Source organism: Haliotis rufescens, unplaced genomic scaffold (assembly GCF_023055435.1).
Source record: "Haliotis rufescens isolate VD_foot unplaced genomic scaffold, xgHalRufe1.0.p SCAF_4, whole genome shotgun sequence".
NCBI lineage: Eukaryota > Metazoa > Mollusca > Gastropoda > Lepetellida > Haliotidae > Haliotis > Haliotis rufescens.
This window is the reverse complement of record NW_025964112.1, coordinates 5,556,883-5,807,716: the sequence shown is the minus strand read 5'-3', so window position 1 is coordinate 5,807,716 and position 250,834 is coordinate 5,556,883. Positions and strand designations below refer to the sequence as shown.

The 250,834-nt window shown below is 39.3% G+C and overlaps 11 protein-coding genes across 14 annotated transcripts; 4 read left to right on the top strand and 7 right to left on the bottom strand.

The window, feature by feature from the left end:
• Positions 1-22,091: 22,091 nt before the first annotated feature.
• On the bottom strand, positions 22,092-29,706 carry LOC124143056 (N-lysine methyltransferase KMT5A-like). The gene is made up of 5 exons (XM_046511852.2): positions 29,588-29,706; positions 28,230-28,326; positions 27,277-27,409; positions 26,716-26,908; positions 22,092-22,190 (listed from the first exon to the last, which is right to left on the bottom strand). Exons 1-5 carry the CDS (start codon positions 29,666-29,668, stop codon positions 22,092-22,094), a joined length of 603 nt encoding a protein of 200 aa, XP_046367808.2. The 5' UTR covers positions 29,669-29,706.
• Positions 29,707-35,500: 5,794 nt separating this feature from the next.
• On the top strand, positions 35,501-38,890 carry LOC124143071. The gene is made up of 2 exons (XM_046511864.2): positions 35,501-35,780; positions 38,456-38,890. The coding sequence occupies exons 1-2, from the start codon at positions 35,501-35,503 to the stop codon at positions 38,842-38,844; spliced, it is 669 nt and encodes a 222-aa protein (XP_046367820.2). The 3' UTR covers positions 38,845-38,890.
• A 13,084-nt stretch (positions 38,891-51,974) lies between these two features.
• Positions 51,975-71,543, bottom strand: LOC124143015 (N-lysine methyltransferase KMT5A-like). The gene is made up of 5 exons (XM_046511796.2): positions 71,272-71,543; positions 69,794-69,890; positions 56,611-56,743; positions 56,050-56,242; positions 51,975-52,125 (listed from the first exon to the last, which is right to left on the bottom strand). Exons 1-5 carry the CDS (start codon positions 71,350-71,352, stop codon positions 52,027-52,029), a joined length of 603 nt encoding a protein of 200 aa, XP_046367752.2. The 5' UTR covers positions 71,353-71,543; the 3' UTR covers positions 51,975-52,026.
• Positions 71,544-76,103: 4,560 nt separating this feature from the next.
• On the top strand, positions 76,104-79,202 carry LOC124143055. Its single transcript, XM_046511851.2, has 2 exons — positions 76,104-76,410; positions 78,765-79,202. The coding sequence occupies exons 1-2, from the start codon at positions 76,158-76,160 to the stop codon at positions 79,151-79,153; spliced, it is 642 nt and encodes a 213-aa protein (XP_046367807.2). The 5' UTR covers positions 76,104-76,157; the 3' UTR covers positions 79,154-79,202.
• Positions 79,203-81,011: 1,809 nt separating this feature from the next.
• On the top strand, positions 81,012-84,412 carry LOC124143054 (purpurin-like). Of its 2 annotated transcripts, none has more exons than XM_046511850.2 (3): positions 81,012-81,128; positions 82,717-83,022; positions 84,047-84,412. In XM_046511850.2, the coding sequence occupies exons 2-3, from the start codon at positions 82,719-82,721 to the stop codon at positions 84,400-84,402; spliced, it is 660 nt and encodes a 219-aa protein (XP_046367806.2). In that variant the 5' UTR covers positions 81,012-81,128; positions 82,717-82,718; the 3' UTR covers positions 84,403-84,412. The 2 variants fall into 2 exon arrangements, with proteins under 2 accessions (XP_046367806.2, XP_048237613.1); XM_048381656.1 differs by lacking the exon at positions 81,012-81,128 and adding an exon at positions 82,483-82,564.
• A 3,506-nt stretch (positions 84,413-87,918) lies between these two features.
• On the bottom strand, positions 87,919-105,598 carry LOC124143014 (tubulin polyglutamylase complex subunit 1-like). 2 transcript variants are annotated; one of them, XM_046511794.2, is made up of 9 exons: positions 105,517-105,598; positions 103,889-103,979; positions 101,820-101,956; positions 99,859-99,928; positions 98,102-98,217; positions 96,841-96,976; positions 95,810-95,867; positions 92,834-92,914; positions 87,919-91,097 (listed from the first exon to the last, which is right to left on the bottom strand). In XM_046511794.2, exons 1-9 carry the CDS (start codon positions 105,581-105,583, stop codon positions 91,080-91,082), a joined length of 774 nt encoding a protein of 257 aa, XP_046367750.2. In that variant the 5' UTR covers positions 105,584-105,598; the 3' UTR covers positions 87,919-91,079. The 2 variants fall into 2 exon arrangements, with proteins under 2 accessions (XP_046367750.2, XP_046367751.2); XM_046511795.2 differs by having other exon boundaries at positions 87,919-88,124.
• Positions 105,599-108,857: 3,259 nt separating this feature from the next.
• LOC124143013 (cytochrome P450 3A29-like) lies at positions 108,858-130,297 on the bottom strand. The gene is made up of 14 exons (XM_046511793.2): positions 130,105-130,297; positions 127,191-127,278; positions 124,942-124,994; positions 124,365-124,461; positions 124,041-124,157; positions 120,700-120,788; positions 119,141-119,292; positions 118,141-118,277; positions 117,270-117,378; positions 116,670-116,827; positions 115,280-115,368; positions 114,497-114,634; positions 114,216-114,366; positions 108,858-111,169 (listed from the first exon to the last, which is right to left on the bottom strand). The coding sequence occupies exons 1-14, from the start codon at positions 130,176-130,178 to the stop codon at positions 111,092-111,094; spliced, it is 1,530 nt and encodes a 509-aa protein (XP_046367749.2). The 5' UTR covers positions 130,179-130,297; the 3' UTR covers positions 108,858-111,091.
• A 13,277-nt stretch (positions 130,298-143,574) lies between these two features.
• Positions 143,575-162,861, top strand: LOC124143053 (fibrinogen-like protein 1). Its single transcript, XM_046511849.1, has 3 exons — positions 143,575-143,881; positions 160,898-161,000; positions 161,360-162,861. The coding sequence occupies exons 1-3, from the start codon at positions 143,585-143,587 to the stop codon at positions 162,016-162,018; spliced, it is 1,059 nt and encodes a 352-aa protein (XP_046367805.1). The 5' UTR covers positions 143,575-143,584; the 3' UTR covers positions 162,019-162,861.
• Positions 162,862-173,929: 11,068 nt separating this feature from the next.
• On the bottom strand, positions 173,930-174,554 carry LOC125372426 (fibrinogen-like protein 1). Its single transcript, XM_048382442.1, has one exon. The coding sequence runs from the start codon at positions 174,552-174,554 to the stop codon at positions 173,967-173,969; it is 588 nt and encodes a 195-aa protein (XP_048238399.1). The 3' UTR covers positions 173,930-173,966.
• Positions 174,555-207,323: 32,769 nt separating this feature from the next.
• On the bottom strand, positions 207,324-209,896 carry LOC124143052 (techylectin-5B-like). Its single transcript, XM_046511847.2, has 3 exons — positions 209,572-209,896; positions 208,472-208,574; positions 207,324-208,205 (listed from the first exon to the last, which is right to left on the bottom strand). The coding sequence occupies exons 1-3, from the start codon at positions 209,863-209,865 to the stop codon at positions 207,550-207,552; spliced, it is 1,053 nt and encodes a 350-aa protein (XP_046367803.2). The 5' UTR covers positions 209,866-209,896; the 3' UTR covers positions 207,324-207,549.
• A 7,560-nt stretch (positions 209,897-217,456) lies between these two features.
• On the bottom strand, positions 217,457-234,887 carry LOC125372464 (fibroleukin-like). Of its 2 annotated transcripts, XM_048382544.1 has the most exons (3): positions 234,608-234,887; positions 219,595-219,697; positions 217,457-219,281 (listed from the first exon to the last, which is right to left on the bottom strand). In XM_048382544.1, the coding sequence occupies exons 1-3, from the start codon at positions 234,674-234,676 to the stop codon at positions 218,632-218,634; spliced, it is 822 nt and encodes a 273-aa protein (XP_048238501.1). In that variant the 5' UTR covers positions 234,677-234,887; the 3' UTR covers positions 217,457-218,631. The 2 variants fall into 2 exon arrangements, with proteins under 2 accessions (XP_048238501.1, XP_048238500.1); XM_048382543.1 differs by lacking the exon at positions 234,608-234,887 and having other exon boundaries at positions 219,595-219,885.
• Between the last annotated feature and the right edge of the window lie 15,947 nt (positions 234,888-250,834).

Genomic DNA, 250,834 nt, shown 5'->3' with positions numbered 1-250,834 from the left:
GATCACGTGTTCCCGGTATTTTTTATCGACTATGCTGTGTTTGGGATGTGCAATACGAATTGGCATGTTTTCATAGTTGACAATTCACTTAGTAAAAAACAATTTTGAAAATAAGTTGGTATCGTTTCTTTTGGACACTAGTTTACATGCACCACTACGGAATGTCGGAGAATCCCATTTACAGTCGAGGGAATGAATACCTTGTTTCTGCTCACCTGCACTATCATGCACAGGACGTTTTTGCGAAATGCATGAATATTCATCATGCAAACCGCCCTTTGAGGCCCTCGCTCGCCTGGGCTCCACAAATTTCATGACTTCGATTTCATTTCTTACTCGAATGTTTCCAAACTGTGTCTTCTCTTTGCCAAGGAACTGATGTTTTAATAAATTAAATGTATGTTTTCAAACGCCGGGAATGTTTATCAATCTCATTCATTTTTATCTGCTTTGATTTGTATATTTGTTTTTGATTATCTATTATTATAATAATAATAATAATGATAATAATAATAATAATAATAATAATTATAATTATAATTATAATTATAATAATAATAATAATTATAATAATAAATGTTTTCGTTGTAAAAATTAATTATAATGACATACTGTGTAATTTTGTCGGTATCAATCGAAAAACCTGTGTTCAAACAATACATGGCCAATCCTAAGCGATTACAGTTATAACATCCTTTTATTATGACGTCACAATGCAGCTGTACACAAATACTGTGACATCACGATGATTGGCAGCTTTACAACATTAATCTACTTTTGAAGCATAGTACGTTTATTTCCATTCTAACATGACCGATCTAAAAATTGAAAGCCTTCGTTTCACGGAAGACAGTGTGTAATCTGGCATGGTACGAGAGGCAAATTGAGCTCGTTTGTGAAAGGGGTACTCGTAGTTGTAGGATGTTATGACATAGGGTAATATTGCAACTAGTTCTAATAACAATCAGAAGATTCTGCAATGTTCCCCTTGAAGGATGCTCATGGTCTGTGGTATGGATTTATGGACAGAAAGACATCATAATGTTTATATTACTGGTCCCAGGGTGCGCTATGCGAAGGAAAAAGGTGACATGTCTGATCGTCGGATAGCCGCCCTTGCTTCCTTAATGTGCTGTCTGGTATGTCATGAGAAGAAAAAGATGAAGATAATATTGGTATTACTTCAGTTCAGATTCAAGTAATCAGTTTCGAAATGGATATAGTTTTACATAAAGAAATATCTGTACAGAACTCGGTAGTTATAGGATGTTTGAAATGAAATAAGGTAATGTTGAATCTGAAATATAAGAAAGCTAGGTGAAAAATCACACTCACATCCTTGAAAAGACTTACAACATGTTGATATCTCAAAGATTCAGTGGACACAGTGTTTTACTGTACGATTAACAACTCCCACTCTTCGTTTGTTTCTTAATATTAAAATGACACTCGGCAGATTCTACCATGTTCCCCTTTGAATATGCTCATTGTCTCTCGTATTAATATTTATGATGAGAACGATTTGTACATCTATATATAAGTTGTCCATCGGGTGTGACAGGGATACAGACTAAAACCTAAATTAAATCCGAAAACTCTCTCAACAAGGTACTTCGTCTTTAAACAAAGTGAACACACTTTACTGTGTTTCACTCATCCACATCTCATGCTTACATCAATGAAGTCAATGTAAACGTTAAAAAAAGGAAACAAACATACCTCAGCCACCGTCAGTGCCATACATTCATCCTTATTCCAAATTGTGAAAGAAGCCGTCACCAAAATACACAGCCTATACATTTCCAGATGTGAACTCAAAGGTGCTGCAAGCTCAATAGCCAAATACTCGTAGAGAAGGTAAAATGCTGCATTGTGTATCTAAGATATTGATGAACAATAGCATAGTATTCGCCTTTGTTAAATTCTTGCACACAGCCGGTAGTTAATCAAGAAAAGTACAAAGTCATTGTGGCAACAGCTTAGTAAACGCACGCACTAATGACACGACATAAATTGTTCTCCTACATGTTTACGTTCATCAGGTAGAAATAATTAAATTTACGTTGTGTTCATTGTACTATATTCTGACAAGCTAAATTTGGTCACGTTGGTTGTTACTGCACTTATTCCCAATAAATGTAAAAAGAATAAGCCTTCTACATTCACCACTACGGAATGTCGGAGAATTCAAATTACAGTCGGGGGAATTCCATGTTTCTGGTCACCTGTACCATCATGCATAGAAAGTTTTATCGAAATGCATTTATTTTCATTGCACAAACCACCCTTCAAGGCCGAAGGCCGAGAAGGAATGAAACAGCAAACGTACAGGCTCGCTCGCCTGGGTTCCACAAATTTCATGACTTCGCGTTCATTTCTAACATGATTGTTTCCATACTGTGTCTTCCCGTTGCCAAAGAACTAATGTTTGAACAGCCGCCTTCTCCCTGACATATTGTTCCAGTTCTTCTCATCTATTGCCTTGATTGACAGGTCCTATGAACTTTGTTTGATGCTACGCTCAGTCGATTGGCTACTGACTTTGTGTCAAGTTGTGTTCAAGAAAAGCATCACCTGATTCATGTCACGACACAGCACGTATTCAAACGCCGGGAATGTTTATCAATCTCTTCATTTCTATCTGCTTTGATTTATGTTATTGTTGTGGATTAATCTTTAATAATAATAATAATGCATGTTTTCGTTACAATTACCGACTGTGTATAATTCTGTCGGTTCATTGAGGTATGAATCGAAAAACCTGTGTTCAAACAATACACGGCCAATCCTAAGTGATTAATCATAATCATAATTTGAAACACAGTATGTTTATTTCCAGTTTTCCATGACTGATTTAAAACTCCTTCTCTCTGCGTAATCCGGTGTCACGAAATATATTCGCCCCCAGAATAAAACCTCCCCCCGGCGAATTTATACCGGTACAGTTCTCGCCCCCCCCCCCCCCCCCCCCCCCCCCCAAACCACCACACACACACACCTACGAAATAAAATATCCCCCCAGAATAACCCCCACCCCCGGTCGTTTTATAAATACTTGCCATGCAGTTCAATAGTTGAGGGCATTGCCTAAAAGTCGGGCCAAGACGGGCCAAAGTGTTATTGGCTAATTACTTCATTATCGGCGATCATACCTACATATTATTAATGCAACATACACACATGACATTAATGAACAATCACCAACCAAAAACGTGCACCATAATTAAGTTATTCGGAGTAAATCACTTGAAAACCAGAAAGTGGAGCTGTGTGTAAGCGTCGCTGATCTGGTAACATGTAAAAGATCAATCGCTAAACGAAATAAGATTTGAAACGTATCAAATACTTCAAGCTATCGTGATACAAATTTCCATCAGTCGGCGTAGCGTTTATATTTATAGGAACGTACTCACAGATGTAACATGAAATGGATTCACACCTATAGATTAGTATTTTATCTACTTATATACCACTTTATAATGTCTCAGATCGCGGATTTAAAGAAAACAAGGTGCTCAAAGTGAAGCCCTTTTCCCCTTTACATTCTCAACATAGTCTCTTATCAGAAGTGTTTGGCTTGTGTTGGGTCCGACTTGGCCCAGGCTGTCAAAATCAACTTAAACATCACAGATGTAACATCAAATGTGTTTACATCTATAGACAAGTATTATGTCTACCTAAATACCACTTTATAGTGTCTAAGATCGCGGTATTAAAAGGAAACAAGGAGCTCAAAGTGAAGCTCCTGTGTGCAATCGGTTTAATTGTACGGTATACATTGTAGACAGACAGACAATAATTTATTAATGTCTCACTTCTGTACATACATAAAACAGCTTTGTTCAAATATACATTGATAGAATGTACAGAACCATTCAATAGAATTATTAGAGATTATTAACAGAATATCCCACTGCTAAGTATATGATAAATTGTTGAATTAACATTAGATAAGGTTGAGAATTACGTGGTTTTTTTCAATACATCTTAGACTGGTGAGTCGTCTGCTCGATGATAACCAGCCTACTTATATTTTTATCCTTTTCCCCATTGTTGGAAAGTGTGTCGTCCGCTACCCAGGCTGGAGCCATCTGGTAACAATTAATCACAAGCTGTCAATATACAATACATTATAATACATCAAGATGGCAGTTTCCATGTAAAGATTAAGTATTTCTAAGCAACTTAAAGATATGCACAATATCTAGATATATGTATCTTCAATTTGCTTAGAAATGCTTAATCTTAACATGAAAACTGTCATCTTGATGTATTATTCTGTTTTGTATATTGACAGCTGGCGACTGAGTATGAGGTTATACTGTATCATTTTTACTGTTTTGATATTTTGCAATATGTTGTGGTCATCAGTTATGCAAATCAGTTTCGGTGTGTCTTTCTAACAAGGTGTTTTTCATTCAGATTCACCGCCAGCCCGATTGTAACAATCACATGTACATGCCGGTTGATGTTGGTGGGTGTTTTTGAATCTATTCTAAATGCTAATCATTTCGGGAAGATGATACACATTTCTCTATATTTTTGGTTACTTTGCTTATATAATTTCCGATAATCATTCTTAGTTTTACTTTTTCTCTTCTGCTGCGGTGATATCATCCGAATCCAGGACCTTTGCATAGTCCAGATTTAAAGATTATACATCTAAACGTACGCAGTTTTAAAGACAAAGTAGATTTAATCAGTGCTGAATTAGATAGTATGATGTTGTATGTTTAAAGCAAGGACTCGTCGGCTCGGAGTCAGTATACTGTGTCTGAGTGGGGTATTCATGTTAAACTGCGGCATGGTTTCTCAGTGAGCTAGCACTATAAATCGGTATCAGTCCGGACTAGTACAAGCAGCCACGCACACGCACACGCACACGCACACGCACACGCACACGCACACGCGTGCATGCACGTCGCTATATATGTGCAATAATCTTGGACGCGAAGTTAAACCCAATTTCATCTCACCTCACCTCACCTCACCTACACTGATACCATTTTCAAATCGTATTTTAGATCTTAAATCAGAGTATAACGGACAGCCTGAGCTGGAGACGCGTGGATATGTTGACAGTTTTGACGTAGTTAGTGTTAAAACCGAATGTTTGCGAGGATTAATAAGATTTCTGAATTTCAGTTACGACAGTAAGCGTACATTTATTTGTAACATTAAGTCATTTCATTCAAATTTGTTTGGTATGATTATGTCTTATAATTATTTTAGGATGGAAGGTACAGTTACCAAATAAAATATGATGAAATATCAATTCATTATGACCATATTTCATAATCTTTTTTTTAAAGTAACCCTCCTTACATTAAAGATAACTATTTAAAGAATATAGTACTTAAAGACATTGCAACAAACCGCATAATCAGAGGGGAGACTTTATACTGAAGGGGGCGCGAAATATATCCGCCCGGGGGAGATTTTATTTCAGAACCGATTCTCCGGGGGAGAATCTGTACCGGTATAAAATTTCCGGGGGGAGAATTTGTACGGGGGAGAGTTTATACCGGGACACCGGCATGGCACGAAGAGCAATTTGAGCTCGTCTGTGAAAGGGGCGGTAGGTTCCTTGGTAGGTGGTTGTGTATTTTCTAAACATGTAATGTAAACAATATTTTTTTTATATTTCACGTGCCTCTATCCCGGCATGCGAAAACGAGTGACAGTGATGGCCCTAACGCAATTATTTCTGTAAATGTTTTCATCACTTGGGACAGATGATTTTGCCAAAGCGGTTTTAAAGTGTACTAACATGGATCGACAGGAGTTTTGGTTTTGCAGGAAAGCTGGTAGAAAGCAGGATTCTGCTGGTACAGTACTGACATATATGATTTTTCACGATGCAATGGGGCACGAGGGGGTATGAGTTACATTTGATTCGGAGTCTTTGCCTGACTCTTATCATGCAAGCACCATGCGACCAAGGTCAAAGTTAAATCAAACCAGACTTTTCTTTGCAAATTTACTGGTGATGATTTCTAATTTTAGAAAGATCATCTTGAGAAATTATTATATACCTAGAGAAATTGAGGTTTCGACAAGTGAGATAGTGGCCATCGGCACTTATATTCAGAAACTTCTTGACCAAGAGGAAACAATGGAGGCTATTTCGCATTTTTTTGTTCCTGAGTAAAGCCACCGTGAAGGTAAGAATCATCCAGGTAGGGAACCACTGTGCAGCCTCTGTCTCAGAGATGCATGCGCTGGCTTCCACAACTTAGTGATGCTAAGTCATTTGGCAGGCAAGTGTATTCGTATAATTTACCTGTCGAAATAAATATCATGTATTTTCGGTGCTTTTTTACCAATGGTACAGAGTAGTAACTAAGCATCGTTCAAGTCAAAGGACATAAAACAATCTGCTCCTACTGGATGTTTTTGTTGAACATATTTAAAATATGCCTATAAGAATTATCCATCTATATTTACCTACTCATATGGAGGATATACCTTCTCCATCACGCGAAATAGCCTCCATTGTTTCCTCTTGGTCAAGAAGTTTCTGAATTTCAGTGCCTATAGCCACTTCCTCACTCGCAGAAACCTAAATTTATCTAGGTACATAATAATCATACAGTTTGGCCCTCACTCTATGAAGATTCATACTCAAATGAACTCACACAAAGTGAAAGTCAATTCTTAAATATAGTAACATCACTATCTTCAAACGTACAGGACAATTTGTCAGAAATGAAAGCAAATGTCATCGGAGTTTACTGATAAAACGATGTGTGGTATGCTGGACATATATACGAAATTGGGCAAGAAATAGACATTCTTATGGGCACCAGATGTGCTCCCTTCCTTGTTGATCTGTTTCCTCATTCCTGTATATAGCAATCCCAGCACATTTAAACCAATTGAATTTGTCCAAGAAGATGGACATATTTGTTGGGGATCTGATATTTTCAATAATGGTCACATAGCCAATTCCGTTCCACAGAATTACCCACATGAACAAGAAATAAATGAAGATGACGAAGCTATTTCGAAATTAGATCTATTTATAAAGATTCAGAGTGACAATAAAGCACCAAAAAGACAATAAAGCACAAACGTTTGTATTGTTCAGAGTTACAGCAAGACTTTAGATGAGACTTTCAATGTTTCTGTTTTACAGATGTGGTGTCCGATCGCAATTCCCTTTTCCGACTTGTACCACATGTTTCCGTGTTCGTGCAGGTGAACATTTTGCCTCGTATTTGCATGTGTTGAGTGCGCCTTTTCGCGAACATCTGGTAAAATCATACACTGAAAGCGATTCATAAACACATGCTTGTGATAGCAGATATCTGTTATGAGTTTGTGACGGTACTACCAGTAGGGCATGATACGTTCACCTTTTTGCGAACACCTGGTATCATCACAAATACAAAGGGCTACAGATCGCCAGCAATTAAAGGTATACATAGATCACCATACTAGGGACTAAAGGTACTTTTGCTTCCTGTATGGACCCCAGCAGGATCATTTCTGGAGTTGGCGATTAGTGATAAATTTCGCCGAATTTAAAGAACACATATTCTGCGATTAAAACCGTGGTAGTAATATACTTTGATGGACGTGGTCTTATGTACCTTCACCGGGCGACAATCCTTTTATGCTACTTCAACCCAATTCAAGGTAAAGCCATAAACAATCTTAGTTATTACATTTATTCTACCAATATTAAAAAGTCATTCATTTTATACAGGTCGAAGTAATCAAAAGTTATGACAGAATTCTATTTCGATAAAACAAACATGTTATGAAATCAATGCTTATATTTGTAAAAAGATCCTTCAGAGATAATGATTTGAAATGTTTACCCCATGTAATGGCATTTTACAGCAAATCATGTTCTGCTTGACTGTGATTCTCTCATCACAATGGAAACAAATAAATCATTTCAATAGGCATGTGTACATATGCTGTGGTCAATACGACATCATCGTATGATGACCTCTTCCAATCTGGAGATACAACCAAAGTAGGTGTAACCGATATTTGGTTTTATGTCATGTAGTTTGTTTATACATACTTGCGTGTCCCACTTCTTTTGCATACGATCTCTGATGTTAAATCCAATGACAGGTTTGTAATCATTGTAAGGAATCAGTGGTTGTGTCACAGATTTGTTGTGTTCTACTTAGCAGCAGCAGCCATTGTGTTACCAATGATTCCAACATGGCTGGGTCACTAACAGAAAACGATTGACCAGTAGAAAGTTCATTATATAATTCAATAATTTCGATTAAAAGTGGATGCTTACATGATATATATTTAATAGCCTGAAGACACGAGAGAGTCCGAAAATAATATGAGTTATGTTTATATTGTTTATATTTCAGAGCTGTAAATATTTAACGTCACATCGGCAGTATCTCAGCCATATCGTGACGAGAAGTTATACATTAATAACATATATTTAGACTAAATAAAAAACTGTCAACAATGGACAGGACAATAACTAGAATATTACAGATTCGATTTAAAACTAGTGAGAATATTTAAAAGCAGAGAGTTAACAACACAATATAAAAATGAACTAGAGATCATCAGTCACTGAAGGGTGATCACAATACAAGGGATCATGGGGACGTACAGTACCTTTGCTTCCCACATATACCCCAGCAGGATTCTATCACCCTACAGTCACTGGCAACAGTGTAACAGTTAAGCCTAAGATGGAAATGACGAAAATACTACGTTTAAAAGTCTGGCGTGCACAAAAGTACTGCGAATGATGCCGAACTTCCATACCCTCTTAGGGGGACAATAATGTTACGCTACTTCAACCCCCCTCGAGGGTACAGCCACTAATAATATGTTACAAATTAGCACTACAAGTATATAAAATAACACATTATGTACATCAACATTTATTAATTGATTCTATTTTGTATAAAAAGCACAATATTAAATGACAATTTACCTGACTAAAAGGTCCTTGACTGTTTTTACACTGAAATATTTATCCCTGGTGATTGAAAAATCAACATAGTCGTAAGGAATCAGTGGTGGTGTCACAGATTTGTTGTGTGCTGCTTAACAGGTCTGTAATCACTGTAAGGAATTGGAAGTGGTGTCACAGATTTGTTGTGTGTTGGTTAGCAGCAGTATCAGCCATTGTGTTACCAATGATTCCAACATAGCTGGGTAACCAACAGATTAGATTGTTTATATTTCAGAGCTGTTAAAATAGCATTGGATTCGGCTCTACAAATAGACCTATTATCTGGTAATCAAGACGGTGGTGCTGGCAACCACGTCACCATCCATGGATCCATCTGTAAATATAGATTCATAAGTGTTTATGTGTTCCGCTACTGATTATATTCTTGTTGGTAGAGTAGTTGTATGTTTCTGATTTCTTAAGTTTAGTTAATGACAGGTCAACCTGTCAGACATTCAGACATTTTTTTGTGTGTTGTAAAAAGGTTAAATGGTGATCAGTGATATCACCCAAGAAGTTGGCCTCTTTTACAACTTTTATCGGAGTGCTATCTAAAACTAAATAAGGGTCTTTATGAGGTTTGTATTTCCCATAAACGTGTGTGCAATTTGTTTTGGATTTTGAAAATTTAAAACCATTTTCTAACGACCATTTATTATCATATTTTGACACTGTTGTAAGTGTCTTATTTAAACATAATTGAAGTTGCCTTTCAATAGTATGCATGTTTTTACCACTACATGATATGTTAAAATCATCCACAAAAAGTGATCCATCAAGTGAATCGTTTAAGACTTTTGGGAAAGTCTATTTATTTTTATGCTGAACAATGTAACAAATAAGATACTGCCCTGTGGGACATCTTGATTATACTGATCACACATGGTTGAATCCTCAAGAACTTGAAATTGTTTGTCTGTTAAAGAATGGATATAAATTGATACAAAAGGCCTCGCAACCCAAAGTCATTTAAGTCTTATAAAATACCATGCTTCCATGTACTGTCATATGCTGTTTCTAAATCAAAAACGATAGACACCGCACGCTGTTTGTTGATAATGGTTTTCCTATCAAATGGCACCAAGTGAACTAAATGGTCAATGGTAATGCGAGTAGGTCAGGGAAGAGGTGGTAGTGGTTGATTCACCTTTAAACAGATTTTAAGCTTCTGAGAATGAGATATCTTCAGTATATTTAATTTCAGGATTTTAGTCTGTGTCACAAAAGAGGGGTATGATTTCGAAGAGGACATGTGGTCACCACTGCAATTTGCACATTTGATGTTATCTGTGCAACCAGTGTCATCATGCTGCTTACTGCAGTGGGAGCAAATTGCCCATGTCCAAACTGCTGAAATTTAAACAACAGAGTTCATTTGGTATGTACACATCCAATCCGATGTTGAAATATCCAGCTTTGATTGATGAAGGTCTTTGTTTAAAAAAGGTACGTTTGGGTACGTTTGGGTTTTAATAAGATTGTCGCCATCTTTTTGTATGAACCGATTTACAGATATTACACCTTCAGGTTTCAGCTCTACTGCAATTTCCTCTTCTGACATGTTTGAAAGGCACTTGGCACGGTCGCGTACAATGCCTCGACATTAATTGAGAGTTTTGTGCACTGAGACAACAATCCCAGTATTTGCGAAATGATGTGCTTGGAGACGGTTTAGAGATTGTTGTCTCTGTGCAAACTCCACAAGCCGTGAACCAGACTGGGGACGAGTAGCATTTTGACAGTACCACATATTCCTTGAAAAGATTTGAAAACTACGAAGGGGTTGATTTTAAGGGGTTCAACAACCAGAAATCGTGACCAAGAGTCAACACTGAATATAGATTCCTCATCAGAAGACACATCAGTGTCTGTATCAATATGCCTTCTTCAGTCACCAGAAGACAAATAGCTCCCAGAGGTCAATAATGCCAGATTGATCCATGAGCCAAAATGATTTAGATAACATGATACTTAAGATCGCAATATGTCATGTTCATGTTTGAAATTCACGTTGTCCCTGCACAGGGCATGGCGTGAACAGCCGATTGATGGACACGTGACCAAGATGGCGGCAGCAGGTCGATTTTCAAACCCACTGAAAAATATTCTTTCATCAAACGCACTTTAAATCGATAATCGGTCCCCTAAATCTCTACCAACCTCCCTGGTATGCCAGCAGTTGAATTCGGAACCAGTGCCTCTGAAAAAGAAATCACAGCATAAGAATAAATCCTCAACAGACTCTGACGCGGCGATAGACGACACCCCACTTCCACAACCACGTACAATGAATTCAGACGAACTGGTAATTAAGAAGTGAGGTGAGGTGAACGTCGCGTCCAAGATTACTGCATTTATAAAGCGACGTGCATGCACGTGTGTGTGTGTGTGGCTGCTTGTACTAGTCCGGACTGATGCCGATTTATAGTGCTAGCTCACTGAGATACCATGCCGCAGTTTAACATGAATACCCCACTCAGACACAGTATACTGACTCCGAGCCGACGAGTCCTTGTTTTTATCCCCTTAACGCCGAGTGCCAGGCAGGGTAACAACAAGTACCATCTTTTAACGTCTTTTGGTATGACGCGGCCGGGATCGAACACTGGACCTTCCGCTCTCTGGGCGGACGCTCTACCACTAGACCACGGAGGCGGTCACGAACTGGTAAGACAGTCGCTAGACATAGTGTAGACCCCTCAAGCTTACCCACCTTTACACCCGATGAATGTTTCATGTCAGCCCCCAAACCCGCCGGCCCTTATGCTATACCCACCACAACATGCACCCCTGCAGTCTACCCCTTCCATTGAGATGGCGGCCATCATGGCTAAACTGGATAAACTTGACATGAAACTTTCTAAGCTGGATGTGATTGAAAAGGATGTGTCAGATATCAAATGCAACATGGCTAGACTTGAAATTAAAGTTCAAGACCTTGACTTCTTAAGATCACGGGTTGATGAAATTGACAAATGCACTACATTTCTTTTGATGAATTCAGAAGTGAGAAAATAAAGATGCAAAGTGACATAAAACCACTGCAGAATCAGATGTCCAAATATGTCCCTGTTCTACACGACATAGAACAAGAAAACATTAAGCTGAAATAAACTGTGATTGATTTGAAATGTCGCACCATGAGGGATAACCTCATTTTATCAAATATTCCTGAAACCGAGGACCCGGGAAGATTCCGGGGTGGAATAGGTCTTCAGCAACCCATGCTTGCCGTAAAAGGTGACTATGCTTGTCGTCAAAGGCGACTAACGGGATCGGGTGGTCAGGCTCGCTGACTTGGTTGATGCATGTCATCGATCCCAATTGCGAGGATCGATGCTCATGATTTATTCACTGGATTGTCTGGTCCAGACTCGATTATTTACAGACCGCCGTCATATAGCTGCAATATTGCTCAGTGCGGCGTTAAACAACAAACCAACCAACCAACCTGAAACCGAGGCGTCCCCTTCACTTGAAAACGGCCCAAAGCTGCTGAAGGACTTCATAAAAACAGAATTAAATATCAATTGTGATAGGTACACTTCAAACGAGTGCATAGGATCGGCCGACCCAATCGTCGCACAGAACAACACAACAGACCTCGCCCACTTATAGCAAAATTCATCTACACCCAACAGCGGGATATCTTTAAGTCAGCTGGTAAGCGCCTTAAGGATAAACCCTTATCTATATATGTACGAACAGTTCGCTGATGAGGTAAACCAGTACAGGCGTGATGTATTGGTCCCGGCACTAAAAGATGCTTAGAAACAAAACAAGATGGCGTTCAGTGTTGACAAATTGTACGTCAACAAAGTTCTCCAAACATTGGTAGCCCCAACCCCAAATCGCCCCACACAGGGTAAAACAGGACCCCCCTGAGGACAGACGGACAGACAGACAGACAGACAATAGTTTAAATTCGTCTCACTCGTGTACAAACATTTAAAAGTCATGATTTTTACAAACAATATTTGTAAAATTATGTACAGAACCATTCATGAAGAAGCATGATAAACGGTGATATAACTGATAAATAAACAGTAAATATTAAAACAGTATAAAACATTAGCCATATAATACATTTTTACGCCGATTAAGAATTAATAAGCAGATTTTAGCAGTTAAGAAACAGACATCATTATTACCCATTATAAAACAAAGCTTATCAACATCTGACATATCTAAAAACTATCACATTTAATGACACATTCATTAGAAAGCATATCTCTAAAATCATCATATAATTGGCAGTGAAACAAAACGTGACATTCATCTTCAACACATTTTTTGCAATGGAAGCATGTTCTTTCATTGATTGGTACATTAGTGTATCTACCAGTTTCTATTTTTAAAGGGTCAATACCACATCTGAATATCGCTAAGGCGGATCTAAAATATCTTGCAATATTAGATTAAACATAATTTTCTGTACAATACAATTGTTTAAAGCAGGCATATGTTCTTAACTTATTAAAACCACTATTTCCATTTTCCAGTAAAAGCATATCATTCCACTTTCTCAAATAATCATTCATACACACATCTTCTACAAATGACATAAAAAACGACTTGTTAACAATTGCTATGTAAAACCTGACATAAACCAAATTCACAAAATTTCTTTTGTATTCTAAAATTCCAATTTCTGCAATTATTTGCAGCACAATCATCAGCCCAAACAAATACATACCTATTAAGTCTAGGAGGCATATTTTTTAAACGACACCAATGTCTAGCAATACAAATCGACTGTATAACAATAGGTGGTGGCCAGCCTACATCACCATTAACGGCTACATTTGCATCATATACTGAAAAGCATTGAAAACGCACCAGCATGAAAATGGATGTATTTTTATCCGGGCTTAAGTCATGTGAAAATATATAAGTGAATGAGTAATATACGACGTTCTCGACGAAGCATGAAGAAGAACAGCTCGTCAAAACACATTCCTAATTTTCTTGTGAGCGAAATCGCCAAAACGCAACAAATTGCGTGCACATCATGGAAAACGTGTTTTGTTTCACGGGAAGCATGCAGAATAGGGCTATAAAAGACAGACTTTTAAAAGCCACATCACTTGTTGCTGCAGACGTAAAGGGTACTGACACAAGAAATGCCAAGATTAACAGCAGAGGAACTTGAACGTGCCTTGGGCATGCTTCAAGTTGGTACGTGAAGTAGAGTCGTTGCACAACGGTTTCAATGCCACCATTCAACAGTCCTCAGCAGATACCAGCAGACAAAAACTACCAGAGATCGACCACGTCCGGGTCAACGTCGTGTAACTACACCACGTCAGGATCGCCATATTGTTCGTCGGCATATTCGTGATCGTACACTTCCGGCTACCAGTTCTGCAGCAACTGTACAAGGCCGACGGAATTGATCAGTGCTGACACCGTACGTCGACGTCTCCGCTCAGCAGGGCTACGTGCTCGACGTCCATATGTTGGACCCATACTCACTGATCGACATCGAAATGAACGTCTCCGTTGGGCCAAAAGGCATCGTCATTGGAGATTGCGGCAGTGGCATGGTGTGCTGTTCTCTGATGAGTCCCGTTTCCGTTTACGGAATGCTGACGGTCGACTGCGAGTATGGCGTCGAAGTGGTGAACGTTACCACAATGACTGCGTTGTACAGACAGATCGATGGAGGGGGGGGGGGGGGGGGGGGGGGAGTGTCATGGTGTGGGGCGGCATCAGTCATAACCATCGAACAGAGCTCCATGTTTGTCGTGGAAGAGTTAATGCCCTTTACTACAGGAATAACATATTGGCAAATCACTTAATCCCATTCTTTCATCAGCACCAGGATATGCACACCTTCCAGCAAGATAATGCAAGAGCGCACACAGCACGTGTTTCAACACAGTACCTAGCGAACAATAATGTGCCTCTGCTTCCATGGCCAGCCCTGTCACCCGATCTATCGCCAATTGAACATCTATGGGATTACCTGGGTCAACGCCTCTCACGTCGTCCGCAAGTACAGAACTTGAGAGAGACTATTCGCAGACTTATTCGATCAAGGTTGTAATGGCCTGTGTTGCTGCCAATGGCGGACATACCAGATATTGACTTTTCATTTTAACCCTATGTGTCTTCCTTACACTGATGACGTAATTGTAATTGCTGTGTGGTATTCCTGTTTCCTTTGTCGTCTTTTCTAATAATCCGTCTTTGTCTGTTCTAATCAAAATCGGTCATTGCTCAAGTTGTTTTTGTAATATTTCAAGATTTATTGCTGGTGCGTTTTCACTGCTGTTCAGTATATTTACCAATACTAAGAAAAAATCTAATGACCCTATGATGTACAGCGTTCACCGCAGACACCTCGTTATTTCCCCATATACAAGCACCATAGTTCAATACAGGCCATACCATAGTATCATACAACTTGGTATATGTATTGAAATGCATACCACCAATACCTTTAAATTTAGATATAAGCAAGCCCAACGCCCTACTTGCTGACTCAGCTGCTGTACGTGCCATGGGGGTATAATCTAGATGCGCTGTTAGCAGTAAACCTAGATAATCTTAACAACTCACAACTTCTAAACAATTGTTGCCAACATTAAAAACAGACTGCGTTTATCAGGCGTATTTCTAAAATGTACAACTTTAGACTTTTCAGGATTTATTTCAAGCTTTTTTTCACAGCACCAATTGTGAAGTTCATCTAAAAGTAGATTAAGATTATCTTCTTTTTCAGCCAGTATTGCAATGTCGTCCACATATCCCAAAGCTGCAATATTCATATCACCAACGTTTACACCAAGATTCAAATTGTTCAGTGTAGATAACAAATCATTAAAAAAGATATTAAGCAAAACTGGGGATAATAAACAACCTTGTTTCAATCCTCTATTGACATTAAACTACGATGTTAAGAAACCATTCACTCTGACACAACACTTCACATCTTTATACAAAGATTGTAGAGATTCAAACATTTTACCACCGATACCACACTCTGAGATTCTATTCCATAGGATATTACGATTTATGCAGCCATATGTTTTCTTGAAGTCTATGAAGGCAACATAAGAGGACAACGTTTGGGATTTTCTAGTTTCTATAATTGATGTAAGGGGCGATACATGGTCTACGGTTGATCTATTCCCCCTGAAACCATTTTGGGCGTCGTTGAGAATATTGTTAGATTCTGTCCAAACTTGTAGCCTCCGATTAATAACACTGGAGTACAGTTTGTATATTGCAGTTGCCAAGGTGAGTGATTCCTCTATAAGCCAAAGGATTTGTCGGGTCCAATGATGAGCATTTTGGTATTGGATTAATGAAACCACGTGACCATAATTTTTGGAATTTTTCCGGTATTAAAACACAAGTTAAAAACATGATGTAGTACTTTGATTAGTCTCTGATTTAAGAACTACTACTGGAATTTGGATCCACACCCACAGCTTTACCTGTATTTGTTGAAACAATGGCAGTCCGCACTTCAAACAGGATAATACCGTCGCTGAATAAGACATGATTATTATTGTTAAGTATATTCGTACTGATGGGTTCATTTTCACACTTACCATTTTAAAGTATACTAAAGTCGGATTTCCATCTTTCCAAAACAGCATTTCTATCTTTGATGACATGTCCATCGACAACTTCCATTGGAATCTGTTTACGTCTATCAGCACCGACGCCGACACGCCCTACCTGCCGCCAGAACTCTCTGTAGTGGGCTGTACACATCTCATCTAGACTGCTTACAGTTCTCTTAACATGGCCTCTCTTGGCTTGTTGTGCACACTTGTAAAACGTGTAACGCTTAGTGACATGTATGTGTTTAAAATGAGGTTTTTGACATATGTTTTTACATTTACACCATTTCTTCTCAGCTTCACACGTATGTGTCCACAGCTCGGACAATCTGTCCGTTCACCATGGCTTACGAGTTCTGCGACGCTTATTTGATTTCCCATTTAAGAGAATTATTTTATAGTTCACCTTACTCTGCATTTCTTCTTTAACAATGTCGATCATCTAGGTTGATGCTGCGTCCAAGTCCCTCCGTGCATGACTTGAGTTTTCCAGCTTGGTTATGACGTAGGTTAGTGCTTGGGAACTGATCTGGTAACGCAAAACGTCACGTCGTATATCAGACGTTTCAAACTTCACATGGCGAATCGGTTTCCCGAACGGCACTGTCTGTTGTTCAATCATATATCATTTGAGATTTCGACGAAACATATCCATTACAATAAGGAATTATCTAGTTTTGTAATTAGATGACCGTCGACTCTTCCAATAATACCCGCTTCATTAGCTAGTACATTCGCCCGCATTACTTTGAAGTCTTGAAATAGTCCAATATTTTCATAAGGCACAATACAGTAGTCCACGACTGATTGTCCGCGTGACGAAATATGTGTTGTCATTGTTGATATTGTTCCGGCCATTCAAGGATGCAATAGTCAATGAGAAAGTATATCAAGCGACGTCCATGCCCAGTCACTAAGAAATCTTTAACGTCTCTTCCTTGTAAATTATCTATTCCTTCAATATAATCCGTGAGATCCCCACAGATATAAAGCAATTTACTTATTGCTTGAAATTCTAAAATTTGTGATAATAGAACACATTTCTTGAATAATGCTCACTTTTTTCAGTCTGTGAGAGAGCGATTCAAAAACACCTCAGTTCAGTTTCACGCATGTGCACCACGATGGTAAAAAGGCTAATCTTAGATGGATCTGATCAGGATGTTAATTCTGATAGCCCTGTTCCTGGTCACCAGACAGTTAATGATGTTGCTGTCACTCCCTCCTGAGCACTTTATGCTACTAGGAGCGATACCTTTTCCGATGACAAATATCTGTCTGAATGTATTACTTTAAATAACATTACTGAACTTATTGCTGTTTCAGCCTGTGAAAACAACAACAATCTGAACGTTTTCAACACAAAGAACAATTGGTCTTATTGTTATACTTATGATAATGTCCCATTCGATAATGTTGAACACATAATAGATAATGATTGCAACAGTAGTGTTTTTAGAAAAATTGTCGATGCGGATGAACCATCCAGTCAAGAAACCACAGGTAATAATTTTGTTGTTGACAGTAAGGCAACCACAATGTTGATAACACTAGTATTGAAACTGATGTTAACTCTGTCACTAATACGACAATGAAGATGTTTCTCAATTGGGTGATGATAATGAGGCATCTGTCAATTTTGAGAATGTTCTGGATGAAAGACATTGAGGTGGAAGTCCTGACAGTTCAGCTGTCAATAGTTCCACCGAATATTGTCAGCATTATGATGTTGATAGTAATACGGTTGTAACAAATGACAACATGGAAAATCATGGTAATTTAGTTAACAATAATGTCATCGAATATTGTCAGCATTATTATGTTGATAGAAATACGATTGTTGCACATGAAAGCATTGAAAGGCATTGTAAGTTAGTTGACAATATTGCCACCTAATATTGTCGTCACTATTATGTTGATAGTAATACGGTTGCTACAAATGACAACGGTGAAAGTCATGGTAACTAAGATGACAATAATGTCAACGAACATTGTCAACATCATGATGTTGATAGTAAAAGAATCGTTAACAACAATGTTGATGCTTATGACGGGGTATGCTTATGCTTATTGGTATTATGAGTAGGGGTATTATGAGTGAACTGACGGAGCGAGCACCATCTTCCCGAGGCGAGAGAGTTAACTGACTTTAATAGTCCAGTTTCCACCCTTGCCGAACTAGGCTGGAATTCTTGGGCTCGATCGTAGCGCCACCAGTGGCTATTACGAGTTATGTCCTTTCTATGCCTCTCCTATTGACCAATCAGATTCAACCTCTCGTATCACTTGCATTTGCTTCAAACAAAACGGTGGCGCCCAGTCAAGACGATCTGATTAATAATCAAGATCTATATTGAGATAAAACGAGTCTTACATCGCGAAGTGCATCAAAGCACCTTGATTAAATGCATGAAAAGATTTAGAAAATATCTGTTGACAACGAGTTATCGGTGCACATGTTTTGCAAATCCTGCAGTCGACCGAAATCTGCATGACACTTTACGAACCGGATTTCGATTTCAGTGCGCGATTTTGATTGGACTATGCATAGACTTGTTAGTCCAGCCAAAATGTAACTCCATAATACCAGCCTAGTTCGGCAAGGGTGGAAACTGGACTTTTATAGTCAGTTAACTCACTTGCCTCGGGAAGATGAGAGAACACGTGCAACACGTGAAACTCAGATTGATGCGTGTGTGATCAACGGCATGGCCCGTTATCGTGGACACGCACTTGTTGATGCTGAATGCTCTACATTTGGTGTTCGGAAGAATGTTAAAAATTATACTGACCATAAAAAGAAACGGAACAAGCCTTGGTTTGACAAAGCCTGTAGAAACCAGCGTAAAAAGTTTTAAAAGGCCAAAAATTAAATTAGAAAATGGAATTCACCTTTAAATAGAGCTCATTACCGCCAAATGTCTAAGATTTATAAAAGGTTAATTGATAAACGGATTAAACGTTACAATACATATCGCCTTCCGGGAAAACAATAAACGTTCACCGAGAGAATTTTGGAAAATGTTAAATAGAAATGATAGTAATAAAACAGAAATTGCACCAGATATAGATAGTTTTTAAGCATACTTCACTGAAATTATTGAACGTTCTACATATAATGCAACCATCGATGAGAACTCGCTAGGCAACCTTACATTAGATACCACAGTTCTTAGCACTGAGATTTCAGCCGAAAAAATTACATTTGCAATTAACGGTCTGAAGAGGAATAAAGCTACAGGACAGGATTTTATAAAGAATGATTATTTTATTGACACCCTTGTCCCATTTCTTACAAATTTCTTTAATGTTATATTATCATCTGGACTGTTGCCAGATACATTGCTTACGGGGATTGTGAACCCAATCTTTAAAGGGAAGGGCAATCGCCTAGACCCTAATTCATACAGACCTATAACTATATTGAGTTGCTTCCGTATCGGCAAACTCTCCACCCAAATATTAAATAACAGATTAACTAAATTTGTTGATGATAATAACATGTTAAATCCTGCGCAAGCAAGTTTTAGAAAAGGGTTTTCTACTTTTAATAACACCATTGCAATGCAAATGTTGATGCAAATAATGAAAAGAAAAAAGAAAAGAAATTACATTCGGTTTTTATAGATTTCACTAAAGCATTCGATAAAGTATGGAGAGTTGGTCTGTAGCATAAACTTCAAAAACTTGGAATAGAAGGAAGGTTTTAAACCCTGGTCAAGAACATGTACCACAACATCAAATCTACAATTAGCATTAATAACCAGTTCTCTGGCAATTTCATTTGTCATGATGGTATACGACTGGGTGAAAACCTTACCCCTCTCCTATTTTCATTATTACTAAACAACTTGAATAATATCTGCTGAACAATGAATGTAAAAGTGTTGACCTTGGAAATCTGATCGATACTAACCTTACTGTATTTTTCCAGCTCCTAATACTGCTCTAGGCTGATGACACAGTTATAATAAGTGATAACCCTAAAGACCTACAAAAATCGTTAAATCAATTATCCGACTACTGTGCTCTATGAAAGTTAAATGATAATCTAACAAAAACATAAGTTGTGATCTTTGGTGCCGGACCTGCAAACAAATCGAAATTATGTTTCACTATTGGCCCCGACCCTATCGAAACTGTAATTTCATATAACTAACTACCTTGGCCTAAAACTACACAGGAATAGACGATGTATACAAGCAGTCAAATCTCGGGCTGAAAACGCAACTAAAGCCATGTTCAGCCTACTCATGAAGCCCCGAAATGTTACTTTGCCATTAGATTGCCTCTTATCTGCATTTGATGCAATCGTCGTCCCTATACTATTATATGGTGTCGAGATCTGGGGATACGAGAATCTTACTATTATAGAAAGGGTTCATCTAAAACCTTATGTTCCTTGCTCCAGTGCCCTCAACCACCAGTTTACTTTCTTTCACCGACATGACCGCCCCCGTGGTCTAGTGGTAGAGCGTCCGCCCGTTCAAACCCCGGCCGCGTCATACCAAAAGACGTTAAAAGATGGTACTTGTTGTCATCCTGTCTGGCGCTAAAACCCCATTTCACCTCACCTTCCACCGACATAGGGGCGCAACCCACGACAAACGCTTTACCCCATTATGTCGCCTCTTACGACAAGCCATGGGGTGCCGCGGACACATTCTACCCCGGGCCCCCAGGAAGTCCAGGAGCTCATAACATATATACGAGTCTATGCATAGTCCAATCAAAATCGCGCAATGAAATTTGAAATCCGGTTCGTAAACTGAAATGGAGATTTCGATCGATTGCAGGGTTTGCAAAGCATGTGCAACAGATATTTTCCAAATCTTTTCATGTTTTTAGTCAAGGTGCTCAAGTGATTTGATGAACTTCGCGATGTAAGACCCGTTTTATCACAATATAGATCTTGATTTTTGATCAGATCGTCTTGACTGTAAGCCGCCATTTTGTTTGAAGCAAAAGCAAGTGATACGACAGGTGGAATCTGATTGGTCCATAGCAGAGGCATGAAGGGACATAACTCGTAATAGTCACTGGTGGCGCTACGATCGAGCCCAGGAATTCCAGCCTAATTCGGCAAGGATGGAAACAGGACCTTTAAAGTCAGTTAACTCACTTGCCTCGGGAAGATGGTAAAAGCTTAAGGCGACTATGCTTGTCGTAAGAGGCAAATAACTGCATCGGGTGGTCAGGCTTGCTGACTTGGTTGAAGCACGACATCGACCCCAATTGGGTGGATCGATGCTCATGATATCAATCACTGGATTGTCTGGTCCAGACTCGATTATTTACAGACCGCCGTCATATAGCTGTAATATTGCTGAGTGCGGCGTAAAACAACCATCCAACCAACCAATGTAGCGATGTCTCCGAGTGAATAAGATCAAGCGTTATCTCGTGTACAAGTTGTAGGTCGTATTTATAGGTATTGCAGTCGGTGCTGAAAGAAGTACACCGACACTGGACATTCATACACTGAAGCAGAACAACGACACTAAGAACGAAATATTTCAGTATTGAGCTGATTTAATAATACAGTAAACAAATATGGAAAATTACAATATTTTGTCCATTTTGCAAACCGGCAAAAAGGTCGTCTTGAGGAAGTCCAACCACGTCCTTTGAATACAAACATTGGTTTGCACTTTCGATGGCTGAAATATTAATATATTAATTATAAAATATCAACAGATGATATTATGTAAAACAAATACAAATGTACGAAAGTACATGTGAAAGTTAAACGCAAAACGCAACGCGATATTAATCCATTGTTATACTATATTTATCATCCAAAACTGGCTCCCGGAGGAGATATCGCTTGGATAAGATCAAGCGATATTTAAACTGTAGATATCGCTGCAATGAAATTACATTCCAATGCTTTGCAGACGATTGTGACGTCAACGGTTACCATGACGTCACCTTCAAATGACATCACTAATGACTCTGCTACTGAAGCTGTTAGCAGTACTTTTTACACTGAAGACACTGCAAATTACTGTCTACAAATTGAAAAAGTTGGAATAATGATGTTGGATGATCAACTCGTTGATAAAAGTGGAAAAAATCCTCGGCAAGCCTCGGAATTTTTCCACTTTTATCAACTTGTGTTGATATATTTGATATCAAAAGACACTCGGGTGAGATTCTCTCTATATTGAGACTTTCACCCTTTGAGTTGTGTCTCCTGTGGAATCGCCAGAACCCTATAATCGTTGGTTCGAATCCTGGTTTGCCCCGACTATGTTTCCAGGTTTGTCAGCACCATACCCGTATCCGCGGGTTTTACCGAAGTTGTATACGTTTAAGGTCTTCATTACTTTGGGCCTTCCTCAAAAATTGAGCTGACACGTCCTGACTAAACTGGAATACTGCTTAAAGTGTTAAATCAAACTCACTGATTCTTATCGTTGCCAAGCATATTCTACATGCATGAGCTTGCTTTAGTTCAGATAAGACACTCCTTCGACGAACATCCAATAGTTATCTTGGCGAGCATTGGGAGGAAAAGGTGACAGTCGTGACCCTTACTACAATATTGGTCGATATCAAAAGTTTAACCTCATTTACACTCTTCAAAAAAAGAAACGCACAGGTAGTATGTATTTCATTGAACCTGACTACACAAAAAATCCGGTATAAAAATTGGATGTATGTTATTTGAAAATGTTGTTGGCCTGATATTCTACAAACGGTCCTTTTATACGCAGCCATTGTCAATGTCTTAAACGGCACTGTTATCACACTGTCATGGAGGAAAAAATAAGCAAAATACACGTGCAACTAATGGCATTCGTAACTCTTGGTAGTGGCTATAAAAAGGCAAGCATAAGCCAATAATTTGTCATTCGAACATCGCCGCAGGACGTATCCAAAGAGGGGAATCGCAGTCTTCTGGTGCACGCCACTTCAACGTCCCCCACAGCACAATTTGCCGCCTTTGGGGCCGATACACACAGTTCAATTCCACTGCAGACCGTCCGAGAACCGGCCGAGCAAAAGTTACTACCCTGCACAGGATCGCAACATTCGACTGTTCCACCTACGTCATCGCAATGCCATAGCTACGGAGACTGCAGGACGCATCCCTGGTTTGAGAAGGATGTCGGACCAGACTGTCAGGAACCATCTTCGCGCGGCTGGAATCCATCCCAGAAGACCATTTATCGTCCCTGTTTTGCAACAGATCCATCGACAGCGACGCATGCGTTGGTGCCACCTTACAGCCTTGGAATATGAGAAACTGGAGATGAGTGTGGTTTAGCGATGAATCACGACTTCCTCTTCACCGGCGAGATGGAAGACAACGTGTTGATCGTCGTCGAAATGATCGTTTTGGCCAAAATTATGTACGTGAATTCGACAATTTCGGTGACGGTAGTGTCATATCCTACACCACGAGATCTGACTTGGTTGTGGTTCAGGGACATTTGACAACAAATCGCTACATGAATAAAATTCTTCAACCTCACCTTACCAATCATTGAAGCCAGAGGGAGCTGTTTCAACAGGACAACGCTCCAACGAACACAGCTAGTGTCACGGTTGACTACCTTCATAATGCCAAAATCAACGACTTGCCCTGCCTGTCGAGATCTTAAGACCCAATCGAACACCTCTGGGATGAACTCGATCGACATGTACGTCAACGTCAGAACACGCTGCAGACACTCCAAAAACTGGCCAACGCATTACAAGTAGAATGGCGCAGAATTCCGCAGGACAGAATTCGTACACTTATCCAGTCAGTGCCGAGGAGATGCCGTGATTGCTGCCCGGGGCGGTCACACGAGATACTGAGTTCAGCGCAACCTTTTGTGACATGACAATGAACAGTTTTCAATGCCTGTGTCCAACGACAACATGTGACTATCGAGCTCCAAAATTTCATTTTTTTTTCTATGATATCAAATTACATATATTGACTTTATTAGGTACAATAATTTTATTAACAATCTTCCTCTACCTGCGCGTTTCTTTTTTTTAAGGGGGTATGTTAATTATCAAAAAACTTTGTCCTTGACGGTCATGATGTTCACACTACAGGCGGAGGAATAAGTTGGTATGCAGTCTACGGTGAATCCTATAGTAACACTATTTAATTGCTACTTCATTTTGTGACGATAACCAAATAAGCCACAAGTCCAATGCTTCCTTTGTAGCCTTTGTTACGAGCTGATGATGACTGAACCTCACACATCAAACTACACAATGGTATTAAGAGGGTTGCTGATATGTTATTACAATTTATGTGTAACTCGGGCCATCGTGGGTTTTTAAGGATATAATCCATCTGACGCTAGTATGAAGTAACTGTTATTACAGACTAACATCTTAATAAAAAGTGTTCTAAATCAAACAACATTTCAAGCAATTCCATTTTTACGGTAATCCACCAATTGCTTACGTACGGAAACGAAAGGGAGTGGCCACTGATGTCACTGTATAAACATACATAAACTGGCCTTCCTTAGGGATTCCGTACATATGTATGTGTTTCTCGTCGCCAAGGGTTGCCGGGGAGGGGGATGAGTGGCGGATGGGCAAAAATTAAAAAAACAAGTAAAATAGGAGGTTCCCTATGGCCGAAGGTGGTCAAAGCTAACAATGTGAAACCAAAGGGTTTGACGATGTGTGCCAAATATTAAATTAAACATATGTCTGGTCTACTATTGAGCGCAAGTTGAAACCGAATAAACTCAACGTACAAATATTTCGGAAAAGGATCTAAGAGAAAAGCACATGCAGATATAACACAACCGTCATATTGTTATTGAAAACATTCTTTCCTTTGACTTATTTCAAGTCATAAAAACTGCAAAAAAACAAGTTCGAATCAGTTCAGAAGTCATCCTAATTTTAAAACAAATATGTATCGTCTGACATGAAGTCTCGGGCGAACTGAAACCGGATACTTTTGTCTTGAAAATCTTTTTACACGGGTTTATATCTTGATAGATCATTAAATATGTTTATATTTATTAAATTAGAATGGCAGATGAGCACGATCTCCCCAATTCAATAAAGTTTAAATTTTATAACAAAGAAATGCAAAATATCCCTTCCAAAGGGGAGCCGATTTCATATTTGAAAAGCATTCATACAATAAATTCCTACCATATTTTCATGGAAATTTATATCAATCGTTTCCCCGAATTTCACAGATGAACGAAAATAGGACAACGACGGTCAACTTAGTGAAAAAAAACTATTTATTAAAACAAGTCACTGATTCAACTTAGGTTTCTGCAAAGAAATATTTAAATCAGAATGTCTAGTATCTTCTTGTAATGAGACAGTAGATCAAAGTACGCACTTGTCTATAGTTTAACAGTGAGAAAGTTTTGACTACCCTGACGGTTTCGATTATATATATTTGTATGAAGTACGGAATAACAAAATATACGTACAAATAGACGAAATAATAGTAAATGTTATCAAATGTTAGGCGTACAGGATGATGAAGGGTAACTTGGACAGGATGTGATGGTTCAGAGTCAAGCTGTTTGAGGTACAAAGTCACTTTAACTCTCTTATCGCTCAGTGAATCACCACAGGTAGTAGGCCGGAGGTTTCAAAATTGGTAGCAAGTTATGTCTACTTTAACAGACAAGGTAGCACCACCCTCGAACTTCACAAAATATGACAGAGGCCCGCCTGTGTGATTGCCAGACCCAGTCGCAGGTGCTTTCTCAAACATCAACACCACTCCCTGCCTTATATGTGAACTAGTGTGGAAGCGAATTCCATTTGACAAAACACAGAAAAAAATGTAGCAAAGAGTTGCTTCCATTTCAAGTTTCAACTGTTCAGTTTAAGAACGCATACTGCCCTTCATATATACGACGGTGGGTTTCAAAACACACTTTAATTATAAACTTTGATGCTGATGGACGGCGAGAAATTTAGGAATATACAATATTTGTATTCTTTCGGCGGGAGGGAATTTTGCATGCGGCGGGAGATGAGAAACACGACAATGAGGTCGCCTTTAAAGAAATAGCACATTTGTAATTATTAGACATTAGGTTTTTTTTTAATTTAAGTTTAATCCACACGCGGTAATGTATTTTTAAACGTCAAATGCTATTAATGATTGTTTTCTTTCCAAAATAATTTTTCCTTACACCTCAACAGTGAAAGTATTAATTTGAACACAAAAAAGCCACAAATTACCTGTCGCCATGGAAAATCACTACCCTTATTATAGTTAAAACGAATTTCTTGACCAGTTTTGATGAATCTGTGAGCGAAGAAGGCAATGTGAGGTCGCCCGTCCGCAAAAAGTAATCTTGCCATCGCATTTGGGTAACGCCACTCATCATTCATGAGACGACCATAGGATCCATCTTCTTGGGAAGCATCGATCCTTTAAATATGAAAATACATAAAATATTACAGCTTGAAAAATGATACTAGGAAGCATTGATCCGTCCAATAAGAAAACACGCAAACAGTAATAGCGTGTTAAATGAATTGTGGCAGCATCAATTTGAATATGAAAATACACAAAATATCTTCAGCCGGACAATACATTTATACACTTTTGCATCGGATATTTAGATAACAAATCGAAATTCATGATCTGAGACGCTCTAGGATTAGGCCTACTTTTCATTATATAATGTAGAGCTGGTGCATTATACTGCCTTGCTTTGATACAATCCATCTAGGGGCATTTTAAACTGAGATTTGTATTACTAGTTTTCAGAGGGGAAAGACAACTCCGATGCTTACCAAAAGGTGCGACCGTCGCAAGGCAGTTCAAAGGTGTACTCGTCTATTATTGGCTCCTTTACACAATATTTACCATGGTAGTAGGTAATGAAATCGCCTCGGGCGAAACCCTTGCCAGCAACTATCCCCCTTCCTGAGAACAAACAATCAACTGTGTAGTGTAACATTAAACGTTACCTCATCAATTGATAGGGGGCACGGGTGGCCCAGTCGTCTAAGGCGCCGCGATTCGCTGTGCAGAGTTGCGTCCCTTGGAGGCTTGTTTATCATGCTAATGACCGAACATAATTATCTTCGCGTGCCTTGTGTCATTACGTTTTCAAATCCGTGGACACAGGACTAAGTCTTTTAAAGTCATGATGGCAAAGAGTTGAAAATAGTACCTGAATAAAATTAACAAAGTAAATAGTCCTTTAAGATACACAACGCTACAAGTTCAGTGGGGCAAAATCGTATTCGTCTCCAAAAAACACTCAATGCAAAGTCTCGTGTCTGTCTTTTGGAAGACAGTAGGAAGATGCATGTTTTGATATACTGATATATGTTCAACAATAGTACAAGTACCCCAATAAATAAGATTTCTAGCAAAACTTATACCATAATGTTACTGGAAAATACGTGGTAGCATTTTGGAACAAGCATAAATACAATTATGGTGGCATATCTATAATTACAGTAGTTACGACACAGGTACAGGCTAAACATAGCTTATCACTTCATTGCTTGGTGAATTAAACATTCCCCTAAAGTTGTAACGCTACCTCTTATGCTGTTATGTAATACTGTAGTTGTAAACTGGTGAACCCTTTACCGAATAAAGTATTCATTTATTCAGTAGGCACAACATAGGTATGGTTTCAGTTGTCACAGATAAAGACATAGTGACAGTTTTTTACGACAAACGCTGGGAAGCGTACACCACAAAACCAAGTTACTGCAATGAAATACACTACCAATCGGATGTCCAAGGTGAGTTATACGAAGGTATGAAGGCGACATGTCGGATCGTCGGATAGCTGCCCTTGCTTCCTTGATCTGCTGTCTTGAATGCTGGGAGGAAGAAAGACAAGGATAATACTTGTAATACTTCAGGTCAAGCTAAATTCAGATTCAAGTAATCAGTTTTATAGGACGAAACATAAGCACAAAACACAGTAGTTGTAGGACGATATGAAATAGGGTAATATTGCAACTAGTTATAATGACAATCAGAAGATTCTGCAATGTACTTCTTGAGGGATGCTCATGGGCTCTGGTTGGGATATTTATGAACGGAACGATTTTTAGCATCTTTATATCATCCAAAGGCGAGCTATGCGAAGGTATAAAGGCGACATGTCTGATCGTCAGATAGCTGCCCTTGCTTCCTTAATCTGCTGTCTGGTATGCTGGGAGGAGAAACAGATAACGATAAAATGTGTATTACTTCAGTTCCGATTCAAGTTATCAGTTTCGATGTGGATATAGTTTTACAGAAAGAAATATCTTTACATATCACGGTAGTTGTAGGATCTTTGCAATGAAATACGGTGATATTGAATATGAAATATAAGATACTTAGGCGATAAATCACACACAAAAACAACGAAAAATGAAGCGAGGTTTATTTCACGATAAAATATTGTTCTATCATGACGTCATTTCTGGTGATTCGAACACGCTCGCAACTTGATGACGTCTAAATTGGATGACGTTATAGCTTTAGAGGGAAGTGCCTAGTGAGTTGTTCCCCATAGATGTAGCTGTGCTAAGCAGATATATGCTATGGTCGAAACGATCGCATCCAAAAGTGAGCGAGATACGACAATCGCTATTCGGAGAAAAGGTGCAGATAATGACGTGAAAATTGTGAGAGTACAAAAAACCCTGTACATAAAATGGACACGTCCGATATTGCCGAGGTCGGATTGTAATCAGAGAGTCATGAAAGAAAAAAACGACTCGTGGACATTGTTCATCGGACACCAAAACACAGTGTTCTACTGTACGATAAACAACTCCCACTCGTTGTTTATTCTGTAATTAAAATGACACTCGGCAGATTCTGCCATGTTCCCCTTGGAATACGCTCATTGTCTCTCATATTAATATCATTGATCAGTATGGTTTCAACCGCTATATATAAGTAGTCCCTCGGATGTGATAGGAATATAGAATTAACCCTCAATTAATTCCGAAAATTCTCTCAACAAGGTACTTCTTCTTTAAACAAAGTAAACACTGTTTACTGTGCAGGGGAATTTCACTCATCCACATCTCATGCTCACATCAATGAAGTCAATGCAAACAAAAATACAGATAACAAACATACCTCAGCCACCGTCAGTGCCACACATTCATCCTTATTCCAAATTGTGAAGATAACCGTCACCAAAATATACAGCCTATACATTTCCAATCGTGACCTCAAAGATGCTGCAAGCTCAGTAGCGAAATACTAGTAGAATAGAATTTTGACGCATTGCACATGCATTAAATATTCGCCTTTGTTATATTCTTGCGCACAGCCGGTAGTTAAAAGATAAAAGTCATTGTAAAAGTCAGTTGCGAAATACTAGTAGAGTAGGATAAATATTGATGCAATGCATATCTAACATATTGACCAAACAATGTCATAGTATTCGCCCTTGTTATATTCTTGCGCACAGCCTGTAGCTAATAAAGAAACGAACCAAGTCACTGTGGCCCTTTTGCAACAGCTCAGTGAAGGGATATAACGAAACTCACGCTATAATGATATCACACGAATGGTTCTCCTGTAAGTTGAAGTTTGTTTGGGATTCTGCTGCGTCACAGGAATGCTGAATGTTTGCGTGAGATTGTGCACTGCTATCTTCCGTCAGTCTTTAACACAAGATTGTCATCAATTTGAAAAAAAGAAAACCATAAATAGGTGGGAAGAGTAGGGCATTATAACTAAGACCATCATTATACAGTACTTGAACAAAGCACAGAACATTGTTTACATTGGCTTGAAGGGGATTTGTGTCTCTTTGGCCACAGAAAAGCATCCGCTTGTTGAGATTGCTTGTGTAATGAGCATGTGTGGCCTCCCAAGACTGTATGATGATTTCTTGAGTTTTGTCAGAATGTTTCGCAGTGTGAGGGCTTCCTGTATAAAGGACATGCCATGGGGCAAATCCTTCTCCTCAAGGGATGCAGATCGCCGTTTTGAGGTAGAATCAGAATATCCATTGTCCGTGGCAGAATCCTCGGGCAGTCCATCACCATAGTCACATGTAGCGTATACCAGGGCTAAGTGGGCCAGTTGGGTGCAATCAGGACCGCTTCTCATCTTTGCTCATGCACAACAGTAACTGTTTGTCGAGCCCTGGCCTTATTTTGTATCCACCACACAAGATCATTCCTCATTACAGAGGTGACACACATTTTGGCTCATAAGTTGCCTTTTGCTAATTTCAAGGCCGAGATTTAAGCATTTATAAATTTCTGTAGTATAATGGTCCAAATGTCTGAAGCTCTGAGCAGGCATTGTGAAGTGATAATGCCTTCCTCTCTCAGTACGTCCAACTGTCATGTCAGTGAATTCAGACTCAATCCCAGAAATTCAATATCTTGAGATGGAATACATTTGACTATCCGAGTGGATAATGAACCCCAGCTCTTGCAACTGTGAAGTTGTCACAGACACATTGTCAGAGCATTCCTCAGTAAAGCAGTAGGGAACTAGTGTGCAGTCTCTGTTGTACTGCTGAAGCTTGTAAATCCATACTGTGCCCAGAATGGATGTTTTTGTTAAACTCATAAATATTTAGAATGAGCCTGAAAGAGTTATTCCTCTATGTCCTTACAAATGTGGAGGATACACATTCTCCCTCACACGGAACAGCCTCGACTGTTTCCTCTTTGTCAAGATGTGTCAGTGTCTATGGCCAATCCCTGACTTGCAAGGGTGCGGTGGGGTAGCCTTGTGGTTAAAGTGTTCGCTCGTCATGCCAAAGACCCTGGTCCGATTCCCATGGGTACAATGTGCGAAGCCCATTTCTGGTGTCCCCTCGCCGTGATATTGCTGGAATATTGCTGAAAACCATACTCACTCACTCACTCACTCCTCGCCCGATGAAACATTAATGTCTCTAGGTACAGATCAAACCAAATCAGACTCTTCCCCTAAGCTTATATGACAACCTGATACTGTATCTAATACTGTGGCAATCCGATGTGATAGCCTGCCAGCTATAAGTGGCATCTCTAGTTCTGCCTGCATATAAATCCGAATGAGGGAGAATGGTAAGTGCCATTTTACCCTGTCCACTGACCCTGTCTCTGTTGCTGCTGTCTCTACTGCTGGGGTCTGTGAGCCCGTCAGGAGGTCGGCCTTATCCCATACAGAAAACTACTCTCTAAGGAATCACCAAAATTCTCATGGAAAGATCGTTTGAAACCCTAAAACCCACAAATAATAGAAAACTAAGTCTGTCAACGAATTCGCGAAAAAGCTTTCCAAGCTTTCCTAGCCGTGTTGCTCGAAGTCGTAGCTTTCCCTGATTCCGCCATATTTGAATTGCGTGGACCATGTCCACTTAGTCCTAGAATCGCGTGCGGAACCTCTTTGTTTCTCATTCCTGCCATCCTTACGGCTGTCACCGGCCGACGTGTCCCTAATGTTATAAGCATGCAGTAAGTGATCACAACAATCCGTAGGAAAACAAAGATAACGGCTATCAATATCCTGCATTAAGCCAGTGTCTACATCACTGTGAATAAAGCCAGTGCTCACCCCCTTGTGCTCTAATAAAGTTAACTTCCGTCAGTGTGGAAGTTCAACTGACTGACCATTGCGCACTGACGGAAGATAGCACTTCGCAAAAAAAACCAGAAGCATTGTGACGTAGCAGAGTTGGCGAAGTTCCACACAAAAGTGTCGAAGGTGTGACGCCAAATTCTTCTTTAAGAAGTGTTTCAAATTTATTGGATATCTCAAGTTGTGTCACCCATTCTAAACGGTAACAAAGATATCGTTTAACGTATAGGCAAATATTAGTTTTAAATCTGGCTGTCAATTAGGTATTAATAGGGATGTATTTTACAAGGCTATCATATCTGATCTCAAAAGTTAGGTATTGTCTATGGTTATACATTGTAATTATGTTTCAGTATTCTAAAAACAGAAGCTTATATGATGGGGTGATTTTCGGATGAAAAATAATATAATTGTATTTCCGAGACAAAAGTTTGATTAGATGTTATATTTGTAATAATTCCCTTATGTTGAAATATTCTGAATCTCTGGTGTGTAGGGTTGATTTGGGTCGGCCATCCAGGAACATAGAGTTGAGGCCTGCCTCGCCTATTGTTTCGAAACGGCCCAGGCTTCCTCCAGATGTAGTTTGTTTTGCAAAGTCTTGTGTCTGAGGGGGAGGACTCATATATTTTGGAGAAGATTATTGATTCGCGAGATAATACAATAAAATTTAAACGTAGATCTACGTTGTAGGCTATTTGATCAGCTGGTTAAAGACAGGCCTCAATATGAAATTTTTAACAAAACTCGGGTTCATGGTAATCAGAGGTTTTCGTTTTGTCCAACCTGCAAGGTGTTTATATTTTAATTTGCTGTAGTCGCCCTATCCAAGTTTAATTTCTCAACATCAATTATTGTTGTTTCTTCCTTTATCGGCATTGTTGGTGCAGATGTGTAGATTGTTCATGCTCTGCGATAGAATTTTTCAGTGATTTCTGATGATAAATGAGGCGAAACCATATGATGTACTTTTGTTTCCTTGCAATGAAATATCTACACAAGTAGTTATAGCCCGTACCCTGGTATCCAAGCCAGCAGGAGTTATCTCCCTTACCGGAGGTACCGCCATATTGGATTGGCAAAGAGGGGCATGCTGGGTGGAGGGAGGGGGAAGGAGGAGGGTTTTTGTTGTTGTGGTAGGCAAAGTAATGATTAAAGCGTTCTTTGGGGGGGGGGGGGGGGGGGGGTGGCCCCGAAACAAACTGGACAAGGTTTGTCTCTGTTTTACATTACTTTCCTTGATCTCGAGACTAGGTAATAATACGGTCCACTCCAACAGTCGGGTACGTCAATTCCGCGTTGTATAGGTCGTTGTAATGCAGCAATAGCCTGAGACTTGTTCTTTAACCAGTGCGGCCTCTGCGATAAAATCGTCTCCGATTCATCAGGTTTGTAGGCCACTTCTTTCCACGAATAGACTTTACTCATCCGAGGACATTGTTGACTGTTGCTCTGGCACTTCATACAGGTGTATCGAGACGACAGTCTTAATGGTGTACAGTCAGTCTTAAGAGGTGTACAGTCAGTCATATGGGTATACAGTCAGCCTTACATGGGTGTACAGTCAGCCTTACATGGATGTACAGTCAGTCTTATATGGGTGTACAGTCAGCCTCATAGATGTGTACTGTCAGTCTTAAGGGGTGTACGGTCAGTCTTAATTGGTGTACAGTCAGTCTTATAGGGTGTACAGTCAGCCTTACATGGGTGTACAGTCAGCCTTACATGGATGTACAGTCAGTCTTATATGGGTGTACAGTCAGCCTCACAGATGTGTACTGTCAGTCTTAAGGGGTGTACGGTCAGTCTTAATTGGTGTACAGTCAGTCTTATAGGGGTGTACAGTCACTCTAAAGGGGTGTACAGTCTTATAGGGGTATTCAGGAATCCATCACGTCAGCCATGTTGGTGGTCAAACCGCGTCTTTCTGTCTGTGGCCGTTGCCTTGTTCATTCCCTCTTCCACAAGTTCAATCGGGTATCCACGGGATTGTAGATATGATTTTAGTTCTGCAAGTCGTATGTTCCTTTTAGACATATTTAAAACAATCATGCAGATGGAGTGCTTCTTTTTGTATGAATCGGGTGACAAGATGAAAGATGTAGATACTGTTTAGTATATGTAGGCTAAAAAGTATAGATCTGTCTCTAGATCACTTTCACATAGTTTAATATGTTAGCAAGCTTGCATCTGGTTCCTGTGGCTATACTTGTGTGGGGCTTGCTTGGGAAAAGGTGATGTTGTCGGATAGGTGGTGTTTGTCGAAGGATGTTGGTCAAGAGTTGGCAGCTAATTTTGTTGGAAGATTTCAAGCAGTTTGTGCGTTCTGAGATTAAGACTTATTTGGATAAACAGAAGGTGGATCAGTTACAAATATCTGCAACCTTGACAGATAATTCCTCGGTTACTCACAAAAATAACTTTAGGAATGGTCAGGGTACTTCCAGGTCAGGTCAGTCGGGTAATTCAGGTCAGAATTGGTCAGCTACTTCTGTTCAGACGGGTTCGATTACTATCAATTCAGGTAGTTCGTTCCCTAGGAAGTCAGATACCTTAGTTGGTTTGAAACAGGATCCAGGTTTGTCGTCAGGTGTTGTATGTAAATATTGACACACGGCAGATCATCTGATTTCAACGTGTCGTATACTCAAAGCCAAATGATGATCACAAACCACTCCCCATGCTTTTGTCCCAGTGTAATCTTATGTCATCAACACTGAGGATGAGTATGCGAGTGTCTCCTGCTGTTAGGGAGGAGTAATTAACCTTAATTTTCAAAAGGTCTGGCATTACTTCAACTGGATAAATCAACATTATGGCCAATTACTTTTCTGAGGGACACGGGGACACTCAATTCGTTACTTTGGATGGCGTCCTCTAGTTTGGGTAGTGGTTTCAATAGAGGGTATTGGAGGAGTTACTGGTGTGTTAGATGTTTGTGTCAATTACTACTTACGGGATTAAATAAAAGCTTAGAAGCAAGGTTTTACCACCGTAGTTTATCAGTACTAAGAATAAGTTTTCCATTCAGAAAACAACGCGATCTTAGCGCTAAGATGATCGTAACTCCCATACCTTAACATAGACTTACCACAGTCGTAGCGCTAAGGTTGTTTTGAACAACGGCACCTAGGTCTCTTATTACCGCTGGGCCTCATGTTCTGTTGGAAGCTTGTTCAAAGGATAAGGGTCATTGCGCTTCTTATAGGGAATACGTTACTTTAGTCAACATTATTAAGACCCGAGACTATCCTCCTTCAGTTTTGTCCTCTATAGCATGTGACATTTACCTCACAGTTGACGAGAAACGTTTCCTAAAAACATGAAACGCGGTGTGATTCACAGAATGCAATTACCTTCAGCTTGAAATGTTTGGAAATGCGAACACCGCCGCCAACGCTCCATAGTTCTTTTTCGTCTGCGTTTTCCTAAGTGTCGTCTGCTTCATTTGAGAAGAAGATGCGGAGGGTAGCGGATGATGCGATCATGTCTCAGACTGTGATAGCTACAATTTTACTATTAACCTGTTTTGGCGTTGTCTTGCAAGCACAAGCAGTGGACAGTGACAAATGTGTGCAAAGCTTTCTCAACGACGCCGGCGACCTTAACCCTGAGCGTTTCCAAGGTTACTGGTACGCCAGGTACTCTTACCTCCCGTACCGTCCAGGGTTCCGAGCCATGGATACTCAGTCCATCTATGTGTACATGCCAGGATCCAGGCGGTGGAACATAGCAGCGGGTGAGTAGGCTTGACGCAGTAGTATTCAAAACTTGATACTTACGCTGACAGATCCATCACACGACATCTGTGGAGGTGACACAGTTTTCCTGAGAAGTGGCATGGGGTTTAATGTTCAAATCCAACAAAGAAGTTTCTGTTTTAAACTTATTTCTCTTATAAAACATTTTCATTAGTTTTCAGTTTAAGCATTTTGTTATTTTCTCACGAGTTGATTTCAAGATGGTCATCAAGGTAATCATCTAAATTGATAAATAGTAGTTGTTAATAATTATGAAGAATAATCTGGCATAACAAATACATTCTCATTCTCATGTCTTGATGATATATCAAATATCAAAAGACACGTGTGGGATCGACTGTATACCAACTCTCTGGGCAACACGTGTTGCAGATAATCAATAAGGATTTGGGTTAAATGACTCTTTCGACAGTATTTCAGTCATATGAAGGAATGCACGCTTATTGTTTGGGGAAAAAACCAAAGTGGCGCAGATGGCGAACGTCGACCGCTTTGCTTAACTCAAAGAACACGAGTGTTGTATGCTGACGTGTATGCAGCAATGGATATATACACTTGAGTTTTAAATGAGCTTGGATGTTATCAAATAAGAAAAGTATATTCTTTTACAAATATTGCTTTTGTACAAGATCAAAACATGATGCATGATCCCTGTTCTATTCTGTATATACATACTAAAGATGAAAGGTAAATAACAAAGCTAAATAAGACCATTTCCATTGGTACACGTCGTCGTTTGAACCTTATGGTGGTGATCACAATACCAACTGCACCTTGGCTCCATTGAACGGTGACGTGCGATGAAGTGAAGTGGGGCTTAACGTCGCACTCATATCGAGACGAGGGTACACGTGTGTGTTGCTGCTTGTAGTAGTGCTGTTTCTGTAGTGTTAACCCACCATGCCCAGCTTAACATTAATACCCAACCCAGACACATTATACTGACTCCGAGCCGACCACTCCTTTCTATCCCTTTAATATCAAGTACCTTCTGTTAATGTCGTTTGGTATCTGGCGGCCAGGGGGTCGACCCACCGATCTTCCGGGCTTTTTACGATTTGTGTTTGTTTGTTTGTTGTTTAACACCACACTCTATATGACAACGGTCTAAAATAATCGAGTCTAAACCAGAAAATCCAGTGATTGACCTCGATTCACGCAATTGGGATACGACGACATGCATCAACCAAGTCAGCGAGCCTGACCACCCGATCCCGTTAGTCGCCTCTCACGACAAGCATGTTCGCCTTTTACGTATAGAAACAAATACGATTTGTAACTGGTAGGATTAGGAAAATGTTCACCTTTGAAAAAATGGATCATTTAGAGACGATAGTGTAACATGTACCGTTCCGGATCGGGTGGTCGGGCTTGGTTGATGCATGTCATCTTAACCTTATTGCGTAAATCATTACTCAGGATGTCAATAACTGGATTGCCTGGTCCAACGTCGAATATTTACAGACCGTGATATAGCTGGGATATGGCTCTGTGCAGAGTCAAACATCAATCAATCAATGAGTATGCCTTTAAGAGTTAATACTCAACAAGGAAAACATTATTATATTTATTCATCATGGACATATGGGATATCGTATACTTTAATATAGCAATACATTCATCATGGAAATATGGGATATCATATGCTTTAAAATAGCAATACATTCATATGGGATATCGTATGCTTTGAAACAGCAATACATTCATCATGGACATATGGGATATCGTATACTTTAAATTAGCAATACATTCATCATGGATATATTGGATATTGTATGCTTTAAAATAGCAATACATTCATCGTGGACATATGGGATATCATATACTTTAATATAGCAATACATTCATCATGGAAATATGGGATATCGTATGCTTTCAAATAGCAATACCTTCATCATAGACATATGGGATATCGTATGCTTTAAAACAGCAATACATTCATCATGGACATATTGGATATCGTATGCTTTAAAATAGCAATATATCATCGTGGACATATGGGATATCGTATACTTAAATATAGCAATACATTCATCATGGAAATATGGGATATCGTATGCTTTAAAATAGCAATACATTCATCATGGACAAATGGGATATCGTATGCTTTAAAATAGCAATACATTCATCATGGACATATGGGATATCGTATACTTTAAAATAGCAATACATTCATCGTGGACATATGGGATATCGTATACTTTAATATAGCAATACTGCATCATGGAAATATGGGATATCGTATGCTTTAGAATAGCAATACATTCATCATGGACATATCGGATATCGTATACTATAAAACAGCAATACATAGCATTCAATTTTGCACAATGCATGTCAGGTCGATGTTCTGATCAACATACTGACTTTCCTGAGGAGAACACACTGAACGACTGCGTTACCTGTGGAGCCGCCTTGTGGTTGAAGCGTTCGCTCGTCACGCCTAAGACCCGTGTTCGATTACCCACATTGGATACAATGTGTGAAGCTCATTTCTGGTGTCCCCGCCGAGATATTGCTGGAATATTGCTAAAAGCGGCGTAAACCTCACTCATCATCACTGTGTCGAAAACATCGGATATGGAAACTAAAATATAAATTGTGAAAGAACTTCACATTTACTGAATGTCAGTATTTGATTTCCGTTTCCCAGGTGTGAGTATCATTCATAGACTGTGTTACCGACGCGTTGTCAACGTCACTGTCGACAGCCCAGGCACCCGGCTGTTCAAGGAGTTTACCTATTTCCACCACGTCGTTGCCACAGACTACGAAAATTACGCTGTGGTCCTCTTCTGCTCGGGGGTCAACCTCGCCGGCAAATGTGAGTACGGAGACATTCAAACCATCGTCCTCACCCGTTCCCCTCAAGACCTTAGGAAGACTAACGTCTGGGGGAAGGTCACCGCCGACGTCAAAGACTGTGCAGACCCATCACAGTTAACAGATGTTCTCCAAGAACACATCTGCGCATGTCGGGATCCCGATGATTTCACTCTGGGGGTGGGCAGCACGTGCCCTGACAGAGTGCCTAATGTTTAAAACATATCCCTGTCTTTGCATGAATTTGTATCATCATAAATAAAGTTTTTCCTCCTTGATTGATCCTGATCAAATACGTGTTTGAACGTCAAATGGTTGGTTGGTTGGTTGGTTGGTTGTTTAACGCCGCACTCAGCAATATTCCAGCTATATGACGGTGGTCCGTAAATAATCGAGTCTGGACCAGACAATACAGTGATTAATATCATAAGCATCATCCAAGTCAGCGAGCCTGACCACCCGATCCCGTTAGTCGCCTTTTACGACAAGCATGAATTGCTGAAGACATATTCTACCCCGGAATCTTCACGAGTTCAGTGAGTGAGTGAGTGGAGGATTAACGCAATTTCAAAAATCGATGCAGGTGTTCACCGGATAGATGTTTGTTTGTTGTTTAACGTCACACTCAGCAATATTCAAGCTTTAAGACGGCGGTCTGTAAATAGTTGAGTCTTGACCAGACAATCCAGTGATGGAAATCATGAGCATCGATTCACGCAATTGGGATCAATGACAAGCATCAACCAAGTCAGCGAGCCTGACCACCCGATCCCGTTAGTCGCCTCTTCCGGCAAGCATGGTTTGCTGAAGACCTATTCTATCCCGAATCTTCACGGGTCTCCACCTTGATGAAACATACAAGAAATGGGTGAGTGATCTAATGGAGATGAACCTCCGAGGCAGACACAAGTCTGCCAAAACTAGAGGTCAATAGTGTGAGCATCGATCCACGCCGTCGTCGTACACAACCCGAAGGTCGATGATGAGGCATGTTCAGTCGTTTCACCCATGATAAATACCACAACCAAATGAATCCGATCTTACCTTTATTTTGGACCTGCAACAAACGCAAAGCGGCGATTCTACTCCGTTGTGCTTATATCCTCATGGAGGATTCCGGGGCAAAGTGGGTCCCTCGCATCTCGCAAGATGCGGCTAAAGAGGATAGGGTGGTCAGAATCGGTGACCTGCTGATAGCACGTCATTTTGTCCCGCGGGTTGTTGTTCATGTTTTTAGTCACTGGTTTTCCTGGTCCAAACTCGATCATACCACACAGGCCGATCCGACTATACTGGAATATTGTTATAACCATCCAATCATTAGTAGACAAACTCCTTCGCAGTGCCACCAGGTGGCGCTCGTGTCTCGCTCCCTTTACGTGCTAGCAAGAGAGGTACGAGTCTTTGTTTGTTGTTTAACGCAGTACCTAACAGTATTATGACGGCGGTCTGTAAATAATCGAGTCTGGACCAGACAATCCATCCACTGACATCATAAGCATCGACCTACGTAACTGGCATACAAGTCATGCACCAACAAAGTTGGTTAATGGTCAACATGGGTTAGTGGCGAACATGGGTTGGTCACCTGGATCTTCACGAGGCAGGTACGAGCGACAATGGCACCGCTGTGTATGTGCTGCTGCGATGTGGGACTAAGGCCTGATCTGGCCAGGAAATATTGAAGTTCACAGACTAACATGTTGTTTATTTCGTCAGAATGTAGGCCATCGGTCAAATACACAACATGCAATTGTGAAGAGAATATATGGATGTCAACTTCGTTATAATGAGGAACACAACGTTTCGGAGTATATGCTTACTCCTTCATCAGGTCCAACATGGGATTGCCTTAAAGGTAGGGCCAAGAAAAATGGGGCCGGGCCGGGCCCGCGGGTAATACTAAAAATGGATTGCAGAATAATAAAACGAATCATGCATATCTAGGCAGATCTCAAATGTCCACTAACGTATAGTTTGGCTCATTGAGTTTGAATCAAAATGCATCTTCGACAATGTAATAAACTGATAATTATGACTATATACCGTGAGTCATCGTAGAAAAGTCATTGTCCTGACTGTGTGTTTTCTTTGATGAGAAAGTTTCTCACCGACCTTAGCGTGGAGGGGTGTGATGTCCTGGGCAGGAAATCAAAGTGTTTTGACTGTTCTTCTTTCATTAATTAACGTGTTTGGCATACCTAATTAACCTTTTCTAATTCATGTTAAACCAACACAGGATGTTTTCTGGAAGTTGATATTCGCTAATGTCATAGGGCTGACACGTCACGTGTTAGTAACTGTACTAGCACTTCTAAAGTTACTAAACATTCTTTACACTTAAAGATTAGTATTATATCTACCTATATGCTACTTTAGTGTCTCATATTGCGGTAGTTAAACAAAACACGGTGCTCAAAGTGAAGCCCTTTTCCCTCTACATTCTCAATGTGCTTTATTAGAAGTGATAGGTCTGTGCTCGGTCAGACTTGGCCCGGGTTGTCAAAATCAACACGCAGTTGTATCATCAAATGTGTTTGCATCAAAAGACTAGAATTATATCTACCTACATATCACTTTATAATGTCACAGTACACCGCATTAAAAGGAAACTGGTCCGTTTACGTACTTTTACTGTAAAAATCTTTTACTCAAGAAAATCTGTCACATGTGTTTGCCCCGACTCGACCCGGGCTGTCAAAATCAACTTAAGCCTCATATATTTATCTTGACTTGAATTAAAATCTATAGATTTGTATTATATCTATCTATATACCACTTTATAATGTCTCAGATCGCGGTATTTAAAGAAAACAAGGTGCTCAAAGTGAAGCCTCTTTCACTCCACGTTCTCAACATCCTCAACATAGTCTCAAGTGTTTTGTCTGTGTTGGGTCCGACTTGGCCCGGGCTGTCAAAATCAGCTTTAAACACACAAATGTATCATCAAATGTATTTACATCCATAGATTAGTATTATATCTATATGTATACCACTTTATGATGTCACAGTATATCGAATTTAATGAAAACCGGTCCGTTTAAAGGCAAGCACTTTTACTGTACTTTCTCAACAATATCTTTATCAGAAGTGTTCCGTCCGACTTGGGCCGGGCTGTCACAATCAACTTAAACCTCACAGATGTAACATTAAATGGATTCACATCTATAAACTAGTATAATATCTACCTATATACCACTTTATAATGTCACAGTCCTTCGTATTTAAAGAAAACTAGGTGCTCAAAGTGAAGCCATTTTCCCTCTACATTCTCAGCATTGTCTCTATTAAAAGAGTTTGGCTTGTTTGATTAGGTGAGACACTTTGGAATTCAGGATAAGCTTCTCCCTCAGCCCTGCTTAATGTTTCTATTATATATGTGTGTGTTTAGGAAAACAGGATTATCTGAGACAGTTGTAATCTGCCATACCGCTAGAATACGTGCTGCATTTCCGAGCAGCCACTTCCGACAAAGCTCGTACTGTGAAAACACACTTCTTTTGAACCTGACTTGGACCACTATTGTCGTGATGGTCAAAAGACGCCGTCAATTAAAGTGTTTAACCACCCAGGCCAAATTGGCAAAAATAACTCAAGAACAATTTGGAACAAACTTAAATCACTTAAAGGGACCTTTCGAAAATCAGCCCAACCCAACTTCAAAAACTGCCAATAAAGATAAAGCCAATCTTATAGCAGCCCACTTTGCCAAGGCCAGCAGCTCCGCCAACTAACTAACCCCCCCCCCCCCCCCCCCCCCATTCCAAGACACAATAAAAAAGCACACACACCCCCTCCCCTTACGAAAAACGCCCCTGGAAACACGCAAAAGTCATACCAGTCCTGAAGCCGGGCAAACCCCCAAACGACCCCGACTCCTTCCGCCCCATATCTCTAACCTCCCATACATGCAAAATCCTTGAATCAATTATCAATAATAGACTCAAGCATCACATCTCCATAAACAGACTAATAAGCCTGGACCAGAGCGGCTTCACAAATAACAGACAAACATTAGACCCCATTATACACCTAGAACAAGACATTAGGACAGCGCAATCAATGAAACAATACACCCTGGCCATCTTTATAGATTTCAGCAAAGCTTTCGACATGGTTTGGCATAACGGCCTTATAAAAAAACTTGAAAACAATCACATCAATGGGAGAATACTAAACTTCATTCACTCTTTCCTAACCGACAGACACATTACTGTTAAATCACATCAAACCCTATCCGACACCCACCCCATTGAAAACGGCACACCACAAGGAAGCCTCTTATCGCCAACTCTATTCAATTTTATGATAAATGACATCTTCTCAAATTCCAATAATAAAGAAAAAATCACCACAGCAAAATTTGCAGATGACGTTTCCCTTTGGACTTCTTCGTCATCCATTAATTTAATAAAAACTAGAATGCAATCTGCTCTAAACAATATCCAAAAATGGGCTTCCAGCTGGGGATTCCAAATCAACACCAAAAAGACATTTGGCATGCTCTTCAAAAAACAATATATGCTAAATTATACACCCAAACTTCACCTTAACGATAAAGAAATTACATACCAAAAAGAAGCTAAATTCCTAGGGGTTACATTCGACCAACATCTTACATGGGGCCCCCATATAACAAAATTGGTCAACTCTTGCGAAAAAGATTTAAACTTAATGAGAGCTATTAAAGGGAACGACTGGGGGTCCGACAAACAAACCCTCCTCAACATCTACAAAACACTCATACAATCCAAAATCGACTACGCCGCTCCGGTCCTTAGCGGCATTTCAACTACCAATTATAACAAACTAAAATCAATCCAATATAAGGCCCTTAAAATAGCCACCGGCACCAGGACTGGTACCTCACACCACGCTTTACTACTCATGACCAACACTCAAATTACAACAATATAATCCAAAACACAAACTCGCCATGGCTCAAAACACTTTTTACGCAACACAATTATAAATGTCGCAACTATAACAGCTCTAACCATTTGGACCATATTATATCAAGAATCATCTGCGTACATACCAACCTCAACTACAATCTACACAAACAAGGCAGACACCCGGACGGGAAATGTACATATTGTAATCAACCAGAAGACTTGTATCATATTTGTAACAGCTGACCTTTCTATAGCACCCTTCACTCTGAACTTTATCACGCTATCCCTCCTAACTATCAACAAAACCTCACCCTACTTTTCAACCCTTCCAACCCTATCTACATTCTCAACGCAATAACGCAATTCAGCATCAAAGCCGACCTTATAGACCGAATTTAGAACTTCCCAAACAAATCCAGACAACATAATCATGTTTTAGTAAACAAACACCCAAACTTTCGGATCGGGCTCGAAATATTCAACACGAGTCGCCCTCTCCGACGTCCGTGCCTATAACCCCAGTTAACCATACACTAACTCAATACAGTCGTTAAGCCAGCCGGCGCAAATAACAAGACAACACCGCTCGCCACCAAACCACGTCACATCACCCCCACCACCACCCGGGACAACCGGCTTAAACAGTTCTAACATTTAACTCTTTTTTCTTTATTTATCTATTAGCCATATTTAAATAGTGTAGCCTAACTGCATATCTTCAATAACCCAATATGCTATACCCATACCTCATTGTCCCCCTGTAGAATAGAATAATGGCCCTTAACTCCCCCTCCTATGAACAACACCCACAATAATACTCTCGAAGTACCATCATTAGGATAATTTAGGTTACCCCCCGGCTAGTTACAGTTTCTTGGGTATGGTGATTTTTATATTTAACTTATCCATCCTTACTTCCCCACCTACCCCGTCCGCGAAATGCAATAAATGCGAAGCGGACGTAAAATCTCCAAATCAGTCAGTCGATCCGACAGGTAGAATGATACGCAGGATGCAAAAGAAGGTACTGCTCGTAAAAACAAAAAACAAGTACAGTACAGAAACTGAAGTAATTTGTGAAGGTTTACCTATCTAGGTTTTTCTGTATGCTTACACATCATCACGTCATACTGTGTTGAATTATTTCTTCTTATTCTAATATTGCTAATGGTTGTCAGTGGCCAGTGATGGTATGTTTTTTATGGAATAGCAAAGGCAGCAATCAACAAATCTGTGGCACCACTCCTTCTACCATACAGTGACTATAAACCTGTAATTAGATGTTATATCAAAAACCTAATGCAGAAGAAGTGGGACACTCAAGTGGGTATAAATAAATTACATGCAATAAAAGCAAATATCGGTTACACCTAATTAGGCTGTCAGTCCAGATTTGAAGAGGTCATTATGCGACGAAGTCGTATTGGCCATTCACGTTATACACATGAGTATTTATTGAAAGATGAAGATCCTCCATTCTGTGTCCCTTGTGATGAAAGAATCACAGTCAAGCATGTCCTGCTTGACTGTATCGATTTTTACATCACAAGGGATAATTATTTCCAGGTTTCATCCATACAGGATCTTTTTAATGTAAGTTCTCGTTTAATTCAAGGATTTTTAAAAGATATAGACTTGATTGATAAATTTTGATATGTATTGTTGTAAAAAGTTGTTGTTTTTAATTTGGAAGAATGAATTAATAACTGTGATTGTTAATGGCTGTACCTTCAAAGGGGTTGAAGTAACGTAAAATAATTGTCCCCCTGAGAGGGTACATAAGTCCTATTTCATTCAAAGTATTTTTCATTTTCCCAGGTTTTAATCGCAGAATACTTGTTTGTTTTTAAATGCTTTGGCTTAAACTTTCTGACAATCACCAGTGGCCAGAGGGATGGCGTAAATCCTGCTTGGGTACCACGCAGGATGCAGATGTACCGTAAGTCCCCGTGGTCCCTTGTATGGTGACTTAATTTTGGTTGCTGGTGATCTCTAGCCAACTTTTATAAGGTATTGTACTGAATAGTCAAAATTTGATAGTTACTTACTAGTTTTATATTTATAGCTGTGCTACTCTAGTTCTTTTACTGTCCATTGACGACAGATTTTATATATTTATGTTTATATTTATGTATTATTACTGTACAACTTGATTTAGTCACGATATGCTGAAATATTGCCGATGTGACTATAAATGTTAACTCACTGACTCACTAAATGTTGATCTAACAAAAACAAAGTTGTGATCTGACATGGTCCCAGCTGGCAAACAAGACTTCTAAGAGCTTACTGTTTCGGCATAACTTCATCTATTCATCGGAGGCAACAGATTTTTGCAAACAATTGCAAACACTGATTTTCAGTGATCCATTAATATATTTTTACCGCTATTGTCAACGTTTACGCCAAAAGGAATTTTTTCGTTGGAAAATCGAACTTGGTTATTCTCTAGCATTGATGTTTCACATTTCTATGGTTGTTTACGACATGAGTATTGGTTGATAACAACATCTGGTGCCACATGACACAAAACAATATGTGTATGCCTGAAGTAGATAATATCTTATTCAGGAAATAATAGCTAGAATTGGTTACCCGAACAGACTAAATGGTTATATTTCCCTTTAATATAACAGTGTTTCAACACACAAAAATGTTAAACAAACACACATTTGTGTTTACCGTTATACTTGCCCATGTAGCCGTCGTATACATGTAAATATATAAATGTTGTGTACAGTCATGGGTGGAATTGAATACAATATTGAAATAAGGAACGTGTTCATGAGGCGAGACATTTCAAAACAATATACAATCTGAAGTGTTGATTATCTTCTTTGGTTGACTACAAACTACAGTTTTTACACGTGCACATACCTTAGCTACATCATAAATAATATATATTTCATATTGTTTTGTTATCTATAAATACCCACATCTAAAATCAACCAACATGCCAGAAATACAATTTCACGTAGTTAAAATTATAAATCTACTCAATAGAATACAAATGGATCCCAGAACGATGCTTGATTTCAGGACCAGAACTTAGGCAATCTAGACTTGTCAAATCATTCTTTACTTGGAGTCCGTTTCAAATATATTCTCTAGGATCTGGGGACAGATAGAGTAACACATAGTCAATGAAAACATTTCTTTAAAATATATTTTTTTTATTCGGAAGAACCTTTCTCCTTCTGCTGTTATGGAATCAACTAAACTAGACTTGGTTAGTATGATCTAGACTTGCCTAGGAATTTAGTAAAACAGAATACCTAAAAAATATAAATTCCACAGTCATGGCGCAGGACCAGGCCTAGGAGACAGACTACCGCGTGAGTATTGCATTGAGAACTGACGGAATCCCGCTAGGGTCAGTCTGGGCCAAGTGTAATCGGATATGTTGCTAGGTCTCGAGTTTGAACTGTTGGCATAATAGAACAAGCTTGGGCACAGTGGTGCAATAAAGGGGTTAGTTTTCTTCCAGGATTGTTAATGTAGAGATTAAAGCATTATCAACGCACAATTTGTCTGTTTTAAAAAGAAAATGTGCTATTGTGATTTCATATTCATAATAATGCTATGCTGTACCAGTACATGGATATTATTTGCTTGTACTCGAGGTACATTGATAACGTATGCTTGTAAAGGCTGGCATGGGACTCGGTGTAGCCGATGTTGGTTTACTATCAACTATAATCGCCACGCCTATCGTACTTGACATGGAAATAGCCGCTGGAGTCTCTGGACTGGCAGGAATAGCGATAAAATTTACTTCTCGTAAGTTGCCAAAGAAAGCATTAAAACATGATAATATTCGGATACTCGCCGAATGGGTGAGTGAGTTGGGTTTAACGCCGCTTTTAACAGTATTCCAGTTACATCACGGCGTGTCAGCTTAATGTGGGAGGAAAGCCCGAAGTGATGCAGGTCTCAGACGTTTAGCACTTCGGTGAAACCCACGAGCACGGATATGGTGCTGACAAACCTAGAAACATAATCGGGGCGAAGCGGGATTCGAACCCACAATCATAGGTTTATGGCGTGCCTAAGGGACGCAACTCTGCCTTAGACGACTGGGCCACCCGTGCCCCTGATACTCGCCGAAGCAAAGTTGAACAGCATTGAGGATCATATTTCAACAGCACTGGCTGATTGTAAGATATCCGAGGAGGATTTTCGTTCAGTGTTGTCAGTACTCACCAAATACAACACAATAAAGCAGGAGATTCGATCTTAATATCCTAAGATCAGTGGTATTAGCGAAGACGAGAAAAAAGTACATAGAACAGGGGACACAAGCGCGTCAATTATTCCATGCCAAAACCAAAGAACTGGTTGGAGATTAAAAATAGATTGTTTCCTATCATTGGATCGCACCGCATAACAAATCATACATTCATTTAAACGAATGCTTACATAAATATATAATAATGGAGAATTACAAACCAACAAAGGAAGAACTCGAAAAAGCTATCGAAGCATTTATGCTCAGGGACAAAATTATCAAATGGAGAGAATTACCACAAGGTATATATTATATCAATGATGTCAGACCAACCAAATACGGTCATCAATTGTTTCTTTCCAATTACCAAGAAGAGTATATAGTCTGGTCTCCTAGCAAAATGAACGAAGAACTTAGTAAAAATGTTGAATATCACTTTGTTAAAAAATTATGGTATGCGTATGAGTAAAAATAATAGAGAATATTTTCATTACAATTTAGTTTAGTCTCATCATCGTTTTTGTGCTAAAAATTCCCTCTATGGTATCATTGATTGACTCAAGGTAGTGGTGAGCTAGAGTCAATTTAACTTAATCTCATGACGATCGTTGAATCGCATCAGCGTTTACACATAAAAAATTCCCCCTGTAGTAGCAGTATAGGTATATAAATCAAGACTGTAGATTCCCGTCGTCTAGCTACAAATCCCTGTGATGTATTAAAGGTTGAAGAATTTTTAACTGAACTGTCCGAAAGTTTATATCTAAAATGTTGGAATTGGATACAGTGATAAAGTCTTATATCAATATGTAGACTCATAAATATTGGTTTTATGTTTTAACGGAGATATGATATTTTCTTATGAAATATCGCGTAATAGAGTAATTTGCATGCTTTACCATTCATTGTACCATTCTAAACCATGTGAATGTTGTATGTCAGTCAATCGGGTGAGAAAACAGCCCAATCCTCGCTCTATAAAGGACTATGTCAATCATTTTGCAAGTTGAAATGACCCCTGATACTTTATGAATACTTTATAACAGTTTATTCATAAACTTAATGCTTCGTACTATAGGCCTGTGGCCTCTTCAGTGCTGAATAAAGATTGAAAATACATCAGTCAATCAAAGATGAAGGTAACTTTATACATCAGAGTTCTTTAGAATTAGTTCATGTTTTGTTCTTAGACTAACATTTCAACCATCGATTGTGTTCACATGTAGACTCAAACTGGTATATTAAAAAAATGTATACAGACAACAACAACTGTATTAGAAACAACAAGTTCTGTAGAGACTCATGTCTCCCATCCTTTGTTTGGTATGATTATGTCTTATAATTATTTTAGGATGGAAGGTACAGTTACCAAATAAAATATTCTGAAATATCAATTCATTATGACCATATTTCATAATCTATTTTTTAAAGTAACCCTCCTTACATTAAAGATAACTATTTAAAGAATATATTACTTAAAGACATTGCAACAAACCGAATAATCAGGGGGGAGACTTTATACTGAGGGGGGCGCGAAATATATCCGCCCGGGGGAGATTTTATTTCAGAACAGATTCGCCGGGGGAGAATCTGTACCGGTATAAAATCTCCGGGGGGAGAATTTGTACGGGGGAGAGTTTATACCGGGACACCGGACCTGCAAACAAATCGAAATTATGTTTCACTATTGGCCACGACCCTATCGAAACTGTAGATTCATATAACTAACTCCCTTGGCCTAAAACTACACAGGAATAGACGATGTATACAAGCAGTCAAATCTCGGGCAGAAAACGCAACTAAAGCCATGTTCAGCCTACTCATGAAGCCCCGAAATGTTACTTTGCCATTAGATTGCCTCTTATCTGCATTTGATGAAATCGTCGTCCCTATACTATTATATGGTGTCAAGATCTGGGGATACGAGAATCTAACTATTATAGAAAGGGTTCATCTAAAATTTCTTAATTAGTTACTGGACTGAAAAGCATAAGTCCAAACTTTATGTTGTACGGCGAATGGGGTATTGAACACTGTTCCTGGGTCCAGTGCCCTCAACCACCAGATTACCTTCTTCCACCGACATGACCGCCCCGTGGTCTAGTTGTAGAGCGTCCGCCTGGGAAGCGGAAGTCCCGGGGTTCGAACCCCGACCGCGTCATACCAAAAGACGTTAAAAGATGGTACTTGTTGTCATCCTGTTTGGCGCTCGGCATTAAGGGACTAAAACAAGGACTCGTCGGCTCGGAGTCAGTATACGGTGTCTAAGTGGGGTATTCATGTCAAACTGCGGCATGGTATCTCAGTGGGTTAGCACTATAAATCGTCATCAGTCCGGACTAGTACAAGCAGCCACATACACACGTGCATGCACGTTGCAATATAATTATAAGTGCAATAATCTTCGACGCGACGTTAAACCCCATTTCACCTCACCTTCCACCGACATAGGGACGCAAGCAACGACAAACGCTCTACCCAATTATGTCGCCTCTTACGACAAGACATGGGGGGCCGAGGACACGTTCTACCCCGGGCCCCAAGGAAGTCCAGTAACTCATAACATATTTGGGTATCTAAATATATCTCAATATATCTGAGCAGAATTATTTAAAATCGTTACTGTCATCATTATATATTTATAATCGTTAAAAAATCATACTTCAATCTGTTTCAGTTTAAACTTGTACTAACTTGTGTCTTAAGTGTACAATATACAGCTAACAAGCTCAGTGACAGGTATTAGGGACGTCATTTGTTACATCACGGTAACCGAAACGTCACAAGGATCAGCAAAGCTGCAATCTCATTGTAGCGATGTGACCCGTGAAGATCCGGGATAGAATAGGTCTTCAACGACCCATTCTTGCCGTAAAAGGCATTTTCCATAGGCAAGAGAGTTAACTGACTATAATAGTCCAGTTTCCACCCCATTCGTGACCAACTCGTGTTATTCCGGGACAAGCCGAATAGCGACTCGTGCCCCTCTCATGGGCATTTTTGCGACCGGCTTCCGTCTTGGCGCAAACGGGCACACCTAAAACAATTGTCAACTCGTTGCGTAATGCTTCACATATATTTCCCCATATATTATATATATTTCAAATGCAATTTAAAGCACATCGGAATGTGCGGAAGTATACGGTATGATTGAACACATTTAACTGTGTCTTGGGTATATTTTTAGATGCAAGACATATGTAAAATCAAAAATTATTGCTGTGGGATTCTTTGATGAAGAACGTGAAGCCATACGCGCATTCTGATTGGTTTGTCGTATTTTCACACATAACATTCATCGATAGGGGGACGAGTCTTCTTGAAGGTTACGGAAAGGGGCGAGTGGTGACGAATGTTTCCACCCTTGCCGAACAAGGCTGGTATTATGGAGTTAGATTTTGGCTGGACTAACGAGTCTATGCATAGTCCAATCAAAATCGCGCAATGAAATCGAAATCCGGTTCGGAAACTGAAATGCAGATTTCGATTGATTGCAGGGTTTGCAAAGCATGTACACCGCCAACTCGTTGTCAACAGATATTTTCCAAATCTTTTCATGTTTTTAATCAAGGTGCTCAAGTGATTTCATGAACTTCGCGATGTAAGACCCGTTTTATCACAATATAGACCTTGATTTTTTATCAGATCGTCTTGACTGTAAGCCGCCATTTTGTGTGAAGCAAAATCAAGTGATACGAGAGGTGGAATCTGATTGGTCCATAGGAGAGGCATGGAGGGACATAACTCGTAATAGTCACTGGTGGCGCTACGATCGAGCCCAGGAATTCCAGCCTAATTCGGCAAGGATGGAAACAGGACCTTTAAAGTCAGTTAACTCTCTTGCCTCGGGAAAGCTTAAGGCGACTATGCTTGTCGTAAGAGGCAAATAACTGCATCCGGTGGGCAGGCTCGCTGACTTGGTTGAAGCACGACATCGATCCAAATTAGGTGGATCGATGCTCATGATATCAATCACTGGATTGTCTGGTCCAGACTCGATTATTTACAGACCTCCGTCATATAGCTGTAATATTGCTGAGTGCGGCGTAAAACAACCAACCAACCAACCAACCAACCAATGTAGCGATGTCTCCGAATGAATGAGATCAAGCGTTATCTCGTGTAGAACTTGTAGGTCGTATTTATAGGTATTGCAGTCGGTGCTGAAAAAAGTACACCGACATTGGACATTCATACACTGAAGCAGAACAACGACACTAAGAACGAAATATTTCAGTGTTGAACTGATTTAATAATACAGTAAACAAATATGGAAAATTACAATTCTTTATCCATTTTGCAAACCGGCAAAAAGGTCGTCTTTAGGAGGTCCAACCATGTCCTTTGAATACAAAGATTGGTTTGCACTTTCGATGGCTGAAATATTAAAATAATAATTACAAAATATTAACAGATAATATTATGTAAAACAAATACAAATGTACGAAAGTACATGTGAAAATTAAACGCAAAAACGCAACGCGGTATTAATCCATAGTTAATCAATTATATATATTGAGACTTTCACCCTGTTGTACATGGTATTGTAACTTGTAGAGTTGTGTCTCCCGTGGAATCGCCAGAACCCTATAATCGTTGGTTCGAATCCCGGTTGGCCCCGATTATGTTTCCAGGTTTGTCAGCACCATACCCGTATACGCGGGTTTTACCGAAGTTGTAAACGTTTAAGGCCTTCATCACTTTGGGCCTTCCTCCAACATTGAGCTGACACGTCCTGACTAAACTGGAATACTGCTTAAAGTGTTAAATGAAACTCACTGACTCTTATTGTTGCCAAGCATATTCTACATGCATGAGCTTGCTTTAGTTCGGATAAGACACTCCTTCGACGAACATCCACTAATTATCTCGACGAGCATTGGGAGGAAAAGGTGACAGTCGTGACCCTTACTGCGGTGTTGGTCGATATCAAAAGTTGAACCTCATTTACACTCTTCAAAAAAAAAAAAACGCACAGGTAGTATACATGTAGTTCATTGAATCTGACTGCACAAAAAATCCGGTATATAAATTTGATGTATGTTATTGGAAGCTTTGGTGGCCTGATATTCGACAAACGGTCCTTTCAAACGCAGCCATTGTCAATGTCTTAAACGGTACTGTTTTCACACTTGTTAAAAAATGTCATTGAGGAAAACAGTAAAGCAAAATACACGTGCAACTTATGGCATTCGTAACTCGTGGTAGTGGCTTTAAAAAGGCAAGCATAAGCCAATAATTTGTCATTCAATTGTCAACATTTTTGGAAAATGCTGAGACTTGGCGCTGCCGATACGAACATCGCCGCAGGACGTATCCAAAGAGGGGAATCGCAGTCTTCTCTTGCGCGCCACTTCAACGTCCACCACAGCACAATTTGCCGTCTTTGGGGCCGATACACACAGTTCAATCCACTGCAGACCAATCCAGAAGACCAGTTATCGTCCCTGTTTTGCAACAGATACATTTGAGTAACTGGAGATGAGTGTGGTTAAGCTATGAATCACGATTTTCTCTTCACCGGCGAGATGGAAGACAACGTGTTTATCGTCGTCGAAATGATCGTTTTGGCCAAAATTGTGTACGTGAATTCGACAATTTCGGTGGCGGTAGTGTCATATCCTACACCACGAGATCTGACTTGGTTGTGGTTCAGGGACATTTGACAGCAAATCGCTACATGAATAAAATTCACCTTCTTCCAATCATTGAGCTGTTTCAACAGGACAACGCTCAAACAAACACAGCTGGTGTCACGGTAGACTACCTTCATAATGCGTTAGAAGCAGAATGGCGCAGAATTCGTACACTTATCCAGTCAGTGCCGAGGAGATGCAGAGCCGTGATTGCTGCCCGGGGCGGTCACACAAGTTCAGCGCAACCTTCTGTGACATGACAATGAACAGTTTTCAATGCCTGTGTCCAACGACAACATGTGACTATCGAGCTCCAAAATTTCATATTTTTTTCTATGATATCAAATTACATATATCGACTTTATTAGGTACTATAATTTTACTAACAATCTTCCTCTACCTGCGCGTTTCTTTTTTTTTAAGGGGGTATGTTAATTATCAAAAAACTGTCACTGACGGTCATGATGTTCACACTACAAGCGGAGGGATAAGTTGGTATGCGGTCTACGGTGAATCCTACAGTAACACTTCTCAATTGCTACTTCATATTGTGATGATAACCAAATAAGCCACAAGTCCAATGCTTCCTTTGTAGCCTTTGTTATGAGCTGATGATGACTGAACCTCACACATCAAACTACACAATAGTATTAAGAGGGTTGCTGATATGTTATTACATTATATGTGTAACTCGGGCCATCGTGGGTTTTTAAGGATATAATCCATCTGACGCTAGTATGAAGTAACTGTTATTACAGACTAACATCTTAATAAAAAGTGTTCTAAATCAAACAACATTTCAAGCAATTCCCATTTTACGGTAATCCACTAATTGCTTACGTAGGGAAACGAAAGCGAGTGGCCACTGATGTCACTGTATAAACATACATAAACTGGCCTTCCTTAGGGATTCCGTACATATGTATGTGTTTCTCGTCGCCAAGGGTTGCCGGGGAGGGGGATCAGTGGCGGATGAGCAAAAATTAAAAAACCAAGTAAAATAGGAGGTTCCCTATGGCTAAAGGTGGTCAAAGCTAACAATGTGAAACAAAAGGGTTTTGACTATGTGTGCCAAATATTAAATTAAAAATATGTCTGGTCTACTATTGAGCGCAAGTTGAAACCGAAAATACTCAACGTAAAAACGTTTCGGAAAAGGATCTAAGAGGAAAGCACATGCAGATATAAAACAACAAACACATGAAGTCATATTGTAATTAAAAACATTCTTTCCCTTGACCTATTTCAAGTCATTATAACTGAAAAAAAAACAAGTTCGAATCAGTTCAGAAATCATCATAATTTTAAAACAAATATGTATCGTCTGACATGAAGTCTCGGGCGAACTGAAACCGGATACTTTTGTCTTGAAAATCTTTTTACACGGGTTTAGATCTTGATAGATAATTAAATATGTTTATATTTATTAAATTAGAATGTCAGATGAGCACGATCTCCCTAATTCAATAAAGTTTAAATTTAAATAACAAAGAAATGCAAAATATCCCTTCCAAAGGGGAGCCGATTTCATATTTGAAAAGCATTCATACAATAAATTCCTACCATATTTTCATGGAAATTTATATCAATCGTTTCCCCGAATTTCACAGATGAACGAAAATAGGACAGTGACGGTCAAATTAGTGAAAAAAAACTATTTATTAAAACAAGCACTGATTCAACTTAGGTTTCTGCAAAGAAATATTTAAATCAGAATGTCTAGTATCTTCTTGTAATGAGACAGTAGATCAAAGTACGCACTTGTCTATAGTTTAACAGTGAGAAAGTTTTGACTACCCTGACGGTTTCGATTATATATATTTGTATGAAGTACGGAATAACAAAATATACGTACAAATAGACGACATAATAGTAAATGTTATCAAATTGGCTCACTTTAAGTAAGCCAGGCGTACAAGATGATGAAGGGAAACTTGGACAGGATGTGATGGTTCAGAGGCAAGCTTTTTGAGGTACAAAGTCACTTTAACTCTCTTATCGCTCAGGGAATCGACAAAGGTAGTAGGCCGGAGGGTTTCAAAATTGGTAACAAGTTATGTCTACTTTAACGGATAAGGTAGCACCACCCTCGAACTTCACAAAATATGACAGAGGCCCGCCTGTGTGATTGCCAGACCCAGTCGCAGGGGCTTTCTCAAACATCAACACCACTCCCTGCTTTATATGTGAACTAGTGTGGAAGCGAATTCCATTTGACAAATCACAGAAAAAAATGTAGCAAAGAGTTGCTTCCATTTCAAGTTTCAACTGTTCAGTTTAAGAACGCATACTGCCCTTCATATATACGACGGTGGGTTTCAAAACACACTTTAATTATAAACTTGATACTTGTTTTCAAGAATCGAGATAGAAATGCTGATGGACGGCGAGAAATTTAGGAATATATAATATTTGTATTCTTTCGGCGGGAGGGAATTTTGCATGCGGCGGGAGATGAGAAACACGACAATGAGGACGCCTTTAAAGAAATAGCACATTTATATTGATCAGACATTAGTTTTTTTTAAATTAAAGTTTAATCCAAATGCGGTAATATATTTTTAAACGTTAAATGCTATTAATGATTGTTTTCTTTCCAAAATGATTTGTCCATACACCTCAACAGTGAAAGTATTAATTTGCACACAAAAAAGCCACAAATTACCTGTCGCCATGGAAAATCACTATTATAATTATAGTTAAAACGAATTTCTTGACCAGTTTTGATGAATCTGTGAGCGAAAAAGCCAATGTGAGGTCGCCCGTCCGCAAAAAGTAATCTTGCCATCGCATTTGGGTTACGCCACTCATCATTCATGAGACGACCATAGGATCCATCTTCTTGGGAAGCATCGATCCTTTTAATATGAAAATACATAAAATATTACAGCTTGAAAAATGATACCAGGAAGCATTGATCCGTCCAATAAGAAAACACGCAAACAGTAACAGCGTGGTAAATGAATTGTGGCAGCATCAATTTGAATATGAAAATACACAAAATATCTTAGGCCGGACAATACACTTATACCCTTTTGCATCGGATATTTAGATAACAAATTGAAACACATGATCTGAGACGCTCTAGGATTAGGCTTACTTTTCATTATATAATGTAGAGCTGGTGCATTATACTGCCTTGCTTTGATACAATCCATTTAGGAGCATTTTAAACTGAGATTTGTATTACTAGTTTTCAGAGGGGAAAGACAACACCGATGCTTACCAAAAGCTGCGACCGTCGCAAGGCAGTTCAAAGGTGTACTCGTCTATTATTGGCTTCTTTACACAATATTTACCATGGTAGTAGATAATGAAATCGCCTGGGGCGAAATCCTTGCCAGCAACTATCCCCCTACCTGAGGACAAATAATCAACTGTGTAGTGTAACATTAAATGTTACTTCATCAATTGATAGGGGTCACGGGAGGCCCACTCGTATAATGCGCCGCGATTCGCTGTGCAGAGTTGCGTCCCTTGGGCATGCCAGAAACCTATGATTGTGGGTTCGAATCCCGGTTCGCCCCGATTATGTTTCTAGGTTTGTCAACACCATACCCGTGCTCGTGGGTTTCACCGAACTGATAAACGTCTGAAACCTGCATCACTTCGGGCTTTCCTCTCACATTAAGTTGACAAGCCGTGGTATAATTGGAATACTGTTAAAAGCAGCGTTAAACCCAACTCACTCATCAGTTGATATACGATGGAGGCTTGTTTATCATGCTAATGACACTGCAAACACGAAAACGTCGTTTTTTTCCGTATATGGTCATTGGACGGAAAAACGACGTTATTTGGACGTTTTCAAACCATCGTTTTTCCGTCCAAATAACGTCGTTATTTGACATCGGAATTTACTGGGAGAGAACGATAGCGTTAAGCTCCTCCCTTTCTTGATTGACATTGTCAATCAAGCAACAGCGTCTACCGGTATTTCTACTTCTCAGTTTTCATTGGTCAGTCCCCGCGTGTTAGATTACAGGCCCGCGTTTGACGCTGCACTCGAAGCGCTTAGCGGAAGTACTGAAATCAATCGTTCTGCGCATGCGGATTACTTAATGCCTTGACCAAATTTTCCGTTCTGGGCATGCGCGATTTCGCGTATTGTTTCCTAGATTTAATGTCACCACTATTTGACAATGGTTCATAAACACAGTCACGTGAAGGTTCGGAATCGTAATGAGTAACTCCATTTAAATTGAAGAGTATCCCCAGTGATATGGGAGATTCCAAGATGAAACTATTCTATGGCTATCTAGGCTGCCACCCAAACCGATCTAAACGGGACCCGATAGCTTATTGTATGCTATATAGTCATATGGAAGTGGACAAGAACTATACATTGTATTCCGGCCGATTGCTCTTGCATTTACTTATAAGTCAGGAAAATGGACTTAAAAGGGGAGTTGTTGAATGTAATTATTTTAATTATTAAATGTTGCCTATACACTAATCTGGACGAACTTCTCATTGTTCTGTTTATGTCATCCTATATACTATTAGTATGTTACCGTTCTAAAGTCATCCTCTCACATAACATTACATTGTTCATAGTATCAAAGTTTAATCAACAATATCAAGAGCAGCGATTTAAACCACTGAAACACCCAAACACAAGGCTGTTATCAAGCGCTAGTGCAGACGTGATGCATCGTAAAAAACTGTATCTTGATGTCTTCAGAAATACAATTATACTACGAGATAGTACGGCTAACGCTGACTCACCGGTGGAACAAAGACAATATCGCTAATACAGATATAACGTATTTGAATGTTAATACTAAAGACAAACAATCATTATTTTTGCAGTGACGATATAACACGTATACACGTTTATTGTTAGCTTTCATCACTTTTGCTCTTCATTTTAATAACTTTGTTTTCACATATATATGTAGCAATACCCGACAAGCATGTCATACATAATTATGGGGCAGTTTTCATTCTTGTACTGACTTACTCTGGTGTTAATGAGCGATGTTTATTGGCTTGTGTGTAAAACCCCGTTTTTCTGGTAATCCTATTATTACTTAGTTTATGTCTATCTAATGACACCCTGTACTCTGGATCATGGCTCCGTGACTATCCATAACAATTAAGATGAACATTCAGTTCAAGTAAATGAATGAGTTTGTTTTGACGCTACAGTCAGTCAAAAAAAACAATGCTGTGAGGTTTGATAACAAACTTCTACCAGGTCGAGCATCGTGGATCCTCATTTTCTGCCTAAAGAGAATCATAGTTCATACATGTATGCTAATCCATCGGCGAATACCCTCCCACTCAAGATGACCTTACTTGTTGCTAAATCTATCATCTATCCCCCCAATCTCACCCCCACACACCCCCACACACACGCACGCACGCACGCACGCAAACACACACACGCGCACACGCACACACACACACACACACAAACACACACACACACACACAAACACACACACACACACACACACACACACACACACACACACACACACACACACACACAAACAACTGACCTAAATAACCTGGACAGGAAATACTGCTGATAGCCTCTGGTCAACTCAGCCGCGCCACCGCGGAATGTCCGTCCAACTCTGCAGGGGGCATTCTCAGTGGCTTCAAACGCGCTGAAATGTTTTCGCCTTGCATCCACGATGGTGGACAAGTGAAATCGTATGAAATTTGGCTATTTTAGGTCCTATCTCTTTTTTGATTACCCAATAAAGTCAATTCATAGTTACACGGTTGTGAAGCTTACAACTTTATAAGACTTATTCATCTCATTCCAAAAAAGCTACTCGCGCTCACATAAAGTTGTAGTTATTATGTCACTGTTTTATTTCTTTAAAAATATATTACATGTTCAACAATAACAATTAAGATGAACATTCAATTTCCGATATAAGTAAATGAATAAGTGTGTTTTACGCCACAATCAGTCAAAGACCAACGTTGTCCGGTCTGATGACACACAATCTACCAGGTAGCACATTGTGTACACCCTATCCCTATTGAAGTCTCCACTGTGGGTATTCCTGGGGACGAAAAGGTCCCATGTACCTAGGAATTTCATCAATACATTCATGCGCGGCATTCTCTGCCTAAAGAAGATCATATAGTTAACATGCTAATCCAACTCGAACTACCATCCCGCTCAAGATGAATTATTTTATGTAACATCCAACAGGCCCACATTTACGCAAGCACGCACGCACGCACGCACGCACGCACGCACGCACGCACGCGCACACATATTTGGATTTACCAATCCCTGAATTGAGAAGACGTGCGTTACGAAGCTCCTCCAAGTCAGCATCAATATCCGTATATGTCTGTGATATCATTACCCATCCAAAGCCGAATATACATTTATTGTGTTTTCTTGACAACAAATGTTATAATTGGGATAACACTTTCTGAGTAAAGTACAGATTCTCGTACTTTCTTGGGTTGAGTCCCGTCCGGGATTTGAACCCACACTGTGAGTGAGGCACCCAATCGCCAGAACACAATGTTGGCGATCTAACCCAGCCACCGAACCAAAAATGTTAGTCCAGATGACGTATACTTTGTGTACTCTGACAAGAGAAAAATGGCACGGCTTCTATGACCGAAAGCTTTGAACCAACAATGCCTTTAAGAAAGTGGTCAACAGTAACAAACATTATATTTGGATACCACTTTCTCAGTAAACTACATATTTTTAGGGTGGAGATAAATGACGTTGATGGTTGATTATCAATGGACAAATTAAAGCCAAAACTTAACTTATGAATGATTGGTAATGGGAAATGGACAATGGGCAAACGGGAGGCGGGGTAATCAGCGCCATGCCAGTTATCTGTTGGCTTCCCTTGTTGCGTTCCCATCTTTGCTATCTTTTTACTTTTGTTGTTCTTACAGGTACAAATATATGTTCTCTGCCTCATAGCATTTAATAATATGCACCTGATGAAGGAGAAAGTATATATTCCGAAACGCAGTGTTCCTCCGTTGACATCCATAAATATTTTTCCTTGTGTGTATCAGTTCTTAATGCCCTTCAAAGACTCAATCTAGCTTTGTTTTTAAATGTGGTGATATTTGCGTAGAATATAATATGGTCATGCCTATATACATTTGGGTCTTTGTCTACATAAGCATTTAGACATACAATTTAAAGCTAAGGACATTGCTAATTCTGCAGGCATGAAGTACACGTCATAGCAAGCTGTGATCTTTATTCACACTCTAGATATTCGTAATGGAGATCTGTAACTGAAGTTTACCGTAATCTTCCGCAACTCTCACCTCCTGACCAGTTGAACGTCTTAGTGCATTCAGATGCCATTGTAAAATTCCAGGCTGCCCCTCTTTCTGTGATGTTTTGACGGATGAAATCTATTGCGTTATAATAATCACTGTTTGCTGATATATAATATGTACATGTTGTAAAATATTTACGATATTTTAAACGTGTAATTCGATGCATATGCAATGCAATGTGAACATAAGTGCGGATGCACGAAGGCGGTTATAGTCATAGTTATACTGCGATGGATGTAGGGGAATGGTAGGCTAGGGGGTGTATGTATGTATCAGCGGAAAGCACGAATACCGATACATGAGGGCGGATATAGTTATAGTTCGATGGATGTAGGGGAATGGTGGGAGGATGGATTATGTATGAAAGCATGCGCATGGATCCATGATGGCTGACGTAGACATAATGGTGGGGAAAGAAGAATGTGAATGTGTGTGTGTGTGTGTGTGTGTGTGTGTGTGTGTGTGTGTGTGTGTGTGTGTGTGTGTGTGCATTAATTGTTTTATTGAAAGTAACTTCGAGAGTCAGTAAGAAACTAGAAGTAACTGCCTTTGTTCTGTAAACCTCACCAAGTTTCAGCTTTCGCCTCTTCCTTTGTGGACTGAGGTTTCACATTTGTAAAATGATCTCTCTTATCTGTCTGTACCATCAACTTCACTGCCCTCACCCCCTGCAGTTTTCCCGTCCCATATTGCCAAGCAGGTGACCCACAAGGAGGAATACCGCCCTCCCTCAGTCCAGTGATACTGTTCCTAGCACAATATTTTGGGGATATGTAGCCTTGCTGTGGGCAAACATTTTGTAACAATTTGGCAAACTTTGATATTAAACAGCAAATATTATTCAGTTTTATTTCAACAAAAACGGAAAAAATCGGATCCTACTTATTTTGTGGATACCATAACAATAAATCAAGCCAATAGATCGTTTGAGCTGGCATGAATATAAAAAATAATTAGCAAGTCGATAGTGATAATTCCCTCTGTTGGTCCCACGTGAAATGTTCTTCACGAATAGAATAGATGGCTGATAGACGTTCGACCGAATAATATCATTTGCTAACTTCAACTGTTCATCTAATTTCCATGAACGTATGTTACATAGTTCATATGTTCATGGGCTTCTTCACTGAATGTATAATGTGGAGGACTACTTCACTTGAGGATAAGTAACATAAATAATGATGATAATTTTGATAGTATTGCCTTTATTATTCCTTCAGATTATTAAAAAAAAGTTATTATGTTTTCATAGAGAGAAAGGGGTATGGAGATTGTGAGACTATTTTTAGCATCGGAATTGTTAACATAATTCTTAAAGATATTATGTTTTGTTTGTTTGTTGTTAAATGCTGCACTCAGCAACGTAAGGATATTAAAACATTACATTTAGGTTCAGTTGTATTTTTATATTTGTATCATTTTGCAAATGTTACAGAGACCTGATAAGGGATATATAATAATGTATAGTCGCTTTTCTTAAAGTAAGAATATGTTAGATTTATCAACCAGAAATATTGCACACAAGAGGATAATCATATTTCATGACACTATTCAACGTCGAAGTCAACGATATTTGTGTATGTTATTGCTACATGGCACGGATACGTCATGATAAAGCAATTAGAAATTGGCATTTGATGATATAAGATAGCTATGCGATAAATAACAAAGAACAAAGAAGGAAGCGATATTTATTTCACGATAAAAATTGTTCTATCATGACGTCATTTATTGAGATTCGAACATGCACTCGCAACTTGAAAAGTAAAATTTGTAAATTTGACCTTATTTTTGAGAGGTATGTGTCTAGTGAGTTGTTCCCAATAAATGTTGCTGGAGAATCCGAAAGTGAGAGTGATATGACAATCGGTATCGGGAGAAAAGGTACAGATGATTGACGAGAAAATTGTGAGAATATGCGGGACCAAACTCAAATCCTAAAATGGATTTATCTAGCATGGCCGGTGTCGGATTCTATTCAAGGAATCATCATTATTTAAGTACGGGTAAATATTGTAAAGCGTGTATTTTTTCCGAATTTAAAAGAGGCTGTTCGTAATGTTGATATCTCATATAGAAATAAACGAGTCTCGGTCGTTGTTTATCGTACAATAAACAACTCCCACTCGTCGTTTGTTTCTTAATTAATATATGACCATATACACTAACATTATATCTTTTCATGTTTATCGGTCAACAAAAGCGATATAAGCATTTCCATTATCATGAGAAACCCTTGCCAAAAGTAGCGCCAACTGCACCATTGCGACAACATCAGGAGCATGTTTCATGATTCATCATAATAAATGATGACATTGGATGCTCGCAAAAACGCGAGCTCATTCCGATCCACTAGTGGCACCCGCTACAAACACATCCAAAGGCAAGCCAATTGTTCACCCGAAAAGGCAGAGAATTGCATCTGACATCATTTTTGTCATTGACACGTCAAACCTGGAAATGCCGTCTACACGCCCAACACAAAGCCCAAGCCAGGACCCAAATCCTTCAAACCCGGCCAAAGTTCTGTTAATTACATACATTTCCCCCTAACCTTAAATAATCTATACTAGTTCTGAAGTAAATCGTATTTACCCGTATGAATCGTCTTATGTTATTTATTGCCGATAAACAGAATATGCACACTTTCTGAAAGTACTGTGTGATAAGTCACGCACCAAACCTATACTCTCGATATACATGCTGCTCTTACTTAAAAAAGTATATTGGGTTAACAAGATACGTATATTAAAGTACCATGCTTTCCTGATGTGCTCTCATTCTAATTTGAAATAATGGCATAAATAGTTACCACTCATCTTTATACTTAAAGGCATCAGGTTTGTCTGTCATAAGACCCCGAAACAAATATGTCCAACACAGCCCAATATTTGGCTCTTGGCTCCTTGTTTTTATATTTTATAAGTATTGTTTAAACAACTGTTTTTTTCTGTAAAATATGTTCATTTCAGAAATTAGATGTTATTCTAGCATCAGGTCTGTGGTACGTTTACTGCATCAGCATTACATTAAAACGATATTACATTATATAAATCCACACAGAGGAAATGCTTAACATTTATCTTTTAAGGAAGAGTGCAGGACGACTTGCTTTATACATATAAATGTGGACATATATGTAAAGATATATCCTTAAAGATAGTACAGTGTTCGTAGATTACTGTAGAAAATGGAATAATTATGTGAGTAATCGGGTTAATACCACGTTCAGCAATGTTTAGCCATATTGCAATATTGATTTCCAACATACAAGACGGACCATGAAATTATGACTTGAATTTGGACCTGGCTTCTGGTGTGATGTAACACCCCAGAATCTCCGGTAGAAAATGGGCTCAAAGCACGAATTAAGATCACGAGATGATACTGATGTATGCATCTGGACATATATTTGCGTAGTATTACTACCTTAATTCATCAGTATATATGTATTTTGCATAAAAGGATATTATAGGATCGACGCTGACATGCGCATATAACCTATTCACCAGTGCTGTAATATTTCATTTCTTCTGACACATATCGACACGAGAAATTATATTTAAATTTAAAAGGAGCCCAAGTGGGATAGAAATTTGAGTCTGAACCTGTTGAACAAGGCTTGTTTCATTTTGGGCTATAGCATTGCCGCAAGGCCTGGGCGGAAGGGAACACCTGTTTGCACCCATCAGATACCAATCACAACTTCTTTCTCCAAACGAAAACAAAATACGAAAAATGTCGGAAGTGTATCCTTCTAATTTTCTATTTAGATACATGTTTTAACTTTAAAGTAATTATATGTATCTCATGTATTATTAGTATCTGTGATGCTGGTACCGTTTTGTTGCCATTGTGTAGCTTTTGTGGAGTTATTATGAATATCAAATACATGCCTTGAAATATGGTCTTGTGAAAAGAACTCATCATTGAATCATTTGCATTTAAATTAATGCATATACCATTTACTTGGCGTGTATGGACATATTATCCATCTACTTATACACACTTATTATGGACATATACAGAATTTCATTGTACCTTATTATTTAAAAAAATACCCGTGAAGATCCGAGTTAGAATAGGCATTCAACAACCCATGCTTGTACGAAGGCGACTTGGCTCGCTGACTTGGTTGATGCATGTCATCGTATCCCAAATGCGTAGATCGGTGCTCTTGATGATAATGACTAAATTGTTTGGTCCAGACTGGATTATTTACGAACCACCGTCATATAGCTGGTATATTGCTGAGTGCGGCGTTAAACAACAAACAATCAAACAAAATCTATATAATTATTAAACACCTTCCAACAATGAGAAATTAAACTTATATTTTCTAAATATTCTGTTATATTTATAACATAATTTGATTCATAATTTAATTATTGCGTTGCTTTCTTCCCTGTCATTCAATGTGCATGTTCAAACCCCTAAACTTTTAATATTTCATTTTTCATAAATGGCTACGTTAGTGCGTTGCCTAGATCTCTCGTTACCTATTCACAAGAATAGATTAAAATAATTTGTTTTACTATCATATTTCTGTTTATCTAATTCATAATACGAAATTGATAATTCATTTATAATAGTATAGATCATATTCGTGTATATCACTATCTGATGCTAAGGTTTTATTTCAGAAAATATAATTAATTCAAAATGTAGAAAGATACACAATTTGCCATTATTTGACTTTTAAACTGTACAAAGTATGATATAATGATCAGAATGCCTGTAACGGGTAGTATTTAAGAAAGAAATATTTGTCGAGAAGTCCCATTTTTCAGATATGCCCTTCAGTAGTAGTATTGCATATCTCCAGAGAGAGGTTTACATTGTAGTTCTCATTATTTGTGGATAATTCAAAAAGCAACATAGAAAATATATATGCTACCATGACGAAAGAATACAGAGTATACATAACTCGCAATTCTATATATTCAGCAAACAGCCCAAAACCGAAACTCCACAACATATCCGATTACACTGATTAAGGCTGTCCCAGTTCTCAATGCGATACTGACGCCCGTTCGTCTCCCAGACCATACAGAATAAATTTAAAAGGAATCCAGCTCAAGTCTAGAACGATTTGGCAAGCCTAGATTGCCTTAATTCTATCCATGAAAGTAAGCATTAATAAAAAAATATTGTTCTTGTCTGCTTCAGATTATATGTTGTAGATACTTATTTTAACTAGGAAAATTGTACTGACACCGGCGCTGTCCCTATTGAAGCTATCCATAAGAATTTCGAATTGCCGTCCATTGTTCGATGTCAATACATCGATGACAAGTGAGGATATCATAAAGTAATTGTTGAAGCCGCGCTACACTTTGATAAAAATTCTAATCAAGTTGACTGGTGTGTACATTACTACAGTGAACATGTACATGATCATGCCCTAATAATGAAATGCCGTAATGTCAAATACTAATTTGTTATTGTGTGATGAATTTAACTTGATCAGTGGTAACATGTGATATTAATATTCCATCAATTTCTTTCCTGGTTGGTCCATCCATGTCTACAAAATGAAAATAATACAATTAAAATGGAGCATAGAACAATTCTTAATTTCAGGCTAGAGCTGTGGAAATCTAGACTTTCCCAATCATTATAGACTTGAGTTGGCCTCATGTTTTACATTATTCTCTTGGGTCAACGTCACAGCTCATACCATACACTAACAAGACCAGCTTGCCCCCCGCCGGAGCTCCCGGATTTTGGTTATATCATCTAACATGGCCAACTCTGCTCTTAAGTAAACAAGAACCTAATCAGCGAGGGGTCCTTTATCATCCCTATGTGGCTGCTTATAAAAATCTGATATCTTTTCCCAAAGACCTGGTTAATAAGATATTTTCTGTACATATGTATATGGTTCTATTTTAAATGACTGCAGCGCTCCATTATGAAAACAATTTGTTTTAACGCCGCTCTCAGCAGTATTCCAGTGATATATGACGGCGGTCTGTTGTATATGAAATATATGCAAATTGAATCTTGAATCTTGAAAGTTGTAACATTTCCGCAAATAAATATCACATGCAGTATACAGTATATCAACTGCAATACACTGTATACATCAGTATACAGTGTGTCGCGAGCTCTGCGCTGGGCTGGAGCACACATTTCCTACACCTCTCCCTTCGGCAAACACATCACGAGGATTGCAACGAGGTCATAGGTCAGGCGTGCACTCGTCAGTTGTCTAATACGGTCAAGAGTAAGATCTTCCGGAAGACCACTGCACTGGAGGTATGTGGATTATTGAGGAGGTACTACGTGTTTGGAACTGGGAGTTGAACACTAAGCACCTTTAGAGAAGAGCTCACAATAAAACGTTATGGACTCGCGGACGGACTTGTGTTTTCATTTCAAGACGTACATTTATCAGGTTGAACTTCCTAACTGTAACAATAACTGAACTTTACGCCTTTTATACACATTTGTGATGGGGCGACAATGCGACAACGAGACATATTTTGACCTTGAAAATGTCGCGTTACGGCATCGTCGCCCTTTTGTAAAATAAAGAAAAGGATTATCAAAGAGCGACAATGCGAACACGCGACAATGCGACAAATGGCCAATTGTCGCGCTTTTGTTAATTTTGACACGTTTTGCTTGTTTTTGTAAAGGCGTCAATGCGACAATGCGACAACGAGACAATGTCCCTTCCATAGTAATCCGTGCAAATAAAACTGAGTAATGAAATAGAAGTCTGACATGCCAGTTAAAAGATAGAGTGTTGCAGCTTCTGATTTCATAGATCTTCAAGAAGGGTTATCAATAATGGGATGGGTGATGAGTTCAACTGCATACGCTGTGATTAACAATAATGCTCCGAGTCAATACATTTTGTCAAATGTATGACATGTATTACGTGAATGAACATATTGTTTATACTCGTCCATGTTTTTGACGGACAAAATAATTTACATGCTCGGTAAAACTGAGGACGGGCATCATTGTGTGTTTCCGTGCTTTGTTCAGGTGAACAATTAAATTGTCCTTGCATGTGTTTGTGACGGGTGCCACTTGTGTGGCAGGATACGCTCACCTTTTCCCGAACACCCATTGGATGACCTGAACCACTTCGGATTTTTATCCCACATCAGTTTGATACACCATGATATAACTGAAATACTGAAATACTGTACAGTTGAAAATGATGTTTAATGCGATTACCGTAGTGTGTTACTGCAACTGTTCATATTTTGTGCAGTGATGTTATGTAATATGTAAAAGAAAGCATATTCAATTATCCAATTGATTTGAATAGAATATACTTGCGTCAGTGTATTTTATTAACGCCCCAAATCGTAATTTAAACACATAAAATAACAGATCACGCATGGTGCCTTGACTTACTACTAGATTAAATGGGCCACCCCGGAATAAAATAGTTCCCCCCAAAGCGAGGAACATATGTTTTAGTATGTTTACAAGAAATATATTCCAAACAATATCCTCATTAGATGAGAAGATCTTTTACAGAATTACCTCAGTGAGTCAATTACAATGACAGCGTCGTAATACATTTACATCAAGTACAATACGTCAAAATGGCCGACACGATAAACGTGACGGGAGATATTTTCGAAGTTGTTAATTAACCTGTGGCTATTTCAAGCCTTTGGCATCACTGATCAATTGGCCGATCATTGAAAGGTGATTGTGAAGATGTGTCAAATAGATACTAAGGTCAATTCATAGATTTCTGTAAATTGTCACTGCGACAGTTTGGATTTTTTTCCGTGTTTTTTTCTCTCTGGGATGGGTTGTAGCGAGGGTATATTTAAATGGGCTTGCAACCACGCTTCTGTATGAATTCGTACCAGGGAATTCCAAGGGTTTTCCCCAGGAATGTGGAAGTAGTCAGTGTTTACGCCTTTTCAAGAATACAGTCACGTGAAGAACGTCATGTGACCGACCTCGCGTCCAAGTCGTATATCTTGCAAACTTCACATTAAAAACTTAGTTATTGTTATAACCAAATGAAACACAACCCATTGTCCGATAGGGGTAACTGTACATAGCCGTTACCACAGTAAACTTAGTAACATTGTTTGGTTTGACTTCTTGGCGCGTGTCTGAATTCCATTAACATGTAACATATCCTAAAACTAGCTTATCAGCAAATCTCGCTGCACTGCGCGCGACAGATACTAGAGCAAGGCATGCCAGAAATACGAAACCTAAAGCTTCCGAAAGGAAGCCTTGGACATCACGTGCGTCAGGGGACCAGCGCCATCTGATTGGCCGTTAACAGTTGTACAAGGCGGAGCAAAAAGCATCGTTTTTCCGTCCATTTTACGCTTGAAAAACTCGACCCTTTTCTGGACACTTTCTAGACGCTGACCAATTAATCAATTTTAATGAATTTTTAGTCGTTTTTCCGTCCAATGACCATATACGGAAAAAAACGACGTTTTCGTGTTTGCAGTGTGATGTAACATGATTATCTGCGCGTGCCTTGTGTCATAACGTTTTCAAATCCGTGGACACAGGACAATAAGTCTTTTAGAGTCATGATTGCAAAGAGTTGAAAATAGTACTTGAATAAAATTAACAAAGTAAATAGTCCTACACAACGCTATAAGTTCAGTGGGGCAAAATCGTATTCGTCTCCAAAAAACACTCAATGGAAAGTCTCGTGTTTGTCTTTTGGAAGACAGTAGGAAGATGCATGTTTTGATATACTGATATATGTTCAACAATAGTACAAGTACCCCAATAAATAAGATTTCTAGCAAAACTTATACCATAATGTTACTGGAAAATACGTGGTAGCATTTTGGAACAAGCATAAATACAATTATGGTGGCACATCTATAATTACAGTAGTTACGACACAGGTACAGGCTGAACATAGCTTATCACTTCATTGCTTGGTGAATTAAACATTCCCCTAAAGTTGTGACGCTACCACTTATGCTGTTATGTAATACTGTGAACCCTTTACCGAATAAAGTATTCGTTTATTCAGTAGGCACAACATAAGTATAGTTTTAGTTGTCACAGAAAAAGACATAGTGACAGTTTTTTACGACAAACGTTGGGAAGCGTACACCACAAAACCAAGTTACTACAATGAAATACACTACCAATCGGATGTCCAAGGTGTGTTATACGTAGGTATGAAGGCGACATGTCGGATCGTCGGATAGCTGCCCTTGCTTCCTTGATCTGCTGTCTTGTATGCTGGGAGGAAGGACAAGGATGATACTTGTAATACTTCAGGTCAAGCTAAGTTCAGATTCAAGTAATCAGTTTTATAGGACCAAACATGAGCACAAAACACAGTAGTTGTAGGACGATATGAAATAGGGTTATATTGCAACTAGTTATAATGACAATCAAAAGATTCTGCAATGTTCTCCTTGAAGGATGCTCATGGGCTCTGGTAGGGATGTTTATGAACGGAACGATTTTTAGCATCTTTATATCGTCCAAAGGCGAGCTATGCGAAGGTATAAAGGCGACATGTCTGATCGTCGGATAGCTGCCCTTGCTTCCTTAATCTGCTGTCTTGTATGCTGGGAGGAAGGACAAGGATGATACTTGTAATACTTCAGGTCAAGCTAAGTTCAGATTCAAGTAATCAGTTTTATAGGACCAAACATGAGCACAAAACACAGTAGTTGTAGGACGATATGAAATAGGGTTATATTGCAACTAGTTATAATGACAATCAGAAGATTCTGCAATGTTCTCCTTGAAGGATGCTCATGGGCTCTGGTAGGGATATTTATGAACGAAGCGATTTTTAGCATCTTTATATCGTCCAAAGGCGAGCTATGCGAAGGTATAAAGGCGACATGTCTGATCGTGAATCAGCTGTCTGGTATGCTGGGAGGAGAAACAGATAACGATAAAATGTGTATTACTTCAGTTCCGATTCAAGTTATCAGTTTCGATGAGGATATAGTTTTACAGAAAGAAATATCTGTACATATCACGGTAGTTGTAGGATCTTTGAAATGAAAGACGGTAATGTTGAATATGAAATATAAGATACTTAGGCGATAAATCTCAAAAAAAAAACCGAAGAGTGGTTTATTTCATGATAAAATATTGTTCTATCATGACGTCATTTCTGGAGATTCGAGATTCGCAACTTGATGACGTCTAAATTGGACGACGTTATAGTTTTAGATGGAAGTGCCTAGTGAGTTGTTCCCCATAGATGTAGCTGGGCTAAGCAGATATACGCTATGGTCGAAACGATCACATCCAAAACACAGTGTTTTACTGCACGATAAACAACTCCCACTCGTCATTTATTCCGTAATATAAAAGACACTCTGCAGATTCTGCCATGTTCCCCTTGGAATATGCTCATTGTCTCTCATATTAATATCATTGATGAGTACGGTTTCAACCTCTATATATAAGTAGTCCCTCGGATGTGATAGGAATATAGATTAAACCCTCAATTAATTCCGAAAATTCTCTCAACAAGGTACGTCTTCTTTAAACAAAGTAAACACTGTTTACTGTGCAGGGGAATTTCACTCATCCACATCTCATGCTCACATCACTGAAGTCAATGCAAACATAAAAATACAGATAACAAACATACCTCAGCCAGCGTCAGTGCCACACATTCATCCTTATTCCAAATTGTGAAGAAAACCAGCACCAAAATATACAGCCTATACATTTCCAATCGTGACCTCAAAGATGCTGCAAGCTCAGCAGCGAAATACTAGTAGAGTAGGATAAATATTGATGCAGTGCATATCTAACATATTGACCAAACAATGTCATAGTATTCGCCCTTGTTATATTCTTGTGCACAGCCGGTAGCTAATAAAGAAACGCACGAAGTGGCCATTTTGCAACAGCTCTGTGAAGGGATATAATGAAACTCACGCTATAATAATACGACATGAATTGTTCTCCTGTAAGTTGAAGTTTGTATGGGATTCTGCTACGTCACATGAATGCTGAATGTTTGCACGAGATTGTCCACTGCTATTTTCCGTCAGTCTGTAACACAAGATTGTCACCCTTTTAAAAAAAAGAAAACCATAAATAGGTGGGAAGAGTAGGGCATGTATAACTAATACCGTCATTATACAGTACTTGAACAAAGCACAGAACATTGTTTACATTGGCTTGAAGGGGATTTGTGTCTCAGAAAAGCATCCACTTGTTGAGATGGCTTGTGTAATGAGCATGTGTGGCCTATCTCCAAGACTGTATGATGATGTCTAGAATTTTCTCAGAATGTTTGGCAGTGGTAGGGCTTCCTGTATTTTCTAAAGGACATGCCATTGGAAAAATCCGTCTCCTCAAGGGATGCAGATCACCGTTTTGAGGTAGAATCAGAATATCCATTCTCCGTGGCAGAATCCTCGGGCAGTCCATCACCATAGTCACATGTAGCGTACACCAGGGCTAAGTTGGCCAGTTGGGTGCAATCAGGACCGCTTCTTACTGTGGCTCATGCACAACAGTAACTGTTTGTCGAGCCCTGGCCTTATTTTGTATCCACCACACAAGATCATTCCTCATTACAGAGGTGACACACATTTTGGCTCATAAGTTGCCTTTTGCTAATTTCAAGGCCGAGATTTAAGCATTAATAAATTTCTGTAGTATAATGGTCCAAATGTCACCCCTTGAAAACTGCTAACGAGCATGCCAACAACATGTGCGACTTCCTGAACGGTGGCTCTGGTTTTAGTCTGAAGCTCTGAGCAGGCATTGTGAAGAGCAAATGCCTTCCTCTCTCAGTACGTCCAACTGTCATGTCAGTGAATTCAGACTCAATCCCCGAAATTCAATATCTTGAGATGGAATTCATTTGACTATCCGAGTGGATAATGAACACCAGCTCTTGCAACTGTGAAGTTGTCACAGACACATTGTCAGAGCATTCCTCAGTAAAGCAGTAGGGAACTACTGTGCAGTCTCTGTTGTACTGCTGAAGCTAGTAAATCCATACTGTGCCCATACTGGATGTTTTTGTTAAACTCATAAATATTTAGAATGAGCCAGTAAGAGTTATTCCTCTATGTCCATGCAAATGTGGAGGATACACATTCTCCCTCACACGGAACAGCCTCGACTGTTTCCTCTTTGTCAAGATGTTTCAGTGTCTATGGCCAATTCCTCACTTGCAAGGGTGCGGTGGGGTAGCCTTGTGGTTAAAGTGTTCGCTCGTCATGCCAAAGACCCTGGTCCGATTCCCATGGGTACCATGTGCGAAGCCCATTTCTGGTGTCCCCCCGCCATGATATTGCTGGAATATTGCTGAAAACCATACTCACTCACTCACTCACTCACTTGTTTCAAATTTATTGGATATCTCAAGTTGTTTCACCCATTCTAAACGGTAACAAAGATACCGTTTCACATATAGGCAAATATTAGTTTTAAATCTGGCTGTTAATTAGGTATTAATAGGGATGTATTTTACAAGGCTATCATATCTGATCTCAAAAGTTAGGTATTGTCTATGGTTATACATTGTAACTATGTTTGAGTATTCTAAAAACAGAAGCTTATATGATGGGGTGATTTTCGGATGAAAAATAATTTAATTGTATTTCCGAGACAAAAGTTTGATTAGATGTTATATTTGTAATAATTCCCTTATGTTGAAATATTCTGAATCTCTGGTGTGTAGGGTTGATTTGGGTCGGCCATCCAGGAACATAGAGTTGAGGCCTGCCTCGCCTATTGTTTCGAAACGGCCCAGGCTTCCTCCAGATGTAGTTTGTTTTGCATAGTCTTGAGGCTGAGGGGGAGGACTCATATATTTTGGAGAAGATAATTGATTCGCGAGATAATATAATACAATTTAAACGTAGATCTACGTTGTAGGCTATTTGATCAGCTGGTTAAAGACAGACCTCAATATGAAATTTTTAACAAAACTCGGGTAATCATGGTAATCAGAGGTTTTCGTTTTGTCCAACCTGCAAGGCGTTTATATTTTAATTTGCTGTAGTCGCCCCATCTAAGTTTAATTTCTCAACATCAATTATTGTTGTTTCTTCCTTTATAGGCATTGTTGGAGGAGGGGAGAGGAGGTGGAGGAGGGAGAAGGAGGTTTTTTTTGGTTGTTGTTGGTAGGCAAAGCAATGATGAAAGCGTTCTTTTGGGAGAGTGGGGTGGCCCCGAAAAGGGCCGTTGGAAAAATACTGGAAACAAACTGGACAAGGCTGGTCTCTGTTTTACATTACTTTCCTTGATCGCGATACTAGATAATAATACGGTCCACTCCAACAGTCGGGTACGTCAATTCCGCGTTGTATAGGTCGTTGTAATGCAGCAATAGCCTGAGACTTGTTCTTTAACCAGTGCGGGCTCTGCGATAAAATCGTCTCCGATTCATCAGGTGGGTAGGCCACTACTGTCCACGAATAGACTTTACTCATCCGAGGACATTGTTGACTGTTGCTCTGGCACTTCATACAGGTGTATCGAGACGACATGGTTGATCTCTCATTCAGTGCTAGGATTGTGACGGTGTGCTTGGCTTCGCTCTTTTTTTTTATAGAAGCGGTACTGAAACCCTGCTACCTGATTGGTCGAAAACGTAGCGCTGATTGGTCCGTTCCGGCGCCTGGTCTGAGCCTCGGTTTTTCCAACCGGACAGACCCTTGTGATGGGTGTACAGTCAGTCTTACAGGGATGTACAGACAGTCTTTCAGGGATGTACAGTCAGTCTTACAGGGGTGTACAGTCAGTCTTATAGGGGTGTACAGTGACTCTAAAGGGGTGTACAGACTGTCTTAATGGTGTACAGTCGGTCTTAGAGGGGTGTACAGTCAGTCTTATAGGGGTGTACAGTCAGCCTTACAGGGATGTACAGACAGTCTTAAGGGTGTACAGTCAGTCTTACAAGGTGTACAGTCAGTCTAATAGGGGTATTCAGGAATCCATCACGTCAGCCATGTTGGTGGTCAAACCGCGTCTTTCTGTCTGTGGCCGTTGCCTTGTTCATTCCCTCTTCCACAAGTTCAATCGGGTATCCACGGGATTGTAGATATGATTTTAGTTCTGCAAGTCGTATGTCCCTTGTAGACACATTTGACACAATCATGCAGATGGAATGCTTCTTTTTGTATGACTCGGGTGACAAGATGAAAGATGTAGATACTGTTTGGTATAAGTAGGCTAAAAAGTATAGATCTGTCTCTAGATCACGTCCACATAGTTTAAAATGTTATAAAGCTTGCATCTGGTTCCTTTGGCTATACTTGTGTGGGGCTTGCTTGGGAAAAGGTGATGTTGTCGGATAGGTGGTGTTTGTCGAAGGATGTTGGTCAAGAGCTGGCAGCTAATTTTGTTGGAAGATTTCAAGCAGTTTGTGCGTTCTGAGATTAAGACTTATTTGAATGAACAGAAGGTGGATCAGTTACAAATATCTGCAACCTTGACAGATAATTCCTCGGTTACTCACAGGAATAACTTTAGGAATGGTCATGGTACTTCCAGGTCAGGTCAGTCGGGTAATTCAGGTCAGAATTGGTCAGCTACTTCTGTTCAGACGGGTTCGATTACTATCAATTCAGGTAGTTCGTTCCCTAGGAAGTCAGATACCTTAGTTGGTTTGAAACAGAATCCAGGTTTGTCGTCAGGTGTTGTATGTAAATATTGACACAAGGCAGTTCATCTGATTTCAACGTGTCGTATACTCAAAGCCAAATGATGATCACAAACCACTCCCCATGCTTTTGTCCCAGTGTAACTGAGGATGAGTATGCGAGTGTCTCCTGCTGTTAGGGAGGAGTAATTAACCTTAATTTTCAAAAGGTCTGGCATTGCTTCAACTGGATAAATCAACATTATGGCCAATTACTTTTCTGAGGGACACGGGGACACTCAATTCGTTACTTTGGATGGCGTCCTCTAGTTTGGGTAGTGGTTTCAATAGAGGGAGTTACTGGTGTGTTAGATGTTTGTGTCAATTACTACTTACCCGATAAAATAAAAGCTAAGAAGCAAGGTTTTACCACCGTAGTTTATCAGTACTAAGAATGAGTTTTCCATTCAGAAAACAACGCGATCTTAGCGCTAAGATGATCGTAACTCCCATACCTTAACAAAGACTTACCACACTCGTAGCGCTAAGGTTATTTTGAACAACAGCACCCAGGTCTCTTATTACCGCTGAGCCTCATGTTCTGTTGGAAGCTTGTTCAAAGGATGAGGGTCATTGCGCTTATTATAGGGAATACGTTACTTTAGTCAACATTATTAAGACCTGAGACTGTCCTCCTTCAGTTTTGTCCTCTGTATCATGTGACATTTACCTCACAGTTAACAAGAAACGTTTCCTAAAAACATGAAACGCGGTGTGATTCACAGAATGCAATTACCTTCGGCTTGAAATGTTTCGAAATGCGAACACCGCCGCCAACGCTCCATAGTTCTTTTTCGTCTGCGTTTTCCTAAGTGTCGTCTGCTTCATTTGAGAAGAAGACGCGGAGGGTAGCGGATGATGCGATCATGTCTCAGACTGTAAAAGCTACAATTTTACTATTAACCTGTTTGGGCTTTGTCTTGCAAGCACTGGCAGTGGACAGTGACAAATGTGTGCAAAGCTTTCTCAACGACGCCGGCGACCTTAACCCTGAGCGTTTCCAAGGTTACTGGTACGCCAGGTACTCTTACCTCCCGTACCGTCCAGGGTTCCGCGCCATGGATGCTCAGTCCATCTATGTGTACATGCCAGGATCCAGGCGGTGGAACATAGCAGCGGGTGAGTAGGCTTGACGCAGTAGTATTCAAAACTGGATACTTACGCTGACAGATCCATCACACGACATCTGTGGAGGTGACACTGTTTTCCTGAGAACTAGCATGGGGTTTAATGTTCAAATCCAACAAAGAAGTTTCTGTTTTAAACTTATTTCTCTTATAAAACATTTTCATTTGTTTTCAGTTTTAGCATTTTGTTATTTTCTCACGAGTTGATTTCAAGATGGTCATCAAGGTAATCATCTAAATTGATAAATAGTAGTTGTTAATAATTATGAAGAAAAATCTGGTATAACAAATTTCTCATTCTCATGTCTTGATGATATATCAAATATCAAAAGACACGTGTGGGATCGACTGTATACCAACCCTCTGGGCAACACGTTTTGCAGATAATCAATAAGTATTTGGGTTAAATGACGCTTTCGACAGTATTTCAGTCATAGGAAGGAATGCACGCTTATTGTTTGGGGAAAAGACCAAAGTGGCGCAGATGGCGAACGTCGACCGCTTTGATTAACTCAACGAACACAAGTCTTGTATGCTGACGTGTATGCAGCTATCGATATATACACTTGAGTTTTAAATGAGCTTGGATGTTATCAAATAAGAAAAGTATATTCTTTTACAAATATTGCTTTTGTACAAGATCAAAACATGATGCATGATCCCTGTTCTATTCTGTATATACATACTAAAGATGAAAGGTAAATAACAAAGCAAAATAAGACCATTTCCGTTGGTACACGTCGTCGTTTGAACCTCATGGTGGTGATCACAATACCAACTGCACCTTGGCTGCATTGAACGGTGACGTGTGATGAAGTGAAGTGGGTCTTAACGTCGCACTCATATCGAGACGAGGGTGTGTTGCTGCTTGTAGTAGTGCTGTTTCTGTAGTGTTAACCCACCATGCCCAGCTTAACATTAATACCCAACCCAGACACATTATACTGACTCCGAGCCGACCACTCATTTCTATCCCTTTAATATCAAGTACCTTCTGTTAATGTCGTTTGGTATCGGGCGGCCAGGGGGTCGACCCACCGATCTTCCGGGCTTAAACGATTTGTGTTTGTTTGTTTGTTGTTTAACACCACACTCTATATGACAACGGTCTGAAAATAATCGAGTCTAAACCTGACAATCCAGTGATTGACCTCGATTCACGCAATTGGGATACGATAACATGCATCAACCAAGTCAGCGAGCCTGACCACCCGATCCCGTTAGTCGCCTCTCACGACAAGCATAGTCGCCTTTTACGTATAGAAACAAATACGATTTGTAACTGGTAGGATTAGGAAAATGTACACCTTTGAAAAAATGGATGATTTAGAGACGATAGTGTAACATGTACCGTTCCGGATCGGGTGGTCGGGCTTGGTTGATGCATGTCATCTTAACCTTATTGCGTAAATCATTACTCATGATGTCAATAACTGGATTGCCTGATCCAACGTCGAATATTTACAGACCGTGATATAGCTGGGATATGGCTCTGTGCAGAGTCAAACATCAAACAATCAATTAGTATGCCTTTAAGAGTTAATACTCAACAAGGAAAACATTATTATAATTATTCATCATGGACATATGGGATATCGTATACTTTAAAATAGCAATACATTCATCAAGGACATATGGGATATCGTATACTTTAAAATAGAAATATATTCATCATGGACATATGGGATATCGTATACTTTAAAACAGCGATACATTCATAATGGACATATTGGATATCGTATGCTTTAAAATAGCAATACATTCATCATGGACATATGGGATATCGTATACTTTAAAATAGCAATACATTCATCATGGACATATTGGATATCGTATACTTTAAAATAGCAATACATTCATAATGGACATATGGGATATCGTAAACTTTAAAATAGCAATACGTTCATCATGGACATATGGGATATCGTATGCCTTAAAACAGCGATACATTCATCATGGACATATTGGATATCGTATACTTTAAAATAGCAATACATTCATCATGGACATATTGGATATCGTAAACTTTAAAATAGCAATACGTTCATCATGGACATATGGGATATCATATGCTTTAAAACAGCGATACATTCATAATGGACATATGGGATATGGTATACTTTAAAATAGCAATACATTCATCATGGAAATATGGGATATCGTATACTTTAAAATAGCAATACATTCATCATGGAAATATGGGATATCGTATGCTTTAAAATAGCAATACATTCATCATGGACATATGGGATATGGTATACTTTAAAATAGCAATACATAGCATTCAAGGTTACACAATGCATGTTCACATGTACTGAATGTCAGTATTTGATTTCCGTTTCCCAGGTTTGAGTATCATTGATGGACTGTGTTACCGACGCGTTGTCAACGTCACTGTCGACAGCCCGGGTACCCGGCTGTTCAAGGAGTTTACCTATTTCCACCACGTCGTTGCCACAGACTACGACAATTACGCTGTGGTCCTCTTCTGCTGGGGGGTCAACCTCGCCGGCAAATGTGAATACGGAGACATTCAAACCATCGTCCTCACCCGTTCCCCTCAAGACCTTAGGAAGACTAACGTCTGGGGGAAGGTCACCGCCGACGTCGAAGACTGCGCAGACCCATCACAGTTAACAGATGTTCTCCAAGAAAACATCTGCGCATGTCGGGATCCCGATGATTTCACCCTGGGGGTGGGAAGCACGTGCCCTGACAGAGTGCCAACTGTTTAAAACATATCCCTGTCTTTGCATGAATTTGTATTATCATAAATAAAGTTTTTGCTCCTTGATTGATCCTGATCAAATACGTGTTTGAACGTCAAATGGTTGGTTGGTTGTTTGGTTGGTTGGTTATTTAACGCCGCATTCAGCAATATTCCAGCTATATGACAGCGGTCTGTAAATAATCGAGTCTAAACCAGACAGTCCAGTGATTAATATCATGAGCATCGATAAACGCAATTGGGATCGATGACATGCATCAACCAAGTCAGCGAGCCTGACCACCCGATCCCGTTAGTCGCCTTTTACGACAAGCATGAATTGCTGAAGACCTATTCAACCCCGGAATCTTCACGGGTTGAACGTCAAATGGCACCATTCATTTGGATACAGTCATTTCTCCGTGTCTCTGATATATAAACTTTGTGATATATGTAGCAACCTACAACAGTACATTGGGGTTCTGAGTTCAGATCAAAGAGAAAGATGAGTGAGTGAGTGAGTGAGTGAGTGAGTGAGTGAGTGAGTGAGTGAGTGGAGGATTAACGCAATTTCAAAAATCGATTCAGGTGTTTACCGGATTGCTAGCAATAAAGGTACGAGTGTGTGTTTGTTGTTTAACGCCGCACCTAACAGTATTATGACGGCGGTCTGTAAATAATCGAGTCTGGACCAGACAATCCATCCACTGACATCATTGGCATCGACCTACATAACTTGGATAAAAGTCATGCACCAACAAAGTTGGTTAATGGTCAACATGGGTTAGTCATCTGGATCTTCACGAGGCAGGTACGAGCGACAATGGCACATCTGTGAATGTGCTGGTGGGATGTGGGAATAAGGCCTGATCTGGCCAGGAAATATTGAAGTTCACAGACTAAGATGTTGTTTATTTCGTCAGAATGTAGGTCATCGGTCAAATACACAACATGCAATTGGGAAGAGAATATTTGTATGTCAACTTCTTTATTATGAGGAACACAACGTTTCGGAGTATATGCTTACGCCTTCATCAGGTGAATGGTCCAACTGTGCACAGTAAACACGTGATGTACAGAACAAATTTAAGAAATACAGCACATAGTTTGGTTTTATCCAAAGATTATTGGCATGATAAATGGATGTAGCAGGATTTTTAATTAACTTTACATTAGATGTATATAGTAACGAATTATACTTAAACAGTGTTGGGTGAATAACGATTTAGTTTGGGACATGTCTTTCTCGTTACGTATTGTATGTAGAACACAAATCAATATATTCCCCCACCAACACATTAGTATTGCAGTACAGGCAACCCCTGGATATTATGATGCCGTTCCGTTTCTATGCGGTGATTATGGGAAATGCAACGGAACTGTGACAAAGCTATTGTACATTTTCCTTTCAAATATAATTCAACATTAAGAAGTGGTTTAAAGGAGGAATACATTTGTGTTTTTGAAATGTTTGAAAATGAGAAATGACAGTCCTGTTCAAAAGCACTTTTAAATCTCATAACACATTCTGGAATAAACGATTCAATTAGTGAAACATTTGGAGCGTCCCATACATATCGAAATTCCAAAGCGATATAACAAAGATTTAAGTTTGGAAGCCCAGTTTATCTTACTATGGCTTGCACTTTGAATTAACATATTGTAACTTTTTCTAGGGTATCTTGTATCTGGCATTTCCATTAAGTTAAATCAGTATATAATTACACGTTTAGCTGCTACACGATTCGCCTTTCTGTCGCGTTAAGTCACAGCAAGGCATCAGGTGGCGCCTGTAGGTGGGGCATGTGTCTGGGCGTGTGCCTCATGTTGACCTATAGCCACACAAGCCGGCGTTGCATGTGTCAATGTTATATCCACATACAACACTCCAGTCCAAACACAGGTCACGTGCCTCGCAATCTGATCCGATTTAGGTGGACAAAAACACGTTTAAAAAGGAAAAGAGTGCCATGCGTAAAACTGCATACTATCATTGCGGGAAGGTAAGTGTATTCTCTCTGGAAAGCCATGGGGAGTTTAACCAGAGTAATGCGTCTGGCCATTCTACTTGTGATTTAGGTTATTTTGTCAGTTACACTATGATTACATAATTCTATCCCGTAGGGAATGCTATCACAAATATAAATACATTTAACACTTCCTTCGTCCCTCTGATGGATTCAAGTCGTATGTAAATTTTATTGCTTCATTTTGAAAAAGAAGTAGTTTTCTTGTAGAGCGCGTTTCGTGAAGATCCGGGTAGAGAATATCTCTTCATCAATCCATGCTTGTCGTAAGAGGCAATCAACGGAATCGGGTGGTCAGGCTCGCTGACTTGGTTGATGCATATCACCCTATCACAGTTGCGTAGGTCGATGTTCATAATTTCAATCACTGGATTGTCTGGACCAGTCTCGATCATTTACAGACCGCCGTCATATAGCTGGAATATTTCTGAGTGCGGCGTTAAACAACAAACAAATAGTAAAACACAGGTCTTTATTGATACATAACCCGTGGCTAAACATTATCAAATCATGGCGAGGGGCGGTCGGGTAGCCTAGTGGTTAAAGCGTTCGCTCGTCACGCCGGACCCGGGTTCGATTCCTGACATGGGTACAATGTATGAAGCCCATTTCTGGTGACCCCCGCCGTGATATAGCTGGAATATTGCTAAAAGTGGCGTAAAACCATACACATTTATTCATTCAAATCATGGTGAGTTGTGAAGGCTTCGTGTTCGGCGTTACAGTATAGCTACTCAAAGGCAGTTGTTACAGTGCCCACATAAATATATACGTTTTGATGACTGAAAAGTGGCGGTCGGGTAGCCTAGGGGTTAAAGCGTTCGCTCGTCACGCCGAAGACCCGGGTTCGATTCCCAAGATGGGTACAATGCGTAAAGCCCATTTCTGGTGTCCCCCGCCGTGATATATGCTGGAATATTGCTAAAAGCGGCGTAAAACCATATTTACTCACTCGCGATGACTGAAAAGTTGTAAGAACTTAGTAGATTAGGATTATATAGGTTTCAGGCAGTTAAATCATCTAACTTTCTTCAAACCACTGGTTAGGACAGATTATGGCAACTTTGTGTACTAATATGATAAGTTTGAAAACGTTTCACCTCACATTTTCCTTTCAAACTCTATATATCTCTAAATGACAACGAAAATAACGATACTCTCACCATAAATCCTGTGAAGAACATAACAAATTTCCAGGCAAAATATGATTACATTTTCAATTTGTTTTATTCTTTAGAAAGTCTATTTTCCAGTTTAAAAACCGAGCCTTTATGACTTTGAAAACGTTTTTTATTATGATTACTGGCTTTCACAGCACACTAAGAACGTCTTTCAGTAACACGTGACTCTGCGTGTGTATGTTGCACGGAGAGTACGTGGTTTGAGGAAACGAACAGCACGGAGAGTTCGTGGTGAGTGGAAACAAACATCCAGAAACCCACGTTAATTGTTGTGCAAAGGCGTCAGTCCGCATTCACGTACGTGTCAAGTACGAATGTTATATTTTGGTTTTTAATGTCACAGTTAGGATAGCTTGACGAGTCAATCTTCTTATTCTGACCAGCCATGCTGCCCCGATCTGGCCGTATTGAAGCAGGATATATTGTCTGGTACTTGACGACATGGATGTGCATCGTGGAGGGGTGTCTACGGTCTCCCTCTCTGGTGGACAGGGGCAGTGCGTGCAAAGTAAGATCTATCCAAACTCAGTCTGAGTTCGACTCTGCTAGACTTGAGGGTCTGTGGTACGCTGTTGGAATGAATCGGTTCTGGGTTCACAGTCTACCGAAGTCCACAGTGATATCTTCAACCACAGACGTAACTGTTCGCTATAAGCTCTTGAAAGATGGACATCTTGAAATTAAAACAAGTAAGAATATATATTCATCCCTTACGCGAAAACGAAATGCACTTTTTTAAATCCATTTTCAGTACATTTGTATATTTTGCAATTCTCAATTAAATGACATTGTACATGTTTGTCTACACTTTGATGAGGCAGGGGACCCAGTCGTCTACATGTTCTATCACGCTGCAATTTATTAAGCAGAGTTTTCTTCCTTATAAGTGTTGTGATCCGGTGATTGTGGGTTCGATTCCCAAATTAATTCTCATTATGATCCTTGGTTTGTCAACACCATACCCGTATTAATGCCGTCTAAGGCGCCAGGATTCGCTGTGCAGAGTTGCGTCCCTTGGGCACGCCGAAACCTATGATTGAGGGTTTGAATCACGGTTCGCCCCAATTATGTTTCTAGGTTTGTCAGGGCCATACCCATGCCCGTGGGTTTCACCGAAGTGGTAAACGTCTTAGACCTGCATCACTTCGGGCTTTCCTCCCACATTAAGCTGACACGCCGTAATATAACTGGAATACTGTTAAAAGAGGCGTTAAACCCAACTCACTCACTCACTCATTTCATCTAACTTCAAATTGACGCCGTGATATATGATTGAAAAACTGTCCAAAACAGCGTCAAACTTATATTGCTGACTCGCTCAATATGAGGTTGAAATAACCAAAAAGCAATTTCATACTTCTCACGTAGGTGACCAGGGTTCGATTCCTCACTTGGGTACAATTCGTGACGCCGTTTGTATTAAATGCGCCATGATATGTCTAACCCCGCCATCTGAATGTACTTCAGCTAACAAGTTAAAAGTGCAAATGTTACACGAGTCAGACAAAACCTGACATTGTATTGGATCAGCTTGACCTAGACGTTCATGACATGATTTAGCCGACCATGTTGTCAGAACGTGCACCTGAATGTCACAGTCCAACCCGTATGTCCTACTCACATGCCACATTCCTTATAAGAACAGAGCAATTACATATACCAACATCCCCAGCTTCTAACTAGACTGATACATCGGCTCTATTTACCCTACAGGTGCGGCCTTGTTTGGCGTCGCGTGCACATCCAATATGGCGACCGGAAGACAAGCCGACGACAGTCATCCGGGCAGGTTCACAGTGACCTTCAACTCACAAATTGGACGGTTGCTAGGCGACCGAGCATACTGGATATTAAGCACGGATTACGTCAACTACTTAGTGGTCTACAGTTGTTGGAAGGTTCTCGCTGATGGTTCCTGCAACATCCACGATACCTATGTTTGGGTTTTAAATCGAGAGCCCAAGCCATTGAGCAAACAGCTCCAGTCATTGGTAGATCGTCAGATTGAACAAGTATGTGTTACAAAAGACGAAATATTAGAAGTACCATTTGCAAATAAATGTCAATAGCTGCACTACACTACACGGACTAGGAGTCTCATTTCATGGAACATGGCATAGCGTTAACTGGTGTAAAATGGTGTACAGTTCAGATGTATACGATATACAATAATTATTTAAGGGTCTCGTTAATATATCATAGGTACTAAGGGAGAAGATGAAAGTTCTGATGTCGGATAGAAAATAACCCAGGTTTTAAATCATAGCATCCCATTGAAGCATGTTAAGTGAATGAGTTGATAAGGATTAAGACAGCATTGAACGGGCTTCTTTAACAAGAACAAAATGCGCGTTTTGAAGCAGTGACCGAGTGATCTGTAACTCCGTCTCAATAAGATCGGGGATAATCTTAGTAAAACTAGAGATCGTCTCGGTTAGATCTGGATTATCTCAGTAAAACGAGATCGTCTCGGTTAGACCTGGATTGTCTAAGTAAAACAGGGGATCGTCTCGGTTAGATCTGGGTCATTTAAGTAAAACTGGGTATAGTCTCGGTTAGATTTGGGTCATCTTAGTAAAACTGGGTATAGTCTCGGTTAGATCTGGGTCATCTAAGTAATACTTGGTATAGTCTCGGTTAGATCTGGGTCATCTAAGTAATACTGGGTATAGTCTCGGTTAGATTTGGGTCATCTAAATAATACTTGATTTAGTCTCGGTAAGATCTGGGTCATCTTAGTAAAACTGGGTATAGTCTCGGTTAGATCTGGGTCATCTAAGTAATACTGGGTATAGTCTCTGTTAGATTTGGGTCATCTTAGTAAAACTGGGTATAGTCTCGGTAAGATCTGGGTCATCTTAGTAAAACTGTGTATAGTCTTGGTTAGATCTGGATTACACTTGTCAGAGGGGTACACAAAGTACGTGATCTAGACTATCAGTTGTCGGACTTCCATTTTTGTTGAAGGGTCTGTTGCTGGGTGGGTTATATCGCTGACTTTGTGTGCCTCACTCTGGCAGTGTGGGTCCGAATTCCAGACGGGACTCAACCCCACAAAAATACTAGAATCTAGACCAGTGAGGTCTTGTGAAAGATGGGAGTTCAATTCCTCCTGTGGTTACAATGTGTGAAGTCCATTCATGATACACCCGCATACAACAGAGTTGACACCTGGTTGAATGTGTGACCTGACTGCCTGGATTGTTGCTCATGCTATCCAATCACTACTAAGATTTGATTATTTCCGACCATCCTTATACAGAAGAAAATTGCCAATGGTGGCTCGCAACCTTCGCTCTCTTTGTATGACTCATCAGGGTCATGGCATGGCATCAAATAAATAACAAGAAGGGTTAATTGGTTTATTCTTTAATCATGTAAATGAAAAAATAAACAATTTGTGTAGTAAACAAGATATCAGCAGCCAAAACATCATACTTTAATTTTGAAACAATTATCTTGACAACAAATCACATTTCAAAGAGTCATCACATCCTAATTTAGCAGATCGATGTTCATATCAATCACTGGATTGTCGGGTCCAGACGCGATTATTTACAGACCACCATCATATAGCTGGAATATTACCAAGTGATTCCTTACAAAATAACAATATGCCATTACATGAGCCATTATGACATTACTTGTGCTATCATGACATTACACGTGCCTAAATGACATTACAATACCTTAATGACATTACACATGCCTTCATAACATCACATGCATATGTATGACATTACATGTGCCTTCATAACATCACATGCATATTTATGACATTACACGTGCCTTAATGACATTACACATGCTTTCATAACATCACATAAATATTTATGACATTACCCGTGCCTCATAACATCACATGCATATTTATGACATTACACGTGCCTTAATGACACTACATATGCCTTCATAACATCACATGCATATTTATGACATTACACGTGCCTTCATAACATCACATGCATATTTATGACAATACACGTGCCTTAATGACATTACATATGCCTTCATAACATCACATGCATATTTATGACATTACACGTGCCTTCATAACATCACATGCATATTTATGACATTACACGTGCCTTCATAACATCACATGCATATTTATGACATTACACATGCCTTCATAACATCACATGCATATTCATGACATTACATGTGTCTGTATGACATTACACATGCCTTAATGACATTACATGTATCTGTATGACATTACACATGCCTTAATGACATTACATGTGTCTGTGTGACATTACATGTATCTGTATGACATTACACATGCCTTAATGACATTACATGTGTCTGTATGACATTACATGTATCTGTATGACATTACACATGCCTTAATGACATTACATGTGTCTGTATGACATTACACATGCCTTAATGACATTACATGTGTCTGTATGACATTACACATGCCTTAATGACATTACATGTGTCTGTATGACATTACATGTGTCTGTATGACATTACACATGCCTTAATGACATTACATGTGTCTGTATGACATTACACATGCCTTAATGACATTACACAAGCCTTCATAACATTACATGTACCTGTATGACACATGTGGCTATGTCTCTTGACACACCTATTGCTACACATGTGACTGATATGCTACACGAAGATTCAGGTACAAGATTCAAGACTAGCAGTGACACCTGAAGCAGTTTGTCATAAAAAGGACAACAAAGGACAGAGACAGCAAAAGTTGTGAATAAAATATTTGGAATGGTAATCAATAGCAATAACCAATTTTGGTTCCTGGGAGTCTTCAGAGAAAGGATCAATCCAAATAATTATATATTTGTTGTCAGAGACACTAAAGCTGAGAACAGATTTGCATTGGTTTTCTTGGGACTATATTTTAAAAGCAATATTTATTCTACACACTATTTTATTCAATCATGCATTTGCAAATCCTCCTCACAACTCTGTACTGTGATGCCTTGTTCCCTATAATAATGTTAACTTCTCAGTGAAATCCTTCTTCTACAGACTTGTTTTTGGTAAAGCTTGCATTGTGTCACCTTTCTGACCAAGGATGACGAAGCATTGCTGTCATGCTCATGCTGTCACTGCCAAAATTCTAAGAACTGAACTGTGCCTGGAAAATGTTGCAATGGACCCCTTTTCATTCAGACTGGTTCTTGGTAGTTTTTACATTGCATCACCTTTATGAGTGAGTGAGTGAGTTTGGTTTAACGCCGCTTTTAACAGTATTCCAGTTATATCACGGCGTGTCAGCTTAATGTGGGAGGAAAGCCCGAAGTGATGCAGGTCTCAGACGTTTACCACTTCGGTGAAACCCAGGAGCACGGGTATGGTGCTGACAAACCTAGAAACATAATCGGGGCGAACCAGGATTAGAATCCACAATCATAGGTTTCTGGCGTGCCCAAGGGACGCAACTCTGCACCACGAATCACAGCACCTTAGAGGACTGGGCCACCCGTGCCCCCTCACCTTTATGAACAGTGTAGACTAACATTAACTCACTAAAGCAAAAAACAGCATTCACACAAACTGATAGAATACACTCAGCTATCATTTTCAGAAGCTCTTGTTGCATACTTGGATACATAATTCATTTCATAGCTAGTTTGATTCTTGGAAACAGGACAAAATGACACTGACTTGAACTTTGAAACACAACAAAAAAATAGACAACAAACAAAAGTGTAAGATGGTATTGTATATATCGGTCATGTTTTGCTGAAGATATCTCTATCCTTTCACATGTTTCAAGAGGCTATTACCATGGTTACAGCTCTTGTACCTGTATAAAAAGAAAATCATTAATCAAAACTTTGTTTTTCTGTCCTACATCAATCATTTTAGACTTTCATTTTTTAATAATTGTGTTACAGATATGGCTACCCAAAATGTGAAATAAAATAAACATTTTGAGGAGAATAATGTGATATTGTTGAATGTGGTAAGTCATTTTAGTGATGTCAAAAACTTCAAGGTAATCAAATATGGTCAGAAAAGTGAAACTTGACTGGCACATTCTGCAAGCCATTTTCTATACTTCATTTATTTATATCCACCAACCAACAAATGCTTCGAACATTGTATGTGGGATATAAAAAAATCATAAAATACTCATAAAATGTTGCATTGTTTCCAAAAATCGATCCTACAGATTTGGAAAACAATCTGTAAAACAAACAATTAAAAAACACACCAGAAAACAGGAATCTAATTAACACAAATATAGAGGCCTCACAATTAAACAAGAAGTCTGAAGTCTCACCATGAACTATTCAGACAGATGCCTCACCATTAAACATACAGACAGAGGCCTAATTTAAATATCACAACATTCAATGCTCAATTTCAAAGTATCAAGAACATGACAAACACTTGCAGACGTCCTTGTCAGGACAAGGAATTAATATTTATTAATACTCTTTAGAGAAGTTCATGAAAATGATACTAACAGACCGTATGTATTGCTGCACTCTATTATTGAAAACATGAACTGTTATTTGGATGCAAGAAATGAGAGTGAAGTGTGTATGTATGACAACGGTTTCTTACCTTTAGGGAACTGGGAGTGGAATCAAGTGGATGTTAATGTGAAGGGATTGTGATCCATGCAGCTGACTAAACACTGTAAGCTGTAGTACATTCTTGTCAATGTGTCAGTATTCAGCAAACTCAAACACAAAACACACGTACAGCACGGTAGTCCAATCAGATGAAAATGAAGTCTTAATTCATGTACTGTTCATAACATGTATGTGTCAAGGCACCAGTCCTTCCTAACAAGTTTCCACGGTTTTCATGGTTGACTTTAAACACAGGACCATAATTGAAGTGTTTAAGGGATATAACAGCCCTTTGAGGATGTCTCTACTCTGGAACTGTTTATAACTCCAATATGAAATATAAGCAACACTGAAATATGCATGACCAACAGTTCAAGCCATGAGGCCGTGATAACACACCATCAGCCAGGTCAGACATGGTAACCATCCAATCCTCAGTTAGCTCTTTGGGCCACCTCTGTAGTGGATTGAGTGGCTGTCCGGAGAGCGGAAGGTTGGTGGTTTGACCCCCGGCCGTGTCATACAATATAGGCATCAAGGTGATAAAATAAAGACTGGTTGGCTAGGAGTGGGGTATTCATGTTAAACTGCGGCATGATATCACAGTGGGCTAGCACTATAAAATCGGCAATGGTCCTGATTAGTACAAGCGCTCACACACGCGCACGCACGCACACACGTGCATGCATGTCGCCATAAAGTGCAATAATCTTGAATGCGACGTTAAATGCCATTTCACCACACCTAATCTCACCTCACCAATTAGCTCATGACAATTGTGGGGTAGTTTCTATACAGGGGATCTATACAGAACATGCACTATATGTCATTATTTCCCAGAACAACAGAAAGCAAAGCCCTCATAAAGCCATAAGTACAGGTAGTAATTAGAGTCAGGAGGCATCTTATTGTTTTATATTTAAATGTTTTAAATAAAATGTTCAAAGCATCTCATTATCTGTGTACATAACAGATGTGATTCACATTAAGTATGAATGTTTGCTTTGGTATGTAGTTGTGCATTTCATCAAGTTTAAAAAAGAGAGAACACTCATATTTATTTCCTTTGTCTGCAGGTTCATGGCCATATGTGAGTGAGTGAGTGAGTGAGTTTGGGTTTATGCTGCTTTTCAAGAAGCAACATTCCACCAATATCACGGCGGGGACACCAGGGATGGGTCTCTGGTGTTGCAAGACAACTCATAACTGGGTCAAATCAGGGATTCAGGGGCACAACTTTGCACAGCAATATTATCAGGGTATATCTGGGTATGAACCAGCAGATCCTGGCCTTGCTAGGGGATGCAACTCTGTACAGCCAATATTAATGCCATCGATCACATGGCCTCACATGCCCCTGGACATTGTTGTAAACATGTGAGAACATAGGGAAATACAGTGTTAACTGACTACATACAGATGGGATTGTACCCAGTGACCAGTATCCATGCATACAACATACAGTCAACACAAAACTATGTCTGAAACACATGGTACTCTTAAGTATAAGGCTTCTCATACATTACATTTATTTTAGGAAAATAGTATCACATAGATATACCCCTTATAAAAATAGTCTCTCCCTACTTCTCTCAAGCCACAAAGTCCTTTTGTCATCAATAGACACATTAATCATATAGATGGTACCGACCTGCATAGACTACATGCTTGTTAATCAGGTCACATGTCATAAGGCGCAGATAAGGTTACATTTAACATGTTTTATTCAAAAGATATTCAACAACTTAGGTTATTCCAATGATATAATGATCATTTTTCAAAAATACATTTTTAATGTGTAAAAATAAATTAATATGTACATGATACATACAAGACACCGTGAACAAAATATTTTAATAATTTGTCAAGTGAAACATGTCCGTCAGTCTACAGACACAATGGTCTGGAAACAGTTTAGAGCCAATATGTTCTGTGTTGAAGCTCCATAATACATACATACATGGATATTGACGATTTAGAGCATGTACCAATTAGTAATTATTAAAGCACTGACACACTGAAATTCTCAACCACAAACTTAGTTAATAAATCCCACATATTAACAAGAATAAGCAGTTGGAGCTCGCTATAGACAACAAACAATGTTCATGCAACGAGGTGAGATGATTGACGACTGTGAGGTACGTGAATGACGTGATGAAAAGTTGAAATTGACGTCATGTGAGTTTTTTCACCTGAAACAAAAAAGGCTTCAGGTTAAATAATTGTCAGAGAATACTGAAACTATAAATGTTAAAACATATACACATTTACTCACACAAGTAAACCTTCACATTAAGGTTGGTTGGTTGGTTGGTTTGTTGTTTAATGCACTCAGCAATATTCCAGCTATATGATGGCGTTCTGTAAATAATCGAGTCTGGACCAGACAATCCAGTGATTGATATCATGAGCATCGATCCACCCAATTGGGATCGATGTCATGCTTCAACCAAGTCAGCGAACCTGACCATCCGATGCAGTTAGTTGCCTCTTACGACAAGCATAGTCGCCTTTTACGGCAAGCATGGGTTGCTGAAGACCTATTCTACCCCGGAATCTTCACGGGTCTCACATTAAGGAGATAAACCTACCTAGTGTGTTTTGAAATTTGATGTAGTCCCACTGTTTGGTAGATAGCTCTCATTTTCATTTAGAACTGAGCACTTCAACTAAGTTTATGATAGCAGCGACGGCGAGTATCAGTTGATTGAATTATTGATGCCTTATGATTGTCCATTGACAAATGGTAAAACATTGATGACAAGTAAATATTTCATGATGTCACTGAACTGTCTGGTCCAGACTGCCATCATATTGTTTAGTGTGGCATTAAGCAAGAAACAAACCAACATTGAAGACTGAAGTATTGATAATGTAGTCATAGACATACAAGATCACAATCAGCTCACAACATCAAATTCTATGATTGGTGATACACTGTATGTTTGAGTGTTTGAGTGATTGTTTGAGTGAGTGTTTGTTTGAGTGAGTAAGATTGGGTGGGTGAGTAAGATTGGGTGGGTGGGTGGGTGTGTTTGTATGAGTGAGTGGGTGGGTGGGTTTGTGTGAGTGAGTGAGTGGGTGGATGGGTGTGTTTGAGTGAGTGAGTGAGTGAGTGAGCGAGCGAGCGAGAACCTGGCAGCTTTGATTGCATGATTTTGTGTAAGATTTTTATGCACATTCATCCAGTAATTAAAAGTGACCACATTTTTTTTTATAGTTAGTGCCAGCTTTTTTAACATCATGACTTTTTGCTGAATGTGACCTCAGATATTTTCAAGAAAGTGACATTTAGTGCAGAACTGGGGGTAGTGAGTTTAACTTCCTGTACTCAGAAAAGAAGCTGCCTAAGCTCTTCAATTTTTTGTTTTTTTTGCTGTTTTAAGGCCTGACTGCGCACATGTGAGAATGTTATAGCTGTTGACTGCTTAGTCAGTTTAAAATATAACGTTTCAAAAGGAGTCTATGGGAAAACATTGGGTTGTGTGTAACCCTATACGAGTTGTCCACCCATCACCTCATATATTTCTGTGCCAACGGCTGGGACGGGTCTAAATTTACTACCCAGGTACCCACCCCACTAAAGTTTGACTGTAGCCCTGGCAAAATGTATTTAGATACACATATAAAACGATCTGGTCAAGCATACACTGAAGTTGACTGAAGTTTTGTCTTTACTCAAACATATAAAAGTCAGAAGGAATGGGTGCATAGTCAGAAAGAAATTCAAACGTCAATGACTTGTAGTGTATCCAAGAGTTCTTGATAATTTGTGTCATTAAACACAATATAACATGACTAACCACGGGTCCGGTTAGTCCTGTGGGTACCCTGGTCCTACCCAGTACCCACCTGCCCCAAGTACCTGAGTACCCGAGTTACCCGTCCCATGAGATGGAATACAGTAAGATATGAACCCTTCTCTAACCTTTGTTAGAAAAGCCTCGCACGCCTCCGTCACAAACTGATCATTGGTCTGGAAGCCACCGGACCGGTCTCGGCTCAGAGCCTGAAATGAATGAATGAGTTGGTTAAATTTCAAGTGTTATAAGTGTATATGACTTGTCAGCTAGATGTGGGAGGGAAGTTCTCTGGGACACAGTGAAACCAACAAGCTCTGGAATGTTGCTAACAAAGATCAAGACCATCTGGAATCCAAACCCACACCTGGAGGATCCTGAAAAACAAGGGGCACAACCCACAAACAAAGACAACTCACTACCAAGGAACACCACTGGATTGCCATACTTTGATGTGTGTCCTGTAACACAAGGATGATACCGCATTCACTTCTTTCCTCACTGTGTAAAACATGTTCTCTGACCATTTGTTATCCTATATGTGGAAGAACTGGCCAAAGTGCATCAGTATTTAGACTCTTTTCCAACTTTGGTGAACATGTGAATGAGGCCAAGCACCATCAACAAGGAGATCTAAACCATGACTAGCAAATCCTGGCACATATAAGGGACAAAACTCTGTACAGTGAATTACTGCACATCAGACTACTGGCTATCTTGTGTTACATTAATGCTGAAATGAACAAACATGTCTACACCGTTGGCTTAAAAAAATATAAGAAACATGCGTCAGACTCTATGATGATGCGGGGGGTGCCTGAGAGGCAAGACTATTATGTTTTTAGCCTCACAAGGAAGCCTGTGAGGATAAACAGACTTAGCACTTGTGTCTGTACGTGGTGGCATGTATCTGTAAAATTGTCAGGATAGTTCAGATAACTTACCCTACAATATAATTAATTATCAAAGATTAAAAACTAACTACTTATTTAAGAATGTCCCGGCTCTACATGCTTAAGGGAAATTGATGTTTGATTTTTCATTTCAGAAGAAGACTTATTACATGTCATATAGGTCAAATAATATGAACAGCTTCCCAAATTTGTAAACAATGTCTAAAGTTTCAACATTTTCACCATGTCCTGGTACATTAAAATAAATTAATAAAATTCAGATACGTGAAAATGACATGGTATGGTGTGAAAAATTATCATAGGAATTGAATAATATCATATTTCTTTTCATCCAAATTATCCTAGTTGTTATTGAAGCTAAACAGTCATTTATATGCAATTTATCTGTTAACATGTTGGTTAATTCTGAATACATATCACCAAGACCTCAGCTTATCAACCCTCAGCTGAAGGGTAAACACTGGAAAAACAAAACAGCCACCATTTCAAGAAGCAGTTCAAGGGTCATCTGACACTGTCAGAGAGTGAAAGGTCATACAACTGTTTAGACAGTAGAGTAAGTAAACCACAAGTGCCTCATCACATGTAGAAATATAGAAATATATAAGCATGATTAGTAGGCAAACATATATGTGGATACATTACCTCACTAATCACTATGTCGTCAGAACTTTCCTGGACAGTAAACACAGGTATCCAGAATCAGACAACTCTCTAGCTGCATCATCGCATTTTTGACAAGTGTACATCTATATCCATGAATGTTACAATCATGACAGTAGGTCAAATTACCTCCAACATAAAACCTATTGTTTTCTTGTGTGAACATAATAATTATGAGACTGAGCTAAATTTCAAAGAGGAGGGGAAAACAATTGTTAAACTTGTTAAATTCTGTGTTCCATCAAGTTAGTTGACATCCTTCTTTTGAACAGATATTTGATGAAATTACAAGGACTGCGTGGCATTACCTTTATAACTGTATACTGCAACACACTTCAAACGATACATATTGCAATATTTTTTCTGTTCCAGTATATTGGACAAAAAAATATTACAAGTCTCATTATTATTTGTATCGTTTAACCTAAAATCTACGCAGGAATTCAGTACATATGATGTTTCCCTTTGAAATTGATTGACAAAACAGCGGAGACACTAAAGCGATGTTTCTCTCATGTTGTTGTCTCCCCTGTATCTATGACTACAAAATGGTGGCAACTGACCACGCCGAGTAATATTTACTGTAGTATTTAGAAAAAAAGGATCTGTATTGTATGTACAATCAGTGTCAATCACTGTCAAACAATTTAGCTCCCAAAATATCGCAATACATATTGTAATACAGATACTTGCTATACAACTGTTTCATCAATACACAACCCTAGAAATTACCCTTTAGCAAACCGAGGCAACATTTCTTTCATTTTGCCAACTGCATCTTAGAATGCTCATCAAGAAAACTATTGGGCAAGACATAGAAATTGGTCTGGCCTAACAGTTTATGTTTGAAATATTCATATAAAAACTATTCCACATCTCAAAGTCAGACTTCATTCCTCCCCAATCACTGACCATTTCACAAAATAACCATGGCCTCGGCTCAGAGGTAACACAGCTCCAGTACTTGTGTGGACCCTACATTGTTAAAGACTTCACAACTCATTTACCTTACTGGTATTAGACCTTTCATGTACATCTCTAACTTGAAGATCTCTCACTAACAATGTAGGTTATAAATACATATATTTATTTAACAACTTTTCAGGAAATAGATTGTTCTTAAGGCCATGTCTTAGATGTTGAGTGTTCATTTCGCGTGTATTTCAAGGGACATAACTCTTGCTAGAAATCAAATGTCCGTCTTGCCAATGACAGCAGTCCACTAGTCCTCAGAATGATAACAAATAGCAAAACCCTTTAAAAGGGCAAACTTCTACTAGTCCCTATAATACCTCAACTATTCGGCAGATTGATAAGGACTACAGGACTAGTGCCAATGTCTAACACTGGACAGTACCAAACACTTACTTCAGAAAAGAGACCTAACTTAGTGTAAAAAGCCTGTATCTTTCACAATTTTCTTCATGCATGCAATAATCCGTCCACTGACATTATTTGCTGGTGGCCCCTATGACCAGTAGTATATATAAACATGAAGAAAGTGACACAGGCAACACATGGACTCACCCGATCAAGAGCAAAGTACAGTCCATCTGGGCCGAGGTTGTAGCCAGACTCCATGATCCTGAAATACACACAACAGTAAATGATCATCTCATATCTGACAGAAGACAGGATTGACAACAGAGTTTTGTTATAGGTTGCTAGGGACTTCAAAGGGGAACTAATATATATGAGGTAAGCGAGTGAATAGTATTTTAAGATGCATTCAGTAATGTTACACCTATGACATGGTGTCCTGTTACAAATGGAGACTGGATGAGACAAGCCAGTGATTGATAAGCTACGGGATACGATGACACATGTGCAGCCAGGTCACAAATTGCGACTTTCTCATTCTGATTAGTTTGACTTTGAGACAACTAGGCCTTGTTTCATCCCCTAAAGCCGAGCACCATGCAGGCAGGATAACAACAAGTACCATCATTTACCGTTTTCAGTATGACATGCTCTTGGGGCAGATGCTCTATCCACAAGACCACATGCACAAGTGTGAATCTCCACATCTTCCCGAGGCAAGGCAGGAAATTCTGGGTTCCATCGAAGCGCAACCAGTGGCTATTACAAGTTATATCCCTTCTTTTTACCAATCAGATTCCACCTCTGATATCACTTGCATTTGCTCCAAACAAAATGGAGGCCCCCAGTGAAGATGTCCTGACCGATAATCAAGATCTTTATTGTAATAAAACAGGTCTTACTTCACGAAGTGCATCAATTCATGTGAGCACCTTGATTAAATGTGAAAAGATTTGGAAAATATCTGTTGACACCCAGTTGACGGTACAAATGCTTTGCAAATCCTGCAATCGACAGAAATCAGCAAGCAGGTTAAGAAGAACAGGATGATGATTTTGTAACGCAATTTGGATTGGACTATGCATAGACTTGTTAGTCCAGCCAAAATATAACTCCATAATTCCAGTCTAGTTCAGCAAGGGTGGAAGTTGGACTTTTACAGTCAGTTAAATCCCTTGCCTCGGGAAGATGGAATCTCCATGGAGTGGCTCTACAGTCAGTATCAAGTGCCCTCCTACCTCTTGACGTCGTTCCTGGAGCTGCCCAGAGCTGTCCTAAGCTGGTCCAGGACGGCGTCACACAGAACCTTGTCAGCCTTACCACAGTTCTGGACGTCCAGTGAGCGGAACAAAAGTTCAGACAGCTTTGCGTAGTCTGAAATGGAATGAAAGCACCAAAAATTAGCATTTGTGACTCTTAAACACTGCCCAAGTTAAGATGCATAAAGGGAAATAACTCTTCCTCCCAAAGCTTTTGTGCAAATATAGGTCTACCTGTGGCACTCTTCTTCCACAAGATCTGTGAAACCTGTAAACAACTGGCACACAAACCCATTTAAATATGGTAATGGGTATGAAACCAGATGATACGTGAAACATATAAGATAACAGAGAGGGTGTAGGGAAGCACACACACCTCTTTGATGCAACCGTTTATAAAATTTAGAATCACTACCAAAAAAAATGGAATTGACTGAATTGACCCATTCCTATTTTGATTATGCTCCAAAAACCTAACTCAATGTTAGTTGAAGGGAGGTAAGTATTGTATTTCGACTCTTAAAGCTCTGATTACTCTGGGTGCTCTCCAAATGTCTGTCATTTCCCTTTCATTACAGGAATATGAACATTCTATATGTCAAATTCTTAGCTTGCTCTGACAGTGTAATAGACATTACAATGTCCACAACACAGAGTGAAAACAACTGGCTTTAACATACCAGAGGAGCAAGAGGAAGTTCAAGGGCATCTAACTGGATAAGATGACAGTAAGTGAGTGAGTTGGAGTTAACGCCGCTTTGAACAGTATTCCAGTTATATCACGGCGTGTCAGCTTAATGTGGGAGGAAAACCTGAAGTGATGCAGGTTTAAGACGTTTACCACTTCGGTGAAACCCACGAGCACGGGTATGGTGCTGACAAACCTAGAAACATAATTGGGGAGAACCGGGATTCAAACCTACAATCATAGGTTTCTGGCGTGCCGAAGGGACGCAACTCTGCACAGCGAATTGCGGAGCCTTAGACGACTGGGTGACAGGCCTCCAGGGTGGTTTGGGGGAGCTGTTTTCACTCTGTGTTAGGGATATCGAAGATGAAAAGCAAATGCCACACTGTCAAAGCAGGATAGTAAAATATAAACATCTTGATTTAATTACTTATGCAGGCAACATTTCTAAGAATCAAATGTAAAAAAAGGTTTATGACAACTGTGAATATCTCAATACATCTGAAAAGGTCATGTATTCCAACTCGACACTTTACACAGTGAACATCTCACCTTGTAGAACACAGCAGGTGAACATCCCTGATCTGAACACATCGTAAGGAACGGCTTCAAAGTCGGTACACTCGATCCGTTTCCGCAGTTTGCTGGTCACCATGGGCGGCATGTCCCTACAAATAACACAGAGAACTGCATTGTTCATGTGGAAATCACTACATTAGTTTCATCTCTTCTCAATCCTTTACCATCAGCTCTACCTTACATACATGCATATTTTAATACAGTGGAAATGATGCATTATTGATGGTAGAGCCTCCATGTAAGGAGTGAGTGAGTCAGTTGGGTTTAATGCCGCTTTTAACAGTATTCCAGTCATATCATGGCGTGTCAGCTTAATGTGGGAGGAAAGCCCGAAGTGATGCAGGTCTCAGACGTTTACCACTTCGGTGAAACCCAGGAGCACGGGTATGGTGCTGACAAACCGAGAAACATAATCAGGGCGAACTGGGATTCGAACCCACAATCATAGGTTTCTTGCGTGCCCAAGGGACGCAACTCTGCACAGCGAAACGCGGCGCCTTAGACAACTGGGCCTTGTCATGACATCCAATTTCTAAATGCTTGTTAACACATGATTAACAAATCATGACTCTGGAAAGCTACTAGTCCCTCTGTATTGTCACTAGTCTTGGACTAACAGACTACTGGCCATGTCTAACCCTGCTATGGGTAGTGTGTTTGCCAACCAGAACATCAACATCATCAAGGTAACAAAAGATCTCCATGTTGTGTCAAGGCCTGTTGATATTGAGTGAGGTGGTACATCAATCCTTGTGACAGTATTTTAGTTACATGATGTCGTGTCAGCTTAATGTGGGAGGAAATGAATCCCTCAGTGCTGTTTGTAGAAGAAGGTGAAAGCCACGAGGACAGGTATTGGGTTGACAAATTCAGGAATTGAACCCGCTTGTAGACCAAAAAGCCACCCATGCTCCCGCTGGGGAGTATTTTGTTTGTTTGTTTGTTGTTTAACGCCACACTCTGCAATATTCAAGCTATATGACGGTGGTCTGTAAATAATCGAGTCTGGACCAGACAATCCAGTGATTAATACCATGAGCATCGATCCACGCAATTGGGATCGATGACATGCATCAGCGAGCCTGGCCACCCGATCCTGTTAGTCCCCTCTTACGACAAGCACAGTCACCTTTTACGGCAAGCATGGGTTGCTGAAGACCTATTCTCGCTGGGGAGTAAGTGCTGTTTGGCACCGCTTCAAACGGTACTGTAATTACTTCCTACATGCAGTGTGTCAGTTGTATGCAGTGTTTGAAACAATTTTAAGACCCAACAAGACAGTCGGGCAGGTGACCCATAAATATTGCCTGCCCATCTTCAAAGTTACCTGCCTGCATTCAGACATTATAAACACTGAACATTTAAAACCTCTAAAAATAAGAGATAAATCGCATCTTGATTCAGTTGAAATAATGCAAACAATTAATTGAGAATCTATGAGGAGTTACAATGTATAATAAAACTGACTATGTAAGTAGTCTTAAAATTAACAGCCAGACAGTCGGGCAGTTGGAGAAGAATTTCATGCAGCCCAACAGAAAAGTTACTAGACACAGGCAGGAGGGCAGGCATGTGGAAGGAGAGCCCAGAGCTACACAGGTCATATATGATGACCACTATGGTCAAGCTGCAGGCATGATAATGGTGCTGACGGACCAATGATCACAATGAGGAGGAAGTGCGGCACCAAAGACAACAGTGCCACCTGTGCTCTGCATGTTGATACTGACCGACACAGGCTTTGTATGAGGTCTGTGTAGTTGGCTCCATGTACACCTCGCCTCTTCACTCCTTTGCTGTCTGGAAACATAAATGTAGATATGTATATTAACTTCCAGTTATTTGACGGTTACCATTAAAGTACTTATAGCATGTCATACTCAAACAATTACTTGGGGCGCCTTAATTCACTGTGCAGAGTTAATTATGTCCCTTGAGTTGACAGAAATCTATGATCCTGGGTTTGAATCCTGGTCGCCAAAATTATGTTTCTAGGTTTGTCAGAACCATACCCGTGCTCGTGGGTTTCACCTAAGGGGTAAACGTCAAAGACGTACATCACTTCGGGCTTTCCTCCCACATCAAGCTGACATGCTGTGATATAACTGGAATACTGTTCAAAGCGGCGTTAAACCCAACTCACTTACTGAAACAAATACACAGGTGCACACTGATACATGTTTGCCACGACCCAGTTCCGCACAACGATGTACAATATATGAGGCCCAACATTTTTCACAGCCCCTGCTGTAATAGGACTGGAATAAAACAACATTCACTCACCTCCTCTCTTACTGATGGTATTCATGTGGAGCAAGAGTGATTTAGCTGGGCCTTACGCTGCCTATACAGCAATATTTCAGTGTATCCATGCTTCATTGAAACCTGGCCTTTGTGATGTGTTGATTAGGGGGTAATGATTATGATGATGTTTAAATTCATGTGTTAAATCCAATATATTTTGTCCCAAGAAAAAGAATATTGATACCTTCAAGCTTTTGGTTGTCTCAAATTCACGCCTTAACAATGTTTTAAAGTGTAGATTGCAAAATGAAAACAACGTAAAGAAAGGGAATGCAATAGGGATACAAAATATATCATGTGTATCTAATGTATCAAATTAGAGTTATGCCCCTTTCCCAGAACCTTCACAATATTGTACAATGTAAATCATGAAAATAATGTGATAAATGTCAGTGTCAATGCTTGCATTAATAAAGTAACATATATTTATCCGGACATATGGGAGTTTATTGTCATGTCAAGTTCACCACACATGGGCTGAAACAATGACACATGTGAAGTTCCCAATAAACATTATATAAAGGAGCGCCAGATTTAGTGCTTCTCATGAAGGTCCACATCAAATGTGGTCATTTGGTTAAAAAATGTTGATTAAGCAGTTATGACAGTTGACAACTATGTACCTCAGCATCTTTGATCTTGGTAAATTTGGAAAATAATCTTATAATTACAGGTAAGGTGAGGTGAAATTGGGTTTAACGTCGTGTCCAAGATTATTGCACTTATATAGCGACGTGCATGCACGTGAGTGTGTGTGTGGCTGCTTGTACTAGTCCGGACTGTTGCCGATTTATAGTGCTAGCCCACTGAGATACCATGCCGCAGTTTAACATGAATACCCCACTCAGACACAGTATACTGACTCCGAACCCGACCAGTCCTTGCTTTAACCCCTTAATGCCGAGCGCCAGACAGGGTAACAACAAGTACCACCTTTTAACGTCTTTTGGTACGACGCGGTCGGGGATCGAAACCCGGACCTTCCGCTCTCCGGGCGGACGCTCTACCACTAGACCACGGACACAGTCTCTCTTATAATTACAAGCAACGCACTGCTCAATGGGGGCCACTAGAAATGGGCTTCACACATTGAACCTATGAAGCCATCGAATCGAACCTGAGCTTCAGCGGTGACAAGCTAATACTTTAAGCACTAGGCTACCTACCACCGCATAAAAATAGTTTGCTATAAACATTAGTATGTCATATCCATATTCATCACAACCAGGGTGCCATTGTACAAAACAACCGTAGCACTACGACTGTCAAAAGTCTTTGTTAAGGTATGTAAGTTACGATCACCTTAGCGCTAAGATTGCTTTGTACAAGGCACCCAGTTCTGAATGAAACACTCATTCTTGGTACTGATAGACACTGTTTTACTCACTGGCAATTTTTAATTTCCCCAAAATATCATAGGCAACCCTGACGTTGCTCTCAAACACTGGGCGGCTGTGGTGGGTCATTAGCAGCACATGCCGCGCTCTCTCCACAGCACTGTTCTGCTCCTCCTGGGCCTCGAAGCTGAAACACGGGAGGTCGTCATGTGAGGCACAGATCAACTGTAATGCAGGGCTTTGTGCTAACTCTTTCCAACTGAGGCAAGTGGCTAATGGTTGTTAAAAACTCAGAGCCAGTTCCGAAATTTAGGTACCACCTAACCAATAAGGTTGAACAAAATTGGTGTACATGTCCAATAACTTGTCATCTACTTTACTGTTATAATTGTTTTAAAAGGGATGCACTAAAACAGGGCTCTCGACTGACATCCATGGTGAGAATTATCAGCCTGTGGAATCAGTGTAGGGAGCTCTCCCAATACTGTATAAGGTGTAGGGAGCCCTCCCAATACTGTATCAGGTGTATGGAGCCCTCCCAATACTGTATCAGGTGTATGGAGCCCTCCCAATACTGTATCAGGTGTATGGAGCCCTCCCAATACTGTATCAGGTGTATGGAGCCCTCCCAATACTGTATCAGGTGTATGGAGCCCTCCCAATACTGTATCAGGTGTATGGAGCCCCTCAATACTGTATCAGGTGTATGGAGCTCTCCCAATACTGTATCAGGTGTATGGAGCCCTCCCAATACTGTATCAGGTGTATGGAGCCTCTCAATACTGTATCAGGTGTATGGAGCCCTCCCAATACTGTATCAGGTGTATGGAGCCCTCCCAATACTGTATCAGGTGTATGGAGCCCTCCCAATACTGTATCAGGTGTATGGAGCCCTCCCAATACTGTATCAAGTGTATGGAGCCCTTCCAATACTGTATCAGGGCATGCACATACCAGTTTATGCTTTAATATGACAATCCATTTCAGAATGTTAAGTTGACCAATGTTTTTGTACAATATATTTGTTGAAGGTTTAAGGTTATTTTAAAAGTTTACAAAAGGATATCAAATTTTAAATTTAATCTTGAGAGAGAGATATATCGACTGCTAATAATATTTCCATCACAAAATGTAAATCAGTCCCAAGAATGCAAAATGATATATATAAAACTCAACATTCAATATGATAGGAGGTTGGTTGGTTGGTTTGTTGTTTTACGCCGCACTCAGCATTATTCCAGCTATATGACGGTGGTCTGCAAATAATCGAGTCTGGACCAGACAGTCCAATGATTGACATCATGAGCATCGATCCACACAACTGGGATCGATGACATGCATCAAACAGGTCAGGGAGCCTGACCACCCGATCCCGTTAGTCGCCTTTCACGGCAAGCATAGTCGCCTTTTACGGCAAGCATGGGTTGCCGAAGACCTATTCTACCCCGGATCTTCACGGGTCATATGATAGGAGGAGGTGGGTGAGGTGACATTGGGCTTAACGTCGCGTCCAAGGACTGATGCCTGATTTATAGTGCCAGCTCACTGAGATACCATGTACCATAGAATGCAGTCCTACTAAATAACATCTGGGAGAATGATGCTTAATAATAAAGTTTCATCTGTAATTGTATTCTTGTATTAATTACAATAAAGTGCCATTTATGTGCATCACAGGATTATGTTTAAAACACTAACATTGAAACACTGATGTCTGAATATTTTTAATGAACTCCATAACGGCGTGATGTGGTCAGCAGATTAACACGACAGTCATGTCGCCGCTGGGTGGTCAACTCCGAATGAGCAGCTCAGCTTCATTCAAGTCATCTCGATAACCATTAGGTCCATATTGTTGGATTTAAAACAACTTCATGGCCTATTAATTATTTCTTACCTTGTTACTTGTATGTTGTGTTTTTTGCTGTGTTCTATATTGGTATGCCATTAAAAATGGATATTACCACGATTGTACTACACTGAGAAAAACATGTTTTATTGTAAAGAAATATTTAACTCCATGACATCTGATGAAACCGAGACGTTAAAAAGTAGGCTGTCGAACAGTAGGCCCTCAATCATGTGTACATAATCTTAACCTCAAAGTACTACCACTTACTAATCAGCCAGGAAGTCTATTGGGTCATCGGGCCTGTTAGATATGATCTTTGCAAGGACATCCTTTACCATGTGTCCAATATTGGTCCTCTCTGCAAAAGGTAGAAGAAAATATCAGTAATAATTCTAGACTTCTGCTTCTGTGGATACCGATGCAGATATCTTACTGTGGGTTTATAATTGAAAAGGATAATGAATTGTCTACATGATTAAGTGTAGATAATCAGCTGATAATCGGTCACCCAAATGCAAATATCATGTGTTTGAAAAGGGTTAGAGCTAAAACGGCACCTCAGCAAAACGGCACTGAGTGAAAACAGCACAGACTGGACAAAAAAGTCACCTCGCCTAAAGTGAAAACAGCTACTATTGCCTGACAAAAACTGCACGTTATTTTGTAGACCTTGATACAGAAATAAATTAAATACACAAGTTCATGAGAAATATCATGACGCTCCCTTTTCTGCCGGCAGCCGACATTACAAGAATGTTTTCATAACAGACTGTGTCCCTGCCCAAGGAAAACTTTGGCAACTAACTACTTCCAAACCCAATGGAACGCACGCTCAACCTTCTCTCCACGATCCTGGTCTGTGTACAATGTTGCTGTCAGGACCAACAACTCTGTTTAAGGTAATATTAATACAAATAAACAAATACAAATAATTAAAATAAACTGTCATATAATTTTAATGTATTTATTATACTTTCTAACTTCTGTTTTCTTTCATTACAGGTTGGCAGGGATGAATCAACAACAAGGAGGGTGAGTAAACCCTTGGTATCTAGACTCATCCCAGTCTCCTTCAACACCCGACAAGGTTCATACAGGAGGGCCGACTCAGGGACTATCCCTGTGGCAGGGATTTAAAGATAGTGACTTCTCCCTGACACAGTCACTTACACAGTGCTCTCACAGGTGTTGTGAAATGCCATGAGACATTGGAGATGACAATATTTGTGGACAAATACAAGACAATGGTAAATAAAGAATAACTGTGAATGAAGCATATATATGCTACTACATAAATCGTTCTTATCGTTATTAAAAAGTAAGTGTGCAGTTTTCGCCCGACAATTAGCCGTTTTCGCCAGAGAAATCGGTGATGTTTTGCTGAGGTGCTGTTTTTGCCTGTACCAGTTTGAAAATTCACATGTTAACACTCCACTAGACAGTATGCTCGTTGATTGGCACAACAATGTTCCACTATAGGGTATAAACATGCCTAGTCGAGAGCCGCGATGGTGTCCTACAGTCAAGACGTGATGTAGGGTCATGTCTTTACTGTAGGACCGTGGCTCTCGGCTAAAACATGGCCAACTGGAGTTGAGTTTACGGTGAGAGCACATTGTATACTGTAAGTTGTAACCGGTTAATCAGACTCACAATCGGTTCATCGCCTTATTTTTCGTTTCGCGAGTCACATAATCATCGATCTTGTGGATGTTCTTGCAGTTCCTTCTTTGAAATGACTTATTTATGATGATGATGATGTGAGCAAGAAATGAATTGGCCACACGTCAACTGTGGTTGATTAAACCTAATCCATGTCAGAATAACACTGTTACGAATACGATGAAGTAACATGTAATAGAGCATCATTCTTTCCCAAAATGTTGATTACAGACCCAGGAACTGGCGATCAGTCTCTTGTATCCTCTCGTCAGGTGCAGGAGCTTTTCTTCTCTCCGCCATTTTTGTTGACACTGGTTACGCTGCTATTTGATTGGTTGCAATCCTCATTACTCCTCACAGAAACGTTTTCATCAAGCTGTGCCAAGAGTTTGCGGGAATGCATTGACCACTCCCCCAAAATGGATAGTGCAGTGCATTCAAGCGCTTTAGCTCACCTGAACTGGAGGTTGATCTTTTTCACGTTGCTTCGAATATTTTCTCGTTACTTACTTAAATTATTTTCTTAAAATTTCGAGCTTTTTCTGGGAATTTCAATTTACAAAAAAATATTGTAGAAATTTAGATTTTCGATAAACTTGAAATAACGAGAAACTAATCGATATCACGAGAAAATGATTTAAATAACGAGAAATGTCTATTAAGAAAAATTAAAAAATATGCTACCACAAGGATGTATTCAGTTTTATTGTTGACACACAAAATTAACGTTTAGGTACTTTCTATAAAAATAATATTCATTTTGAGCATTGTTGTCTGAACAAACAATTCATTAAAAACATCACACATAGAATGAAATGATGCTCCCTTGCTATATTTGATCATCTCTAAAGTAATCAAACATCCGGGAAGTATTATGCTTTTGTTTACAGTCTGATGCAAATATCGGTCATTGTCATATTCATGCATCTTGCATCTATGTGGATATTTGCGAACCATCATCCGTTTATAATGACACCGGTGCCAAAATGTACATGTCAATAATTCATCGTTTCGTTGGTGATATAATTCTTGTTTAAATCTCTCATGCCAGGTTCGATAAGAAGTGCGCTGCTCCTAACGTATAGTGAGCGAGTTTGGTTTGACGCTGCTTTGATCAGTATTCCAACACATCACGCCATCTGTTTGATGTGGGTGGAAAGCCCGAGGTGATATATGTCTTTGATGTTTACCACTTTGGCAAAACCCACGTGCATAGATTTGGCGCTGACAAACATAGATGCATTATCAGGGCGAACTGGAAATCGAACCACAATCTTAGAACTTATTTCTTCATATTAGATCGACAACAGTGGAACACCAGTTTGACAAGACTGAGCTTTCCTGGTAACTGAATTCTTCAATGCAAATTACTGCTTAAGCTGGTCATGCAAAGATTCTACATATTTCCTTACCGACGTGGTTTATTTGCTGCTTTTGTCTCAATAAATGCAACATTTATGGGTTATCTAAGAGCTGAGTTGAAATGGGGTTTTACATCGCGTCCAAGATTATTGCACTTATATAGCGACGTGCATGCACGTGTGTCTGTGTGTGTGGCTGCTTGTACTAGTCCGGACTGTTGCCGATTTATAGTGCTAGCTCACTGAGATACCATGCCGCAGTTGAACATGAATACCCCACTCAGACACAGTATACTGACTCCGAGCCGACCAGTCCTTGTTTTAGCCCCTTAGTGCCGAGCGCCAGACAGGGTAACAACAAGTACCATCTTTTAACGTCGTTTACCATGACGCGGCTGGGGATGGAACCCCAGCTCTTCCGCTCTCCGGGATGACGCTCTACCACTAGACTAGTGCAATAGTGTGCACGAACCAATGAATGAACACAAGACTTCCAATTTGCTTCACCAGAGGTGTCAAGATGCGGCAAACCTTTCACAAACTCAATTTCCTATCGGGTGATAAGGATGTGAATGTTCCTTCCCAGTGATAAAAGAACATGCAAGTGGACTAAATTGCTGATTTTCACTTCAAGGGTCTTTTATTTACAAACGTAAACATAAATAAGTTTCAACTTCCAGATAAGTGCTGCTACTAATAAATGGACATTTTCTTTTGTTAGAGTAAAGATTTTTATTATCCAGCATTTCTTAATAACAGCAGTGATAAAATTTCATGTTTATTTATTTCGCATAATTGTAGTCGGCCAAAATTCCTTTGGTCAAAAGTGCTTCTTTTCTTCTGATCTCGCTAGAATGTATTCGGCTGCTCTGTTTATATACGTTTATATAATACTCCAATTTCTAAATGCCTATCAAAGAAGTTATACGCTCGAGTCTTTCAGTGAGTGAGGTGAGTGAGTGAGGCGAGTGTCGGTCAGTCTCGAAAACCAATAAACAAATATATGGCCTAACATATACATAAAAGAGGAATCCCTCGAAGACAGATAGGTACCACACAACAGGGATACCTCGTAATCTATACTTTCATACATACATTTATGATCAACGTTTCAGGGCTACTCCATTCCAATTCATTCGCCTTATGAGTGAAAGTTGTTATCAATACCGACCTTCACGTCCTTACACCTTCTAAATACCTATCTAAGAGTTGATGGTAACCTATATTTTCACAACAGGCTACTGAAACTAAAGGTGTCAGTATGGGACTAACTGCCTGTGGTGCCCTGACAGCTGTATCCCGATGACCTGGATCGTGGCTCATACAATCATTGGCTGATTGATTACTTACTTGCTTAATTACTTGATTTTGCTTAAGCATATATTGCTGTGAACATGCGCTTACTATTCTCAATTTTCTATGTCAACAACAGAGTAATGTATGGACATGTTATGAGATGGTATGGCATATCATTAATGAGTGAGTGAGTTTGGTTTAATGCTGCTTTTAACAGTATTGCAATTACATCACATCTGTCAACTTCATGTGGGAGGAAAGCCGGAAGTGATCCAGGTCCCGAATGTCTACCACTTTGGTGAAACTCACAAGCATGTGTTGGTGCTGACAAACCTAGAAATATAATCGGGGGGCAAACCAGGATTCGAACCCATGATCAAAGGTGCCCAAGGGACACAACTCAGCACAGTGACATCCGGTGCCTCAGATGAATGTGTCAGCATGTGTCACCAGGCCCCCCTAAAAGTCAGGAGGGGCTTGGTCAGGGTTTAGCGGGCGCGGGTGGGTGTGGGTTGGCGGTGAGCCAGTGAGTGAGTATGGTTTTACGCCGCTTTTAGCAGTATTCCAGCAATATCACGGCGGGGGACACCAGAAATGGGCTTCACACATTGTACCCATGTCAGGAATCGAATCCGGGTTTTCTGCATGACAAGCGAACGCTTTAAAGTTGGCGGTGAGCCAGCCTAGTGGACATGGACATGATGGGTACAATGTGTGAAGCTCATTTCTGTCGTCCGCGCCATGATATTGATAGAATATTGCTAAATTTGGAATAAGATTATCATGATTATACTCAATCAAAATAAGAGTTAATACACATAAATTTTAAATTATTCTGTATATATATTGATTTAATATGGCAAAAGTGTAAGTGTGATTGCTACACATTTTCTTTGTGATCACAGAAACTAAAGAGGTAAAGATAATTGAGTTTATTAAGAAAATATGGACATATGAAAGGTGAACATGTTACAAAATCACAAATTTCACAGTAATGTTGATATTAAGTAGGCACAATCTACTGAGATCACATCCTAAAATACAGTACACTGACACAAGAATATGCACATTTCAAAGACAACAGCTACTGTCATTAATCCATCTTTGGAATTTATAGACACATATAAGTACAAACAATATCACATCTTCTTTCCAGATACAAAGTGGTGTGTAGTTTGGCAAAAGAATAACCCAACAGACTTTCTAAAGATTTTACAATTTAAAAATTTCAAACAAATATATAAAACCTTCAATTATAAATTTTGTTCAGCATTACTGTTTGTTCTTTCTGAAAGTGGTATTTTCATTTCATGAACATTAGTTTGAGTTTGAAAGATTATATGAGGTGTAACTTTTGTTTTACCCCAATACATATCAAAGTGCACAATAATTTCCGAGCAGAAATAATTGTTGTGCACAATATAATTGTATTGGTTGGTAGGTTGTTTTGGTGTGTCGCCCTGAACTGTGTGGGTCGATGCCTGCACCACCATGTTCTGATGTGACAACACAAGGCCTGGTGTTATTCTATACATATTATGCATTGGTACATATTGATTATTTTTAGTTAAATGATAATGAGATTATTACCCTTGTGTTTCCATATCATAAACATCAGTGGCGGATCCAGAGGGGTTGCTCTGAAGGTTGCCACCACCCCTTGTTTACATCTGTTGACATTTTGTATGCGCATTGCCTACGATGATAACATGTTGATTTGATTGTTAAAATAAAACTAATAATGGTTTACGTATTGTGTTTGTGATTTTTTGGTGGAAGATACAAATGGCCCAAGTGGAACCCCCCTTTTTAAAGTCCTGGATAAGCACCTGAATATCATGATAGAAATAAAAAAATAGGTATTATACTTGCCAAATCAGAAAAATACCTGGCCAATATTCTCGATTTATCAAAGCAATCGCTATGACACAGTCAACATACTCTGTATCAACAAACATACACTATCATCATATGGTCAAGGCAGGATGAGAAAAATAACCACTGCAATAGTTAAAATTACATGCCGAGAATATTTTTATATGGCAGTGCCATTTATTGTTAAACAATGTTGTTATTGTATTACATTGTTTCTGTGTTTTAACAATCATTAGTTGTCAGGAATGTATTGCTATCAAATATAAGCAGTGCTGTGGAAGTCACTAATTTTCTATACTAGAACAGCTACAGACTAATCCAGCATGGTGTGGAACCTTCTAGAAGGGATTTAGACTATATAAGTGGGTAAGTGCATGCCTCTCTCATCTCACATTACATCAAGACCAGTGGTTGTGTGAAGGTCACATTTTCACCCTGGATATCCAGCCTAGGCCTATTTTGGAAGCTTTGACCACTGTTGCTGCTAGGTGAATATTATTAGACTTTATTGCTATTACCACTGCTATCATATGCTATACTGCAATTGTAATTGTATTGCCACTGAATTTTGTACTGCAACTCTATTGTGTACTGCCATTGTAATTACTATGCAGTAATTTGCATTGATTTGTAAACCTAGTTACTTTTATAATACAATTGTTAGTTGTGTTACATTTCTTTGTTTGTTGGTTTCACACTGAATTCTTTGGCATATAGATTCCTGCTTTAACTTATAGTTTCAATTTGGAAGGGAGCACATTACAGCATGATAGAAACATGATAGAAACATGATTGTGTCAAATCACAGAAAGCAGATATTTCCCAACTTGAAAACCATTGAAAAACATTGAGTAACAGATAATCTACTGATTTAACACTTCTGTATGACGAAGAATTGTTCAAGATCTGGGGTAGAATTGGTCTTCAGCAACCAATGCTTGTTGTAAAAGGCGACTATGCTTGTCGCTCAGATGTGACTAACAGGATCAGGTTGACATGCTCGCTGACTTTGTTGATACATGTCATCGTCTCACCATTCCACAGATCGATACTCATGATGTTAATCACTGGATTGTTTGATCCAGACTCAATTATTTACAGACCGCCATCAAATAGCTGTAATATTGCTTAGTGTGGCGTTAAACAACAAACAAACATGGACTCTTCAACAAACAAACATGGACTCTTCATAGAGATATAGTTTTGTAAGTTATCCAATAGGCTTTTTCCCTTTGATATTATCATTACATGAGCTGCTGGTGCCTCTTCACCTTGCTTAGCACCTGGGAGATAATTTCAGTCTGATGTCCTTTTCTGTTTGAAGAACGTTGGCCACCTTAAACGTCAATACTTCCTGTAAACAAAGAACAGTATGAAAGTAGTGAGTGTATTATGCTGAATGTCATTGACAAAAGCTGCTATTCATCACCACCGTTAGGACTGTGCCCTGGAGGCGTATCAGGAACATGATGATAAGAACAGGACAGTCTTGATGCTGGTGCAGTTATGGCCTCTCGAGTATGTGAGTGAGTGAGTGAGTGAGTGAGTGAGTGAGTGAGTGAGTGAGTGAGTGAGTGAGTGAGTGAGTGAGCGAGTGAGCGAGTGTTCGGTTTTATGCCTCTTTATTAGCAATATTCCAGCAATATCACAGCAAGAGACATCAGAAACGGGCCTCACACATTGTACCCATGTGGGGAATCGAACCCAGGCCCTGGACATAACCAGCAAACACATTAACCACGAGGCTACCCCACCGGCCCACCTGGCTTGAAGACTGTTGAATAGTTATATGATCTATTCCTTCAGAGTGAATGTGGAATGTCCCAAAAGTCATGTCACCACATGTCTGTCTGAAAGTCTGCTGTACAACAACAGGGGTCTGATGTCCCTTTGTCGATGTACTAGTTGTGTAGTTGACCCTTCTGACAGAACATATTACACATGTGGAACAACATATTTTCATTGAGGTCATGTGTCATAATAGTCCGGAGAGGACTTTGCATTACAATATTAATACCCCCAGGGAAGGCTTATGTAAAAATCCTCCAACAAAACTTTCAGGTACTGAATGTCCATTAAATGTCAATGTTGATAAAAAATAGCATGATTCTTTGAACAGTTTAGGAAATAATAAGATATTTGTCTAAAGCAAATGCAAACAAATATATTTGTATATTACAAAGGATGTGATTTTCCATTGACAAGACTGTACTGGTGCAGGTTAAAATCAGCTTGGACAGCCGAAGTTTATAAGCAGACAGCACTGAGTGCAGTCGGTAACTACTCCACACACAGGCTAATAAATATCAGTTGCTTCAAATTTATCATATTTACACCATGTATTCAAAATCTAAACAAATTGAAATTTATTAATTAAAATTGCATTAATTTTGCATGCAGTTATGCTAACAACCTGTTTATGTACACTACAGAATGCCAATCTTCACTGTATACCTGTTAGTTAATCAAATCCCTCTTCATCTTTATTTTACACACACATTAATTCCCCTAAGAAAAATGGAAAATGACGACCAATCATATTACACGGTTTCCTCTCGAAGCTAGAAAAAGAAAGCCAAAAATACATGTAGTCAAGTTTCCATAGGCTACAGAACAAAGCTGCAGTCTGCATATAATGAGTTTATGGCCTTATGGCCATTTCTTGATAATTTCCACCATAAATACATTACACAGAAGATCATACAATAGTAGAGCATTATAATTTAAAGTTGTCGAAAGAAAACAGTTGATACCGTCTTCCTTTTTCCATTAAAAAAATGTGAAATGGGACACAGTGCCCAAGGTGATCAAAGTTGACAAATGTCAAAACATGACAAAATCAGCTGATCATACTTATACCGATATGCAACAGACAATGTGGAAGCCTAGATCTAACCCAGAACATCCATCACGTAGTGGGACGTTGTCACAGACATCCTCAGGTTTTAGCTATACGAAGAGTAAAAGTTACTACGTACAATTTTCGATCTGCACAAAGTGAGGGATGATATTGGCTACTATATAACGAAGCAGTTGTGTTCATGTACTGTATGTTAACTGTAGCATGATTATCATTATGAGGTGATTATGATCATATAATACAGTAATGTTGAAGTGCAATTGTACTTGTCCCAGTCACTGTCAGTGTAATCTTAAACAATATGTGAGGGCACGGGTGGCCCAGTCGTCTAAGGCGCCGTGATTCGCTGTGCAGAGTTGCGTCCCTTGGGCACGCCAGAAACCTATGATTGTGGGTTCGAATCCCAGTTCGCCCCGATTATGTTTCTAGGTTTGTCAGTACCATTCCCGTGCTTGTGGGTTTCACTGAAGTGGTAAATGTCTGAGACCTCCATCACTTCGGGCTTTCCTCCCACATTAAGCTGACACGCCATGATATAACTGGAATACTGTTAAAAGTGGCGTTAAACCCAACTCACTCACTCACTCAATATGTAGTATAATGAGTTAACTAACATTGCCTCAGATCAGGTCGTTTTGTCTTAATTTTCCAGTAACGTATGTAAATGAGTGAATGAGTACGGTTTTATGCCCCTTTTAACAATATTCTAGCAAAATCACAGCAGGGGACACCAGAACTGGGTTTTACACATTGTACCAATGTCGGGAATCGAACCCAGGTCTTCAACCTGATGAGCAAACACTTTAACCACTAGGCTACCCCACCACCCTTCAGTTAAGTATGTGGTGCACCCAGTCTATAACCCGAAATCGCGCCGTGTTACGTATTGCACCAGTTGGGTCTTCTGGCAGCGTATTGTTCAAACCCTAATAGAAACTAGGATCACCTTACTTACAAAAAAAGAGCGAAAAACATACAAATGGCTTTAGATAAGAACATGGATGTGCAGCGGAGATTTGCTGCTCAATATCACTTTTGGCAGATATTCATATAATTTGTTCGTTTGTTCGTCTTTTAACGCTGCTCTCAGTAATATTCCAGCTATAGAATGGCGGTCTGTAAATAATCGAGTCAGGACCAGACAATCAGTTACGTCTGCACAGATGACAACAGCATTACTGCATATTCCCTTTAAATTAAACCCTACAAAATGGATGTTTCACAAATGTCAGGCAGGGTTTTTTCTATGCCTGCTCAGAGGCTGATATTCAGCCCCAAGTCTGGAGCAAATATCAGAAAATATTAGAAATTTCACAATTCAGTGAAATATAGTTATGGAGATGGGTTTACTGCTTTGAACAGTGTTCGAGTTGTACCACGACGTGACAGCTTGAAATGGGAGGAAAGCCTGAAGTGATGCAGGTCGACGTTTACACTGGCCCACGAGCATGGGTATAATGCTGACAAACCTAGACACACAATCAGGGTGAAGCGGGAGGATGAAGATGACTGAGGTTACAATGACAATGAGGAATCATACCTGTGTGTCTGGCATAGGTTCCAGCTTTGTAGTTCTCAGAAGATGAATCAGGGCAATCTTTGCCTCCACCAGCGCTAGCCGCATCCCAATACACATTCTAGGACCATATCCGAAAGCCAGGAAGGACAGTGGATTGGACTTTTCATCATGTCTGAAAATTAATTTATGAGAAATAATATTTGAGACCATCAGTCAACTATATTCATCATCATCATCATCATCATCATTATTATTATTATCATAGAGTCATATCATCAGATACACCTGGTAGATAGAGTTACCTTTCTGGTTTGAAGGAATCTGGATCCTTGAAGAGCTGGGGGTCTCTTTGCATGGCAAACACTGGGACAAAGACAATTTGTCCCTTAGTGATTGTTAAGTCTTTGATCTGAATAGTATCTGAAGCTCTGCGACTTAACCTGAAACACAGAATCAAGAATACCTCTTGTTCATATGCCCTCAAAGTTGTTCAACATGACAAATAATATGTCCAATACTCAAGTTATTGTTATCTGACATGTGTTTTTACAAGATTTTTCAAGTACATGTATATGCAGTAGTGGTACAGATCAAAGATGGAGAACATTTAGACTGTGACTATTTCATCAGGCGCAACTGTTTCCTTTGCCAACAAACTCCTTAACATATGGCTTTGACTTTGTCATGTAATACACAAAATTGTACCAGAACCAAAAATACCCTGTAGTCACTTGACCAACGCATTTTGCATAACATATGAAATTGTGCAGAAATTATCAATTCATTTTTGGTATTAATTTTGTATGGATGCAGAGATCACTTTTTCATTTTTGGTATTAATTTTGTATGGATGTCCGCAACACTCTGTTTGATACTTATGAATTTACTTTTTTATAAAATCTTTAACGCACCCCTATCCTGCCTCTTGCTAACTCCTTTAAAGATGCAGCAACTAGTATGATGGAGGTTCACCAGTTGACCAGAAACATCAGTAACATGGACCACACATGTACAAACCAGGGGTTAATAGCATGAGCAGGTTAGTCATGTCTTACGACACAATGTTACTATGACTGTAATCTTACACAAGACCTGGGGGGTAGAGTCTGAGTGTCTCGGTGATGACGTTGTCCAGATACTTCAGTTTCCCTATGTTGTCATAGTTGGGTTCCTCCTGGGGAAAAGAATAAGGACAATGTCTACTACTGACTGACTGATGTAGTTTTATCAAGTGCTGCAAGCAGAACTTATTTTAACACAAAGACGTCTGTTCCTGAATAAATATACCGGTCATCTTGCCTCATGGTTCCACAAAACAATCTCAGACAAAACGATCCTGATCCCCATACTTGAACGTTGACTTATGACAGGTATATAACCTGTTCTTTTTCTCATCAGAAGATGACAAATTCCCCAAGCCCCCACAAATTCGAAAGAACAAATCAACGGATTGTTAAAGCAAGTCCAACAACAGTGATCCGTCTGACTCTATGAGAGTATTCCTGTCTAATCTGTCTGTCTGTATACAAGAGGAGTTATTGAACTATTAAAACAATACCACAGAAATGGGATTTGGAACTTTGGATTTGGATGTCAGGGCTTTTCAGAAAAGATGGAAATTAGTGAATGACACACAATTGGTTCATTTGTTTGTTTGTTGTTTAACACAGCACTCAGTAATATTCCTGCAACATGACAGCCGTCTGTAAATTATCTAGTCTGGACAAGACAATCCAGTGATTAATATCATTCGCATCGATCTACACAACTGGGATACAATAACATGCATCAACCAAGTCAGCGTGCCTGACCACCCGATCCTAGTCGCCTTTTACAACAAGCATAGTCGCCTCATTTACAATTATCTTCTTATCATACAATGACAATAGACTGCTTTGTGTTAATCACTCAGGCACGCATGTGTGCCTCATATTACATACTCACCGCCAAAAGAAACACAAATACCACACATGTTGGTGATTATATGAAGAATTACTCATATTCATGAGATATTAGATTGGTTCCATGCAAAAACGAACATACGATGCTCATGAATGCATCACATGCGATGTCATCGATACATGACTCGAGATGCAGGATAAGTGTGCAGGATTAGCGTGTTGGAAAGTTTGGAAATCATGTGCAGCATATCGTGATAAGAATAAAGACAATGTGATAACACTTGATTGTTAGTCTTGTCATTGAGTGGTACGCATTGGAAACATCTCTTCTTAACGTACAAACCTCTCTCTATATATATGTGGTTCACGTTTCTTTTGGTGGTGAGTACATAATAAGTTTGTATGTTGTTAACGCTGCACTCTGCAATATTCCTTCTATACAATGGCAGCCTGAACACATGTCAGAACCAAACAATTCAGTTATCGGTATTGTGAGCAACAATCCACGCCTTCAGCGTACGAGGACACGGACACAAAAATTATTACAACAATGCACCCAAGAATTTCTACTGACATTTCCAAGCATTGCTTTGATTTCATTATACGCCTTCTCCTGTACATCTGGGTTCACGGCGAGACTGTGTGACACAAAGGCCAATGTCGACGCAGTTGTTTCGTAGCCAGCAATGAAGAAAATTATCCCTTGGCCAACTATTTCATCTGTTGTTAGACCTGTAAAAGTCATTTTTTACTTAAGAAATAAACGACAAGTAGGAGTAGTATGCCCATCGTCCAATTTACGACGTCATCAAGTTTCAAGCACATTTTCGAATCTCAAGAAATTAAAAGTTTTATCCTGAAATAAACCATGCTTTGTTGTTCATTGTTCTTTGTGTTTTATCGTGTAGCTATCTTAATAATTATAATAGAATACAGAAACAAGGTTATGTTATATAAGTATTTGTTGTCCAACACCACACTGGGCTGCATTCCAGATATAATCTTGACGGCAGCCAGTGAATAATCTGGATCAACCAAACCAGTGATTTATGTCATGAGTGACGTCCCACGCCATTGGTGTAAGATGGCACCCAATCAACCAAGTCACTACCAGCCACATGACTGACCTACTGTTCAAAGTGCTCAACTCATTCATGAGAGTGTCTGTACTCACGTCTCACTGTATGTTTTTCCGAGATCTGACCACTGGCTGTGGCAATATTTTCATCTGCATCGTCCTCAATCTCAGCATCCATCAAGAGTTGCAGAAAGTCATTTCTCTGCTATTAACGAAAGAAATTTTCTGGTATAATTTTCAACAAATAATTCATTTGAAAAAACATTCGCAGATGGAATGGGTTTTGTCGCTTTTACTTAAATGTGCAAGATAAAATCTTATTGGGTTAGGTTAGTTAGTTTTGTACTCTTAGCATTTTCTTCATCATAATGTTTTGTATCTCACCTAGGTTAATTTAATGGATAATCTACATGATACGAATTCGGATGCCACATGGGTGCCTTATAGTAGACTGAATCACAATTAGCTACCGTTTCTCGAATAATATCACCGGATGGTAATAATCTAAAAACAGAAACATTCAAACAGGAAACAGCCACCTTCTCCCAGACAAATTTGTTCCGGTTTGTTACAGTCTGACTGTTGCTGTTCTTCTCGCCTCATCCCTTGATTGACAGGTCCTATAAAATTTTGATCATACTCTCCATTGATTGGCTACTGACTTTGTGGGCGTGTCAAGTTATGTGCATAAATTAAACAATCACCTGATTCATGTCACACCACAGTATGTATTCCTGGAATGTTTATCAATCTCATCATTTTTGTCTGCTTTCATAAATAAAACTGTTGTTGGTTCAACTTTTGTAGAAAACACATGTTTTCGTTGTCAAATTTAATTGTACAGATTGACTGAGGATTGTTTTTAGGTTCAGTGAGGTATGAATCGAAAAACTGATGTGCAAACTGAATGAATCCGTTTAGCTGATTCTTACAAAAGTTTGCACATCATTCAACAGGAATATCTAACCTCTTGCTGTTCCTTTGTGTCATTCTGTCGCTGTTTCATAATTTCGATGACAGTCGTCTGAAAAAAGTTGATAACGTTTTGAGGAAATAGTCCTATTCCCATCTTCAGTAGGATCCGTTCAAGTGGAGGAACCAAACCTGCACAAGAGGAAAGCTAGCTGGGTTTCAATAATAACTGTTTATATCACGGCAAGGAGACCTACCACTCAGAGATGACGAATAATGATTGGGGTCAGCGTTTTGCCTTGGTCAGCTCACTCTCCTGACTCTTGACCAATTGAACGACCTCTAATGGTGAGATTAGAACAAGATCCAACCCTTTCAGAAATAGCCATGACTTAATACATGCACTCATGGAAGAATGAAGCCAAATACAAGCCGTTGTGTGTGGGTGTATCTTGAAGTCAATGTGGTACATATGTGAAGCTGACTGTTATCATTTCAATTCCATCCAACCAGAGTGACTTATATCTCAACAATATTGTGTTGAGACACTGACAGCTTACCCCCATGTGGACGAATACGTGTAAGGTCCTTCATCAGTGTCATTGTCTTGTGATGCCATGGATGAGTTAAAATTTAATGTCGCATCAGCATTATTTCAGCCATATAGCGACGAGAACAAGTTCGTATATACACAAGTGAGTCAGTAACTGAACACTTTACAGAAACAGTGAACGTCGTCAAGTAATCTCTTCACTATGACGTCAGGTCACGTGATGACAACTCTGCTCATTAACTCTCGGAAATTTCAGGAATACGAATAGGTTTTTAACATATTTTGACATAAGCATGGTTTTTTTCCAGATACTTGTTCTAGTATGCTCTGTAAATGATTTAATCCCACATTTAGACTACTTCTCCTTTAAGCTTGATATATAGTGTGGTATAGTTTCTTTTCAGTGTCAGCATATTGCCTGAAAATAAAACCAAATCAGACTAACAAATCCATTCAGCGTAGAATTCATAGAGAAGGCTGTAGAAAGAAGCATGCAACATACCTGCTAGTATTGGCAACATCCTTCTTGCTTTTGATAGTGAAAATATCGCCTTAGCATGAGTGACAAAAGGGTGGTTCAAATCATTTTGAGAATCGATCTTTATACCAAAGACAGTTTGAGAAATGACATCCATAGTGTAAGCTCCAAAGTATCTGAAAGAGATTATCAAAGATTAATGCTTTGTGATGTATTTCCATTTCATGCACCTACTCCTAGAAGGGACACAATACTTGTGGCTTTCTGACATGGCGACAACAACTTGGAGGGTTTTTTGGTCAGACTTATTCACCCCACAGTCAACAATGTTTCAGTTTTATGTCGGTGACCTGTAAATAATCTGGGTCAGGCATATTACTGATGATCTATTCTGCCCTGAATCCCGAAAGGTATTAGTTGCCGCTGATGAATACTTCTGATTACTATCTCACACGATCGAGCAGTTGGGAATAGCTACAAGACATACAATGTTTGCTCTCTGAAAGGATTTTGCTTTTTCTAACATATATATGACATACAGCATGCCCAGGATTTTCTGAACAAATTATTTTTTCATTCTTATTATTTTGTCAGGCCTAATTAAAAAAAAACAGAGATGGGTTCCACAATGGGTACAACGTATGATGTCCATTCTTGGATTGTCTGCCCTGACACCACTAGGAAACTGCTAAAAGCTATGTAAAACCCTAGTCACGCCTTCACTGTTTACTCACTGAAATAGAGAACACTGGGAGTCGTAGTTACAAACAATGTGTCCTCCACATTATACCAAGACACATGTACAAGTATTGATATAAAAACGAATAATGTTCCTCTACTTGCGTGTCAAATCCCCAGGATTTGCAAGAGAGTTCAATTATAGGTAGAATGTAATTTCGCAAAAAACATATGCACATCTAACAGTGCTGCTGTATAGCTAGATTAATCTCTAATACCATGAATACAAAAACTTGCAATAAATAAAACAGAGCTCCAGATAAGCTGCGTATCTGGGTAAAATACGCATCAGAAATCCAGAAATACGCAGTAAAATAAAATACAAGCGTTATCAAATACGCAACGAATATTACAGATACGCTATAAAAATAAAACTTGTGCGTATCATCAAAATATTGTGAAGTAACCCTGCGTGTTCGATTAGCAGATCAGCAACTTATTTTGAAATTATAAACGGGCATTCCGTCAACCTTGCCAAACTCCACGATGACAGTTACATCATGATCATTTGCCATCACACTTTCTTGTGGAAATATTGTGGTATTTTTGAGTCCTATAAAGCTCTCGAACCTACACACCACCAGTTTACAGGGACTAGATGAATGGTGTTTTTAAATATTTAACTTAAATACCCACAAGTGTAATAACTAGTGGGTAAAAGAAATTTGAATACACAGATAGAATTACTGATACCCAATGATTTTAAAATGCATGGGTAAAATACCCACATCACCAAAAGCTTATCTGGAGCTCTGTAAAACACTTTATGTCATCGTGTATATAAAGTTCTTAAAATTTAAGGATCCATTTCAAGACCTATGATAAAATGAAATGTTCACACTTACTCTTTCACATCCACCCCTTCCTTTTCCCCAAAGGTTTTAGAGAAGTTATTGGACAGAGTCTTTCCACAGTCGTTGATGGCAGCACACATCTTGGAACAGATGCAAAAACTCATTTCTGTACAACACTATATACAATCGTAAATCGTGAAATTAATGCGTCTCCAACAGAATGCGACCACTGGTCCCTAGCCAAAAATGCGACTCAATATGAATGCGACACCCCCTCCTCTCAAGCATCAAAAGAAAACGTCCTCTGTCAGGTTTACAGGAGAATCCTCACCTCAATCCAACCTTACATTAATCCAATCACACACAACACACCAAATAGCACCGCTTATTAGCGCTGATTACAGTACTTCCGCAAAATCAATACATGTGCACTGGCCTGTGTCGGCCTTTGATGCAGTTGCAAAGAACAAAGTCACCGTGTTGCGTTGGTAGCGTCTGTCTGGACTTGCAGGTGTGATCAGTGATGACATAAGTGAGTAGAACACTTGTCTTGACCCAGCCAGTGACGATTCACAGGATGTAATTAGTGTTTGAATGACATTGTTCATATACTTGTTACAAGTGCTGCTCAATAAATAGTGATGTGGAATACAAAGTTGTGTCATTAACGACACCCTAAACAACTCTCTCATTAAAAAACTAGACTCAATCCAGTATCAGGCCCTAAAAGTAATCACACGAACTCAACATGGCACCTCCTCCACCTCACTCCAGGCCTTAACAGGAGAAATGCCACTTAAACTACGTAGGGAACAACTTACCCTAAACTTCTGTGCCGCGTCCCAATCAAACTCTCTAATCGAAAACTTAATAAAAAACAATATTAGCCCTAGAAACCAAGCCCTAGCCCAGAAAAATCCACTACTTACTCCAATATCCCAAAGAATAACCAATTACCTAAATGAACACAAAATAAATAATCTTTAACAAAACAACAAATCATCCCATATCTTCACTCCAAAACTTAAAATACCAAAAATAGACACAACACTAGCCGATACAGTAAATAAACAGACCGATCCTAACATCGCTAAAACCACCACACTAGCATACATACATGAAAATTGGCCAAATTGGTGTCACATATACACAGACGGATCCTCAGATCCGATCTCAAAACACACAGGTTTCGGAGTCCACATCGCACAACCAACCAAAAGCACCAAATCTTACCGACTCCCAAACAACCAATCCATTTTTACGGCCGAACTCATGGGCATGGCCTCAGCACTACACAATCAGCAATCTAAAAAAACACCAAAAAATCCTCATCCTAACCGACTCCCTCAGTGGACTACAAGCCCTCAAAAATAAAAACACTAAAAACCGCCCCAAACTAATAAATCAAATACTCAAAAGCTCAAACAACTTAACTAAGGCAGGTAAACAAATAGAGTTCATTTGGATCCCCGCCCATGTAGGAATCTTTGGAAATGAAAACGCAGAAAAAACAGCCAAATTATCCCTTAAACTCCCAGAAAAAGGCTTAAACTTACCCAGCTCAAAATCAGAAATCAAAAGTGTCACTTAACAAAAAATCAACAAAAAATGGCAAAATATATACCAAAACTCAAATAGCCAAATCAGGAAAGTACTAAAAAAACAACTAACTAAACCAAAAATACTACACCCATCTAAAAAAAACACAGAATAATTACTAAACTACAAACAGGCCACACCAAACTAAATAATCACTGTAAAATAGCTAATCTACACACAACAGGAAACTGCCCACATTGCAAACAACAAGAAACACCAGAACACGTACTCATTCACTGCACACACTACCAAACACACCGAACAACACTACAGACCACCCTAAACCTTAAAACCGCACTTACACTAGAATCAATCCTTAGTCCACAAAATAAATTAGAAAAAATCAAAGCCTTAGGCATATACCTAATTAAAACAGGACTAATTAGTCGCATTTAAACCCCAAATAAAATATTAAAACCCAAACTACCTAATCTAACAACCACCAAACACACACAGCTCCCTTAGTTCGTCTCCACCCACTCTTGGCATTCATTCCAAATCTCAAAATTTCAAAATTGCTATATAAGCAACCCCTAAAGCCCCCCTCCTGGGTTCCACAAATTCACTTTTTCCCTTTTCGGAAACACATTAAATGGCCTGGCCGGGCCCGTGTGCGACATACGCTTGCAGTCGGAAAGGGCACGTAAAATCTCCAATATAAGTAAGTAAGACAAAGTTGTTTGTTTTCAGCGTATGTCTAAGTTGGTATTTCTGCTATCCAAAATGTCTTATTGTTGATATAAACCAGCAAAGCAAAAGATCTCTCGCATTTTTCACATTCAATTCACGCTCGCGTTAATTTCAAGATTTACAGTATACTACACCAAAGAAGTTAAGGACAGCCGATTCCTTCATGAACGAATCAGGTTTTCCTCAACTTCTTTTGAGTAGTATACTGCCATATTTGTCTCAGTAAAAGGAGCAGTTGCCATAGAAACCTAACAACATGCATGAAAACTATATTCATTGCAGAGATTAATATGAATTATTTATTTTGGAGGTCAATGGGTCCCTAGTTAAAAAAACGGTCCCAGAAAAGCGTACATGCTCAGAGACTGTTACCCAAATGAAATAAATCTACAAGTGCTAGCACTGGAAGGTCGTGAGGCATTCGACTCTGTATGGTATTATTTAACAGATTTCTACAGAAATTAATTTAAAGTGGTACCAAATCATGAAATAACAGCATTCATTCCTAAACTTGCATACAAATTGTCCCAGTGGATGCACTCTGAATTGTTTTTTAGTCCCGTTTAAATTTTTATGAGCAAAAGATACATGATTATGAGTCATCCGGTAAATCCCTTGATCACCTGCTCCCAGTTTCTTTTCAAAATATCAAATTCCTCGTTGTTTCTTTATACTTCTACTACTACAAAGTCAGATGTGCATGTCTGGCTAAAAAGAATAGTCTTGGTTGTCAGACACTGCCCATATCATAAAGTCTGCCGCACATTTCGTTTTTATTTCCATTTTCAAAAGAATATAAAATCTGAATACTTATAATCAATGTGATCCAATATAGTATGCAGTTACTTCCCTTTACATCAGCACTGCTTTATTGCGCATCTTGTGTTATGGTAATGATGGCAATAGGAGTTTGTATGCAATACACAGCAATGTTCCAGCTGTTTAACGGCAGCCTGATAAATTTTAAAGTCTGGACCAGAAAGACCAGTGATTGAACATATCAGCAACTACAAGCATACATGCAGATTGCTTGGGACCTACTGGTATTGTAACCTCTCTACGTGGGATATATATACCCAACAAAGAAAACGAGAGTGACTCACCCGTCTCAGTTTGCCACCGCTGAAACTGGGTGAGATAATGCTTCTCACCCTCTTCCAGGGGGCATCTTCCAGGAAAAATATACTCACACTCAGTGGGTAGGGAATGAGTAGGAATTTCTGGAAATATATGTACAGAAACTTTAACATTGGATGTGTAACGCTTAAATGTAATATGTATGAGTGGTTTTAACATCACATTTAGCATAATTTCAGTTAATCAATACAAGCCATCGGAATAAGAGGAATTCTTCAGTGTTTATGCATTATAGTGTTATGTTCTTTGGAAACAATATGATTAATAAACTAAATGAATACATTGCTTACAATCCGGTTCCTGAAAGTACTGAAGCTCTTGACAAACACCTCCTTCAGAATGTCCAGATCGGATATAACAAGGGCTGGCTTTCTTCCAATGAATACCCTATAGTCAAGAAACAACAAAATACATGAAAAATCATTGTATAAGAAAAAAGAACGTACAAGATGTCCTGCTTTTAAACAAAGACTGCAAAACTGACATTTATTATTATTGGCACAATTATATTTTTCTTTCTGCCATGATCTCTCGATGGTTAGTTTGAATCCCAGATTCAGACAGATTATGATCCCTGATTTGTCTGCACCAGTCCTGTGATTACAGGTTTTACCTAAATGATAAACATCTAAGACCTGCATCAATTCGGCTTTCCTCCCACATGAAACTAGCATTACATCCTATTCACTTGCCTATACCATGTTCATCGGTGAGTTGATAATTTCTTTTCTAAAAGATGAACCCATTTACTTTGGTCACCAATTGGGTTCATCTGATTCTGACTTATATGACTATCAAGGACAGGGTGCTGCCACTGCAGAGCATGAAGATACATGTCCAATCTGGAAGTGTACGAGATGCACCTACCCATATACATCTCCATATTGTCGTTTCCAGTCTTTGAGTTTGTGGAAGAAACTCTGATAAAATAGAAAGAAAAACATGTTTCTTGAGCATTTCACTTTATTGTCACCTCTCCTAAAAAAATAGCGCCACAGCATTGTAGCTCACCTGGATATGTAGTATGTAGTCAACGGTTTACAATGTCAACATCGCTGAAACATTTCTGCATGATAATGAGGAACAATTGATAAACATAAAGTGACTTCATGTCAACATGAATCATGGATTCTTGCAAACAAAGGTTCAGCTTTCTAAGCCTTTGTGTTCTTTAAAAATAAATGGTTTTTCTGTACCTTTGGCCCACATTTTAATGCAGTTTGGAAAACTTTCATCTGCATGAGAACATAACATTGTCCCAATTGAAATTTCTATGCTCCAAACACCAGTTCAAACGTCGCTCTTGCTGTTCAGCTTTTAGGAGTGGTGAAGGAATTCCTCGCGATTTCTGACAAGCCATTTCATGCAAACGTGTTCTTTTTGTCTCCTTAGAAACATGAACTGTTCCTCTTTAAATCATTTTATGCCAAATAGTTCTATGCTCATGTGTCTGTTTTTAGACGACAGCATATCAAGTCGCCTTCTGTCACAAACAGCCAATTTCTATGGCCTAACTGCTCCCTTTTTGTGCACAATTCCATCCTCACTCTCAATATTTTTCATAACATGGTACGGAAGATGATAGGGGAATGTCGGATCTCTCTGTCATGACCTGTGCTGATCTGATTCCTTAATTGGATAATTCACAAATAATCTTTCTTTTTTCAAAGGCTGCCATTTCCACAATGGTCTTGTTTGCCGTCTGCTAATTTGTTTATAAATATGACACACAGAGTTGTCTCCCTTGATTCAAAGTCAGAATACGGTAAGTTCTACATAAACATTTGATATACTAAATACTGATGGCCAAAAGTGTATGAAAAATTCTCAAAAGTTTCTGGTTAAACTACATGTTAAGTCCTACTACTAACTCCCAAATTTGACTTGGCTGAGAAACTTAAATGGCTTTTAATAGGTTTTCAATATAGCTGATGGCAACTTGGATTGAGCTGTCATAATTGCTGGCAACAAATACATGAAGTTCCAGCTTCAGTGGTCCAGTACATGGTTTCTGAGGAGATTTTTATAACAGATGAAGCACAAATCATGTTTGTTGTTGTTTAATGCCACACTCAGCAATATTCCAGCTATATGACAGCTGTCTGTAAAAGATAGAGTCTGGACAAGACAATCACTGATTGACATCATGAACATCGATCCATGCAATTGGGATAAGATGACAAGCATCAACCAAGTCTGACCACCCGACGGGCGTCGTCTTATACACAGGGTTGAAGAGGTTTTTTCCCAAACACAAAGACATTACTCTGAGCACGTAACACCGGAGTTACCATGTCAACAAATCCATACTGGAGTACGCAAATTAATCATGTACTTACACTGTCTGGTTGTAAAAAGAGCTCATAATATTTCTGGACCTATGTTTGTAATCTATTTTATTAATTTGATTCAACATTTCTTTCAACATTGTTTCAATTCATTTCGGCGAAATCGTATGTGAAGTGATCAGAAGATCACACAACTCACTGTTATTTACAGCAACCACGGTCATATTACCGCTATTGACGCCTTGAAACGAACTTCAGTGGATAGAGAAACACTTTCGGGTCACCTGCCCAATTGTCTAGTTGGGTTTTAATATTATTTTGTTCACTGCATCAGGCCTCACGAATATGTCAATTACACTCAACATACAATAACTACAGACATTCTGAATAAATACACGGCGCACATAGTTAATTGGTCTTTTGTAAGTACACAATTTGTGATGAACATTGCATAATTCCACCTCCCTAAAGGCCTTCACTTCAGCTCTCCAGGCATGAAGTGGGCGATCCAGAGGACATTGAGCAGCTGATCAAGAAATATCAGACATTCGATACATGCAGGACACTGTAGACAAGGCATATATACATCACTGGCCACATGAGAACCAGAGAGTTCAATATAAGCTTATTTCAATACCATGTATAGATGGTCATTTTCTGAAATAACAGACCTAACATTTGTTTGGTCATTTAGTTGACAATATATCTTGTACACAGTGTAAATATTTGAAAGACATTGCTTATCTTGATCAACAGTCCGTCACAAGCATGCATCATCCAAGTTGATATAAGAAATTAAATGGTAATAATTATGATATGTGAACCTACAACGCCAGTGGTGTGTCCAAAAAGGGGTGCTGGCGGTGGTCCTGTGATGCCCCGGTCCCTGAAGTAGCTGTAGGTCCAGGTTGCATATCTGTAAAACAAATATCACGGTTATGCTTTGTTTGTTTGTTGTTTAATGCCACACTCAGCAATATTCCAGGTGTATGACGGCAGTCTGTGAACAATTGAGTCTGAACCAGACAATTCAGTAACTGACATGAAGAGCATCGATCCACGCAATTGTGATACGATGACATGCATCAACCAAATCAGCGAGCCTGACCACCTGTTCCTGTTAGTCTCCTGTTAAGACAAGCATAGTCGCCTCTCAAAACAAGTATAGGTCGCTGAAGATGTATTCTAACCCAGATCTTCACGGATCAAGATAATAGGACGTCACAGTATATACTGCAATACGCTTCAAAGGATACATATTACAGTATCGTTTGTGTGTTCCAGTATATTCGGTACAAAATATGTTACATGTTTCGTTATTACTTGTATCATTAAAACAAGAATCTACACAATAATTCATTCACATCTGATGTTTCCCTTTAAAATTGACTGAGAAAATACGAAATACGAAAGTGATTTTTCTCTCAAGTTATCTCCCCTGCATCCTGATAACAAAATGGCGACTGACCATGCTGAATTTGACATCATTGCAAAAATCGGTGTTTTTGCACAAATTTGGCCTAAAAAATGTAAATAGCTCCCAATATATCGCATTATGTATTGCAATACAGATCCCTGTATCACAATGCCATATTTTTATAAATTTCGCCATAAAAGAATTACCTGATAGCCAATATCTTAAAAAAGCATTTGACACCATTTTGATTATACCTGATGTAAGCGGCAATTCAAAATCAAATCTTTTCTCAAGATGAGTGAGTGAATGAGATGTGTTCAAAGACGCTTTGAATAGTATGTCAGTTATATCACAGCATTTCAAATCCTGAAGTGATTGACGTCTTGGCCATTGACCTCTTTGGTGAAACCCAGAAGCAAGCAAGAAGAAAAACCCATAACAATCTGGGCAAAATTTGGATTCGATCAGATGTACATGATCATAGGAATCTGTTCTCAAGATAAACAGATTATATTACATCAAATAATATCATTTAAAAACAACACACTCAAAGAAAAGAGATGCAGATTCATTGGGATTATAATTATACATCACTTAGATCTCACTATCGAGCCTTTGTTCTCGGACCATATCATGTTTCTTGGTTTGACAACACCATGCCATTCTTCTGGATTTCATCAAAGTGGTCAAGGTCTTTAACATTTTCTCTTTGCGTTTTCATAAGTTTAGGCATTTTCTCTACTTTGCTGACCATGCTGACAGGACTTGATATAACTACTTCAAAGCGGAAATATAACCCAAACTCATTAACCATGTTACTCATTTACATCCTAGAGAGATGCACAAATATATGTTGCATTTAACATTAAATTACAAGGTCAAAGTTACAAACACATATTACCCATTTTAAATAAATGCAGTAAAATCTGCTTCATCTCTGACCCAACTTCCAAAGGACATTATTTATTGATTATTTCCCTTTGTATTATTGTTATGAGGTTAGCAAGTGCCACATGATCACGCACACCGCTTCAGTTAGACAAATTAAATTTTCTGTTTTCTCTAGTATCGCACTCAATTTTCATATTCATTACAATTAATAAGAAATGCTTTTATCAATATGTTGTCAGCAAACTGACGTAAATGAATGTTCTCCCAATTTGATTTACACATCACCTTAACACTATGACCATGGATTTCGCAAAATATACAAGGTTTATGAATTTTTGGAAAAATAGCTCAAATATATTAGGATTGCATTTTGGGGAAGAAATGACAGACAGATAGTAAGCAACGACAGAACTGAATGTGCATCATCATGTTGTTGGATTTTTGTTCACGCAAGAGTTAGTCAAGTGTCACCTCCCGCGTGTCTATTCTAAAGTTGTATTTGAGCAAGGTGATCATATGGTGTTTTTCAATATTTCCTCACAAGAGTCACTTTTGTTCATCATTTTTTGGTAAATGATTCTCTTTCTTATGAGCAAAAGGGAAAAGAGATGCAAACACGTGTGCGCTATAACGAGGAGTTGGTGATAAGTGGTCCTCATGCAGTGATAACTGCATGGTTCCTAGCCAGTACAGAATATCTTTCAAATGCCCTCACCATGTTCACCATGAAAGGTGGTAGGTAGACATACAGGAAGTGAACATGGCAAATCAGTATCTGTTCCTGTAGTGAAAATGTCCCTTTGTACTATTTGTCTCGAGGGGAATTATTCCCATGGAACGACAAACTGTTTCCTTGGTACATGTTGGAACTAATTCCATGTGGAACTGTTTTTCTTGTTTTGTTTGTGGTTTAATGCCACACTCTGCAAAATTCTTGCGATATGACGGCCGTCTGTAAATAATCAAGTCTGGACCAGACAATACAGTGATTGACATCATGAGCATCGAATTACGTAATTGGGATACGATGTCATGCATCAACCATGTCAGCGAGCCTGACCATCTGATCACGTTAGTGACCTGCAATTACAGAGTATCACGATGGGGGATCATGGAGGGATTCGATCCCGGTCCTTCCGCATGATGAGCCAACGCTCCAACAACTGATTAGATAAGGCTACTCCGCCGGACCCATACCAACATTTGTTGAGGAGCAAACATGACAATTGCACAGCTATGACATCACATATCCTGAGAGATGTCGCAACAGAGCAGCTGCTGCACTGAAAACACCCATGACACTGGTTAATTAGATCTAATGGAAAAAAAACCCATTCAGGTGAGATTGTCAATGTCCATCTGAGACACCTGAGGCAAGTTGGGGCACCTGAAAAAAGCGCAGAACATGGATATTATGAACAACTGTCAACTTACATGTATAACAGAACGGCTGTCGCTAAAGCAAGCAGGAGACACAGCGGGACGTACACTAGCCCCAAGATCTCCATGCTGATGTGACGAGTAAAATCCCACAAAGTCACTTCCTTTATATATCGCTGTCAAAGCAAAACAAATATTCTTTTGCACAACGTTCAACGTACGACAGACGGCTAAAACGGAACCGCGTCAAAACAGCACCAACTTGGATCAAATATTTCACTGGCTAAAACAGCTCTAGATCTATTTATGTTTGGATATGTGTGAGCAAAACAAACACTATTTTACCATTTATGAAACCTTTATAGCCTATTTAACAATATTCAAAAGATGTCTTTCTGTTCATACATTCATTCAACGTAGACAACACACGTAATACACATTCAACAGATATTACCGTTTCAGCTTCGTGCAGTTTTGACGCAGTGCCGTTTTACCTCTAACAGACAGACCAGTTCATTGACTGTGTAAACAAGGTAAAGGGGGACCGGCCTACTTCGAATGTCAGTGAGACGGTGATTCATGAATATTCGTGTATATTTCGCAAGAACGTCGCACTGCAGTTGCTATTTCTTATGTAACGTATTGCGACACATGTACAGGTCTTGCTCTGTGAGAGAGAGAATCTCACCCGAGTGTCTTTTGATATCAAATATATCAACTCGAGTTGATAAAAGTGGGTAAACTCTGAAGCTTGTCGAGGTTTTTTCCCACTTTTGTCAACAAGTGTGAGATTTTATTTATCATCCAACATCATTCTTCCAACTTTTTCAGTTTGTTGACAGTAATAAGCAGTGTTTAAAAAGTACTGCTTGCAGCTTCAGTAGCAGAGCAATTAGTGATGTCATTTGATTGTGACGTCATGGTAACAATGACGTCACGATGGTCTGCAAAGCATTGTGATGCAATTTCATTGCAGCGATATCTACAGTGCAGATAATACTAAACGAGCTCCCGTGTAATACCAATTTTATGAAACGAGTGAATAGTTGTGGTATCTTACGAGCGAAAGCGAGTCAGATACCACAACTATTCATGAGTTTAATAAAATTGGTTTGTTTGTTTGTTTGTTTGTTTGTTTATAAACACGGAAAGTAGTCCCTACTTGACCTTTGGTATTTGCATCTCTATCCGCATATTACCCAAACATATATCGTTTTTATCTGTTGGCTTTATCCTGCCGAGAAACCTACCCATTGTATGATAAATATATATAACGGGTGGTTTCTATTAATGTATATAGCCTGCAACCTCGATGTTTTGCAGTACTCTTAAAGGAACCAAATGCACCAAATTCACTCACTAACCTTTTTGATTATTCGTGCCCCCTATATCAGATGTCATTATTTTATCTAACTATACATATTTTCGAACTCCATCGTATCGCGGTACAGGGAAAAGTTGTGCGTGGAGGTCCGGATCATGCACAGATGTTTTCGAGTAGGTGACATTTGGCGCGGGGCTGGGGTTGGTGTGTATAACTTACTGTCCTCGTAAAAGGAACTTGCTGTGCTTGCCAAAGTTTGTGTTTTTATTGTAGCTTTAAGGCCAGACTATGCACACGTGGAAATGCAGTGGCTGTTGAATGCCTACTAGTTATTTATGTACATACTAATATACAAATATACTCAGACAAAAAAGCCTAAATGTAGAATTGGCGAATTGGGTAGAGTACCACTAAGCATTAAAATTGCTAAACGGGCCATACCATACTGGTGTAAGTAAGTATTACCTGTTACTGTTCACAAATGGTAAAGTAGGTACTTTTAAAAAGAGCAGTAAAAGTTCCTCAGACATTTGAATGCTATACTGTGACGTATTCTACCATATATGCCATCTAGCTGTACATCTATTACTGTAATCTTTGTTGTTGTACAACTCATGTACCACCGATGGTTGTTATCAAGTAATAAAAGAAAGAAAAGAAAAGAAGTTCATAGGAAAACATTTCCTTTTCGCGTAACCCCAAACCACGGGTGGCCTGCTCTGGGCAAAGACGGGTTTCGCCGGCTCGACTTCTTCTAGTTATTCATGTACCGGTATATATTCATACATACAAATATACGAACACACTCAGACAAAAAAGCCCCAATGTAGAATTGGTTAATTGGGTAGAGTACCACTAAGCATTAAAATTAATAATAAGATTTCATCATTTACGTTGAAACACAAAAAACTTGGTCATATTATCCCTGGCTGATATTTACTTCTCCATGATCACATTTCTAAACCTTTACTGTTTTTGGAACTGGTAACTACAAACTACCGACAGAAACAGGCTGATTGGAAACTATACCACGAGAACAAAGGATATGTACATCGTGTGACTCCCAAGTAATTGGTGACGAGTTCCACTATTTATTCAGCTGTAATACACCTTTAACCTTATGCACTGAATGTGTTAATGAAGACTACACACACTGGCCAAACATAATTAGATATCGTAAACTATTCACAAATGGTGAAGTAGGTACTATCAAAGTTCCTCAGACATTTGAATGCTATACTGTGACGTTTTCTACCGTATATGACATCTAGCTGTACATCTATTACTGTAGTTTCTGTCGTTGTACAACTCATGTACCATCGCTGGTTGTTATCGAGTAATAAAAGAGACCCCAAAAAGAAGTCCATGTGAAAACATTTGCTTTTCGCGTAACCCCAAACCACGGGTGCGCCTGCTCCCGACTAAGACGGGTTTCGCCGGCTCGACTTGGGTGAAGCAGACGGGAACGTCGGCGCCGGTCGGAAGGCGAGGGGCCTCGCCTGGGTCAGGCCAGACGAGAGCATTCATTACCAACTCGTGTTATTCCGGAACAAGCCGAAAAGCGACTCGTGCCCCTCTCGTGGCCATTTTTGCGACCGGGTTCCGTCTTAACGCAAACGGACCGCTTCCGTGGTCTAGTGGTAGAGCGTCCGCCCGGAGAGCGGAAGGTCCGGGGTTCGATCCCCGACCGCGTCATACCAAAAGACGTTAAAAGATGGTACTTGTTGTTACCCTGTCTGACGCTCGGCATTAAGGGGCTAAAACAAGGACTGGTCGGCTCGGAGTCAGTATACTTTGCCCGAGTAGGATATTCATGTTAAACTGCGGCATGGTATCTCAGTGAGCTAGCACTATAAAATCGGCATCAGTCCGGACTAGTACAAGCAGCCACACAAACACACACACGTACATGCACGTCGCTATATAAGTGCAATAATCTTGGGACGTTAAACCCCATTTCACCTCACCTCACCTTAGCGCAAACGGGCATAACTAAAACAATTGTCAACTCGTTGCGTAATGGTTCACATGTATTTCCTCATATATTATATAAATTTCAGATGCAACTTAAAGCACATCGGGACATGCGGAATTATCCAGTTTGATTGAACACATTTAACTGTGTCTTGGGTATATTTTGGGCAAGACATATGTAAAATAAAAAAATAGGGATTCTTTGACGGAGAACTTGAAATCATACGCGCATTCTGATTGATTTGTCGTATTTTCGCACATAACATTCATTGATCGGGGACGAGTCTTCTTGCAGGTTACGGAAAGGGGCGAGTGGTGACGAATGAGACGAGAGAGGACCGGTCGGACAAAGACGAGTCTCCCCGGCTCGGCTTGGGTCAGGCAAAAAGGGAGTGAGTTGAAATGGTACGGCGCGTCGGCATTATCAGGCGAAAAGATGACTGTTCAGCTTAATTTGTTCAATATTATATTTCATACTGGTAAGACACCAGAAGAATGGTTAAAGGGGGTGTAAACAAGCCAATTTGTTAAAAGGGTGAGCTCTAGTTACCAAACAACTACAAAGCACTTCCATGAAAACATCCCACAATCCATAATTTAGATAAAGTCAAAATTACAGATGCCAAGGCTCGACGCACTTTTAAACAAAATAAGCGTCAATCGTGGAGGCACCGTGTCTCCAAAATAAATTCCCGTACACCGGTGTCCCAGGTGCGGAACATGTTTCACAAAATGAAAGGCAACGGTTCCAAATCTCCTGTTCACCATCTGAAGGACGGTGATCAATTATAAACTGATAAAATAGACATCGCATATATTTCAACTTGGTGAAACACTTGCCAAACATTCTCCATCATCTAATTATGTCCCTGAATTTCAAAAATATCAGGAACAACATGAACAAAATAAAATAAATGTTAAGTCTGACAATGGTGAAGACTATAATGAAGTCTTTTCTTTACTTGAGCTACAAACTGCCCTTGGGCAAGCTCATGATACAGCAACAGGAACTGATAATATCCACTACCAGCTAATGAAACATTAACCTGAATCATGTCTCGTAATCCTTTTAGATATGTGATCAAATATGGACATTAGGGACTGTTCCTCCTTGGCACAATGCCATTGTAGTCCCGATACCAAAGCCCGACTGGAATCATACAGGTTCCCCCATAATTACCGCCCTATATCTTTAACCAGTTGTGTCTGTAAAACAATGGAACGAATGGTAAATGACAGATTAGTTTGGTATTTGGAAACCAACAAACTTATCACAAATATGCAATGTGGTTACTGCAAAAATCGAGGTACTATTGATCATTTAGTACGATTAGAATCCTTTTGTAAAAAACGCTGTAGTAAATAAACAACATGTCAAACCAACGATGGACCTAACACTTGCTAATTTTAGAAAATCCGAAACAAACCAATCAGTCTTCCAACAGGAGTACATTCAATTAAGATCCAAATATTATTCTCACCACTCACAATCAAAGGATGGTGGCACAACTGTTAGTGCCACTGTCGTTGGATCAATAATTATATCTTCTAGAATACCAGTTATAGCTCCATATTCACCGCTGAAGCCACATCTATACACACAGCATTCGAATATATTCAGCAACAAAAACAATGCAAACAATTTATCATATTCTCCGATTCATTGTCATGCCCACAGGCACTACAAAATGTCAACACTACTCATCCACTGGCCAATACGACATTGTTTTTTTTATACCTTGCCATGGTGGAATCGTTGGTAACACAATGGCTGATGCAGCATCAAAAGCAGCTCTCAACAAATCTGTGGCACCACTTCGTCTTCCCTACAGTGACTATAGGCTTGTTATCAGATGTTACATGAGCGATCTAATGCAGAAGAAGTGGGACACCCAAGTGGGTATAAATAAATTGTCCCTGAAGAGCACTCTTCGCCAATTTCTCTGCTGCCACTGCTGTACAGTCCTGGCCCATCCTAGTCTGTGACGTCGGTGTAGAAACGTTAACGTCATGCCCCTGAAAGGTCGATAGGCACGGAGACCATACAGGCGGAGTCGTCCAGCAACGGTTCTTTTGTTGACTGGATGTCCTAGGATGTTTGCGGAAGGGAGACCCGTGAAGATCCGGGGTAGAATAGGTCTTCAGCAACTCATACTTGCCGTAATTGGCGACTATGCTTATCGCAAGAGGCGACGAACGGGATCGGGTGGTCAGGCTCGCTGACTTTGTTGAAGCATGTCATCGATCCCAATTGCGTGGATCGATGCTCATGATATCAATCACTGGATTGTCTGGTCCAGACTCGATTTTTTACAGACCGCCGTCATATAGCTGGATTATTGCTGAGTGCGGCGTAAAACTACAAACTAAAACCAAAGCGGATGAAGACGTCACAGTTAGGAATCTAGACCTTAGGGGAAGCGTCCGTAAATACCTGTCTTCCTGTGGGGGTCGTGACATTGGGTATTTAACTCCTCGGCCTGTCTGCAGTCCTACAAGTTTGCCTGTGACGTGTGACAAGTGTGGCGATGATGCACTTGAAGCAGCCCATGATCCTGGCAACGTGTGTCTGCGTCGCTCCCATTTGCAACATATCCTCTCTCACAAATATGCAATGTGGTTACTGCAAAAATCGAGGTACTATTGATCATTTAGTACGATTAGAATCCTTTTGTAAAAAATGCTATAGTAAATAAACAACATGTCAAACCAATGATAGACCTAACACTTGTTAATTTTAGAAAATCCGAAACAAACCAATCAGTCTTCCAACAGGAGTACATTCAATTAAGATCCAAATATTATTCTCACCACTCACCATCAAAGGATGGTGGCAAATCTGTTAGTGCCACTGTCGTTAGATCAATAATTATATCTTCTAGAATACCAATTATAGCTCCATATTCACCGCTGAAGCCAAGGCTATACAAACAACATTCGAATATATTCAGCAACAAAAACAATGCAAATAATTTATCATATTCTCCGATTCAATGTCATGCCCCACAGACACTACAAAATGTCAACACTACTCATCCACTGGCCAATACGACATTGTTTTTTGTTGGATACCCTGCCATGTTGGAATCGTTGGTAACACAATGGCTGATGCAGCAGCCAAAGCAGCTCTCAACAAATCTGTGGCACCACTTCTTCTTCCCTACAGTGACTATAAGCTGTTATCAGATGTTACATGAGCGATCTAATGCAGAAGAAGTGGGACACCTAAGTGGGTATAAATAAATTGTCCCTGAAGAGTCATATAGCTGGATTATTGCTGAGTGCGGCGTAAAACTACAAACCAAAACCAAAGCGGATGAAGACGTCACATGTGGGAGTCGTGACATTGGGTATTTCACTCCTCGGCCTGTCTGCAGTCCTACAAGTTTGCCTGTGACGTGTGACAAGTCTGGCGATGATGCACTTGAAGCAGCCCATGATCCTGGCAACGTGTTCCTGCGTCGCTCCCATTTGCAGCATATCCTCTCTCCCTCTGTTCAGCAGTTAGTCGAGGCATGTTCGTTGTTTTAAACGATTTCAAATGATGAGAGTACAATCCTGTTCATGTTTTATACCAGAATTTCATACGGGTAACTTTGTGCTCCTTCTGCATTTTTCAGTGATTAAATTCACTTTTCTCGCAAATCACGTGAAGCAGGTGCGCATGTTCACAGGTAAGTTGGATTCCCAACTGTTTTCGTGCTGTTTGGGAAATGAGTTGAAAACTGACGACCATTATTTATTTGGTGGCGTTTCTTTTGCCCGCTATTTTCGATATTGAAAGGTGAGGATCCCCCGTTCTGTATTCCTTGTGATGAAAGAATCACGGTCAAGCATGTCCTGCTAGAATGCATTGATTTTTCCATCATAATGGATAACAAGTGTCATTGCTCAAGGAACTTTGTAACAATGTCAGCTATCATTTAATTCTTGTTTTGTTAAAAGAAATAGAATTGTTAAAAAAATTTGAAATATGTGTTTTGTAATTTATAAATGTTCTTTTTAATATTTGTAGAATAAATTGGATAACTAAGATTGTTAGTGGCTGTACCCTCGAAAGGGGTTGAAGTAGTGTAAATTTATTGTCCCCCGGAGGTGTTACGTAAGACCACATCATTCACAGTATATTTATTACTTCCACGGTTTTAATCGTAGAATAGGTGTTCTTTTAATTCGGCTACATGTGTCAATAATCGCCAACACCCGACGGGATGATGTAAATCCTGCTAGGTTCCATGCAGAAAGCGGAAGTACTGTAAGTTCCCATGGTCCCTGGTGTTGTAATCTACCTTCAGTTGTTGGCGATTTATAGCCCGGTTTTATAATCTATTATGTATTTTTATGTATTTTTATGGTTCCATGCTTGTTTTAAATATTAATCTGTGATAGGTTTAGTTATTTTACTGTCCGTTATTGACAGGCTTTTATACTTTCCATGTTTTTCTTATGTATAACCTTTGAAAGTCTCGATATGGCTGAGATACCACCGATGTAACATTAAGTTTTAACTCATTCACTCATTCACTTTAACCCAGCTCAAAAAGTCTGAAACAAGCTTTTGCTATATCAACAAGAATATAACCAAATACGAACAAAACATAATTCTCGTAGATCCACTTTTACAGACGGGTCTAAGGATGGTGGCAAACTTGTGTCACCATCATTGGATCCAGAACTGTCTCCTCAAGAAATCCCAGATAACCGCGCTAAATTTAACATTTGAAACCTCACGCTGCGCGTTCGGTTCCAAATTCAATTTGGCGGGGTTAAATCTACAGGTAACCTAGCTCTACATTGAAAACACAGTATGTTTATCTCCTAATTGTCAATGCTGATTTATGTGAAAAGACATGTTAAACGGAGGTAATGGTGTTTTGTAACAGAGGACTCTGTGACGCTTTGTGAATATGTATCTATGGACAGAAGATTGAGGTAATGTCATTTTATAAATATTAGGTTTACTATTTACACCCAGACTAGCTTGAACTGAAGCACAACCCTGCCTTACACTACACACAAGTGTTCAGATATCAAAAGGGAGAAGGTCATAGTTTTTTAATTGTTCTTGTCATATTTATTGATGCAATGGTTACACCAATAGTGTGCTGTGGGTCAGAAATTTGTGAAACAACATATATTGTAAAACTGCTGGAAATGTCATGCACAATGTGCAAATATTTCCCGAAAGAACCACTTCAACTTACACACATGTTATGGGCTGTTAAGTATTGGTGTCGATTAATCATTCTGGATATTTAATGATAAAGTCTCTTGGGCTACGCATATGAAAAATATTATATGTTAATTTGGGCTTCGTTTTGTACGGATAAGGTTTCTGGGAATATTATGCAACACTTTTTTGAGAGGCCAGAGACGTTGTAGGCAGGTGGGCTGGTTTTGATTCTGTTGATTTAGTTGTCCTGACAAGAATATGAATATGAGGACAAAATATCCGTGGATTGTTATTCCTTTACATGTGGGAATGCGTTTCACAAGACTTAGATCACAGTAGGCGAAAGGACAAAATGCACATAGAAGATCAAATTCGGGTTTTACTTGTATGTTATGTATATACCTCTTGTTTGTAAATATATCAGAAATGGCTGCAGTAAACACATTCTTGACTATAATGAAAATTCAAGAGACACAAACAATGCATGATCTGTGTTTGTACATATTAAATATGCAAAATATACACCACTTAATATGAATAATATAATACCACTTAGAATACTACAAATGATATGTGTCTCCGCGCTACATGTGTATATATAACTGTCTACGTACCACCTACCCCATGCCAAAAAAACATCTATCACACTCTACCTTTCTCCTAGTATCCATAAGTTGTAACGCTTAGAAATGTAGTCCCCGAAAAGTTTGTATTTCGAGCCTGTGACCTTTATATTAAATAAAGATGTGTTTCTGTGTTTCACAGAATGATACCATGTGTAAATGATACCATGTGGATTCTCATATTGTAACAGCCTCCTTGGAATCAGTAAATATAAGCACCGCCTCATGACCTTTTTCATTAACCCACCTTAGAGCTTGAAGAATAGCAATAGGTTCAGCAGCAAATGCTGAGAGATGGTCATTTAGCCTGAACACACCTGAACTGCAAAAATCCGGAAAGCCTGAGATACGGCTTTCATGGCATTTGGACTCATTCGTTCGCAAATGATTGAAGTCAGATCATAACAAAGCCCTGGTCTCAGAAGCAGCCACTGAGCAGAGTCTTGGGTCGCACTGTGTTACTCGATGAATAACCGCACGTGTCTGAATGCTCAATCCGAGTGGGGCCTTGCTATGTGTGTAATCGCAAATTACATACTTAACACAATCATCAACAACATCATAAGCTGCATTGAAGTTGGTTTTAGATTTGAGTTTGGGGCAATGTTTGAGACACGAGTTCACGACAGAGGCCTGGTGGCAGTTCTGCGAATTCAACCTTTATGGTTGAAACTGCATCAATCTTTCCATGCTTTTGCAGAAATAGAAGTTGGTGAAATTGGTCTGTATGAAGCAGGCCTTGTTGGATCTTTCCCTGGTTTTGGTACTTTGACAGTTATGGCATGTGTCCAGGCTTTAGGAACTCCAACAAATATTAAGCAGATCTGAGATAACTGAAAGAGTATAATCAGATACGTGCTTAAACATCTCATAACATAAATCATCTGCTCCAATAGAGGAATTGTGTGCTTTGGATATGGCATCTGTTAATTCATCGTATGAGAAAGGGGTTTTTAAGTCAGAGCTACATTCCAATATGACCGCCAAAAAATGTCAGGTGAAAACGCAAGATTATTTGACTTCTCTGAAATCCCTTTGGAAGTTATCAGAGCTACTAACTGTTTTAAATTGTTCAGCTGGTTTATTAAAATTCTGAAAATTGGTCTCTATGCTGCCCTCTACACTTAAAACAGGTATAGGACGCCGGATATGAGTCCCATTGATACTTTTCATTCTCGACCAAATAAAGGGAAAATGAGAAAATATATGGATCCTTGAAGTGTAGTTATACCAACTCCAGCGTTTTGCCCAACGAAGAACACTTTTAAACTCGGCATGCTTCTTTCTGAACCCAGCCAGATCACAATGAAGAAATGTGTTGCAAACCCTACTATAGGCTTACATTCCTTATATATTCCTTGTTTTGTTTGCCTTTTAACATTAATAGTTCAACCACACGATTTTCCATTTGTAGCCTGTGATATGTCAATAATGTATGAAGTAATTTGAAACATCAATATCTTCATTTATTAGTTCAGAAACAGTGTGGTGTTCGCAAAGAGAAAATCTGGGTCGGTTTGCATTTCAAAATTTCCATCGTGGAATTTCAGTGAATTGTGGAAAGTGATCACAACCAAGAGCATCGTCTTGGAACCCATCCCAGTTACATTTAGACGCTAATGAGAAGGATATCAGCGAAAGCTCCAAGGGAGAAACCATCCATCTACCCAAAACACCAGGTTGTCCAAAACGTTTTCAATAACTGTTCCGTTGTTGCCTGTTTTATTGCTTCCCACAAAACACCGTAACTGTTCGCCACTAAACACTGTGACTGTTCCCTACAAAACACTGTGACTGTTCTCCATAAAACACTGTGACTGTTCGCTAAAAAAACACTGTACCTGTTCCCCACAGAACATTGTGGCTGTTCCCCACAGAACACTGTGACTGTTCCCAACAAAACACCGTGACTGTTCGCCACAAAACACTGTGACTGTTCCCCACAAAACACTCTGACTGTTCCCCACATCACACACTCTGACTGTTCCCCACAAAACACTCTGACTGTTCCCCACAAAACACTCTGACTGTTCTCCACAAAACACTCTGACTGTTCGCCACAAAACACTATGACTGTTCGCCAAAAAACACTGTACCTGTTCCCCACAGAACATTGTGGCTGTTCCCCACAGAACACTGTGACTGTTCGCCACAGAACACTGTGACAGTTCCCCACAAAACACTGTGACTGTTCCCCACAATGCACTGCGACTGTTCCCCACAATGCACTGTGACTGTTCCCCACAGAACACTGTGACTGTTCCCCACAATGCACTGTGACTGTTCCCCACAGAACACTGTGACTGTTCCCCACAAAACACTGTGACTGTTCCCCACAATGCACTGTGACTGTTCCCCACAAAACACTGTGACTGTTCTCCACAAAACACTGTGACTGTCCGCCACTAAACACTATGACTGTATGCCACAAAACACTGTGACTGTTCCCCACATAACATTGTGACTGTTCCCCACAAAACACTGTGACTGTTCGCCACAAAACACTGTGACTGTTCCCCACAGAACACTTTGACTGTTTCCCACAATGCACTGTGACTGTTCCCCACAGAACACTGTGACTGTTCCCCACAATGCACTGTGACTGTTCCCCACAATGCACTGTGACTGTTCCCCACAATACACCGTGACTGTTCCCCACAGAACACTGTGACTGTTCCCATTGGATTAACATTTGGATTTCTCATTACTCTACCCTGTCGAAAACTGGCGTATCCCTTCATATTAAAAGTACCCTTTGGCCACAGGAGTGAGTGAGTGAGTAAGTTGGGTTTAACGCGACTTTTAACAGTTTTCCAGTTATATCACGGCGTGTCAGCTTAATGTGGGAGGAAAGCCCGAAGTCATGCAGGTCTGAGACGTTTTCCACTTCGGTGAAACCCACGAGCACGGGTATGGTGCTGACAAACCTAGAAACATAATCGGGGTGAACCGGGATTTGAACCCACAACCATAGGTTTCTGGCGTGCTCAAGGAACGCAACTCTGCCCAGCGAATTGCGGCGCCTTAGACTGGAGGAATGGCGGGGAAAGGAGGAATGTGATTGAATCTGATCCATGGAATGTAGTTTTCCCATTACTGTCTAGCATCTTAACATATTGCTGCTTGTTTAGAGTGGATGCTTTCGTAGATTCACATTGTTCAGAAAGATATAGACATAATGTAAGGGATTTTATATGTTTTATATGTCATATATGCACATTACCACCCACTGATATGTGAATAAAATATATCACCGTTTGTTCAAATGATATGAATAATTACTTGAGTTCTAGCGATTCGTCACACGATTGGACTAATTAATTGTAATTGTTTGGTTTGTTGCCTTGATACATGTTCTTGGAGAGTTGTTGTGTTCACGGTTACTGGTTAGTAGTCATCCATATACAAACGCAATATGTATCACTATAAAATACCCGAGGCCACATTAACTGATTTCGATCATTTAATAATTGCTGATCAATGAGAACTAATTTGTATTGATTCACACAAAAGCACTGAATTCAATTCCCTCAATAGATGAATTCTTCTTGGTGTGTTTATTCTACCAGATTATTCCGTCATTACAAAAATCGAAAAGCACATTGATCTGATATGTACAGGTTACCTTGCCATAGGATGAACATTTCTCTTTCGGAGAGGGGAAAATATAATGCAAATGTTTACATACCGCTTAATTAAAAGCAACCAATCCATGTCCAAAATCATAAAATATGTCGCAGAATTTGTATACAAATGTGAGTGTTCGGTGCCTGACGCTCTTCAGCAGTACTCCTGCCATACGACGTCATTGTAAACAACCAACACTTGACCAGACAATTAAGCAATAAGATGATATAAATGATAAAATATATTCAATTGTATGAATGTTGCCAAGTAATTTGACATATCTGCCAGTTCACACAAGGTACACCTATGTACATGTTTAACGCCTATAGAATGCACCGGCGACAATATATGCCGTCATGTAACAGGTTTGATACCATCAGGTGCCACTGCTCGGGCTGCCCCCAAGACCCCCCCCCCCCCCCCCCCACACACACACACACACTTTACGCCGGACATAGCAACCATCGGTACATACATCTCCCAATGTATACAGAATTGCCTTAGTAGTCGTGCTATGAACAAACCCTACGTGTTTAGGTTTAGATAAAACCTTATGACATTCCCTTGAGGATGTTTAATAACTACATTTGCTTTCCCTATGTTAAAACAGTTTATCGCTGAAGCAGTTTGTGAGATATATGTGCATAAATAACATCCGTATCTATTTAGTTTGTGGGCGTACCAATATAATTATCATATTATGTCATATCATTACACCATCTCTCTGATTCAGTGACGTAATTGTGAATCGATTAACACTACTGCTACTGCTATCACAGGTGGAAGAGCAACACAGAGATTCCTACAAGAGAAATGGCAGCCCTAACCATGCTCGCTATTGTCACATTGTTCCTTCATTACAAAACAAGTGCTGAAGATCATACCAGGAGTATCTCCATCAAACCGTATTCTGAGTGTACTCAGTTTATCTCTCCCATAAATGAGACTGCAGTTGACAACATACATAGTGTTGCCTCATGTGCTGTACAGTGTGCCACAGACACCAGATGCGTGGCTTTCAGCGTATCTGCAACTGACCACATGTGCTTGCTTCACCATGAGATGTTCCTGACAAATATCTGCTACAGTGGAAATTGGCGCCATTACAATGTGAGTCAAAACTGTTTTGTTTCATCATATAAATATATTTGTAATGTTTAGGTTACATGATATCCGGATTTGTTGCTGATCATTTAGATACTAAAGTCTTGGGTGTTGTCGTATATCCTCGCTACGACCTATCCTGGTGAATAAACAAAACCCATTCAACACTCATTGGGAATCTTGTTCGACTGTACGACTATATCCGAGCATGTGTTTATAAGCAACCATCAAATAGGGATGATACCAGATGTTTGCGAAAAATTGAGCGTGCCCTGTACAACCGGTGGCACCTGCCACAAACATATGCAAACATAAATAATTCAAAACACCCGACAAGATGCGATTACACTGGCGGTGACAGTCAACAACATTCTGCAGCAGTATACTTAAGTATTTCACACATCTTTAAAATCACCTTTAAACGATCGGCCAACTGATCAATAATGACCAACACCTAATCGGAGTGAGTGAGTTTACGTTTAACGTCGCATCGGCATTATTCGAACATTGTCCTCATCCCCCTCAAGCAGATATGCATCGGTAAACCGTCTGTGGCCAATGTAGTTAAACGACCTCATCGTGTCTTGACTGACAACCCAAGTAGGTAAATTCGTGAAGTTTATTGATTCCTACCTGGGTGTGCCACCGTCTTTGCATGAAATCCCGAGTATAACTCTTGATGGTTGGTTTGAAATCAATGTACGGAATAAGTAGTGGAGATAACGTTTTGTTAGCTGAAGCAACGGCTTTGGAGTTACCTGCTATGCCTACCTGACTTGGTAACCTGCAAAAGACAATGTCACACTGGCCAGTAGAAAGATCATTGTATAGTTCTAAAATGTCTAGGATAATAGGGTGATAAGACGAGACCCTTTTAAGTGCCTGAAGGCATGACAACGAATCAGAGAAAATGATGATGCAGGTCAAAGCTGTTAATATAGCTTTGGCCTTAGCAGTGGTGATTGACCTATTATCTGGGATTCTTGACTAGACAGTTGATGATGGCATTTGCCACCATCCTTGGACCCGTCTGTAAAACTGGATCTGTGAGAAGTATCTCCTACGTAGGACTTACTATGTCCTACGTAGGACTGAGTATGGCCTAGAATCACTAGGAAGTCCTATATAGGACTTCCTATCTCCTACGTAGGAGATACTAATTCCTACGTAGGAGATAGTTATTCTAGTCCATACTAAGCTATACGTAGGAGATAGAAATTCTAGGCCATACTAAGTCCTACATAGTAGATAGTAAGTCCTACGTAAGTCCTACGTGGGAGATACTAAGTCCTACGTAGGAGATGATAAGTCCTACGTCGGAGATATTAAATTCTACATAGGAGATACTAAATCCTACGTAGGAGATAGCGATTCTAGGCCATACTTAGTCCTACGTAGGAGATACTAAGACCTACGTAGGAGATACTTAGACCAAAAGAAATCACCGTGGCCCTACTACGCTTCTGTATGTTCCTGCTCTTGTTCCAACTACCCCCAAGGTTACTAAATCAATAACATATCAAACATTCATATCTTGAGTGACAGATACACAGATCACACGTTGTGACACATTTATGCTAGAAACTTCACAGACAAATTCATCAGGCTCTCAGACAGAGATTCCTGCACAAGATCCAACTGAACCTCCATATGAGCGAACATCCGAAAAAGAAATTGAGACAGTTAACCTATAAAAGGAAAAGGAAACCGTTGAGGAGAAAGGACAGGACACTCCAACCTGCACATGGGATTGGCCAATCCACACCTTCTAGCTTCCCAATTGTGCCTCCCTACATTTGATTCAGTGGAATTGCAGAGGACCCAGGAAGAATTTCAATGAAAAATCCATGAAATCCATTTAAGGCAGTACAAATTTCATCATTTCTTTTCTTGAGGATCTATTTTTGGGAAGCAGGGTGTCAATAACAGCCCTGTTCTTTTTAATACAAATCTTCAAGCTGTTGCTGTTTGTTAACCTTTCAACATAGTATTTACTCTGTGGTAATTGCATTTTCCGCCGTCCACTACACTTCGACGACCTGATCTTCAAAATCTACATGATCAGCTCCCTAAACCATGGATAATCACTGATGGCGTGAATGGGCATAACCCTCTATAGGGGAGTGTAAACACAAACAATCAAGGGAAGGTACTTAAGGAATTTATTTCTGACTATAATTTATGTATTTGTAATGATGGTTCAACAAACCTATTAACATCTAACATCAAGTAGCTGAAACGTATTCAGTACTTGATTTATCTCTCACAGATTCAAACATATTTAACGATTTTGAAGCGATCACTTCCTCACTATTCTAAAAGCCATCAACCCGATGCTGATCCATCTTCATCTCATTTTAATTTTACAAATGCTAATGACTCACTGTATGAAATAGAATGTACTTCAAAAATAACGCCTGAATAATTCAAAGATACTGAAGATCCGATTCAGTTGTTTCAGATAAACTCAATGAAATATACTTATCTGCAAATCCACATATTCGTAAACCATGGCTTACTAACGAATGCAAACAGGTACGGAACTGTTGGAAGAAAGTGGGGGAAAAATATCCGCCAACGTACTACATTTAATAATATAGATCATGTAACATTTAAGAATGCACAAGCATGGCATGCTTTTAAACAAAGTAAGCGTCAATTTAGTAGGAACTATGTCTACAAAATAAATTCACGCACTGCCGTGTCCAAGGTGTGGATCACGATACAAAAAAATTAAGGCAAAGGTTCAAAGTTTTCTGTTCACCATCTTGTGGAAGGTGATCAGTTATTAACTTATAATTCAGATATTGCTTTCAAACTTGGCGAAAGTTTGGCTAAGAATTCATTGTCGATTACTTATGTCGCTGAATTTTAAATACATCCGAAACAACAAAAGAAACATATTTATTTTAATTCTGATAATTGAAAGACTATAATAAAATGTTTTCCCATCGTCAGCTACATACTGCCCTTGGGCAAGCTCATGATGTACCAGTAGGTGCCTATGTAGCCTAGTGGTTAAAGCGTTCGCTCGTCACGCCGAAGACCCGGGATCGATTCCCGACATGGGTACATTGTGTGAATCCCATTTCCGGTGTCCCCCGCCGTGATATTGCTGGAATATTACAAAAAGCGGCGTAAAACCATACTCACTCACTCACTTGAAGTATTTGCCTGATTTATGTCTTGAAACCCTTTTACATATATTTGATCAAATATGGTATTCAGGGAATATTCCTAATTCGTGGCATATTTGTACTCCCTATACCAAAGCCTGGACGGGTTCATGCAAATCCCTCTTATTAGCGCCCTATATCTTTAACCAACTGTGTCTGTAAGACCATTGAACGAAAGGTAATTAGTTTGGTATTTTAAAAGCAATAGTCCCCTTTAGAATCCTTTCTTTAAAATGCTATTGTAAACCAACAACACGCAGTATCAGTTTTTTTCGATCTTGACAAAGCCTATGATTGTACCTGGAAGCATGGCATTTTAATGATTTACATGGTTTTGGTTTGAGAGGCCGTTTGCCTCAATTAATATCACAGTTTTAACAGAAAGAAAATTTCAGAGTTCCACCCTGTCTGACCATGATAAATAAAATGGGATCAGGGTAGTCCACAAGGCAGTATTTTGTTTGTCACATTATTTAATATCACGATAAACAGTCTGTCAAAAGTTTTAAATGGCTCAGGAGATGGATCGTTATTTGAGAGACAACTGCAATTGCGTCTCAATAAAAGCCACAAATGGTCGCTTGTATATCGGCTTAATGGTTTATCAGACTAAAACTTATTGTGTACACTTCTGCAGACAATATAGACAGCACAAGGACCCAGAACTATTTATATCTGGTACACCCATCAAAGTAGTTGAGGAGGTCAAGGGCATGGGGCTTACATTCGTCCATCACCTGGCCTTCTTGCCACATAAAAATATTTCAAAGCAAAGTGCCTGAAAACACTAGACTAGACTGAAAGTCTTATCAAACGCTAAACGGGGCGGGATCAGACAACCCTTCTCCATTTGAATACGCTTCGATCATGTATGGTGGATCCTGTTGACAGTGTAGAGTGGAGGCTGATGAACCTTCTTTAAAAACAACGTTGTTTAAAACTTGTATTACAATATATCAAAATGAAAATCCATCCCGTCAAATCCACTGAATGAATGCGTTTTTTTATCCTCTCAACGAAGCAGCAGCAAATATTCATCTTGTTATTATTGCTCTATGCCAATTAGAGTTAACGCCTCTTTGGCAATTAGTAAAACCAGAAAGTAGACCTCACTCAAATAAACATTTACTTTTTAAAAGTCTGATACAGTTAATCTTTCAGCAATAATATGTCCAGCTGAGATCTATTTACGATTCTCACTGCTCTATCTTCACTGATGGATGTAAGGATGGTGTCGATTTAAAGAAAAGCTTCTGATCCCGTTCATCGTTATACACCATGGTACTGTTTAAGAACTACTGGTCTTCAGGGGAAAATGTATTCTATATTAAAAGGGGGGTACGGGTTGCCCAGTCGTGGATTTGCTGTGCAGCGTTGTATCCCTTGGGCACGCCAGAAACCTATGATTGTGGGTCATACACTGAATGAAAGATGGTTTGTCGATGGTAAATGTGTTAATGTTCTACATAATAATACATCCAAAATATACAAATCTGTATATTTCTTACATCCAGAAATAAACAATTTTGTATATTTGGTATATCCAAAAATATATAATTTGTAATTTTGAATATCCAAAGGATATCCAAGGTTTGTATATATGGATAGATTCTACCACTACTTCATTCAGTTTCTTTTTTTATTTGGTTCCATACAGAGTGTGGTTGGTTGATATTTCTCACGAATAACTTCATTGAAAATGTCCCTGATAATAACGAACCGGACAGTATTCTTGTACGTGTGACAATAATATTTGAACACTAATTTCATTTTGACAGCATTTTACATTATAAAAAAATAGAAGATTTCAGCAGACTTTTGTAACAGAAAGATCAATAATAACATTGAATAAGTATGCCACCTTTTTATGAAAAAGATGATCTACATATGCAATTCGTTCGCTAGTAGTTTTGTACAATGACGCTACAAAGAATATAATAATATGATTAACGGCTTTCTGTGAATTTGTTTGTACAACTTTTTGGAATTAGGCTATATACCATTTACAATCAAACAGAGGTAATTTCATTTAAACCATCACATGTCTGTCCCTCGGCAACACAAACATCACATCCTTCTTTTCACACTTTCCGAATATCTTTATGAGTTTACTTTTGATACGTTGAATTTACATGAATGTTGCAGGATTATTGTCAGTATACATTGTCGGATGCCAGGCACCACGTGATATATGTCATGACCAACTTGACATGCCGGTGTCACGTGACAAGCAATTAACCAATTTAATTTCAAAACAAATTCCTTTAGCTGATAGCAAATGGCCGCATCCACAATAACAATGCATGATTGCGAATATTGTAACAATTTAAACCCCTTTATTATCCCTCGCCACGAAGTGCAAGGTGGGTATAGGAATGGGTGTCGTCTGTCCGTCCTTCCGTCTTTCCGTCCGTCACATTTTGTTTCGGGAGCAGAACACAAAAACCATGAGTGATATCTTAACCAAACTTGGCACATAGATAGGTCTAGTGGTGAACTGGTGCCTTTTACAAATTGGGATATTTAAAGAAAATATTTTTTTGAGTTTCCCTGGCAACGACTTTGACTTACACTGAAAATGGCCGTAGTGCTCGTTTCCGGAGCAGATCTTGAAAACTGTACAATATTTCTTCACCAAACTTGGCACATAGATAGGTCTAGTCGTGCACTGGTGCCTTTTGATACTTTGGGATTTTTGAAAAAAATATGTTTCGAGTTTTCCTGGCAACGACTTTGACTTACACTGAAAATGGCCGTTGTCCTCGTTTCCGGAGCAGATCTTGAAAACCGTACAGTAATTCTTCACCAAACTTGGCACATTAAAAGGTCTAATGGTAAACTGGTGCCTTTTGATAGTTTGGGTTTTTTGAAAAAATCAAGGATAAAACTTGTAGGTTTTGCTGAACACAAAATTGTAGTAAACAAAAAACATTGGATGAGATGACTAGACTAGTAATTTACAAGTGAGACGACAAATGTGATTGAAACCACAACAACAAGTGGCATATATAACTCATTCATATCAGCGTGCGTAACATTAAATGAGTATTCCAAATGTTGTTCCCAAAATTAAATTACAAAAGTTGGGACTATTATTTTTTTATGTAAGTAGTTTCTGTGATCAACGAGGAACAAATATACTCAATCTGCACCCTTCTTGTTTAATGTTCCAAAATGCATATGGACTATGATAAGAACGATGTTAAATTAAACATTTGGGTTAACATTTTTTTTTAAAAACGTTTCGTCACTCGGAGTCTAGTTTCCAATTATGCGAAAGTGATGACTCCGATTTGCTGAGGATATTTGCTATATTAGACCCGTGAAGATCCGGGATAGAATAGGTCTTCAGCAACCCAAACTTGCCGTAAAAGGCGACTATGCTTGTCGTAAAAGGCGACAAACGGGATCGGATGGTCAGGCTCGCTGACTTGGTTGATGCAACTCATCGTATCCCAATTGTGTGGATCGATGCTTATACAATCACTGGAAAGACCATCTCATTTAAAGAATATTTATATCTACCTCCATTTTAACTGCAGAATATTTGTTCACTTTTAATCTCTGGCTTAACTTGCAAAACTCACCAGTTACTAAGGGAAATGTGTTAATCCTATTGTGGAACCATGCAGGTTGCAGGGGTACCGTAAGTCCCCTTGGTCCCTAGTATGGTGACCGTACCTTTGTTGCTGGCGACCTATAGTCCCATTTCTATATAGTATCGTTACCCATTTAGCGTTTTTTAATGTTCCCCAACTAGTTTTAAGTCAATCTGTGATATATTGCCAGTAATTATACTGTCCTTCGTCGACAGTTTTTATTTATCAATAGTGTATAACTTGTTCAAATCACACACACAAACAAAATCCTCACAATAACGATAACAACGAAATGTGCAAATTAACAAACATGATGAACCTTTTGGTTTGATGTGAATTTTTGTACCATGCATGAAAATATAGCTATATAAATATATGTATGTTTTTTAGTTTGTGAGTATCCTGGCATAAATGCAAGAAAGGTTAATGATGAAATTCTTAAATACTATTCTTGACATGTATATTTTGGTAATTTCACCCCAAAACCAAAGTCTACTGTTATCCTCAAAGGCGCAATAATATTCAAACATTTTTTCAGTCCCTTTTCGATAAATACGAATCACGTAAAATCATTTCTTACACACCTGTGGGTGAGAAACCTATTTGAGATAACTGGTATCAAACATATGTGTGAGATCATATTCAAGGCCAGTGATCAGTTACTCCATGGTGATGACCTGAGGTCTGATTATGACGTAACTACTTTCTAGATCGTAAGTCATTGATAACTTGCTTGTGCTTCAGTCGAATGTCCACCTACGTCTGTTGTTGAACGTAATGGTTTTAGAGTGCAAATAGATATATTCCCGTGTTATGGATTTTCGGACGCCTAAGAAACATTCGCCAATCACAAGAACCGTAAAACATCTCATTCACTTATCAAAGACAGCTTTATCCAAAAATCAAGCCACCTGAGTATTTACAATGTCTGTTTACACCACAACCCTCGTTATAGCGGGAGGTATTCGCGATAACCATGGCCGTCTGAAAACGTTTGATGTCCGAAAACATATGATCCGACGATATATATGTATCTCCTCTTCAACCCTTACTTCGAAGTCGACTAAACTTCGAAATATACTTAACCATATTAAAAACTTCACAATCCTAAAATTTTAACATTTTGACCAGTTATCATTGTGAGCCTTATTGTGTATTTAAACAGTAATGGCCACGTATTATCTTCAGATAACACCCGTTTTTGTGCAGGTGAATCGATCAAAATCATGTGCACAGCACTATAGTTTCAAAAGTGTTTTTTTCACGTGCAACTGGTCACGTGGCCATAATACCGCACGTGTTTTCAGCCATACTTAGCAGTCATTAACAAAAAAAGAAAAACACAAGAAAACAAAACTCATGCCACGCCTTTCAAATGTGCAACGTGAACGTGCCATCGGCATGTTGCAGACGGGAACGTCCGTAGCTGAAGTCGCAAGGACGATGGGTTGTAGTCGACGGACTGTTTTTGATTTACAGACGCGTCTACAGCGAACTGGTACCACCGCTGATCGCCCTCGGCCAGGTCGACCACGTGTGACGTCACATGCAGAGGATGGTCAGATTGTCTTACGTCACCTCCGTAACCGATTTTTGACGGCTACATCAACCAGGAATTAACTGTTTAGGGGTAGACTGAGTGGGCAAACTGTTCGAAACCGTCTGAGAACTGCTCACCTTCAAGCACGACGGCCATACTGCGGGCCGATTCTGACTCAATTACACAGACGTCAACGTCAATTGTGGGCACAGCGACACTTACGATGGACTCAGAGGAATTGGAAACAAGTCGTCATCAGTTATGAATCCCGATTTAATCTTCGATTTGCTGATGGTAGGGCGAGGTTGTGGAGGCGCCGTCATGAACGTTACGCCCAGTGTTGTGTACAGGAAGTTGACAGATTTCGAGGCGGAAGTGTCATGGTGTGAGGTGCTTTCTGTGGCAATGCACGTTCCAGGCTTCTTGTCATCCGTGGCAACCTCAACGCTGCTGCTTACCGCGACCAGGTACTGGCACCAGAACTTCTGCCTTTTATGGCAGCACATGGACCCGGTTTGATCTTCCAACACAACAATGCCAGACCCCATACAGCAATTTTGACAAGGAATTTCCTTCAGAATGCGAGAGTCAACGTCATGGACTGGCCGTCAAGGTCTCCCGACCTTAATCCCATCGAACACGTCTGGGATGCTCTAGGCAGAAGTCTGCGCACTCTCCAGAACCAACCACAGAATTTGCAAGATCTTGGCACCATTTTGCAACAACAATGGCGTTCACATGTGTTCACAAGCATCACAAGGTGGCCATATACGCTACTAAACTTGTGTGCCATCAGATTCTCGTGCTTGGGACTTATGATTTAAACCGTTGATGTTATTACCGAATACAGTAGGTGCTTGGAACAGATTATGGTTACCACCGTTAAATAAAATCCTTCTTTGGACATTAATGATTAAAAATTACCTTCTCTGAAACATTTGTCCGTTGTATGTCATATATGGGATTACTTTTAAAAATGTGAAGTTTATAATTTGACTCGGTATACATCACGCACACTAAAGATTTTGAATTCTGTTGGAAATTCCCTCTTATAAGTTACGTTTATTCGTGTATTGGAGGCCATAGGCCCATGTACATTTCAGTTATATATATATATACTGAACCGCAAAAGAAACGTCACCATGGATAGATATGTGAGAAACCTTATTTGTCCAAACACTGTAAACATACTTTGTGACATATTAAAAAAGATGAAACTTGGCAAAACTTCTCATCATGGTTGAAATTAAAGTGTCAAATGTTCTTAAAGTGAAACACAACACTAGTCTCTGAGAAAATGGCATCACAAGTCAGTATCTCGTGTGTCCGCCATGTGCATTGATGACTGCCGTGCAACGTCGATACATGGAATGGATGAGGCGGTTGATGAAGGCCATGGGCACTTGAGCCCACACTCTGAGAAACGCCTGACGCAGTTCAGCTGCAGTTGTCGGCCTTGGTTGGACGTCATTTAGTCGTCTTTGAATCTCGTCCGATATGTGCTCAGTGGGATTTAAATCGGGACTGAGGGCAGGCCACTGCATGGTTCTGATGCCATTCTGCTAGGGGAAGTCTCTTGTTCCTCTCGCAGTGCGGGCATGGGCGTTATCATGCTGAAACTCGTGGTTGCGGCGACGTGCCAAATGAGGTATGGCGTGTGGTCTCAAGACTTGATCAATGTACCTAGCTGCTGTGACACCATTGCCTCTCCCTGGATCGATGTTCTAGAAGACTACAGGGCCGACCCTTTGTACAAGACCAATTCCACCCCATACCATGATGCTCGGACCACCCCTAGAGTCTCTCTCAACAACACAAGCATCCAAATAACGTTCCCCGCGGCGTCGCCAGAATCTCTCTCTGTCTTTCTCTCTCTCTCTCTCTCTCTCTCTCTCTCTCTCTCTCTCTCTCTCTCTGCCATCTGCTGCTGAGATACAGCAACAGCTCTCGTCTAATAAGAGGACTCTTCTCCACTGCTGGTTGCGCCAATGCTGGTGCTGTGTTGCCAACTGAAGACGGTCCCGGCGATGACGTGGTGTCAGAATGGGTCCTCGGTGTGGTCTGTGATAGTGGAGGTGTCTGCTCGTCGATCGTCGACCCACGATGTCCGCACTAATGTGTCGCTGGTGTGTCCCCATGGTCTGTCGAGCACTTTCCGCAGCAGTAACAAAGCGATCTTGAAGATGCTGTCGCACAATCTGACGATCCTGACGTCGAGTGGTGACCCTTGGTCTTCCTCTATGTGGTCGGTTATCTGGTCGTTGCTGGAGCCTGCATATGGTCCTTACGTGGACTTGCAATGCATTGGCTACTTGCCGGGCGATTTGTCCAGCTTGCAATCTTCCAAGGGCTTGGTGTTGCTGATGTCTTGTCAGTCTCGGCATGTGGTAGCAATTCAAAAACGAATGAATGTTATCCCATCTGGGTGGATTTTTTATAGGGCAAGAAATGGGGGAACGCAAGTGCATTTCAATTTACACGGAACTCACGTGCATCGGGTTACCATTTCCGTTGCCGTGATGCGTTTGGGCGATCGGTTTTATTGTCATCTGCTTTGTGGTTTTTTTAATCATCAAATTTTATTTTTCCGGAGAAGGTAATGTTAATTTTTAGAAACTTTGACCAAAATTACCCAGATATTTAAATGACAACTTTTCCAGCAATGTTACTTGGGGTGACGTTTCTTTTGCGGTTCAGTATAGTAACATATAATTGAGGCAATTTACATTGAAAACAATACTTAGGGTATAATATTAGGTATTTGTACGTAATAATAGAGCTTCCTTCACATACTTAGCTACATTTCTGAGTATACAGTCATTTTGGCTATTTAAGAGATTGCTAAAAGTATTAATACATGGCTTGTTATAGAATCTTACAGGAATATACTTTTGCCTTAATGATGTGTAAAACGGGCAGACAAACACAAAATGGACTTCGTCCTAAATACAACCATTGTTACATAGCCGACAAAAGCGCTGTGAATAAACAATATCCTCTCTTCTGCCCAGATTACTCCGTATAGGCAATTCACTTAATCTCAGCAGGTACAGCATACGTCTATGGTCTCTATTTCTGAAGGCTGTGACATAATATTCCATGTCCAATAATATCTTGACATGTGAATAATACCTTAACTTACAAGACTCATAAATTTTCATCTGTAAACTCTGTTTGTTACAATCCAACAAACGCTGTCTAAACAGCTGCAAGAAACAATTAACATCACCAATATTCTGTTCGTGCCACACATACCAAATCCATAAATGTCGAGTAAATATTTAACATGAGTTGCCCGAGTAAGTCTACCGCATCCATCCAGCTTCTTCATTAACAAATAACACTGTCAGGGATATCTTTATTTCATTCTAATAGGCTTACACCAGTATTTAACACACTTCATATGATAATCCACATGCAAACCATATCTTCCGAATTCAGCTAATATTGCTGTGCTTGATATCTTAATATCAAACAGTTTACATAAAATGTTAACTGGTATATTTACAAAGTGAAACTGCAATTGTTTGATGGCAAACAAAGCCTTATTGAGGGTACCAATGCATTTAGTCGAAGGCAATCTATTTGAAAACGGAACACCCAGATAACTATAGAAAGTACGATCATTGATACGTTTATCATTAAAAAAACATCGTTCATCACACCTTAAAGTGCCACCTCTTCTGAAAACCAAAATTTCGGTTTTAGACATGTTAATTCCATGTCCCCAGATTTTACAAAAATTGGATAAAATATCAATTTTTCTTTGCAGACCTATTACTGTGTCATCGAATATACACAAATCATCTGCATATCGTAAAAGTAACATGTCTATAAACTCCTCTCCATTAAAAATCTTCGCAAATGACTTCTTTCTAACATAGATTGAAATTCAAGGACAAACATGGTGAACAGAAACGGGCTCAATAAGCAGCCCTGTCGAACGCCGCTCAGTGATTCGAAATAATCTGAAAGAGAGTTATTTGATGTCCTGACAGCACACTGAATCTTAGAGTATAGATCCTTCAAAACAAACAATAAACGACCGTGTATTCCATTTTTCACTGTTGAATACCTCAAGAGCTTTCGGTTAATCGAATCGAACGCTTTACGGAAATCAACAAACAAACAAACAAATCTTCCCCGACGTTTAGAGAGATATTTTTGTGCTAAACACTGTAATGTAAATATATTATCAGCTGTACTGTATCCGCTTCGAAATCCTGCCTGAGCTTTTGTCATAAACGTCCACTAAAGCCTTGAGTCTATCATTTAATACTGTTGTCATCAACTTTCCAAATACATCCATCAGCGTTATTCCTCCATAATTATTGTCATAATTTATATTATCTTTCTTATGCAGAGGAACTTCTATACCCTTTGCCCACTCGTAAGGGAATACACCACTATGCATAATCCTATTAAAAACTACAGCTAGGTATGGTATGATTGAAGTGCTGCAACATTTCACCATTGCTTCTATACCCTTTGCCCACTCGTAAGGGAATACACCACTATGCATAATCCTATTAAAAACTATAGCTAGGTATGGTATGATTGAAGTGCTGCAACATTTCACCATCGCCGTGTACGTACAGTAAAGTCGATATCTCTGGTAAATAAGTCACTTGAACATTAACAGTTATCAACCAAACTTGCTCCGTCTCCTTTAAAACAAGCTTCCCTCTGTATCACCCGAACATCTCCCATGTGAATGTTATGAGTTGAACACAAATCAAGGAGTTCCTTTCCATATTCTTTACATATATCACCACGGCTTTGTCTGGGAGTGTCAAAGGAATCAGACACATAGTCCATGTTCTCAAAGCTCGGTTTATACCGATTCCCATCATGCACAACAAAATCGGACTGATTTCCACACCTGGCGTTAAGATCCCAAATGCTATAAACTTACCATTTGGAAAACGATTAGTAATAACTAAAAAGCTTTGCTCCAGATACTCTATGCATTGCAGTGGTCTAACATCTGTTACCACGGAGGAGCCAGTAGGATGTATATATGTAAATACAAAGATGTAATCATACAATGAACTGAACAAATTTTTCTCAAAAACTACCAATATAATATCGGTGAAATCTAGACAAACATACGCTCAAGTTCAGACCGAACACATACAACCACACCGCCTCACGGATTGTTATCTATGAAATTGACATAAACACAATAGCCGGGGAACACTGTTGCAATCGTGTCTTTCTCACAGTTTCTCCAAACTTCAAGAAGACAAAAAATGTCAAACTGTGAACAAAAATCAATTAATTCAGCATTATCCAACTTACCCCTTACACCATTAATGTTCCATGACATAAACTCAAAATGTTTAATTAATTGACAGTCACTCAACGCAAAGCATAATTACTGTGTGTTTAGAAATCTAAATATCGGATATTTAGTCGAAGGATTGAATTTCAAAATAGCACATTAGTGATCACCGGAATCTGTTTTTCACCAAAACACCAATGATAATTCTGAAACGTCGCCGAGGAACCTTGAATCGTTTAGAATGTTTGGGAAAATACCCAAACACGAACGCCGTAGTGCACTTTCCGCCATATTGGATAGTATTGACAAAAATCACGTTTTGCGTATGCGGGTTATGAAACGCCTATTAGATCACGTTCATTTCAAACTCAGCTGCGATACATGCATCCCTGAATTCTTCCTAAATTTTAGAATCAAGTGACAAATGGTCATTGTCACCAATACAAATTATCGCGATGACATCAAGCGAAATAAAGATAGGGGTGGAAACGAACACTGTGCTCAGAAAACTACTTGATGAAATGCAAACAAAGCAAAATCAAGATTTTTCACTCTCCCATTTTGAAAGATCAATTCGTCTTATTGTTACATACATTGTCTGTCGCGTTTGAGAATATTCGTGAGAAGAGTATCGTAGCACGAATTATGGAATTACAATTTATATACACAACAATTGTCAGGGAAATTCAACAGAAATCGTAAAAAGTTCCCGTCCTGTGTGACGCCATGACTGGCGCAAAGTCACGCACAACACACACGGTAGTTATCTGCATTTCTGACACATTCTCTTTGTTACATTGGAAAACATAAAAACAAATAACAGTACGCAGATAGTCTGATTGTTTCTGATTACTTACATGACACATTTATGTATATACCATCCCTCAATCAACGAAAATCCTCCTCTGAAAATCCCGCATACTGTTGTCAGTGAACACGCCTTTTTGTAGTCGGTCACCGGCAGTGATGTCATACGGTAGTAAACATTGTTGTACATATTTGGTAATTTCTTCGAGGGGAATTTTTTTAAATCGGCATCATCGGTTCTTTGATCTTATATAGTTTGCACAATCATCATCGCCTTTGTAATCCACAGACGGCCGAAACGATTTTAGGTTAAGGTGTAGGGTCACCTTATTTTTGAATAGTAAGCAGTACGTCGGATGACGTCACTCATGACCGATGTGTTATGTATTAATGAGCCACTGCGATCATGAGAACAGACAAAATGAATCGATTCGATGCTAAAAAGGTGCGATTTTAGTGTGTGTAAGAAACAGATAACTGCACTCGTGCCTGTCAGATACCATTCATCTTACAATTCGTTGTAAGATAAATGGCATATGACAGGCACTCGTGTAGTAATCTCTATGTCATATGGATTATATTAAAGTTGTTACAGACCCATGGAATGACTAATCAAGGTTTATTAAATGTCATAAAAATTGAACTCATAAAAGGGGCAATATAGTGGCAATACATTTTTAATGAACTCATGTCAAGGACAGGCCGTTTGGGTTCGTGCTCAGGGATGGTGTTACGCAATTGGTGTATTCACGAAATAATATTCAACAAATTGTCTACTTAGTCCTGGTTTTTTTTTCATAAATGAACTTGTAAATAGATCATTGGTTATGCTGTCCAAACGCGAGCGGATTGATCCATGCATACTTGGGCTAAGTAAATGAACTACACATTCGTTCTTCAATAGATCATAACACGTCATTAATAATTGTATCATCGTGTAGATCTTTGTTTTATCCTGATGAAAATCACGTCCATGTTACTTTTATTGAAAAATGTAAAATAGGTCTGGTTTCCCAAGCCGACCCAGGTCACGTTGTGCCATTTCCCAATTCTTAGCAAACTGTTATCTACCCGAAAGATCTTAGATTAAAAATCAGTTATCAAGATTTTTATTCTACATTTAGTTGCTAAGAAATACTTAATCTTTACATGGAAACTCCCATCGTGTTGCATTGAATGTTCATTTTCAAGATCTCATGTATAAATTCCTAAACTGTTAACACATGTGATTTGAATATTCTGGTTGGACGATAGGTTAATATCTAATTTTTATTTAATATTCATTTTAATGAACCTCGCGAAAAGTTGATACCTGTTCACTCGTTTCCTACACATCGTACTACACGGGAGGTCGTATAGTATTCTATATATACACGAAATGAGTGATACTGTGCAAATAACAGTTCATTTTGAAGTATGAACATATCGTTTTTGTTCTTCAAATACCACGAGGTGCAAATTCATATCGTCATTAGGTTGATAAACGGCCTGATTGTAAATACGTTGAGACGTTTCATTGCTTTGCCAAACATCGGTACAGTTTTGATTGCATACTGTTCACATTGCATGGAACTGGATTCTTCTTAGCACAATAACCAGAGTATCTCACTAAAGATATCGGGAATTTGTTTCAAACTCTGAGCAAGTTTTGTGCCTGGTGAAATTGTTTGGCATGTACATAAAGGTATATATGACAACATGTTGCATTTACATAAGTAAAAAATATCAATTAAATCTTAATAAGCCAATGAGTCAATTTCGTCTTCTGAAAAGTGTCTTCGAAAAGGTATTAGTATTCATATTCCCCAAATCGTAGTTTGTTGACTCTGCAAACAATATTAAACTGAGCTAAACTTGATTTTTATTTAGTAATAATAAGCGAAATTCCAGGGCCATTGCATCAAAACATGATGACTTTTCACATACAATGTACACCGTTTAATTAAACCGACAGCTCAGCACAAACAAAATTCAACACTTTCAAGTGACTATAATAAACCTCCACCAACTGGCCTGTGCAATCGCACTCTGTGGGCTCATCTGCTTTTTGCACGAGAGCATGTTACTGATCACATTGCGGAAGACCGTACAAACCAATCCAAGCTCAGCACAAAGCAATTTGAACACTTACAAGTGATTATAATAAAGATGCAATTATCTCCGTCTGCCAATCCGCTGAGCGCATTAGATCATTATGTTACTCACATACCAAGCAACGCGCCATGACAAAAATACCAGACGCCTCAATCACTGGCCTGTCAATATCATTGGAAGGGGAGTACGCAATCCCGCCAACAGTGCAGAGTACTAATTGAACATTCCAGTAATGTTACACGCAAATTTAATCGAAACTTGCTCGCAATATTGATAGACTTAGAATAGTCCATTTTACACATACAGAACAATTATATAACAATACAAAGCAAACAAATTGGGATGTTGTCATTGGTGGGAACAAGCATGAGAAGAGGTTCAGTTTGTGATAGACGATGTAGTTTTTGATATCGCATTATCAGCTTACACTGCGTCAAAGACGCAGGAATGTTGCGTCAGCCGGAACCCTGGCTTGACGAATTAATTATTCACACTGACAAATCACTTTTTAACAACTTACAGGTACGGAACCGCTGCATGAATGGGGGCGAATATGACCAGGAAAAACTAACCTGTCAATGTTATGGTGGCTACATCGGTCAGTTCTGTGAAAGGATCATGCAGGGTATGACTTTACATCATAACTGAACTGTCCTTTCTTGTTTCAACAATTCTGGAATCCACACAAAAATGTTCAAGTATAAACATGCAGTCATAAATGCTTTGTTTTGATTAAACCTTTTCTTGGAAAGTGAAAAAGTGAAACACAATTTAATTATTTTAAGAGGTAATTGTCTTGTAGTTCATTTGTAACGTCTGTTAAAAAAACTAGATCAAAGTCTGTTGAAAGTATGTTTCACGGTTACATCTGCATCTAATTACTTTGAACAAAACAAATCTGGGAACAACTCTTTCTCCTTTTTAATCCTATACGGTTGGGTCGTACAAAACGCACTTAATAAAATATGCATTTTATTCTTTCAGATTGTTCGGAAGGATTTAGTACGGGCCATTATAACGAGTGGTCAGGGATATTCTTAATTCAACCAAACATAGCGCCTACCCCATTCAAAGTCCGGTGCTCGATGAAAAGCGGTGGTAAAACATATATGCAATGGCATCAAGATGGATCTACCCATTTCAATCGGTCATGGCAAGAGTACAAAGATGGTTTTGGGGACCTTAACAAGGACTTCTGGCTTGGGAACGACAAAATTGCTTACATAACAAATGGACGCAGTCATAGGCTCACTTTTCGAACTACGGATATCAGTACCACTGTCACAAGACAGCGGTTATACACAAAGTTCAACCTGTCTCAAGATGGCCTGTACAGACTGGCATATAAAAAAACATGGGGACATCGGGAGAATCCCGACTATAATGGTGGTGATTGTTTGGGTGATTTGAAGGGACAGCCCTTCTCCACCTTCGACCACGATAACGACGACAGCCCCCTGAACTGCGCTCAAATACATCAGTCTGGATTCTGGTTCAAGGACTGCACTCCCTGTAACCCCAATGGTGTTTGGTCAGATACTTCAGATGGAAAGAGAGCTGGAATACCCGAGGAGATGTTCTGGATACCTGTTACCGGAGATTACCTGATATCGTCTTGCATGGCTTATTTGGTTGCCATATAATTGCATTTATTGAGGTAAATGTATCATCCGTAATTGTCAATGTGCACAATATGCACGTTGGTTAGGGATTATGGTATTTTGCTGAACATACCATGTGTTTTTTTACTAATACAAATTAACACGTTTCATGCCATGCATTGACATCTTACGTAATATAACCAAGGGTTTCATTTTCGTTTTAAACATTCAGATAAAATATTATAAGCAAACCTTACTTGTTTGTGTGTGTGTGAATAATTGTTGAAAATATATGACATTTTCAACAAACACACTGTGTGTCATTTAGGCAGCTTTGCAAAACTGATAGGTAAGAAGTGAGTAGTGGGACCACATTTTTCACAATTCTTCGCTTTTATTGTATGTGTTCGGTTCGTTAATATGTTCTTATGGTTTTAGATCAACAGATATAATGTCTTGTTCACCTGGATATATGTCAACGGGTTAAAATGTCAACAAAATACGACAAGGTTTCTGTCGTTGATACTCAATTTTATTCTGCATATATGCTGAGAATAAAAGCAAATTCATCTTTATCTTACTTTGTATTTTGACCAAGGTGAAACCCGAAACTTCTTGAATGTTGGAAGCAGGTAGAAAAGTCAGTGAATCCAGATAGATATTCCGTCCACAGTGGGTAAGTAGAAGTACTGTACATGTCAGCCTTCTAGAAATTGTGAACTCGCGACGGCTACTGGAATGGTGTAGTGTGTCCCGCGAGTGAATCAATTATGTAAGCAAGCTCCTCACAGCGCACGTCTCTACACTAACGCTCTATGGACCCGTGAAGATCCGGGGTAGAATAGGTCTTCAGCAACCCATGCTTGCCGTAAAAGGCGACTATGCTTGTCGTAAGAGGCGACTAACGGGATCAGGTGGTCAGGCTCGCTGACCTGGTTGATGCATGTCATCGATCCCAATTGCGTGGATCGATGCTCATGATATCAATCACTTGATTGTCTGGTCCAAATTCGATTATTTACAGACCGCCGTCATATAGCTTGAATATTGCTGAGTGCGGCGGTAAACAACAAACCAACCAACCAACGCTCTATGACACCATACTACGTTATATACCCTATATACTACTTTTTGCAGATAATGTTATTTTATAGTACTATTATTGGTCTACAGAAGCAGATTGACATACATTCGGATTATTCAGATAAATGGAAACTCATTGTTAATCTTGATAAAACAAATATTGGTATATTTCGTAGAGGTGGTCGAGTGGCGGCAAAAGAGAAATGTTTATTTGAAGGTTAATGTATTAATTTTGTGAATGACTACAAATACCTTGGCATATTGCTTACCTATACACTGAATCTGAGTAAGACTGTCATTAATCTCACTAACAGAGCAAAGAAAGCTCTGTTACAAGTCCACTCTGATATCTCTATACTTGGGATTAATTCAACCAAATGTATTTTAAGTTATTTCATTCTCAAATACAACCTATTTTACTGTATGGGTCTGAGTTATGGAGTTGTAAAGTGTTCTATACAATTGAAAAGGTTCATCTCTTCCATTGTAAAAGAGTTTTTGAAGGTTGGTATGTCAACACCAAGTAATATGGCTTATCGAGAATGCGGGAGATTCCCATTGTACATTGTATCTTTCACTCGTTGCTTGAAGTTTATGTGTAAAATAATAATGCCTGAACAATATGCTTGTACACCTCGATAGTCTCGGAACATTGGCTTCTTGTATACGTACATTACTTTTTACGTATGGCTTTGGTTTCATTTAGCTGTCCCAATTGTTGATGCAAATGTTTTGATTAAATACTTTCGCATGCGTGCCATTGATATGTTTCATCAGAAATGGCATTCAGATAATTACGAAAGTTCAAGATATGATACTTATCGCCAGTTCAAGTCATTACTTGAAACAGAATCTTATTTATCACACTTACGGTACAGGAATTTTCGTAACATCATTATTCGTTTTAGACTTGGCCTGAATGATCTAAAAATTAACACAGGGAGATTTTCATCTGTTGAGAAATCTTTAAAGTTATGCCCATTCTGTGACATTGTTGTCGAAGATAAAAACCATTTTATGTTTCTGTGCCTTATATACGAATATCTAAAAAACAAGTACTTACCACAATGGTCTTTATCTCATTTTAATGCTATAAGATTGTCTTTATTACTGTCATGCAAGAATCTTCTTATACATCAACTGGCTTTGTATATACATCATGCATTTTTGTTACGAAGTGCATTGTTACCTCGACTTTGTATCTTATAAATATATGATGTAACTCCAATGTATATGGCATTTTGTATCTTATATATATGTTATGTAACTCCGTTGTATATGGGCCTGTGGTCTTTCATACAAAAAAGAAGTGAATTGAATTGAATTGACTGCAAAAATGCTATTCCACCTTGGCACAATAAGAGTAGTTCATCTCCGTAGAGTCTTCACGAAATTTAGATGCAAACTACATACTTTTAACACTAGAGCAGCTAGATTTAAAAGAAACAAACAGCAAATGAAAATACATCCCGTCCATACTGTAACCACCCAAATGAAAATGAATCCCACGTACTATTAATGTGTCCATAATATGCAAGTTTAAGAAATGAGTACATACAGCATTATTTGAGAAATGGACCATCTCGAGAAAAGCTGTATGATGTAACTTCTACAATGTTTTTGAATGCATGATGTACATTTGGCCTTTGGCGACATATACAAATAAACTCTGCCTGATAAACCAGGGTTGGTTGCAAAGTAGTAAGCAAAACGCCAGAGGAAACCATGAAAAATGAACTGGAGCACATGATTTGCCCTCTCCTCTCTTTCTTCCGTGCCTTCGTGCCTCTTGATCATCAAGGTCAGGTTATCGGGTTTGAATCTTTGTATTCGGTCTGGAGATCTTGGTGTACTGTTATAGTGTGGATGTGAATTAGTTTTTTTCCAATCATTTTTTATCCAGTTTCAGTGGTTACATACACAGTGATTTATACATATATAGCATTATTAACAAATTGACACCGCATATTTGGAGGATAGGCCTTGATCATGTAGGATCGAGCAAGATGTTCTGGCAAGAAAGTTGTTAACACCATGTTTATGAGCAATCCTAGAAAGATAAGCTAATAATAAAAGAATAAACAATACCAAACTATAATATTGTAATCATTATATTGGAGAAACATTGCAGTTTTTCTTTGGCAATAGAGTCAAAGTGATTGGAAATAATCAATAATAACACACAGTCAGCAATCTATGTAAGACTCAAGGCATCATGTAAACCAAAATACAATTTCCACTTTCTGTTATAAGTGCAAAGCTTATTATTAGTTTTTGCTGACAGATATTCCAAATAAATAGCATCTTTCAATACTTGTTTAAAAACGTCCATTGAGGGTTTCCTTTTCTTTAAACTAGAGATAAAAATGTGTCTCTAAGCTTACATAATAATATGATTATTTGCAGATTTTGCACTTATTTCACCAAAACATACATTAAATCTTGTAAAAAGTATATGACAATTTCCAACAGAATTAAAAAATGACTCCAAGTTCTGCCAGAATTCGAACACATATTCACAGTCATAAAATACATGCATCAAGTTTTCTTTCTCTATCTTGCAAAATTCACATAAATTATTATCGGCAAGTTTAATTTTATACAGTTCTTCCTTTGTATATATCATTCTATGCAGGAATCTAAATTGAAAATCAATCAATTTTACATCTCTAATGTCTTTTCTAAAAGAGACAAAAAAATTAGCCCATTCTAAGCATTCACCAAATTTAATCTCCCATTTCTTACATATTTTAGGTTGTGAGTCAGAAAAAGTAAGTTTATCATAAAAAAAAGTCTTGAACCTTTTTTACAAATCAATAAGTCCTGATAACATGGAAGAATATACATATCAAAGTATAAATCTACATCAAATTGTTTTTTAATTGCTGTTTTCCATGTTTGAGGAATAATTGAAATAAGTTGAACATAATGCAAAAAAGTCCCTTTAATATTGTATCTTTCTTTTAGGATTTCAAATGGAGTAAATCTATTTCCCTGACATATATGTTTTAGGGATCAAATACCCTTATTATACCAATGTTTTATGAAAAACTTTGGGGAATTTAAGTAGTGGTTTCACCATAATGGTTGATTCATAATGTTTTCAATAAGAGAAATGTCTAATTCATATTTTCTAAAATATTCACACCAAGCTTTAATAACATCATTCCAATAAGGGTTTAGATAAAAGCATTTGAACCTAATCTTAGTAAATCTTTTACTGGAATATCATATTGCTGACATTTCTGATGTTTAATACATTTACTTAAAAAGGAGAGTTTTAGAAATTTCACAAAAGTTTTAATATCAGGCATTCTTAGTCCCCCATTTTTATTTTCTCTCTTAATATTTTCTCTTTTGTGGATGTGAAATTGGTAGTAAGACACCTTTTCCCATTTGGCACGCAAAGCCTTGGGAGACCCATGCTTTGGGTCAGGCATATGCTTATTGGCCCCGTCTGACCCGATGATGATCAAGGCTTGTACTTCTTAACGGAGATTAGGATCTATAAGTTAGGATGGACATTTGGAAGTTCATTTTCAATAATCTTCAACAAGTCGTAGTGTGCCTCGACAACTTATTCAAAGAATGTGTTCTTGATTTTTTGGGTTGCTGTCACTCGTTTGTGCGATTATGGCCATTCTGTGGTGGCTCAGGCTTGCATTCCATTGTCTATGCATTATTATTTAAAATAAAATTTTATTTCTCTTTACAAACAGCCTTTTACATTTTGGAAATATGCCACTTCACGACAACAACCGAAGTACGGCATGGCTTAAGGTAAAATAATGTGAAATTATATCAGTGATGCTTCATACAGTCGACTGACAAAAGAGTCAACTTTCATGCATTTTCTAACATGACTAATGGAAATGCTATACATAAGACGAAATAACAGATGGAACTTTGATTCAACATCCATTCACAAAGTATCGACAAACAGCGTTTGCAGATCGTGATTACAGACCTGTGCATCTGCTAATGTATAACAGTAACTGCACACATACTCCAAGTACGCACTGTGTATGTAGAAATACTGAATGAAAGCCAGGGTAACTCTGTGTGCCACACAGCTAAATACATAGTATTTTGGAAACAGTGTTTCTCACCAAGAATTGTCGGCCTTGGTCGGACGTCACTCAGCCGTCTTTGAATCTCGTCCCACATGTGCTCAATTGGATTTAAATCGAGACTGAGGGCAGGCCACTGCATGGTTCTGATGCCATTCTGCTGGAGGAAGTCTCTTGTTGCTCTCGCAGTGTGGGCACGGGCGTCATCATGCTGAAACTCGTGGTTGAGGTGACGTGCCAAATGAGGTATGGCGTGTGGTCTTAAGACTTGATCAATGTACCGAGCTGCTGTGACACAATTGCCTCTCCCTGAACCGATGTTCTGGAAGACCACAGGGCCGACCCTCTGTGCAAGACCAATTCCAAGCCACACCATGATGCTCGGACCACCCCACGAGTCTCCCTCAACAACACAAGCATCCGAATAACGTTTCCCATGGCGTCGCCAGACTTGCTCTCTGCCATCTGCTGTTGAGATACAGTAACGGCTCTCTTCTGAGAGAGGACTCTTCTCCACTGCTGGTGGCGCCAATGCTGGGGCTGTGTTGCCCACTGAAGGCAGAATTTGCCCTCGGTGTGGCCTGTGACAGTGGGGGTGTCTGCTCGTCAATCGTCGATGCACGGTGTCCGCACTAATGTGTCGCTGGTGTGTCCGCCTGGTCTGTGGAGCAGTAACAAAGCGATCTTGAAGATGCTGTCGCACAATCTGAGGATCATGACGTCGAGTGGTAACCCCTGGTCTTCAACTACGTGGTCGGTCATCTGTAGTGTTGGTGGTCTGGTACCGTTGCTGGAGCCTGTATATGGTCCTTACGTGAACTTGCAATGCTTTGGCTACTTGCCGGGCAGTTCGTCCAGCTTGCAATCGTCCAAGAGCTTTGTGTCGCTGATTTCTTGTCAATCTTGGCATGTGGTAGCAATTCAAAAACGAATGAATGTTATCCCATCTGGGTGGATTTTTATAGGGCAAGAAATGGGGGAACGCATGTGCATTTCAATTTACACGGAACTCACGTACTTCGGGTAACCATTGCCGTTGTAGTGATGCGTTTTGGCGATCGGTTTTATTGTCATCTGCTTTGTTTTTTCATTTTTCCGGACAAGGTAATGTTAAATTTTAGAATCTTTGACAAACATTACCCAGATATTTAAATGACAACTTTTAATGCAATGTTACTTGGGGTGACGTTTCTTTTGCGGTTCAGTATATTTATACAGTGATATCAGTATTCACCCTATTAGGATACACACAAAAATAAAGAAATATATGAATATGTGTGTTTATGGTCTCATGTAAATTACCTGTGGTGTAGAATGTATCCCCAGCACCCCATTGCTGGTCGTGAAAGGCGAGCGAATTGGGCAACTGTTTACCGTGGTTGCGCTCCTGTGTCGGTTTGAGGACGTAAGTCTGCTGGTATAGGGCACTTGTTCTAGGAATAGCGTTCCTTTGCCCAATACTTTTACCCTTATTTCACCTTGACGGGCTTGTTGTGTTTGTTTGTTTGTTGTTTAACGCCGCACTCAGGAAAATTCGAACTGTATGACGGCGGCCTGTTAATAATCGAATCTGGACCTGACGATCCCGTGATTAATGTCATGTTTATCTGTACATGCAATGAGGCTACGATCACATGCATCAAACCAAGTCAGGGTATCCGTCTTCACGGGTCCTGATTATTTTAATGAATATACTTGGTTTCAGCTAAGACGTGTTAATTGCCTAATGAGTTCCCCTGCCCTCCATCAGGAACACAGACTTCATTGCTAATTAAATACTTATTGCTCTTGAACAACATTGCAATTGAAGTATGAAGGATGTGTATATAAAACGCCTGAATAATAAGACTGGAATATTGCCAACCCGTAAACTTTATGCGTAATTGAAAACAAACTCAAGAAACACACATCTGTTTGTCAGTTCTTGGCTGAAACATGCGTTCATGGTTATCTTTTAATGAAATATTGGTGGCATATCCATACTAGGGCGAGCATCCGCACGTGGTTATTGAGTATCCCACCTTTGTTTACGAAATAAACCACGAGTGGGTATTGTTTATCTTGCAATAAAACACTGCAGGGAGAATAAACCATGAGGGGCGCAGGAATCGGGATCGACAGCATACATCAATCAAGTCAGCGATCCTGACTACCCGATCCCTCTTACGACAAGCAGAGTCGCCTTTTACAGCAAGCATGGGTTGCTGAAGACCATATGAGAGCAGTGTTGACAAAACAAACGCAGTGTCATTTTGTTATTTTAGAAGATGAACAGCTAGAATTTCTCCAAATGATTTTGGTGTGTGGATTAGATGTTTTACGAAGACTACATAATTATCATTATAAGAGTCACGTGCACATATTTCTATGGTCTGTATGGCTTGACATCCATCCATGCTGTTCCGGAAGTTAACAGATAATTCAAGCATCTTAACATAATAACTTCCTCACCATTGTTTACATTAAATAGTACTAAATTCCTGACAAGTTTGTTGGTTGGTTGGTTTGGTTTGTTGTTTAACGCCGCACTAAGCAATATTCCAGCTATATGACGGCGGTCCTAACAAGTACTCATTGCCCAAATACAATGCTATTAACTTCAACTGAATCTCAACAAAATACTTAATGAACTTAATAAAGTGACAAAACCATTTCCATATCCAGTAGGCATCTCTGCCTAAAGCAGAGGCGATTGTACGATTCCGACTATATCATGAGCATGTGTTTATGTATTACTTTCAAATAGTAATGATATCTGGTGTTCGCAAAAGGTGACCACCGGTTGCCCCGTCACAAACACATACAGAGGGAAGTCTATTGTTCACTTGATAAAGACGGGAACATAGAGTGCAAGTCAAGAATTGCATTGGACATAATTTCACCGATGCGTCAAATTTGGAAATGTACTCCACATGTCAACCATGAAACGTTTTGAAAGCTTCACGGAAGCCTTAACTGTTGTAACCTTGATCTAACAACTTTTGAGCAAGAGCCGTATGACGCTCTTTGAAATCTTGGTAAAAGCGCATGCTCTATTGTATCAAAAAAGTTGTGAAATGTAAACACCAAAGGCTGGAGCTGCTGGAATATTGCTCGACGCCAAGGGAAAGTTGTCAACGGGAAAATTGAAGTCATCCATCTTGTCATACAGTCTGGAGAGTGTTTTGTCACCCTGAATCTTCATGCATAGATCTAAATATGAAGCAGATGAGTCGGTCTCACTGTTCTCCTATAATGCTTATTCAGGTGGGTAAATCAGTAAAAGAGACTTGGCTATTACAAGGTAATTTGGCCAAGAAGTTTCAATTAAGCATCCGGTATATCGATGATCTGATGTCGTTCAAAAACAATCTTGACTTTGCCAATCCGAACATAAATTCCGATTCATATGCTTAAAGAAACAGAACAACAAGAATAAGAGTACAATTAGAGATGTTTTCAATGAAGAAGTCCAGCATTTCACATATTGTTTTCTCAGTAAACTTCAGATGGCATTTGCTCTCATGTTCCACAAATTGTCCTGAACCTCTGAACAGAGATACGTAACGGTATCTGTGGTCACAACGTTTTGTAACAAAGGAAGTAAGTTTTTCCTTACGTTTGTCACGTGGGAAAGTGTGTACAAAGTTGAAAAATCAAATGTTTTGACAGAATGGAACTTGGTTCCTTTCAGAGATTGCACAAATTCAAGCAAATCCTTTGAGTTTTTGAGAATCCGCATGGTATTATTTCAACTTGTCTCAAGTACTTTCTGTGAATATAAAGAAAGTCCTTCCTTGATTGTATACTCAACAACAAAAGTTCCGGTGACACCAATATTTTAGTGTATTTTTCAAACAAGTAAAGTTTGGTTTTCAATATTGTAGTACATGTATGGAATCAAGTCACAAAAAACGTAACTGCTACAGAAAAGCATGCATTCCATGCAAAAGTTGACTTTTATACAAGCCCAATGCATTTCACTACCCAAGAATGGGCATTAAAATATGTGCGTTAACGGGATTCCATATGCATTGTTCAGCATCGTGCTGACAACAACCACTCAGAAAAACAACAAAATTACGCAATTATTCAACATTACGAAATGCCACGCCTGTCCGAAAATGAGGGTCTGCGAGCCATTGGTATGCTTGAAGCAGGATCGAGTCAACGTGATGTTGCAAGACAATTTAACGTCCACAGAAACACCATTTGGAGTGGCAGGCCACGCGTAACCAAAAATCGACACGACAACTGGATTCGAATACACACCTACGAAATCGATTCCAGCCAGCAACAGTGACTGCAAAAGGCATCCCTGGCCTTCGACGAATATCTTCACAAACCGTACGTCGTCGCCTCAGATGTGCGGGGATTGTCGCCAGACGTCCCATTTTGACAGGAAACCACCGTCAAGAACATCTACAGTGGTGCAGGCAGCGTTTACGCTGGACGGCCATGCAGTGGGGACAAGTTCCATTCCTTGACGAGTCTCGTTTTCAACTCAGCCACAGCGATGGAAGGATTCGAATGTACCGACGTCGAAGTGAACGTTACGTTAATCATTGTGCCATGGAAGAAGATCGGGGGCGGCAGCGTTATGGTATGGGCTCGGATTACAGCAAGACAGAGGACCCGTTTGATAGTGGTAGAGCTAAATCTTCGTGGACAGCGCTACCGCGACGAGATCATCGGCCCTGTTGTTCCACCGTTTTTGCGTCGTAATGGCCCAGGCATTACCTTTCAACATGACAACTCCCGGCCTCATATTGCTCGACTTGTTAAAGATTCTCTTCAACAAAACAACGTGAATGTCATCCCCTGGCCGGTTCGCTCCCCTGATCTCTCACCAATCGAGCACATGTGGGATGAGATGGATCGGCGCCTTCGACGTCAACTACGTGTTCCACAGACACTCCAGGAACTTCGAAACATGCTCCAGCAAATATGGACAGATATCCCACAGGACTTTGTGCGACACCTGGTCCACTCCATGAGACGAAGATGTGCTGCTTGCATCGCAACCAGAGGTGGACACACGCTATTGATTTGTAAATTGGCATTTTGGCATGTTCATATTTTTTTATGAAATCACGGATCAAATCAGTATGGCAAATTAAACCATTTGAACACTTACAGGAGTCTTTTATCTGTTGCAAACCGAAATTGTTTCAGATTTGGTAAAAAACATAACTTTGCATTAAATCTTATTCAATGTCACAGGAACTTTTGTTGTTCAGTATATTAAGTATTATGGTTAGTCTTTGAAAGTATTTTCATGGAGCTTTGGAATCCAGTACAAAAGATGAATGGACATGTCTTCAGGTTTTAGAGTCAAGTCAAAAGTTGACAGTACTGATTGTTATGGCAGATTTCTTCCTTGTTAAAATACTTATACGAAGTTCTTTGATCAAACAATAAATTGAGTAATGCTTACATGTAGCGGTTATGTTATCTGAGGCCTTGTCAGAAGGCACAAATACAAACTTTTCACGTTTTTTTTGTTTTTTTTTTTAATTTAACGCCACACTCAGCAATATTGCAGCTATATGACGGCGGTCTGTAGATAATCGGGTCCGGACCAGACAATCCAGTATTTGACATCATGAGCATCGATCCACGCAGTTGGGATACGATGGCATGCATCAACCAAGTCAGCGAGCCTGATCACCTGATCCCTTTAGTCACTTCTTACGTCAAGTATAGTCGCTTTTATAACAAGCAGGGGTTGCTGAAGACCTATTCTACTCCGGATTTTCATGTTTTTTCTTTTAATATTGTGCATTTTACCAATGATAACATTACCCACTCACTTAACCCACTCTGAAATTTATTCAACAGGTTTCTCTTCTATTTTGGCCAATATTTTGGCATTTTCTTCGACAGTACCCATAACGATTTTAAAGTTGTTATTCCCAACTGGTAGGAGGTTGCTCACGATATTTTGGTCCATATTTGACAAACTGACGAAGGTTGTTATTGTCAACAATAGAGAAGTCACCTGTGATTATATGACCTAGTCACCTGTGGTTATATGACCTGCAGGTTGATAGCAGTATGACGAGTCTTGGCAGCCACAAGTAGTGGAATTTTACATCATGACCTGCCAAGTCCACGTTCTGGTCGACACTTTGGGCTCTGTAGATCCACCACTCAGCAAAAGCTGCTGGAGCCGTTTAATTTCCCTCAGTGACACAGTGTATAGTCTTGTTCTAACTTAGTGCAGTCCCAATGGTTCTTGAAGGAGAAGCAACAAATCATCCAAATGAATGGCATCCTTTGGGCTTCGTCCTTTCGTGTGACCGCCTTTGAGAAGCCGGAAACAGACTCAAAACACTTACATTAGCAGTTCGTTGGTTAGAAAGACTGCCAAAGTCTTTTATTTTGTCATAAGATCCATGTGGTAATGCTGTACACAACAGTCAAAGCAAACAATGTTTTACTATTAGAATCATTGTTTGACAATAAATTACACCGCCATATAACAACTAATATGATATCATAGCACTAGAAAGCACGCGTCCTCGTTTTATAACTATGATAGTTCAGGGCAAAGCTGTACTTTATTACGCGACACATTGGGGTAGAGCAAACTTTATTTCAGTACGTAAGGGTATACATTTTCTACACGTGTTTGCGTATAAAATAGAATCTGAATTTTGCCTTAACTATCAATATATTTGTAAATGAAAACTATATCTCCACCTTATGTGTTATACTAAAATGAAACCGTTGGATATATTTATGTTAGATCTAAATGCATGGTGTAAAACGTGGTATATGATTTAATCCCTACCGAATGTGCATATTGGGCACATGGGACAATTACAGATGATACATATACTGCAATAAACGCAATTAGATGGCTTTCAAATAGATCGTGCAAGACAACAACAGGTTATCTCCAATAACAGGTATCCAGAACATCTCCTCAGGTAGTCCAGCTCTCTTACCATCAGGAGTCTCTGACCAAACGCCATTGGGGTTACAGGGGGTGCAGTTCTTGAACCAGAATCCAGACTGGTGTTTTTGAGCACAGTTCAGAGTGCTGTCATCGTTATCGTGGTCGAATGTGGAAAAGGGCTGTCCCTTCAAATCATCCAAGCAATCACCACCACTTCTGTCAGGAATTGTATGACCCCATGTTCCTTCGTATGTCATCGAGTAAAGGCCATCTTGGGACAGGATGAAAAATGTGTATATTCGCTGTCTTGTGGAGGTGGAACTCATATCCTTAGTTATAAAGCTGAGCGTTTCATCGCGTCCATTTGTAATGTAACCAATTTTGGCGTTTCCTAACCAGAAGTCCTTGGAAAGGTTCCCAAAGCCATCTTTGTATTTTTGCCATGACCGATTGAAATGGGTAGATCCATCTACATGCTGTTGAATATATGTATAGCCACCGGATTGCATCAGGCACCTGACTTTGAATGGGGTAGGCGCCATGTTTGGTTGAATTAAGTATATTCCTGACCCATTGTAATAATGGCCTGTGTTATATCCTTCAGAACAATCTGAAAGTTCGCAATATATATTTTATGAAGTGCATTGTTGCAAGACTCAAATTTACAAGTAAACATTCCATGAGCAAAACTTTAGAGAGTATTATTCCCAGATAAATTTGGCCCAGTCTAATCAGAGATATATGCAACCATGAAACATGTTTTTTTTCTTATCAACAAGTAGCTCGTTTACAGCAGACTCTAGAACTGAGCTTTAAAATAAACTTCTTCTAATAATTCATGTCTTTTTCACTTTCCAAGAAACGTATTATTCAAAACAAGATCATCTATGATTGAATGTTTATGATGCTGTTATGTTTATGTGTGAATTCAAGAAGTGTCTGATCTAAAAATGACAATTATGATGTAACATCGTACCTTGCATGATTCTTTCACAGAACTGACCGATATAGCCACCATAACATTGACAGGTCAGCCTGTCCTTGTCATATTCGCCCCCATTCATGCAGCGGTTCTGGACCTGTAAGTTGATAAGAGTAATTTGTACGTGTGAATAGTTATTGTTTAAATAAATAATGATTGTTCATGGTTCCTCCTGTCTATTTGGCGTTTGTAAATCCGTCGAAAATAAACCAATTGCGTCGCAAACTGGAACAATAAATTGACACTTGACATCATTTGTTCAAAGGGTTCGAATCAGCCACACTGAAATATCAATTGACCGTCATCACTGATTCATTTTTGTCAAACAAACTGATGAAAGAACTTTTCTTCATTTGCGGGTTATAGTAGTGTACCTTCATGTCTCATTACTCTCATTAATACATTATCATAATACCTGCTGTCACAGCTTACATTCACAAACATTATTCAAGCAAAAGGCATAAATGTGTCAAACACATGAAAGTTGACTGTAGATATTTTCAGAAGTGTTTAAGAGTGAGTGAGTTGGGGTTTTTTTGCTGCTTTTAGAAAAATTCTATCAATATCACGGCGGGTGAAACAAGAAATGGGATTTACACATTGTACCCATTTCGGGAATCGAACCCGGGCCTTAGGCGCGACGACCAATGCTTTAAACCTTTAGTGGAATAATAATATTACTTTAAACTCAACGGGAAAGATGTACAATTGCTTTGAAGCCTATGTTTAGGTCTGAAATGCATATTTAGTTCCCCGTTGAGATATCATATTGTTCATACAAGTGATGTCATGTTCACTGCACAAGTAGGTCGTTGGTATAAAACCCGTTTAACTCACTGAAAACTGTGTCAAATCTGTAAGTTTGTAAATCGGGAGCTGTGGGAGAAGAATTTCGTGAATGTTTTTCGTGCAACTGTCTATCACCTAAAAGAACTATATTCTTACCTACTAAAAGTCTTGTTTTCATAGTCGTAGCCACTATATTAAACTAGATAGTCTACAAACGGTTTACAAACAGTAACTCTAAGGTATTATGGCGCCTGAACACATTTATCAAATGCATGTTTGATAAGACAAAATTACTCTTTTGAAAACTTGAAGTATAATGTATGTCCATAATTTTCACATTTACAGTATCATTGCCTCAACTATTATCTTTATAACATTAATGTATATACTTTGTACCACTGTGAGTAGGTTATAGGGAAATAAAGAACATGAAGAAATAGGGACCTGATTCATTCTCAACGGCAACATTTCTCCGATGCCACTGATCCAAATTTGGCAAGTGGCTAGTCAGAATATAAAGAAGTCCCACAACATTCATAAGAATATTTGAAGGTTCCAGTGACTTTAGGATTGCCAGGGGTTCAAAATACGCCCTAATTACATTTCTTCCTGTGCTAGAGTTGCGATACGGAAACGCGACTAAAAATATTTTTCCATAATCATAAGAAATCTCTAATATACGTAATGTCCATTGTACGCTTTCGACTTTGTCGCAAGAACTGCTTATGGATCACTGTCAAATAGGAATGTGACCAGGTGCTCGCCAAATGTTGGGCGTATCCTGCCCTATCACAAACACATGCAAGGGCAAGTGACTGATTTAAAAACATGGCCGACACAATCAACGTGGCAGGGGAAATTTGAGAGTATGTGTTAGTGATTTTTGAGCAACTGGTCCATCGTCCAAATGTTATCATAAAGATGTGTCGAATAGGATGGGTCGAGGATATTCTATCACGGCATTTTGTCAAACACTCTTTTTCCAAGGTATGCAAATTCGCTCAAGTGTAGTGTCTGGAAGATAAGAAACAAATCCGCATATCATGTAAACCAAACATTAAAGATTTGTATAATAAAACACAACACAGTTTTGACTCACATTGTAATGGCGCCAATTTCCACTGTAGCAGATATTTGTCAGGAACATCTCGCGGTGGATCATACACATGTCATCAGTTGCAGACACGCTGAAAGCCACACATCTGGTGTCTGTGGCACACTGAACAGCACATGAGGCAACGCTATGTATGTCTTCAACTACAGTCTCATTTATGGGAGGGACGAACTGAGTACACTCAGAATACGGTTTGATGGAGATACTCCTGGTATGATCTTCAGCACTAGTTTTGTGATGAAGGAACACTGTGACAATAGCGAGCATGGATAGGGCTGCCATTTCTCTTGTAGGAATGAGTGTGTTACTCGGCCACCTGTGATATTAGCAGTAGTGTTCATCGATCCACAATTACGACACTTAAGCAGAGAGAAGATATAATGATATGACATAAAATAATTAAATGGGAACGCCCTCAAGCTTTTATCTGCATGTGGATCTGATAACCTCGTGGGGAGTACGTTTTACAGTGGACCCTGGTACTCCATGTGCCAGCCTATAAGTGGGTTGTATGGTAACAATTTTATGTCAGTGTCATGGATCTTTGTTCATGCGATCTACCACTTGTTTACAGGCCGCTATGATAATATCGAGAATATTGCTGTCGATTGGCGTTAAACATTGACTTACTTGTACATAGTGTGAAATGGTAGATATGTAAAAACAACTTGGCAAAATTCATACAAAAGACTGCATAACAGACAGATATGCATGATCACTTAGCTCAACATATTACATGATTGTCTGGTCTAGTTTTGATTCTATACAGACCTCTGGTGCATGGCAGGAGTACTGATGTGAAGCGTTAGCAACAAACACTTACCTTCTTTAAACATTTTTGCATTCATATTTTTCCAGAGGCTTGATCATCCTATGGCAATATCACCTGTTCCGTATTAGATAAATGTGTTCAAATAAACTCAACAAAATCAATCGATCAATATTTGGGATTTCATAATGGATTAGTGGTGGTAAAACAAAGACAACAAGAAGAATTCATCTATCGACAGCATTGATTTAGCGTTGGCGTGTGTCAATACAATTAGTAAAGTTGTGAGATCAATCAACGTGGCCTTGGATTATTTCTGGTGATACATGATGCATTTGTATATGAATGGCGTCTAACGTGTAACCACCAACATAATAACTCTCCAAGAGGTTTGTAATAAGAGATGGTGTATAACAAATGTATCCAGGCAACCAACCCAACAGCTGCATGTACCAATGTTTAGGCCAATCCTGTGACGTATGTGTACTCCTCAAGTTATGATTTACTGGTGTTTTCTTAACATACAAGTGATGGGTAATGAGTAAGATATAACATGTAAATCTTTACATTATCTCTTTGTGTATCTGGGCAATGTGCATCTACAAAACCCAGAAACGATCCCACCCCCCAAATAACACACAGTATGTTTAGATACTATATAATAATAGGAAAATGACATTCTAGGGATAAGATGCAATCCTCCCCTACCCGCCCCTCCTCAAGTGGCATGATCAACTGGGCAATAACGTTTAGGCCGACCGTATGGCAAAACGTGAGCTACTTTACCTCTATGCGATACCAAACCACAAAACATGAGCAACGCTAATAAACTCTCTCCGTAATCATAAGACATTTCTGCTAAAAACAGAGCACAGATTCCGACTACACTATACACCTGACCTTATGGATCACTATCAAATTGTGATTATACGAAAATGAATTGTTGGATAGGCATGTCTTTGAAGTCTATGAAAAATCTGAAGCAATTTCCACTCGAATGACATCATTTCTTGCTTGGAAAACGCACGCCCTTTGTAGTACAATTTGAAATTGGAAAGTACCATGCTTCCGACCATTTCAATGAGAATATGATATGCTCTACCAGTTTTATTATCTCGCTTCCGATTTGGGATACAAATGCAGAATAAATTCAACCTAGAAAGTCCAGTCAACTTTCATAATAACACAGTTTTACATGCATCTGTGTGAATGATATCGCTTCTGGTTGATGTGTGGGTTTTCCCATCAATACTAGGAACGATATTAAAGGGACTCCCCAAATTTATTCAGAAATGATGTGTAAAGAAATGAAGTTGAGTCAATAGCTGATCCATGCTCTATGAGCATCGACGAAGGAACGACATCTCTGAGCATGCTGATCTCCCGAGGTATCCTTCGCCATTCTTCTCGTGAGGCCTGGTCCAGCTGTTGCAAATTATGTACCGTTGCTGCGGTCTGTTGCAAACGCTTCTGCCCAGAACTTTGCAAAGGTTCAATCGGTGATATGTCTGGAGATTTGGTTGACGTAAGCAATGTTGTGACGCCTTGCTGCCTGAGACAATCGATTGCAACACGAGCTCTGTGAGTACGTGAGTTGTCATTCTCCGACTTAACGTTCTGACCTATGCGCCGGGTATATGGCATGACCATATGACGTTACATTTGGTCCACATAACATTGACTGTTCTTGTTCCCTTACACGATCTTCAGATCCGTCTTGTTGTCGTATGTGATGACATGGGAGACCATGATGCTGCTGCTACCACCATACCAATCGTGCCCATGGACTGTTTGGAATTGACATTGTTAGCTGGAGATTACACATGTTAATACTCCATTAATAATAATGATAATAATCATATTAGGACAAACGTTTTTTTTTAGTTTATACATGTATGTACACTGCATTTATTCAACGTCACTAGTAACCAATGTACATATGTTGAGTGTGAAGGACATATTTGTTCCGGTTCATTTGGAGATAAACCTACTGTGTTTAGAAATTTGATGTAGTCCCACTGTAGAGGAATCTATTCTACAGTGGGACTACATCAAATTTTACCTCCATTCTACCATGACGGCAACAACGCTTTGAAAACAACGCTCTCTCGCAACGCGTAATAACACAGGTGAACAGGTCCGCAATCTGAGAACATTCCGAGTGGTCACAGGTAGTTATATATGTAACAATTATTACCAAAGTTCAAGATTAAAAACACCATAGTCGTGAGTAGTTCTTAATAAGTGTTCAAAACACATAATTTTTCAAAAGAAGTTGACAAATAACACTCCAAACTTAGTCCAAAGAGAGATGTTTTAATTTTTACCAAACTGTTGTGATTCCGGGGTAGAATAGGTCTTCAGCAACCCATACTTGCTGTAAAAGGCGACTATGCTTGTCGTAAAAGGCGACTAACGGGATCGGGTGATCAGGCTCTCTGACTTGGTTGATACATGTCATCGATCCCGAATGCGTGGATCGATGCTCATGATGTCAATCACTGGATTGTCTGGTTCAGACTCGATTATTTTACAGACAGCCGTCATATAGCTGGAATATTGCTGAGTGCGGCGTTAAACAACAAACAAACAAACTGTTATACACTGTGGACTGACTGTCATTTCTCGGAATTTTGTGAGAGTGGTCATTTCTTGGAAATCGAACATGCCATCATTTCTATTGTAAGGGTGACGGGTAATAGAAAAAGGTTTTAAAATGCGAAACGAATATATTTCTACAGCAAACTTTATGAATTAAAATTCGATTATACATTTAACATGTGCAAGTGTTATTAGTTAGCTAGCAATTACCCCCAGTAAACAAAAATAGAATCAAAATAAATGCCTCTCCACCCCGAACTTGGATGTGGCAGAACTTGACCTACATCTCGGTTACTCACACCTCACAGCTGTCAATTGCTGACAAACTGTGTTTACATTCTCCGTAACAAGTTATAGAATGAAGCAAGATGACCTCCCGATCTATGATGTGGTTCAACATTAACAGGTAGATTATCTTGGATTGATCGAGCCTGCTGGTACATCCATATGATTACCAATGTGAGTGAGTGAGTGAATATGGTTTTACGCCGCTTTTAGCAATATTCCAGCAATATCACGGCGGGGGACACCAGAAATGGGCTTCACACATTGTACCCATGTCGGGAATCGAACCCGGGTCTTCGGCGTGACGAGCGAAAGCTTTAACCACTAGGCTACCCGACCGCCCCGATTACCAATGTGACTGAGTATGACTGAAGAGCCGTTTTTTAGGCTGCAGACGAGCCGGATATTTTGAAACGAGGAATGTGCATGGTGTAACCTATTAATTTCAAGATTTCACGGATCAAATGACAAATAGTGACAGAACTTAGACAGTTGTGTCCCAGAAATAGTGGATCGTGTATGATTTTCTTAATTGTGCGTGTTCTGAAATGAATTTCATGAAGTTTGATAAGCTTTCACTTCAGTTGGGACATTTTTTTCGTGGACTTTTGAATGGAAAAGTGTTTTCTGATGGACTTTGAAATCCCCTTCTGCCAAATTCTAACGGTGGTGGTTGACGGAGATGGCAACGAATATCGATCAGAAAAAGGTTTGTTAACAACATGTTGTCATGAATAAAGTTTTTTCAAACAATTTTTATAATGTTATATTTTACTTTCATTGTCGGTTGTGTCAATGAGGAAATAGCTTAAATTGTTCCGATTCTGGTCACCATAAAACATTTCGCTAACAGTTTCATAAACATTACATTTATATGCAAAAGATATGCCTTCCTTATATCTTTTAATGTCATCATCGAAGCAGTCAGGGTTGCGGCCTTGAACGCCCCAAACATCCGATATCAAACTACCGTATTTCCTCTATTTGACGCTACGCCGTCTGTTAGTTTCGCGAGAGCCCATGACTCGGCGTGTATTAGGGACCTGACTGGTATTAGAGACCCAGCGTGTATTGGAGGAAATATAGATATGTTTTACAGTTCATATGGGGATGATCCATCGGCAGCCATTTTCTATGAATCGATATGTAGGCTATATATGTATTCATACGCACGTTTTTGTGTGAAAAGGCTTAGTATATTTGAAAGGGGTTTCCGTAGCAACAAGGAAACCCCTTTTTAACCAATCAGCATTCATCAATGTCATGGTAGAATACAGTCTGACTGTTGCAGTTCTTCTCGCCTCTTGACTTGATTGACAGGTCATATAAACTTTGTTTTGATCCTACTCTCCGTTCGTTGGCTACTGACTTTGTAGGCGACTAAAGTTATGTGCATAAAATTAAACAATCACCTGATTCATGTCACGCCACAGTATGTATTCTCACGCGTGGAATGTTTATTAATATCGGAATGTATGTCTGCTTTGATATATACAACTGTTTTTGTTGCCGCATGTAATTATGAGGGTTGTCTGTGTATTTGTTTCGGTTCATTGGGGTATGAATCGAAAAAGCGATGTGCAAACTTTTGTAAGATCGGTTTTTGATTCATACCTTAATGAACCGAAAAAAATAAGATTGCTGGGTCCTAAGTTTGTCCTACCAAATCCCTGTCTCAAAGATTTACCATAATCCTGAAGACAATCAAGGAAGAACTATCTTTATATTATCATGGTATCATGCATCAGGTATATGACAGTATAACTACGAAGGCTTAGCATTGATAGTCTATATGTGCAAGATGTATACTTTAAACAATAGTCGGCTATGACAGTGGTGTGCTCAAAATAATAATTTTCGTGAAAAACAATAAGGATTCAATTGTTAGACAGCTGATCAAATATTTTCACTCCATGCAGTTATTCAGAAATATGCATGTAAACGGAACGAGAGATTCTAATGTTTATTTATTGATTTCTTAAAAGCCTTTGATACAGTTAAACGTGATGTATTACTGTCTTGGGTATAAATGGGGAAAATTTCAATATTCCTTAATCAATGGGTTCAGAAGTATAGACCCGTGAAGATCCGGGGTAGAATAGGTCTTCAGCAAGCCACGCTTGCTGTTAAAAGCGACTCTGCTTGTCGTAAGAGGCGACTAACGGGATCGGGTGGTCAGGCTCGCTGACTTGGTTCATGCATGTCATTGATCCCAATTGCATGAATCGATGCTCATGGTGTCAATCACTGGATCTCAGTTCTCCCAGGCCCGACATGGGTACAAATACACAAACAGGTAACCGAGTCATCATGAAACTGGAGGAGGCAACAAACCAGGCTTTGAGGGAAAAAGTACTCCCTAAATATTATTGCATCGGGTGGTCAGGCTCGCTGACTTGGTTCATGCATGTCATTGATCCCAATTGCATGAATCGATGCTCATGGTGTCAATCACTGGATCTCAGTTCTCCCAGGCCCGACATGGGTACAAATACACAAACAGGTAACCGAGTCATCATGAAACTGGAGGAGGCAACAAACCAGGCTTTGAGGGAAGAAGTACTCCCTAAATATTATTGCATATGTCAAACTCTGGATCAACTAAAACAATTATAAAGCTGCACCTCTATGTTATAAGAAGATTTGCAGAGTATGTATTTCTCGCTCTCAAGAAAAGGAACACTCTTCTTAAAGATGTGCCAGTTTTGTAGTGCTATGCCATTGTAATAATTTGAGACTGATTGTTGCCAGTGTGTGTAACATGTGTTGGGACCCGATACACGGGGTGTCGGTAGGTTATGACCAGCCTCAGTAACCTTTTGAGCATCCTTCTCAGCACTCCGATGAGTGTTTACCGCTTGTTCGTGGCTTGCGGGCGCTTTGTGAATCGTTTCCCTGATGTAATAGTCAGCGCTCTCTGTACATTTTAACTGATCAAGTGAGTGAGAGTGAGTATGGTTTTACGCTGGGGGGGTGTGGGGGGGGGGGGGGGGGGGGTAGGGGTGGGGTCTGATCACGTGATCTGATATTTAGAGTTCACACACCCATGAAAGCACAAAATAAGTTCACACGATGTGAACTGTTTTTTTGTGAAATTGATCGTGTGAACTTTTGCCGGAACTACTTTCCGGGGTTTACCCGAATTCTCGATCGGTGTTTACGATCAACTCGTTTTTCGGTTTTCTTTTTAATACCTGCATTTATCAGCAATATAGTTAATTTAGTATTTTTGGCTGGTCTTGTAACATTTCATCTGACTTATAAATAAATAAATGCTTTGGTTCTGGTGATAGATGTCGTCTAGCTGCTACATGAAACAAAATGGATTGTCCTTGCGGTGATTTGGATATGGAATGGCTATCTTTCAATACTAATAGCGCAAGTGAAGAAAAGTAATTTTGTAGAAATACTGAGGTAAACGAAATTGATTTATTGAGCGATATTGACTTTGATGCCTTGTTTTCGGAAATGAAAGGATAATAACGTCAGTTTGGATGGGTTCATTGAAGTGAAGAACGATTTAAAAGCGCTTTAAAATCGTTCACACTTCAATGAACCCATCCAAACTGACGTTCAATTTTTAAGTGCCATATTCAGTTACCGATAAGCACTGTATACTGTTAAGAAAACTGTAACAAAGAGACCGCGGCAACATAAACTTTCCTCACTTATTCGGTCGGTAACACAATCAGGATATTTACGCCAACGAAGTAGAGAAGCGTGTTTTAAACACTACTAACGAGAGAAAGGTGTGATCAAAGTTATGTCAAAATACAAGAAAAGGCTCTATGTACAGGTTATATATTTCGGTGACGATTTTCCTTACATTTTGTAAGGATTATTATAGGGCAATGTCAGTGGGAGACCTACGTTTGTTGTCTGTATTTTCTGATGTTCATATTGACTGTTCATTGGACCCGTGAAGATCCGGGGTAGAATAGGTCTTAAGCGACCCGTGCTTGCCGTAAAAGGCGACAATGCTTATCGTAAGAGGCGACTAACGGGATCGGGTGGTCAGGCTCGCTGACTTGGTTGATGCATGTCATCGATCCCAATTAAACAACAAACCAACCAACCAACGACTGTTCATTGGTGCGAGAATGAGGTGTTGATGAGTAAAATCTGCGGTTCACTCCTCATCTCTATCACATCAATGGATTTATTATATACTGATGATGCATCCGTTTTCTTCATAGATAGTCACACAAGAAGAAATGAACATATTTCAAAGAGAACATTGTAGAACCTTCCGAGTTTCATTTTTATTCAGATTCAGCATTAACTTATTTCATATCAATGATCCTACAACTACCAAGAATGGTATAGGTATTTCTTTCTGTACGATACCCCGCATCGTGTGAACCTGTAACTCGGACCAACTTTTGACGTATGCGACTACGACCCGTGCCTGTTACTTCTTTTTTCGGTATCCAAAGTGTAGGGCATATATCTGCAAAGTTTGTAGTAGAATAACCCAACAACAAATTGTAAATTTTAACATTTGCATCGCTGTACGTCTCTAGGCAGGCTGTGTGACTAAACACTGTAAATGAGAGTATATCCTAAATGTTTCTAAAATTCATACGACATCACATACAAACACACACCTCACAGATGTGGATTTTGCGGGAACGTACATGTATATGTTTGGTGATGTCACTAACAGTTTGTAGGCAAAGCATATGTACAATAAATAGTAGAACGAAAGATTCGCCAGTTACATTTTAACAATTCCCCATTCTGTATGTAAATATTTATACAAATATCGGTTAGCAAAATGTTGACTTCAATTACAAAACTATCATTAACCTGCAATTGACAAATTGTCTAAATCACTAACACAAATGGTCCAAAATAAATCAACTGAAATAAATCAAGTGTGACAACGAAAGCCGTGCTTTGAACCCTTGTCATTTGAAAATGTAACCAAAGCACACATCTGGTTTTACACTCAGCATTAGTAATGTTTCCAATCGTAGATGTTCTTGCATACATTTACTGAGATCATTGAGAGTTTACATGAAGGGAGGAATCGCTTTTAAGAAAGGAGGAATTAATAAAATCGCATGATGATTTTGAAAATTGAACATAAATCGCAAAGGATCTAGTGCCATGGGATGTTTTGACAGACGCAAAATTACACACAGCAGCGACGCAAAAGCCATTTATCTGTCTCTAGTTGTCACTAGATAACAATATAAAGAATGAGAAAAAATAAAAAGTTGTCAATTTTCATATTACAATTACACATATCTAATAGATAAACCTAAATAAGAGGTACCTACTCTCCAGTGGGACTACATCAAATTTCAAAACACAGTAGGCTTATCACCATTCTACCATGACGGCAAGAGCGCTTTGAAAACGGTGCTCTCTTACAACGCGTAACTGCACAGGGCACAAAAGTCGCTACCTTAGAACATTCCAAAAAGGGCTCACAGGTCGTTATTAATGTAACAAATATTACTAAGGTTCTATATTAAAATGCCCAAAGTCCTGACGAGTTCAAATTAAGGGTTCAAAACACAAAGTCTTTTCAAAAGGAAGTTGACAAATAACACTCTAAACCTAGTCGAAAGATATATGTTTTAATTTCATGGCAAACAATTTTCACTGATTGGACTCACCAAGTCATTTCTTGGAAATCAACGCGACAGGTCATGTCTTAGAAATCGAATATACAATCTCGCATTGTAGGGGTGACAGGTTGTAGAACTATTCTAAAAATATGCTGAACGAATTTATTTCTCAAAAAAACTTTATTAATGAACATGCTACTATTTATTTTAAATATTTTATTCTTAGGAATTAGTTAGCAATTACCTCCAGTAAATAAAACAAATTCAACATAAATGCCTCTCCACCCATAACTGGAATGTGGCAGAACTTGACCTACATCACGGTTACTAACAACTGTTAATGGCTGCCAATGAATTTGTTTACAATATCCCTGACTCTTAACAAGTTACACGAAGCAAGTTGACAACCCTGATCAATGATGTGGTTCAACTTTAACCTTTAGATTTACTGTGAATGAGCCTGAGGGTACAACATGATTGCCAATGGAACTAGAGCTTCCAGACGACTGATCAATGTCCAAACACAATGCAATGGGCGTCTTCCCAATCTAACAGGAACAATGCAACACAGTTACAATCACTGTTCAACAACAGAATACACTGTCATATCACAAAAGGTTCAGAGAAATTTGTTAAAAAAGAAAGCAATTGCCAGTTTACTGAGAAAACATATGAAATGCTGGACTGGACTGATAAATAACATCAATGTAAACTTTGGGGAAAAGACATTTTGTCAAGAAGTCAACATACCCATGCGCACCAATGGTGCTCCCTTTCTTGTGGATCTGTTTCTTTATGCATATGAATCGGAATTTCTGTTCAGATTGGCGAAGCCAAAAACAAGGTAAGGCAGTTTAGCTTAAGCTTCCGGTATATCGATCATCTTATATCGCCAATTCCCTTCCGGCGACGCCTTTAAATGTCAGGTCACCTTGCCTGAAGCCGTCGATTCATGTCAGGTGAAACAGTCGAGTTTGGTATCGTACAGTGCAACCAACACCGTAAGCACTCCATTCGCCAAAACAAGATTATCGTGTCCCAATGTCTTTGTGTATGCCATTGTGTACAGACTGTGTACAGACTATCTTGGATACCGGTGGAGCTCATATCTGTAGTTTTAAAGATGAGCGTTTGATTGTGACATTTTGTCATTTCCAAGCCAGAGGTTCCTTGTAAGGTCCCCATAGCCATCTTTGTCATCCCGCCATCACCGATTGAAATCGGTAGATCCACCTATATGCGTTTGAATATATGTGAAGCCACCGTTTTGCATCTTGCACCTGGCGTTAAATGGGGAAGGCGGCATATTTAGTTGAATTAAATATATTATGCGATATCCTTCTGAACAATCTGAAATGTAGCAATGTAGTATTTCAACCACATTAACAAAATTGAAGAAGGAATTGTTCCCAGATACATTTGGTTCAGTGTAATCAGAGGTAGATACAACCATGAAAAAAGGGTTCAACATATTTATAGCAGATATTAGAAATGAGCTGTAAGATAGTAACTTAATTTTATAATCAATTTGTGTCATTTTCACTTTCAAACAGAACGCACAGTTCAGTTATGATGTAAAGTCGTACCCTGCATGATCCTTTCACAGAACTGACCAATATAGCCACCATAAAATTGACAGGTAAGTTTTTCCTGGTCATAAACGCCCCCATTCCTGCAGCGGTTCCGTACCTGTTTGTGTTAAGAGTGATTTGTACGGGTGAATAATTATTGTTCAAGTCATGGTCCCCCCTGGCGCAAGATTCCTGTTTATTTGACGCAGTGTATGTGTATAACCACGTCGAAAGAAATCGTTGCATCAGTGTTGACGCAACCTGATAACTCGAACTCAACAGCTACATCGTTCGTCCCAAACTTGACCAATAAAGCTGATTCAGAAACTTCACATATTTGTTTTCACCAATGATGACATCGCCAATTTGTTCAATAGGGGGGGGAGGGGTCAGGTAGCCTAGTGGTTAAAGCATTCGCTCGTCACGCCGAAGACCTGGGTTCGATATATGTAAAATCGCTTAAAAATGTATTATCTAAGGGTTAAGAAACAAATCTGTAGATCATGTAAACTAAACATTAAAAATTTGTATAATAAAACACATGGTGCCAATTTCAACTGTAGTAGATATTTGTCAGGAACATCTCACGGTAAAGCATACACATGTCATCAGTTGTAGACACGCTGAAAGCCACACATCTGGTGTCTGTAGCACACTGTACGTATACAGCACATGAGGCAACGTTATGTGTGCCTTCAACTACAGTCTCATTCATGGGAGAGATGAACTGAGTACACTCAGAATACATTTCGATAGAGTTTGTTTTTGTTTGTTTGTTTGTTGTTTAACGCCGCACTCAGCAATATTCCAGCTATATGACGGCGGTCTGTAAATAATCGAGTCTGGACCAGACAATCCAGTGATTGACATCATTAGCATCGATCCGTGCAATTGGGATCGATGACATGCATCAACCAAGTCAGCGAGCTTGACCACTGCACCTGATCCCGTTAGTCGCCTTTTACGCCAAGCATAGTCGCCTTTTACAGCAAGCATGGGTTGCTGAAGACCTAATCTACCCCGGATCTTCATGGGTCTATTTTGATAGAGATACTCCTGGTATGATCTTCAGCACTAGTTTAAGAATGAAGGAACAATGTGACAATACCGATCATAGTTAGGGCTGCCGCAGCTCTTTCAGCAATAACCGTGTTACACTTTCACCTGTGGTATTAGCAGTTGTGTTGATCGATCAGCAATTACGACACTGAAGCAGACAGATGATATAATTATATGACATGATATGATAATGATATGGGAAAGCCTTCAAACTATAAAACAACTGAAGCCATTTATGCACATGTAATCTTACAAACGGATTCTGAGACAAACTGTTTTAATATATCGGGAAACAAATGTAGTCATAAGTCATGTAGTCATTCCCCATGGGAATGCCTTGTGGTTTCATCCGAATTTGTTTAAAAAAAATATGTTCTTTAACCTATGAAAGTGTTCTTTTGGCTGTCAACCGAGACTTTATTGACTTGATAAAGACAGCCGTCATACAAACAGTCTGTTTTGTACAAACACGTTGGAAGTAATTAATTATGTTTACATTTGAAGATTGGGAGAAAATGTGTTCACCACTGATTGTTATGTTCGGCTACAAGAAAGACACGAAGAAATAGTTATCTGTTGACAGCGTTGATTTGGTATTTAGTTGTGTCCATAAAAATTTGTTCTCATTTGATCAGCCATAGTAAAGGTATCGGAATCAATTAATGTGGCCTTGGATTATTTATGTCGATGTATTTTGCATTTGTGTATGCATGGCGTCTTACGTAACCATCAACACAACAAAACAAGTCTCCTGTCAGTTTTGTAACAAGAGATGTACCCAGGAAACCAGCCAAACAACCACCAAGGTTCAGGTTGTGGCGAATGTCTGGTACACAAGTAATGATTTATTTAATTCATATCTAGAGTATTTCAATACTAGGCCACAGTTTCACCAAAGAAGTAAGTTTTCACCTTTTCATACTTACCATGTCTATATTTTTGTTTGAATAACAAAATCGCTACAAAATAGCTTGAAATAGAAAGGAGGAATATTTATTACCCCTTCGTTTTACCAGCTCGACAAACTGATATATTGTAAAGCTGTTTGAATTATGGTGTCCACGACAGATGTCAACCCTTCTTTTCTCTTTTGGTTTATGTAACAAGTTACATATAAATTATAAGGTTAAAGTTGTCGCAAAATTAAATAACAAATATATGGTCAAGTTATATCGCCAGTGAATAGAACTACATGTGGACTCAATGTGACTTACGCAGTAAATTATCCCATTTTCTGAAATAGATAGAGGACGAGTGCCAGTACTTTATCGGGATATATAGGTACTGTTGCGTACTCTTTTTTCTCGCGACAGTACGTTTATATCCCGATAAAGTACTGGCACAGGCTCTCCGTCTATCTTTGAGCACAGGCAAAGGCTCAAGTTACGCCAACTGTACACTGCAGATCGCACAAACACATTCATAATCAAAGCAGATTGCACGATTTAATTAAAACTGGACGGTTCGTGTAACCCACCCTAGCATGTCCGTATCCTTCTATATGATGTATTGTTCGCATTTTAACAATTTCATGAGAAAGTTACAACCATGGACAGTGATGATGATATTTTTTTATCTCTCAGGTTATCTCTTTTCAGGAAATTCCAGGAGTGAGTGAGTGAGTTAATGCTTTACGTCACATCGGCAATATTTCAGCCATATCGTGACGGGAAGTTATACATTTTTAATACATATATGTAATTAAATATAAACCTGTCATCGAAGGACAGTAAAATTACTAGAGTATCACAGATATTTATTTTAAAACTAGCATACAACCATAAAAAGATATCACTATAAGTAACGGTACAATATAAAAATGGGCTATAGATCGCCAGCAGTTGAAGGTAGATCACCATGCTAGGGTCCATGGGGACTTACAGTACTTTTGCTACCTGCATGGACCCCAGCCGGATTTACATCATCCCTTCAGCTGTTGGCGATTATTGACAGAGGAAAGTCCAGGAAAAGGGGCAGTTTTCAAATTTAAGCAAGGCGACAAAGAGACCTAGATTGGTATGGAATAAAACTTTAGCCAGTAGAACGTATTAAAATGTCGTTAATTGTGTTAAATAAATAAAAGAACCAACTGTTTGTTGTTTAAATCCTGTCATGCTGAAATGTACAAGTTTCATGAAGCACGGGCGTTCATGCCTCTATAAATTGTATATATTACAGTACTTTATCAGCATGTAAATGTACTCCACCGGATCAAATAGTGACCACCGACTGGACGAAATATTTGCCGGTGTTCTTATTGAACATGGTGCACACTTTCTGTGCAAATTTCACAGTTAGATGAATGCATATCTACGTTTGGCCAGAACAGGTTTAATGACACTTTCTATACCGGGAATGACATTGTCATACAATTGTGGCCCAGTATTAAAGTAACAAATGTGTCCAGTCAAACTACCAATCTTTAGGCCAGTTTGGTGACGAATGTCTCGTCCTCAAGTAATTATTTATTCAACAATCTATGCAATGTTATTATGGTATTATTATTATGTAGGCTTAAGAGAAACAGCAGAAGCAGTGTATGTATAACGGCTGAGAATCACAAGATAGCTAAACAAGGCAAACCTATCAGCCAATGAAAACAGTAATCGCCGCTGCGCCGGTAACTACGCCACGCCCGCATATGGTTTATTTTGGAAGCCGATTACGGGGCGTCTGGAATTAGCACTTTCACTTGGACATTTAAATACTTTCTTCGAATAAATTGACTTTTTCTCTCCCGGAAATTGGCTAAAAGTATTCAGGAAAATTATATTTGCAAAAGTATCGCAATCATTTTTTTCACTTTATTTGACCCTCGACCAGACACAATAACTGTCCTCACAATATCCTCCAATTTTTCTCCAAAGACCACCATTTATATTCCAGGAAAGTATCTTCACATATCCTCGATGTGTGTCCTTCGTGCTTTCCTGCCTAGTGGGGTAGGAGGCGCGACCAGGGTACATAATCAGTTGGCCACCAGAGAAAAAGAGTCTTAGTTAAGATTTTCGTTCCCACGTTTTCCTGAATGTCTCAAACTATTTCTATTGCATGAAGGACGTATCTGCACACGATTTCCAATTGGTAGTAATAGGTCCTACTCAAAATAAAGCCCGACTTTCACTAGCCACGCCTTAAGGCCGTCGTTCAGCGCCATCTTAAGAACCGGGCCGAGTTTAACAGTTTTCTTCTCTCTCCTATGTACAGTAGAACACGGATAGAGCGAACAAACGGATACAACAAACTGTTAAAATATCCGCGATTTATATACTATATATTATCATATATGAAGTTCCTAGTCGCAAACCTAACTTATATATGAATGGTGCAGAAATCAAAGATGTACACAGTCATAAGCACCTGGATATTACTTCACAAAGTAATTGTACATGGACAATGCACATTGATGATGTTACAAGGAAATGTTGTCCTCTGGTTAATTGTTTAAGAAGTTATAAATATCGTCTATCACGAACTACCTTAGAAACTATGTATAAATCATTTATTTTACCAATTTTGTATTATTGTTGTCATCTTTGGGACAACTGTACTAACGAACAAGCTGATTTATTGGAAACATAAAACTTAGATGCTTTTAGGACCATATGTGGCGCTGTCCGGGGTACGAGTCATCAGAAGATTTACAATGAAACAAAGTGTAAGTCATTAAGAAATTGGTAATGTTTCACAAAATGAATAACCATTTCTCCCCGGAATATCTTTGTAGGCTTATTCCTGATACAGTAACACAAATATTAACTTCAAGGATAAAACTAATCTTCAAACAATGAAGTGTAAAACAAAAGCTTATGCAGATTCATTTATACCAGCGACAACACAACTTTGGATAATGTTACGAGAAAACCTAACGGGGGCAGAGATCGTTACACAATTAAAGAACTTGCTTCACGTAAGGGGAGATAATGGTATACGCTGGGATTTAAATGATGGAAACAGATTATGTCAGTTTATTCACAGTCGCCCCAGACTTGTCTGCAGCGAACTTAACGCAGAACAGTATGATAGATATATTTGATAGATATATAAACTTGTAACTGTGGATATTATACCAAAGATGCTTTACACTTCATTTCTGTGTGTGCAAATTACTATGTTCTTCAAAATGAAATGTATTTTTACCAACATGGTTATTCTTTACAAACAGTCCTATGCGGAAATTCGTATTTGAGTAGGAAGCGCAAATCCAAACATAGATTTATTCTATTCAAAACTTCATATTAGAAACTGGCAGATTTTCAATTAAATGAATTATTTAATATAAACTGCAACTATATATATCATATATACACGTCTAGCTTGGCATGTACAATTCATTTGTTACATCTAACCTTCATTGGTGTATTTATTGTATCATGTCTTCTATGGAATGGAGCGGTATTAACATAAGCTTGTTTACCAATCTATTTTCAATTTTTTATGAAAATAACTATGTTAAACTTGTTAAACTTGCATTATGTTAATCTAACCTGTCCCTGTAATTGGACTTATCTTGTCTGTAAAACCACTATTGCTAATACAAGTCAATGCAGCAATTACAGTGTTGCCATGTTGTTGCAATATAACTCGTTTATAGTGCGCGGTAAAGCATGGCTCACAATATTTACTTACATTTTCAATAAACTCAAGTTTTCCGACGACACAATGTTTTCCCCATCTCAAAAACATAATCAGTTGATCATTCAATAATGTTTAAATTAATTTCGTCGAAATCGTGTGTGAAGTGATCGGTAGCTCGCACAACTCACCATTATTAACAGCAACACGGTCAGATTACCGCTATGGACGCGTTGAAACGAACTTTAGTTGCAAGAGAATGGATATCTATATCATAAATGACATATCATGTTTGTAGCAGTTTGACTTTTAAATGTAAACATATCGTTTTCGCAAACGATGAAACTTTGTGGGTCGTTCTTGAGATTTTTACTGCTCTTCCCAACCAGCTCTCTCTTTGAAACTTCACGACTATATGGCGATCCTTTTCATAGACTTTCCTATTGTGTTGCATGGTACATGTCTGGTGTGTCAGTACCAACCAGTTTTCCTTTAAAGGATGTCTTGATAACCTCAGTACTGTTTCCTTCAATCTTTTCTTTTATGTTGCAGAGCAACATATTTTCTCTCATTCATCTGCTTTGAATATCAAGAATTTCTTCTGAAAGTATTTCATTTTCCCTCGCGAGATCATCCATCTATGTTCCACATATTGTGGTGAGTGAGTGAGTGAGTGAGTGAAATTTAACGTCACATCCGCAATATTTCAGCCATATCGTGACGAAACAGTGATAATAATTATATTTTGATTGAATATAAAGCTGTCAACGATGGCCACATATTTTGGAATAATAAGAGCTGAATCAATAAAGTCTTATACTCACACACGGCCTCACATTAAGGTATGTAGATTTTACTACTTTTAACATTTGACCTCTATTTCTAACCTTTGATAATTTATGCCCCAGACTAAACGTTTGTTTGACATAAATGAACATAAAAAGTACACAATGCGAATATTGTATTCACAGTACTAGAGTTGGGTTGAAAACCATATTGAGCATCTGTTATATTATCATCAGCTGATTACCATGCTAATAAAACATGATTAATAATAGTAGTGAAACGTTTTCCTAAACAACAAACAAGGCTGATTCCCCTGTAGTTATTGAGGTCATCATCAGCACCTTTCTTAAGCACAGGGATAATCACAGCTTACGACCACGATGTAGAGAAATACCCGGAATAGCCATTAAAGCCATTAACTATTTTACGGAATAACGGTAGCAACTGTTCCTTAGATTCACTTAAATATTCATTAAGTAACCAATCTCGGCCATGATATGTTTTTCGCTCGAGGTTATCAATATCAGTTGAAATCTCCTTTACAGATATATCAACATCCAATTCTTCAAACACAGCTACATGTATGTCATAGACATTACAAGAAATATTATTCACATTTTCACTTTTACAATCAGACAAATTCCTAAAGTGTTCATAAAGATTCTAGTTCTAGTTTTCGGTTCTAGGCATAACATAAGACTGGAATCCGTCACTTCTGACCTGAAGTTATATATAATCCTACATTGTGAACGTGAAAAAACACCATATAAACATAAGTATATTTAAAAGTCAGTATCCTCCCATTTTATCCCAAGACAACAATTGATATAACATGAAATTACCTTCACATTTCCCAGTTGTGTATCCTCCATGTACCCGTGAAAATCCGGGTAGAAAAGGTTTTCAGCAACCAATGCTTCCGGTAAAGGGCGACTGTGCTTGTCGTGAGAGGCGACAAACGGGACCGGGTGGTCAGGCTCGCTGACTTGGTTGATGCAGGTCGTCGTATCCCAATTGCGCAGATCGATGCTCATGATGTCAATCACTGGATTGTCTGGTACAGACTCGATTATTTTCAGACCGCCGTCATATAACCGGAATAATTATTAGACCGGCGTTAAACAACAAACAAACACAGCTCTTCCATCTAGTGGGATAGGAGGCGCGGCCAGGGTAAAGCTGCTCCTCAACATAAAGCATGACTGTCACCAGCCGTCGTTCCTCACTTTCTTAAATACCGTTATTTTCTGCTTTCTTCTCTATCCTGTATATTTCGAGGAAACCGTTCTCCAATTGAGTTGTTGGTGTTCTTGAGACTTTTACAACTCTCCTAAACTATCTCTCTCTGTTGGAAACTTTGGAACTTCACGACTGTATGGGGATATTTTCCAAATGTTCCTATTGTGATGCACGGTACATGATTAGTGTGTCGGTGATATCCAGTTGATCTACACAGCATGTCTTAATAACCTCAGTACAGTTTTCTTCACGCTCCCTTCTTTTATGTTGTAGAACAACAGATTTTCTCTAATTTATCTGCTTTGAAAAGAAAGAAAGTTGCACATCTGTAAAATCTATCATCAGCCCTTCACTTGTTGCTTTGCATTCTTCGTACATACCATTTAGTACCCGTGAAGATCAGGGTTAGAATCGGTCTTCAGCAACCCATGCTCCGTAAAATGCGACTAAGATTGTAAGAAGTGGCGACTAACTGGATCAATTGGTCTGGCTGGCTGACTTGGTTGATGCATGTCATCGTATCCCAAATGCGTAGATCGATGCTCATTACTGGATAAACTGACCCAGACTCTGATCTGGAATACTGTTGATCTGGAATACTGCTGAGGTCGGCATTTAACAACAAACAACAACTGCATACCACTTATTAATTGCTAACAGAAACTGCAGTACGGCACTAACTCTTTCTGCATGAGTCTTGACCTCGTCCCTGATTATTATCACTGAATGTTCAATAACATTTAACTTCTCCTGACGTTTTGCAATCGTCTCGAACTGATACGCCATTTTGGTAGCCTACAGTGGGACTGACGACACATTCGACTGTAAGTCATCTGTGCATTGTGAGCAGTTTGCAACCCTTGGCGGAAGTAATGTTGTGTGCTTCTATTCATATATGATGGAGGTATGTTTGATTGGATGTTAGTTTGAGACATAGGGGCTTCATTCCTGACCGTGTGCAGGCTGTTCGTCCTCCCACTTTTCCTCGTCACCATTTTCTCTATTTTCTTTGGCAGTGTCTGTGGTGTTCAATGGAGTCAGAAAAGGTTCTGTAAAGCTTCTGTTAAGATCTGCTGGGCCATAAATCTCGAAAAATCGTGAAATGTATCCAGGAGTTCATTTCATCCGCGTCAGTACAAAGGGCCGTAAATCGATTTGCAAATGCAGAAGGCGTTCGCGAGATCAGTTTCAATAACTGTGCTTGTAGACCTCTGTAGCTTGGGATCTTTTCTTGAATTAAAAACAGTTGGATTTTGCCGAAATACTTTACTGTGTTTCGTTTTGTTGCTGTGTGGAACATCAACGCATTTCGGAACGTTACTGCAGGCTCTTATCAAACGTGACGTCACATACACTGGAGAAGCTTCACTTTGTCCAAGAGCTATAACTCTAGCGGGCGAACCGATGGATTGACATTGAAAAGTTATGTTTTGGCAATTATCCCTTTACCTATACGTTAGTGTCGCCACGGACTAAAAACAATTTTCACTTTGAGCTATATTGACTGTTGACACTATCAAACTGACTAATCACTGACCTTGTGGCGAATTATATTAATGCGCACATTCCAGGAAAACTTGCAGTGTTTAGGTATCGTTTGTAAGGGGTGAGCATACTTTTTTCAACAAGAACGACATTATATTACAAAGTTATCACAAACCAGATTACCTTGTCTCTAGTTAGCATTATTAGGAATCTAAAGCCACATCCAGTCCAATGACATCATTTCAAGCTTGGGGAAATACATGCCCTTTGTCGTACATTTTTAAACTGGAATGCATCATGCCTCCAACCATTTACATAAGTGATACGTGCTAACAGATTACATGTAATAATGTCACTTCCGGTTTGGGAATCAAATGCAGAATAAATTCAACAAAGAAAGTGCCATGTCTTTCATTGTGTTAATAACAAAGTTTTGCATGCATCTGTTTGAATGATCTCGCTTCCAGTTGATGTACGTGCCACATGAAGTGCGGCTTTAACAGAGAAAGTCCCATGCACACATCTACCGTAAAACGAAAATTATGTCCTCTTCCGGTTAAATGGCATGTTCTTTCGGTTTGGAAATACATGTACAATTCAGTTCAGATTTAACAAGGAAAGCCCCATGCCTCTTTTCTAAAGCTATCAAAACAGAAAGTGATATGAAGTTTTGGTTTAATTACCTTGACCCACAATTCAAGCCAATCAGGGGCTTGTTCATGTCTTATTAAAAACAGTGGTGTCGTCATACCAAACCCATTTAGAGAACCGTCAATGTGTGGCCTATGCTTTGATGAATAACAACGATTCTCTTCCACTATGCACATATGTCACCCAGCGCATCATCGACTGGGAGGACCTCGAATAGTGGATGTTAGTTACAGTATGGCCTATAGTCTTATTTTTGAAATGACAACTGTGACAATAATGTGATGATTAGAACCAGTGTAGCTTCAAGGCAGATGTGTTGTGACTCTTTTCAAATTTCACTTTCCCTCACTGTACACCCATAATCAATTGTTTTTCACATAACAAAAGGTATCTTTTGTTTGTGTTGGTTATTCTTCCAACAAAGGAACATACTTAAGTTTAATGCCAAACAGGACAATATATTTTGCTAAAAGCCTCATTGAACTACAAATCCTTTTGTCTGTTGATTGAATTACCTATTATCGGATATGTCCTTAAGAATGATTTCAATGATTTTTAAACGTTTTAAACGTTCGTTTTTTGGTAAAAAACATAAAGCGTACGCACAACTCAAGCTTATACAATCGAAATCATTAAACATCAGTCAATTCTTGATATTGTCCAACAATATGTCCGACGCAGTTCCCTATTTTGACTTGTACCATGTGCCCCCGTGATTGTTAAGATGTTACCTTACATGTGTTTTGAGGGATTGAACCCGTAGGGGAAGGTTCTTAAACGCTTGGTATCACCACTATTTTCTAGTGATCATATATTTATATACAACCTGACATAACCTATCTCCCGAGGTTAAGGCATGCGCGCTTTCCGTCGTCTGTCCTTCAGTCTTTTAATCTTTCCAATAAAGAAACCACTGAAGAGAAGCACCTCGAACTTTTGGAATATGTATAGAATCATTTTGTTCATGGCCTTTAAATATGAAAAATATGCTTTGGTTTAAATATTTAACAAACGCAACAAACTCGTTGTCATGATCATAAGAAATCCCAGCAAAAAGTAAAGTCCATTGTACGATTTCGACTACATTATAAACATGTGTTTATGAATTACTATCAATTGGTAATGGTACTACCTGATGTTCACGAAAAGGTGAAAGTAAGCTGTTATCGGTTGTTGCATAAAAACAAATATCATCACAGTGAGACTTGTTTATGCCATTTCGACAATGTAATCTTCAAATATATTTGTGACTGAATCAGTCAGTGGTGTTCAACGCTGTGGTCAACAATGTTCAAACTGAATTAGGACAGCCTGTAATGGAGTATGGATTTTGCAATCAGTGACTGATACCCCATCCTCGTAAATAATTGATCAATATATTCAATAGCGTGCACGGATGGTGATTAGCTGGGTTTTATCATTCCCAGGATTTTTTTGTGTGTGAAAAGGCATCAGGTTGAAAATTAAATGATGCAATGTTCTTGAGGATACGATGCTTTGTTAAGCTACTTCTAGTTAAAAGGTAAACATTTGACAGATATGTGTTGCCCACTGCAAGTTTCCTTTGTTAGGCCTGATCATAGGCTATATAAATGAAAACTGTAATCATAATAAATATCTTCTAAAAGCATAAGTGTCCAATAATAACATAGGCAGGCGTATATGAATCAGTATCAAATAGTGATGATACCAGGTATTCGCGAAAAGTTCAGCGTATTCTACCCCTCGGGTGGCATCCGTCACAGACACATGACAAGGCAAGTCTTTTATTTAACCGAAAAAGAACCATGGTAATATGTCTACATGGAATATTTTTAACGCTTTACGAAGGCCGTGAATTGGGTGACCCTGATCAAAGAACTCTTGAACAATGTGACATTTTGGTAGAAAGATCATGCTCGATTGTGCCTATACAGTTGATAAATGTAGACATTTAATAATAGCGACAAAACCGTTTCCATATTCATAAGAAACCTCCGATTCCGACTATATCATCAGCATGTGTTTATGAATCACTATTTAATAGTGATGATACCAGGTGTTTGCGAAAAGGTGAGCGTATCCTATAAAGGCTTAAGATGCTGGAATGTATCTCAGAATAAAGGTTAACAACTGGGAAGAATGAATAAAAGCAACAAAACTCTTTCCATATTCAAAAGAAATCTCTCCCCAATGCAGATTGGAGTGTACGATTCCGACTATATCATCAGCATGTGTTTATGAATAACTATTTAATAGTGATGATACCTACCTTAATCAAACAACTTCTGAGCAAGAGTCTTGATAGAAAGAGCATGCTCAGTTGTATGTAAAAACTTGAGAAATGTAGATGCCAATGCCTGGAGCTGCAGGAATATTGCTGGACATAAAGGGACAGTTGACTTTTGAAAAGTTGAAGTCATCCCTTTTATCACACAATCGTGTTGATAGCTTTTGTCACTCTGTAGTCTAGATCTCAATATATTGGTCTCTGATAAAATGATGGCAAAAAGAAAGTTTACCCAAGTTTTACGTAACTTTAGTTTAAAAACCACAAAAGGATAGTTGCATGAAGTTAAAACGGTTTTGGAAAGACCAAAATCTCAACTAAATTAACATTTACAATGACAGTCATACAGCATCCGATATTGGCATGGCAGTTGCCCGAATTGAGGTGGGCTAGCAAAACAAGCCTTCACCGTAATGGACAAAGGGCACACACATCTAACATCGCAAAAGCTCAATGACACGTCACAGAAATGGCGTGTTTGACCAACCCCTGCTACAAAACACGCAAAAATCTCAACAGAAAAAGTCAGATGACGTCACGTGGGATATGCCGCCATTCTTCTTGGAAGGCCTGGATAAGTTCTTGTCGGTTGGCTGGAGGATGTGGTCGCTGTCGAACACGACGATCCATGACATTCCAGAGGTGTTTTAATTTGGACAAGCCTGAGGAGAGTGACGTTAACGTTGTTAGCTGCAAGGAAGTTCTGCCGATTATGCTAAACATTCATCCTACAACCTTCATTTATGACAAAAGAAATAAAAATATTGAAGGATCTCATGTTATTTATTTATTATTGTCACCACCGTCAAAAATGCCTGTAAACAAACTGTTTCAAAATTCAAAAGGAAATGAATAATTGAATAGAACGTTCAAGTATGTGCTAGAACATTAGTTCATGGTGCTTTACTCGCATATCATAGCATAACGAGAAATGGGCAACACTAATGAAAATGGAACAGTCCTTGACAAATTTAGTTGCCACTACTATGGCGGCACACTGCTCAATTCAGATGTTCAGTCAGAGTTGGATATTGAGATCTGAAACTTCTGATTGACCAATCTGAATCGGATATTTTCAAAATCCTTGTTTCTTACAAAATATACGTATTATCTAACAGCTAGAACATACTTTGCATGTTTTCATGTGTTATACACTGCACACAATGCAGCATGCGACAGCCATTGCTGGGATTCAGTTACAAATTGCACCTTTTACAGCAATACAGTCACGAATCTGAAAAAAATAAGTTAATTTATTTTCCTCACTTTGCTTTTACCATTCAAGTGGACAGATAGGATGGATAGCTATCCATCACAGAAGAAACTTCATATACCACATTATTAAGGCTTAAATTATAGTTTGTATTTGTGTCAATGGTGTAATTATATGGTATTAAATCAGAATAAATGGAGGCCTGCTCATCCTGTAATGCCAGTGCCATCTGTGCTCAAGACCACGGCTGTGGTCGACTCGTCTATCAAACTCATCTAATAAATGTTTCTTAGTTGGCGGCCTTGCCTATGTTCTTATATAAGATTATATTGTTTGATTAATGTTTACTTTACAATGTATTCCAGCCAGGAGAGTTGGTGTACCAACTCCAAATTGCTCCAGTGCTGATCAAATATTTTCGCAAATATTTATTGATTTCTTAAAAGCTTTTGATATTGTTAAACATGATGTATCACAGGCAAGCCAAAAAATATAGGTACAAATGGGAAAATGTTCAATATTCTTTTATCAGTGTTCAAAGGCCGCATCTTGAGTCCCGAGCTGTTTTCTCTTTCGTTTATCAATCAACCTATTGCTAATTAAACCATTTGCGGTTTTGTTTGCTGATGATATTTCTGTACTTGCTGATGCAACGTTACAGTTACAAAAAATATTGATCGATTCGACAGTTTTTGTGAATTTATTGGTCTGAAAGAAATGTTAAAGAAAGCTATCTCTATGACCAGTAGTTTGATGTGTCGTTTTATGGATATTTTGTGTAGTCTTTACACCCAGACAAGTTTGGACTAAAGCACAATCATACCTTCCATCACACGAAAAATGTTCTTATGGCAATATACAGGTGTCAAAAGTGTGTAGGTAATATCAATTAAACTGATCAGAATTTCTGATGCAGTAATTATACCAATATTGCGTTATGGGTCAGCAAGTCCGGTAACATCACTTTGTAAAACTGCTGAAAATGTTATATCAAACTGTGCAAATATTTCCTGAAAGTTATTTAAGAATTGACTTTCACTTTGTGTGAGTTCATTGGAGTATGAACCTTCATAGAGTAAGGTCCAAACTGTATGAACGTCGGAGCTTGTAAGTAAGCATGTGGGGTGGTTTGGATTCCAAAAGTATAGCTGTCTAGACAAGAATATATGTTTACCGTGGTCATGGTCGCACATGGCCCGCTAGACTGGGGATATGGGAGAATTACCTTGTTTTGTCAATGCAGGGAGGTTGACACCAATTATTGAGCTATTCCATTATCTTTGTTGAGGACAGAATATTTACTTGACAACTTGAGGATGTAGAATTATAACGGAGACAAATATGTAGAAGGGCAGAGGCTATTTATTCAACAGTTGGGTTATACAGAGTAATTACGGGGGCAAAACAATAATACGAAGTTAAAGCATGTAGTTAAAGGAGTCGATTGTACAATTCCAACTATATCATGAGCAAGTGTTTATGAACTACTATCAACTTATTGAATAGGTGTTGGTGTGTACTAATGATCCAATATGACCTTTCCAGTTCTTGCTGTCTGGTCCCATTGAGACGTTCACACATCCAGATGATATGATATGGTCCGGGGACTTGTTGATCTCCAGTAGCTCAAATAACCCCTGCATGATCTTCTCAGGGAAGTTGGCTGAGTAGATTCGCTTAGGTATCCCATAATGTATGATGAAGTTGTTGAAGAAGACCTCAGCAGATGTCTTGTTCGTCATGTGAAGTGGTCAGTCACTAATTGAACATGTTTCTGCTCTCCCTTTAATGGCTCCAGGTTCCATGCAGACCAGTTCTCGAGGCTGCTAGGTTTCCATACTGACCACTGGTGTTTTATGACGCAGACATTGTTGAACACCCTTTGTCATCCCAGGCCAATACAATATGTCCGTGATGAGATAAAGGGTGCTCTCTCTCTCCCTGGATGTCCAACGTTGTCATGGAGACATTGTAAAACATCACAGATACCTCTTAATGAATCCTTGTTTATTTCTTCCATTTGTACTTGATCGTCTCTCTGCGACAATCTGGACAGGACATCAGCATCTATACTCCTTGACAAAAGAAACGTGAATATCTTATATGTTGTTTAATATATGCAGAATTCCTCATATTCAAGAGATATTAGATTGGTTTGATGCACAAACGAATATACTGGTATGTTGTGAGAACCGACGCCGATGAACGCATCACATGTGACGTCATAGATCCATGACTCGAGATGCACTATTTTTTTCGTGCAGGATTAGTGAGTAAAGTTAGAAATCACATGCAGCACATTCTGATAAGAGTAAAGAAACTCTGTGGTAACACGTGACTGATTGTTAGCTTTGTCATTAATTCCTACAGAATGGAAATAGCTCTTCTTAACGTACATAGTCTCTATATGTTTTTATGGTTCGCGTTTCTTTTGGTGGTGAGTATATATTGGACTTTCCTGATCTGTACTGAATGGTGAAGTTCTAGTTGGCTAGAGAAGCTTACCAACGGTGTCTTCTGCAAATCATCATATTCTTAAACCATGGTTTAATACCGACTGCAAACAAGCAAGAACATATAGGAGGAAAGCAGACAAATATTTCGGCAAACATCCTGCAGTTCATAACTTCAATAATGTCAAAATTACAAGTGCCAAGGCACGACGTTGTTATGAACAAAATAAGCGCCAATCTTGAAGGAACTATGTCTCCAAAATTAATTCACTCACGCCAATGTTTGCAAGTTTGGGAACATGGTAAAAAACATAAAGGGCAAAGGCATTGCAAATAAACTTTTGCCAAAAGCTCTTCATTCTCAAATTATGTCCCTGAGTTTCAGAGAAATCAGAAACAAAAGGAACAGAAAAAAGTTAATTTTGATTTTCATAACGGTGATGATGACAATGCAGTGTTGTGATTGCATGAGCTACATGCCGCTCATGCATACTGCAGCAAGCTCATGATACTGCAGCAGGGGATGATAATATCGACAAGTTATTGAAGCATTTGTTGAATCATGTCTAGAGACATTTTTAGATATTTTAGACCACATATGGACTTCGGGGAAATTTCCTCATACGTGGCATAATGCCATTGTGGTCCCCACACCAACACTTGCCCGGGATCACACAGATCCTTCCAATTACCCTACTTAATCTTTAACAAAACCATGAAACGAATAGTGAAAAATAGATCAGTTTGGTATTTGGAAACCAGTGGTCTTCTCACAGATATTATTGTGGAAAAATATAGTACTATTGATCATTTAGTACGATTGGAATCCTTTGTTAAAAATGCTTTACTAAGTAAACAACACATAGTATCTATTTTCTTTGATCTTCAGAAAGCATACGATACTACCTGGAAGCATGGCATTTTAAAGGATTTACATGATTTTGGCTTGAGTCGTCGTTTACCTCATTTTTCTAACCTCTGTTTTTAACAGACAAGCAATTTCAAATCTGTTTGGGTACGACCATTGTACTCAGGATCAGGGTGTCTGGCGAGGCAATATTTTGTCTGTCACTGTATTTAGTATTAAAATGTATAGTCTTTCAAAGGTTTTAAGTGATTCAATAGATGGATCACTTGTCGTGGATGATTTTAATATACACAAAGAAAAAAGTTAAGCACACCCTAATATATTTCATTGTTGTTTGGTTCCAATATTTGTAACAGTCATGAAAGATATTATTACGGGAAGAATTATGTTTTCTCGACATGATGTAATCAGGCATGCGTGACGAAAGCTCACGTGCCTTGCATGATATGCCCGTGCAACATGCTACCCTCGAGTATCTCTAAAAGCAATATATACAAACGTTAAAATTGCTTTCTTTAGCTCAGTTTTAAACAGTTATTCCATGACATTGTGTAACCATGACACGAAGGCGATTATCAAACGCCACAAGATGGCAAATAATCGGCATGCATAATGCAGGAATGTCTTGTAATGCCATTGGTCAGATTTTGGAGTATCATCACACTGTCGTAAGCCGTTTAGTCGAGACAGGGACCTTCTTCGTCTCATACGCTGAAAACCCTTTTTAACAAGTAATCGTCTGAAACAGCTGTGGTTGCCCAATCGTCGTTTCAGCACCAGAACCGTCAGAAAGCGGCTGAAAACAGCAAGAACATTAAACTGACTGTTTCGTAATACTATGATGGGGGTTTGGGGTTGTGGGGTGTATCTCTCATGATTTGGTCACCATAAGGGGCAACTTAACAGGGGCTCAGTACATCCGGGACGTTTTGTGGCCAGTCGTCGTTCCTAATTTTGACAAACGCCATCTTGCTACTCAACCTCAGTACATGGATGACAATGCCAAGCCTCATCGTTCGCATGCAGTCGTGGATTACATGGGGGCCAATGCAATAACGCCTCTACCCTGGCCAGCAATGATCCCAGATTTGAACCCCCTTGAACATGTTTGGCATATTCTGGGGCGGCACATACAGGCACGAGATCCACCTGCATTGCATCAGAAGTGGTTGTTGTTGACCAATCAACAGATCCAACGTCTGACTGGAGGCATAAGACGTCGGGTGGAATGCGTCATCCGGGCACGCGGCGGTCATACCCGCAACTGATCTGTTTCACTTGTCAAGTAGAGACGTTAAGGAACATTTTCACATGAAACATAAAACTTAAATCGTTTTCTTAATCCTGCAGCTCCATACTTTTTTTAGGAATTGTCTAAGGTCAAAAACAGCACATGTGTTATCATGTGATGTTTTTGTCAGTAAATGTCAATCACATCTCACCAATATCTTCTTTATTTATCCGATGACATTGGTATCGCCCAGCTCCTGTGGTCAGTCATCCCATGCAATGATTTTTGCCATTTGTCATGGTTCAGAAATAGGGCCGTGCTTAACTTTTTTCTTTGTGTTTATAGTTTTCGATTTCGCATTATCAGGTTGGGATAACAGTGATGCAATTTGTATTTTTTCGACGCATTTACAAACTTACACTGCGTCAAATACGCAGGAATGTTGCGTCACGTTGAACCCTTACTTGACGAATAAATATTCACACTGACACATTACTCTGTAACAACTTACAGGTCCAGAACCGCTGTGAATATGACCAGGACAAGCTGACCTGTCAATGTTTCTTTGTGTATTTTTTTGTCAGAACTCATGCTTTTCATGCATAGGGCGTGGCATGACCAGCCGATTTATAGACGGTAGAATTGACCCGATTCCATCTGGGTGAAGTAAGGGTCGAAGTGGTGTGTTGGGCAAAAGGAACAACTGTTCGACAAACACGTTGCCCAATTTGGTCGATCTGTCATATTCTAGTTACTGTAAGTTTTTAAATAGCGTAAAGATATGTACTATTAACTTGTATACATTCTCGTCGCGATATGGCTGACATATTGCCAATGTGACGTTAAATTTTAACCTTCGCGTTATCATTTAGGAATCAACATGTAACAATACCAAATTCAATTACATTTTGAACAGAAATGGCTGAGGAATGACTTTAAGAAGTTTCATCATTCAGTGTTATCAGAAAGCAAAGGTCAAGTTAAGGTAAAAGTTAATGATATCGCAAACCACGGAAGGTATATGTTCAGCTCCACTACTAACTACACATGTAACAAACTTGCATTCCATTGAGAAACAAAAAAAGCTTAGTTATGGACACAATTAGACTTTTGAATATGGCCATCATGGCGGTCATATTGAAATTCACTCCGCCATTTTTCAAATCAACAGAGGGGCGGTAGGGTAGCCAAGTAGTTAAAGCGTTCGCTCGTCACGCCGAAGACCCGGGTTCGATTCCCGACATGGGTACAATGTGTGAAGCCTATATCTGGTGTCCCCCTTCGTAGTATTGCTAAAAGCGGCATAAAACCATATTCACTCACTCACTCACTCAAATCAACAGAATTGACTGTTGACATTTTAATGCAGGTGAACACGATATTTTTATATGTTTATGTGAAATTAAATATACTAACTTCCTCACCACTGCTTACATCAAATAGTACTTCATTCCTGACGACATATCATTGTCCAAATACGATGCAATGATCATCTGCTGAATCGCAAAAGAAACAATGTTATACAAGAACAATCGTAATGCCATATAACAACTATAATGACGTCATAGCACTGGAACGCACGCGAACTCGTGTTTTAACTATTCTTCACAACAATACACAAGGGGTAGAGCAAATCGAACTTTATTTCTGAAGGAACGGTAAACAAGTGTTTGAATATAATATAATATAATATAATATAATATAATATAATATAATATAATATAATATAATATAATATAATATAATATAATATAATATAATATAATATATATATATAAATCTTTTACCTAAACTATCAATACATTTATAAATGAAACCTATATCTCGAACATTTGTTTTAAACGAAATGTAACCGTTGGATAAATTTACGTAAGCTTCAAATGAATGGTGTGAAACGTGTTGAATTGTATTTGTCACAAACACATGGTATGTTCAGCAATATGACATAATCCCTACTCAATGTGCATATTGGGCGCATGGGACAATTACAGATGATACATTTACTGCAATAAACGCAATTAGATGGCTTTCAAATAGATCGTGCAAGACAACAACAGGTTATCTCCAATAACAGGTATCCAGAACATCTCCTCAGGTAGTCCAGCTCTCTTCCCATCAGGAGTCTCTGACCAAACGCCATTGGGGTTACAGGGGGTGCAGTTCTTGAACCAGAATCCAGACTGGTGTTTTTGAGCACAGTTCAGAGTGCTGTCATCGTTATCATGGTCGAAGGTGGAGAAGGGCTGACCCTTCAATTCACTCAAACAGTCACCACCATGTTTGTCAGGAATTGTATGTCCCCATGTATTTTCGAATGTCATTCTGTACAGGCCATCTTGGGACAGGGTGAAAGATTTGTACATTCGCTGTCTTGTGAAGGTGGTACTCATATCCTTAGTTATAAAGCTGAGCGTTTGATTGCGTCCATTTGTAATGTAACCAATTTTATCGTTTCCAAGCCAGAAGTCCTTGGAAAGGTCACCAAAGCCATCTTTGTATTCTTGCCAAGATCGATAGAAATCGGCAGATCCATAGTTACGCTGTTGGGCATGTGTATAGCCACCGTCTTGCATCAAGCACTTGACTTTGAATGGGGTAGGCGCTATGTTTGGTTGAATTAAGTATATTCCTGACCCCGAGGTATAATGGCCTGTTTTATATCCTTCAGTACAATCTGAAACAATGTAATGCAATTTTGCATGACTCAACAGTATACGAAAAAGAAGCATTGACAAAATATTATAAAGAATTATTGCCAGATAATTTTGGTTCAATGTCAGAGATTTACAGCAGACTATAGAAATGAGACTTTTTCTATTAATTCATGTCATTTTCACTTCCCAACGAACGAATAATCAAAACAGGACCATCTAATATTGCATGTTTTCACCTGTAATGCTTTTGTGTGAAGGACAGTTCAGTTATGATGTAAAATCTTACCCTGCATGATCCTTTCACAGAACTGACCGATGTAGCCACCATAACATTGACAGGTTAGTTTTTCCTGGTTATATTCGCCCCCATTCATGCAGCGGTTCTGGACCTGTAAGTTGTTGAGAGTGATTATTGTTTAAATAAATAATGATTGTTCTTGGTTCCTCCCGACACCAGCATTCCTGCGTATTTGCCGCAATGTAAGCTTGTAAATCAGTCGAAAATGTACCAGTTGATACAACCTGATAATGCGAAATAAAATACATCATCCGTCACAAACTGGAACAATTAAACTGTCTCTTGCCATCACAAATTGATCAAGGGGTTCGAATCCACAGCAACCATATTGACAAATCAATTAATGGCCACTACTGTCTCATTGTTGACTGATGTAAGAACTTTTCTTCATTTGAAAGTTATAGTCCATGTAAATTCATGTCCGATTACTCTCATTTGTACATGAACGTCATACCTGCAGTCGCAGCTTACATTCACAAACATTATCCCAGTTACAGTGTAAAAAGGCACAAAAGAATCAAGCATGAAATGTGACTGTATATATTTTCGACTGACGCTGATTTTCATAGGCGAGGATAGTTAGAGATGTGAAGACATCCCTTAAAATGTTCAACTTGGGTAACAGACCTCCTCATACATGTAATTCGAAAGGATGTCAGTTTGTATCAAAGTGGAATAATTGAATAACTTTATCCTCAACGGGAAAGATGTGTAATTGTTTATGAAGCCAATATTTGGGTCTGAAATGTATATTTAGTTTCCGGTTAAGATATCGCATTTTACAATTGTCATAATAGTTATATTTTGTAGAAGTAGTTCATTGGTATAACACCCAATTCACTCACTGAAAGACTTACAATCAAATTTGTAGCTGTGGGAGAACTACCTGAAGTTTTTATTGCAATTGTTTATCACCAGAAAAAAATATATCCTTACCTACTTATTTTCATCGTCGTCACTACAATATTGCGCTTCATAGTCTGTTTACAAACAGTTAAAAGTACATAATGTATGTCCATAATCTATCCATAACTTGCACCTTTACAGTATCATTGCCTCACAGTATTGTGTGAACAGTTTTTACTTACATTGTAATGGCGCCAATTTCCACTGTAGCAGATTCCTGTCAGGAACATCTCACGGTGAAGCATACACATGTCATCAGTTGCAGACGCGCTAAAAGCCACACATCTGGTTTCTGTGACACACTGAACAGCACACGAGGCAACGCCATGCTTGTCTTCAACTACAGTTTCATTTATGGGAGAGATGAACTGAGTACACTCAGAATATGTTTTGGAGATAATGTTGGTATGATCGCCAGCAATGGTGTTGTAATGAATGAACAATGTGACAATAGCGAACATGGATAGGGTTGCCATAGCTCTTGTAGCAGGGACTGTGTTACTCTTCGACCTGGGATATTAGCAGTAGTGTTCATCGATTCACAGTTACGAAGCAGAGAGATTATATAGCAATACGATATGTTATGATAATTATATGGGAACGCCCTCAAGCTAAAGCAACACTGATGTCATTTATACACATATAATCTTACAAGCTGATTCTGAGAAAACTGTTTCACTATTGGGCAAACACATTTGGTTTAGCTTGAGATTTTATCTGAATTTGTTTTAACAAAAAAGAAATATGTTCTTTTGTTTATAAAAACGTGGTTTTTTTAACTCAATAACATGATAACCATAGCCAGCATACAGACAGTCTGTTTGGTTTGTTCTACATACCGAAAATAGCACTACTATTGAGGTAATTCTGTATACATTGAATATATTCGGAGAAAATTAATGTTCAACTGATTGCAATGCCCGGCTTAATTTAGGAGAAAATACTAAAATTCTTGTAGTAGAACCGGAAATACAATGAAAAGGATGATGCCAAGTTGATGTTGGCTGCCAGATGATCAATTCAACGTCAAGCGTGGTCACCGTTGGGTACGCAGGACACAATAGTCATGTCTCCTCCCCCATAACGAAACTTGGCATATGCATTGTTCATCAGCTTAATAGGTGTCTTTTGCTAGTTTAACCTTTTTTTAAATTTTACTTGTTTATGTTTCCATGGAAACAATTTCGACATACGTCTCAAACGAGGATAGGTTTTGTTTCTGGGCCATAACTTGAAAACCGTTCAATATTTTTCAACTACACTTCGCGTATGTATTGCTCATTAGCTTAACTGGTGCCCTTTTAATTTTTGATTTTGTGGAAATAATACTTATTTTATTATGCCATTGAAACAATTTCGCGGTAGTTTCAAACAACTCTTGGCTTCGTGTCCGAGGCTTAACTCTCAAACTGATGAATATTGCATGAAACGGTGCATCTGTAATGTCCATATGCTCTACTATTGCCTTTTCATATTATGTTCTCATGATCAGTCAAATCCTTTTGATGTAAACTGTAACCCTCCATCTTCCAAGTTGATATTTATTAGAATGCTTTGAAAGGCTGTTCAAGTGACGTACTCAGCCTACGTACTTTCACAAATACATAAGTTTACATCTTTATTGTTGACAAAACAACCTTCGTCAGCTATTAAATATTGCAAAAACAACCATTCAGTACCATCGACTTTTGATTGTCTTAATGAGAAATAATCAGATATCTGCATGTGGATCTAATAACCTCGTGGGGAGTACGGTTTATAGTGGACCCCTGGTACTCCATGGTTGTACGGGCCAACCTAAAAGAAGGTTGTATGATAACAATGTTGAATGTGTGCAATTGTGTCTCTTTGTCATGGATATTTGCTCATGCGATCTACCACTTGTTTGCTAGGTGCAGACGACTAGATTAACAGGCCGCTATGATATATAGGGAATATTGCTGTACGATTGAACAATTACTTCAGTGTACATTGTGTGAAATGGTAGATATATAAAACCAATTTGACAAAAATAATACAGAAGACTCAACCAAGCTCTGATTGGTTGGATGGAAGGTCGATCTGATATATAACGTCGTTCTGACATGACCCGTAATGGGATGTCCTCAGCGAGAACTAAGATGTGATTTTTATGAGTTGACAAAAGACTAATGTAAAACATGTATTATCACATAGCTCATCATATTATTCTGGTCTAGTGTTTATTCTTTTAAGACCGCTGTTGTATGGCAGGAGTACTGATGTGAAGCGTTGGGCAACAAATACTTATATTTTTATGCAAATTGTGCGTTATAGTTTTTGTTCCCCTGCGTTTGTATGGCAGGAGTACTGATGTGAAGCGTTGGGCAACAAATATGTATATTTTTATGCAAATTGTGCGTTATAGTTTATGATCCCCTGTTCTATATTATATCAATGTAACCAAATAAACACACCAAAACAAATTGATCAGTGTTACGATCTTTGGGATTTCATAATCGATTTAAGTGGTAAAACAAAAAATTCATCTATTGACAGTATTGATTTAGTGTTTAGTTCTCGTTTGATTAGCAATTAAACAAGTATTGAAAGCAATTAACGTGACCTTTGATTATTTCTGTTGATATATAATGCATCTGTATATGAATGGCGTCTAACGTGTAACCACCAACATAACAGCTCTCCTATAGGTTTGTAATAAGAGATGGTGCATAACAAATGTATCCAGGCAACCAGCGAAACAAATACCATTGTTTGAGCCAATCTTGTGACGAACGTCTAGTCCTCAAGTAATGATTTACTTTATTCCTAAACAAGTGACGGGTAATGTGTAAGATATAACATATACAAATTATGAAAATCCCTTTACATTATTATCCCCCGCCACACTGTGGCGTCCGTCCGTCCGTCACTTTTCGTTTCCGGAGCAGAAATAAAACAAAAAAATATGAGACATCTTTACCAAACTTGACACAATGATAGGTCTGGTGGTGAGCTTGAGCCTTTCCAAAGTGTGGGATTTAAAAAAAATAAAATTGTTCGAGTTTCCATGGCAACGACTTTGACTTTGACTTTCGTGTCTCAAAGATGGTAACATACTAATAACCACTAAATCTGAAATTGCCAACAAACTTGGTCAAACCATTACTCTTCTTCCAACTTTTAACCTCAATTTCAGAGGTTTCAAAAATAGCAGGAGAATATAAAAGTCAATTTTTAACTCTGATGATGGTGAGGACTATAACGAAACTTTTTCACTCTATGAATTACTTACTGCACTAGGGCAATCTCATGGCACTGCAGTAGGAGCCGACAAAGACATTATCAGCTCCTGAAACACTTGCCGGATGCATGTTTGGAAACGCTCCTTAATATATTTGATAAAATATGGACAACCGGCAATTTTCCCCCTTAGTGGCACAGTGCAATTATCAATTATAGACCAAAACCTGGACATGATCATACAGACCCATCCAGTGACCCTCCAATATCATTAACTAGCTGTGTTTGTAAAACCATGGAGCGCATGATCAACAATCGAGTAGTCTGGTACATGGAGACCAATCACCTCCTGACCGTGATTCTTTCATCACAAGGGATGCAGAATGGAGGATCCTCACCAATAAATATTCATGAGTATATCGAGAATGGCCAATACGACATCGTCTTGATATGACCTCTTCAAATCTGGACTGACAACCCAAGAAGGTATAACCGATATTTGCTTTTATTGCATGTAATTTATTTACACCCACTTGGGTGTCCTACTTCTTCTGCATTAGTTCTTTGATATTACATCTTATGACAGGTTAAAAGGCACTATGGTGTATAAGAAGTGGTGTCAGGAATTTGTTGAGTGACGCCTTAGCAGCAGCAGCAGCCATTGTGTTACCAACAATCCCAACATGGCTGGGTAACCAACAAAAGACGATGTCGTATTGGCCAGTAGCAAGATTATTGTGTAATTCAATGATGTTAAGAAAAATTGGATGTTGACACGAAGTATTTTTATTGCCTGAAGACAGGATAAGGAGTCTGAAAACATAATGAATTCCTTATAATTAAGTTTAGATTGTTTATTTATATACTGAACAGCATTGAAAACGCACCAGCAATAAATCTTGAAATATTACAAAAACAACTTGTGCAATGATCGATTTTAATTAGAACAGACATAGACGGATTATTAAGAAAGACGACAAAGGAAACAGAATACCACACAGTAATTATAGTTACGTCATCAGTGTGAGGAAGACACATAAGGTTAAAATGAAAAGTCAATATCTGGTATGTCCGCCATTGGCAGCAACACAGGCCATGCAACGTCTTTTCATTGATCGAATAAGTCTGCGAATAGTGTTCTGTGGGATAGCATTCCACTCTTGACGTAGTGTATCTTAAAGTTCTCTCAGGTTCCGTACTTGCGGACGACGTGAGAGGCGTTGACCCAGGTAATCATATAGATGTTCAATTGGCGATAGATGGGTGACAGGGCTGGCCATGGAAGCAGAGGCACATTATTGTTCGCTAGGTACTGTGTTGAAACACGTGCCGTGTGCGCTCTTGCATTATCTTGCTGGAAGGTGGGCATATCCTGGTGCTAATGAAAGAATGGGATGACGTGATTTGCCATTATTGTTATTCCCGAAGTAAAGGGCATTAACTCTTCCACGACAAACATAGAGCTCTGTTCGATGGTTATGACTGATGCCGCCCCACACCATGACACTCCCTCCCCCCCCCCCCCCCCCCCCACCCCCCCCTGCTGGTATCTGCTCAGTAGCCTGAGGACTGTTGAATGATGGCACTGAAACCGTTGTGCAACGACTCTACTTGACGTACCAACTTGAAGCATGCCCAAGGCACGTTCACGTTCCTCTGCTGTTAATCTTGGCATTTCTTGTGTCAGTACCCTTTACGTCTGCAGCAACAAGTGATGTGGTTTTTAAAAGTCTGTCTTTTATAGCCCTATTCTGCATGCTTCCCTTGAAACAAAACACGTTTTCCATGATGCGCACGCAATTTGTTGCATTTTGGCGTTGTCGCTCACAAAAAATTTAGGAATGTGTTTTGACGAGCTGTTCTTCTTCATGCTTCGTCCAGAACGTCGTATATTACTCATTCAATTATATATTTTCATATGACATAAGCCCGGATAAAAATACATCCATTTTCATGGTGGTGCGTTTTCAATGCTGTTCAGTATGTATTCTAGAGCAGTTAATATGGCCTTTGACTTAGCTGTAAAAATTGAAGAGTCATCTGGTTATCTCGTTGATATAGTTCTGGATCCAAAGATAGTGGCGCTGGCAACAGCACGTCTATCCTTGGATCCATCTGTAAATATTGATTTGTAAGTATTATATTCGTTTCTTACATCATTATATTCTTGTTGATATTGTAGTTGAATAGTGTCAGATTTCTTTAGTTTAGATAAGGTAAGATCCATCTGTGGATTTACCAATTGCCAAGGAGGAGAAGAAAGCAGGCGAGAAGGAGACATATTTTCAAGTTTATTTCCAGCAGCAGAAATAAAAAGGTTTAATTCTATTCCGAGAGGCGAAAGGAGATTAAATACAAAGCTGTAGAATTGGACTCATAACAATATAACTTTGTGATGTACTGTATCGAAAGTTTAATACGGCGCTGTTTAAGAGATGGCTCATCGGTCTCAATGTACAAACTGTCAAAAGGGGAGGTTCGGAAAGATCCAAGACAGAGTCCTATAACTTGATGATGGATTGAATCTAAAAGTTTAAGGGTGCTTTTAACATGCTCCACCATAGATGAAGGAGCAATTGTCGAGTTTAGAACGGACGAGTGATACATTACCCTGTCCGGAAAAATGAAATTTGATGATAAAAAACAAAGCAGATGACAATAAAACTGATCGCACAAACGCATCACGGCAACGGCCATGGTAACCCGATGCAGGTGAGTTCCGTGCAAATTGAAATGCACATGCGTTCCCCCATTTCTTGCACTATAAAAATCCACCCAGATCGGATAACATTCATTCGTTATTGAATTGCTACCACATGCAAGGATTGACAGGAAATCAGCGACACCAAGCCCTTGGACGATTGCAAGCTGGACAAACCGCCCGGCAAGTAGCCAGTGCACTTCAAGTCCCCGTAACGACGATATACAGGCTCCAGCAACGGTACCAGACCACCAACACTACAGATTACCGACCACGTAGTGGAAGACCAAGGGTCACCAACAGACGTCATGATCGTCAGATTGTGCGACTGTGTTACTGCTGCGGAAACTGCTCCACAGACCATGGGGACACACCAGCGACACATTAGTGCGGACACCGTGCGTCGACGATTAACGAGCAGACACATCCACTATCACAGGCCACACCGAGGACCCATTCTGACACCACGTCATCGCCGGGACCGTCTTCAGTGGGCAACACAGCGCCAGCATTGGCGCCACCAGCAGTGGAGAAGAATCCTCTTCTCAGACGAGAACCGTTACTGTATCTCAACAGCAGATGACACAGAGAGAGTTTGGCGACGCCGTGGGGAACGTTATTCGAATGCTTATGTTGTTGAGAGAGACTCGTTGGATGAGCATCATGGTGTAGGGTGGAATTGGTCTTGCACAGACGGTCGGCCATGTGGTTTTCCAGAACATCTGTCCAGGGAGAGGCAATGGTGTCACAGCAGCTCGGTACATTGATCAAGTCTTGAGACCACATGCCATCTTTGGATAAATAATTCGATTGTTGAGGTTAGTAATCTATAACATTGCTAGCTAATATCTATGTATGTATTTGTATAAAAATATAACTTATGTTTTCTAGGTTGTGTAGAATGTTATTTCGGTATCATTAACATGCTTATCTCTGGCATGGTGACTGTATCACCATATTGCTAAGTTAGTAATTAAATAAGGCTAAGTAAACATTTTACATGCTTTTCATCATTCTACTCTATTTCTGTGTGTGAAAGTTTGAGTGAATGCATTGATTTTTATAATTGTGTACATACTGTATTTGTATGCTTTGTCAAACGTTGTATGATGCTGTGTAGTTAGTTACATTTGCTACAATTCTTCAATTGTATTCTTTATGTTATATTTATTAATAGTTGATTCTATATGTAGGAGTGTGCTGATGGCTGCATAGACACCAGTCAAGGCGGCTGCCTGGAGACGACAAACACCTCAGTGTCACCGACAGGCTACGGGTAATTTACATGTGTGTCGTGTATCGAAATATATATTGTGAACATTGGAAATATAATTCCAATATCATAAGAGTTGTGGAAAGTTCCAGTATCAAAATTAGAAATAAAATACAAGATGTAAACATGGAATAAAGCGCAAAACATTCTCATAACACTTCAGTGGCAAAGGCCCGTGAAGATCCGGTGTAGAAAAGGTCTTCAGCAACCTATGCTTGCCGTAAAAGGCGACTATGCTTGTCGTAAGAGACGACTAACGGGGTGGGGTGGTCAGGCTCGCTGAATTGGTTGATCCATGTCATTTAATCTCAATTGCGTGGATCGATGACCAGGATATTGATATCGATCACTGGATTGTCTGGCCCAGACTCAATTATTTACAGAACGCCGTCAAAAGGCTGGTGTGCGTCGTTTAACATCAAACAATACTCTACAATAGCAGAAGTAGATTGAAACGCTTGTAATTAATAGAGGCTGTCTTTTGTTGTTATAGAGAGATTGTATAGAGAGGTCATCGGTGAGGTGTTTGCTTACAGACGTTGATTCACTTCTGGGATGTTGTACCTCATTCAAGTAGCTTCGCAAGTTCACGTTTTCTTGAAGTCTGACTGTATCTGCGATCTGACTTGAGACTTATCCACTTACCCAGTGTGAACGGAACACCAAGTTTCAGGTTTCAGCATGGTGAAAAGTCAGCAAGGCAAAGATAGAAAAAATTACTGTTACTTTTAAATCCTCAAAATTTATGAAGAAAAACATTTGAGCATCAACAACAGAAACGATGTCGTATTCGTTGACATTTTATCATTTTACTGACTTCCTATCCAGGTGAACAAGACATTTTATGTGTTTATCTGAGACTTTAAGAACATATAAACGAACAAAAGGGCAGACAAAAAGGTGAAGAATTGTGAAAAGTATGGCACCAATTCTCACGGGGACATGAAACTGTTCTTAACTATCAGTTTTGCAAGGCTGAGTTTGGTTGAACAAATACAACATGTTTACAAATTTTAATCACAAACATTTATTATCAAGTAGATGAAGAAGGGAGCAAGGCTTTGGTAAACGCAGCACTACACAGAACAAGCTACTGGGATGGTAGCATCATAACATCTGTTACCATTATCTAGAAATTTGAAACAATATAGCCGCATAACAAACAGGAAATGGCCAATTAAATTTAGAACATATTAAAATACCTTTTCATACATATAGATTTAGTTTAGATTTACCTTAATTATTGAGAGAGAAAGTATACCAGCTACAAAGTTGGTAGAATATCTAAAGATATGAAGATACATGTATACTGATTATGAAATAGGAGTTTATTTTTTAAGCTATTTTAAGTATTTACACAATCACATATCAATCAATGCATGATCTCAATGCACCTAATTTATATAACTAAACACACAGACGTATCTACTTGATACATAAATGTGAACCACAATATACATAAACGTGAACCAAACACACACACACGTTTGTATAGACATCCTGGGCACAGGCACTTTTAAACAAGAAACTAACCATCCGCTAGTTCACAAAATATGAAACACAACTGACTGTTTCAAATGCATCTGACCAACTGCTAACACAGGTACAACAGAAGAAAAGTTTACTTGCATAATACGAAGCTGGACAAAGCAAGACGTTTGTGCTGTTGGTGACTGTTAAGGTCATTGGGGTGAAAGTTGCTATTATGAAGTTAATAGTTATATCAGTGCTGGAGCTGATCTAATTGGTTTTTATATGCTGTTTAAGTAATCTAGCTTGAGACAGAAAATTGGAAGAATCAGAAACAAGGCAATTATCACACTTAACTAAACTATTTAAAAAATAGCATTAAAATCAACTCGGCCCCATAAAGTTATACGAATTTCCACTGGTGGGTGTGTATATTATGGAATCTGAACGAAAATGAAAACTATAAATGCATGGTGTGAAACGTGCTAATTTGTATTTCTCAAAACCACACGTTCGGCAAATTGACAATCCCTACCCACTGTGCATATTGTGCGCTTAAGACAATTACAGAGGATACATTTCCATCAATAAATGCATTTACATGGCAGACAGATGGACAAAGCAAGACAACAACAGGTTATCTCCTGTTACAGGTATCCAGAACATCTCCTCGGGAACTCCAGCTCTCTTACCATCTGGAGTCTCTGACCAAACACCATTAGGATTACAGGGAGTGCAGTTCTTGAACCAGAATCCAGACTGGTGTTCTTGGGCGCAATTCAGAGGGCTGTCATCGTTATCGTTGTCGAAGGTAGAGAAGGGCTGTCCCTTCAATTCACCCAAACAATCACCACCATGTTTTTCAGGAATGCTGCTTCCCCATGTGTCTGTGTAGCTCATTGTGTACAGACCTTCTTGTGATAGGTTGAAAAAAGTGTATATCCGCTGTCGTTTAGTGGTCATTTCCGTATTTTTAAATGTGAGCATATGACTGCGTCCATTTGTAATGTAAGCAATTTTGTCATTTCCAAGCCAGAAGTTCTTTGTAAGGTCCCCTAAGCCATCTTTGTAATCTTGCCATGACCGATTGAAATCAGTTGACCCATCTACACGCCTTTGAATATATGTATTGCCACCAGATTGCATCTTGCACCAGACTTTGAATGGGGAAGGCGCCATATTTGGTTGAATTAAGTATGTTCCTGACCCCTTGTTATAATGGCTTGTGCTATATCCGTCCGAACAATCTGAAACAATGTAATGTATGTCTCATAAAATGCATCTTATAAAAAGAAATGGACAAATTATATCAGATGTAGAGGCAGGCGTGAAACGTGATTCCTCATCAACATACAGCTCGGTTATAACAGACTTTAGAAATGAGCAGCAAGATAAAAACTTACTTTAATAATTAATTTGTGTCCTTTTTCAGTTTTTCAAGAAACGGATTAGTGAAAACAAAACCATCCATGACTGCTTGTGTGTACCTGTAATACGTTTGTGTGAATTCAAGATAGTCTAAACTAGAATGGACAGTTCAATTATGATGTAACGTCGTACCCCGCATGATTCTTTCACAGAACTGGCCGATATAGCCACCATAACATTGACAGGTCCGCTTGTCCTGGTCATATTCGCCCCCGTTCATGCAGCGGTTCTGGACCTGAAAGTTGTTTAGAGTGATTTGTAAGTGTGAATATTTATTCTTCAAGTCAGGGTTCCACATGAAGCAACAATCCTGCATATATGACGCAGTGTAAGTTTGTAAATGCGTCGAAGAATACAAATTGCATCATTGAAATCGAAATCTGCACACAAAGAAAAAAGTTAAGCATTTCTGAACCATGACAAATGGCAAATTATTTTTGGTGATACCAATCACATTGGATAGAAGAAACATTTGACAGCACATAAAGAAGATATTGGTGAGTTATGATTGACATTTACTGACAAAAACATCATGGTAACACAGGTACTGTTTTTTGACACTACCTCAAAAGAGTATGGAGCTGCAGGATTAAGTTAACGAGTTACATTTGATGTTTCATGTGAAAATGTTCCTTAAAGTCTCTACTTGACATGACACGTGAAACAGATCAGTAGCGGGTATAACCCCACGTGTCTGGATGACGCATTCCACCCTATGTCTCATGCCTCCAGTCAGACGTTCGATCTGTTGATGGGTCAACAACAACCACTCCTGATGCAATGCTGGCGTAAATCTTGTACAGGAGGATCTCGTGCCTGTATGCACCGCCCCAGAATATCACAAACATGTTCAAGGGGGTTCAAATCTGGGCTCATTTCTGGCCAGGGTTGAGTCGTTATTGCATTGGCCCTCATGTAATCCACGACTGCATTCGAACGATGACGCCTTGCATTGTCGTCCATGTACTGAGGTCGAGTAGCAAGATGGTGGTTGTCAAAATGAGGAATGACGACTGACCTCAAAACGTCCCGGGTGTACTGAGCCCCTGTTAAGTTGCCCCTTATGGTTACCAAATCCAACCTGCAATCATGAGAGATGCAGCCCCAGAGGCAAGAGAGTTAACTGACTTTAAAAGTCCAGTTTCCACCCTTGCCGAACTAGGCATTATGGAGTTACATTTTGGCTTGGCTAACGAGACAATGCATAGTCCAATCAAATTCGCGCAACGAAATCGAAATCCGGTTCGTAAACAGTCATGCTAATTTCGGTCGATTGCCAGATTTGCAAAGCATGTGCACGGCCAACTCGTTGTCAACAGATATTTTCCAAATATCTTCATGATTTTAATCAAGGTGTTCACGTGATTTGATGCACTTCGCAATGTAAGACCCATTTTGTCACAATATAGATCTTGAATATCGATCAGATCGTCTTGACTGGGCGCCGCCATTTTGTTTGAATCAAATGAAAGTGACACGAGTAGTGGAAGTGGTCCATAGGAGAGGTTTAGAAGGGACATAACTCGTAATAGCCACTGCCAGGCTAGTTCGGCAAGGGTGGACTTTTAAAGTCAGTTAACTCTCTTGCCTCGGGAAGATGCCAAACTCGTTCTTCCATCAGTGACGTGGAGCAGAAAGCGACTTTCGTCTGACCAATGGATCAGTCTCCAAGTTCTCAGATAACAGCTCTGTTGCGCAATACACCATGTTAAACGAACAGCTTTGTGGTGATCTCTCAACAAGGGACGCCTTATGAATCGTCAAGCCCTAAGTCCTGCTGCCTTCACCCGGTTCCTGACGGCTCTGGTGCCGAAACGACGATTTGGCAACCATAGCTGTTTCAGACGAGTACTTGTTGAAACAGGTTCTTGGCATATGAGACGAAGAAGTGTCGTCACAGGGAGTCTCCCGGATCGGGGACGGTCCTGTACATCACCAGTCTAAGCATGTTTCTCTTTCTCGACTAAACGGCTTACAATAGGGTGATGATACCCCAATTTCCGACCAATGGCATTACAAGACATTCCTGAGTTATGCATGCCGATTATTTGCCATCTTGTGGCGTTTGATAATCGCCTCCGTGCTATGGTCACACAGTGTCACGGAATAACTGTTTCAGCTTAGCGGTACCAACGTATAGTTACTCCAGATCCCGTCCTGATATACAGGGTGAGGTGAGATGAAATTGGGTTTAACGTCGCGTCCATGATTATTGCACTTATATAGCGACGTACATGTACGTGTGTGTGTTTGTGTGGCTGCTTGCACTAGTCCGGACTTATGCCGATTTATAGTGCTAGCCCACTGAGATACCATGCCACAGTTTAACATGAATTCCACTCAGACACAGTATACTGACTCCGAGCCGACCAGTCCTTGTTTTAGCCCCTTAATGCCGAGCGCCAGACAGGGTAACAACAAGTACCATATTTTAACGTCTTTTGGTATGACGCGGCCGGGGATCGAACCCCGGACCTTCCGCTCTCCGAGTGATCGCTCTACCACTAGACAACGGAGGCGGTCGAAAGCAACGTTAACGTTTGGATACACATACTTGTTTTCACGCATGATGACATACCAATTTGTTGAAGTCATTCGAGCCATATTGAAAAATCAAATTGAGGTCATAACTGACTCATTTTTTAATAACAATATAGACATTTGGAATTTGTTGAATTAACTGTAGGATTCAACACAAATTCCGTTTTTTGAAAATCTATATGTTGTCTTTGTTACAACAACGCTCTTGTAATCTCATAATAAATATTGCACTGGGTACATTTCTCCTCTGATATTTGAGTGCTTAACTTTGGTATGTATGTTTCTCATCATGTTAACATCATAATTTGTTTCTTTCGTTTGATTTTAGTAGTATTTTGAATATCAATGCTTGCACCAAATTTTGTTAGGTGGCTATCTTTGTTGACACTTTGACTGTTTACAATATATCCAGGTGAGATTTGTGAGGTTCTTCCCAGTATTGGACAGCTTCACCAAAACGCAACGTTCCCCAACAGTAGTGTGTGCCTCCATGTGGAGTTATAGACTGTGTGACGCATGATCCGATTTCCATTCTGGTGAGTCCCGTTGTTGTCTCTGTCAAGTAAACGTCTTGTCATCGTACCTCTGTGTTGCATGTTATGTGGGCGTGATACCTTACAGTGGTGTCAGCGGTGTTCAAGTGTGAATTCAGGGAAGAACTCTGAATGAATATGATTGAGCGGGGCATAGATGAACCAAATAACTTTACTGTGTCATCACCATTTGTACGCAAATCAGATTTATGTCCCATTAATGTCTCCAACTGAAGAACTTATGAGACTTGAGAGTTCAAAATATTTCAGCACACTTACAATGAATGCAGCTTACAATCAGATAAATCTTGCTGAACAGTCTCGACCTCTCACTGTATTTCATTTCGTTCGATGGTAGATCTTGCATCGAACTTTCAGAGGTTTGTTCCAATTTGTTTTCGGATATTATTATGCCTCTAAGTCGTATTGTAGCAACAAAACCCTTTCATAAACAGGACATCCGCATCCCAGTCCCTCTAATGCCCGGAACAAAAACAGCTCAACATACATTTCAAACTCTAATGAAAGCGTTCTAAAGCTCCTTGAGATTCAGGGTGATATACATTAGATCTGACCTGATGTATCTCCAATAACAACATGACCTGTTGAAAACGTCTAGGCATGAAATTCGACCCCTGATCCTGTTAATAGGTAGCCCTGTCATAGTGAAATACTTAATGAGCACATTGATCACAACCGCCGCAGTGACCTCACATAGTGGGATAGCTTCCGGGAACTTAGTATTAACGCACATCACCGTTAACAAGAACTGATTGTCCCGAGTAGTCTTAGGTAATGGTCCCACAACGTCAATAATGACCTTGGAGAAAGCCTCGCCCACAATTGGCACTTTTTACACAAGGGCCCCGGGAATTCCCTGGTTAGGTTTTCCTGATACTTGACAAACATGACAAAGCTTACAGAACACCCCTGGCCAGAAATAATCAGAACTAACCCACTCATAGGTCTTAGTCCTAACAAGATGACCAGCAAACAAGATCTCATGAGTCAAACTGAGAATACCATCTCAAAATTCACTTGGAACTACGACCTGCGTTCTATCGCTATCATCTAACTCAGATTTAGGATGCCTTCTCACCTCGATGAAATTGATCATACAACGCCTGTAGATCAGACAGCTGCAGATTTAAAGAAAGTGGAGCAAGACACAGTGCACAGTGTAAAAGCCACGTGTTATGTAAGGCGTACAGCAATAGCTTAAAGGTTGACATTTCGTGGGACAGGGCTGTGGCTCTATCATCTGGAGGAGAAAAACAATTGTAAGAGCTGTAGTGACGTAAGTTAGTTTTATATGTTTGCATTAAATAGAAACAGAATGCTGATGGTTTGATGGTTCATTTCTCAACTCATTGCCTGCTTGTATAATGACAACCAGCGACACCCGCAACACACCCGTGAAGATCGGGGGTAGAATAGGCTTTCAGCAAACCATAATTGCCGTAAAAGATGACTGTGCTTGTCGTAAGAGGCGACTAACGGGATCAGGTGGTCTGACTCGCTGACTTGGTTGATCCATGCTCATGATGTAAATCACTGGATTGTCTGGTCCAGACTCGATTATTTACAGACCTCCGTCATATAGCTGGAATTTTAGGCGTAAAACGAAACAAACCTAAACAAACCCGCAACAAAGATGTAGGTTAGGGAAACACTCCAGAATGCCCATGTCAAGGAAAAACTCCGGGCAGATTAAAAATGTTAACTTGGTTCAGAGCAGAACGTTCGCAATAAAGTCAAAGCCATAAATACCTATGCAGTACCCGTCCGCGTATCGACACCCTCACACAAAGAATCATGTCAGACAGTAGATCCTACCACCATCGATCAGAAGACACCAGACTGAGTGAGTGAGTGAGTTGGGTTTAACGCCGCTTTTAACAGTATTCCTGTTATATCGCGGCGTGTCAGCTTAATGTGTTAGGAAAGCCCAAAGTGATGCAGATCTTAGACGTTTACCACTTCGGTGAAACCCACGAGCACGGGTATGGTGCTGACAAACCTAGAAACATAATCGGGGCGAACCGGGATTCGAACCCATAATCATAGGTTTCTGGCGTGCCCAAGGGACGCAACTCTGCAAAGCGAATCGCGGCGCCTTAGACAACTGGGCCACCCGTGCCCCCCACCAGACTGAGTCTCACGTAGGATCACGCGGGTGGTCGGAGTAGCAAAGTCTGCCACACACTACTCCAGGACTGGAACGTTGGAGAGACGTCCCTATTAGTCCTTGGTCCCAGAGAGAAAATTTGGCAAATTGGTACCACTTGGGGGGGCAAAGGGACATATGCATTTTTGTACAGCCTAGTATACATTAGTCATATTATGATATGATAGCAAGGTTTTTACGGCAGCTTATTTATAGAAATGACCTTTGACATTTGAGGGTGTCTAAAAATAGTAACAAATATTAAACATTGGAAATGAAAGATTTTCTGTCCCTTTTACCCATTTAAAGCATAAATATGTATGTCTTATTGATACTTTAATATCATGTAGCAATATGTATGCTCATCTTGGTTGTGAAATGATAATATGTAATTATTTAAGACCTTTTGTCCAGCACAAGGTATCAAAATCCCAATAATAGAAAATAGAATCTGTTGGCAATCTTGATTGTCATTAAGGTTTTGTCTACTGATTTTCCATCCACAATTTCATTGAAACACAACTAAGTCACACTTGAATTCATGGTACCTACATGCACTAGTGTGTCCAAGGTCAAGGTCAACATGAGAGAACATGTCTAAATAGTCAGAGATAACATGCAATCCCTCTTTATGCTGAGTGGTTTAGATTCGTGAAGACTCTATGTCCATCTTATTAAAGAGTGAAGTGCTGTCCTAAGAACTGCCTTCCAAGGTAAGCTGTTCTTCACCAAATACAGGCTGGATCTCACATAGAAGAATGGGGTGAATGACTACTGTCCTTGTAGTAATGTTGAAAATATTGACGTCCACAAATCCTTTCTCTCTGTCAGTAATCAAGTTGGGTGAGGTGTCAAGGTCATCGGTAATAGCTGAATGGCTAGTTCTTTGCAATATAGCACAAATATTCTGTTAGGGAAGCTCCTTGTCAGTGATAGTGACGTCTGAGTTGGGTGGAATGACAAGCTTCCCAACTCCTGTGCACTTGACTAATCCAAGCTGAAATTGTCTTCTCTCAAGCTCCCATTCCTTTAGCACAATGCCTGTGCTTGAGGGTTGTTTAACCAGCATTGTAGGCGTCTAAGACCTGCCTTACTTCAGGCTTTTCTCCCAAATAAGAGCTGACATTAAAATACACTTTATGATATCTACATAATTACAAACATTATCAGTTCAAGTCAATCTTCTTCGTCTCCACAACTGTCGCCTGACTCGCTCTCCTCACCAAAGTTGGTGCATGTTTGGAGTTTGCACATGCTAGTACAGGTCAGTCCATTTAAGATGCATGTGCAGCTGGGAAGTTTGCATGACTTGGGACACTTGCAGGCTAACAGCTGCAACACAGCTTCAGGCGCTGGAAGACCACTCATCCAGTCAACTGCCAGGTCGTATCCATCAGCCGTCTGTTCCATGGTCCATCCAAAGCCATCAGGTGATGGGATGTTTGGCCTGTTGTCGAGAGCTTTCTTCCATATTGCTGTTTGATAGTTGGCTCTCTGTGAATGTTTCATCAAACAATCTCTGCATGGTGGAAGTTGGTGGGATTCCATTTCACCTTTTTTTGAAAGGAAAAGGTTGTGCCGCAATATATTCACATGCTTGAGAGAGAAACCATACAAAGAGCAAGTAAACTCAAGTATGGAAAACACTTCTTCTGGCAACTTATGATGGAGTCCCAGTTCTTTGAAGCAGGCTTGGTACTTCTTGTTACCTTTAAGTAATCTCAAGGCAGACAGTTTACCTTTCCCAGCAAAGGAGCTGATGGTGTCACATCCTGTGAAGGCATGGCATCCAAGAATGGCTTCAGATACATTTTGTCCCAGTGCCTTCCTAACATTGGATATACTGATGAATCTTGTTCTGTTTCTTGTTCCAAGCTTCATGTAGACATCCGACTGCAGGTGGGAAAGCAAAGACAGGCATAGGAGAAATACATCAGTATCCTCAGAACATACAATAATGGTTCTGTAACCTTGAGTTGACGCATGGCTGGCATGAAGAAGAAGTCGAGTATCTGCTTCTTCTTGTGTTGAGTTTAATTCCTCTATATAGTCACAGCTTTCTGGACTAAGCTGAATGCAATCCTCTCCACATGTGATGAACAAGTTCTTGTTGCCAATCTTAGAAGTATATTTCTCCTTCTTCCACTCCATGACGAGAAACTGGATGAGATTCTGCTTGTTGCTTGAACTGGAGGAAACTTTCGCCATTGTCTGATGTTGTGACCAGGTGCGATGTTCTTAAACTGTATTCCTGTACCAGCTCCACGGTGACTTCTTTCTGCGTTCTTGATGGACACATCTTTGTACACTACGTCAATTCGTTGACTTTTGTCTCCTTTGTGCAAAATCTGTACAAAAATGTCATCAGCAACAGTTTGGAAAGTCTTGTTATCACCCTTGATTTTCTGTACAATTGCCATTCCATCAATCAAAGTACAAGATGGTTCTGGAATAGTTTCTGATAATGGTGCAGTTTTCTCCAATTCCCTGGCCAAAGTTGATTTACTTGTCTTTCTGAGTATTCCATCAGGGTATGCAAGTGACAGTGGTAAAGGTCCAAGGGGGTGGCTGAATACAGATTTCATATTGAGTTGTCTGCTCTGTGCTATTATGACCATATGAGCAAACAGATTTCTATCTGCTCTGAGCACTACTTCAGCTTGACTAGTTTGAACCTTTTGCTTCTTCTTGGTCAGATTGCTGAATTGTTTCTTGGCAGCCGATCGTGAAATTTCTGCAATGAAGGGTTGGAGGTCAGACCCAATCTGAACAGAAAACCCACCGTTCTCCAGGTATTTATGAATGTCTCTGTGAGTAGAGGACAAATGTGACATTTGACCAAGATATGCTGATAGGTATCGCGCATAGTTTTGCTTGTCATATGAAAAGCACCAAGGTGTAATGGATCTGATGCAGGATAAATGCAGCAGCCAGTTGCCTTCCCTTGAAGCACGGATTAGACCCAAAACAATGACTACATTGTTTTCAAGTTGAAGAGCATTCATTACGGTCAAAGACTGCTGCAAGATTTCATGAACTGTGGACATGTTAGTGGCAGGTGCATTGATGGTTGGAAGGTATCCAATTGTGTCCTGTTTTATGTCATCCTCATCACGAACCAATATATTGAAGCCAGTCCATGAACTGATCTTCTGTTGTTGGATGTTATGAAGCCTTGCAAGAATCCATGTTAGGTTTTTCTTCATTGATTCACCCATAGCTTATTCCGAGGGAGAGCATGGCGCTGGTATTGCTGGTGGTCCAACTCTTTCTCCTGTATTGTACAGCTGTAACAATGGAACAACTGAGTCAATGGTGCGTCTTCTTGTCTTTTCTACTGATGGAGCTGGATGTTTATCAAGATGTGGGCCATGGATGGTAGGCTGGATTGCTATACCATTCACTCTGTGGGAAGTGCCTCCTCCTGTCAGAGTTTCCTCAAGGCGGTCAATGTTATCCCATGCAAGTGTAGTAACAACATGAGGGTGAATGTTTTGTGGTAGTGGTACAGCATCTTCTTCAGCCCATGCTAGCTTTTGGAGGCATATTGCAGTCTCAATTTCTTCAAATTTTGGGCGTGAAACAGCATGACCAAAACGGTTCAAAATTTGAATAATTTCAACATTGCCAGTGAGAGTCTTGACAGCAAACGGAAGCAAAATTTGCTTGGGTGTAATTGTTTTACCACCAGTCACTGCATAAACAAGGTCTTGACCAAAGGAGTCTGAAAGAATTTTTGTTTTCTCCGACATGAATTCTGGTTTCACATCTCCAGTGAGAAGAATTTCCAAATACTCTTTGACAAGAAGAGGAACAAACTTGGATGGATTTTTCAAATCTGATGGTTGTGGTGGCCATGGCAATTCGTCTTTCATATTCTTTATACACTTGCGCAGTAGAATTGCAGCTTCCTGTACAACTTTCTCTGTGTCACTCTTTGTCCTCCAAACATTCAACTCTTTTGCATCTTTTGATTTTCTCTGGCAATGGTTTCAATAGATAGGGTGTTTGGTAAAAGAAGCTTGCCATTGTTGTCAGTAAATATGTGAAGGCTGTCACCAAATTCAGAACTAAGTTTACGATGCAGGTGCTTCATTGTTGATGCCTTGATTTCCTTGCATCCAGCATTTTCAAGCAGACTTCTCAACTTACTAGCAAGGTCTGTCATCTTGAGCACAGATGGGTTTGAAAATACTGTGGTTCTAATGTACTCACAAACTTCTTCAAAGGCAATTGATACAGCATGTTCATAAATATGATCTTCTTTGGTTTGCTCTACAGGAGTTGAATGGTGATACCTCTCTTCATCCCTTGTGTAATCTCTATAGCAACTTCTGTTGTAGTGTATCTCAGCTGCAACAATATCTCTGCTAGTAACTGCAAGGATTTTAGAATCTAACTTCAGTATTGCTATTCTCCTGAGAGTTTCATCAGTTCTAAGTTGTGACGATATTACTAACTGCTCCCTAGAGTTGGTACCTTTTTTATACTTGGTCTTGCTGCAAAATACACATTTTGCCTCATGCACAGTTGTTGAAGAATGGCCTGACCTGTTCAGTTTCTCTCTCACGAGAATAGACTCTGTTGTTGCTTCAGGTGACAGGAACTGTTTCAGATCTCTTTCATTTGTAAATCTGCTCCGACAATTTCGGTGGTACAGCAGTGATGGAAATTTATCTTCTTCTGTTATTTCCGCTATTCTTAAAATATTAGCATGTTCTCGAAGTTTTGCTGCTCTGAATAGTGTTTTCCACGAAGAAACAGAAGACAGTGTGGTTAAATTTGAAGAAGGCTCTTCACAAATGATGCAGGATTCATTGTAGGTCTTCTGTTTGGACAAGATGGAAACATCTTCATCAGATTTCTCTGCCATGGTCCACTGCCTTCACAGATAGGTGCTGCAACCAAAAGATATTTATAAGTCCAGTGCAAACCTGTTAACATAAAAGTAAATTTATTTCAAAGATACAACTTAAGACTAACCCAGCAAAACATATATCGTAATAAATAATCATCTATTGCATATTATATTATCTGACCAGCAAATCTCTGAGAGGACTACACTCACATTTTCCCTACAAAGATTTCTTAGGGATTGACACAATAAACCCATCAGTCATAAAGAAAATTAAAAAATTGGGCATAGCTCCCGCGTGCCGGGCTACCTGCCCGGTCAAGGGAGCATAACCGCTCAATTTCTTCAACCCCCCAACCCATGAGTCACAAGGACAACTGCCACATGTATGCAATGACTCCCCCATTCCCCAAATAATATGATCACAAATATCAACTTACTTGCAACAAATGTGTCTCTAATTGGTCTTAATAGAACAGCACATATTATTACATTATAGACATACATTTTTTTTTAAAAACAGTAATATTCATCAGAATACTCATGCCATAATAATATAGTCTTAAGAAAATACTATCTTCTGTTGTTTGTTTACAGTGTCACAACAGATCTAATTACCAAATCTTTGCATAGATACATTAAAACAACAAGAAGCATTGCACATTGGATAACTAGTAAATGTTTTTTAACTTCTAACTCCCAACTTTGAGGATCATTTGTATGTTAGTTTTCATTTTTGAGCAGATTAAAAGAAAAGTTAATTGGACTATATTTAGACATGACCAATTTCAGAACAAAACTTTACCTTCTCTTACAGTGTAACAATATTCAAATAAAAAAATAACGAATGATAATTGGACAGCAACAGTAACTTACCTTGTATAGACCTTGGTTCATTGATGAAATTTCATATGTAGCTGTGCATGACAAGAAATAGTAGACCTCTGTCAACCAGTGCTGAGACCTGTCCCATGCTGCTGCCACCTTGACTGTGCTAAAAATAGCATGTGGCTACTACTAGCCTGCAACTTGTTCCACAATATGTAATTAGCTGGCAGCAGCAGGGCACTAACTAAAAGTGGCTATAAATGTTAAAAGCTGTGAAATTAACTTTGCTATCACATAAAATCATGTTAAACACATTAATGTGTAATGTTTGGTATATGTGACACTTTGCCCCCCCAAGTGGTACCAAAAACATATTGGGACCAAGGACTATATGTTATAGGACCAAACTTAACACAACAAAGACTGACAGACAGTCACAACCTTAAAGTACCGTGAGTACATGCCCATTCAAAGTTGACTCCGAGATAACGACAGTAACCACGAACGTGATCAGTATTGTGTGTCCTCCGCATGTAGCAGGTAGTAGAGTTGCTATCAACTATTTAAATGTGAATAACATATTATCGCCAACCCAAGCTGGATTTCGTAAAGGATTTTCTACAATTGACGATATTTTGGTTTTGAATATCCAAATAAATATACTAAAAAATAATAAAGAAAAATTGTATTTTGTATTCATTGACTTTTCAAAAGCTTTTGATAATGTCTGGAGGGTGGGTCTCTGGTCAAAATTATTAAATTCTGGAATTACGGGTAATTTTTTAACATCAGTTAAAAACATGTATAGTGATATTAAGTCATGTGTTCAAACAGGCAAACACACTTCTAACTTCTTCCCAAGTTACTCTGGAGTTCGCCAGGGAGAAAATTTATCTCCCCTACTATTTTCAATATTCATTAACGACCTCGAACCGTGGTTGATAGAAAACTGTTGTCAAGGTGTCAAGTTAACGCTGTCAGAGGAAAAAATTACTCTCTGTGTACAGCTCCTGTTACTGCTGTACGCTGATGACATAGTTCTATTTGGTACCGATCCTGGATCTCTGCAATTTTCTTTAAATTTTAACTCACTCTTATAATACTGTCGAAAATGGAAATTAACATTTAACATGTCTAAAACTAAAGTTGTTGTTTTTGGCAGTGGTACTGCAAAGAGAAAACTCGCCCCCTTCATTTTCGACAATAAAGAATTAGAAACGGTAGACTTCTATGATTATTTAGGAATAAAATTAAATAAAAATAGGAAATTTGGACGTGCCATCAAAACCTTAACCGAGAATGCCACAAAAAGTATGTACTGTCTCCTGAAGAAAGTCCGAAGTATCAATATGGGCATGGTGTTACCAATCTTACTGTAACGCGCCGAAGTGTGGGGATTTGAATGTTTCAATATGGTTGAAAAAGTTCATTTAAAATTCCTTAAATTAGCGGCTGGTTTGAAATTATCAACTCCTCCTTTCATGGTCCATGGCGAATTAGGCAGGACCACCCTTAATATTAGAGTAGCTAAGGTGAGGTGAAATGGGGTTTAACGTCGCGTCCAAGATTATTGCACATATATAGCGACGTGCATGCACGTGTATGTGTGTGTGGCTGCTTGTACTAGTCCGGACTGATGCCGATTTATAGTGCTAGCACACTGAGATACCATGCCGCAGTTTAACATTGATACCCCACTCAGACACAGTATACTGACTCCGAGCCGACCAGTCCTTGTTTTAGCCCCTTAATGCCGAGCGCCAGACAGGGTAACAACAAGTACCATCTTTTAACGTATTTTGGTATGACGCGGTCGGGGATCGAACCCCGGACCTTCCGCTCTCCGGGCGGATGCTCTACCACTAGACCACGGAGGCGGTAGAGAAAGATTATTGTTTTTTTAACCAATTAACGTGGAGGTTCTTCTTGATAGCATTGTATTGTGCACTTTTCCACACATTTATTTGTCTAATGATCCTCTTGTGAAGCATGTCAAAAGTCTTGTGAAGAGTGTTTTTTTACTCTGAATCTTAATGCACATATCTAAACAGGAAAATGATGAAGCGGTCTCACTGGACTCCTTTATTTCTAGTTCAGGGGGATGAATCAGTGGAAGGGAATTGGCTATTTGATGGTTATTGTACGATATCAGATCACCGATATACATGAAGTGTAGCCAAATTCCCTTTGATTTGACTTGGCCAATCCGAGCAGAAATTCTGATTCATATAATTATGCATAACGAAACACCCCTTTACACTAAGGTATTGTGTCATCTGAACAAATGCATGTTTGCAAACTTGTTACAAAAAGTTATAATGTTAGTCCATATGTTACGCCTCCACAGTATCATAGGCTCCTTTTAATATAAATATATGTACTGTGCACCACTGTGAGTAGTTTGTAGTAAAATCAGAACATCAACAAGAATTAGCGACTTATTTGATTGCTTTCAGCACTTCTCGAGTGGCATCCATCCAAAGTTTGCCAGTGAATGGTCGTCCAAAAATGCAGATGTCCCATAACAGACATAACAATATTTGAAGGTTTTCAATAGCTTTGGAATTTCCAGTGGTTCAAAACCCGTCCTTAATACACTTCTTCCTTTGTCGGAGGACCAATAATTAGAAGTGCAAACAAATATTTTCATAATCATAATATATATCAACTAAAAGCTTGCTCAATTGCTTGATTCCGACTTTATCATAACCATTTGTTTATGAATCACTGTCAGTAGTGATGTTACCAGGTGTTAGCCTAAATGTGAGTGTATCCTGCTACATCTATGAATCCATCGCAAAAACATGCAAGGGTAAGTGACTGATTTCAGTTAAATGTAATTAGTACTGCTCAAAGCATCATTACGTCTATATTCCTTTGCTTACACTATTTTGAATTGCGCCGCGATTCGCTGTGTTGCGTTCCTTGGGCACGCCAGAAACCTATGATTGTGGGTTCGACCCGATTATGTTTCTCGGTTTGTCAACACCATACCTGGGCTCGTGGGTTTCCCCGTGGGTTAGTTATCTTTAGTTTCTTCAGAACGCATTTAAATAATCGCACCGTTCATGTTTTTACAGAGACATTCATCATCATCGGGGAACACGCCACTCGATGCTAAACCATAACACTATTACACTACACCCTAAATGCCCAATAGGGGGCACGGGTGGCCTAGTCGTCTAAGGCGCCGCGATTCGCTGTGCAGAGTTGCGTCCCTTGGGCACGCCAGAAACCTATGATTGTGGGTTCGAATCCCAGTTCGCCCCGATTATGTTTCTAGATTTGTCAGCACCATACCCGTGCTCGTGGGTTTCACCGAACTGGTAAGCGTCTGAGACCTGCATCACTTCGGCCTTTCTTCCCTCATTAAGCTGACACGCCGCGAAATAACTGGAATAATGTTAAAAGCGGCGTTAAAGCCACTCACTCACTCACTATTATGAATTGACTTACAATTTGAGTGAGTTCGTTGGAGCATGAACCTTCGTGAAGTGAAAGCCAAACTGTATAAATGTTGGAGCATGCAACCAAACTCAATTATTTTAATTATTTATATCCCTTTTTAACTTTCTATACTTATATTAATGTTAACTTAATTTAGTATGTTAGACTTCCTGTGCTACACTACGGACATGCAACATCCAGTTTTATCGAAGAAAATATACTTCGTGAGAACGAAAGATGACATGAGCGTATGCTCAAAATGCTCGACAGTACCATGTTATGTAGCTCAGTTACAAACAGATTTCAACGATATCATCATTAGATTAAAGATGTCTCGTAAGAACTATCTCAGTAAATAGGTCACAGTGACTGCCTCTTAATACATTACCAGGACGTCAAACTGGCCGACACGATCTCATAGTGACGGGGAAAATATCCAATTTCCGTTATTAATGGTCAACCGGCCGATCATCCTAAGTTTATCATAAAGATGTGTCGAAAAGATATTGAAGTAAATTCTTAGACTGCTCCAGGATGTTGTTGACTATCACTGTCATTCTAGTCGGATGCAATACAGAGTTCGTTATTGTAACCAGGATGGGTCGTAGTGAGGATATTGGATCACGGGCATACTGTCAAACACACTGACATATTCAAATGTTTGCAAAAATGCTCAAGACTGAGTTTTCCAACCAGCAACAAATCCGCATATCATGTAAACTAAACTTTTTAAAAACTATTTGTAGAATAAAACACAACACAGTTTTTACTTACATTGTAGTGGTGCCACTTTCCACTGTAGCAGATTCCTGTCAGAAACATCTCACGGTGAAGCATACACATGTCATCAGTTGCAGACACGCTGAAAGCCACACATCTTGTGTCTGTGGCACACTGTACAGCACATGAGGCAACGCTATGTATGTTGTCAACTACAGTTTCATTTACGGGAGAGACGAACTGAGTACACTCAGAATACGGTTTGACAGAGATACTCCTGGTATGATCTTCAGCACTAGTTTTGTAATGAAGGAACAATGTGACAATAGCGAGCATGGATACGGCGGCCATTTCTCTTGTAGGAATGAGTGTGTTACTCTGCCACCTGTGATATTAGCAGTAGTGTTCATCGATTCACAATTACAAAGCAGAGAGATAATATAATGATATGACATGAGACGATGATTATATGGGAACGCCCTCAAACTTAACAGACACTGAGGTCATTTATACACATATATCTCACAAACTGCTTCAGCGACAAACTATTTAACATAGGGCAAACACATGTTGTTATTAAACATCCTCAAGGGAATGCCATAAGGTTTTATCTAAATATGTTTGCAAAAATACTTGTGTGTGTTCTTTCACCTACATGTATGTAAGTGTTCTTTTTACTGACAACCGAGACTTTATCGACTTGAGTGAGTGTGTGAGTTGGGTTTAACGCCGCTTTTAACAGTATTCCAGTTATATCACGGTGTGTCAGCTTAATGTGGGTGGAAAGACCGAAGTGATGTATGTCTTAGACGTTTACCACTTCGGTGAAACCCACGAGCCCGGGTATGGTGCTGACAAACCTAGAAACATAATTCAAACCCACAATCATGGGTTTCTGGCGTGCCAAAGGGACGCAACGCCGCACAACGAATCGCGGCGCCTTAGACGACTAGGCCACCCGTGCCCCCTTCATTGATTTGATAAATTTCGCCGTCAATCAAACAGTCTGTTTTTTACAAACACGTTGGGTTTGTTCCACATATTGTTCATAGCACTACTACTTATGCAATTCTGTATGCATTTGGAGATACGGTCAAAATGTATGTATGTCCGGCGTAATTTCCGAGAAAATACTCAAAGACCCTGCATATAAAACCATGCCTAGCTGAAAAGGAGACACGATTTAAATGATGATGTTTAATTGTTGTTAGCTGCCAAACAAACATCGTCAAGCGTGACCACTGTCCGGTACAAGGGACACAAAACTTTCGCATTTAAAAATTCACTGTCCGAAACCGGAAACCAGATTTCCGGATAAAAGAAGCATTTATGTAGTACATATTTCGTGGATATTTCGTGAATATAATCTGGTTAGTGAGTTTTCCGGGTATTCTGGGATCCGGATCAGCAGGGTTCAAATGTATATCAAACTACGAAAGTATTTTGGACAGGCGTGTTTGGACAGGGGCAAGTCATTAGAATTTTAGAGAAGCTCCATGATGTTTACATGTGACATATTTGGCCAAGTATCTTTCTGAACATCGCCGGTGGCCAGAGGGATGGTGTAAATCCTGCCGGGGTACCATGTAGGTAGCAGAAGTACCGTAAGTCCCCATGGTCCCTATAGCTAGTATGGTGGCCTAACTTTGGTTGCTGGCGATCTACAGCCCGTTTTTATATTGTATCGTCTGTTATTATCTGATTATTTAATTGTTCTAAAACTAGTTTTACAATTATAATCTGTGATAAATTGCTAGTTGTTGCACTGTCCTTTGACGACAGATCTTAATATATCATATAAATACACGATATGGCTGAAATAATGCTGATGTGACTTTAAATATTAACTCACTCACTCACTGTTTGGCCAAGTGCACCGGACGTAACAGTAACAAGACAAAGCTTTCACAAAGTAATAATCGTCACAGATATCATATTCGGTTATAGGCAGAAGACGTTTTCAGAGTGTCGTATCCACTGTAGCTATGCTCCGTTTATTTGAGCAGTCCTCCTTTTTGTAACGGCTCATGTACACAGTTTATTTCTGGGTAATACACGCCTGGGAGAAACACGTGTGTTGTGTTGTATGTGGAGTGTTGAGGTGACGCCACTGTCAAAAATACAAGTTTCAGAATATCCTAACTTGTGACGTAATATAATTATGCCCACAATCCAGGAAATGCTTATGTATTGTCGCCGGCGACAGGCAATTCCAAAGGCTAATTACCCCGTAGCCATAACTTAATTGCCATTATTTATAAGACGCTAATGCCAGTTGTTAATCCTCACGTTGTTAATCAGCCAAAACGCATCACGGCAACGGCCATGGTAACCCGATGCACGCGAGTTCTGTGCAAATTGAAATGCACATGCTATCCCCCATTTCTTGCCCTTAAAAAATCCATCCAGATCGGATAACATTCATTCGTTATTGTATTGCTACCACATGCCAAGATTGACAAGAAATCAGCGACACCAAGCCCTTGGACGATTGGAAGCTGGACAAAGTGCCCGGCAAGTAGCCAATGCATTTGAAGTCCACGAAAGGACCATATACAGGCTCCAGCAACGGTGCCAGACCACCAACACTACAGATGACCGACCACGTAGTGGAAGACCAAGGGTCACCACCCGATTTCAGGATCGTCAGATTGTGCGCCAGCATATTTAAGATCGCTTTGTTACTGCTGCAGAAACTGCTCGACAGACCATGGGCACACACCAGCGACACATTAGTGCGGACACCGTGTGTCGACGATTGAAGAGCAGACACCTCCACTGCCACAGGCCACAGCGAGGACCCATTCTGACACCACGTCATCGCCGGGACCGTCTTCAGTTGGCAACACAGCACCAGCATTGGCGCCACCAGCAGTGGAGAAGAGTCCTCTTTTCAGACGAGATCCGTAACTGTATCTCAACATCAGAAGGCAGAGAGAGAGTCTGGCGACGCCGTGAGGAATGTTATTCGGATGTTTGTGTTGTTGAGAGAGACTCGTGGGGTGGTCCGAGCATTATGGTGTGGGGTGGAATTGGTCTTGCACAGAGTTCGGCCCTGTGGTCTTCCATAACATCGATCCAGGGAGAGGCAACGGTGTCACAGCACCATCAGGCTTCACTACATGCTAAAATTCGTATCAATTTATGGTTCCGTGTTTGTTACCTATTTGCTTAAAACCACTTGCGTTTCTTTTGCGTGTGAGTATAGTTTCGAATTCCAAGTGGGGAAGGGATCAGAAAACCCTTCTCCAACTGTACAGAGCACTCATCCGCTCTAAACTGGATTACGGCTCCATCGTCTATTGTGGGGCCTGTGTGAGTAATTTGAAAAAAACCTCGATTCTATTCACCCCCAAGACTTGAAGCTTCGCCTTGGGAGTCTTTCGAACATCCCCTACTGACAGTTTAGATGTGGAGGCCGATGAGCCTATAACTATATTATATTCCAACCAATCTAACCCAGCATTTGACTGTGTATTTAACCCGCTTAACGAAAAGAAATAATCGCTTGTCCCACCTCTGGGAATAGGAATTAAACCATATGTTGCTACTGCGCCAAAATAAATCTTTACACAATAGCTCCAACCCAGCTTCATGCTTCTCCTCCCTGGTAGACCTAACTTTAACTAAAATTCAAAAATCTGTAAAAAATCAACTTATTTGTCAACAAGACTTTAATGAATTAAGAAACACATATGATACTTACAAATCTATATTTACCGATTGATCCAAGGATGGTGACGCAGTTTTTGCTAGTGCCACTATCATTGGATCCAGAACAATATCTTCAAGCTTAAGATGACAGCTCCATTTTCACTGCAGAAGCGAATGGCATTTTAACAACTCTAAAATATGTCAATAACCAATCCAAATATCAATAAACCATAATTATTTTTTCAGATTCTCTTTCGTGCCTTCAGGCAATTACAAATATGTCATGTAAGCATCCACTTATACTCCAAATCGTTGAAGTTCATAATGATCATGCCGCTGGCAAATGCGACATCGTATTTTGTTTGTTACCATTGGTAACACAATGGCCGATGCTGCTGCAAAAGCAGCACTCAACAGGTCTGTGACACCACTTCTGATCCCACTCAGTGATTAGTCTTCAGCAACCCATGCTTGCCATAAAAGGCGACTATGCATGTCGTAAGAGGCGACTAACGGGATCGGGTGGCCAGGCTCCCTTACTTGGTTGATACATGTCATCGTATCTCAATTGGTTGGTTGGTTTGTTGTTTTACGTCGCTCTCAGCAATGTTCCAGGTATGTGACGACGCAATTGAGTTCGATGACATGCATCAACCAAGTCAGCGAGCCTGACCAACAGATCCGGTTAGTCGTTTCTTACGACAGGCATAGTCGCCTTTTATGGCAAGCATGGGTTGCTTAAGAGCTCCTCTACCCCGCATCTTCACGGGTACCATCACAAGGGATAAAAAGGGATAATTCAAAGTGTCATCTATAAAGGATCTTTATAATCAATTACAAGCTTGTTTAATCATCGGTTTTTTAAAAGAAATAGAATTAACTGATAAATTTAAAAGTTATATATTTTAAAAATTGGTAGTATATGATTACTAACTGAGATTGTTAGTGGCTGTATCCTCGACGGGGGTTGAAGTAGTCTCAAATTATTGTCCCCCTGTAAGCACCCATAAATCAAAGTATTTTTGTGTCTACCAGTGTTTTAATTGTAGTCTATTTGTCTTTAATCTCCGGCTAAACCATGTCAATTATCACCAGTGACTAAAGGGACGGTGTAAATCCTGCTGTGGTCCATGCAGGTAGCAAAGGTACTGTAAGTCCCCATGGTCCCGAGTATGGTGACCTCACTTTAATAGCACAATTGTATCTCTTGTCTTGTTATGAATAGTCATATTTTATGGTCATATACTAGTTTTAAACCTATATCTGTGATAATCCAGTTGTCGACAGGATTTTATACAATTTACATATATATATTATTAAAATCATTTTGTCTCGTCACGATATGGCTGAAATATTGCCGATGTGAGTTTAAATGTCAGCTCACACACTCAGTATTAATGTAAGTGCCCAGCCTTGCAGAAACAGTAGAATTTCGTAAAACATTTCAGATCGTATTTCAACCTTAAGCTGTCTCCTTGCGCTTCGCCATTGGCCTCCAAGACTTCGCGTTGACAAAAACGGCCTGAACATTACTGAATTTTTGTTATGTTTATGGACAATTAAATCACAGTGACCAAGTAATGACACAACAAAATAAAGTTTACAAAACTTTAATGCGGGAACTATAACATGTTTGTTGCGGTAATATTTCACATGACCATAGTCTAAGCCATTAGCATCTTATAACTCACTAATATGAGTCTTACAAAATGACATTTATGTCCTTGACCAAAACAATCTTGTTACGAGAGTGAGTTACAATTTAAAGTCGCATCGGCAGTATGTCAGCCATATAGCGACTCTTGGTACGAGAAAAGCAACTTGTGGAAAGCAGGTTATATGGTATATCGGAGTGTTGTGTATCTGTAGAAACTAAACAAATATGTATTAAATTCAATGACAGTACAAACAATTATAATACATATATGCAAAAATAAGCAAATTGCTTTGTCCCAGTAAGAATAATTTGAAGATTTTATTTTGATGATAAATATTGTTAAAAAGTCCTAACAGTTATTGTTTTGATGGTTCAAAATAGAAATACTCCGTGTAAAATAGCCATGGATCAAAGTTATGTAGAAAAAGCTGTACTTTTCTACCGTAAATCATGTCAAAGGCCACGGTCCACAATATTTTGTCTTTACAGCAATAACTTCTGAAATATTAAAATATTGATACCTCCCTTGGCATCATCAAATAATCTTCCTGTGATGGTATTTCCTGCAGAGAAATTTGCTATGTGGGATTGCACAGCATGAGAAGAGAAGAGGACATAAATGCAGCTTTAAGGTAAATTGTGAGAGAATATCCTTCCCATGTCTTTTCAATAACGCACATTAATCACATATACATTTTGCTCTATTTGATTGTTTTTGTATGTTAAACATGGATCATTGGGTAAATACAAGAGGCCAATATAGTTTGGTCGAGGGATCATTCGTTGCATAAGAAATTACAAATTGCAAAGTATGTGTCTTTCCTATAACAGACCCTCTATAAATCAAATTTTCATTGTGGTAAAGACAGGTGTTGTTACAGAGGAGACTTCTGGCTCTGGAAAGGTTATTTTACGTCTACCTATATAGCAATAAATAAACCTACAACCTTTGAAAACAGATACACAGAGTTTCGGTAATTTTTCAATTAAAAGAAAGAATTTGAAGATACATTATGAAAACCGTTCTTAAAATTGTTACAGGAAGGACAAATTTTGTCACTGCAAAAGAATTTATTATTTAATAAGGCAATTTTATAATGAATTATTACACAGAAATTACATTTGACTGTATACAGAATTACAAGCTATTAATCTAGACATACAATGAATAATTTTATGGATGAATATGTGATTATAAGAAGTCATCTATGCTGATAATTGAATATTTTGTAACAAGTAAGACATTTTCTTGAAATGTGGACAGACATATATGTCCTCTGAAATGTGAATTTCTCGTTGCCACCTGTGCTAAAATAAAATTCTGTTAAAGATAAGATGAAGAATCATACTTGTATTGTTAATAACTTCTTCCTTTTTCATATAAATTTTCCAAAATGTTACAGGACGGGCATATTTTGTTGCAGAAAAGACATTATTTTGAAATTGCTCTACCATGAAACGATAACACTTAAGTAATATTTTAAAACATAATATGTTATTATCAATCTAGACACACATATGAATAACTGTTTGAATGAAAATATGATAAGTGACTGAAATATTAACTTATTGTTACAGGAAAGACATTTAAAAATCATATGTGATACACCTTTCATCGGAATATGGCACGCGGCTTGATGGAAAGAGAGAAAATATGAAGCTTTACATGTTATGAACTTCGAATGTTGGGGTTTTTTTCACTTCAACATTTGTGCGACCAATAACTTAAGAACTACTCCTTGGATTCGTTCCAAAATTAAGGGATCCGTGAAGATCCGGGGTAGAACAGGTCTTCAGCAACCCATGCTTGCCGTCAGAGGTGACTATACTTGTCGTAAAAGGCGACTAACAGGATCGGGTGGTCAGGCTCGCTGACTTGGTTTGTGGATGTCATCGATACCAATTGCGTCATGATATCATGATATTGATCACTGGATTGTCTGGTCTATTCTCGATTATTTACAGATCGCCGTCATAAAGCTGTAATATTGCTGAGCGCGGCGTTTAAAAACAAACCAGCCAAGCAACCAATCAAATCTAAGGAATACTTTCTATACTAACAGGAGTGGTACAGAGCAGTTTTATTTTGATATGTGTATTCTGGAAAAAAATCAATGCTCCTGATGTCAATCACTGTGCGGCGTTAAACAACAAACAAACAAACAAACTATGTATTATATGTTTATTTCTAATGATTGTTAGTGACAGCAGATTGAAGCGCTCGTAATATAAAGTGACACCCCTTAGTTGTTATGGAGAGTTGGTATAGAGATCTCCGCTTTGAGAAACTGTTTACAGACGTTGATTAACATCCCTGACATGCTCCTTAACCGAATAGTTTCTAAAGGCGGACTGTGCCGTACAGGCTGAGCGTTGCTGATATTGCTGAGTGCGGCTTTAAACAACAAACAAACAAGATGTGCTTAAGTGTAGGGCAGGGCCGAAGCCTAGGAAACACTCGAAATCAATCATCCATCCAACTATATTTGCTTAATTTCACGTGACCTGTGCGCTGTACATTTGGAAGTATTAACCTCATGGGGAGTACGGTTGATATTGGATCCCTGATACTCCATGGTTGTGTGTGCCAGCATATATGATGATTGTGTGGTAACAATGTGTGACCCGGTTGACCGTGCAATTACATGTAGAATATTGCTGTAGTCGGGAGTATTGCTGTAGTCGTGGGACACTGACTTCCGAGTACAATGTGTGGAATGGTAGATATGTATAAAACACATGGCAAACTTTGTCAATGGACTCTGCTTTTAGCAGTTATGTGTTATTACTTATCAAATAATAGTGCTGCTTTGTAGGGGAAGGCAATAAACTCTTAACTTTTTGTGCGATATATTTCATGTATATGGAAAGAATTTTGTCGCTTTTCATTGAGCGGTATTTGCATTAAGAGATTTTTCCCTCTGCAAAAGAGACCTGTTCATCCAATGGATATCCAAAACGATATTCATCAAGAGATATAGACATCAAAACAAATTAATCCAAACTTCGATATCTTTCATAATTGATTCATGTTGTGGGACAAAGACACCAAGCACAACTAATCTATTGATTTTGTACAGTCTAGTTAAGTGTATGTCAATACAAATTAGTCCTCAATTCGTCATCCAATATGCATGTATCGCAATTTATCAATTTGGCCTTGGAATAATTGGTATGATACATATTGTGTAACCACCAAAACATCAACGCTCGTAGTTTGTTGAATAATTAGAGATGGTGTATAAACAATTTATCCCTTTTAAGTGAGTCCATCAGCAATAACCAAAACATTTGTTGAAACAGATCCACAGCTAATAGGGAATTTCTTTATCTTTTTTTAAGACAAACTGACGTTTAACGATATATCAACACTAAGCAATAAACCAAGCAGAAGCATTATCATAAGTAACAACAGTTTGCAACTAACGTGGCTATATCCCCCGCCCCTGTTGCAGAATTTATGACATAATTAAATCTTAACAAACCCTAACCTTTTTTAAACAAAACCGAGGTGGAACTTGTCATGGAAATTGTGAAAAAAGAAGAGTTTGGAACCATCTTGTTGGCATAGAAACGCAAAAAATAAAAAATTCTAAAATTTCTAAATAGCAAAAGGCACCAAGTCAGCAAGTACCTGACAAACCTGCAAAGTTTGATGAACAAACATTGAACGGTTTCTGAGTTATGCTCCGGTAACGAAACGTGACGGACGGACGGACGGAGCCCGTTTCTATATCCCCCGCCAACTTTGTTGGGCGGGGGATAATAACGCAAGTTAAGATAATTAATTCTGTAAAATTACTGAGGTGAACGAAATTGATTTATTGAGCGATACTGACTTTGATGCCTTGTTTTAGGAAATGACAGGAATCTAGCACCAATGAAAATAATGTCATACCCTGCTCAGATGTTGCCGCTGACACAGAGCAAACGCGACTGCTCCTAATCAATCCCAAACTATAAACCCGACTTAATATCGTATCGGGAAAATAATCTAAGATTTTGATAATGATAATAACATAAGGAGACCGTCAATATTTGGACTTTAAGAACATGTGTTCTATACAATAAAGGCCCAAGAGGTTACTAGTATTTAGTTACCTCCTGAAAGCTAACTAAAATTCGAAGGGAATTACAATTGCACGTACATAATACATACAAATACAACGGGGCGGTCCCTTAACCTCGTCACATGCCCCCCTTAATTTTAATAAAATGGCACACTTAAGATGCGCATTTTTGACAACATACTACAGAAATGTACATCACAAGGGTGTTCTACACACAAATACTTAATGGGCAATACACATGCATAGGTATTTTCCAATGGTACAAGGTGTCCCCCGCCTTGATATTGCTGAAATATTGCTAAAAGCGGCGTAAAACCAAACTCACTCACTCACTCCAGTGGTACAAGCGCCAATGATAGGTAAATACACACGTTGGTCGGTTCGTCAGAGCTTGCGGGATGTTAATGAGCACGAGAGTTGATGATTGGTGACGCTTGTCATGGCCACGAGAGAGGGTCAGCTACCACATTGTCCAGTTACCCCTTTACTCCGGGTATCCAGTACCGTTTTTTGTGTTGTTTATTTGTTGTTTAACGCCGTACTCAGCAATATTCCAGCTATATGACGTCGGTCTGTAAAATAATCGAGTCTTGACCAGACAATCAACTATTGACATCATGAGCATTGATCCACGCAATTGGGAAACGATGACATGCATCAACCGAGTCAACGGGCCTGACCACCCGATCCCGTTAGTCGCCTTTTACCGCAAGCATGGGTTGCTGAAGAACTATTCTACCCCGAATCTTCACGGGTGAATATCATGAGCATCGATCGATACACGCAAATGATATGCATCAATCAAGTCAGCTAGCCTGACCACCTGATCCCATTAGTCGCTTCTTACGGCAAGCATAGTCGCCTTTTAAGGGCTCAGTCACACATTCAGGATTTTTACTGCCGTCTTTGATAGGACCATTCCCGATTAAAATTTGTCAAAAGTCTGATCAAGATCCTTTGATTTGTGGCGGGAAATTCACAAACAATCAGATATTGGTCAAAAAGCGTCCCGATTCTCCCGTTCTCAATCTGAATCTGATCTGATTTGTTTCTTCCGCGTGGTAAAAAAAGACCGAATCTGTCCCGACAGCGTCCCGATTTTCCCGAATACGATCTGACAGAGATCGGACAGTCTCCGGACAAAGGCGGTTCGCATTCGGCAAGATCTGGACGCAATCTGGACTCAATGGACAAGAAACGGCAATGAACAATTCATGCCCGTTCATTACGACAGCGTCCCGCTCAACAGGACACCGGACAGACAACACAGGACATTGTTACGATTTCGATCCGATACAGCAGAATCTATCACGAAATAGTTACGATTATAATCCGAGTAGTGTTTGGCCGACCTCTCTGGACCTTACCCGATCCGTAGGAACCTGTTACGAACGTATTCGACTGCGTTCAGACAATGATAAGATATTCCATATCATTGAGGATAGTAATCCGACTTTTTCACTTTTCATGTCGAAGCGCTGTCTGATCTCAAACGGGAGTCATAATCGGCACGATGTGAACCTGCCCTTAGCACGAATGGGTTGCTGAAGACGTATTCTAATCCAGATCCTCACCGGATCCTCTAACCCGGTTTCCAACGCAAATGGTAGCACTCGGTAGTGGTATAGTCAATCTGGTGAACACTTTTTGCACTTGTTGTTCTTTTTTATAAGTCGGGCTTGGGTATAGGTTTATAGTTACCAACAGGGTCGATGCAATCCTCTGTGCGTGGGTGAAAATTGACTGGGTGGCTTCCTCAATGTGCACGTCTGTGTGTCATTGCCTTTGTCACACTTGGGACGAGTGAGGCAAATTCTTTGATCCGCTTCTTCAAGTCGGTCTCAGTTGATCTCTGCAGCTTCCCTGTCCATGTTAGCCAAGATCATTGCGACCATCCCGTTTTCCTCTGGAGATGGAGTGACATCATATCCGGTGAGTATCGTCATAAGGACTGCTGCTTGATTCTCGTAATATGCCTTCAGCAAGCAGACGTGGCAGAACCTAGTCTTTCTTGACATGCACGATGTCTTGAGAATGATTTCATCAATTATTTGTGTGAGCAGTGCAAAAAGATAGCAGGATACAAAAAACTAATTCTATAAGAGAACTGAGGCAGTTATGAATCTGATCTTATTTGGGACCCGTGAAGATTCCGGGGTAGAATAGGTCTTTAGCAACCCTTTTCAGACCGCCGTAATAAAGCTGGAATATAGCTGAGTGCGGCGTTAAACAACAAACCAACCAACCAATCTTATTTGGGGGCCAGTGATATGATCTTCACAATGCTTCATCTTCTGATAACAGTGAAAGGGAGACCCCGATTGTAAAACCGCAATATTGTAGCAAGTTGCTGTTCAAAACACTGAATAATTGAGTCACCAGTTCCTTGCATCGCAACTTTGAAGGGATTATTTTCTGATGCATTTCGAAACGTTAGACATCCAGGAGCACACAACTCCAACCTTAAAGGTGTACGCTTGGCATAAACTTTTGTACATCCGTGAAGATCCGGGTTAGAATAGGTCTTCAGCAACCCATGCTTGCCGTAAAAGGCGATTAACAGGATCGGGTGGTCAGGCATGCTGACTTGGTTGATACATTTCATCGTATCCCTATTACGTAGATCGATGTCCATGATGTCAATCACTGGATTGTCTGGTCCAGACTCGATTATTTACAGACCGCCGTCATATAGCTGGAATATTGCTGACTTCGGCGTTAAACAACAAACAATAACAACAACAACATATTGTTGTGTTCCCCATCATGGGTTACAGGGTTTTCAGACGAGACATATTTCAGACGAGGTGAGATCTTTAGAACCTGAACGGATGACATTTTTTGGTATTTGTTTGTTCAAGTTTCGTGATTCAGAAACGATTCGTGATTCAGTACAATTCATAACCCTTTGAGTGAGTGACTTTGGTTTTACACCACTTTTAGCAATATCATAGCAATATCAAGGCGGGGGACACCAGAAATGGGCTTCACACACTGTACCCATGTCGGGAATCGAACCCGGGTCTTCGGCGTGACGAGCGAACGCTATAACCACAAGGCTACCCGACCGCCCAATTACTCTGTGAAGACATGTTGCAATAATTAGTTCCGTCTTCAAAGTAAATCACCCACAGATATGTAAACAGCCAGCATGATCATAGTAAATAATCTTCAATTCTATACCATGCTATATCCGAAGAGATGTGTTCCCAACTCACTGAGGTCCGTGAAGAGCCAGGAAAGAATAGCTCTGCAGCAACCAATGCTTGCCGTAAAAGGCGACTAACGGGGTGGGTGGTCAGGCTCGCTGACTTGGTGGATGCATGTCATCGATCCCAATTGCGTGGATCGATGCTCATAATATCAATCACTGGATTGTCTGGTCCAGACTCGATTATTTACAGAGTGCTGTCATATAGCTGTAATATTGCTGACTGCGGCGTTAAACAACAAACCAACCAACCAACCACAAGCAAAACATTATGTAACGGGCATCAAGACCCAGGCACATTCAAAGCCAATTCAGAGTAAATGCTAAAACTCGCTCAACTACAATCAAGGCCGTAGTTAACTTTTTTTGACAGTGGGGGCAAATATTTGTACAAGTATCACTTGTCCCCAACTTGATTCAAATAAAACTGTTTTCTATAAAAAAAAATCTAAGGTACTTTGCTGGACGCATGAAAGTCGGCGAGTATTTTTTTATAAGTGTGTCCAGAGGCCCAACATACCACAGCTGCTGAAGTTGTTCGGTTTGGAATTATGACAATACAATGTGGTTAAATACCTCTTCAATTTGTTAAAGCAATATTTAGTTTGAACGAGTAGTCCGAATTTGTTATAAATGTTATAAAGTCCATGTAATGCCAGAAATGGTTTATAGATCCGAACCTTTGAACCATATTGCAAAGTGGTCTCTATCATTCACAATACTGGCCACACAGCATGACTGACCTTAAGTGGCACAATTTTCAGATGGTATGTTAATATTGCATTCAGAGTAGCCAGACAACAGTCGCCTAGACCCCCCCTGCACATGCTGACATATACCATATCGGCGCCCACGCAAAACAATCTCAACAAGAGTGTATGACAAGAGGAATCGACTTTCCAAAAGTCAACTTTTCTTTTATATTGAGCAATATTCCAGCGGCTCCAGCCTTTGGTGTCTACATTTCACATATTTTGAAGGAACACTTCAAAGAGCGTCATGACAACTCTTTCTTAAACGTTGGTTGTCAGAGGTTACAACATTCAAGGCCTGAGTAAAGCTTTTAACAAGTTTTATGGTAGACATTACCAAATTTGACGCATCAGTGACCTAAATGATGTCTGATACAATTACCTAGTTTGGGACAGGATTATAGTCACCTTTTCACGAACCCTAATATCTCCACTATTTGATAGCAATTCATAAACACGGAACATTGACTCTGCTTCTATATGTGATTTCATATGAATACGGAAAGGGTTTTGTCATTCTTATTGTAATACGTTTCATGTATCAGTCCAGTTTTGATAGAAGTCTACTGTTTGCTCACAAAGTAAAACTTAGCAATCAAAGATTTAGGTTCTGAAAAGTCATAGTAGTATTACCTTTTGACTTTTCAGTAATCTGAAACTCACCTGTTTGATGTCATCAGCAGATTGTGGGCCCGGTACCAACAAACGCACACGCTGATCAACGCCGCTGTAAGTGCAACAACTCCTAGGACAGACTAGTCAAACCGATGGCATTAAGGAATGATGATGAGGAAGAATTTCTCTTTTTGTAAAGAAATAGAATAATTAATACGTTTTCATGTACATTGGTAGTTGTTTATGAATTGACATGATGCCCTATAATATATTGTATTGTTTTGTACAGTGATATCTCTTTTTTTAGAGGCTTGCTTTAGGAATAGGCCTGTGATGGTCTTCTTGTTTTACTCTCTTTTGTTGACAGGTTTTTGTATGTATTTGTTATTAATGCATAGCTATCACAGTAACGATATGGCTTAAATACTGCCGATGTGAAATTTTAACTAAAACCTTAGAGCACCCCATATTTTTTTTAATGTGTAATTTGTTTTCAAGCCTCTATGGGAACAGACTGCGTTTTTATAATACAAAAGCCCCACTTCAGAGAATGTCATGGTCGGCCCAATGTGTTTGCTCAAATAGTACGTAGATGAGCATGAGCATGAACATGGCGAACATGTCTTCACGGGTGGAGATTTCCGAGCTAAAAAAATATTAATGATGTCAAATCTATTCGCCTCAAGATACTCTATATAAACTTTAATGTTATTGAATGATGGTGTTATTTCATGGTTGTTAAAAAAAGTTCCATTCTGATCTAGGCCTTTGCACAAACATCTGGGACACTGACTTGAAATTGGATTTCTGCGCTCTGATAAAGACAAGAATAATGAACGTCAAGGACACAGGACATCATATTAGCTAACGGCATAGATAAACATGGTACAAACACTATTTGTTTCAAGAAAGAATGATAAGATGAGAAAACAATCAAAATGCACATGTTGTGGCAAAATCATTACCGCTGATATTAACAATGAAAACACGGGACATCAATAATTGATTATTTTGTTTGTATCAGTTAGTTTGGCCCCGGACTGCTGAGCATTGAATTTTGCAATTAGTATGACATTTCTTCAATAAATCGATATTAGGACAAACACCAAATACTAACGTAAACAAATAACATGTGACAGATCAATCGAATACGTAGGAAGAAAGGCCAAGTGTATCAGTCATCCATTTCAAACAGTCTTCTTCAAAAGCAGCTCGCAAATGTAGATCAACATGCTGGTCTGTTGATAGTTATTGGCATGCGAGTAATAGTTCTAGTCACTTGCAACCCGTTTACAGTATTATTAATATCTTAGATGAATTAACACAAGGGCTGAACCTTCTCGAAATCAACGTACAATATCCATATTGACATTGTACATGCATCGCAGACATTATAGATATGTTTCTTGTTTGGTTACAAATCGGTCTGTTAAAGCTACAAAATTTAGTGTCTCCATAATAATACGAATCGGGCTTGCGGTCTTCCAGTGTTGGATACATATTGATTGATTGATATGAAATAAATTGGCATGGAATGACATGACATTATATGGTATGATATGATAAGATATGATGGGACAAGCTATGACATTGCTAATGTGTTGTGTGATATTACATGTTGAAATGTGATACAATATAGTTGTGATATATGGTACGATGGTATGTATAGTATGTTATGATAATGTTATATGAAATAATACTATATAGTATGATCTTATACTAATGATACAATATGATATGATGTTATAGAATATGTTGTATGATATAACAAGTTGTGATATGGTAATATAGAAATTATGAAATTACAGGGTATGGTATTGTACTGAATGTGTGAAATTATGTGACTGCGTTGAAATGCGAGGTGGAATGACGTGAGGTGATCTGGTGAGATATGTGCATAAATTGTATAAAACTGTATATTCTTCAAATTGTACTATAGGCCTGTGGCCTCTTCAGTATGTGAAATAAAGATTAGAATAATACGAATCTGTCCTGAAAAAAATAAAAAATTGGGAATGTCAGTTGTAGTCTGCGGTAGTTGTATTGCGGCTCAACCCCATAATAGGATTTAAGCATTGTGATACCCCAACGTGATAATACCAAATTTCATTCTCTTATATCTCCACTAAAACCAAAGATCAATCAATTATTTTGGGGTCTTTTCAGGGTCAAAGATCAATCAATTATTTCGGGGTCTTTTCAGGGTAATGGAATCTAATGTTGACCGTGTAAATCATACACAGCTTGATGAAAGAATCAGTCAAGCATGTCTTGCTTGATTGTATTGATTTTTCCATTATAAGGGGTAAATATTTCAGTGTC

Coding starts and splice junctions, on each gene's coding strand:
- LOC124143056 (XM_046511852.2), bottom strand. CDS start 29,668: ATGTATAGGCTGTATATTTTGGTGACGGTTATCTTCACAATTTGGAAT. Junction 28,327..29,587: donor TGGCACTGACGGTGGCTGAG/GTATGTTTGTTA, acceptor TCTTCCTCCCAG/CATTCAAGACAGCAGATCAA. Junction 26,909..27,276: donor TGCGACGGTCGCACCTTTTG/GTAAGCATCGGA, acceptor TCATATTTAAAG/GATCGATGCTTCCCAAGAAG.
- LOC124143015 (XM_046511796.2), bottom strand. CDS start 71,352: ATGTATAGGCTGTATATTTTGGTGCTGGTTTTCTTCACAATTTGGAAT. Junction 69,891..71,271: donor TGGCACTGACGCTGGCTGAG/GTATGTTTGTTA, acceptor CCTTCCTCCCAG/CATACAAGACAGCAGATCAA. Junction 56,243..56,610: donor TGCGACGGTCGCAGCTTTTG/GTAAGCATCGGT, acceptor TCATATTAAAAG/GATCGATGCTTCCCAAGAAG.
- LOC124143014 (XM_046511794.2), bottom strand. CDS start 105,583: ATGGCGGAGAGAAGAAAAGCTCCTGCACCTGACGAGAGGATACAAGAG. Junction 103,980..105,516: donor GACTGATCGCCAGTTCCTGG/GTCTGTAATCAA, acceptor TACCTTTTGCAG/AGAGGACCAATATTGGACAC. Junction 96,977..98,101: donor CACCTGCTGTGTTCTACAAG/GTGAGATGTTCA, acceptor ATTCCATTTCAG/ACTACGCAAAGCTGTCTGAA.
- LOC124143054 (XM_046511850.2), top strand. CDS start 82,719: ATGCTGCCCCGATCTGGCCGTATTGAAGCAGGATATATTGTCTGGTAC. Junction 83,023..84,046: donor ACATCTTGAAATTAAAACAA/GTAAGAATATAT, acceptor TTTACCCTACAG/GTGCGGCCTTGTTTGGCGTC.
- LOC124143071 (XM_046511864.2), top strand. CDS start 35,501: ATGCGGAGGGTAGCGGATGATGCGATCATGTCTCAGACTGTGATAGCT. Junction 35,781..38,455: donor GCGGTGGAACATAGCAGCGG/GTGAGTAGGCTT, acceptor TCCGTTTCCCAG/GTGTGAGTATCATTCATAGA.
- LOC124143013 (XM_046511793.2), bottom strand. CDS start 130,178: ATGGAGATCTTGGGGCTAGTGTACGTCCCGCTGTGTCTCCTGCTTGCT. Junction 117,379..118,140: donor ACACAAAGGAACAGCAAGAG/GTTAGATATTCC, acceptor TTTCGTTAATAG/CAGAGAAATGACTTTCTGCA. Junction 115,369..116,669: donor TCAAAGCAATGCTTGGAAAT/GTCAGTAGAAAT, acceptor TCTTTTCCCCAG/GAGGAACCCAACTATGACAA.
- LOC125372426 (XM_048382442.1), bottom strand. CDS start 174,554: ATGGCGCCTACCCCATTCAAAGTCAGGTGCCTGATGCAATCCGGTGGC.
- LOC124143053 (XM_046511849.1), top strand. CDS start 143,585: ATGGCAGCCCTAACCATGCTCGCTATTGTCACATTGTTCCTTCATTAC. Junction 143,882..160,897: donor GAAATTGGCGCCATTACAAT/GTGAGTCAAAAC, acceptor AACAACTTACAG/GTACGGAACCGCTGCATGAA. Junction 161,001..161,359: donor CTGTGAAAGGATCATGCAGG/GTATGACTTTAC, acceptor TTATTCTTTCAG/ATTGTTCGGAAGGATTTAGT.
- LOC124143055 (XM_046511851.2), top strand. CDS start 76,158: ATGTCTCAGACTGTAAAAGCTACAATTTTACTATTAACCTGTTTGGGC. Junction 76,411..78,764: donor GCGGTGGAACATAGCAGCGG/GTGAGTAGGCTT, acceptor TCCGTTTCCCAG/GTTTGAGTATCATTGATGGA.
- LOC125372464 (XM_048382543.1), bottom strand. CDS start 219,778: ATGCAGGATTGTTGCTTCATGTGGAACCCTGACTTGAAGAATAAATAT. Junction 219,282..219,594: donor CTGTGAAAGAATCATGCGGG/GTACGACGTTAC, acceptor ACATTGTTTCAG/ATTGTTCGGACGGATATAGC.
- LOC124143052 (XM_046511847.2), bottom strand. CDS start 209,865: ATGGCAACCCTATCCATGTTCGCTATTGTCACATTGTTCATTCATTAC. Junction 208,575..209,571: donor GAAATTGGCGCCATTACAAT/GTAAGTAAAAAC, acceptor AACAACTTACAG/GTCCAGAACCGCTGCATGAA. Junction 208,206..208,471: donor CTGTGAAAGGATCATGCAGG/GTAAGATTTTAC, acceptor ACATTGTTTCAG/ATTGTACTGAAGGATATAAA.